General features: G+C 46.8%; 1 protein-coding gene across 1 annotated transcript; it reads left to right on the top strand.

Moving 5' to 3' along the window:
- Positions 1-64,072: 64,072 nt before the first annotated feature.
- LOC111158607 (Scm like with four mbt domains 2) lies at positions 64,073-268,889 on the top strand. The gene is made up of 22 exons (XM_022520745.1): positions 64,073-64,249; positions 64,901-65,033; positions 65,383-65,534; positions 73,182-73,276; positions 74,958-75,198; positions 150,680-150,768; positions 152,436-152,682; positions 161,394-161,491; positions 184,838-184,939; positions 189,097-189,244; positions 203,227-203,309; positions 209,544-209,670; positions 223,911-224,024; positions 225,533-225,575; positions 227,370-227,440; positions 229,777-229,916; positions 241,086-241,195; positions 252,187-252,362; positions 254,768-254,934; positions 255,228-255,491; positions 256,231-256,359; positions 264,679-268,889. Exons 3-22 carry the CDS (start codon positions 65,435-65,437, stop codon positions 264,817-264,819), a joined length of 2,685 nt encoding a protein of 894 aa, XP_022376453.1. The 5' UTR covers positions 64,073-64,249; positions 64,901-65,033; positions 65,383-65,434; the 3' UTR covers positions 264,820-268,889.
- Positions 268,890-288,358: the final 19,469 nt, after the last annotated feature.

Raw genomic sequence — 288,358 nt, 5'->3', positions numbered from 1 at the left:
ATGGATCAGGCATCCAAACGCAGGATGACTTCTCCAGGTAAGATGTAATTCGGTGACCACAGACTTTTTCCGGAGCCATGGTCAGACATCACTCAGATTCTTGATGTTGGCAGAAGGGTGTACAGGGAGATGACCTCTGCATCCCACCCCAGGGGAATTCAGTGGCCATAAGCTCCTTTGAGATGTAAAGGACTCCACCAGAGCCTGGGGAATGTAGGGGGTGGGGGCACTGGTAGATCTACTCATCCCAGCCACTCGTCTCCACTCCAGAGCTGGGCAGGGGTGTTCAGGGGGAAGGGCCCAGCGGAGGCTGTTTCAGCAAATCTGTGCTCAAGCATGAAGGACGTAGGAGACTAGCCTGGGCTGCAGGTGTCCTTGAAGAAAGTCAGGAGCTGAGGGACCAAGCATTTCAACCTGCAGGATTTAAACCGTTGGTGGGGCTGGGACAGGGGCAGCAGCTCCTAATCGGTATTCTCAAATAGCGAAATAACACATAGAACAAGTTCATGGCTGGGTGGGGGAGGGGAGAAGGAGTATGTTTTGTTTCCTGAAGCTGGGAATACCAGCCCAAGCCATGCTGCAGGGTTTTGAGCTTCTGTATTTATTTCAGCGGCTCACACCTCCTCTGCAGCCTTGGGTGGAAAAAGCTGTGCTCGAGGAAGGGTGGACAGAGCACAGGGCATTGAACTAGGAAAGTCCAACAGGTTCTGGAAGGGGGAAGGGGCCCATCATTTACTGGGTCCTTTGGAAATAAAGAAGAGGAGCCCATCATGAGATCCTGGCCTACAACTCAGAAGGGGCTTCCTCCTTTGACCATAAGGAAAAGAGAGCCCAAGAGAGAACGGACGGAACTCTTCAGTCCTCTGTACAAAGAGCTTGCCACAGAGAAACACCTTCCAGATAAAGGTCAAGAGGTCACACCCAGCCCTTTGGAGCACCTCACAGGCTGCGAATCTCCCCTCACTTGCTGAAACTTGACACGCCTCAGCTGAATGAAGTCTGCTGCGGGTCAAGGTTAAGTGCGGAAAAGAAATAATGTTTAACTCCTATGAAGGGGGAGGTTTCTGGGAAGCCTCGAGGATGTTGTTTGAGAAAGCGGGGATAGGAAGTGTGCCCAGAGATGGAGGTTCTGGGTTCCGTGAATCCCCTGCACCCACTCTCCTGCAGAGAACTCACTCACGGGGAGGATGAGGGCATTTTGGTGTCTGAGAAAGAGTCAGGAATCACGCGTCTTCCAGAAACCTTGGCATTTTTAGTTGTTGTTAGATCCTAGAGATCTACAGGTACTAAAAGCACTTAAGATCCAAGAATTAAGAAGGTCACCTGGTACAAGTCGGTGCTCTGGAACATGGGGTCCTAAAGCTCAGAGGCTGAGCTCTAGGGAGCTCTAGGGAGACCTGTGTCCCCCATGTTCTTACCTCCACCCCATCTCTGGCACTCAGATCCATACTTTCGCTTATTTTTAAGGAAAAACATCTGTGAAAAACAAAACAAAACACTAAAACCCACAATGGCTGTGATCTTGCTTTCACTATTTCACTGTTGAGTGGCGGTCCTGATTCTCTCCTCTCGGTTCTAAATTGCTCTTTTCACTCAACTCCCTTTATCCCCTCCACCTTCCAGCCTCTCCAGCCTCTCCAGCCTCTCCAGACTCCTTTTCCGCACTCCACACTCTTTCTCTCTGGTTCCCTTCACTTCTTCAAAGGTTGGCAGTGGGCTTGGGAGGAGGCGTTCCCTAGTGGAAAAGAGACATGGAGGAGTGACGGACAGAAATGGGACCGAGCTGCCCCAGGCTCCCCAGCCTCGAGCCCACACCACACTCTCGACCTCAGCCACGCCACCTCTATTGGCTGCCTCTTTGCTACATGGTCAAAAAGTTTTCAAGTCAAGTCTGTATCTTCCAAAGGATTAAGCCCAGAGCAATCCACCCCTTCAGATAACCTACTGTATAAAATGTCTAATCTGTATCAGAATGTCTGAAATTTATGTAAGATTTTTTTGTTTTGTTTTGTTTTGTTTTGTTTTGTTCATATTTTGTTTTTTGGTTTTTTGCCAGGGTCACTTTATCAACACTTTGGACGATTATTTAGGAAGGTACCAAGCTCTATTGAGTGAAAAGGGAGTTTTAAAATGTAATTTCCTCATATAAATAACCCATTTCGTACCCTGATACATAACTTCAGAATTGTTTACTGTTTTACACTGAACAGTCAGGCACTAAATTCCCCATTTCTCACACTAAGTGTTCCCTCCCGTGAATTCTAATTTTAATCTTTTTAAAACAAATACGGCAAATGGTCATGTATTGAATGAGAGAGAGCAAAACCATCCTAATGAGCGTATTACTTCCCAGGACGGGCGTGAGGAATACGTGTTACAGTTTCTCCTAAGTTCGTGGTAAAATCTGGGCCAGGTTGTACAGGAGTTGGGGGGATGTCCTGTCTCCCTTCTGGGCTTCTTTCTGTATACACAGTATTCTCTACCTGGAAACTCTTGGAAATGTCCAACACTTATCCTCATCCCCACCATCCATTTGTCCTTCCCAGTGTGATGGTTACTTCACGAACAATTTCTGTGAAAACCCCTCAAGTGCCAAGGCTACTAGCGTACCCTGTACTTACCTCTCCTGGCCACTGCTCACCACATGGTTCTTGGGGGCTGTGCTCCTATCAGCCCCACACTTGGAACTCCTTCCCTTAGTTGCAGGATGCAGAGCTTACCATGGTGCCTGGTGCCTCGTAGATGCTGAATAAATGTTTCTTGAAGGATTCATCCGGGTCTCTGGCTTGCCCAGACCCATGCTCTTGCCTTGAGGCCAGGATCTGCAAAACTTAGTGTACTTTTCAGATAGTTTTTTCTTCCTGCTGGGTGATTTTTAGGCAAAGAGGTTGATTCTTTTTTTTGCACATGTTTTTAAGGTCCTAGCTTTGCCTTCTAAAAATAAAGATCTCAGTGACTCTTCGAGAAGCTTAGAGCACCAGCCAGCAAGGCTGAGACCTGAGGCAGGGTTTCGGGCCAGTTCTGTGTAGCTTTGTGTTCCCGACCCACCTGTCACACATGGCCACCAACAGTCACCTTCATCCAGAGCTCCCTTATTAAGAAGTTCAGATGGAACTTTTCTCCATTACTTTTTATAGAGGAGCACACCATAAATGATTTAAAGATTTTATTCTACTTTTTTTTTATTATCCCAGAGATGGTTGTTTTCTGATGTTTCATCTCTGTCCGCTACTTACGCCAAATTGTGATAGAGACGTGAGCAGTATTTTTGATGCAACACAGTATTAAAGATTGACTTTTCCTCTGTGTTCCCTATCTTTAAACGTCTATGTCAAATAGATTACTGTGTTTAGGCTCCTCGAAATGTTTTAGAACATGACAATTCTTCAGCCGCTGTCTAACACAGTCATTTCACTTGGCAGTTGAAGATACCTGTTCCTGGTGAACGCGAGAAGCGTCTGTGCCGGGCTGAGTCTCCGTCCTGGGCTCTTCTCTCCGCTCAGCCCCTTCCACCTCCTCCCGCATCTATGCTCCTGGGGTGTACTTGCTTGAGCTAGGACTGTGTTCTAATGCTTGTCAGCGAGTCATCCACACAGAACACTCTGCCTGACTCCAGTTCACTCCACGTATTCCATCACTAAGCACATCTCATTTTCTGTCCTGGTTAGAAAGGAGAGTAATTACTATTTCCTTTTGTCTCTTCAGGGTTGTGGTAGTGGGCTACATTGATCCTGAAACAGTGAAAACCCAGCCGTGAAGATACACAGTCAGTGGCTTATTTTCTTTGGGTCCATTCAATCCACTCTGAATGATGCCCATGGGATCCCCTCTATTGTTCCTCTGGATGACCACCATTGAATTTATGCCAGGAAGCTAATTTTCAGGGAGAATAATGGTGGACACCCCCTAAAATGGGATGGCACAGTGTGGCCTGGGAAAGTGGGAATGGGAATGGGAATTGGAATGGGAAAGGGGTCTGGGCCAGCTTCTGGGTCTCCATCTCCCTCAGCTGGAGGGGTGGCAAGAGTTGGAAGTTGTGGTGGTAGAGAGTACTGTACCTGGGGAACCAGTTTGCCAACACAACTAACATACCTTCTGGAGTTACTGAACCAAGTGACAGCAGAAACCACCAATAACCAAAATGGTGACAATCACACTTAACTGGTCACGAAGCTATGCCCTTAAGTCTACTTCAACAGCTCTCAAAACTCGAACAGGCCTCCACAGGCCGGATCGTGAATATAAATCATGAATATCTTGTCTGGACCTGAGGGAAAGGACAAAGAGCCTGCCCTGTTTTCAGTGCCTCCGAGGATTTCAGGGTATTAAATTTCTATGACACTCTGAGCCATAAGCTTTTCGACTATGGGTCCATGCCATCTGTTGAATGGCAGGCATGTGGCCCCATGATGGAAGGTAACACGTTGGCAAGAGAGATCAAATCTAGGTGACAGCATCCTAAAAGGCTCTCAACTGTTTTCTTGACGAACATCATAGTTGAATGATTTACGAGGACATATGGTGGGAAAGGGAAAGTTCTCGCCACAGGAATGAGCTGTGTCTTGCCCGTGGGAAACCTCACTTCTGTTCTGGGGCATTCAGTTGTTGTGGAGAAGCAGGATGCTGATACAAGGAATAAAGGAATAAAGTAGCAGCAATGGGTAAGCGATGATCCCAGCAAGCTGATGTTCATGAAGGGCTTGTTATTAAACACTGACCTTGGCTTCCTCCCAGCACACTGGCTCTAATCCCATCAATAAAGGAGGCTTTATTCATGTTTTAACTTAGTAGGTATTTATCGAAAGCTTATGATTATTTTTTATTTATTCATTTGAAAGAGATTGTGAGAGAGAGAATGAGAGCTGAGAAGGTCAGAGGGAGAAGCGGACTCCCCATGGAGCTGGGAGCCTGATCAGGACTCAATCCTGGGACTCTGAGATCATGATCTGAGCTGAAGGCAGTCGCCCAACAAACTGAGCCACCCAGGCGCCCCATTGAAGGCTTTTTGTGTCAAGCAGCACTCCAGACTCCAGAGGGAGCAAAACAAAACCACGAAAATCTCTGATCTCGTGGAGGGCGCTAAGTTAATTTGAAATCACCCCGATCTTTGAATGTTTTTATTTTTGTAGATCAAGCACCTGGGTAGGCTAAATACAGCACAATAGCATATCAGTTTGTGCCCACCAAGTACCAAGAAGCCGTATACCCGAATTGTAAAAGCAACCATGGGAAGCATTTTACTTTCCTCTTTCGACTTTCCTGTGTTTTCCACACTCTATATGTTTTCCAAAATTTACATTTTGCCTTTTTAATCTTTACAAATGACTTGTTTTTGCTCATTACATTGAAAGTACCATTTAACATTTGCAAAGAATTTCAGGATTGGATTGCCTGTTCCCTCAAATATTAGATAAGTAATTACCTTGTTACTTATAATTAATAAGTATATTATACTTGCTATATAAGTATAATACACAATATATTATATTCTAATTAACTACATCCCTCCCTGAAACCGCAAACAGGATAGGAAGTCACAGTCTGAGGAATTTGTGACCATACCCTTTCCTCATTGAACTATATTCCTCTTACCCAGGAAATTCGTGCTAGTTGCCAGATATTAGTCTGGCCTTCCCCAAAATGGGGCTCTGGGGTATGATTTGAGAATAAGTAGTTAACTCAGGAAGGGACCCAGGAGCACAGTGCGGGACTGGAGGAGCAAGATGGGAAAGAAGGAAAACCAGTAAAGTCCAAAGTAGCGGGAGGACCTACAGGCACCTGGGGCTCAGGTCTGCATCAGACCTCGGAAAGCATACGGAGAGATAACTCAGTTATCCCCCAAAAGGCAAGAAAGCGGAGCTCTCTATCCACCAACCTCCATCCCTTATTGGCTGAGGGCTTCTCCTAAAGGCATCAACTCCTGAGTACTTCCCACCTGTTCCATACGCACGACAAGCAAACTCCCTACCTGTTCCATACGCACGACAAGCAACACCCTGGGGCCAGCTGACAGGGAAGTTCTTTCCCAGCAAGGTCTATGTACTCAGAGCAGTTTGGGCATGAAGAACCATAATCTCTTGGAAACTCAGCTCAAAGGACTGGACATTAAAGCAGGACAGTCCGCCATCCACTGAGAGCCCTTTGGATTTTAGGGAAAAAAGTAGTAGTGATGATTTTCTATCAGGTGCTTAAAAATGATGATGTTAGTTTCCGTAACTTTCTCCTTCTTCTTTAAATTTTTTCCTGCATGTCTTTATTTAAGGGGTGGGCATCACAGAGCAGGATCTATGATAGGTGCTGGGTCAGGGTCCAGCCAGGGACCCAAGGACAGCTTCTGCGGATTGACCTGGGTTAATTTCTGAGGAGAGGTGGGTAAAACAGTGGCCCACCTGCCTCCCGTCCCCAGGTAGTCTGTGTTCTGAATTGCAACAGTAAGAGTGAAAACCAGGTGTATCTTTCCTGCATCACCAGTGACTGAAACACCTCTCGCTAGGACTTCCTCTAGCGGGGTGGGGATAACGGGAGATGGGATCCAGTGAGGAGTAAGAGGAGAACATGCATTTCGTAGGTGCTCAGCGCTGTCCTAAGTGTATGAGGCCGGCCCTGCTATTCTTGCCATTTTTCTGACTTGGAAGCAGATAAGAACCGATAATTACCCTTCCACTGGAGCAGCGACTTAACCTACCTGTGTGGGCGGCATGATCGCCTTGCCGTGTCCTTCTGGGAGAAGAAAGAGCTACATAAAAGCTTCCTTCCCTGACCCCGCAAAGGACTGAAGAGTTTAAAGTCTTCAAATTTGATCAAATGTACAGAGAGGATGCCACAGAGGTCACACTGTTTGATACGCGGGAGGGTGAGTCACTCATTCCTCTATCCAACAAATGTAATAATGACCCATCCCGGACAGGCATCTGGGATGCAAAGATGCATTGCCTGAAAAAGCACTTAGGCCAGTGGACAAAGAAAATGGGTAAACAAATACCGTGAGATGGGATAGAGCTATAAGTAAACTACGTGGATGATGGGAAGGGGGGAGCTGGGAGGGATGTTAATACTAATAACTAGGTCTTACTGAGCCCTTCTTCTGGGCTGGGAGCTGGTCTAAGAGCTGGATGTATGGCAAGCCTTTGAACACTTATGAAGTCCCTATGATGCTGGTACCATTATTTTCCCAACCTGAGACAAGAAAAGTGAGATACCCAGAGGTGAAATGGCACATGTAAGCCTTTTGGGAGAGACAGCCCTCTGTGGACTCTGAGCTTTCCTGGAGGAATGTTCTGGGTGCGCCAAGAGCTTGAGGTCTTCACTGCTCTTTCCGTGGGCTGATTCCTGGGGCGGTGTTTGCAGAACTCAGCCTTGAGATAGGAGGCAGTATCTTTCCCTGGATAAAGAGAAGGGTTTTTATTCCACTTATTATGAAAGGGAGGATTCTCCCATGCTCAGGGATCCTCTCCTGTGACGCAACTCACTGTCCCTGCAACCGTCATAATGGGCCCTTTGCATGGCTCCGATGATACTTGGTGGATTTGGGGAGCAAATACAAGCTGACATGAAGCTCAATGTACTGTTTATCTCTGACCCGGGAGTCAGGTCTTCTGCTGGCATCTATGAAACACTAATACGTAAGGTTCATGGCCAGTACGTAGGATGAAATCTCAGTCCCACGTTGTCCTTGACAAGGCCACACAGCCAGTAAGTGGTGGCGAACTTTGCATTTGAACCTGGATAGTTTGACTCTGAAGTGCACGGTATTAAACCCCACAAACACTGTATCAAGGATAGGTAACTAACTTTTCCTAGTAGAGTTAAGGCAGATATTTTTTTAAGAGAGTGTGGTACTTCGATTGATAAGGCAGAAAGAGCATTCCAGGTAGCGGGAGAAAATTGTACAGTCTGGAAGCATCCAGTATGTTCCAGATACTGCAAGAATGGTGTTTTCAGACTGCAGTGCCCAGTGATATTTTGTTGGGGAGTGGGGCGAGAGATGAGTTTGGAAAGACAGGCAGAGGCCAGGACATGAAAGTTCAGTTCATGAAAGTTCATTTATGGACTGAAAGGTGTTTTTTCTTCTCTGCTCCCGTTCCATCGAATCCCTATTTTGAAATCCTAACCCCCCAGTGTGATAACATGGGGAGATGAGGCCTCTGGGAAGGGAGCCTGCATGAATGGAGTAGTGCTGTCATACAGGAGACCCCAGCAGTCTCTCTTGTCCCTTATCAGCAAGATGGTGGCCATCTACGGACAAGGAAGTGGTCCTTATGAGACACCAGGTATGGTAATGCCTGAATGTCAGACTTCCAACCTCTAGAATTGTGAGAAATAAATTTCTATTGTTATTGTCTAGTCCACGGGGTTCTGTTCTAGCGGCCGAAATGGACAAAGGCGTGTGTAGATGTCATGGTGAGGATTCTAAGCAGGAGAATGACATGACCAGATCTGTGTTGGACTGGCTTACACGATGAATTGGAGAGGCAGAGAGAAAGTGAGAAGCAGTTGTAATCATGTACCTGAGAGCCTGAACTTTGAAGCAAGAGCCAATGTTTTAATTTAATGCCTAATAATAGTAGTAATTGACTTGGAATGACTCCAGCCTGAATAGTTGTATTTGTAGTTCCTGAGCCTTGATCTTTATACGCTACACGTGAACTGGAAAAAGTGATCTCGGTGCTGCCAACTCCAGATGGGAGACTAATGAGGAGACCCTGGGTCCTCACACTGGAAGACTGAGGTCAGCATATATGATCCTAAGGCACAGAGTCATTTCCTCTCTTCCTGGCGGAACAGAAGGATGGAAAGAAACTCACAGGGAGTTCTGACCCAAAGCAGTGACTCTCACATCTTTCTGACCAAAGTCCACTTAGGCAGAATAATGTATCCTAGAAGCACACGTAGCTCCTCTTTTCGTAAGAAAAATTCCAGTAACAACAATGGTCAACCGGAGAAGCCAACTGAGGCTTCTGACCATGGTGGTGAGGACTGTGGATTTGTCTGCTTTGGCCATGGGGTGTGGGTGGTCAATTCTTGGCTCCCAAAGTTCACATGACTTTAAATTTAGTTATGGGAAAAATTGCAGTCCAAAACATTATTGAAAAAGATAGGCGTTGCTCCACATCGTAGGCTTAGCCAAAGAGTCTGCAACAAACTCAGTTAATAATATCGAAACTAAAGAAACTGTCATTTGTGGTGAAAAACCAACAATACCAGCAATGGAAAATTCTAACTTGGGTAGAATTTCCCGAGTCATCTAACATTTGTTCATCCTTCCTCTTTTCTAACGGAGCTCAGAATTTGTTGAGGAATATACTGGCCCGTTCTTGGCTGCAGATGGAAGATTCTAGCTTGTCTGCTAATGTTCAGTTCTCCTTGCTGGCGATTGGGTTAGACACTGGCAGGTCACAAGGCTCTTCTGGACATTGTTGGGTCAGATGTAATGCCCAGATACACTTTACCTGCCTTGCAACCTTGAGAGGTGTTCACATGAGGGATAAACTTGACATAGGGGTTAGGGGACAGAAAAACCGAGACAGACCCAGAGAAGTGGAGCTCCCATAACTTTGGACTTGCTGTTACGTGGGATAGCGAATACTGTCATTTGCTGCACCAACTTTCCTGATACGATGACACGCCAAGAGTGATCGTGCACTGAGGACAGAATGCCCTTTGGGAAATTGTGACATTAACAAGCCCTGAAAGAGCAGTTAGGCTCTTCAGAATTCTGAGCTAGAATCTTTGATAAACTTTGGAAAACTATGGGTGGTGGTTTGTCAGAATTGAATTTTATTAATCCTGCTAATGTCTTTACTAAGTTGTTACTAAGGAGCCCTTCCAAGTGTATGTAAAATAAAAATTTAAGAGTCAATGGAAGGACATCCATCCATTTTTGAAACTGCTCTTGGCAGAGGGTGGAATCCAACCAATGTTAAAAAAAACAACAACAACAAAAACCACTTCCCTAAAAGGACTGGTGACATTTCATCCTAACAGAGGGACGGGTAGGTGATGTTTCCTCCAATAAATATTCCCAGTAAGAGCTAAGCTGCTATTTGTAGAATATAAGCTATAGTTAAAACACACTTCAAGGGGACAACTAGCAGGGCGCAGTTTATTATGATTATGGTAATTTTGAAAAGATTCTCAGGCACTCATTTGGCTTAGAATGCAGAAACCTGTGAAAAGTTCTTCACCCGTGAAAAGTTCTTCACTCTTCCTCTCCTGATAGCCATATGTATACTTGGCCCCCAACATTTTCTATATTCTTCATTAATAATTTGGATGGTCTCATCAAAGCCAATGATCCGTTCTCTCTCTCTTTAAAAAATATTTTATTTTTAGGTAATCTCTACACTCAATCAACATGGGGCTCGCACTTACAACCCCAAGAAGAAGAGTCACACGCTCCACTGATGGAACCAGCCAGGCACCCATGTTCTTTGTTTTTATTTTTTTGTAAACCAATGGGTAATATTGCATTCTCTCTGAAGAGAGTTTGTGCAGATTTCTATAATTTTAATTGAAAGATGTTTAGTCTTCACATAGGGTAAGGAGACTGTTGCCTGGAAGGACTCTGGGACCGTGGAAGCAGTCTTGGGCTTTTTTCATCTATCATGCTGGTTACTGTGGTTTAATATAAAATACTTGTGAGATGGACTAAGAACTTAGATGAGAAGTCACCTTGTCTCAAGGGATTATGTTAATTTTTCTCTTTCAGGTTGCCAGTAACAGAGACTTTCTCCTACTTTAAATGATGACTTGTCTTTTTTTAATCCTAAGGCACAAAGGAAAAAAAGAAACAGAAGAATCAGGAAAACACCTCAGTGCCTGGACATCCACTACCCCCAGAGAAAACAGAACAACAGTCTCTTATCTCTTAGGACCCAGGAGCAGCATACATGACCACAAGAATTCTGGGGACCAGACATCTTTGTGTCTGGTCAGAATTATATCACTACTTAGGAGTGACCACACTTGTGACTTTGTTTCTTTTCCATCTGGTTCACCCATTTGCTGCCTCTGATAGTTCTGCTGTGTATAGAATTCTAGGTTGACAGTGCTTTTTATCTTAGCATTTAATGTTACTCCTGGTTGTCTTCTGGCTTGCGTTGTTTCCAGTAACTCAGTCATCATTCTTACTGTTTACACTTAGTTTGTGAAAATATCTTTTCCATCTCTTACTCAGCCAGATAGTGTCCATCAACCTGTGTCAGTTTCATGAATCTTTCTTTTGAAGATTCAACATGCTGTTAATGTCATCTAATGAATATTTTACTTCCCACGTTGCAGTTTACACCCCTAGAATTTCCATGTCCATTTGGTCCTTCATGAGAGTTCCCTTTTCTCTCCTGAAACACCACTATCTCTTACCTATTGTATTTGCCTTTTTCTTTAAATGTTGAAATTGTTTATAGTAATTATTCTTAAATTCTTTTTTAAAAGCTTTTGTTTTTAAGTAATCTCTATACCCAAACTGGGTCTTGAATTCATAGCCCTGAGATCAAGAGTTGCATGCTCTACCAACTGAGCTAGCAGGGAGCCCTTGTTTTAAAATTCTTGATGCTAATTCCAATAACTGGGGTTAATTGTAGGTCTGTCTCTATAAGCTGTTTCTTTTTCTTGATTATTGGGTGTGTCTTGCTTTCGTATGCATGCCTTGTGATTTTGTGTGTGTGTGTCTAAGATAGACACAGACAATGAAGACTGAAGTACAATAATGTTTTCACTTTATTTCTCAGAGAATGTAGGCTCTCTCCTCCTGTCTGCTGAAGATAAGGTCTCACTATTCAGCTTCCTTCCAGAGTCAAATCGACCTGGGTCTCGGCTTAAGTTTTAATTAGATAGATATGTGGTGTGCTTAGACTGACCCTTAGACTCTCACACTTTGAGAGAAATTATTGATATTTGAGATGATGGGTTTCCATTTTTAATATTTTTCATTTACTTTGGATTTGACTCAGAAGATCCCTAGAATCTAAAGACTGTGGGAGCACGGGGGTCTTTGTCTTCTTGCTCTGGGTGTTAGCCCTTTCTTCCAGGAGACTTTTTGGTCAAAGTTTGAGGGCAGGGGTAGAAATAGGAGAGTGGTTGAAGCAATTTATTTTTCTAGTGGGACCACTTCCTCATTGCATCCACTTCTGCAGCTGCCAGTACCCCCAAAGCTGAGGTGATTTCTTTTCCTTGCAAGGTCTCCCCAATATCCGGCCATACCCGACCAGAAACTCTTCCCCAGCAGTAGGGCTGTCCCGACTCCCTTTGCCAGCATGGGGCTCATTTCTCTGAAATTCAGTTCATTAAGACTTCCTTTGTGCCTGATCTTTGTTAGTCTCCTGGGAAAGTAGGATTTTTATATGTCTGGCTTCTTGGTGTTACCATGTGAATAAAGGTCTTTCATGTCCTTCTACATTCTAACTTAAAGTAGAAGTTGGAATCAAACTTTTGAATTTAAGAAAATAAAACCATAAAATCACGAGGAGAGTATTTGGGATAATTTATTCTACAATCTGCTGTAAAGAAAGTTCTTACAAAGCAAGAGCCAAACCTTAGAACCTCAGAAGTCATGAGGAAAATGATTTCATCTCTCCCCTCCTCTGTCATGTATATGATATATACATACACGTATTTATTTATACACACATGGATATGGATATAGAGATTTCCATTTATATGTAGAGATTTATATCTCTTCAACTTCAGTATAGTAAAATAAACCAAAGATGAGACACTAAGAAATATTTGCAACATATAAAAGATTGCTTCAAAAAACTTATTAAGAGACTTTTTAAAATAAATACATTTTAAGAAGAAAATGGAAAAGATGCATAGTTAACATAAAAATCATCCTAAATGGAGTATCAACGTGAAAAGATGCTTGCATCCACTGAAAATTAAGAGCCACAAGTTGGACTGGGCTCCTAATTTTGCCCCAAATTTTAACAAAGCTAGATGCTAGCAAGGGCCCCGGGAAACCAGCCTCACACACACCATGGACGGGGCTGGAAATGAGCACAGCGTCCTCGGAAGTGTTTGTTTTGTGTTATCCTAAAGCATTGCTAATATCTAACAAAATTAGAAAGTGAATGCTCCCTTCTACTTGGCAATTTCAGTTCTAGGAATTTAGTCTACAAATATGTTGAAGATGCACATAAGGATGTTTGTGAAAGTATAACCATTGCTGTGTTGTTGGTAAGAGCAAAAACAAAATAATTCTGCTGTCTGTAATAGGAGGCTTGTTAAAAATTTATAGTGTATCATCTCCATGGAGAGCTCCACAGCTAGAAGGAAATTAGTAAAGGGGTACATGCTGATTTAGAAAGATTGTCACGACATCCTGTCAATTATAAAAATCAAGATATCAAATACTATGATCTAGATGTCCTCCTTTGTATGAAGAAAAAAAAAAGAATTCCATGGATGTGTGTCTACAGGTGATGTCTGGAAGGCACACAGGTTGTTGAGAAGTGAAACTGGGAATCTGGGTTGGAAGGAGGTTTGTTTTTCATTTTAAACCAAATTATTATTTGAAGTTTAAAAAATAAAATTATAAAATTTTTTAATTTTTTAAAGATTTGATTTATTTATTTGAAAGAGAGAGAGAGAGAATGAAGGGGGAGAGGCAGAGGGAGAAGCAGGCTCCCTTCTGGTCTGGGAGTCAGGGATCTGGGTTCTGTTGTCTTTGATTGACTCCGAACCAAAGTGTAACCTTAAGTGAGTTACTTTTCCTATCTGGGCTTCGTTAGTGAAATGCTGGCTTGTGCTTAGAGCTATTTATCACTCTAAAATCAAAAACAAACAAACCCCAAAACAAAAAATATAAGTAGCACATTCCACATTTGTACTTCCTAAAATTTCTATGTTTGTGTAACCTAATGCTAATTCATATCCCTGGAGAGGTCCAAGCCAGGCTTGAGACTTCAGTCCTCAACAAAATGACGCTAGGTTTTGATTATCTGTGGAAATCCTGGCTCTCTAAACATGGCTCCTTTGATTTCCGGGGTTGCATGAGCTCAGACACATGCACTAAACACAGTTTCTGGTGTTCTATATTATCTGTGGATAGATGGATGTGTATGCCTATTTCGTGCTGAGTTTTTTCTCATTCATCTCGGTGAAAAATATTTGCCTGATGAGTTTACTCGGCCATCCTTTCGAAGTCTCAAACTTTGGCAAGAAGCTAAAGTGAAGGCCAAGGTCCTTTTCTTAAGCCTTCAAACAAGGTTTCCCGAGGCCCCTGGGCAAGGACATTCCATGCCTGGGTTTGGGATGAGCCAGCAACTAACCTCAGAACTCTGCTAATTTGCTGCAAAGCCCTATCGATTGCCTGATGCTCTGGTCTCTGCGCTGGGGGCCCCGTTAAGATGAACAGTGTCTCCTTCCAGGGGTTCATTTAGCTCTGAAACTAGAAAGCTGGAGACTCTCTGTCAGTAAGTGAAACAGGCCTGTGCTGGAACAGAGCCGCTGGGAGCTCAATTAGGTGGAGACAGATGAGGGAGAAGGGAAGGGGGCAGCTCTGCGTTTAAGCCCAGGCAGGGTCTCCTTAGAAACTGGCTGGTGCAGAGCCACCTCGGTTAAAGCATGGCCAAGCCTGTGTCCCCAACCCCCGTCCCACAGAAGCCACTGAGGACAAAGCCTGTGTAGGCCAAGGCGTGGCTCTCTGCCAGAGAAAATGAACTTGTAGCAACGCTGTAGCGTTGCATCTATTTTAGGACCAAAATGCTGCTGCTGGCTTCCTAGAGAGTGGTTCTCTTTTCTTGGGTTCTTTCTTTATTTGCAATAAAGACAGTTGAAAAACAGCCCGTCTTTACGTCACGAATGTTTTTACTAAGCCCTCCTTCTTTTGCATTAGATCTGTGGTTTCCAAAAATGGGGTGTTGGAGACAATCCAATGGTGTGTGTGTCGGTGGGGTGGGCGGAGAGACCTGGCCGACTCAGTCGGTAGAGCGTGTGACTCTTGATCTCGGGGTTGCAAGTTCGAGTCCCATGCTGGGTGTAGAGATAACTTAAAAAAAAAAAAAATACAATCTTTAAAAAAAAAAAAAGGTGTGTGGGATGAAAATTGAGGACTTCTAATAATTAAGTTTATTTTTCTCTCATCTTTTAAATTCTTCTCCCCACGCCCCCTACTTTCTGGTGTTTTATACCATACCTAACACATTAGTAGTACTAATATATTGTTAGTATTTTTTTAGTAGTAGCAATATATTACTGTATAACCATTTCTATGAAGTATGCCTCATAATAATTACTCACTTAATAAAGAGTGTGGACGCGATTATTTCTTATTTCTTTCTGTACAGGGATGTTGGTGATGCAATCCACAATTTTGGAGACCACACCTTTGGAATCTAGAGCTTAAATCTAGGCTGGTGTGGTAACTGAGCAGCTCCATAACCTGCAACAAGGGGTTAATAAAATGTTCTTATTGAGGAACGGAGCAGGAAAGAGGGCTTCGATGCCACTTAGAGGCATACACATCTCAAGTCAGGTCGGGAATGAAAACAATTGTACGTTTTCCCTCACACAATGGCATACTCACGTGTGAACTGTGAACACAAATGATCCTTTTTCTGGGACAGAGAGGTCGTCAAATTATGGGCCCTACTTCTCTATCTCTTCTTCTGCCCACCTGCGGAAGATCTGCAAGCCCGTGGCTTGAGTCTGGGAGTCGGGAAGCTTGTGGAGAGTGTGGCCCCTGGTGGAGGGCCCCTGGTGGAGGGCCCCTGGGCCTTCCATCTGCCCTACCTGGGAGCCCTCTGACTTGTTTGTCGCACAGGCTGTTTTCATACTGGATTCTCCCTTGTCAAGGCAGGGAAAATAAATGATGGGTTACAAAGCCAGAGCCACAGAGAGCAAGCGGACAGCCTCACAGCCCAGCTAGGCGTCTACGTGGCATGATTTAAACTTTCCTGGTGGGAGAGCACAGCGAGGACCCACATCTTTCTTCTGCTGCTGTCGTGCCACCAAACCTTCTCCAGCCCCATAGCACCGTTTTGATGTGTCGAATTTCCCGCAAGAAGTTTTGAAATCTCAGGCTGGGCTCCCCGTGTTCCCTGCTCATTGCCCACCACCTGTCTTTGTCATCACCTCCTACGTCCAGCCACAGCCCAGGCTGCAAACTAACCGAGTACCTTTAGGAAAGCTTCCCCGGGAAGTGCATCCCGTGGAAAATCAAAACGCATGTCTGCAAACCCAAACGTATTTCTTTTATAAAACCAGAAGAATTGGAGCTGCTGTCACTCCCTGGGCATGGAGACTGGTGAGCAGCGGGGCGTGGGTGACAGTCACAAAATTCACATCCTGATTGAGCCAGCTGGAGCCTGGGGAGGTCCCCAGCCATGTGGCACTGACTACGCTCAGACCATGATGAGATTGGAAAGGGGTGTCACTTGGGCTCTCCTTCCAACACCTAATGAGCTAGCTAGGCCCAATTAAGGGCTTGGGTTTTATGCTGCTGTTTCTTACATTCCTACCAGAATCGTTCTCGGGGTATCCCCTTGCAGGTGTACTGTTTGGGTGTTGTGGACTCTCTGCTCCCAGAAGTAGTTATGTTTCATTTCCACTTATGGCATATTAATACTTAATTAATTAATTAATATTTAACTAATTAATATATAACACACTGACATGCTCAGATGCCCGAAACAGTGAGGAGTTTTTTTTGTTTGTTTTGTTTTGATTTTTGTTTTGAAGTGGGAATCCATCTTTTAAACTGTTAATTTTATGAATTTTAAGTACCTGCTACCTACATCTTCAGTTTCAAAAATAACGTAAACCTTGATCAGCAGATCTGATGACAGTCCTGTCTCCCAGTTGTTGTTAAGTATTCCAAGAAGAGCAAGAGATCCAAGGACATTGCACACATGATCCGAAGGCTAAACAACAAGGGAATGGGCAAAGGAACCCTCTGTTCCCATGCCATCATGTCCATCTTCCTGTGACAAAGACCAATGTCAAGTGCAGTCTCTATGGCCTGAAAGCTATCCAAATCACACCAGTGAAACCCTGGTGGATCACTTCCCAACAAGGGGGCACAGAGGGAGGGATCCTACAGTTCCTCCCCTTTCCTGCTGCTCAAACTTCTGATTTCATCTCTGTCCCATTTTACCAATTCTTTCCAGGGAATTGGCTTTTGAGGATAAAGTAAAGGTCTGTTAAAACAAAACAAAACAAAACAAATCAAATCAAAACAAAAAAACCCAGTGTGTGTGTGTATGTGTGTGTGGCGTGTGTGCACGCATGTAGTCATCTCCATTCCCAGCTGTTCCGTAGCTATACAACTTGCATGCCTGAAGGTGATTCTTTATTGTCCTAATTTTTGTTTCTGGGTATGTGACCACAACGTACTACCCCAATGCTGAGATGCAGGGCAGTTCAGTGGAAAAACTGTGGCCTCCAGAGTCCATCCAACTCAGCTTTAAATTCTAGGCTCTGTCACTTATTAGTGGACAAGTCATTAGGCTTCTCTGGGCCTTAATTTGTTGATCCCTGAAATGATTAAATTCACCAATTTGCTGGGAGACTCTAAGGATTGTGGTTAGGGTGGTAGATGCGTAAGTTCTCAAAAAATGAGCCATCCCAAGGTTCAGACTCTTGCACGGTGATGGGTAAGAAAATAGTAAATTAGATTCCTATATTTTAGGGGGAAATGCAGACAAGAAGGAAGAGCTGATAAAATGTTGGGTGAATGATTTCAGGCTCTAGAGGAGGCTACAGTTGGCATATCTGAATAACAGATCTGCACATTAGTGGTGTCCTTGATGCTTAACAAGTGGCAAATATTTCACGAACATAATTCTCCCTAATGTTCCCATGTTTGGCCAGAGGTCTAGAGACCGACAAATTCATGAAGTCCTGGGCTCCTCAGCTGCTGTTACACTTCTTGCCAATGTTTTAAGCCACAAAAAGAAAAACAAAACGCACCCACTTTGCCAAGGCTTATGAAAACTGTACAGTAGTTGCGGAAAGTTTCCAAGCAAGGAATTTCTCCATAACCTAAATTATTTGTGAGGTGTGTTTTTTTTTTCCTTAAAATAGAAAATATGTTCCTTGCTCGAACCAATTCCCATGTTAAATGTCGGCCCTCATCACTCATTTTTATTACCAGTCCAAACACAGACTTTGAATGGAGGCCATTTACAACGCACAATAAAAAGGATTCATTACTCATTTTCCTCTTATTATCTTTCAATTGCTCTAGCCTGAGATAGTGCTGAAAGTGGACGTTAAGTCCCTGGTAGCTGCGACATTACAGGAACGCAATTATTGGTAATACTTACGTCCTCAAACACCCAGACGAGGAATATGCTCTCTTTCTCTGGTGCCTTAGTTCAGGCTGTTTTTCATCACATGTATCCCGAGTCCACCTCACTGAAGATGACATTTGTCCTAGGACGTTCTCCATCTTTTATTCAACATGATGTCTCCCTCTTGGTCTGGACTGCTCACTGGCCCCATTCAATTAGCTTCACATATTTTTCCTTACACACACACACACACACACACACACACACACACACACACACACACACAGAAAAACACCCATCACATTCGTCTCATAATTAAGTATAATCTTTCCAGAAACAAGCTGACAACGACCACTAAAAATTTAGTCTGAGATTGAATTTCAAGGCTTTGTGGGAGTAATAACTGTTTTTGGATGACAGTCAAAGGTTATGTCATAACCCAAATAGAGTTTAGAGTTCCCAACCATGTCCTGGCAGTGAGCCCGTGGATTAGGACCTTCTCTCCAGCCACCTCCACCTCCCTCAGGACTGATTCTACTGGACTCATCACAGTGTGACTTTGACACGTAGAGGTCACTAAGATTAGAGCTCACAGGCTCTAGAGAAGTACATCCTGAAAAACACGCTGTCTACTGTAATCCAAGATAATGTTGCTTTGCTCATAGAAAGTACAGATCGCTCTTTCAGTAATAATAATCAATTGGTAACCTTCTTAGTGAAGTTCATTATCATTTACAAATTGCTCGGTTTCTCTGTGTCTACCCCAGATACATTCAACTAAACACATCACGGGCACCCACAAACCGGAATTTGCTTTCTCCGTCTACTACTTACCATCTGGGGGGACCCTCAGTAGACCCTGTTGGCTTTCTACAGTTCCATCTCCTTGCCAGTCAAATGAGGACAATGATATTTAGTTCTTAAGTTTGTTGAGAGGAACAAAAAGAAAAATGCCCATAAAACACTTATTGCTGGGGCCTGCAGTATATCACATGTCCGTAAATACTAGCTATTACGTCCGCCCTCACCACTTAGTGGGTAACTATTATGGGACGGGTGTTTTTAGGTTCTATCTTAATTAATCCTCACAAAATTCTGTAGAGTTGTCATTATTATCCCCATGTTACAAACGGGAAAGCCTGCAAGATGAAGTAAGTTGCTAGTATGTTTCAGACCTGGGGGTGGGGGTGGCCCATCGCCAGTGCCTTGGAGGCATGTGTTGTATTTGGAAGGAATTGGAGTCCGGGCCGTAAACATCTGGTTACTTCTCACCCCTACCGTCTTGTCACCAGAGGCGTTCCCAATCACCTTCCCAGCCACGGAGGAGAGCGATCCCGTGGGCATTCCATTGCCTAGAGCAACAAAAGACGCTCATCCAAATGAAAACTCTTTATCTGTGATTCAATTAAAGAAACTTGGTGCTACCTTCTAAGAGAAATCCTCTCTGGTCTTGGGTGATTTATAGTATTAGGGGAAGGCAGGGAATGGATTAATGGCAGAAGGCCTGTAGTATGCCATTGCTGTAAATGTTTGCACGAAAGTTAAGAATAGGGCAAAATACACTGTTTGGGTCAACTTCAGTCATACAACTCAATTCTGTTTATTCATGATATGAGCTGAGCTTCTGACATGAACATTTAAATCATGTCAACTACCATCTCCTTAAAAGGTAGTTTTCCTGAGCCAAAAAAGTTAGCTGAACTTTGATTTCTATCCCTGAATGGATCATTATGGAAGAGATCACTTAAAAAAAATTCAAAATGTGCACAAATAAACTTCAAGTCATTCCAAATAGCAGGGACATCTGGCAGTGTGGGAATTTAGAGCATCCCTTTTCAGCCATATTACTGACTTAATGCCTCGCCATTTGAAAGTACTGCAGCGGGGTCAAATAGGGTTTTAACAGCTTTATGAGCAGCTGATCCTCTCTATTTCATAGGAAGCGGACAGGGAATGGAAAGGGGGAGAAAAAATTGAAGGAAGAATTGGGAGACCACTACAACCTCCAGGCAAGAAGCCTTCACATTACCTCAGTTAATTCTTCCAACAGCCTGGGCTGCCTACATCTCCTTAGACCACTGCACTAGTCCCAGCAATATCATGCCCCAATTCTGTCCTTGTTTCTCTACTTGGACTCATGTTTTGCAGCATGCCTTGTGCATGTGGATTGGACCTCTGCAGTCATCTTCCCAGCTACACGACTGACATTCTCAGATTCTTCCACCATGCCCTTCTCTCATCCTAAATTTTACTTCTGATTTCTTCTGCATCCTCCTCTCCAATACTCCAGCCAGGCCCCCCTCTACCAACCAGGAGCTGCCCTGCAGGTCCTATGGCTACCTGCACTTTATCAGCCTTGAAATCATGACCTAGAGAATACCCCCACAGCCCAGGAAGGTGGGAAATACTCTCCCTATTTTATAGATGAAGAAACTGACATTCAGGGGAGTTAAAAATGAAGTTCAAGGCATCACGGTCAGTTTTGGAACCAGAATTGGAACCTTGAATTCACGTGTTTGACAAATTACCTGACACACAAAGACCAGCTTTTCTTGTCTCAAAATTCATGCTTTTAAATCTATACCCCAGAGAGGACAGGTGACAAGATATTCTTGTTGAATCTCCGGGGATCATTCCGGCCCAGGACCTCCCCTCCACTTCACCGACCCTTCACATAGGCTGGGGGGCCGTGGCAGGTGCTGAGGAAGGGGCTCATAGGGATGGGATCCCACTCATGGTGGGAGCTACTGTGAGTCGGAGTTTGAGGGAGAAAACACTTCAATTGGCCAATATGTAATGGACCGTGTATACTGACAATGAGGACAAGGGGGAAGTGTTTGACTTTCATTTAACCTTAAATTAAAAAGCTACATGGTGAGTATCTAAAAAAGAGAGAACATTGGTATCAATCTCTATATGCGCTGGTGTTGTTTGTCCAAATATTTCCATTTTCAAGTTAGTTCGCTTAAGCCCTTGAATTTAGATGATTCTCTTGGTGCTTTTATTCAAGTAGCTCTTCCTCCTAAAAATGGGATGAATCAGGTAGTATTAGTGTTGCCAATAAATATTAGGTAATCATCTGAATGGAGCATTACGGGAACAGTACGATGGAGGAGGAGGACTTCTCGGCGCTATCCTTCCCACCCAGGATACATTCATCCTAATATCTTCTCTGTTCAGAAATATCCTGAGCTTTTTTTTTTTTTTTTTTAAGATTTTATCTATTTCTTTGTCAGAGAGAGAGAGAGGGAACAAGCAGGGGGAGCAACGGAGCACAGAGCCCGATGCAGGGCTCAATACCAGGACCCTGAGATCATGACATTAACCAAAGGCAGACACTTAATCCACTGAGCCCCCCAGGTGTCCTGGAAATACCCCGCACTTTGCCACCAAGGAGACTGTTTTTTTTAGCTGTGTGCCTGTGAGTCTGCCTTTCTTCCACTGTAAAAACGCAGATAAGAACTACCTCACACGGTTTTGTGGGAGAATCCAAGAAAAGAAAGTTTGCAAAAACTCCTAGCTTTCGCCAATCGAAAAGGAGGATGTAGCAGATTGGTACCAGCTAATCTGTTTGCTTCCTTCTTTCCTTTTTGCAAAACCCAAGGTAGCAGGAGAAACAAATGTTTCCTAACCCCAAAATGGAAATACATGCTCAAAAAATGACCGAGCCATCACAAATCATGCAGATATAAGTGGAACACCATGTAGTGGGTAGCACCGGCTCTCATCTAATAACACATTTTATGCCTAACTCAGCAAGCGTGCCTTGGAAACTGGATCAATTTCTCTTTCTGACACTCTTACCGAAGGAGTCCATGGAAAACAGGTTAATAGATGTTCCTGAGTGTAACCAGAATGTTGGAAACAAAACTGTGGACTGTTAGGAGGCAAAATAAAAATGAAAACCAGCTAGATTTCCTGCCTGCTAGATTCAGGGTTTTAGACTTCATTAACTAAAGCATTTTCTTAATCGCATACTTCATTTGAGGACTGTTAAAATAACTTACACAACATTTCCATCCCTGTTTTCATACATCACGGGAAAACTTGTAACACTCCAGTCCCTGTGTCTGTTTTCTTGCAATCCGTTGGTTCCTTCAGGAAACACAAATTATCTACAGCCTGTCTTCCTATGTTTCCCTTACAGAGGATGGCCACCTCTGGTCCTTTAGTTCGCTCTTTGTTTCTGCTAATGTCATAAGCGGTCCCTACAGAGTTCTGGCTACACATAATATTAAGTAGTCAGCAACATAATCAATTATTTTACTAGCAGGAAAGGCTTGTTTACTTTATCTCTCTTTTAAAAACAGTCATTTCTAGAAAGACATTCCGTCCTTTCCTTATTTTGACAGAGTCAGGAAGCCCCATTGTTAATCAGAAGCATGTTAAATCAAACAGACATACACACATAAAAGCAACGGCCAAGATGTGTCAGCTGGATGAACTTTTACAGCGTCAAGCTGTAAAAACATTTTATAGGAGGAAACCCCAGACCGCCGCACTGGAAGGGGGCGTACCGAGAGGAATCCAGAGACAGAACTGTGCGTTAAATACCCGATTTCATTGGGATTCACGATTTTATAGGACAGGAGTACTCGGAGGTTCCACACGAATGATGGGAAAGAATATTAAGAATTAATGAGTGTATAAAAAGGATAAAGAGACGACGATTCAAGAATCACTCCGTGTATTGTTTGATTTATTTTGACAGGTGCAGTTTAGTCTTTAATGATTTCAAATAACACTTCGTAGTGGGATACTAAAGTCCTGCTGTGTGTGTGTATGTGGGTGGTAATAAAATGTTGGTAATATAATCCTGAGTTGCTAAATCTTCATTAAGAGTAAGTGGTTCTTCGGGGTTGTCTGTCAGAGAAGTGAAATTATGCAGGTCTCTGTACTTTACGATCTGATTTTGGGATCATCACTATTTATTTCAAGTTCAGAATACTATTTCTTCCTGAAGAGAACACGGAGAATTTATCTAGCGGACAATAATTCCGGCTCTGGGGCCAAGCTGTTACCTGACTTCAATGTGTTGCTTTGTTTCCTGCCTCGACTGCCCAAAGATGCAAGACGGGGAGAGTCATTTCCAGGTGAGAGAATTAATTAACATCCGTAAAGAACTTTAAGATCTCTTTACGAAAGAACGTTGTACCCTGCGAGATAAAAGAGCAAAGACCGTAGATTTCAAACACCCTGGCAGTTATTGAAGAACAAAAAAAAAAAAAAAAAAAAAATACCGGAGGGATATAATTATCTTCAGAAAGACACATATCACTCGACAGGCTATAATACCGTGATGAAAGATATATTAAAAAGGAGTGTGATGAAGCCTTCAGGGAACAGGCACTGTGTCATCGGCAAGACTACTGAGACTCATATTGTAAAAACTCTAAATCAAATATGATCCGGAAGACTGAATGAAATGAGATTGGTTAAATCGAAACCTAACTGTAGGGCTTCTTTCTAGTAATCACCTCCAACCCTTCGTGACACGTGTTTTCTTGATGCCTCTGATGCTCGTGCCACATACTCTAATTGAGGTTGCCTTATTGATTCGATGAGCTTTTCCATCCTTCCTTGCAGACCTGAAGAGCCAGATAATTGAGGAATATAAGTTCAATTTCTCTGTCCGTCTTTCCCTCCGGGCCTCCCTCTTCACCTCCCCACCTTTGGGTTAGAAGGCGAGGGAGGAACATTCCGGATATGGTCCAAGTAACCCAAGTTTAAAGAGAATTCTGTCCCTTCACTTCACTTGGTGCCTGCTAACTCTCATTCAAAACATGGCTTGGTGTGTTTAACAGTATTTATTAACACTTTTATTTTTAACAGCCCCGTTTGGGCAGAAAGCATCATCCTTTCACAATGTATTGGGAAATACCATGTTTCTTTTTGTCAAAGACAAATGACTGATGCCCCAAGACTCTCTCTGAAGAGGACCTTGAGAGTTTGGTTCCAGGATAATAATTCCTCCCCAGCATCACAACCCTCCATGCATACATGTGCACCATGCCAACGAGGGAGACTGCTGCGTCCAGTGGGAGCTTAGGTCCTAGGAATGCCTCAAGTCTTGCATTTTGCCCCCAGTGGTGCTGATCATTTTTTAGCCAGAGGCAATTAGGAATTCTCAAATAATAAGTCATCTGAATGAGGGGGGGAAGCCAAAATGTTTCTTTGGAATAAATCCCAGATGAGGATTATCATTTCTAGAAACTTGAAACTCACGGCCAATTTAAGACATAAACCCACACTGAATCAAGGTGAGCACATGGGTGCATGTGCTCATTATGGTGCTAGGTACACAGTAAGAGCTTAAAATATCCCGGTTGACTCTTTTGCACAGAAGGAAAACAGTGTCGAGAAAGAGACTGGCACCTATCACAGGTGATGTGGACAAATCCAACAGAATGACTATATGCAACATGGATATGAATTTGGGACATAAGAGTTGGATATTGCTGTGTCCCCTAGATTCATATTAGAATCCTAACCCTTAGTGTGATGGTGTCGGGAAGTTGGGAGGTGATGGGTCATGAGTGTGGAGCAGCGGGAACGGGATTAGCTTGCTGTCTCTGGGCCGTGTGAGGACACAATGAGAAGATTCTCAACAGACGCTATTGGATCTGAGGGCACTTTGACCTTGGCCAGCAGCCTCCAGAAATGTGAGCCACCTAGTCTCTGGTATTTTGTTACAGCAGCTTGAACTGACTGAGGCAGATGTCAACTATGGTTGTTCAATTCAGCTTTGATAAAAACGAGTAAGTGGCACTTTTAAAGACCGACTGTTATGCACTATTACTCTCTCTAAGCACTTGGGGAGCTAACTCAATTTTCAAGCTGCATCTAAATACTAATTAATCATTAACCCCTCCCAATAAATTAAAATAGAGCCCAACCATGTTTAAGTAATCCATAATTGCTTTATCTTTCCCACAGATGAAAATACAAATGCTTCTTTCCTCCAAAAGGAAAAGAGAAAAAAAATTCCTCTAATAAATACCTTGCTGATTTGATACTGTTTGGAGAATCAATGGAGAAATTGAAATGATGGATAATCACAGTGTACAGCTTAGATGCTGCATTTAACATTTATGTTTTTAGAGGAGGATTACATTTTAAATATCGCAGTAATTAGCATATCATAGAGAAGATATTCTTTTTCTTTTTTTTTTTTTTGGCTGTTGCAACCTGTGGACTGGGAAGAAAAACAGATGTTAGGAAAACTATCGCAGTAAGGAAATACATTTTGTGCAACACACAGTATGAATTTGTAGGGCTAAGGGTGGCTGGGGCTACTCTGATTATAGAGGTCAAAGGCTTACACAGAAGCTGGGTTACTTCCCATTTCAGCAGCACCCGTCACTTCCATGCATAACCACAAAAGTTATTTATACACACAGATTTCATTTTATAACTCAATGTGCAGAACAGTTTTGTGTTAATTACCTGTACTTTGCAATTTGGATTTTAGCCCTGTCTCCATCAAGACTGAACAAGGATTCCCATTTCCCAGCCACACAGCTTGCAATCGTCTGTGTGCCTTGGGGCACTTGAGACCTTGCCTTCTCTCAGTGCCCTGAAAATGGTCCAGCTCAGGTTTCCCTTTTTGCTATTTCCTTGGAGTCTGTCTCAGAAACTGGACGTGGTCAGTTTAATAACAGCCATGAGCTGGGAAATGATTACATTCAATTCACCCAAATTTAAGAGCACAGACCCTGGCATTGGTACAATGACTCACTCTCCATCTGCGTTACCTTCAATATCTCCTAACATTCTTTGAGTACAACCCCCCCGCCCTGCCGTTCAGTGACAAATAGGCACTGTATTTGCTTCCATTTCCCCAGACCGTGGTCCATCTCCTCAAATGAAGCAACTCTCAGTTTCCAGCTGAGGGAGAGGGTCTAGATGCTAGAACAAGGGGCCCAAATTCAGAGTCCTTAGCTTTGTCACTGACAGTGAGATATTTATCTCAGATGTAACAACAAACGGCAACACTTTCTTACTGAAGTTCTGGGTTATTTCTATTGATCTACTACAAAGTACTTTAAGAGGCTTGGTTGGAAAAATACTGGCTGACTAACAGAAGCAACCCACCCCTTCCAAGCACATCCGAAGATCTTGGGTGAGTTAGTGTGCCTTGTTTTCCTTATCTGTAACATAAGGGAAATTTTTCCTAGGATTGTTAAGAAGATTAAGTGAGTCAGTGCCTGTCAAGTATTTAGAACTATACTGGGCACATAGTGAGTACAATGTAAGTATTTGGCAACATTGCCACTCAAGGCCAATGATTAACAAGATGTTTAATCTTGTTTCAGACCATATGCATTTATTTATCTAGTAAGAAGATAATATATTTCCTGCTTGCTGTAGGGAAACTGTTATTTAGTGGTCATGATAATCCCTAGTGGGATTTTTTAAGGACTTATTTATTTATTTAGGGAAGGGGAGCATGGTGGGGAGGAGTGGAGGGAGAGGGAGAGAGAGAGAATCCTCAAGCGGACTCCACGCTCAGTGCGAACCTGACCTGTGGCTGATCTCACAGCCCTGAGATCATGATCTGAGCAGAAATCCAGAGTCTGACGCTTAACCAGCTGAACCACCCAGGCACCCAATAATCCCTTGTGTTAATAAAACCTTATGATTTATAAAATCTTGGTAATTTATAAATATTATGATTCCAAGGTTATTTCAATTATTTTATTGTATGTACACAACTGTGCAGGACAAAAATTGCATGACACCCCTTCTGTCCTCCCAAACTGTTATAGGGGAGAAAGACAAAAGTCAGTGTAATATACAACGAAGCCCTATTCCTCACTCAGAGTTGGATAAGTGTTCAGTATTTCCTATCCACTGCTCAGCTGCAGAATGAAGAAAACCCAAGTACTTCTTTTTTTTTTTTAGGGATTTTATTTATTTATTTGACAGAGAGAGAGACAGTGAGAGAGGGCACACAAGAAGAGAGAGTGGGAGAGGGGGAAGCAGGTTCCCACCAAGCAGGAAGCCCGATGCAGGGTCGATCCCAGGACCCTGGGACTATGACCCTAGCCGAAGGCAGATGCTTAATGACTGAGCTGCCCAGGGACCCCAACCCAAGTCCTTCTATCACTGCTTCAGTTCCTCCATTTCTTTTAACTCCCAAAGACTTCATTTTAATCTTAATAAAATTATTTTTCCAAAATGGAACTAGTACTATTGTTTTTTCTAATCATGAAAGTAATACATGGAATAGCAGAGCCCATCTCGGGAAGGTGGGGGGAGACAGCGGTAATCGCCTTCGGGAAGGGCACATGGGAGGGAGGGAACTTTACTTTTATTGTTGACTCTTCTGCAGCCGTTAAATTTTGAACCGTGTGCGAGCATTATCTTTTAAAAGTAAGTTTTTTTTCTGAATGACTAAGTGCATACTGTAACATATATCACATGATACATAGACAGTTACACAGTGGAAAATGAAAATATGCATAGTGCCGCCATGAACTTGACATTTTGGTATCTGTATTTCCATATTCCTTCTTTAGGCATCTGTACATGTATTTTTTTGTTTTTACAAAAATGAGATCATAGTGTATATGACATTTTTGAAATGTTTTCCACGCCAATAAATATATATCTACAACATAATGGTATTATGTTTTAGTGTTATTATGTTTTATTATACTTTATACAGTCTAACTGATCACCTATAAGTTAGTATTTTCAACACTTTTGTGATGATTATCTTTGTATACACGTATTTGTGTACTTGTTTTCTTAGCACATACTTTTAGGGGTGCGTGGGTGGGTCAGTCATGTAAACATCTGACTCTTGGTTTTGGCTCAGGTCAAGACCTCACGTTTCATGGGATTCAGCCCCACATTCGGCTCTGCGCTCACAGGGTCTGCTTGAGATTCTCTCCCTCTGTCCCTCCCCCTACTCATGTTCTCTCTCTCTCTCTCTCTCTCAAATAAATAAATAAATTAAAAAAAAAAAAAGAATATCTTTCTAGCAGTTCAATTTTTGGACCCAAGATCCACATGTAACGTGGAGATTTAAAAGAAACAAAGTATGGATAAAGCAATGAACCATGTCCCTTGGCTCTCCCTCCCCAGGAGAGCAGTGCCTGGTGGCTTACAGGCAAGAGCAAAGCAAAGGGATGGAAGCATTCTTGCTTCTCCATGCTGGAATCAGTGGTGGGTTCTCACCTCGAGCATCCTCTTTCGTGATGAAATGATGGAACGGACAAGCTTGGGTCTCAGCAACCAGTTACGACTGACGTTCTTGGCAGAATTTTATTTTTGCCTCTGTTTTCCAAAAGGAAATCCCTTGCTTTCACCTTTGAAATAGCATTAGATTGATTTCTGCTAATGGACATAGAAGGAGTTCCTGTTGATTCGGGGGCTAATACTATCCTTCATGGGGAAGGAGAATAGAATTTGAAGGCGATCAGAGTAGTTCTTCCAGTTGCTAAGCCTAGATGATGTCTTGCCCCAGAGTAGAGGAGAGAAATGGGAAAAAATGGAAAACAGATTAAGACTTTGAAATGGGTATTTTAGCTCTCCGTTCCTCTCTCTCTTTTAACCCCAGGACATTTGGACTGGAGGAGGCTAATTCACTCATTCAACTACAGATGGAGAAAGGCTGCTCAGAAGTGGAAGGGGAAGTTTCATCTAAATTGTGGGTCCGAGTTGTTTGCATTATACCACAGGAGCCTAATTATGGTAATAGAGGGTTGTTAAAGAGGAGATAGTAGTTTGTGAGTCTTTCATCTAGGATCTCGCCTTACTGAATGGTGCAACAATTGGAAGTCATGGATTCCCTGCTGTTGAGCCGTGAGTTTCTAGACGAGCAGAGTTAACTGGGCAGGAGCTGACATATGATAGTCATCCTTGTTTCTGGCATCCTTCTGGATTTGGAGTCCTGATGGGTTATTTTAATTTTAATTTAATTTAATTTTAATTTTATTTCATTTCAAGATTTTATTCTTATCTTTTTAAAAAAATTTTTAAAAAGATTTTATTTACTTATTTGACAGAGATCACAAGTAGACAGAGAGGCAGGCAGAGAGAGAGAGAGGGAAGCAGGCTCCCTGCCGAGCAGAGAGCCCGATACGGAGCTCGATCCCAGGACCCTGAGATCATGACCTGAGCCAAAGGCAGCAGCTTAACCCACTGAGCCACCCAGGTGCCCTTATTCCTTTCTTTGACAGAAAGATTGACAGCACAAGCAGGGGGAGAGGCAGAAGGAGAAGGAGAGACAGGCTCCCTGCTGAGCAGGGAGCCCAATGAGGGACTCGATCCCAGGACCCCGGGATCATGACCTGAGCTGAAGGCAGATACTGCATCGGCTGAGCCACCCAGATCCCCCCCAAAGGGTTATTTCTAAAGGATCCACTCTCTACAGGTACTGGTGTGGAATGTGGCCTTGTCCTCTGACTATCAAGGCAACCAATGAGATAAGCCTTGAATAATGCCTGCAACGTACTTGAAAATCAAGAAAGAGAGGCTTATGAGCAAGAAATATTTTAGACCTCTTTCTTTTTCAATTGAAAGTGTGGGAGCTTCGCAGAGAAAAGGAAGATAATTTGCAGCTCCGACTTGCCATCCTAGTTTGGAACCATGGCAAGGATCAGAAAAAACGGGGGTGTCTTTTCATAAGGCCAAGGGCCCAAGGGCAAGGGATCTCTCAGTGTCTCCTGGGCTCTTTGCAGGAACCTTCCTAATGTACAGCGAGCACCTTGTCACTCTCACTCCGGTGGTCAGAAAACAAGTCCCTTTTGAATATGTTCCTGCTTGATCTAGCAGTGCCGATTATGAGAAATCTAGAATTGATGCAGAACATATTCATTTCAGCCTTTCCCAGAGACAGACGTTGTGTTTACGGCATTTCTCTCATCTTTTATTCAACAAATATTTATAGAGCACCGACTGTGTACCAGGCTCCGTTCTAGGCGAGGACGTTATACAGCTATGGATAAGAGAAACTCCTGACTATCGTTGTACTCCGATAATGGGAGGGATGGATAATAAGGTTTCTGAAAAATAATCTGATATGGATGATGGTAAATACCGTGAAGCAAAATGAAGCAGAAAGCGTCTAGGAGATGGGGTGTTTGTACATGGAGAGTGGCCTGAGAAGTGGAAACCTGAAGGAAATAGCGGAACAAATTGGCCAATGCTTGAGCGAGTGTGTATTCCAGGCACAGGGGACAGCCAATGCTAAGAAAGGAGCGTGTTCAGCCTGTCCAAGGAACAGCTGACCCAACTCCAAGCAGAGCAAGGGAAGGAAGCAGAGCCCAAAACCGACAGGAAGCTGGGAGGGCTTCAGCAAAAATGGGCTGTGTGAGGACTTCAGAGTCTCACTTGAGTCAGAATGGAAACCACAGAGAGTCTGAAGCAGGGAGAGCGGGACTGACTGTCTCTTTCGGAGCTCACACATGTGCTTCTGTACGGAGTCCTGACAGCAGAGTATAAGAGGAGAAGTGGGGAGACCGGTGAAGAGGTTATGGTAGTGAGCTCTCCTGGAGGCAGGTGGGCCTGGTGGCTTGGCCCAGGGAGGGAGGAGGTGGTCCCGGACAGAACCTGTTCTGAAGGTGGGGCCAGAGCACTTGACCCCAGTTTCAATGTTAATCTGATCTCAAACTGACCTTTGTAGAAACATCGAGAATGATGCTTGACCAGAGATCAGGGCACCATGGCCCAGCTACACTGGACGTGAACACTTAGCCTTCACACCACCCCCATGTCTGACCTCCATACACTCACACTTTTGCAAAAAAAGAAAAAAAAAAAAAAGGAGGCTAAGGGGCTCAGGTGTAACAAGGCTGGTGCTATCCTTTTTCTCCCCGATGGTGATCCCAAAGTGGTGGTCTGAGGATGTACTTTTTAAAAAAGAGATGAATACATGAATTGAGCACTTCTCTTGGGATAGACAGTAACGTTCATCTCTCCTACTCCCCAGTAGTGCAGATGATGGTTTTACCTTTAAAATCCCTGGTCCGAGGCCATTCCGTTGAATGCCAGGAGAAAGGGAAAGAATCCATAAACACACAAATATGTCATGAGATGTTTACCCCTCGCCAGGGCGCTAGCAAAAATTCTCCGAAGAGCCCAGGACTGAGGCTCAAGGTGGAAGAACGATAACACAAATGACGGCTCATAACTGGCATCCCTTTTGGGAGATGGCCAAGTGCTAGTGCGCACTGGTGATGAGAGGATTTTGAGGTCCTTAGTCCTACTTCTAGGGGTCCCTCATTGGAGAGTCATATATTGGATACCTTTTTATGCACTTTTTATATTTTATGTGTTTTTTAAAGATTTTATTTATTTATTTGACAGAGAGAGATCACAAGTAGGCAGAGGGGCAGGTGGGGGGTGAGAAGCAGGTTCCCCACTGAGCAGAGATCCCAATCCGGGGCTCAATCCCAGGACCCTGAGATCATGGTCTGAGCCGAAGGCAGAGGCTTAACCCACTGAGCCACCCAGATGCCCATATTTTTATGTATTTTTAAATATATTTTTATAATTTTTATTTATTCATTTTTAAAAAATTCAATATTTTTAAAACAGGTTTATCCACACTGCCGGCCTCAGCATCCCCAACATGGTTCTATCATAAAAATTCAGTTTATGAAAACAGGTTTCTTCTTAAAAGCATCAGCAGCCTGTTGCTGGGGCTTCTCCCCAGAGGGCTCTCTCCTCCTGCTCCAGAATGACAAACGACAAAATAAATACACAAGGAGTGCAAACAATGGGTGTGTGAAACACACCAGTGGCTCAGAAGCTGTGCAACAGACACCCAAATCCTTATGGTCACCTTTGCTTCCAAGAAGCTAAAAAAGTGACAAAATTGTGATGCTTTTCATGCAATCTTCCCAAAAGTGTATGCATAATAAATCATACTCATTTTACAGAAGGGAAAAGGGACGTACAATCACTTCCGAGGTTACACTCGGGTCAATGTCAAAGCTGAGACTGAACCCCACCAACATTCATGAGCTCCTTCCACGTACTCATTACCCTGGCAAGTTTAGATTCAGGGTCTGATCTTTAGATACTGATTTTTTTGGTAATTAAAATTTGTCAAAAGCTTTCCTTTAATTGACAACTAGAATGAAGGGGAAAAAATCTGGTTGTTGGTTTTTTTTTTTTTTTTTAACTAGAAAATATCATCTCATTCAGTGTGATTTGTGCTACTTAGGGTCAAGAGAAAAGAAGATGGGGATATTTCTATCTCAAAGAACTTCCTGGTTTTATAGATTCTCGTTCTTTCTTATTTTCTCTTTTATGAGCAGAAAGGGACATGAACAAAAGACTCCCAAGAAATGCCAGCCATACATTAAGTTTCTGTAGCTCTCTTCTTTTTAAGAGCCCAAAGCAGCGTGAAACACAAACAGAAATGTGAAGGCAGGGAGAGCCTAGCTCGATGCCGGGAATAAAACAGACAATGATTTACAGTGACTTGGATTCTAGAGCTGCCTTGTCAGGGGTAAGGTGTCTATGATTTTCTTTGACTCATAGTTTGGACTTGGAATCTTGATTTATTATTAAACAAAAAGGGAGAAAGAACTGAAGGAAATGTGGGTTTTTTTTTCTTTTTTGGTGTCCAAATCAAAACTCTGCACCAGGCATTGAGTAGACGACTTCTCCCTCAATTCTCTCACTCCTATGAGGTAAGACGTTGTGATGTCCATTTCATAGATGGCAAATCTGAGGCTCAGAGAAATTCACAGACTTATTAAGAATCTGCTAAGGGTGGCCGTTGAGATTTGAATCCAGGTCTCTTCATTTCTTGTAACATTTCTGGTGGGACTACAGTATTATTCTGTAACTACCCATCTCCTGTGAATTTAAAACAATTTGTCTAGGAACTTGCTGTTGAAGCCTTTGTCTGCTTTTTTATATATATTTTAAAGATTTTATTTATTTATTTGAGAGAGAGAGAAAGAGAGTGCAAACAGAGGGAGCAGCAGGCAGAGGGAGAAGCAGGCTCACCAAGCAGGGAGCCCGATGCAGGGCTCGATCCCAGAACCCTGGGATCATGACCTGAACCAGAGGCAGACACTTAACAATTCAGCCGCCCAGGGACCTCCCTTGTCTGCTTTTTAAATTGGGCATTCAAATTTGTTAGAATTTGAAGGATTGACAAAGGTTCACAAAAATTACATAGCATTGGTACACATAAAAGCTTTGTTCCCAATGAGTAGAATAGAACTTCAAGCCCTTTGATATCATATGAATCCATTGTTAGCCACATTCTTGCTTTGGAATATTTTATTCTCATTTTCAGGACAGTGAAACTGCTGAGTGATGGAGAAAGGATGCTAATAGGGAGAAGACACTGGGGAAGAAAACTAAAATAGGGATCACACGGGATACAAGATCATGGAATAGAGAAAACTAATTTGGGGTGTGATCTGATTCGATCATTCAACACATAATTATTAAATGTGCATTTAAAAATATTTCAACACTGTATTAAAAGTTTATGAACAGTACATATTCCGAGTCGGTGGCCATTGGTAGGAGAGATGTAGGCAATATTCCTTAAGCTTCTGTTATGTCCTAGTCTGTCTCTCTAAAAGAGAAATGTAATCCTCACAGTAAGTTGCAGTGGGGAGAAGGTGTCCTTAGCCCCATTTTCACATAGAGGAAACTGAGTTAGAGAGGGATGGAAGAAGAAAGAAGTAGAGGGAGGAAGACGGATAGTGCAGAACTGGGATTTAAGAAGTCCTTCCAGTTTCTGAATCCACAATCTTTCCATTCCAGCATGCAGCCTAATGGAGCAGACATGGATTCAGCAGAAACGGAATATCTGAAGGCCTTTGGTGAGTTTGGCAAACAGAGAACCGTTTGCTTTTCATGGTGCCCAAGGTAGCCCCATCTTCAGCACAAACTGTTTTGGCTCTCAAATAGCATGAAAGTCAGAATACACATTCGCTGTCTAAGGCACCATAACTCATTAGCGGGCCATCTTAAGCAATTCTGTAAGTTCTCTATGTCATAGTTTCCTCATCTGTAAAATGGGTATGATGATGGTAACTGTGTTGTAGGGCTTTATGAGGATTAATTAAAACAAATGCAAGCCAACCACTTAGCACAGAGCCTAGCATAGAATGTATAGGCAGTAAATGGTAGTTCTTTATTGTTGCTGCTGTTGTCCTGTTCCAAATGTCCTCAGCATTTTTTATCTTCAAGGTCACTTACAAGGTCATAGTCACAATTCCTGTTTCAGTGCTTTTTTTTTTTTAAGATTTTATTTATTTATTTGACAGACAGAGATCACAAGTAGGAGAGATGCAGGCAGAGAGAGAGAGAGAGGAGGAAGCAGGCTCCCTGCCGGAGCAGAGAGCCCGATGCAGGACTCGACCCCAGGACTCCGGAATCATGACCTGAGCTGAAGGCAGAGGCTTTAACCCACTGAGCCACCCAGGCGCCCCCCCTGGTCCCCCCCCCTTTTTTTAAGATTTTTTTATATATTCATTTGACAGATAGAGATCACAAGTAGGTAGAGAGACAGGCAGAGAGAGGGGAGGAAGCAGGCTCCCCGCTGAGCAGAGAGCCTGATGCGGGGCTCGATCCCAGGACCCTGGGACCATGACCCGAGCCGAAGGCAGAGGCTTTAACCCACTGAGCCACCCAGGCGCCCCACCTGGTCCCCCTTTTTAACTCCATTGTAAAATCACACAAATTTTTTCAGTCTCCCACTCCATACATGATATGTAGACTCTAGGATCTCTATTCTTATAAATAATGGGAGTATAGTTTCAGGGTGAAAACCCAGACCCTGGAGCCAGGTAGGCTGAGATCAAATTCTGCCTTCAGCACCGACTACTGCTCACCCATGACCTGGTTGCGTCCTTGCTCTCACGCTCTCAGTTTCTGAATCTATAAAGTGGGCGTAATCCCACTGCCCACCATGGTTTTGCTGTGGGGTTAAATGAGTTACTAGATGTGTATATAACTCTTGGAAGAGTGTTAGGCACAGAGCACGTACTCAGCAAAGGTTAGCTGTTGTTCTGAATCCTCTAGCCAGAAGAAGTTTGCCTGCAGCAAATGTGCTACACTGTTTCCTCACATTCATTTGTAACTGATTGTGTTCTCCAGACTGTTTTCGTTTATGTCATCCCAGAGGGATTGATTTTGATGCCGCACCAGAGGGATTGATTTTGATGCCGCATAACGGCAAACCAAGCAAGGAAAGAAAGGTAGGCAGAGCCCAGAAACACTGAGGTCTTTCAGTTGAGTACACTACTCCATTTCCATTGGTTTAAAGGCTTTGAGGGAAACACAGTTCCCTTGTTGTGAGGAAGAGGCTTAGAAACCACTGTGTGCCCGAGGAGTTTCTGTGAAAGTGGGGTCATTTTCATGAGGATGAGGATGAATGAATTCATTTCGAGACATGGTTTTTACTGTATGTCCATTAAGGAGGCAGGTGCAAAGCCACAGATCCTAGAACATATGGAAAACTCCTGCTTATAGAGGCCACCTGCACAGTGAGAAAAAAGAAGAGGGGACCCTCTGGCTTCTCCTCTTGCCAGCAAGCTCAGCCCAACACAGGGAATGGAGAAACGGGTTTTATTCAGTGTGAGTATGGACTTGCGAAGAGTTGGAGCAGTCCAGAGCTGGGACTGGCTGTCTCTGGAGGGAGCAGAGTGAGGTGTCCCAGAGCAGAATGGATAATAACTAGGGACAGTATGAGCAGGTGTTGGGCACGAGAGAGGTTAGATCAGATGATCTTTATGGCTCCATGCAACCGGAGAATCTAATGAAACTCCGGAAAACCGGGTTTGAGCTCTTGGGGAACGCATGGACTCGGAAGCATTGGAACGGCTCGTTTTATTGTGGGTTGTCATCTGGAGGAATCAGCACTCTTGGCTTCACTTAGATGCTACAGGTTAACTGACAGTTTATGCTTTTGTTGTTGAATATCATCGAACTGTGACAGTGCCTGGGGGGCTCAGTGCCAGACTCAGTGCGGTTCAGTGCCAGACTCTTGGTTTCCACTCAGGTCACGATCTCAGGGTCATGAGACTGAACCCAGCCCAGCTCACTGCTGTGTGTGGAAACTTTTTGAAATTCTTTTTCTCCCTCTACCCCTCCCTCTCTTAAAAACAAAACAAAACAAAAAACCCAACCAACCAACAAAATCCCCAAAAACTGTTACAGAAGGAAACTTTATTCTTTCTTCGAAATGGGGCCAAGACAATCTCAGGTTCTTTGTACTTACTGTTCCCTCTTCCTGGACATGCTACACTCGCCTTAAGCAAGCCATGCTCAAATTATTAGTATTGGAGAGGGCTTCCTGACCACCCCACCATGCAAATGTCCTCCCTACTTGACCTTGTTGCCACTTTTTATAGCTTCCCCTGATTTTTTCTTTTCCATTGTACTATCCTCTATGAGCCGTGTTCCATATTTATTTATTACAGAGCTCTCTGTGATGAAAATGAAGTATCGTGGGGCAAGAAGTGTCTATTCAGCTCACTGTATTTCGGAGGCTGGAATGCAGCAAGTACTCAGTAAATATGTGTTGAATAAATAAATTTGAGCAGAGGTTCGTTTTTATTTATCATTAGTCCTTTTTATTCTATATCTAATTTTAAAAATTTACTTCTTCAAGGAATTGATTTGGGAAACCTTGAGAAATCTTTGCATCCCTCCCCGATAAAATAGGAAATTAAAATGAAAACCTCCAAGAATTCATCAACTGATTCGAGAAGAAAAAAGTACAGTGCTCTATTAAAAAAATCTAGTTATAAGGACTCATTTTAAAAAATGGAAAAGATTTTGTTTTTCAAAGACACACCTAAGTACTTTATATGCTTTTCAAAGAATACATGGTTTGATGTGAATATATTTCTGTTTATTTAAAACTAGAGCTTCCAGATCATTACATGTAATCAAACACAGTAAGAACCCAATTTTTCTCTTACCCATGTCTGTTATTCCCAACACTCTTTCCCTTAAAAAAAACAAGAAATAAATATATATACATATACTAAATACAAAATAAATATATATAGATAAATATATATTATATATAATAAATATAAAATAAATTTAAAAATATATATGTATAAAATCTGAAAGCAAGTCATTATTTGTTTCCAGTAGATGGCACTGCAAATCAAGTCTTTATAGGTCTACGCACTTACTTCTTTGATCATGATCATAATTATTTATTCTGTAGTGAGATGATCTGAAGTGAATTATACAGTGAAAACAAATAGGTCGGGGATTTTGAAGCTACAGTAAAGTTGGATTGACGGTGTCTGAATACTGGCACGTCTTCTCTGTATGTGACAGTGGGATATTTATTGATTACGGCCGTGCATATAAAAACTGTCTGCTTGCTTACACAGGAACCCACAGTTTGATGTGGGATTTCGGCTGCCTATTTTAATTTGTTTAGTCTATACCGTGTGATAAGTCCAGTGGGACTCTTTATACTTTTACACAGTGTTGAATTCAGTCTCATTCAAGTCAGTTAATATCCAGAAGCAAAACTGTTCCAGGGTCATAAACCACATCCCTGACCTGGGCTGTTTTTGGGGTGTGTATGTGTATGTGTGTGTGTGCGCATGTGTGCGTGTCTGTGTGTGTTTTGGACAACAAACATCCCTGCTTCGAGAGAATGTAAATGATTCCAGGCAACTCCAGCACCACGAAAAAAGTGATGTTCAGATGTGTTCTAGTGACAGTGGACCATATCTAGCTTTGGATGTGAAGGAATATATGTTTAAAACATACTTGAAAACCATTTCAAGGCTAGAACACATTAAATGCTATCAGGTATGTAAAAACTCCAAGAACAGTGTCTGGCACAAAGTAGGTACTAAATAAATTCCTTCTTTCCTTTCTCCTGCGGTAGAGGAATAAAAGGCCAGTAGCTGAGTCAGGCCCTGTTCCGCAGCCCTCTCCTTACCTCTCCTTCCTCGCTCCCGGAAATGGCTGGAAACAAGCCTGAAGGATGGAGAACGTTCTACCTAATAAAAAATCAGATTCCCCAGGGAAGCATAAGATACCGGGCCTCCACCTTTACAAGGAGCCTCAGAGGTTGGGTGCGACTTTTGTCCGGGAGTTCATCGTTCTCTGCGGAGAAAGAAGCCATCAATCAGAATGGGGTTGTTCACAAGGAAACCGTCTCTGCTCTTTAAATAAATGTCACAGGGGAGTTCAGATATCATGCAATTTTTAATACCCTCTGTATATCGTATTTTGCTTTTTCCATCTTTTGCCAGGGAAGCCTGAAACTCCCTCAAATTATATAAGAAGCAATAGTGGGTTTCTGAAGTTTCTAGAAAGTGCTCTGATAGCTGATATGTTTGTGGGCCCCTATCCATCACTGTGAGCATTTAGTGAACTTCATCTATTTAAACAGTGATCTCCATCACCCAGCTTTTTCCAGAAGGATTCTCATGGCTACACTGACCCTAGCCCTGACACTACCATGGGCAGCCAACAAAACAAAACAAAACAAAACAAAAACCAAAAACCAAAAACCAAAAAAAAAACAACAACAACAACAAAAAACCAATAACCCAAAAAAAACCCATGGAGCAAAGAGAAAACACAACGGTCATCTCAGTGAGGCAGAAAGATGACCCAACGATACTTTTACTTCAGGGTCGTCAGGCAGAGAAGGCCCTTTCTCCCTTTCTCCATGTGTTTTCTTCCTTTTGTTTTCCTCTTTGTGACCCGAGAATTTACACGTTGGCCACTTCAAATGGACGGAGATGGTGTTTGAATATTATGGAACGTAATTTGTGGCTTTGGCCTGGGGTCGAATGGCAAGCACTCTTGAGAGTCGAAAGGACCTTGCAGAACATCTAGTCCAATCCCGTACTTTACGCAGGAGAGAAGAATGGCTCAGAGAGTTCACTTGACTGAGATAGATCACACAGGAAACTAGTGCTGGAGCAGTGATGTGGTCATCTGAGTCCTGATACTGGAAATCAGTGCTTCAACTGGGGATCAGGGAAAAGGGGGAAAACATAGGGAGGGAGTGTCTTTAGTTACAGTGACTGTAGAAAGGTGATGAAAAAATACCATCTTACTAGCCTAGGACAGAGACTTTTCCCCTCTCCTGTTTTTGTGTTAAGATAGTATGTTTATTATTTCTTTAGAGATTTGCTATTAATGAGAGCATAACGGTCGACTTCTTTGGGGCATTTGCTTTTCTTTATTCTTTTCTAGAAGATTTATTCAATTATTTGAGAGAGAGAGGGAGAGTGAGAGAGCATGAACAGGAGGGGCAGAGGGAGAGAGAGAATCCAAAGCAGACTCCACGATGACCCCAAAGCAGGGCTCGATCCCATGTCCCTGAGATCCCAACCTGAGCGGAAACCAAGCCAATCATTTAACCAGTTGAGCCATCCAGGGGCTCCTAGGGCATTTCCTTTTCTCAGTGGGAAATGATAACTTAATCACGAAATAATTATGAGCAAACAGACCAATATTTTTCTTGGTGTGAAGACTGAAACAAGATTTAAGTAATCACAGATAGCGTACATAGATAAAGTTAAAAAACATGCATATAATTTTTAGCTCTTCAGCAATAATTTTTGTGGAGTAATACTTTAGGAATCCACAGTATATGAGAGAGAAACTCCTCAACTCTTATTTTTTATTCCTAATTTGTGCTGTATCATCAAGCAATGGAAATAACATCTATATATTTTCCAATTAACAAATATAATTTTAATATTTTGTATAATTTAAGCCTCATCCATATGAAAGAATTCCAAAGTCCTTAGGAAGCGTAACTGGGATGTGTGTCGATTTTAGAAGTCACGTAATTCATGGTTTAGCCATTGCTTAGGATGAAATAACAGTGATTGCCAACCCGTGTGATCAGAAGTTTCTTTTTGCCAAGATTTTCAGAAAATGTTAATAATATATAGAGAAATCTTGTGTGGTTAGTCATGAGATTTACATGGTTAAATTTCTCTGAGTTGGAGAGTATCATGACTTGGAAACATTCATGATTTTTACCAAGTTTTATCCTTGGTTAACTCTGCTGGATTTTTTCACCTTTCATCTTTAACTGATTTAGGGTGGATTCTACATCTGGATACCCATATCCCCAAAGTGTCTGGCTTTGAAATAAAAAATGGAAGTTGGAAGGTTTTGGAGGGGGATGAAGGGGCCACTTTAACTGCTCATGGGGTCTTACAGCCAATTTTCATTGGCCTCATTGGCGTCCTTGGATACAGGAGAATGGAGGCAGGAAGCAAAATGGAAAGCCATAGCCCTTTCCAGAAGTCACGTGGAAAAAGCAATGCGAAAGTAGGACTTGGAGAAATTCCACTGTAGACCGCGCTGAGAGTCTTTGCGTTAACAACGTGATAGCCACTGTGCATTGTGGCTTTCATGACTGTTTCTTTCATCAGGATAGGTAACCCTAATGGACCCCCTGCACTCTGTAGTCACAAGGGCAAAGTTACAAAACATAGAGAGTCCAGTACTCTAGAGGAAAGGTCATCGAGTTAGTTGAGTTAGTTCTTTTGCATTTGCTTTTTTTTTTTTTTAAATGAAATAACGTTCCGAGCATGGTAATGACTTCAACCTGGTAAACAAGCCTGAAGTCGCAGTGGTCTGGCGGTAGCTCACGTCGCCACAGCTCGTAGAGAGGGAACATGCTTCTCCCCGTACACAGGGGCGTTCCGGAAGTCCTGCGTAGGGAGCGGTCCTCTGTGGCCTCCCCCGGATTTGGCAGGCCGCAGGTACCCGAGGCTCACGATAGGGGTGTAGCCGCCCGCCCCCGGGGGGGCCCCAGTAGCCGAGGTACCGCAGCGCTGCGGGTAGGAGCCAGGCTGGTTGGAGGAGGGGATCGGCATCCGGGGCCCTCCTGCTGTCGCGCTCTCGGCGTTGGGCAGTGCCTGGTGACCCCGTCCAGGAGAAAGGCGCAGGGGTTGCGTCTCCAGCCGTGCAAATCCTCTTGGCGTGGGATGGTCCCGGGTTTCCTTCACTCCTTCCTTCCCGTCCAGACTGTGTGGAAGGAGCCAGGTGACCTGGGTGAAGGACACCTGCGAGTAGAGCCCGGAGATTGTCCGGAGTCCACATTCTGGATTCCTCCGAGCCTCGGTGCGTCCCTCTGACTCAATGTGGAGCTGTTTTACGGCACAGAGGGAGGCAGTTTGGGGATGCGGGTGAAAGGGTTAATGTACAGGGACCGGATGCGGTTGGTTGGAGGACTCTCTGCCTTCAGTGACCTGCCTTGAAGGAGCTAGGGGTTCCAGCTTGGTGTTCCCAAGAGGAGGGGACCGGAAAGCTGGAGGGGATGCAAACTCGGGATGGAGTTTGAACTGTGTGAGTCGTCTAACCTCCTTGGGTCTCAGGTGGCACCTCAAAGAGGTGTGACAGGACGGAAGAGTTCACCTCTGAGAGCGCTCTCCGAGGGGTAAGGAAATCCCATTTCCCCATACTGGACGTGCGCGGGGCCTCACTGGGGCCAACGCCCGCCGGGCATCTCCGAGCTCCAGGGACCTGGAGCTCCTCTTCAGTGGAGGGACACCCCCTACCTCGTGGCTTGGCGAGAGCCATTTCTCGGCATGTCCCTCCTGCGGATCTTCTAGACAAGCTCGGTCCCCGCTGTCGGGGAGAGGACCCATCAGCTCAGGACCCCGCGGATCCCGCGGGCGGTCGGACTTTGATCCCTGGACTCTCCCAGGTCTCCGCACTGTCCCTGGCACTTCGAGCGCCCGCCTCTCCTTGGGGACGTCCCTTGCCGGAGTTCCCCGGGCCTTGGAGGATGCACTTAGGTGGCAGGCCCGGGGAAGGTGGGTGCAGTTGCGAGAGCGCAGGAGGCTCGGGACCGGGCTATCCTTCCGACCCCCTGAACCAGAGTGGGGGTACGGCAAGAGGGGTTCGTAGGAAAGAGATGGACACAAAATTGAGAGACGGGGGGGGGGGGTATTTTACACCCTGTGGCTATAGTACAACCCCCCTGACCAAAAGTGTCCGTATCCCTAGTTTCCTGGGAAATGAATTGCTGCCCCCGACCAGCATCTCCCCGCTCCTCATTACAGCGAGGCCCACCTTCATAAGTTCTCGGTCTTTCTTACTAGGGCGTAGCCAGCTTTTCCGACCTGCGGACGTTTCGTGCATGCTCTACCAAGCCATTGCGCCTTAGGCCCTGGAAGGTCCTCTCGGCCTCCCCCCACCCCCACTCCCCGGGCAAGGTGCCAGCGTGCCCAAACACGCCGGCGGGTAACCCTGCCCTGCACCCAGCTGCGTAGCCTCCCTTTCGCTCCAACAGTCGCTGAGGGCCACGCCCCCCCCCCCCCCACCCCGGGAGGGAGTTTTTTCCCGCCCTACAATAGCCGGCCCGGGCCAGGTGCCCTCTTCCGGCGCCCAGGTCCGGGCACCGCCCCAGGAAACGCCGTGGCGACCCTCGTTACCTGCGTCCTGCCAGGGCGAGGCAGATCGCAGCTGCAAGCTCGCCTGAGCAGCCCCAACTTAATTTCCTCCCCCTAGAGGCACCTTTCCCAGAAAAACCTCTCCCCTCGGTCCTCTCCCGCCTTCCCTAGGGGACCAGGAAAGTCCGAATCTCCATAGAAAAGGTTTCATTTAATTGCCGGGGGAGGGGGGCGGGGGGGCAGCGGGCGGGGCCGAGGCGGCGGCGAGGATTGAATTTCTCTCCGCTGCAAACCAGCCACCGGCAGATAAAGCGCAAGTTCGGGCACTTCGTCCACCGGGGACTGCAGACCCAGAACACAAAGTGTCCGGGGAGATGCAGAGTTTGCCCAGATTCCCCTGCAGATGGGTGTGCGGAGACGCCCGTGCCGTGAACTTTCTGCAGATTGTGTACGGAGGGAGCCGAAGGGGAGGAGGGCGGGGAGCCGGGCGGGGGAGGGGGCCGTGTGAGCGTGAGATGTGCCCGTGTGTGTGTGTGTGTGTGTGTGCGTGTGCCCGAGTGAGTGTGCCCATGTGTATGTGCGTGTGTGTGTGTTTGGGGAGTGGGGGTGTGCCCAGGCTCTGGGAAGTCGCGGCCGGGCAGCGGAGGGCGTCGCGAGCGTCCCGCAGGCTAATGGGCTGGAGCCGTTCCGCGAGCGCTGGAGAAGGTCGTTGCCGGAGTTCGCTGCACACACGAAATAATAATCTTAAAAAAGAGTGCCGGGCATGCGCACAGCGAGGATGCCATATTGGAATGAGGCTGTAGTGGGAGTCGGAGGACCCGAGCGGGCGCGCGAGGGAGGCGGCGGGCGGGGAGCGAGCGAGGCAGCGCGAGCCGAGGCGAGGCAGCGCGAGCGGGCGAGCGAGGCCGGCGCCCCCCCACCCCCACCCCGGCGGCTCCCGGGGCCTGGGTCCCCTCCGAGGGGAGCACGAAGTTCACCAGGTAGGACGCCGCGCCGGCGGCTGTCCCCGCGCCCAGCCCGCCGGGCGAGCAGACCTCCGGCCCGCAGGTTGAGTGCCCCCGCCGGGCAGCTGCTTTTCCCCCAGCTTCGGGGAAGAGGGAAGCTCGGGCCCGCCCGGGCGTGGGAGGCTGCAGGAGGGGGTACGGCGGGAGAGCTCGGCGGGAGGGCAGAGCGGCAGCCCCGGAGCACAGCCCCAAACTCCGCTCCGCGCTCCCGGGTTGTCATTCTTGCTGCCCCCGTCCCCTTCCAGCCGCTTCGCCCCTCGGCTTTGAAGAGCCCGGCCTCGCGGGAGGCCGTGCGTAGTTGCCAAGTGTCCTCCTCCCCGGGTGCGGGCTGTCCCCTCCCGCCGCCCACCTTCCTCATTTCGGCGACGCCGCCGCCCTGGCCACCCCGCGCTCCTCGGTCGCTTTCCTCGTCGGGGTCTCTTTCTTCTTCTTCTTCTTTTTTTTTTTTTTTTTTTTGGTGTCTGTGTTGGGGGCGGGGAGGGGAAAACGGTAGGGTGAGGACTGGAGACCGGCCATCAAGCGTGTTGAAAACCGTTTACGCATTCGGAGTCGCCCCCTTGGAAATAGGTGCCTGTGCAGCCGAGATGAAATTGTCAGGAGGAGTTTTCGGAGCGTGCTTCGGCACGGATGGTCTTTTTGTTCTTTTTTTTTTTTTTCTTCTCTTTAAAGTAATATCCTGTCACTTGGGGCTTTCCTGTTGTCTACTCTCATGTGACCTCCTTTCAAAATTGCTCATCCGATCTAGCTTTGGAGTTTTATTTTTAACGTGTGTGTGTTGGTAAAAATCCGCCAAAAAAAAAAAAAAAAAAAAAAAAAGGAAAGAAAGAAAACAACTGTAGGAACCGCTTAGATGTATTTATTGATTTTGTCCCGGGGCGGCGGGAGGAGCTGAAGCGGGGCCCGGGGAGCCCGGGGTGGGGGGGTGGGAAGCGGAGGGTTCGCGGGGGCCGGACGCACGTCCAGAGCCCGAGCCCGACTTGCGTTTTCTTGGAAGCGCCGCAACTGCGGGGAAGGAGTGTTTGGAAACCGTGTCCGTTTCAATATGGCGGGCTAAGGTGGCTTTTAAAAACTGAAAATAAAGGTTTTGAGGTGGGAAAAAACCCAACCGGAGTTGCGGTGCCTTAGTTTCGACTCTCTTTGGCTACTCCGGGAGCTGTTTTAGCGAATTAAGTGGGAAAAAGGAGACGGAATGAGCTGCCCTAGTTTTTTCCGTGTTTGGAGTCTGCGCGTCCAGTCCATTGCCAAGGAGAAAAGGGGTGCCGCTGGCCCAGACTGGGGCAGCCGAACACAACGGCTGCGTGTGCTTCTGGATCGGTGTGCATCCCGGCGTGTGCAGTTCGGGGGTGTCAGAGACATACGCCCCGAATGTGTGTGCGCGTCTTGGAGCCAGACTAACCCGATTTGACGTGACAAACTGCTGACACGTGGTGCAGAATACACGAGGGCAGAGGCAATGATTTATTTCGGCGTTCTCGAGAGGAGCCCTCCCTGTATGCTGGCTTCTGTGCGGGGAAGTCCCGAGTAAAGGACTAAGTGTCGGGGTGTTGGGTGCGGTCGGGCTGCAGGCGCCCGTGGGGTTTGGGTGTGCTGGGGGCACGCCGCGCTTGGCGGTGGGGGCCTCGCGGCAGAGGCGTGGGGACCATGAGAGCAGCGCGGCCGAGAGGTGTGGGCGCGCGGGCCTCGGCGGCAAAGTGGGTAGGGTGGAAGCGAGGAGTTGCTTTTGGAGTTGAACTCTAGGGAGGGTGGGGGATGGGAGAAGTGTTCTCGGAAGAAAGTGGCCCTTGCTTAGGTCCAGCTGGAGAAGGCTGGATCTGAGTGCGGCGTCCTCCGGCCGTGGCAGGCGAGGGGCGGCGCCGTGGCATGGGGGTTTCAGGGGTGTCCGGGAAAGGCCAGCTTCTGGGGCCCGGAGGGTCTGCGACTGGAGTTTGGGGGCAAAGTCGGAGCCTGGAGGGGGAAGTCGGAGGGGAAGCAAGCAAACCCGAGCTTCCTAAGCTAGGAACGGGGATCTCCAACAGGGGTCGCCAGTGGCCAGGACGCAGCTGCCGAGCGGAGGTCGCGCGGGAGGGACCCAGGGGACAGGGGGCCGTGCGGCGGCTGTGCGCCCCCGCCCCCGGCCCTGGAGAGGGCAGGTCCTGGGGACCTTATCGGGGCCGGCGAACCTGATGGCGCCTCGGCCCCGTGCGCGAGAGGTGTTTAAATCTCAGGGTTAAACATAGTGTGTTGGCTAGGTTTGTAGTTAGCGCAGTAACGGGGTCTCCAGGCATTTACAGGGGCCTAGAGGGGAGATCCGTAGGGTCAGCTCGTCCTCTCCCCTTAAGGGGACGCCGCGCTGCCGGAGAGGCCTGTCTCTCGCAGTGTCCCGCGGGTGGGGGCGCAGGGGAAGCGATCCTAGGTTTGGAGACCCCGCGTCAGATTTTCCTTCCCACCTGGGCAGCGGGGCTGAGAGATCGCGACACTGTGGCCGAGACGGGCTTGGCCCCCCGGGAGGAGCGCGCAGGGCGTCCCCGGCCCTGGCAGCGTGCGCTGGCAGCGGGTCCTCCAGGGACAGCTCTCCCGTGGGCTTCGCTGGAGTGGAAACCAGCCTAAAATGGCTCTGTGCTTGTAAACTGCAGTTTCAGCCGGGAACCCCTCCCCTCGTCCTCCTGACGTCGCCGCTGACAAGCGCACAATTCACTCCAACGCCCCGAAACCCGCGATTTTGCATCGAGCTGTGCCGTGGAAGCGAATGTACAACCGATTACAAAGAATATTCCTCAGGATTCTCGCAGGGTCCAAGTTTCCCTTTCCTGTAGGAAGGAACGGGAGGTGTGTGGGGGGGGGGCGTCGGGGGCGGAACCGAGACGCTGCAGAAGCCCGGCCGACCACCGCCCCGGAACCCGGGCTGCGGTTCGGGGCCGGGGCCCTTTCCGCGTAAAAAGCCGAGGGAGGTGCCCCGGGGACGCGGAAGGTGGCGGTGCGCAGCGATGGCCACGGCCAGGGGCAATCGGCCTTGACGGCATCGATGGTGTCCGGAGTGCAGAGCCGGCGCCGGGAAGCCTGGGAGACCGTCCCCAAACTTCTGGAGACCCGCCTGCAGTTTCGCTTTCGGAATTTTCGGGATCTTTGGGTTTCTAGAGTTGGGTGGGATTCCGGGAAGAGAGGGCGCCAGGCGCTGGTCCTACGGATGCTCGTTCCCCTTTCAGTGCAGTAGTCAGCACTCATCACCCCAGCGTCCCCTCCTCTGAGTTCCCGGACCCCGCGGGCGCGTTGGAGGGTTTGGGGCTTCCAGCCTCGCGCGCAGCCCCGGCTCCGGAGAGCATCCGCCCCGCACCGCGTTTTGTCGGCTCTAGCGGCGCGGTCCGAGCCCACGGGTGGGCAACCGCTTTCGAACAGGGCAGACCCTGCCTGAATCCGCATCCATCGGCGCTGCCTTCCACTTTCCTTCACCCCTCCGCCCTCCCACCGACGCCAAGGGACCTGGGAGACCGATTCGAGTGTCTACACCAAGCCAGCGGATCCAGGTTTCACCAGGTCGGAGAAAACGCGAAAACCGGCTTAAATTGGTCACCTCATGCTGGGGAGGCCGCTAGGGGTGGGGAGAGAGGTTGAGCGGGTACAAAGGGGAAGGGGAGAGGCCTTGGTGGCCAGAAGGAATTGGCCAGGCGCTTCTTTGCGATAGGAGATTGCTACTTTCCCCCTAGTAAGCGTTAAATTGGCACACACGCTGCTTCCTCCCTTCCACAAATAATTGTCTCAGATCCTTATCTCAGCTGGGAGCTGGGACCATGCCGCCTGCCTGAAAGGGGGGAGGGGCACACCCACGCACGCCAGAAACCCTCCACTCCCCCACCAAAGTTTTGACTGTGCGAAGGACCCATTCTCCTGCGCGGTGGCTATTGATTCAGCAGACCCCAGTCTAGAGAAGCATGCACCCAGCGACCCCGTTTTGATGTGTGTTTTTCTAGAAGTGTAGGCTGAGAGCTGCCAGGCCAAGAAGTGAGTATTTCCCATCAGGCTTCCAGCACCTTGAACCTCCAACAGGCCACCCTGCTGGGACCTGAATTTCGCTAACGATGGGAGTCATTGATCTGAGAGAGCTTTTCCTCTTAGTGTTTTCTTGCAGAAACCATGGATAGGTTTTTTGTTTTCTTTCTGTTTCTGGTGTTTGTTTTTTTTTTTTTTTTTAAATTTTGCTAGGTATCAATACAGAGGTTCAGGATTCTTGCTTAAAAACAAACAAATAAAGCAGAATAGGTTCCTGAAGAAGGAGGAGAGCCTGAATGATCTCAGAATTAGCCTCTCTGTTCCCTTTTTGTTATAAGACCCTCCCTTTGCTGTCGGGGGAGTAGGGGATGTTTATCAAATCCCATTTCTGCCTGCTCTGGCCGAGATGACATTGTTCACTTTTCTCCAAGAACTGGTGTCCACGAAGGACTCACCCCATCTGTGTTGGAAGCATTGCTCTGAGCAGTAAGCGAATGAGGGTTCCATTTCCTTGGTACAGGGTGCTTTTGGGGTGGCAGAACCCTTGAAATGGAAGTCACGTTCTGGAGGGCCTATACTGAGAGCAAAAAGGTTTTGTCAGGGTATCAGAGTAAAAGAGTTCTTCTCCTCTCCCTTCTCTTTGTTGTCCTCCTCCTTTTAAATAATTTGTACAGAATGGTGTACTGTGGGGATTTGAATGACCTCCAGTTCTAGGGTTCTAGGTTTGGAGCTTTTCTGATAGTTATTTCACTAGTGGGACTTTGGGAGTTCACCTAACAGTATAGTGATCGGAAAGAAGAGCTTGTAAAAGGTTCTTGTACCAAAATGAAATCAGGATATGTAGTTCAAGGCACATTTTATGTTTTTTTTCTAATTGTTTTTACATCTGCATTGCCTCAGTACAAACATATTGTTCCTGTTTTACAAATATGGAGAAAAAATTAGGGAAATTTTGCTTGTCATAACAGACCAACCTGGGCATTCAGTTTCTAACCACCGGATTTTGTGGCAGAGGAGAGGACAGAATCAGGAGGTCTGGGTTCTCCTTTGGAGATATTTCTATCTAGCTGTGTGGCCTTGGACCACTTAGAGCATTTTTCTGAGCTTCAGCTTCCTTACGTGCGTCGGACTGGAGTCTCACTCCGATCTCCATGCTTCTGTTTGGGGGAAAAGACCAGTGATTCAACACATCTTTGTAGGCATGGTCAAACGATTCATCTTTCAGACCCCTGTCTGTAAAGTACAGTGAAAGCACGAGGAGCCTTGTGACTGTGGCTCAAGAAGACATTTGGTGGGTTCTAGTTCCCTCTGCGGGGGTCAAGGGCTGACACTATTGAGGGAAAGAGGCTGCACGGAGGCCAGGTTTCACTCATGCCCTGGAAAAGGGGAGGTGTAGAGATGGACACATATGCAAATGTAGCCGTCATATATAATCCGTTAACTTTTTTTTTTAAGATTTATTTATTTATTTTAGAGAGAGAAAGAGAGTATGAGTAGGAGGGGCAGACGGAGAGGGAGAGAGAATTGCAAGCAGACGCCACGCTAAGTGGGATTTGATCCCAGGACCCTGACATCATGACCTGAGCCAAAACCAAGAGTTGAGTGCTCAAGCACCTGAGCCACCCGGGTGCCCCAGGCTTCATATATAATCTTGATAGTATCGTGGGCTGGGCGAGGGCATTGTGGTTTTGAATAGAAGTCATGAAGAAGTACCTGATTCAAGGATGCTTTAGGAATTCCTAAGACTAAAAGGGACTGTTCCACATAACCTTCCGTACCCCACCATTGCAGACAGGGTGAGTGCTGGGACCTCATTCCACTAGTATTTACAGTGTGGGTAGATGACTGCGGCCTCCTGGTAGCCTAGGGAGTAAAAGAACTAGGTCTGATGTTGCATTTACCATTCCTGCCCTTTATTTATTTATTTAATTTTAGTTTTTAAAAAATTATTTATTTGTCAGGGAGAGAGTGCGAGCGAGCTCAACCAGGGGAGCAGCAGGCAGAGGGAGAAACAGGCTTCGCACTGAGTAAGGAGCCCAGTGCGGGACTCGAACCCAGGACCTGGGGATCGTGACCTGAGCTGAAGGCAAAGGCTTGCTTAACCAACTGAGCCCGCCCCAGGTGTCCCCATTCCTGCTCTTTAAGTTGGGCTATTAGACAGTACGTACCGTTGACCCTTCAACAATGTAGGGGTGAGGGGCAACAGCTTTCCCCAACCCCCCAGCGGAAAATCTTCGTGTCACTTGACTTCCGAAAGCGTAACTACTAATAGCCTGCCGTTGACCAGACGCCTTACCAATACTGTGAACCGTTGATTCATACATATTTTATACTTCTATTATACACTGTATCCTTAGAATAAAGTAAGCTAGAGAAAAGAAAATAGTTATTAAGATCCTAAGGAGGAGAAAATATATTTACAGCAGTGTAGTTTATTAGAAAAAAAATCCATGTGTCAGTGGACCTAGAGATCAAACCTGTGTGTAAGCCAGCGACACTTCCTCTCTCTGTGAGACTAGACAGGTCCCGGACAACTCCAGAGACGTGATCTTGTTGGCTAAAACAAGAGTTGGCCGTGTTGAAGTCTGTGTAAACGAGACGGGACTGTATATTGTAAGTAAGGGAAGGTATTTGGGTTAGAGCTTGCAGTAGAACAAGGGATCTTACAGGATCCATAGAAAGTCGCTGAACAAGGTTCCGAAGGATCCGTTTGGCAGGATCTTGTCAGCAGTGCTCCGATGGAAAGATGCCAGGATCACTCCCCAATCTGGTCAGCCCCTAGTGAATTTTAAAATCATGGAACACTGCATCAAAAACTAATGGTGTACTGTATGATGACTAACATAACATAATAAACAAATGATTGTTTCACCATAAACTGATCGTTAGGTCCCTTGTGTTTTGATAGAATGACATTCGCTAATCAGAAAGTTTTATTTCTTTTGTCTCTAAGATTTCTATCCTTGTGAGAATACAGATGTCGTTGACAGTGATTAAGCAAAGAATCCATTGTCCTTTTCTGTTTCATTCTTTTTGATTTTCTTTTAAGGAAAATGACACATTGGGTAGATACAGTGCTTGTGAGCACATATGGTGATATCTGTAGAGTAGGGCTAATAGGAGACCGTTCTGGTGCTGGTGGGACAGGGGAAGATGGGGCAGATTTCTATCCTGTGATTCCCCCCTCGCCGAAGTTTTATTGGATGAGGGGAAAAAACTTTTATTATTATTATTTTTTTAATATTTTTAAGTAATCTCTACACCCAACCTGGGGCTCAGACTTACGACCCTGAGATCAAGGGTCCCATGCTTTACTGACTGAGTCAACCAGGCACCCCCAACGAAAGCCTTATAAAAAGTTACTAAGGTGTACCATGTCTGCTTTCTCCTAAATTTAGCAAGTTTGTTTTTCCATTTCAGTTAAAACTGAGGTATAAATCGCATCACTTTAAGGCATAAAACGAGAATCTTTAAATCCAAGTGTAAATTTCCTCCCAGTCTCTTTTTAAACATAATTGAAATAAGTGCTCATATAAAAAACTGGACATTTGGATCTTGTAGGTCCAGGGGTTAACGATGAAAGCATTGTGGAATGAATAAGATTATGAACTAGCGATTTACTGAAGATGGTGTTAAAAATAAAAATAATTACTTATTTGAGCATGAACTGTTCTCCATCCCCAGTGCTTACTGCTTTGCATTTATGTATCCTCTATGTTCTGGGAATATTACCCCATTTTACAGAAGAGACTGAGGCCTTAGAGAGCCTGAGTAACTTGGCAGCAAATCAGGGCAAGAGAGAGAGTGAGGATGTGAATCCTAGTCTTGCCTTGTCTTGAAACTGTAATTATTGTATATTGATTATTTACTCTGCGTGAGACACTGTGCCAAACATTTTAAATGTGTTAGCTTGCTTAATCTTTACAGGTGAGTGCTGTTATCTATATTTTATTGATAAGGAGATCAAGTTTTTGGAGCAGTTCCGTATAAACGGTTGGTTATTTATTTATTTATTTACTTTGAACTTGATTTGCAGTTTGCAGGAAGACTGGAGCATTTTCTCTTTGCATTTATTTTGGGTGGTCATGGGGGAGCAGAGCCCTTAGAGGAGGCTAAATCTCTGTATTTAAATGCGAAAGTGAAAATATTCAGTGCCCTGGGTTGGGGTAGAATGTTGCTCTCAGTCCTGTGAATTGATCATTACAGTTTTGAAAAGTTGCGTTTCTGAAATTTCAGCTTAATTAAAAGGTAGTTGATTTTTATACACATCAGTTTCCTTTTTCCTCTCCTCCCTGAAAGACATTCTCACACTAGTGTATAGGTGAGAATAAATGGAAAAATTCTCAAGTCGTGGACAAGTGCAGAGTCGAACTCCACAGGACCTTGGGACAGCTGGGGAAGAGAGGTAGAATTTTCCCTTCTAAGTAGTTTTTCTTTTCTTTTTTTTCTTTAAAAGACTTTCTTTTATTTATTTGAGAGAGAGAGAGCCTGCGAGTGTGCGCACAGGGAGGGGAAGTGGCAGGCAGAGGGAAAAGCAGGCTCGCTGCTGAGCAAGGAGACCAGACCTGGGGCTCCATGTGGGGTTCCATGTGGGGCTCCATGTGGGACTTGATCCCAGGATCCTGGGATCATGACCTGAGCTGATGGCAGACCCAGACCAGCCACCCTGGCGCCCCATGCTATAGGGGTTCAATGCAAAAAAGCGGAGCTCCCTGAGACTGTTCTAGACAGGCTTCCATTGGTACTCTTACAAGAGACGCATCGCTTCTCCAGCCCTGTGGAGAGCTCACAGAAACGTCCCCAAAAATGAGTGGTTATCTCCACTAGAGTTGGGTGGGATTCCGGGAAGAGAGGGCGCAGAAAAAAGTCAAGGGGGATGGGCGGCAAAGCACAAGGCCAACATTTCCTTTGGATCACTGCGGTGTTTGCATTCGTTCCTGCAGGGAAGAAGCCGGTTTGCCTTATGAAGGGTGGAGAAGTGGGAGTGAGGAGGAGGAGGGCTTGGCAGTCTTAGCCTGCACAGTTTGAACAGGAGGACAGAAGTCACTGGTATGGCGGGAAGTGCAGACTGCGAACATGTACTTTTGCGGGAGGCCTGCTTGTCTTAACATTCATATCCTTGTTGATGTTAACTCCCTAAGTTATAATTCATCTGCTTTGATCACAGTCATGTTCTGTATTGCAGCTGAAAGTTTCTGAGATCCTCCAAGGCCTCACGCCTTGGGGTCTGTAACCCCTGCCACGTGTGCGTCCCTGATGTTAGGTAAGGAGAGGTGACATCCCCTGGTCTGGAAACACGGCCAACTCTGGAATCAAACCCAGCCGTCCTGGTTCTCCGTTCCCCTTGGAGGAGGCAGGACGGCTCCCTGTGGAGTAGCAGAGAACAAGGAGCCTCGTTTTGGTCCTTGTCTTTCATTGTCTTTAAAACTTTAACTTAAATATGCTTTATCCTTCCCTGCTAGCTGTACAATGCAGGGTACCTTTCCCCTTTCCGTCCCTCTACGGCTGCCAACCTCAGTGCCTTAACACAGTTCATTAGATTAAGTCTGGGAGTAGCCAGCTGGGCCCTGAGGTCCTCACCCGCCTCTTTTTACGCAAGCTATTGGGATCCAGCTCAGACCATGGGTGATGTTTTGTTTTTTGGGTCTTTATTCCATTCCAGGGGAAGCTTTAGTACTCTCTCCTCCCATATACACTTTGTTTTAATGAGGAAGGTCCGTGAAAACCCAGATTCCCTGAACCGTGTGCCTGGGAGGCGAGACTTTTGGAACAGGCCTTGTGTTTGGCAGATGAAACAGTGATGCTTGCTGCAGTGAGAAGGCCGAGAGTACCTTCAGGTTCATGATCATTACATTCCAGTGCAAAGCCCAGAACTCCGTTCATTACATTCCCCGTGCTCTGTAACCAAGCTAAATTAGGGTGTTTTTATTGACTTTGCATAACGATATGCACTTGGACGCCCCTGGAGCCAACTTCCTTCATGCATTTAAATGATATGATTTATAAAATTTGATTTATGCCCAATTTTATGGTTATAGGTATGGCTTCAAGTAAACACCTGAAATGCTCTTCAGTTGGTTTATGAATCCCCGGCGACGCTGCACGGCTCTCCACGCTGGCTTCCATGAGACGTTTTGAGGTGTGTGGCATCTCTCAGGCGTCTTTGCTGTGTATCTGGGCTGCCGGAAGTAACGGATATGTAAAATCCCCACAGAAAACTAGGCGCTGATGATTAGACATTGTCTACGCATGTCTAGCTTGCAGAAGGATCCGTTGTCAGAATTCTCTGCCTTTTGAGTTCTCACGGTCGTGTGTACGACGCATGGGCTCGTGACTCCACGCACGGGTGTGTAACGTGGGATACGCGTCTCCTGCAGAGATGAAGGATGCCTTTGCTTTCGTCAGAGGCTTGGACGGATGCTCTAATTCATTCCAGACTTTGTAGGTGACAGGGAAACCCCAGGGTTAGTTCAAGATGTCAGGACCGTGTGGGAAGATGTCTGTGTGAATAGAACTCATGCTTTTTTATCGTAAGGCCCTTCCAGGCTCTTTGGTGTAAAGTATGTGGTGTCAGTCATAGGGTCATCTGAGGATGATGTTCAACCTCAGTGGCTTGGAGGCAAATTTCTGGTGCAAGAAACCCTTATCACCACCTCGATGCAAAGACCTATCGCCTACCAGACTCCATTGGGGATCTCAAGGCCCCATCCTTGTTTAGAGCAAATAAGTACTTAACAGTCCGTAAATAATCCGTAGGTAAAGAGTAAGTCAGTAAGTGGCCTTCTGACATGTTGCACCGCTTATCTGCCCTTTGCCTGGGTTTTCTCCTGTTGCACAGTGCCCCGTCGGAAGCACTGACGTCGTTCACTTTCTGCTCGAGTAACACATGCCGTTTGGCCGCGAGGCTAAGAGGTGACAGTTAAAACCAGGAATTAGAGGTCACGGTATGTTACTGTGGGAACCACAGGCTGCCACAAGCCAGCCAGCCCCGGTGTTGACTCCTGAAGTACCTTTCATCCCCCACATATCTTGTTTCCCAGGATTGGGGTACAAATCTGATTGTAAAGAATTAGCATTTCTTCTGCCGGGGCAGCCATGTGTGTCAGGTTTCCCTCTGTTTAGAGTGAAAACCGACGAAGCCCGGTGGACAAATGGCCAGTAAATTGCTGTCCTAATCAAGGTGACTCAGACTCCGAGCATATGGTGGGTGGCAGCGTTTCACGAACCTTCTGCCCCACAGAATCCACTCATCTCACTTGATGATGGAATCAGGCAGGACCTGTCTCTTTTTCGAAAGGCTGAGTGTTGGCTGTTAGGCGTCAGGAGGAGCTGGACGCAGTCAGGTGTCATTTGCGGCGAGATCCGGTGACAGGGTGGGTAGGAATGGAAGGGGGCTGTCCTGGACAGTAGCACTTGGCACCCGACGTGGCTTTCCTTCCCCAAAGCCCTTTCCAGGTACGGTTCCTGGAGCTGCTCTCCCCGTCCCAGACGCATCCCATTTGCCCACTGCTTCTTCCAAAGACGGAAGCGGTGGTTTCTCCGAGATCGGATTTGGGACAAAAATTGGGTTGTGTGTCCTTCAGAAAACCCCCCCGATCTTTCCCCCTTTATTTGAAATATTTTGAAAGGTCTTCGCTCAGGTTGGGTGTCCTGTGCTCATTTCGAGATGCCCGGAGTAGGAAATGAGGCCGTTTTCTGCGCGATTTAGACACGCTAGACATCCACGGGCAGCCCGAGCGTGTCTGGAACTTCATAAGCTTTGAGTTCGGACCTTCGCATTTTATGGTCTCTCCGGAGGATAGTCGCCTTTCTGAGTCACGGAGAGACACGGATGACCACAGACCTTCCCACTTCGGAGTAGCGCGCGTGAGATTATGAGTATGTTAATTAGCTACGTTGCAAGTTTCTTGAAAGACGTTGAGGCAGATCCCTTTGAACAGTCCAGGTAACTCTGAGACAGTTCTTTTGTCGCTAGCGTAATGCAGTTCACTAAAGTGAGCCCTTGTGAGGCCTCGTGACTTCCAGTAGAAAGCTTCGTGGTTTCACCTGCGCTTGGGTATTGTCTCTGCGCAGTGAAAGAGCGACATTTGTCATGTCTAATAAAACAGGATCAAGGTGAAAAAGTGGTATATTAGTGAGTAGTGGGGCAGGTAAGGAAAGAAGAGAATTTATTAACTCTCAGAAGTGGCAATCTGGAGCTGGACCCTCTGTTGCTTTGGATTTAAGAGAGAGATCCTTCTTGGAGCCCTCACGTGCCTCATCTCAGGGAGGAAAGGGATTGTGTGTGTTTTGCGATGTCCCCTTCTAAGCCACTGACAGTAGGCAGAGACCTCCGCCTTCCCTGATGGAATAGGGTGGAACCCTTTCCAGTGTATGTTGACTAGCCTGAGAGTAAAGACACTCATGGTGGGGTTTCCTCTTGGAATGACCCGAGAGACGCCAGCCAGCCCCTCGGCCCCCCTCCTCTTAAACAAGAGAAACCAGAGTGCTGCCAGTCTTCTGAGGAAGGTGCCTAACATGACAAGTAGAGACCAGAACCAACCAAGGGAACAAAATGACTTACAAATCTCTCAAAGAAGGTTATGAATCACCGCAGGGAGGGTTTAGTTTAGACTTTGCATCCCCTTAACAAGAACGGGATAGGGTGGGAAAGGGAGTCTTCATGAGAGTTTAGACAGAGCTTTATGCAATTAAACCATGAAATCCCATAGAAGAGCTAGAGGGAGAAGCTGAAGGTAGATCCCAAGTGGAAGATTTAAAAAAAAAAAAATAAAGTGACAAAACATAAAAGGAAACATTAAGCAGATTGAAGTGGTCTGGCATTTGATGGAATATTTGGGTGAAAGAACAGAGAACACAGATGAGGAAATCAGCAGTAATTCAAGAAAATATCCTAGTCTAAGAACATGAATTTTACACTTGAAAGAAGTCTGAGTGCCCTGAAGCCACAAGCAGATCGTTAGAGGCCCCAGGAGCTGCGCCGCTGACTGACGTCCCCCGTGGAAGCTGTGAGATCGTGGACAGAAGCCCTCAAAACTCTGCGAGAGGGTGTTTTTGTTTTTTTCCCATGTGTAGTTTTTGTTTTTGTTTTTAGGTTTTATTTTATTTATTTGAGATAGCACGTGAGAGAGAGAGAGAGAGAGCGCGCACAAGCAGGGAGAGCAGCAGATGGAGAGGGAGAAGCAGAGTCCGCACCGCACAGAGAACCTGATGCGGAACTCGGCCCCAGGACCCTGAGCTGAAGACAGCTGCTTAACCAACTGAGCCACCGAGGTGTCCCTCAACTTTGGAATTTTTTACCCACCTAAACTCCTGGTACAAACGTGATGGTAGATAATGACATTTTCAACCGTGCAAGGCCTCCTCTTTTCTACCTAAGTCCTTTCTTAGGGGACATACCTCCTCAAAAGAGAAAAGCGAGACATGGGGGACCCAGAAGAGAGGAAGTGTGACAAAGGAAAGAGAAGCCAGGTCTCAGATGGCGTCTGCCTGCCGGGCATAGAAGGCAGCCTGATGGGAGCAGAGCAGAGGCCCCGGTGGAAATTTCTTGAGATGAAATGAACAAAATGCCTATTTATGTCAATTTATCAAGAAGAGAAGTAGATAGTGGAAAAATTGCATTTGGATGGGTGATAAGTATGTTAAAACTAAGGATGTGGAAAGAACAAGATCATGACTGACTCCAGAGCACGGTTGTATGAGGAAGGGGCACCAGTCCTCATGTGCCATGGGGTCAGCTGGGACGTCTTCACAGACCTGCTGGGGTCACACCTGTTAGGAGGCGAAGGGCAGGAGGGAGGGAGCGAGGGGGAGCGGGCTGAGTGTGAGCACATGACTCGACAGAAACAGGCAAGTTCATAAGTGAGTTATCAGAGGTGTGGAGACGAACACCATGGCAGTCAGCCAAGGGGTTTGAAGAAGGAGGGAGTTCCCAGGCGTCACCCGGTCACCTCGGTCCCAGGAGTGAGGGACCGAGGGAAGAGTCCGTGGAGATTGTACAAGCCAGTTTCCTTTTGCTTTTCAAGAAAAGAGACCTGGAAAAAGTAATTCGGCCAGATACATAGATCCATTAAGAGCGTGGCTCCCCCATGAAGAGTCAACGTGATGCCTTCTTGATAAACTGTAACTCTTACCAAACTTTTATGGGGAACAGGCTGGACTGACTTCGGCAGATGGGGTCGCAAAGCTCGACTTTATGAGATGGAACGGAGGTGACTGGCATTCTGTAAGGAACGCTGCTTACCATGCAAGACTCTAACGCAGAGCTACTTCTGGGAGAACCAGCCTTCCCCTTGCTACGTGTAAATGACTTTGCAGAAATCATAATATTTTTGGGGGGTACACCTTTGTTAAATCTCTCTTGATGAAGAACTGCGTTATCTTTCTCAGCAGCCCAGACAAGAAAGTCTTTTCATCAAGCAGGGGATCTCCCGAGGGCAGTGCTCGGCCCAGCGTCGTCCGCGGCGCCTGGAAACTTGCTAGAATACAGAGGAACAAGGCAGTTCTCTGGATCTGTGGGTCAGAGACTCGGGGGTGGGGCCCAGCAGCCCTAGTTTTGACAGGCCCTCCAGCTGATTCTGTGTCTTCAGTTTTGAGAACCATTGAGGCAGCGGACACCATTCTATGTAGTGAGGACCCCCTCGAGTACGGGTGACCCTCCCCCCACGAGGCTCACCCGATCATAGTGTAGGAGGCTCTGTTTTCACTTCCCTGGGGACCTCGGCCTCCTTGGGCTTGAAGCACCTTGGTCACCGCTGGTGGGAACTGTGACTTTTTTTTTTTTTTTTTTTTAAACCAAAGACCGCGTTTTACATCAATCTTTGGACAAAAGCTTAGCATGCATCCTGAGGTCAACCGTGATGACTAGAGCATCATAATCACAGACTTATAAAAAGGGAGCACGGTCCTTGTAGGGTGTGTTTGGTGGGATTTGGGCCCTAAGTGGGGGTGGTGTAGACGAGATGATGCTTACTTCCCTGTGATGTGGTGGTAGGAGTGGACAGCGCACACCAGCCTCCCTTTCCGTTGCCTCGCTTCGCTTCTCTGGGAGGCTCACATCCGTGGGATCACAGGTGGCGTGGATCGTGAGGCTTAGATGTGTTCCTGCATTTGGGCCCTCATCTCACCTCTGGGGCTCCTTGTGAAGGAAGCCTCAGAGGTCTGCTAGCATTTATGGCTGAGTGTGGTGGACACGGCACTGCTGATGATGGGGAAAAAGAAAACACCCTTTAATGGTCAGTAGGAGGGGAATGGCAAATAAATTACCGTATTCGTATTATAATAAAAATTGTGCAAGTCATGTTTTCGAGGAATTTTAATGACGTGGGAGAAGTGCTGCTATCTGTGTGATGGCAAATGAAACGTGAATTAAAATTCTAAATTCTAGGTGAGCTGAAACCCCGCAGAGAAGCTGTCAGGGGGACCTACTCTCCAAATAAGACTAATTATTCCCGGGTGTTAGAATGATAAGTGATTTTCATGTGCTCCTTTATAATTTTATTTTCTAGACTTCTGCAGCATGTGTATACCTTTTATGGGAAGGAGGCCAGTAAATATGGTTGAAAAAGTGCAAGTGTGATGTGACATTTGCTAAAATAAACACATTTTGCAGTCTCCTCTGTAAACAAGAGTGTTGTCACTTGTCCTTATAGAATAACATAAGGTTTAACTCTGCCACTCATTGATGTGGCTTTCTTTTTGATATTTATAATGTTACCCTTGAGTTCTATTTAAAATGATTGATTTGGTGCATTTAAATTGATGTCTTACTTTATAGTCCCTGATTCCCTTTTTACGGTGTCTGGCCAGGGGCAAGGGCAGAGAGCTGAATCCCTAAGAAGTCATAAAAACTTCAGCAAACTTTTCCCCCTTCAATAAGTATTCTATAAGCCATTGATACATGACTCATTTCTTAATAATTACATTCATGGACATTTCTTTTTCCTTCCCAGAAAAACTTTAAGCCTGATTACATTTTTTGAGCTGGACTGATTTTCCTGAATTTATAGATGAATGAAAACAGAAAGCGATTTTAGTGTGACATGCATGCTTTCGGATATTAGATCTTTTCTTCTTTGAAATTATAGCGATGCAAAAATGCAGCACATTCTGTAAAAACCTGCTTCATCGGAACGTTTGCTGTGCAATGTTTGTGGGATATCACGGGGAAGCTGTTAAGTCTCTTTTTGAAGTTTCCTAGGTTTTAAAATTCCTGGGTTCTCTTTTAATGAGCTTGCTATTGTTAAATTAAAACTTTCAAGAGAGCCAAGAATTGATGGTTATTTACGACAGGCTCCAAATTCAGATAGAGTAAACCCTGGCCTACCTGTGTAGTGGGCTAGCTTTTCTCCCGAATACAGCAGCCACTCTGACTTTTTCATGAAAATTAATGAAAATTAAAATTGAAATCATCTTTTCTTTTCTCTTTAAATTGAAATCATCTTTCATGTTAGCTGCATTTCAAAGGCCCTGTAGCCACATGTGGCTGGTGGTTACTGTATTAGACCCTGCAGGTCTAGAAAGTTCGACTAGACCTTCCTGGCAATTTAAAGATAATTCAAAATAGGTAAAAACCCCTAATAATTTCTGGTTAGCCCTAGAATACTATCTAGTAAGTGTTCTTCCCCACCCATTTTCTTACTAACAAGACTTTGCTTGGCTTATGCTAAAATTATTTAACTGTCTCTGATTTTTTTACCAAATGGTAGGAGGAGGTGGAAAAGAATTAACAGGGGAGGGTGCTTATTCTGTTAAATTTCTTTCAGATAAACAGGTAATCTGAATGCAGAAAAAACCGTTAACACTGAAAAAAAAGCTCTGGTAGATTTGTAGAACTTTAGATTCGAAAAGGGCCCTGGATTGCATCTAATCAAGCTTTCATGAGAAGTTTGAAGGAACAGAGAGGTCAAGTCATTTGCCTGGGTCACACAGCTAGATCATAGCCTTGCTACTCTCCCAGTTGCTCTAATTGTGTTGTTCAGCAGCTTTAGAGAGAAGAGGAGCCAATTAGAGTGGGATTAACTTTACACAGGATCCCAAGTGTATTGTAAAAAACAGGAAGTTACCCTTTAAAAACCCAGCTTTGTGAGCTTTCTTTTCATGTCTTTAAAAAAATAAAGGTACTTTCATTAATAGAAAGCTTTACCTTTGGTCTTGAACCTAATATATATTTTAAGAACCAAAATGAAATATGCCTCTTTTTAAAAATAGCCTTTTTTGGGGTCGGGGGTTGGCGGCAGGAAAGGATTTTCTTTTCAAAATCCTGTTTTCATTTTGTAGGACTTCGGGGTTGGTTTTAACCAGCGAGCTCTGCTGCCCCCACAAAGTCCCCTGGAAGTACATTTCTGTGGAGTGGTCTGTCGTTCTCCTGTTTGACGTGGTTTCTCCGGCCATGTTTATTTCCACAGGCACAGCCTGGGAATGTGCTGTGGAGACCGAGCTGTGGAAAGGGATTTAGTCTAGGAAGCTGCCTCCAAGCTGTGAAGAGATTGCGTCTTGTTAATGTCGGAGGGACCCCTGGGTCGTTTGTACCATGTCCCCTGGATTGGCCTTGTGAAGGATGCTGTGCACTTGTTTCCTTCTTCTCTCCCCAGACCTTCATCCACAGGGTCCTGTTTCAGTCCTGTCCCTGTCTGTCCGTCTGTCTGGCGAACGGCTGCCTGGAACAGGTCGAATCATGGCACTCCCGCAGTGAAATTCTGCGGTGTCTGCTCTTGCCCGCAGAGTGGAACGCAGGGTTGGGGTCCTCACTTGGGCAAACCAGCCTCCTGGCCTTGGGGTTCAGCCTCGGGCCTGTTCCGCTAGCACTTCCTCCGGTCCTGCCTGCCCCCGCCCATCCCTGTGGTGATCACGGCTTCTGCGCCTTGTTTGCCTCTGCCTCTCTGTGTCTCTAGTGTCCCTGTCCCTGACCAGCTTATAAGGGGTCATTGCGTGCTCCCTGTACCCTGTGGGGATGCCCTCTGTACTAGACTGTCTGATACGCCGTTGGCTCCAAGGGTCCCCCCTCCTATGTCGTTCAGCTGCTTGTCCTTTGGCCATCCCAGGCCTCAGTGATCTCCCCGACAGACCCCAGCGGACATCTGTGAGGGAGGCAGTGTTTCCCAGAGGGTGCCGCACCTTCCTCTGGGTGCCCCCGTTACTGGTGGGCGTGGTGTCCCCCGGCTGGGTGATCAGGGGATCCGCAAATTCACACCCATGCTTCTGGCGTCACGGGCAGGTGTGTGCTGTCTGCTGCGTGCTCCGCGTACCTGTTCTTGCCCGGGTGCTTGTTGGCTCCTGGGTCTCTGGTGCGATGGCCACGCTTGCTTATCAACAAGTGAGTTCTCTGCCGATGGCAGCGGCCATGGCTCCTGGATGCCGGTGGCGCTGGAGACACACGGTGCTTACCGCCACGTGCTGTGACATCTGGGCCTAAGGCACCAGGGCTTGTGGGGAGCCCCGGTTGCCCGTCCCTTTCCTGCCCGGTTGGCTGCATGCCGCCCCACAGGGAGGGGACCTCCGGAACCGCGGCTGCCCACAAATCCCAGTGTCTGCGTGGTAGCAGGAGTGCTCTTAGGAGAATGCAGTTCTACCTGTCATCGTGTGCGCAGTGTTAGCAAACGGCTGTCGCTGCGGTGAAATTAGCCAGCCCCAGCGTGCAAAGTGCTGGGGTTGCCAATGCCCTCTGTTTTAAAGCATCTTGGAACCCGTGTATCTGTTCCACGCATTCCTTTACTTATTTCTTAAAACAAAACAAAACAAAACAAAAAAAACTATTTAAAGAAAAACACACCAGTTTTCGTTTAGGTTGAGGTCGTTCCTGTGTGCACCTAGTTTCCTTACACCGTCGGTCTTAGACGCTGCTGGAGGGCGGGGTAGGACTGTCCTGCCTTGCTTTCTTGGCCCCACGCAGGGCTCCGTTGAGCCTGGGGTATTTCCCGATCCTTGATGAGACTTTTATTTTTTTCATTTTTTTTTTTAAAGATTTTATTTATTTAACAGACAGAGAGAGACCACAAGTAGGCAGAGAGGCAGAGAGAGAGGGGGAAGCAGGCACCCTGCTGAGCAGAGAGCCCGATGCGGGGCTTGATCCCAGGACCCTGAGATCATGACCTGAGCCAAAGGCAGAGGCTCAACCCACTGAGCCACCCAGGCGCCCCCCTTGATGGGACTTTTAAACCCCGGAAGCTGTTTCAGCCTTTTAACCAGTGCCCTCTTTCCTGGGACAGCCTCAACTTCTCCTGTATCCCCGGTCCTGAATTCTGGTCCTCAGATCACAGAGCCTCACTTTGGCTTCAGAAAGCAGGATAAGCAAAATAGACTCAAAATGGATGAAGGATCTCAATGTGAGAAAGGAATCCATCAAAATCCTTGAGGAGAACACAGACAGCAACCTCTTCGACCTCAGCCGCAGCAACATCTTCCTAGGAACATCGCCAAAGGCAAGGGAAGGAAGGGCAAAAATGAACTATTGGGATTTTATCAAGATCAAAAGCTTTTGCACAGCAAAGGAAACAGTTAACAAAACCAAAAGACAACTGACAGAATGGGAGAAGATATTTGCAAATGACATATCAGATAAAGGGCTAGTGTCCAAAATCTATAAAGAACTTAGCAAACTCAACACCCAAAGAACAAATAATCCAATCAAGAAATGGGCAGAGGACATGAACAGACATTTCTGCAAAGAAGACATCCAGATGGCCAACAGACACATGAAAAAGTGCTCCATATCACTCGGCATCAGGGTAATACAAATCAAAACCACAATGAGATACCACCTCACACCAGTCAGAATGGCTAAAATTAACAAGTCAGGAAATGACAGATGCTGGCGAGGATGTGGAGAAAGGGGAACCCTCCTACACTGTTGGTGGGAACGCAAGCTGGTGCAACCACTCTGGAAAACAGCACGGAGGTTCCTCAAAATGTTGAAAATAGAACTACCCTATGACCCAGCAATTGCACTGCTGGGTATTTACCCTAAAGATACAAACGTAGTGATCCGAAGGGGCACATGCACCCGAATGTTTATAGCAGCAGTGTCTACAATAGCCAAACTATGGAAAGAACCTAGATGTCCATCAACAGATGAATGGATAAAGAAGATGTGGTATATATACACAATGGAATACTATGCAGCCATCAAAAGAAATGAAATCTTGCCATTTGCAACGACGTGGATGGAACTAGAGGGTATCATGCTTAGCGAAATAAGTCAATCGGAGAAAGACAACTATCATATGATCTCCCTGATATGAGGGAGAGGAGATGCAACATGGGGGGTTAAGGGGGTAGGAGAAGAGTAAATGAAACAAGATGGGATTGGGAGGGAGACAAACCATAAGTGACTCTTAATCTCACAAAACAAACTGAGGGTTGATGGGGGGAGGGGGGTTGGAAGAGGGGGGGTGGGGTTATGGACATTGGGGAGGGTATGTGCTATGGTGAGTGCTGTGAAGTGTGTAAACCTGGCGATTCACAGACCTGTACCCCTGGGGATAAAAATATATTATATGTTTATAAAAAATAAAATTAAAAAAAAAAAGCAGGATAAGCACCTGTGCTCAGAAGCTGTGCAATGAGTCAAAGATGGTCTCCCAGTTGGTTACATTTACCTGATAATCTGTCATTTCATTTTCTTATTCGTGTACTTCTCTTCGTACCCGCAAGAGGCTTAGGTTGCCGCTGGAAGAGCCAGTCTCGACATTTCCATAGTTCCTATTCGGAAGTAGGTATTTTCTTTCTTTGTATTTTGATGGACAGATGGCTTTGTATCCCTCCCCCGCCCCCACAGCGTCTGGTGTAGTATTTTATGAACAGGTGGGGAGTAAGTTGGTGCTGGGTTAAGTTCCCGCACCGGGTACCGGGGACCTCACCCGTCTTCTCCTGCAAGAGTTTTCTGCCTTTTTCCTGCCATGGTGCAGGTGACTCATACCCTTTTATGAACCTTTAATTTTGACCTGACCTCAAAATAATTTTCCAGGAAAGTCAACTGAATAGCACCCAAAGGGCCGTGTGCGTGCATATGTGTGTGTGCGTGCATGTGTGTGGCAGCTTAAAAGGGAGCGGTATTTTCTTTATGTGGGTGACAAATAAATAAAGGTATTTATTTACAAATAAATTATTTATTTATTATTATTTATTTATAATAAATAATAATAAATAAATAATAAATAATATATAAATAAATAATAAATAATATATAAATAAAGGCATTTATTTACATTATTAAATAAACAAATAAAGGTATTTATTTACAAATAAATAAAGGTATTTTCTTTATGTGGGTGACAAAATATTCTATTTATAGGTGTAGAGTTACTGTGCCTTCCTTTATCCTTGCTCTTTTGCTGATTCAAACTTTCCTCTACGTGTGCAGCACAAGCAGACGTTGAACGAGGGAGAGATTTAAAAGGCCGCATGGCTGAGTCGAACCACCTGCGATGACCGTGGCCGACCCTGAGAGCGGCGTGCCGGTTGTTTCGTGAGCCGGGACGTAAACGAACTGAATTGTAGGTTCCGCGAGAAGCGCCTGTAATTTTACCTGTTTTCCCACCTCGTCCTAGCAGAATGCCAGCGAAGACTAGCTGGGCTGTGCTCGGAAAAGTCTGGATTGGTCAGGAAGCACCTTGGCAAACGCCGAGCCCTCGCCTGGGTCTGGTCGCACATTGCTTGGGACACGCGCGCCGTCTCCCCGGGTGTGGGTGTTTCTGTTACCAGCGTTACGCGGCATCCTGCGTGTTAGGATGACCCAGTAGCACATCTGAGAGGACGCTGTTACTTGGCGGGGAGGGACTTGAAAAACAAAGGAATATAATCAAGGTTCTCTGATTTTTTTTTTCCTTTGTTGGTTGCTCCTAGGTAATTCTTGCTGCGGGATGCGTTAAGAGAGGAGGACCCTTGCTCACTAGGCATGGAGGGCAGCTTGTCCGCGTCCAGCATGCAGGAACCCGCCTTCTCATCCCCGGAGAAGCAGCAAAGCTCAGCGAGTGGTAATGGAGGTCTCGATTCAGGTGGGACGTTGTTTTCTGGATTTCTCTCTCTGACGTGGTGATTCGGTGACCCGGATCTTCCTGAAAATGTTCAGGCATCAGTGGGGTGGACATTTCCAGATCTCTCATGCTGCCTGTTCCTAGCATCTGCTGTCATAGTTAGAAGCCTACAGTAGCTTGAAAGTTATGCAAAATTTGGCCCCAAATGAGTATTTCCTATACTAGATGGCGAGGGGTGGGTCACAGTGAGGGGACAGATCGCTTCAGCATCTCAGTGGCTAACACAGTGAAATGTTTATATGTCATTTTTTAAAAAAAGATTTTATTTATTTATTTGACAGACAGAGATCACAAGTAGGCAGAGCAGCAGGCAGAGAGAGAGGGTGAAGCAGGCTCCCTGCTGAGCAGAGAGCCCGATGCGGGGCTCGATCCCAGGACCCTGGGATCATGACCTGAGCTGAAGGCAGAGGCTTTAACCCACTGAGCCACCCAGGCGCCCCTTTATATGTCATTTTTGCCAGTTAGGACACACCGTCTTTCTCTTATGGGTCCTTGATCAACAGTGACGTCATCTGGCTCCCAAGACACAGCTGTCCCTTTTGCTCAGAAACTCTTGACCAGAATGACTCTTGTGTTTGCGCCAGTGCAAGGGAGGTGGGAACGTCAGACTTTTCTCCCAAGTGCTTTGAGGGACAGCGGGATCCGCCCAGGCACCTATGCCACCGTCTCCCCTCCTCTCTGAAACCTTGAGCATGTCTTTCAGAGAAGTGCCTAATGGGAAAGAAATTTAGGTCACGTGAGTCTGTGGTCAAGTTTTTCCTCTGTTCAAGGAATCTAACACCTAACCAGCCTTAGAGTGAATGTTAGTATTTGATCAGTGAGTTAATTCATGCATCTTTTTCTAAATATTTACACAAGAGTCCGTTTTAAAAAAAAAACACTTTTTTTTCCCCCTTTTTTTTTTTTTTTTAAAGATTGCTCTATTTGCATCACAACAAATTCAATCAGGACAGGTTAGCTGTCTGGATCTTGAATATTTGCTCTGGTGAATTCGTGTAAAAAACTGTTGATCCTTAACTAAGTGGTAGATTTGACACTTATCTGGAGAAATCACGATGTTTGCCTTTTTACTCGGATGAGTGTTGTCAAGGGCAGCATTACTGAAAGCTCGATATCACTGGATTTATTGCGTTAACTCAAATTTCTATCTTTATCTGCAAAAAAATCTGGAAACCCCTGAAGTTATTGCCTAAATATGGAGAAGGATGTTCGTGTCTGCTTCCCAATCAGCCCCGTTTCCCCACCCGCCCCGTTGGGATTTTTCTGTACATAAGCTGGCATGAGGAAACTTCTAGAAGCAGAGCTGAGACACTGTCCCCCAGTGGAAGTATGGAAATTCCCTTCTGAGGAAACTCAGTCCCATAGGCGGAAGGTTCACCCTACCCTTCGTTAAGTACAAATACGCTTTTTAAAAAAAAGTCTGTCTTACGTTTGCTGCGTGAGATTACATTTCCACTTCTGGTTCCCCGGGCTCTCCCCGTGCCTTCGCAGAACGGTCCTGTGTCTGTGACTGCCTCGTTTTCAATGGTGTGTTTTCGAGCCTGTTGAAAAACCTAACGTGTGTGGACTTCTCAGTTTCTTGCAACGGCAGTATATGTGTCTAGCTTATGTAGGTTTTGGAGCCCATTGGTAATAATACGGTGTCGGGAAAATTATCTGGGCAGCGTTTCCTCGTGGGGGATCCCATGAATAGGGAAGTAGGAGATTTGTTCTGTCACCGGCTGGGCTGGGCTTGTGCCGAAGGCCCGTCGTGTGCACACACTTCATGGTGGCTTCCTTGCTCACGCACGACGGCGGCCTGAATCACACGAGACGGGAGGCTCTTTTCTAGAAATGCTAGTTCTGAAGGACTCCAGAGTGTCTTAACATGCATAGACATGGGCCCAGGAGCCTTTTCCCCCCGTACGTGGCTGATCTTTCCTTTCTCCTTGGAATTTCCACAAGCGGCTCTTTGGAGGCTTTTAGATGAGACACGAAGAGTGGCTCCTCAAGGAGAAATAAATTTAGGGCAGGATCTAAACCTCTGTAGAGGGCAGAGGCCGACTGCCAGAGTCCCAGGGTCGTCTCAAACACTGTCTGTTAAACCGGACTCAAGTAGGAATCCTCAGGAAGCTTATTTTCCCTTTCAAGCTGGTGATACAGAAAACAGGTCTGTTCTGGCGTCAGTGGTGGGGTGTGTGGTGGTGGGACCCCCTGTGACATGTTTGGGGCCGCGAGCATTTTGTGCAGGACCCACTCACCAGAAGAGCAGGAGAAGGCAGGCATAGCTGGTTCTCTGTGGACCAGGGACAGGTACGTACGTGACCCTGAGTTCGAACTGTATGGCAGGCACTCTGCAAGTACTTTGTGTCTGTTGACTTGGTTTACCCTTCCATGACCCCATGAAATAGCTACTTATATCATCCGCATGGTAAAGAGGGGGGCACCGGACAACATGGCGAAGTCCCTTGGCTCTTGGGTTGGGGCCAGGGTTTCGTTTCCAGCATCTGGAGGCCCGGGAGCAGGTGCTCTGCACACTGGGTCACACCTGCCCTTCCGTGCGGGGCGAAGTCACCAAGGTGCGCCAAGCACACCCCCTCCGTGTGCAGACACGCACTTTCTGAGATGTGGGCACGACCCAGATGTTTTCTTGTCCTTCCCTCCACTTGTCCGCTGTCCCCTCCCCACATGTGATGGGACACGGGCCGTCTCCCCCAGCAGGTGACTACGCATAGGTGCCTGGAGCTCTTCTCGGCCCAGGTGACGGGCCGGCTGCTGGTACCTGTGTCCCCACGCCCTACCCTGAGCCGCTGCCCTTCCTCGCACGGACGAGCCGTCCCTCTGACTTTCGCAAAAGCTTTACCGGACAGCAGTGAGGTCCAAATCTGATTAATGGCTTTTTCTCCCATTTTGCCTCTTCTCCTAATGAAATCTCAAATCCTAGTTTGACTGGCATCTGAGTCCTGTAAAGGAAACAGGCGTCCCGGGAAACGACTCCTCCTCCCAGGGGCACGGAGGATGTGGCCGGGATGAGCGCAGACCCGAGAGCCCGAGGCCTCCCCAGCAGACAGGGCAGACGACGTTGTCACCTGGCGGGCGGAGGAGGCTGTGGACCGGAGCTGGTGCTGGAACTCTGGGCTCCTCCAGTCGCCGTGATAAAAGCAAGCCAAATAGCATGCCGACACGGTGATAAATGGACTCCTTGACATTATTTTTCCAGGCCGGCTGGATGTAATTTCCCGATGAAGTTGGAGATAAAGTGGGGTTGCACATTCAGACCGGGTGGGCCTCTGAGTGAAGAGAGTTATGCTGGGAACGTGGGCTTGAGCAGTTTTTTCTTTTTCTTTTTCTTTTTTTCTTTCTTTCTTGTGTGTGTGTGTGTGTGTGTGTGTGTGTGTTAGCAATACATTAATTGCAGTTCCATAGATTTTTTTTTTTCTTTTTAATTCTGGAAAGAAAGGAGTCAACATTCTCATTAGAAAAATTCAGATTTCTGATTCTTGGTGCTAGGAACTGGTTCTGTATGACTCCATTTGTGTTCCCTGTTAAAAACAAAACAAACAAAAGACCCCAAAGAGTTCTCTTTAGAAAAGTTACTGCCCTCCTCTGTCCCTGCCCGCCCCCCAACTGGGTGACTGGGTGATTTTTATGTGTGTGTGTGTGTGTTTTTTCTGGAAAATCTCTTTGGCTGTCTGCATCGTCTGAGTGCAGGTGACTGTCCCCCCTTCCCTGGGGGATGTCCTGCAGCCATGAACTCGGCCCTCCCTGTGACCTTGGGCAGCCCTTTCCCAGCGTCCTTCATGTTGTGAGTCTGCTTAATGCAGTAATGGAAGTACTTTTTAAACCCTGCGGTGGTATGAACGCCCTATCAGCAGGGAAAATCACGAAGACATAAAGCCTTCTTTCTCTTCCCGAGGAATATCTAGGTGTCATGTGAAATTTCATCGGCTCCAAACCTGCAGGCTCTCCGTTCTTTTATTGGCTAGTGGTCACGGACGTTAGCGCTCAGCCTCGCAAAGTTAGCCCGATTCAGACTCTAAAACCAGAACCCGAGATTCGATTCCTTAAAAAAAAAAAAAAAAAAGGTGTGTGAGCCACGTGTTTACCCTGTTTTCCACTCGCATGGGTAAGGTGTGTCAGCATCCACACCTCAACTTTGAGTGCGCTTTTTCTATCTATCAGGGAATAGGCTGGTCCCATAAGTAGCCTTCTGTTCTCCACGACTGAATGGCCACTAATGAGTGCGCCTGTTTTCTTTGAGAACGTGCAGTTTTCTTGGTCGCGTTTCATGGCCTGTTTTCATGACATCACAGGGAAAAACGCTTCTGACTGGTGCCTTGGCAGAGGACGGAGCTTGTCAGAATTTCCCTGATAAAAAGTTTATGGGTTGACGAGGTTTATGAATCAGCTGTAAATATTTGCTCTGGGTTTATGAGACCTCCTCTCGTAAACAGGGTGCGTGTTTATCTGTTGCTTATTGAAAGGTCTGCAGAGAACGGGCTGTTCGGGGATCGTGTGCCTAGGGGACATGCTGTGAGTCACAGGTCGGGGAAGGCCTTCTGGTAGGGGACCCTGCGTGTTGTGTATGATTTTATCATTGGAAACTACCCGTGCTGGGCACACAGGCTTTAACTTTTAAAATCCTGTTCCAGCTTTGACTTCTAAGTATTTTCCCGGGACTCTAGAGCGTGGAATGGCTCTCTCCAAGGCAGCGTTCTTCTGAGCTCGCTGGGGAGTCCCTGGGGGGCCTTTCCGTCCCCTGGTGGCTTGAGCGAACGCCAGAGTGAGCCTGGAAGCCGTCTGCAGCCTGCTCGTCGCAGGAAGAGAAGCTCAGTTTGTAATGAATGAGTTAAACTTCGGTGAGGACGGGGTTTTGGTGAGAATGCCGGTGGCCCCGATTGGAATTGTCTGCAGCGTGGAGAACTGGAGCGAGCGGTCTCAAGGCTGAAGCAGAGAGATTGAAGCCACAGGCTCACCCACACGGATGATTCCATGCGATGGGGTCCCTGGTCCTTCCAGGCGTGGTGCTGAAGCTTAGTGACACTTTCCAGCCCCAGGCGCTGGCTGCCACAGGCCCTTCCTCCGGGGCGTGTCCTCAGGCAGATGCTTCGATGCCAGGGAAGCCATCACTCCCTACGAGATCCCTTCCATTTCCCAGGAGCTGTTCATTCACCCGCAGCTCTCCCAGGACCACCTGCCTCCGAAGGCCCAGGCCTGTGTTTCATACCCTTGTCGTCCCCCCAGTCTAGTCCTGCTGCTGAAGGCTCTGGGGGTTCTGCGTATGCCGTTTTTTCTGAGCTTGGCTACTGCTTCCCGCCTTCCCCCACCTCCTGCCTCATCCTGCTGCCGGGCTGGGGTCTGGAGTGCTCTTAGGCTCACCCGCACGGAAGACAGAGAAGCTGGCCCCGAGTCTGCCCTGGGTTCTCCAGGAGGAGGAATGGGTAGTGGTGCTGGAGGGCCTATGCCCCACGTATGATGCAGGCAGAAGGGAGATATAGAGAGGTGTCTCGGGACAGTTTCAGCTTGAAACCGGACAGCCCGAGTGGGATTCCTACCTCTGTGGCTAGACAGTTGCGTGGTCCTGGTGAACGCCCCCCGCTTCTCTGGGCTCCTGTCATCTCTTCTGTGCCATGGGGGTGGTGGTCACCATCTGTCAGGGTTTTTGGAAGGATGAAAGGGGGTGATGCACGCAAAGTGGTTAGCAGCGAGCTGACACCCTAGTCCTGTGCAGGTCTTAAGACACTGCTGTGACTGCGTGGTGGCTCTGTGGGGCCGGAAATGCGTGACCCTGGCTGGGGTGGGCAGGCCTGCAGGTGGCATGGGCTGAGCGGGGGCCGGACAGGTAGGCTGTGGAGAAGTCACAGACTTCCTCTGCACCAGGCGCCCTGAGCAAATGAGATGTGTGCGGATGCTTCTGGCTAGTCCATCAGAAAGCAAAGCTGGTAATCGATGCTTGCGGCCTTTTGGGGAAAGAGTTGTGAGTCGAGCCATTGGGCGACACCCGGAGGGGTTTCCAGAAAGCGACTGTGTTCCCTGCAGGTTTGCGTCATGGTGTCTCTTGTTAGGTGGCCGCTGCGGGACCTGCTGACTTTTTTCAGGGAGCCTGTTTCCAATGGAAGGACCTTAGTCCCTGGATAAAGTGGAATGTTGGGACAAAAACAAGGGGGAAGGGTTTCTCTTCGGGTCGCTTTTATTTTTTCCTGCACATTGAATTATAAACCAGCTCATAGGGGGCGACGTCGAGGAGGCTAGTTCTGAGCAACTTTGATTTAGAAGACAAAATGTAAGGTAACTACTTTTAACCTAGCATGGTTTGACTTTCCAAAAACGATCTGTCCATTTCCGAGACGATACAGAGTAGCACCAGAAAATTATTTTCCGTACTTACAATTGAAGAAAGCATGGCTTTCTTTCCAAGAGCCTCCTGCTGCTGATTCCCCTGGCCCATCTGCCAGGGTACACCACTTCTCCATTAATAACGTGACCGAGAGCATTATTTATTCTTGGCCCGTGAAACAGGCTCTTGCTTATAGGAGATACACAGCTTGAGCATTAGCAGCCATTGCGTTCTCACAAGGAAAGGGAAGCTAAACTTCGACGCTCTCACTTAGCCACATGTGTGGACAGCCCTACGCTCTATGTTCTTTATGCTGTGATAGCCTTGAGATAGGTTAAAGTCATGTTTACAGCTTGTGCGTTCTTCCCGTTGGAATCCATGGCATGATATTGTTATCCATACATTAAAATGAGGTAATGGGTTCTTTTTGACTATACAGATTGTATCTTACACACAGTCTTAAGTGTTTTGGGAATTACTTGATTGTCAGCTGCTTGGTTTCTGTCCCTAAGTTGCTAGGTGACCTCACATACTGGAGCAAGGCTTCTGGACCTCAGATAGTTTTTTCCTTGGAAGCGCATGAGAGCCAGTGCTTCCTGAGGTCCCTGAGGACACGAACAGTCTGTGCTGTTGCTGTCTGATCTCTAATCTCTCACCACTCTGAGGTGTCCGTGCTGTCTACACGTCCAGGTTTCCTTGACCTGGTCCTCCAACCTCCCCGGAGAAAGGAGGGCCACCGTGACGCTGGCTGATTCCCAACAAGCACTCTAACCGGCAGCAGACATGCCCTGAAACAAATCGCTTTTCATTTGCCCGAGAGCGCTTAATTTTACACTTGATTTTGCCAGCGTAGTTCAGGCAGGATTTCCTCAGCGTTCCTTTTCCTTAGTCAACATTCCACAGTTCCCACGCCGAAACGGACAGGACCAGCAGCATCCTTTTTTTTTTTTTAAGATTTTATTTATTTGAGAGAGAAAGAGAGCGAGAACACGAGCAGGGGGAGCATCAGAGGGAGGAGGAGAGGCAGGCTCTGGGCTGAGCAGGGAGCCTGACACAGGACTCAATGGATCCGCTGACCCTGAGATCATGACCTGAGCCAAAGGCAGATGCTACACACACTGACCGACCGAGCCCCCCAGGGCCCTCAGCAGCGCCCTCAACAGGACCCTCCTGCGCCGTTGAGTTCCCTTGTCTCTTGCATGAAGGATCCCCTGTGCTTCATGGGAGGCCGGTGCCTTTCCGTTCTTCGCTCTGGTGTTGACATTCTTCCATTTTTCTTTGTCTTTTGACAGAAGAAGGTTCGAGCCTGGAGGAAATCGGCTTTAACTGGGGGGAGTACCTGGAGGAAACAGGCGCCAGCGCAGCCCCTCACACGTCCTTCAAGCATGTACGTCTCCCCGCTTGTCTTTCTGGTCTGCATTCGGAAGGTGGGAAGGGGCATCCGCAGGAAGATGCCGAACCTTTGGGAAGAAAAGGGAAATCGAGGCAGGATTTTTTAGAAATCAAAAGGAGAGGGCAGCCAGCTGTCAGAAGGATGGGCCTCGTCCTTGCACTTGATCTCTTCCGGTAACAGGGCTGGGCCCTGGGTGGGACTCAGTGTGCAGGAACCGTGGGCACCTTACCCTTATTCTGCACCCTGAGGCACTGCAGCAGACAGACGTGGCCCTGCAAAGGGCACACAGCCTGAGACAGGTAGGACTGATGGGAGTAAAGAGCCAGCAAACAGGGCAAATTCATAGGCTGAGTAATGTCATCTAGGAAGGATAATTATTTTTATTTTGAACAGATACTTTCATTTCAAAAGGACACCTCTAAGTCTTAGAGCCTTTTGTAGGCAGATGATTGAAATTAGAGGAAATAACTAAATATTCAGAATACATTTGGATCAAACCAGAAAATCATCTTCATCAGTAATATTTCTTTGAGCAATGCACAAAGCGTGCCCAGCCAAGGGCAAGGTCCAGGAAATAAAAGATGGAGGTTTTATCAGACTTTTGCTTATGTATGAGATTTTGGTAATTTATCATTAGCAAGGGAAAGACTCAATTTCCAGAACCCGAGTTCTGAGGCATTACTATTGCTTTACTGGAAATGAAAATTTAATTCTGAGAAACATTTTTTTTTTCTTTTCCACTGGGCTATCCAAGGCAAAGATTTAGCCTGAGTCTGATAAGCAAACTGGGGCACTTTTCCAGCTGGTTCTTGCTTTTGGCCCTTTTGCCTCTCAAGATGCTGGGATGACTTGGCTAGATCCCTTGAGGGAGTTAAGGAAAGAGATACCGATCGACAGTTTTTTCCTTCTTTTCTGGACCAGGAAGTCATCAACATTTCTCCATGTGGAGCCACCCCATTCCCTTTGATCCAGTCACTTCTCCCACTTTCCTTCCAACCACAATGCAGTTTCCTTCCCGACGCACAGTTTCCCCAGGCCTGTGCACCTGGTTTAAAGGAAAAGTCGCGTGGACCCATCGACGAGCTACGTATAAATCAGGCAGCTGCTCCTTGGGGATGTCTGATGCGTGAGCTTTCCAATGTCATGGCTCACCGGCTTGCAAAGCCTCCTTTTTGGGGGATGGCTGGTACATATTAATACAGTGTCACCCCTAAATAAAAAAAGAAAAAGAAATGCATTCTTAAAGGCTGTGCTATTCTCTCGGTGGCCCCTAGCCACGCGGAGTTTCTGAGCAACTTGGAAGTGTGTCGTCCACCTGGAGATGTGGGGTGAACGTAGAAAGCTCACGGGATTTTGTGGGCTGCCTTGGAAAAGAACAACAGAAAACAACTCCGTATTTTTTCATGTTGATTACATCTTCAAATGGCAACATTTGGGATACATAATATTTGAGTTAAATAAGATACATTACTAAAGTTAATTTCATCTGTTTTAATCTCTGATATTTATGGAGGCTACTGGTAAACGTCTGGTGGGTGGCTCCTCTTGTATTTCTCTTCCAGCTGCCCTAGGGCAAGGGGAATAGTGTTTTTTAAGTGCTGGGTTTTCAGTACTTCTCATGTGATACAATGTGTCTGATGCGGGGATGGTTTCCCTGTGTTTCTCCTTCCTGAAGGTTGAAATCAGTCTTCAGAGCAACTTCCAGCCGGGGATGAAGTTGGAGGTGGCCAACAAGAACAACCCTGACACGTACTGGGTGGCCACGGTCATCACCACGTGTGGGCAGCTGCTGCTCCTGCGTTACTGCGGGTACGGCGAGGACCGCCGGGCCGACTTCTGGTGTGACGTGGTGATCGCGGATCTGCACCCCGTGGGCTGGTGCACACAGAACAACAAGGCCTTGATGCCCCCGGACGGTAAGCTCCCTGCGTCCAGACGGCCGGGTAGCCCATGCCCCGAGCCCCCAGGCCTTTGGAGTCGCACATGATCATCGTTCCAGATGCTCGCGGAGACTCCAAAACCGATTTATTGGAAGGTCTGGTGCTTTGTGGTTCTTCGGGAGTTTCAGTGTGAGGAGGACTCCTGAGTGGGAGGGGGGCCCGGATGCATTTTTAGTTGTCCGCTGAGACCTCTGTGGCCTTTTGGGGACTAAGACTTTGGAGTCTAGTCCTCAAATGGGTGGGGGGGTAGGAGAGGAGGAGGCGCGTCACGGAAACCTCGCGTGCCCCCGCAGATGGATGGTGTTGCTTTTCTTCTGAGTTAGACACTGGGCATTTTTAAGACTTCATTTACTTATTTCAGAGAGAGGGACAGAGAGTGTGAGCTGGAGGGAGAGGGAGAGAAGCTGAAGCAGACTCTGCACCAAGCACAGAGTCTGACGTGAGGCTCGATCTCACAGAGTCGGACGTGGGGCTCGATCTAACGACTGTGAGATCAAGACCTGAGCCGAAACCAAGAGTCGGCTGCTTAACTAACTGAGCCACCCACACACCCCGAGACTGGGCTTTGAATAGTCACCTAGAGCCCGTGGAACGGGCTTCTCTAGTAAGTTTTCATTTGTCTTCTTGTGGGGAGACTGTCAGGGTGGGAGGCGTGTAGAAAACCAGGCAGATATGGAGAAAGGACGTTCTTCCCAAGGGAATCGTTAGAGCTTGTAGAGAGAAGGTACATTTAGTTGCCGGAAAACAGTGGTTCCCTCCAGTGACCGTACCCCTCAGGGGACATTCAGCCGTGTCTGGAAGCATTTTGTACACCCACAACAGTGGGGTGCTGCTGGCTTGTGGTGGAAGGGCCAGGGGGCCACACAGGACAGTCCCCCAAACAGGCAATCACGGGGCTCGAACTGCCGGTGGCACGGACTTGGAGAAACTGAGGAGCTCGTCTGATCCCGTAAGTGAGAAAAGCCGCCTTTCCAAATATTTGAATCGTAACACCCTGTTTTCAGTGTTTGATCCCGTGGTGACGGCCGCGGTGATGCTTGAAGACCCTGAGTGCCGAGGCTCAAGCCCGTGTCGTGTCTTCATAGTACCTGTCGGTCTAGTTTAACTTGGACTTGATATCTTTCTTTCTGCCTGACACGTAACGTTGAAGAGCTGAGTTTTGAGTTCCTTTTCTGTCCCCCATATTGGCAGTTGCTTTCGCCCAGGACTTTGCGATTTGATCTACTTTCTGTAGTTCTGATATATTGTTCTTCTGATTGGTGGGAATGGTCTGTGTCTTTCTACTCCCCCGTGCCGTGCCTAATAGAGGGACTGCTAAGAGGTGGTCATGGACACATGACCCACAACCCGTGGAGCTTGAGTTGCATTTCCGTGACGTTTGTAGGGACCAGATATGTTGTCTGGGCCTCGGCTGACATCAAGGCCCCTGAGTGCTCCAGAAGAAAGAGAGATGGGCCCTTTGGTCCAGCTTTGGGTCATTGCACCTGTGCTCCCCCATGCGCAGGACGTCCTCCCACCCCTTTGCCTCCTCCAGCCACGAGCTCACAGGCGGTCAAGGTCAGACCCTGTTTTTGCTCACAAAGCCCCTGGTGCCCTCAGAATTGATCACATTTGCCACCCTGTCCCTCCCCCCTTACTGATCCTTGAAAGCAAATTAGATGATGATAACACGTACCGTGAAAGTCGCCCTTGAAAGTGTGCCCTTCAGTGGTTTTTGGCTGCACAACCGTTGCCATTGTCCTGATGCCAGAGCATTGTGCTCACTGTGTAAGGGAAGACCGCCACTCTGCTCTCCTATCCCCTAGGCTCTGGCAACCACCGGCCCGCTTTGTTTCCACAGCCTCGATCATGAAAACACACGGAATCACAGAATGTGAGGCCGCTTGAGTTTGGATTCTTGAACTTTGCATCATGTCCTGGAGGCTCACCCCTGTTGTTCACTGTGTGGCTCAGGACATCATGCCTTTTCCTGGCTGCGTACTGTTCCGCCAGCCGTCTGCTCTCCGCTGCGCTTCAGCATTTGGCCGTGGGCGGGTGCAGCCGCAGTCTCTGTTCTGTGGTTTTACCCCGAGCCGTGGGCCCCGCGGTGGGCGATCGTGCACTCGGGTGGCCCGGTGCTGACACCTGTGCTTGGCGAGGTCTGAGTAGGTGCTCATCGAGGGAGCGAATACTCTGGAAGGAGGTTATGGTCTCTGCTTATTGTGTAGATGCCCTTGAGGAGAGGAATCCCTGAAGTGCCTTTCTTCCTGGCCTTTGCGTGTCCCTGGCGCTGCGAGTGTGAGCCTTGTGTCTGCTCTCTCTGTGGAGGGAGGGGTGGTGGGTGGTGACCGGTCCCCGCTGTATCTCTGCGCCCCGTCCCAGGTCTGCACGCACACACAGTGGGCCGAGCCCGGTAGAGCTCTCTGCAACGCGTCCCAGCCGGGGCCTGCACTGTAGGTCTGTCATAAGCCACATTTTATTTATTTATTTATTTGACAGAGGGAGAGAGATCACAAGTAGGCAGAGAGGCAGGCAGAGAGAGAGGAGGAAGCCGGCTCCTGCTGAGCAGAGAGCCCGATGCGGGGCTCGATTCCAGGACCCTGGGATCATGACCTGAGCCGAAGGCAGAGGCTTTAACCCACTGAGTCACCCAGGCGCCCCATAAGCCACATTTTTATGTTTCTCTTACTTTTTTTCCCCTCTTCACAGAGTTTTAAGTGGATGGAAACTTGTGAACTGTAAGCACAGTGTCAGCCCATCTCTAGAACCTTTTTGTCTTGCATAACTGAGGCTTTGGACCCACGGAGCCGCAGCCCCGCATTTTCCTTCCCCTGGAAGCCTCCACTGCACAGCCTGCTTCTCTGTGTTTGCGCGTCTGATTCCTCACGTACCTGGGGTCGTGCAGTGTGTGTCCTTCTGTGACCTGCTTACTTTCCCTCAGCATTGAGTCCTCAGGGTCTGTCCGTGGGCGGCGTGTCCTGGGATTTCCCTTCTTTTCCCTTCCAGTTTTATTGAGATGGAGGGAAGCGACAGCCGTGCGTGAGTTTGCTGGACAGCTGTCCTCTCGTAGAGAGACAGAGACGAACTGAAAGAAAAGAGTGTGTTTTCCTCGTGATGAGACCTGTCGGGATTTACTGTCTGAAAACCAGCTGTACCGCATGGCAGCGTCAGCTTTCTGTGCCTGCCGTCCCTGTGCGGTCATAGCTAGACGCTTGTCCCTCTCGACCTCCGTCCTCCAGTTCCCTTACCCCCCACGGCCTCTAGGAACCGCACATCTCATCTCCTGTAGTATGAGGGTTACTGGTTCTTTGTTTTTGTTTGTTTGTTTGTTTTTTCTTTTGAGTCCACCCAGAAGTAAGGTGCTACAGTGTTTGTCTCTGTCTGACTTACTTCACTTAATGTAATGCCTCAGGGGCTGTCCGTGTTGCGGCAGACGGTAAGATTTCCTCGTTTTCTTGTGGCTGAAGGATATTCCGTCATATGTACCTACAGTGAACATTTTGGTTGTTCCCGGGTCTTGGCTGCTGTAACTTAGGCCGCTGTGAACCCAGGGAGTCTTGGTTTCCCCTGGGGAGATACCCAGTCACAGAATTGCTGGATCATGAGGTAGTTCTAGTTTTACGTTTCCGAGGAACGTCTGTGCTATTTTCCAGAGAGGCTGTACCGACGGGCACGCCCACCAGCAGAGCGTGAGCGCTCCCCCTTGTCCACATCCTCGCCAGCATGTTGTCCCTTGTCTGTCTGAGGACAGCCATTCCGCAGGGGTGAGGTGAGACCTGCGGGGGGTTTTGATTTGCAATTTCCCTGATGATCAGTGATGTGGACAGGTACCCGTGTGTGCTCTTCGGAAAAATGTCTATTGGGAGCTGCTTCTCAGTTTTCCTTTCTCTTTTTATTGAAGTATCATTGACACACGTTACGTTAGTCTCAGGTACACAACCCAGTGATTCAGCGTCTCTGCGCCTTGTGCTGTCCCCACAGGAGTAGAGCTCCCACCCGAGCTCTTACACGGCGTTACAGTATCTTCAGCCGTATTCCGCGTGGGGTATCATCCATCCCTGTGATTTATTCATTCCATAACTGGGAACCTGAGTCTCTCACTCGCCTTCACCAAATACATGAAGGGAAATGGGTGAAGCTTCTGCCCATTTTTTTAAAATAAAGACGTTATTTATTTGAGAGAAAGAGAGAGAGTGCGAGCACGAGTGGAGAGGAGGGACAGAGGCAGAGGGAGAAGCAGACTCCCTGCTGAGCAGGGAGCCCAGGACTCCCAGATCATGACCTGAGCTGAAGGCAGACTCTTAACTGACTGAGCCACCCCACCCAGGCACCCCTTCTGCCCGTTTTTAAATTGGATTTTTTTAAGCTGCTGAATTGTATGAGTTAATATTTTGGATAAACTCCAATCAGATCCATGGTTGCAAATATTTTTTCCCATTCTATAGGTTGTCTTTTCATTTTATCAATGGTTTCCTTTGCTCTGCAGAAGGCTTTTTAGCTTGTTGTAGTCCCGCTTATTTATTTATTTTTTATTTTATCGTTTGTGCTTTAAGTCTCATATCCCAAAAAATCACCCCCAAGACTGATGGCTAGGACCTTTTTTTCCTGTGTTTTCTTCTAGGCGTTTTATGGTTTTTGCTCTTACATTGAGGTCTTTAGTTCATTTCGTGTTAATTTTTGTGAGTTGTGCAGATAGGCGTTCCTTCTTTTTTAAGACTGAGTAATACTCCGTTTGCTTTGAATGAAAACAGCCATGGAGGTGAGAAGATATAATGTAACATATGGTTATTTAATTTCCCTGCTCTGTTCTCTCATGAAGTAAACCGGTCTGGATGGATGGTTTGTGCTGATGGAATATTGGGAGTATATCCTTGCTACTCGGAGAACGAGAGATCTTCCCACTTGCCCAGCTCCAAACACGACTGATGGCCACACAGCCATGCCCATACCCACCTCGGGCGGGTTCTCGGGCTGCTTCCCTGCCTTCTTGCTGTCCGTGCTTATCTCATTCATGACTCACTCTCCAGGTTTGACGCGTTAGCAGCTAAATGCCCTTGGAAATGGTGCACAATGGTTTCCCTTATAATACATTCTCTAGTGAATCGTTTTAGAGGCAAGTTCCAGAGTGCTGAATTTTAACACTCTCGGAGCTAATGGGTTCCTTGGGTAGAAATCCATGTTGTTGCTCGAGAGAGAGGGCATAGTTTATTAATCAATTCTTCTTTCTCGCTCGGATGAAAAATGTGGCAGCAGTCACAGTTCCAGAAGCAACATCAAATTTGTATCCTACTGACTTTGCGCTATTAGGCAAGACAGAGACACACTTAAAATGACAAATTCCCCATGAAAAACAGGAACGCCCTGTAAAGGGGGGAAGCATTAATGTGATGGAAAGGTTTGAAACCCGCTCCAACAATAACAAGTTATGCTAATTTGAGAATTTCTTTATTGCCCGTTTTAAAGAACTTGAAAAAAATTTAGTAGGTAATCAATATGACTTGAAAATCTTTAGTGCAGAGAACAAAGTCAGGAAAGAGCAGGTTCACGGGGGCAAAAGGTTTTATTGATCGCTGTAGTACAGGATAATTATTGCTTTGTAGCCGGAGGCAACGGTGGTTCCGCAGGGAATCGGGGAATCTATTTTTGAACAAGGATTCTTGTTTGTGTGGTTTTCTGTCTTAGAGAGCTAATATCCTTGAAAATTCTGCATCTGTACCCGGTCAGTCGTTGTCGTGATTAAACTTGAAAGGCATCACAGGATATTAACACAGGGTGAAGTCCACGACACATAATGCTTTTGTTTGGGATTCTCTACGGTGGTGGACTTTCTTACCGATCTCAGGGAGCAGGTGGTCGTTGTAAAGGGAGAAACATCGCGGCTGGAGCCAGGATATGGTTCTTATCTGGCCCCTGCCATTAACCTTGCTGGCGAGGTGGGTTTCCTCTCCATTTCCTCATCTTTGAAATGAGCCTGTCTAACGTCCAAAGAGCTTTCCAGTCCGACATGCCTGGGTTTAGGGTCCTTGCAAAGGGAAGGAGGAGCAAGGGGTGCTAGTTTCCTCACGTATATATGAAGCATGGAGTCGGTTTCGGAACTACGATCTGTGGCAGCCCAGCCCAGGAGTCTACGAAGCACAGAAGTTTCCGTGTTACTGTTGGGGTGATCAGGTTTCAGTGCATCGGGGGACACACGAGGCTGGGAAATTATTGGGAGTGCCTGGGGTCCGTCGTCACCTGCAGCTGATAGAATTTCCCTCGATAAAGAATCTCGAGAGTCTTTGACTCTGGTTGCCTGTTGGAGCCCAGAGAACTGGGAGTCGTCCTTCCCAGAGCCAGAGTCCACGGAAGCGTGGCCGCCGCAGTCACTGCGAGCATGACAGCTTCAAAGTACAGGGCGGCGGGGCCAGGGGCTGAGGGTGTGGGGTGACCTTGCCCACCAGTGGGAGGAAGCAGAGGGCCCCCCCTTCTGCGGGGACTGGGATCGTAGCATCCAAGACCTCGGAGGACATTTTGGGATCGTCCCAGGTAGTCTTAAACATCTTTTGGAGCCACAGCACCAGGACAGTCATTTTATGACCCGAGATGATAGCTTTACCAACCATGTAGCATCCTTCGTGGTCCCGTATTTTCTTGCCTTGCTGTTTGTGATGAATTTAATGTTTGATTTAATGCGAGCCGTCATTCTTCCGCTTAGTGTTATGCAGAAGGAAACAGGCCGATGGCAGCTCCCCCTATTTCATTAAGGGGTGATTCCGATCAGCCGGCAAGCACTCTGTTAGAGAGGATGTGTTCAGAGAGACCTGGGCGGACTGGCCGATGGGCCGTCCAAAGAGCCGTGTTTCTGCTCCTGAGCTCATTGGCGCTAATCTTTCATATTAAAAGTATTAAGAGACGTACTACATTAAAGCATCGGTAAGTGCAGTAGGAGATTAGAGTTCTTATTAGGGGAGCTAGAGGTAAAACGCTTTGGCTTAGTAAATCAATAAGGCTTGATTTATTCATAAGCACATGCAAAGCCCGCAAAGGGCAACTGCCAAATAATTATTGTTTATGGTGATAATGTACGGAAGTCATTTAATCCAGTGACTGTTTCTCTGTTATTTACTGAGAACGAGCATTGCTGCCTCTCAGTGTCTGGGACCGGAGAGTCTGGAGCTCACGCTGGTGCCTGCTGTGTCCCCGATAGGGGATATACTCCTGTAGGACTGCAGGAAAGTCTGTGCGATGATGCCCGACCAGATAAAACCCCTCACCCTATCAATGGAGAAATATTTATGCGCGCTCTGACTGTCGCGGTAAAAAGTGTTGGAATTACGGTGCCTTAGGAATCACGCCACTAATTTTTATTTTCCCCATTATTAAAATTTCTGTAATTTGAATTGCAAACTCCGCAGTCTTGCCAGAATGACTCTGTTTACCATCCAAAGTTGAATCAAAATTACCGGGAGTTGGTTAATATATAACTTATTTGAATAAAGGGATGTTTATTCATGAAGTGTTAGAAGCAAGTGTGAACAGGGCCTTATGTTACGCGGGTGGGTGCTTCCAGGTTCTGGAGCCTGGTCTCGGGACTGTTCTGGGGGATTTTGTTTTTACCGTAGTTGATTGTAAATTAAGAGCTGGAGGCAGGTGACACATAGGACTGGGAATTCATGGGACAGACAGACCTTCCGGTTGTTTAACTGTGGACTCTAAGAGGTTGAAGTTGATCGTGTTGTATTTATTACTTAGTTTATTATGTAAGTGACATTTTAGCAATAGGGTTGGAACTGACGCAGTCCCACTGTTTGCATCGCTGTCCCAAGTGTCGTGGAGCTCCTGTCCATCCAGGTGGTCATCTGCTTGCCCTCCAGGTCATCTTCTGTCCCCTGTGTGTTGGTTCTTGTTTGCTTGGGTTCTGGCGGTATTGGAATGTCAGGCGTGGACCTGGAGAGCCCCGTGTGTCCTGTGCCTCTCCGAGCGCGTGACCTCATGTCGAAGCTCCAGCTCACGACACGCTGGTCTGCGCGATCGCCAAGTTTTCCTTCCGTTCAGAAACGTTCTGAATGTAAGAATCCAGAGAGCACTGAATGAGGTTTATAAGAGGGCTCTGAACTAAATGGGCTCGCTGAGTAGACGCCTACGAAACTGTGTGTGTGTTTTTGTTTGTTTGTTTTGCTTTGTTTTTAGCCTATGAAAGGAAAAACGAAACAAAGACCAAAAAAAAAAAAAAATAAAAAAAGATAAGGCAGATGAAATGGTCCTCATTTAAATCAGAAACCTTGTACAGGCAGTGGTGAACAACTATTTGTTTATCAGAAAAACTTGGGTCTCTTCTCCTCTAATCTCTGCTTGGTGTTTGTACTTGTTTTCTGAAGCTCACTGTATCCTGCATGTCTCCTTAGTCAGTGCCTTGCCCAGTGAATGAGTCCATCGTGAATTTTGTCCTGTTGGCATCACGGCTCCTCAGTTAGAAACGGTTTCACCCACACGGTATTTTTGCCGTGCCCCTGCTGTGTCCCAGCTAACTGAATTTAACCCTAAGAAGAACTTTGGCAACTGGCTGGTAGCATTCTTATTTTACTTTTGAAAAATGTGGCTTGGCAAGGGTGAATCTGTCCCCAGGCCCGACAGCTTGAAGTAGCTTTGAAGGTAAGCGCGATTCCCTCCCCCACCTTCTGAAATCAATGCTTTGAAAGTAGCAGGGGGTCGGTAAATATTTGTTTATTGATTCAGTGGTGTCAATAAGACTTTCGAATCTTTAGACTTGAAATATTGGAAACGTATGACCAAGGAAAGTTGCAGAATTGGCTTCTTGGGGTTTTTAAGAAGAGGATAGAACGCTCCTTGTCCAGAATGTTTTCCATCTCGTCATTTTTGGAGGCAAATAAATGGAAGAGATTCGGTCTGGAGCTTCCTTGCCAAGTGGTAATCATGAGATTATGTAAAGTTATGTAAATTCTATCAGATGCTATTTGGGTGTTTCTGCACTCCGTGAAAACTGTAAGCGCAAAGCGGCACGGTAAGATTTTCCCTTTTGGTGTTTGTCATAAATGCGTTTCCTTTCTCCTGCTGCTTAATCCGGCCGCATCTCCTGGGGGTCAGGCCCTGTCTGATTCCGTGCCAGAGGCGGGTTAGTTCTGTGGGTCTCTGTGGCCTCCCGTGGGTCACTCTTGGTCCTTCATCTCCCCACCAGGGTCTGTCCTCTCTGTCCCCCTTCCCCCATTGAGGGTCCCGGCCCCGGATTGCTCCTGATGGGCCCCGATAGTGCTGGCCTCCCACGCCACTCCAGTCTCTGCCCCGGCGGACCCTTGAATCCCCTTGGGACCCTGGTGCAGCTCCTCTAAGAAGCTTCCAGGCACCTTGGAGCAGATGGGGCTCCTGGAGGGCAGCAGGCCCTCCTCGGACCTCTGTCTCTTCACGGCCTGACCTGCCTGTGTTTTCCCGCCCAGAACCAGGAGCCCCAACACCGTCTGTCCCCCTCCATCATGCCTCTGACTGTCCTCTAGCCCATTGCACTGGTGAGCTGCTCCCACCCCTTCTCCTGCCCTGGGCTCCTGAGCAAGACTGTGCCTTCCTATGGCTGCTTGTTAAGTACCCCCTCCCCACCTCCCCCATTAAGGCTCAAGTTTCCAAGGTCATGCCTCTGTTCCAGGACCATGCCTTCTGCATTTATCCGAGAGGTTGACAGGAAACCCTCCTCCCCGCCCCACACACACAGCTGTGTGGGGCTCTCTGAGGGTGCCTGCCCCCCCCCCCCCCGGCCTGCTGACCCGCCACGTGGCTCATGCAGCTAGCCTTCTGGATGCTGGGTTCTGTGATTCGTTGAAGACGTAGGTGATGTGACTTGACCATGGCTTTAGCTTCTTTGAGGGCTTGCGTCTTCGTTTTATAGCCTGTCTTCCGCTCTGAGAAGGGCCACACGTGAATGTGACGTGAGCACAGCAGTGGTCTTTGATGTTCGCATCGTTCTTACATCAGGATGAGAGGGGCGTCTGGCCTGGGATCTGCCTTCTAGAAACTCAGCGAGTCTCCGGACCTTCTTAGCCCCCCGGGGGTCTTGTACTCAGTGTGGGCACAGAGAACTCCTCATTCTGAGCATTCTCTCTGGGACAAACGCTGGTTGGGCACAAGGGAAGTGAATCTGCGTATCTCTTATGCCCATGGAGACAAGGCCTGTGTCTGATGGCTATGGATTTCGTGGGTCATGGCATTGCCCTGAAGAAGTGATGCTTGTGTTAATAACGCTACATGTTACTGAGGATCGACCTTGCGGGGAGCACAGACGGAGACTTTCTACTTATGAAGTTTCCCTCTTGAGTAGTTCTGAGTGTCCTCCTTTTTTGTTGTTGTTGTTGCTTTTTTGGTGTCCCATGGTATGGTTCCAGAGGCAGTCAGTAATCAGTGCAGAATTCGTAACACGCTTGTATGTCGGCTGAGGGATAGTAAACAATACTAAAATTTAAGTTTGCTTATGAAATTAAAATATTTTACAGTATAAATTCATGCTCATCTCACACCTGTGTGTTTAGCTCTAGACACACACAGTGATTTTTTACATCAACAGCTGGAAGGACGTTGGATGCTAGAACGGTGGATAGTTTTTATAAACACATTTAATGAAGGTTATGTTTATAAAAAGTAGATAAGATACTAAATTTTATTTAAATATTTTAGATAAAAATTTTGATACTAATTATAATTTGTAATTTTCCTATTAATTTCAATAGGTGATTTGGAATATTTACAGGGAAAATAGCTTTTTTTGAAAACCTATAATAATATAACTTGAGGGATGCCTGGGTGGCTCAGTTGGTTAAGCGTCTGCCTTTGGCTCATGTCATGATCCCAGGTGGTGGGATCAAGTGCCGTATCACGCTCTCTGCTCAGTGGGGAGTCTGCTTTCCCCTTTCCCTCAGTCCCTGCTCCCTTGCTTGTGCACTCTCTCTCTCAATAAATAAATAAAATAAAAAAACTTGCAATTTTGATTTCTGTATTTTGATTTACCTTGTTTTGATTGAAAATATTAAAATTGTATAGACTGGATATAATTATATTTTATTTTTTATTCCCTTAAAGGATTTCTGTGAATAGAATACAAATTATGTGGAAAATCTTGATTTTTTTTTTTAACTAGATAGTTAATGTTTTTTTCTGAGAAAAGGACAAGGACAATAACTTTTATGGAGTAAATAAAAATGATTTATGAACTATGGAAATCTCTAATTTATTACTCATCCAAACATTGCTAGCCCATCAATAGCCAGACACACCATCATAATTAAATTTATTAATCTTCGGCATTTTGCCTACTTGCACTCGTATATAAACCATAGCTTTTTACATACTTCCTGATTCTGTTCTGATGAAGATATATTTGTTAGTGGAGGAGGATGGGACAACCTTTATCTCGCAGCGTGTTTGATTAATAACTTGAGAACATTCCCACAGATGTGGCAGGTGGGTCCACGTTTGTGCCCTTGCTGGGTTCTTTCCAGACCGGGGTAGGGGGGTGGCCCTGAATCAAGGCTTCCACACCAGGTCTCTCATGGCCCCCATGACCTGGACCTCTCGGCCCGGCTTACATCTCAGGACTCAGTTTCCAGAACCGCATGTTCTATTTGTCTCCGGAAACCCATTTGCCTGAGAAGACACCAACAGGTGTCTTTCTCCTGCTGCCCCGCCAGCCTGCCTTCTGCTTTAGAGAAGAACGTCATCTTTTGCCTTGTCTTTGGGACACTGAACTCAAAATATCCGTGTTTTAAGCGAAGCCTCCTTTACTCGAGATATCACATTACAGTTTTATGCTTTTAAGCTTAATCGTCAAACTTTGTGATGTTACTTAAGTTTTGATTGGGACCAAAAGGAATTTTAATACTCGGAGCCTAAAGACTTTTTTTTTTTTTTTAGCTTATGGTTGGAGGAATTTTAAAAAGTTTTAAATTCCATATTACATTTTTGTTGTTGTTGTTGCATGGAAGTATGGTAGGACGAGCAGAGAAACAGTTGGGAATGAAAAGCTAGTACGGGCGGTGGGAGTTGGAGGGATGTGGGATGGGTCTGGCCTCTGGAGGAAGGGAGCACCACACAGATGGTTAAGGTAGTGCTCATTCCGGTGCATTTCAAAGTGCGAGGTGGAGGGGCCTGATCATCCTCCCGGGTGCAGTTACGTGAGCGATGTGGCAGTTTTTTTCCAAATGTCATATGTGCGCCCATGGGAAATGACATCCTTTGCAACCATTTAAATGAATGAAAGATTTTAGAATGCCCAGTCGAAAATACATGACTGGTGAGTGTAGATTTTCAGAATCATCTGGAGGGGGGATGTGAGCAGTAAAGCGTAACACTCATGTCGGATAAAAGAGCTTTGAAGAGCGGAGTTTTCCCTCCTGCTCTCCTGGGCAGATATGTGGGCTTTATAATCTGGAAGGTGTGTGTATTCTGAACGTCCGTGCATGCCCACCTCAGACTCGTAATTTAGGTGTTGAGAAGTGTTTCAGGGCTTTGAAAGGATGTCTCATAGCTGGGCTTTTACAGAACTGACATTCCAGTCATGGACTCCTGGCAAGTCTTGCTCCAGGGTTCTTTGCTGATGGGAACAACTAGAGCTGGTGGATAGAGGACCTTGGGTTGAAGGGGGGGAGCCCTCTTGTGGCTGCTGGCACCTGTTCATTTCTATTGCTGTAGGAATGGAAACAGTTTTATGTCAATCTACCAAGGATTATTTATTGAGGTTCTACTATGCACCGAGTGGCTTTTTTGGTGGGATATATGATATGGTTAGTATTCAGCATTTTACATCAATCTCATTTGTAATATAGTCAACTTTTGGCCAATGGAATATACTCAGATGATGATGATGGGCTTACTTTTGGAAACTAATTTTTTTTTTTTATTTGACAGATCACAAGTAGGCAGAGAGGCAGGCAGAGAGAGACAGGAGGAGGAGGCAGGCTCCCCGCTGAGCAGAGAGCCCGATGCGGGACTCGATCCCAGGACCCTGAGATCATGACCTGAACCGAAGGCAGAGGCTTTAACCACTGAGCTACCCAGGCGCCCGGAAACTAATTTTTTTATAAAGATTTTATTTACTTATTTGACAGACAGAGATCACCAGTAGGCAGAGAGTCAGGCAGAGAGAGAGAGAGAGAAAGAGAGTGGGGTGGGGGGGAAGCAGGCTCCCTGCTGAGCAGAGAGCCCGATGCGGGACTCGATCCCAGGACCCCGAGATCATGACCTGAGCCGAAGGCAGCGGCTTAACCCACTGAGCCACCCAGGCACCCTGGAAACGACTTAAAAAAAAAATTAAGAGATAGCGCGAATGAGCACGCACAAGCAAGTGTGAGTGGGAGGAGGGGCAGAGGGAGAGAATCTTCAAGCAGACGCCTTGCTTGAATTTGGAGCTGGGATTCGGGGCTTGATCTCACGACCCATGAGATCATGACCTGAGCTGAAACAAAGAGTCAGACATTCAACCGACTGAGCCCCCCAGGCACCCACGGAAATGGATGTTTTTACCTGACAGCTGCTAGTGTACATATTTCTTCATTGGTATTTTCTGCTCTGGCCGTTGATTCTTCAAGGTCTCACTCTTGTCTTGCTAAGATGCTTTGGAAGGTAATTCTGATCTCTGGAAACTTGGGTAGGATCTTTCTTCTTGTCTGAGTGGGAACTTCTCTGACACAGCACTTTTTTTTTCCCCCACATTTTCAACATTTATCTTTCTTACGCTAAGCATTTGTAAAGGTTTGGTGGCCTGTAGTGGAAATTTACAAGAGCTGCAGGTTGACCTGATGGGTAACAGAAGTCTGACCCCTGACATTACGGCGGTCTGCCAGAGGCTGAAGGCAGAGGTCTCTCTGCACTGTGACCTGCTGGTATTTAAAAGAAATCAGTGAGTGTGTTTGGAGCTGGCTCCTATACGGGGAAGAGTGGTCTTCTGGCCTCTCGGAGGGGGGCTACTATTGGCCCGAGTCACATGGTCTGGGTGGTGGCTCAGCTCTGCCTCTTGCTGTTCCCTGGTCGTAATCTTGGAATATAGTCACTTAACCTATTTGCACTCCACTCCGCACTTGCAGAATGGCTGATTAACACCTGGCTTTTTCTCACTCGCTGCTGGTGTCAGCCCCGAGGTCGAGGGCAGAGAACAGAAGCTCTCTGGAAGCCGACGGTGAGGTGGGAAGGATGCTCAGTCTCACTTTATTCCTTCTTTTCCTTGGCTTAAATGCAAGAGGCTCTGACGGTCCCCCTTCCTAGGCAGGACAGAGGGGGGGTGTCCCGTGAGGAAGCTCTTGCATCTTGTAGGTGCAGAGAGGGCTCACGGGTCTGGGAGCCCCCACCCAGCTGCTCAGGGCCGCAGATGCCGATGAGGAATTGCTTTTTTCCCACCATTTCAGGGAATTTTGGTCATACCTCTGTTCAAAGTTATTTTTGCCTGGGTTGTAATTATTTGTGGATACGTAGTCTCATCCATTTGACAGCAGAAGCGAGGCCTTCTGAACATTTTGTAATGAGAAGAAGTGTGTCTTTTGGATCCTAATTAAACGTATGAACCTTGGACAAGCTCCCTCATTTCTAAACTTTGTGCCATTCAGTATTCCCATGCAGGGTAATGATAGCTGCCTTCTAGGGTCGTTTTGTATATTAAATGGGATTTGTATGAGCTCAGAGCTATGCTAAGACTATAGGAGGGAATCTAGAAATAATGTCTTTTTTCTTCCTTCATCTTCTGGCTAAGGATGGCATTTTTTTCACTTTTAAGTTTTATTTATGGATTGATGATTTTAAAGACTACTTTTTAGAGCAGTTGTAGGTTCATGGTAGAATTGAAGGTACAGAGATTTCTCGTATACCTTCTGCCCCCACATATGCACAACTTCACCCACTATCAACCCCCCACCAAGGGATCCCTTTGTTTCAGTCGGCAAACCTACGCAGACCCCCCAGCATGACCACGTGCATAGTTGACATTCGGGGGTGCACAGCTCGTGGGTTTGGACAGGTGTACAGTGACATTACAGTGTCACACAGAGTAGTTTCACTGCCCTAAAAATTCCCTGCGCTTCCTCTGTCCATCCCTCCTCCCCTTCGCTCCCCACCCCACCCCAGCCCAGCCCAGCCCAGCCCAGCACTGATCTGTTTGCTCTCTCCATGGTTTTCCTGTTCCACACCATCCTAACACCCTTTAAAACATTTTTTTGAATATTTTATTTATTTATCTGAGAGAGAGAGACACAGTGAGCGAGGGAATATAAGCAGGGGGAGTGAGAGAAGGAGAAGCAGGTTCCCCACTGAGCAGGGAGCCCGGTGCGGGGCTCGATCTCAGGACGCTGGGATCATGACCTGAGCTGAAGGCAGAGGCTTAACGACTGAGCCACCCAGGCGCCCCATCCCTTTTATTTTTTTTAAAAGCCTCACACGCAGGTAAAGCTCCGTGTTTGTTCAGAGCAAAGGTTCTGCCCTAATGAAACAAAATAACGGCAGCCACCAGCACAAACTGATCAGGAGCGGTGGGCGCATATTATTTACTAAAGAGCCTTTTAAACCTTACTGCGCTTGTTGCATGGAAGCCTGGCGCGTCCTGGAAGCAGTGGCTCGAAGCAGGGAGGAGAGCCGTTGGTCATACACACCTGTGTTGCAGATAAGTGATGCCCGACAGCCTGATCGCAAGGGAGGAGGGAGAAGATCTGGGGAGAGCGGGCATCTCACCCACTAGATAGCAAGGGCTAGCTAATGCCATTTACCGTGGAGCAAGTGGCCCGTCCGGAGGTTCTGGAGATGGGGGGTTGTCATACAGCGAAGTGTGAGCTCTCATTCGGGAAAGCCGAGTAACTGATTTATAGGACTCTCAGTGCTCAGGTAGGTCTTACATTTATTTTGTATCTAGTAAGCAGGTGGCAACAGAGGGATGTGGTGTGGGGGAAATAAAGAGCAAAGAGGTGCTTCTCTCTGATGGACAGGTGCTTTCTGAGTCGAATGTGTCATTATGGTAAGGAGCTTAGACTTCTTCTACGAGCGCCGTGCCCCCCGTGTAAAATAGCCCTTAGTCTGTCTCCCCAAAACACGGGGCAGCCTTAAGACGGCACAGCCTCGGGGCATCGACCCGGTGCACACTCGATCCCTTCTAATGAGTTTTGTGATTTGAGATGTTGGGAGGTGAGCTGTGTTGTTGGTGGCTGATAGAGTCGCCTGGGAAGGAGCGAGGGCCTGGGCCCGTGCTCAGACGGAGTGTGGGCTGGGGACGTGTGCCGGGGGCAGCTGTCACGATTGAGAATCAGGCTGACCTGCTGTGTGGCTGGGTGAGTTCTGAGGTGGTGTGGGCTTGTGACAGTTCAGCTCTTTCTTGAAACCCGGTGGACAGAGACTCCACGTGGGAAGTCCTGGTCACGGGTCCAGGCCTGGGGCCTGGGACTGGCCAGAGCAAAGCAAGACTCTGGGCAGTAGCATGGACCCCGTGGAAGACAGATCTAGAACCTACAGCAAGATTGGACGCTGGACTGGGAAACGTAGCAGGAAAGGTCAGGGCTGGCCTGACCCACTGACAGGGTAGACCCACTCAGGAAGGAGGAGGGAGCCATAAGTGATGCTTCTGGGGCCCCAAATGGGTGACTTGAGCAAAGGGAGCTTGGATGGGGCTCTGTGTGTGTCCTAGCAGTCAGGGCTGGGCTCGCGGGTCCCGGGCTGAGTGGTACGTTTCCTTTCGGGATGTACCCATGAGAGGGCTTCTGAGCCTTCTTCCTCTTTGAGAAGTGCTTCCCCAGAGAGGCATCCTAGAGGCTGGATGACTTCTGCTTAGACAGCAGCTGGTCTTTGAAACACCATGTCTTAGATTGGTGATGAGCAGGGGGGCCGTCCGGTGATGCCGTCTAAGGGTCTGGGGAAAGCAGAGGTGCATACAAAGGGCAGACCTGAAGCCCGCGAGCACCCAGATGGTGTCCCGTGGCCCCAGCCTGTCCTTGGTTCTGCCTGCTGTGCATCCTGGGTGGCAGTCCTGGAACCACACCAGAGCCGGGAGGTGGGGATTGGACCCTGGGGACGGTGCCGAGGACTTCATCAGACGTCCAGAAGCTGGGTAGCTGCTGCGTTTATGGACGGAGTGGCATTTTGTGTTGGTTTTTTCACCTTGACCTCTCTGAGGTTAGGGAAGAGTCTCTCTGCTGTTCCAGTTTCAAGGAGGGGTTTATGGTGGGGAAGGAGGGTCCTACATATTCTAGATTCTCGAGATGTCAGAGCCCGGGGAAAGCTGGGGATCGGAGAGGTGGGGAGGGGCTCAGGAGCCCCTGGCCTGAGGATCTTGAGCGTCTGGTGCTTTGAAAGAAAACAGACTTTATTTTTTAAGAGCAGTTTTTAGGTTTACAGCAAAATTGTGGGGAAAGTACAGGGTTCGATCCACTCCCTGTCCCGGCACACGGACAGCCTCCCCCATCATGAGCATCTCCCCACTCATTGTGAACATGGATGAACCTGCGTCGTCATGGAAAGTCCACAGCTGGCACCGAGGTTCATTGTCGGGGGTGGGGACAGCTCCCTCGTGGCAAGGATACCGTAATATAGAGCATCCCATGACGCAGTTTTACTGCTCAGAAAACCCTCTCTGCTGCACGTACTCATCCCTCCCCAGACCCCTCTCCAAGCCCTGGTCACCACTGTTCTGCCTACTGTCTTCACGGTCTTCCCTTTTCCAGAATGTCCGATAGCTGGAACCGCACGGTAGGTGGCCTTTCCCACCTGATTCCTTGTCCAGTGATCTGCACTTAAGGTTCCTCCATGTCTTCGCGTGGCTGTCCGGGGCTTGCTTTGCTCCTTCTCGTCACCGTCTCCTCTGTGGGTCTTCACCGTGGCGATTGTCACATCATCCCACTTGCAGACCCCGAGGTCTGGACGCTGGTGAAATGCCCAGGTGGAGCGTCCCGCCCCGTGTTTGAGAACATGACGTACCCAAGAGCTCGCATTCAGAGCAGGCCAGAAATGGTCCGTGGGTTGTGGAGGTGGTCTTTTCTGTGAAAAGAATTTGTGTCAAGCATTTCTTAAAAATGAAGTAGTCAAAGGTGAGCACGGATCTCGTTACGTACAACAGCTCTGGGGATGGAAGGAGCACCCCAAACACGTGGCCCAACTCTTCCTCTTTTAAAACGTTCTGCGGGTACGGAGCAAGAATTCACAGACGTTCCGCTCCTAGGAATTTTCTGTTTCTGAAGAGATTTAAGCAGAGGGAAGTGCTGCAGAACTGAAGAGAAGTATGATTTTAAGGGTTTTTGTAATTATTATTTTTCTGGTTGTCTCCGACCAGCCGACAGAGCTGTTTGAGAGTTGTTGATTAAACAATGCAGATTTTTTAAAAAAACCCGTTTGACATCGTTACACAATGGTGACTAATAGCCCCCAAACGCCCATCGTGGACCATAGAAAGGAGTTACTGCCATTAAAATCATCTTTAATTATTTTTTCACGCTAGACAGTTACGTGAAGTCATCAGTATCCGACCAGCTTATTTCCTAGAAAATTCTATGATGAATATCTTCTGAGACTGTCATAAAGCAAAATAATTTGCCAACCCACACTGACTTTCCACCACCCTCCAACAGAATCAAAACAAAACTCTTCGAAAATCTCCAAAGAAAATAAAATTTAAAGCCTATTTTCTGGTTTAAATGTTTTATGGCCCTTCAGAGATTAAGGGATGATTTATTGCCTTGTTTAATGTTGTTGGGAGTGATACTGAATCCCAGATTTGTTTTTTGAAATGAATAAAGCACCATTTTTTTCATTCTTCATCTGTACATCTAATGTGTAATTTGTTAGTCCATCAAAATTAATGTTAGATCCCTAATGTACATGGAGTTTTAGATTTATAAGTCCCATTAAGGGTCCTTTCAGTAAAGTGTATGTATTTATGGGGCCTGCCAGGTTGGATTTCTGCAAAAGCATTTCTGTCAGAAGGACATTCACATAAATAGCCAACTGGCAAATAAGTGTCAATTAAACGTTCTATTAGCGTAGTTGGTAGCAACTCTTTAAGAAATATTTAAGTGCAGTATATTAGATTAAATTTAATTTTTTTTGAAACGCTTGCCTACTTAGCTTCTCAGTGTAACTCATCTTTCTGCTGTCAAAAGCATGTTTCCTTTCACATTTAGAGGAATGTAGGTTGACTTTGCCTGTGTATGAATATGGCTTGCTAAAAGTACAGTTGGCCCTTGATCTCGACGGGTTTGTACCGCACAGGTCCGCTTATACGTACATATTCTTGTTTTTTTTCGATATGTATAGTTCAGTATCGTAAATACATTTTCTTACGCTTTTCTAAATGATTTTAAGAATACATTATAGATTACATTTAACGTGTGTACATATACGAGGGATTTGTTAATCAGCAGTTTATGTTTCAGTCACGGTAGGCTGTTAGTAGTTAAGCTTGGGGGAGTCAGAAGTTGTATTTGGGTTTTGACTGCACAGAGGGTCGGCTCCCGTCACCCCCCATTACCTGCCTTGACACCGTACGTTGTTCAAGGGTCAACTGTATTATGAAGATTTTTAAGTGGTTTTTAGAAGCACAGGGATTGGGTTATTATTGATTTTTTCTTCTCATTTTCATGGTCCCCTTTATTTTTTTTCTTTCCCATTTTTAGTCTCTGGGGATTTTGACCTTATAGCACATCTGAGGTCCTTGATTGCATGGTTTATGTATCAGGATACAACTTACACGTCTGTTACAAAAAGACCTCCCATATATTGTGGCTCACGGTCATTTAGAAGCTTGTCCCTCCTTCCGGCAACAGGCCAGGGGTGAGTGGTTCAGGATGGGGGACCTCAGCACCACTGGGTGATGGAAACTCGAGTCTCCTTCGTGTTCCCAGCAAGAAAGACAGAAGGAGAGAGTCCTGGGCCTGCTGCTCACCTTCCGTGGGCCAGAATTCAGCACATGGCCATCCCCTGTTGCAAAGGAGGGTGGCAGATGTGGTCCGCAGCTGTGGAGCCCAGCTTCGTAGCTGAAACTCCCCAGGTGTGGAAGCTGCTTTTGCCAAGAGAAGTAAGGGGAAAAATGGTCCTCAAGGACAGTGCACAGTGTCTTCTACAATGCATTTAGCTAACAAACACTTTTTTTAGGGTAACTATTTCATCTTTCCAAATGTCTCAAGGAAAATGTAAAAGTGCTGGAAATATAAAACCAAACCAAACTGTTTTGTTTTTTTTTTTTCCATTTGGGAGTGAAAATGCATTTTCTGTAGGTGATAAAGTATCTTAAATTTCTAGCTTGTAGCATTTGCTCTTGATTTAATATACGTGCTTCTCCCCTGTATTAGTAACTTCGAAAGAGACTGATGGCCCATGATATGATTGCCTTTCTCATAGTTGGGGTACACCAGCAATACTCTTCACTGTGCTTTTAAGGTGTACCCCAATCTGGGGCAGAAAAAAATCACTTACTACTTCTGCATTTCTGTGTGCTTAAATGTGTCATTTTGGGCCTAGATTCCATTTTTTCATTTTCAAATCCTGTTTTCTTAAGCTTGAGTTTATCAGTTAATACGTGTACAATATCTTTAAGAGACATTGCTTCTTGGCCTTTTGGCTCATATCGAGTGTAGTATCTGTTCTTATCAGTTTAGTACTTTCAAGAGACCAGCAGTTCTAAAAGGCTTGTTTTAAAAATTCGTGGTGTCTTATTACTCCCAAATTCAGTGTTTTTTACTATTTAAGATGAACATGTGGAATAAAAGGAGCCCCTCCTCCCCCCGACCCTGGCCCCCAGACATAGTAGTGTATCATTTTAGAACATGCTGTGGACAGGAAGATCCTGCACGTGTCTCGGAAGACAAAAGAGCAAACAATAGTTTGATTGAGTTACTTTGCACAAAGAGAAAAAAGCGAAGGTCACAGGATGTATATTCTGTGATGTTGTACAGTCAAATGTGAGGCTCAAAATTCAGCCAGCAGCTCTGGCCATTTGGGACCTTAGCGTTGAATGGGGAGTTTGAGATGTGAAGACGACAGAGTTCAGCTGTTTGATGCCTTTATTCTTGCCCTGGAACACGGTAAGGGCGTAGTGCTTAGCCGGGTAGTGGGGACTCGTTCCGATTTCAGTAGTGTCAGTGGTTTTAAGCAGACCGTTTCTCGGGGCTCAAAGTAGGATTGTAAACTGTGGTTGAAGCTTCCACCCCATCAGATTACATTCCAGTCGTTTTGTGGGATTCCTTGTGAGAAACCGAGGAGGGCTGAGGGCCATTTACGCAAAGACTGAGCACCACGTTTGGCTGGTGTGTCTGATGGGCGAGTGGAGAGGGCAAGCTTGGACCTCTGTGTCTTCGGGATCGATGGCAGCATCCTCGTTGATATCCATCACTTGGCGGCTGTAGACTTGGTCACAGAATAAAGGGTGTCAAAAAGATTTTTGAAGATACTACTTCACGTTAAGCTTTGATTTTCTTATTTCTGTCTATGTGGAGTGGTCTTGAAGGGACTCCGACTTTTAGAAAGGTCTGGGGAACCTGCAAGCTCTAGAATCTGGAAATCATTTTTTTATAAGTTGGTCCAGTCTTCATGGATGGGGAAGTGGGATTTTCTACTTTCTGCCTCTTGCTGGGACGATTTTGTTTCTGGGGACCTCCTGGCTCTGCCTCCCTGTCCACCCCTACCCAGTCTTCCATCTCTTTCCCTGTGGAAAAATTCCTCTTTTGCTGCTGATTTTGCTGCCTGAGATCCCCTCCACCCTTCTTCTATCATCCGTGTATCAGAGCTCATAAAAAATTTAAGTATGAATTACAGATGAAACAGCCGAAGAAGAACTTTCTTTGTGCCCTCTTTTCTTTCAAGATGTCACACCCACATGTTGGTCTCATGTTCCTGACCCATGAAGGCAAAAGTGCCTAAGACTTGAGCCTTAGGCAGGGACAGATCCATGTAGGTGTGCACAGCACAGGGGTCCCACCAAGAGCCCTTGACTAATGTAGTCACATGAAAACCTGCCGTGGCTTCTTATTGGAAGCGTATGAATAATTGTCAGTTGGTGGATGGTATTTGGGTCAGTGGATGAGAATACTATTAAAAGTGAACATTTTCTCCTTTCATCTTACTGAATTTTCAGGAGACTATGACAACCCTGCCAAGAGCTTAGAGGAGTTGTGGACGTGGAGTCCCATTTTCTGCCCCTTCACCTAAAACCTCCCATGGCCTTACTAGTATGTTCCTAAATCAGAGTTATAAGCTCATTCTGCCTGAATCAGTGTTGGTTTTCTTACATAGGAAGGTTCCTGGCACTGTGTTCTTTTTTTTTTTTAAACCCCCGACATGTCTCTCTTCCTTTTCCCCAACGAACGCTATTATAATTCTCCCGAAGACATTGTATTATGGGTAATATTGCTTTTACTTTTAATTTGTGTTAGAGTAGTTTATGTCTTAGGTCTTTTAAGTAATGGTTTCCTGGTAGTTTTGGATAAAACAAATGACATAGGACAGTGATGATTACTTTTTCTTAAAATTGGAGTTAGGTATATACACTTATATATTTTTTTTTGATTGGAAGTCTTACTATCGATAACTTAATCTTGTAGTCTCTCACTCCCTTCAGAATATTCTAGAAGGGTATTCTGAGTTCCCCATTCCACTGTGTACGCAAGTGGATTTTTTCAGGATGCACATTTAAGGGTGCAGCCATATCGTGTTGGTAGTAGGCTAAGAAATGTGATCTGAACACATGATTTTCGTAGTTTTTTGGTCATAAATTGATCTGTATGGGAATCCCCTTTAGATTAGTACCAATTGGATGTTAGTTTTTGAGGTTCTCCCACTGGGAGGGCTTGGTACCTCCACACTGAACATGTGGTAGATCCGTTTTAATGAGACAGTGAGCTGCTGACCAGGTAGGTTTAAGAAAACAAAAGTAATTAATGGCCAAAGTCGTCAACTTCTCAACACTATGTTGGCACATTCTGCTAAAATCTGGAGCTCTAGTCATTACTTGCTGTGGTTTGCAACTTTTCTTTTTCCTAATGAGTGTCAAAATACTCTTCCTGTTCTGCTTTAAAAACTCTTTTATTGTGGGAAATTTCCTTATATCCAAAAGTAGATGATCTACATGGTGACCCCTCCTCCCCCCATTGCCTGACCATTGCCTGACATCGATCATGGTCAATTCAAAGCCAACCTTGTAAAATCAATACTCCCACCCATTTCGCCAGCCTGTATTATTTCTGAAGCAATGACTAGCCTTCGTCATGTCATTTGTAAGTATTTCAGTAAGTGTCTCTAATGGATAATTCTGCACAGGCTTGTACAGAGTAATTGAGAAGCTGTGGGGATTGCAAGACTTTTTATTTACAAAATGGTTTTTACAAAGTAGAATCATATATTTGTTTAAAAATATTTAAACGTATCTGTTTAAAAATATTCTTCTATTGGAAGTGAAATGAAGTCTAGTTCCTCAAAATTTTTGGATTAATAAAAATTAAAATCAGATCATCACCTCCCTGCTGACCCCCAAAACCCAAAACAAAAGGAATGCTATTTTTATTATATTTTATGATGAGCTAAGAGCTGTGAACTTCCATTTTTCTTCCATTGGGAGACCCAGGATGAACGTCAGATTTAAATATCGTGGTTTTGAGTTAAACTTCTGTGATAAAAGTGGCTTTGTGTTACCAAACAGCTGTAGAGTTTCCGTGTTTTGCATTTTCAGATGTCCTGGTGAGTTAGCACTAATCCTATCCTTTTTTTTTTTTTTAAAGATTTTTATTTATTTATTTGACAGAGATCACAAGTAGGCAGAGAGGCAGGCAGAGAGAGAGGAAGGGAAGCAGGCCCCCTGTTGAGCAGAGAGCCCGATGCGGGGCTCGATCCTGGGACCCTGGGACCATGACCTGAGCTGAAGGCAGAGGCTTTAACCCACTGAGCCACCCAGGCGCCCCAGCACTAATCCTATCCTATGTGATAGGAGCCTTTTGGCTCTCTTGCTGGAGTGAGCAGAGGTAGCAGTAAGCCCTGAAGAAGGTCAGGCATTGTCTTGGGTTCAATGTCCAACATCTAGAGTGAATTGATTATGTGTTAATAAGGTGGTTACTATTATTTTATTTTATTTTATTTTTTCAGGTAAGTTTTATACCCAACATGGGGCTCAAACTCATGACCCCAACATCAAGAGTCATATGCTCTTCTGCCTGAGCCAGCCAGGTGCCCCCTGACGTAATTATTTTTAATTGTTTTCCTTTAGAGACAGTTTTAGGAGTGGGAAGCATGGAGTTGCCATGTATCCAGAAGTTCGCTTTGCTGGAAAGATGAGTCTAGTCTATCTAGAGCCTCTGAAACTGGCCTTTGGCTGTGCTGAGTGCTCCTGGTTCCTTGAATGAATTTCATTTGTCTACTAGGCCAATTGTTAAAGAATCCTTGTACTCTGTCCCAGTTACCTTGTGAAAAGTATTATTATTTTTAATCAACCAACTTCTTCTTCTTCTTTTTTTTTTTTTTTGTTAGAGAAAGTACGAGTAGGGGTGGGGGGGTGAAGATTCAGGCAGGGGCAGAGGGAGAGAGAAGCTCAAGCAGACTCCCCACTGAGCTCAGAGCCCAATGCAGGGCTTCGTTTCATGACTCTGACATCATGACCTGAGCTGAAATCAAGAGTCGGAAGCTTAACTATTAAAAATGTTATTTATTTTCATTTCAGAGAGGGGGAGGGCAAGCTTAGCAGGGGGTAGGGAGGAGATGTCCGCATCTTAAGAACATGTAATTCCGGGGAAGTTCGTCCGCACTTTGGTCCTGGGTTTGCTGCATTCCAAAGTGATTCTCTAGGGGTAAGTGCCCTCTCCGTCTGCTGAACTCACTTTCCCACTTTGTAGATTTCCTCACTGGTTAACCCTCAGCAGGACAAGCCAGGTTTTCAAAATTTTATTTTATTTTTTCCAGTGTTTATTGCTGGCCTTTCTTTTTAGCCATTGTTGCCATTGGACCGTGGGAGACAATGGAAGGAGTTGGCTTGGTTTAGGGCTGTTCGTGTGGAGGACTCAGTCTAGCATGGATACAGAAACACCAAAGTGTCCAAAACATCAGCGGAAAACTCTAGAGACAAGGGACAGCTCAGCAGAGTTTGCTGTGGTCTTAAACCTGTGAGATGCCGCGGTATGGGGTTCCAGGCTGGTGAGAGTTTGTATTCTAGAAAGGATTGCAAGATAGAACTTGAAATGAACTGAGAACCCGAGTAATTGGGATTCTCAGTGTGAAAGTCACCACCCCTTGTCCTCAGGATAGATACGGGGACCCCGTCATGCTGGAGGGGGTGCTGGGGCTCTGAGGGCCCAGGAACCCAGGCCTTAAAACAGATGACCTGGCAAAGATAGCTTTTCTTCTGAAAGCGGACAGTCTATGTTTTCTATCCTTGGGCCTCATCACAGGTGCCCACACCATGGGACGCTTGAGTCATTTGGAATATTTGCAAGCTTTCTGATAAACTGTTAATGAAACAGAGAGAAAAGCTGCCTGTCTAAATCAGTGCACGTATTACTTCATTGTACATGTTGTCATGGTGCATATTATCAGCGGAAAAGAACCAGGACTCTTCTCTTTTTCACTGGATTAATGAGCAGGATAGAGAAAGTACTCCCGACGTCGGCACTGCAAACAGTTTACACTACCAATGCGTGGTCTGTCTTTGTTCCTGGAGTTTTCCTCATCTGATATTCTCTGTCTCGTGTCCTTCCCACCCCGTCCATCCCAAGGCTTCGTCTTCTGTCCCCTGTTGTAACGGTGCAATTTCAGGTCTCGGAAACCCTCCTGTCACCTAATTCAGGTGTCTCTTCCTGGGGACTTGTCGTGAATGATTGCATTTCTCATTCGGTGGCTCCTTTTTCTCTCGACTACCTCCTTTCATGTGATCATCACTCTCCTGGTAGTTCTTTCCATCTGATTTCCAGCTACCCCTTACTTTCCTGCCTAATGGCGACACCATTTTAATTTGCTGATACAACACAAGATAAACCACAACCTTCTGCCAAAGAGGCTTTGGAGCATGTGTCTGCAGCTCTGCCCTTCTGGCCTCCAAGCACTGATGAGGCTTTCCCCGGCCAGGCGGGTCCTGCTTGTGTTCAGCTCTGCGCTTCTCCCATTTGCAAAACTCTTGTCGTGAGCCAGGAACTGCCATTGTATTCAGATAGAATTCTCGCTAATTCTAGTGTAAAGAAATTAGTGAGGAGAAAAGTAAAACATAATTATGCGGGAAAATAGGCTAATTTAATGACTCCATGAGCATATTTTACACTTTTATTATTTCAAGGCAATATTTCATTTGCAAATGATTTAGGATTTTTAGAACTGTTGGAACTGAGTGAATTAAGACGGGTCGAATTAAGTACTTTAATTTTCCTATGTGTTTTCCTGATATTTCACACCAGCAGGCGCAGTGCTCATTAAGGAAATGTTTGTTTTCCCTTCGAGGTGTTTTCTTTGTAGTGATCGAGGGGCTCTCAGAAAAGGGCTAGTTATGCATCACGCCATAAGGCACGATGGCCACAAATGCTTTGAGTACAGATGTAGTCACTGAAACAATCCCGTTAGAAGGTTGTAGCACAGAATCACTAGCCCGTCACTTTCAGGTTTAATCCCTTGTTAGTGTCTAGTACTAAGAATGTAGTATCTTTTTCCTATTACGCTAAAAGCGTTATTTCTGATTTGGACCCAAATTGAGCTCATTTGTAGGGTACCACACGTCCTACACACCAGAGCGGATGGATTCCCTTTCTAAGCAAATGTGGAATGTGCTGTGCAGTTTATATATATCTCTGTATTCCTGAACATGCTTTCAAGGCTGTTCCTTTTTTGAGAAAAGAGATGTTTATATGAAGTTTGCTTGTGCAAGATCTTTGTAGCAACCAGGAGGGCAAGCTTTCTCCAGAAGCATGTGGCGGGTGGGGTCAGCGGGCAATGCTGCTTACAGGTTTCACCACTGAGCTATGGGTTTGTTTCTTGTAATTTATTAATTTATATGAGATGGGGTGGGGAGCACGAGCAGGAGGGGTTAAGGGAGAGGGAGAGAATCTCAAGCAGACCTCATGCCCAGCATGGAGTCTCACGCGGGTCTCCATCTGAGGACCCTGAGATCACGACCTGAGCTGAAACCAAGAGTCAGATGCTTCCTTGACCAAGCCACCCAGGCACTCCAAGCTATGTTTTATTTCATGCTTCCTAAGGTAGTGTAATATGGTTGGATTGCAAGGCATTGGGTCGTGTTTTTATTTTTCTGATTTTTTTAATTGTAAAATATACATCCTATAAAATTTACATTGGATCATTTCTGAGTGTATAATTTTGGCATCAAGTTTGTTCCCACTGCTGTGCAACCATCGTCACCATCTAGAACTTTCTCATCTTCCCAGGCTGGAACATTAAACCCTCACTCCCTCTTAACTCCTGCCCCGGCCCCACACCTGGCATAGCTTATGGTAACCCTTCTACACTATTCTGAGTTTTTATCTGTCTGCCTTTCTTCCTTTGTTTCTTTCTTTCTTGAGCACAAGCAGGGGGTATGGCAGGCAGAGGAAGAAGCAGGTTCCCCGCTGAGCAGGGAGCCCAATGTGGGACTCGATCCCAGGACCCTGGGATCATGACCTGAGCAGAAGGCAGACGCTTAACTGTCTGGCGCCCCTGTCTGCTTATCTCTGCTGGTAAATTCCTTGAAACCAGGTTCTAGATTGTGCTTCCCCAGTTCCTGGAGCTTCAGAGAGGGGGATGTAGTCCAGGGCTGAGTGAGGCTGTCAGTAAATGAGACCGAATTCCGCAGGTCAGCCCAGAAGCACTGGCCTCCGGACAGAACTTGTTAGGGGAAGCTGAGCGGTATCGCTGTATTTACGAAGAGCTGTGGAAAATCCTCTTATCCTCCCGGCGACAGAACAATGCTCTCACCTCAGGTCGCTGTCGGTCTAGGTCTCGGTTCTCGCTGTGGTCCGCACATGATTGGGAACACGTGGTGTGGGTCCTGGGCCTGGGATTTTAATGGCACTTCTCTGTTAGCTTCTGATTCCACTTTGGTACGGTCAAGAGAGGGAAGTAATTCCAAACAGAAGTTTTGTTTTTAGGTCTGAGTTGGAGCTAACGAAAAAGCCCAGCTACTGTGAAATGTGCGGCAGCACGAAGTGTGAGCCCCGGGGCGGGTCCCAGGGCCCGGCTTCTGGCTGTGCTCTGGTTCTGTCTTTGTAAAAGGAGGGAGCGAGCCCCAGAGATCTCAGAAGGAGTCTCCATCCTGTTATCCGGGCAGGTGGCCGGGACAGTGAGCCACTGGGCAGCCGCGGGGTGCACTTGACTTTTTTCTCCTTCTATGTCAGTATTTGATGATTCGATCCCGTTGTCAGCAACTGAAGGTTTTGTTGCTGGAAGTAAACTGTGTGTCCCTGGGCTCCAAGGGCAGCGTGGTGATAGGATGCACGGAGAGTTCCTCCTGCCCCTTGCTGGGACCGCTCAGCGGTGCGGTCTTCCCAGACACGAGGCATTTCCCAGGTAAGCTGCGACGTGCAGAGAGTCCTTCAGGTCCGTGCTTTCCCTGCTTACCGTTCCACAGCTGCTTCCGCGTTTCTCTCCTTCATGTGTTTCCTTAACACCAGTGCTCTATGTTGTCAGTCTTAAAGACAGATGAGGTTAAAACAAAAGGGAAAGAAGAAATAAGACAGGAGGGGAAGCAGGAAGGAAGGTCCGGGGAGGGAGAGGACGTATCTTTCTTTCCTGTTGCACCAAAGGGGACAGTTGGTGCTGCAGAGAAGTTTCTGGAAGCAGCCTGGGCTGAATGTGAGATCATAAGCATCCAGTTGGCCAATGTCCTCCTTAGCAGAGATGTTCAGAATGTTCTATAACAAGCCTCTGAAGACACTTTGACCCTTGAGAACTCCGGACAGCTGCACATTGGAAACCCTCCAGAGTTCTCTTCCCCACAGGGGTAATACCCACGGGTGCTGTGTCGGTACCCACAGGTGCCCACAGACACTGAGTCAGTGTCCACTTGTGCCCGGGGTACTGAGTTGCTAGGCGCCGCTGTTTGGCAGGCATGACAGTAAGCCCTACAAGCTTTATTGGATGCAATGTTTAGTCTTGAAAGATATTTGAATTGTTCTCTCCATATTTTTTTTGTTGGTGCCTTTTTTCTATTTTTCCCTATTGCAAGTGGATAGCAAGTCACAAAGCTAAATTGTGGCCAGAGGAAGTTATTTCTCTTAGGCTCATGGCATTACTGAGGCGTCTCAGGGACAGAAGCAGGACGTGCAGTCGTGAGCGGTGATACCAGATTCCTCGGTTCTCCGTCTGTGTGTTTCTGCATTCGTTTGACGCACTTCACAGAAATACCCACGTTTTAATGAAACACTTTTCTTTTTCCCCCCGAGGGGAGTTAAAGCAAATGGCCCACTAGACTTGTTTCCAGCTGGCTTCTCATTAAAGCATTTTATAAGTAGAGGGGACTGAAAGTTGTTAAAATTTGTCAAGCCTCTTTTTCTTTTATGAGGATAAATAAATATATGTTAGTTTAATATAAACAGTGAACTTACTGAAGGATTCCTTACCTTGTTCATACCTTTCTTCCCCGATTAAAGCACACTGTTAGGAATAAGCACCAATGGTAGCCCTGTTACTTAGATTAACGTGAATTAGTGCTGTTCATGTTCCTTTTATCTTGTCATGCCACAGGGTAAACTGTAGGGTTCTTCGGAGAACAGAACACGTTGGATGGATGTAGACAGAGAGAGAACTATAAAAGCAGGTTTACTGTAGGAATTGGCTCACAGGGTTATGGAGGCTGAGTGGTCCCGTGACCTCCGTGTGGAGGCTGGGGACCAGGAAGGCCAATGGGGTGAGTCAGCCCCAGTCCAAGAGCCTGGGAACCAGGGGCTGATGGTCTAAGTCCTGAGTCTGCGTCTGAAGGTCCAAGAAGCAGAAACAGCGATGTCTGAGGGCAGAAGGAGACGGATGGTCCCAGCTTACACAGAGAGCGGATTCGCCCTTCCTCTGCATTTTGCTCTGCTCAGGACCTAAGTGGATGGGATGATGCCCACCCACCCACACTGGTAAAGAGATCTTCTTTAGTCAGTTCACTGGTCAAATGCTCATCTCTTCTGGAGACACCCTCACACGAACGCAGGAATCATGCTTTGCAGCTGTCTGGGCGTCCCTCTGCCCAGTGACGTTAACACCATTGTTGTCTCACCAAGAATATCTGGAGCATCCTTCTCGGTCCCTGGAATGTAGACTCAATGCCTTCTTGGCTACCCTTTCTTACCTTAGTCGAGAACATTCATTGGAAAAACTCGAAAGAAACAGAACGAAGTATAAAGCTGTGGTTCCCGGAGGAGCTGTAACTATTCTCTGTTGTTTTGGCTCAAGGATGCATGTGGGTCGGACATAGCATGGAAGCCGTGCCTCCTGGGGTCTTTGTCACTTCACCTGTGAAGTGGGAGCATGAGGCCAGATCAGAGTGCTCAGTGTTGGCTGCAGGATGGGGGCTAGGAATAGACGGACGATGTTAAAGAGAGATACCTCCCAAGCGGCTGGGCTAGAGGAGGAGGGGTATAAGAGACAAACACTATTCTGGAAAAGCTCTCCATGCGGGAGCGCACTTTGGTCGCTCATTCCTCCTGGGAAAATGACATTCGGTGTTTATAAGGCGAAGACTGTTGGATTCAGGAGCGTAGTGGGATACGGACACTTAAAGGTTGTTATTTGAGATTCTTGTAATGGTCCATTTTGACCTGGTTTTCTTGTCCAAATACACAGCGAGAATTCTTTCCCTTTTGAAAAAAATTCACAGGCTCCCGGTGAGAGGGTGTGTCAGGCCTCGTTATGTGTGCTGCGGAGTGATGGAAGGGGGAGAAGAGATCTTAGCAGGTGGGAGATTTACTAAACATGGTTCACAAGGAGATTCTTATTTCCGTACAGTAAAGTGATGGGTGAGGAAGGTCTGATAGGCTGGAGTGCTCCTGTCAGGGTGCAATGTAGGAAAGAAGTCACAGCAGGAGGTCAGTGGGCATAGCTTTTAAAGAAAACAGAAACAAAAACACCCTCCCCTTGTGCCGTGTCAGGGCGTGGAGAGCAGGGGCGGATGCCTGGCTCTCTCCCAGGCCTGCTGCCCCTGAGTTGGATGGAACCGCGCTGGAAAACGATGTCAGACTTCGGACCCTCACCCTGCATTTTCAACAGAATGAATCAGAGGGAGGAAAAAGGCACCAGGAGTCTCTTTTCCTCTGCTTCCTGCCACAACAAAGAGGCGTTTTGATCTGAGATGGGTTTTATAGAAGCAACAAAAATTAAATAAGCACACATGACTGGGGAAAGAGCGGGCTGTAGGTGAGACGAGAGACGGACAGGGACAGAGCGGGGGTGGGGGGAGGAGGAGGAAGGGAGAGGGAGCGATATGCTTTGGCTAGGGTGGCCTAGCTTGATGGTGTTTTCTTGATTAGGTAATTATGGTGATTATCAATTACTAAGTGCAGCTTCTAGCTGACACACCTCCTGGGGGGGGGGGCGCTCACCACAGCTGCCTGAGGAAGGGTTCAAAGGCTGTGTGATGTCTGTCCATGAGGCCATGGGGTGCTGACGTACTCAGCTGACATGCATCCTCTGAATGAGACAATAGGCATTAATTACGTTTGATCATAACAAGTCAGGGGATGTGATTCAAGTGAATTCTGGGGCGAGCCGGAGAGGGAGTAGGCCTACACAGCGACCTGATGGGAGTCTCACAACAGCGGCATTGGAAATAGCTGGTCTAGTTACTTTGGAAAACGGTGGGAATTGTAAAGTTAACCGCAAGTACTGATTTATCTTTCAGGGTGTTCGGTAGTGGAATCTTGAGAAGTAGGCTGCAACACAGTTGTCAGAGAGAGAATAGAGAGAGCTCCCCACATTAAAAAGCCCTCACCAGCCATTCTTGAGGCAGAGAATGAAGAGATTTCTAGATGCGTACTGAGGGTGGTCCCTGGGGCCAGACTGACCATAGGGAAACTTCCTCCCTTTCCAGAAACCCTGAGGCACATCTTCAGAGACTTTTCAGACCCCCACGGGTTTGCCAGCTACGGTGGTTTTAAATAGTACTCCATGTCTCTTTGACATGTCTCTCATTGAGGGTGGAGTCTGGTCTCTTCTTCCGAGGCCAAGTCACAAAAGGCCATATGACGGCCACCATATTGGCTGGAACAGGAGCCCTTGGGAGCCTGAGCCACCACGGACTGATGCCCTTCACGCTGTGAGGATGCCAGCCAGGGGTTACCCCCCCAGCCTTGGAGTCTCCCAGCCAAGGCCCTGGTATTTATGGAGCAGAAGCAAGCCAGCCCTCGGTGCCTGTCGGAATTCCCGCCACAGGATCTGTGAGACCAGCGACCAGTGTTTGAGGCTACTCCGTGCTGGGCTCATTTGTTATGTGGCAGTACCACAGTGCTGCTCCCCTCGGCGCTTCTCAAGCTTGCGCTCGATGGGGCTCATCCTGCATGTACTCCCGTTCTCACTCTGCCTGCTCTGTGGTCGCTGGCGGCTCCTCGGACTAGACCCGCCAGCACGCAGCACGGTTCATGAGAAGCTCTCTGTAACCCGGATACCTGGCATCTGAGCAGAGGCTCTTCTTTCTGTTTATGGACTTGGGTGGAAACGCGTCTGTTCACGGTCTTCTCAACCTCAGCTGTTAATGTTTGCTGGTCTGTGGAAGGCTGCTGTGATGGTACCGGTGTTGGAGGTCATGTCATGGATTTATAACCTTGCTGTGTCCATGTGGAAGCGGGAAGAGTTTTGACCCTGCTGAGAAAAAGAGCCACATCTTTGTGTCCTAGCCAGTGAATGCTAGATGCTTGGTAGCCTCTCATGCGTTCCCAGGAAGGCTGAGTTTGGGAGAGGAAGGAGAGATGGGGCAAGCTGTCAGGGTTTCCAAGGCTCATGGCTGTTGAGTCTTCCATGGTAGATGTGTGTGATGGTGGAGATACTTCAGAAATCATCCAAAAGGGCATGATCTGCCATTACAAACTTGGAAGGACATTGCTTGATTGGTTATAAGTCAACAAGGAGAGGTAAGTCCTGGGTTCCAGCCATCAGAGAAGGTAGCCTTGGTCTCCTGTTCAACAGAAATGGACAAGAGGTTCGAGGGCTACACATTTGAACTCTTTACAGTTTCCTTGTAGGAAATAATTTATAAACAAATACTTATAAACAAATAATTTTTTTATAAACAAATTATTTTTGTCTATAAACAAATAATTTTTGTTTATTATAAACAAATAATTTTTGTTTATAATAAACAAATAATTTTTTAAAGATACAAATCTTTTTGTACAAAGAGGGGAAACATTTGTCTTGCAGGTGTGAAAGAAAGATGACCTCTGGAAGTGAGTTCTATCTGGGACTCTTAGGATTTCAGTGTTTACTTTGCCAAAGAGGAAAGTGTTTTGTTCAGAATAGGATAGCCATGTGCAGAACCTTGAAAGTGGTTGTAAACCATACACAAAAATTACATAAAAATAACTCAATACCTATTATAGGTCTAAATGTAAGAGGTAAAACTATGAAACTTGTAGAACAAACCATGGGGCAAAATCTTCATGACCTGGGGTTAGACAAAGAGTGTGTAGAGGTAAGACCAGAAAACAGGTTGGCAAATTTGATTTCATGAAAGTTAAAAACTTCTGTTGTATGGGGGCACTTGGGTGGCTCAGTTGGTTGAGTGTCTGGCTCTTGATTTTAGCTCTGGTCACGATCTCAGGGTTGTGAGATCGAGCCCTGAGTCGGGCTCCTTGCTGGGTGTTTAGCCTGCTTCAGATTCTCTCTCTCTCTCTCTCTCTCTCTCCCCCTCTGCCCCTTCCCCCTCCTCTAAAAAAACAAAAACAAAAACAAATTTCTCCTGTGTGAAGGACTCTGTTGAAAGAATATGAAGACAAGCTGCACCCTGGAGAAAAACATTTCAAATCACATGCCTGGCAAAGGATTTGTGTTCGGAATCAAAAGGACTCTCAAAATTCAACTTGGAGAAAAAAAATAACCCAATTAGAAAATGGGCAAAAGGCTTAAAAAGACATTACACCAAAGAGACACAGAGATGGCAGACAAGCCCATGCAGGTGTACAGTGTCATTGGCCATTAGAGAAATGCAAATTAAAACTGCACCAAGGTACTACAATACTCCTGTTGGAATTCTAAAATGAAAAAAAAAATCACTGATAGTACCAAGTGTTGGCAAGGATATGGAGCAACTGGAACTCTCGTACATTGTTGGCGAGAAAGTCAAATGGGAAATCCATTCTGGAAACAGTTTGATAGGTTTTTAAAAAAAAATAAATTTAAACATAGGTTTACCATAATGACCCAGCAATCATGCTCCTAGGTATCTACCCTGCGGAAATGAAAACTTAGGTTCACGTAACATCTGTGTATAAACGTTTATGGCACTCTGTTTGTAGTTGTCCCAACTGGAAACAATCTGGATGTTTTTCAGAAAGTGAGTGAGTAAACACATAGGCATGTCCATGTCATGGAATATTGTCCAGCAGTTAATGGAATGGACTATTGATTGATCCATGTAGCCACTTGAAACAATCTCAAAGACATTAGGCTTGGTGGAAGATACTAGTCTCAAATGGAACTGTCTGATTCCATTTATAGGACATTCTTTAAAAGGCAAAAAACTATAGTGATGGAGAACATTCGTGTATGCCAGGGGCTTGGGACAGAGGGAAGGTATGCTTGTAAAGGGATAAAGGAGAGAACTTTTATTTTGGGGGTTGGGGAGAATGATGGAACTGTCCTGTATCCTGATTGTGGTGGTGGTATTGTGAATTTTTTCATGTGTTAAGACTCCTAGAACTGTACGCCCAACAAAGGTCAGTTTGCACATGTGATAGAAAAAAAAATAAAGTTAAAGAAACAATTCTTATAACTTTTGTTGATGCAAGTGAGGCATGAGAGAACATCTCCTTGTCAAGAAAATCTGGTTTCTCTCTGGCAGCTGGCTGCCCAAATGAGAGAGGTAAAGAAGAGCATTGACTGGCAAAACTCCCTCGTGTGAAGATGGCAGCAAGAAGGACTTCTCTTCCTGGTAGTTGTCGGGGGCCTGGTGACACCCCCAGGCTTGTCTTCTTTTTAATGTTGACCTCCTGAGGTATTACCCAAAGAGATGCATGGAGGGATTGGAATGCCCCCATCTCTCACCTCCACACGCATAAATAATAGAATTTGATTGGGTTTTAAAAGGAAATTTGGAAGAGAAAGAGAAATTGCTTTGGGATCAGGAAGAATGATTATGAAGAACCAGGGATTTGAAATTTTTGTTTCTCAGTGTACTGGGTAGAGATTTAACTGCATAATTCAAAATTGAGGCTAATTGGCATGTACTGCTTAGAAAATTAAAGAGTAAACTTGATACTCTTGTGTGAGCTGAAGAAAGATTTATTTCGAGACAACATGAAGGGTTATCGTTGGTATTTGTACTACTACTAATGCTCACATGGGATGTCAGAAGTGTTCTGTAGCTGCCTATGATGATTTCAGAGCAGAATTCAGAGCTGAAGTTATGGAACAAGAGTGAACTGTGATCCTCAGGAATGCTCTCTTGTAGCTTGGGAACATTGGGGAATTAGCAAGGCAGTTACCGATGGGAAGGAGCCAATGACCCCAAGTGTCCTGCAGCATATGGGGCCGTCTGTATAACGGAGAATTATTCCTATGACCTTGGAATGTCCTGCTGGACAGTGGAGGGGAAACACCTATACATAATTCACAGAGCCTGGAACCCGATTCCAACTCCCAAGCTGTTTTTGTCTGCTTTGTATAGTTCTGCAATAGTCTGAATTTCTCAGGCATGTGAAATTCAGTAAATTCAGTAAATGGAAGGAAGGTTATAGTTGTTTTGTGGGACCTTAACAAGAGTTGTTCTATTGTAGGAGACAGTCTTCACTGGCTCCCATGTTCTTGGTGATAGTTGAGCAACGGGCAGCACGCAAGATTCCGTGCGTGTCTGCGCTTTGCATTCAGGACAGTTCCACGTATGTGAACACAGATGAGGGTACTTGTCCTTCTTTCAAGGTATCCCCTAGAAAAGAGGGCCGGCAGTACTTGGCTTGATATGTTCTTTTAAATCCCAGTTGATTTGTTCTAAGTAGATAAAAGCTTTGACTACCACATTCTGCCTTCTGGGAGGGCTGTACCCGAGTGTTTACCTACTGAAACACACTTTATTTTGGTATAAATTGCTTTCCATTTATTATTCTTTTATGTCAAAATTTGGGTATTTTTAAAATTAAAAAAAATATATGTGAAGTGGGTTTCATACCAGGATAATAAAAGGAATGTTGTGAAATGTTCATATGAAGAGAGGTTACACACGCATGGTTCAGCACCGAGACCTTGACTAATGGAAGTATTTTATACTTCTCCAGGTGCAACTTCATTATTTCATTTATGCTCTATTTTTACCATATATTACCAGGTGAATGTTTGTTTTTCTCCAAATTCATATGTTGAAGCCCTAACCCTGAGTAGGGGTGTATTTGGAGATGAGGCCTCTAAGGACGAAATTGAGGTTAAATGAGGTCAGAAGAGTGGGGCCCTGATCCCATAGGATTTGTGTCCTTATTCGAAGACATACCAGAGAGCTTGATGGCTCTCTCTTCTCACTAAAAGAAGAGGTGGTGTGAGCACACAGCAGGGAGGAAGCTGCCTAATGCCAAGAAGAGGACTCAGAATGAGACCTACCTTGTGGGCACCTTGCTCTTGGATGTCCAGCCTCCAGAAGTCGGAGAAGTACGTGTCTGTGCGTTCAGCTGCTCTCACTGGCGTTTTGTTATGGCAGCCCAAGCAGAATACCGTACTGTAGGTTTCTTCCAGCTGATACAAATCACCACCTCCAGGGGGGAGTTAGTGAAAAGTGAGTATGGCCATTACCTGCCTTCGGGTACACTTAGCATTGAATATGGGAAGGAAGCCAGCACCGTGAGAATCCAGACCAGAGGTCTGAGCTCAACCTGTTGGTTCCAGGAGTTCCCGAATGGGCCCCCTCTGTTCCACTCCTGCTTCCTCTCCAGTGTCACCTCTTACTGTCCTGATTCTGTTAGTTGTCAACACAGCCTCGTGACCTGAACCGCAGCGGTCGGCAGACCTCCATTCTCTAAGCTACTGAAGATGCTATAGAGAGAACTTTGCCCCCACAAACACAAAATAACCTGATGGACTTCTTTGTGTGTGTGATTGTATTAATGATTCCTACTTGCACGTTCCGTCGGTTTAGGAAAGGACAGAAAAAAATGAAAATGTTCATGAAATATCATTACGTAAAGATACCCACTATTAACATTTTGGAGTTCTTTTTCCACAAAGCTTCCTGCAAATGCACAGGTCACCTCCCCTCTACATGCCCGTATTTACAACAACAGGCTTACAATTTTATGTTTGTGGGGGCCTGCCTATCTGCTGTTCCATAAATTGCTTTTTAATGGTTTTTCTTGGATGTCTTCAGCAGTAAATATGGATGGATATGTAGCATCTTAAACAGCCCAGTAGATTTCCATTGTATGCCTGTTCTCTGATGGAGATAACAAGTTCCTACCTGATGGGCTTTTTTTGGGGGGGGTATATATATCTATCTCCAAATATAATGTATATATTTTTGCTAAAAAGAAATAGCATTCCACGCAAAGTTCTTGGTACAAATCTTTCTGTTTTAGGGGACTCTCCATCAATCTGTGCTTTCCTTTTAAAAACCTTTTTTTGGGACATACCGAACATACAGAAAAAGCACAGAGATTAAAATAAAAAAGACCCGCACCGTCCTGAGATAGCCCTGTCAAATTCTCACGTTCGACATACTTCAGATTGAAAAAATAAACTGGTGCAACCCCGGGTCTCTCTGTTCCCTTTCTCTCCAGGGCTGACCACTCTCGTGAAGTGGGGTTTCATTTTCCCATCCATGCTTTACGTGCATGTTAGTTTCTCCGTTAATAACACAACATTTTTACACATGTTCAGACTCGACACAGATGGCATCAGTACAAATAATACTTCCATTTGCCTTTTATGCCTCTACCACAACTTCTCAGTTTTCCTCACAGTAGACGTTACGTTTTCCCCAAATTCTCACAACGATGAACCACAGACCTGCAAAGAACTGCCTTGGCCAAGTGCCCTGGTTTCCATGTGAGAATTTCTCCAGTGATAACGCAAGTCTTGTCGTGGTGGGTCTCTGGTCACAGCAGCCCGTGAACATGGCGTTTTCCCACAGCCAAAGCTTTGCTGTTGTGGTAGGTGTGAAATGCTGTCTTCTTGTGGCTTTTATCTGTATCTCCTTGGACTAGTATGGTTTTGTCTTCATATGTTTACTGGCTGTGAGGGTTTCTTTCACCCATTTTCCACTGACCCCTCTCCACCATTTTCAGTCTGTTCATCAGACATTTCCTTTGTTGTTCTTGCTTCTCTGTGTCTTCCATAAGCATTCTTTTTTTCATTCCAAATCGTTCTTGTGTACTTCTAGAATTTGTAATGTATTAAAGGCCCCTCCTCTGGAATTGATGCCAGGGTAGGCTGGGAAGTGATGTTCTGTTACTTCTCTCTGTGATGATAACCAGTGTTGTCATACACAGGACTATCCCCTGACTTTCTTCCGTTCCCGCATGGTGGGCGCTGCCTTCTCTGTCATAGTTTCTCTCTCTGTGTGTGTGGAGGTGGCTTTTTAGGCGGCCTGTTCTGTTCCCTTGGTCTCTTTTCCTTTCCCAACAGCTGTCCACATGTCTTAAGCACTACTGCTTTCTGGACAAAGTCCTTCATACCGCGCCCCTGACTTTTTCTTTGTCACAGTTGTCTCAGGAAACACGTTCTCAGTTTGTGTCACAGGCAGTCTGAGGGTCCACTCAGCTGTGGGAATGCCGAGGGTGACCTAGGGCGGTAGAGTGCAGGGCTGGTTGTTTGTACTTGGAAGCTTCCATCTGTAGCACTGTGTGACTTTCTTCCACGTGGACCATGAGGTGTAAAGGTTTGGGGAGTACTAGTCCTGGCCATCCATACTTCCTTGACATTCCATGTCAATTTAGAGGTCGTATTTGTCAAGTTCTTTGGAAACTCCTATTGGAATGTTGACTGGAGTTGCACAGAATATATTAGTAGTTGAAGAATTGGAATCCTTTTGCTGTGGAGTTTTGTTTGCATTTTCTGAAAAAAAAAAAGTGCATTGCACATGGAAGCATTTCTACTTTAATTGTCAAGGACATAGTCTCAAGCGTCTCAAAGCATCCAGATGAGTAGTAAAGCCCTACCCTCAAGCAGTTAGCCTCTTTGGAAGTGGACAAAACAAGGCAACAAAACATTGAGGGTAGGATATTGTGATTATCCTAAGAAACGTACAGACTCTGTGTTGAACAGAGAGCTTGTGGAGAAGAGATCCTATCCCCATGACACCCCTTATGACTACACATTTTGTCTTGGACACCATTCACCCTCAGTTGCTACGACAATGCTGATAAAAGCTTTAGGTGGGACTTTGGGTTTTTAAAGGAGAGATACACATTTTCTTTTTTAAATGAGAGCGTCCTTTCTCTTTCCTTTTGGAGAGATCATTAATTTGTTTTATATATGAGTAATCCTGTAATAAAACTTGTCATATTATTAATTAAAAAGAACACATGCTGGGTCCTGAGGGAAATCAGTTTTACGGAGAAGAGCATGTAGTGAAATTTCGAGTAGGAATGTCTTTTGGGCAATTTATTCATTCTCTTGACTGTTGTAACCGGTAGAGGAAGTGGGCGCTTGGCTAGGTCTGCTGTGCCAGCGAGGGGGGCTGGCGGACTTGAATTACAGGGCAGTTTGCATTTACCAAATCAGTCATTTTCATCTCCCAACGAAGAGTGGCATTTGGACTTACCATGATGTAGTAAAGACTGTGGATTTGGGGGCCAGAAAGACCCCTTTTGAAATCCCTGCTTCAGCCCCTCACCATAGATGGAGGGGACTCCAGGACAGACTATCCTCATCTGGAAAATGGGGATGATGTTAATGACCCTTCAGAATCTGGTGGTGACCATGAAAAGACGTCCCCGCGTGGTGATGGACCTGCCTACCAGCGAGCGTGGCTCTTCTTTCCTCTGGGATGGTGTGTCCTGTTTCTGGTAGCGAGGTGGTTCCCTGAGTGGTTATCCTGGAAAAAAAAAAGCATCTCTGGAAAGAAGGTTTCAGAGTGTAAGCTCTTTTCTTCGATCACTGAAGATTAATTCTCTCTTGATGAATGGTCTGAACGGGCGGGGATGAGTGGCTGCAGCCCTCGGGCTCATCAGTGGGTTCCATTTAAACCACGGGGGCAAGATCCTGGAGAATACTTACGAAAAGTGTTTCAAGTCCTTTGAGGAAGAACTGTAAAAAAAGTGAGCCATTAATTAATTGTGAAGAGTCAGCAGCTGCACACTTAGGCATCTAGTGTGATGGGAAAGGAAAACAAATTCAGTGAGTTTTAAATTGCCTGGCATGTATGACAGCATATTAGAGTAATGAGGGCAATTCATCTTGCCAGCTTGGAGTTGTCAAGCTTTGGCTCCCCCCATTCTCTCTTTCTCTCTCATCACCTAGTTTTAATTCCTATACTTTATATATTACAGCCTCATATGTGGAATTTAAGAAACAAAACAGAGGATCATAGGGGAAGGGAGGGAAAAATAAAATAAGACGATGTCAGAGAGGGAGACAAACCATAAGACATTCTTAATCCTAGGAAACAAACAGAGAGTTGCTAGAGGGGAGGTGGGGGATGGGGTAACTGGGGGATGGGCATTAAGGAGGGCACGTGATGTGATGAGCACTTAGTCTTTATGCAACGGATGAATCACTGAACTCTACATCTGAAACTAGTAATACAGTATATGTTAGTTAACTGAATTAAAATAAAATAAAATTTAAAAAACCCAACAACAAAAAACAAAACTGTAGGACATACCTTAACCAGATACTTGAAACTCTCGGGGTGTTAGCAGCATTGTAACAGGGATTAGTTTTTTATTTTGGACCTGGCTCACCTGAACGAGTGAAAATAATGCATTTGCAGACACAGGGGAATTAACTGCTGCTAGATTTTGATGAAAGGTCATTTGTAGAGTTTCTAGCTCTGCATTCTCTTCTCAGGTCTACCATGAACTTGGTGATTTGGGTTTAGTAACTTCTTTACAAACAGACTTACATTTTCCATTCACATCTTAATTACTTTGCCTAAAAATCCTGTGGCACAGAGTTCCAAGGATGGTTCAATATATGCAAATCAGTAAATGTGATATGCCACATTCATGGAACAAGAGATTAAAAAATCACGATCTCAGTAGATGTAGGAAAAGCACTTGACAAAATATAATACCCTTTCATGAAACACAACACTCAGCAAGTTGGGTGTAGAAGTGACATACCTCCACCTAATAAAGGCCATATATGACAAACGCAGAGCCAATATCATATTCAGTGGTGAAAGGATGAAACCTTTTCCCCTAAGATCAGGAGTACAACTGGAAGTCCTAGCCAGAGCAATGAGGCAAGAAAAAAGAAATAAAAAGCATCCACACAGGAAAGGAAGAAGTAAAATTGTTGTTGTTGGCAGATAATGTGATTGTATATATAGAAAACCCTAAAGACGCCAATCACAAAAATCTCCTGCAAATAATCTGTGAATTTGGTTAAGTGGCAGAATACAAAAATCAACATACCCAAACGGGTTGTGTTTCTATACACCACAAACAAAACATCTGAAAAAAAAAAAAATCCCATTCATAGTAGCATCCGAAATAAGATACTTAGGAATAAATCTAACCCAGGGAGTGAAAGCTACAAGAGCTTGATGAAAGAAATTGAAGAAGACGCAAACAAATGGAAAGCTATCCCATGTTTATGGGCCAATATTAAAATGGCCGTATTACCCAAAGACATCTGTAGATTTCCTGAAGTACAGGGTTTAAAAGTGTCTTCCTGTGCACACGATCAGTGGATCCATGCATAGGCACTCTTCTTCCCACCTCCTATGATTTTGTCTTCTACCATGTGTCGTCATGACTCTGTTTTTTTTTTTTTTTTTTTTTTTTTGACAGACCGAGATCACAGGTAGGCAGAGAGGCAGGCAGAGAGAGAGGAAGGGAAGCAGGCTCCCCGCTGAGCAGAGAGCCCAATGCGGGGCTCAATCCTAGGACCTCGGGACCACGACCCAAGCTGAAGGCAGAGGCTTTAACCCACTGAGCCACCCAGGTGCCCCCATCATGACTCTGTTTTGGCTGGTTTGGCTTCCTCACCATCCCTTAAATGTGCCCAATTCATTTACATCCCAGGGCTTCCACAAAGGCTGTGCCTTCTTCCTGGAACACCGTTCCCCCCAGATAATTGCTGAGTCTCACTGCCCTTAAGTCGCTGCTAAAATGTCAGCCTTTCAGCGAGCCCTTCCTCACAATGGACAAGTATCATCCAGCCCACCTTGGCAGATTGATTTCCTTTTTTAGCACATATCATTGTCTGACATACAACATACTGGCCAGCTGACCGTGCCCCGCCCTCAGCCCAGAGTGTAGGAGCGTGAGAGCAAGAACATCCGTGGTTTTGCTCACTGCATTTCCCCTCAGCATCTAAGCTGTGTGTTTACCTGGAGAAAGACTGACTAGATGTTCTTGGACTGGTATGTCGCATTATGGCTTGAGATCTATTTAACAGAGTCCTTGTGTTCAACTTCTCCTAATGAAAAGTAAACATTGTGTAGCTGATTCAAGTCATAAAGTTCATGCCTACTTACAGTCTAACAACTTGGCCATTGGCTGTCTTGAGGATTGAGGCATTTCTAAGTGGGGGAAAAATGACAATACTTTTCAAAACGTGTAAGGCACAGATACACTTACAGATACCTGAGTAGATATGTAGTATACTTGTTTTATTTATTTATTTATTTAATTCATTTTTTTAAAAAGATTTTTTATTATTTATTTGAAAGACAGAGATCACAAGTAGGCAGAAAGGCAGGCAGAGAGAAAGGGAAGCAGGTTCCCTGCTGAGCAGAGAGCCCGATGCGGGGCTCGATCCCAGGACCCTGGAATCAAGACCTGAGCCGAAGGCAGAGGCTTTAACCCACTGAGCCACCCAGGCGCCCCTGTAGTATACTTGTTTTAAAATTCCGTGATGATAATAATGCATTGTGGTGTCCTTCTACTTGGCTATTGTTCCTCAGGAATTGATACCAAAATCAAGTGTCCTTTTATCCAGAGATCCATTTTTGTCTTCTACACCAGGGTCCTTCATGCATCTTCTTTTTAATTTAATAGAACTTGAAACTTAGTATTTGATGTAATTTTGATTTGTAAATTAAGTATTTTTCTTCAGCAGGTTGTTGTGTCCTCCTCCATTGACCACATCTGTTTGGCCGTGTTATTACATATCACGGATACGAATGTTTTTATTTTGGTTTCCAGGGGCGGGGTCATGAGACTGTCCCCCTGAGTGCTTGTTTGTTTCAACTCTGTCTGGAGGCTCTGCTCTGAGCCTGCTCTGGCTCCATCAGCCAAGGCTGTGCTGTTGCAGTGTGGACGTCCTGGAATTTCTTGTGTTTCCAGATGACTGGGGAGTGATTGCCGCTTTCTCTGCTTTCTACAGCGCGAGGCTGCTCTGTGAGGAAAAGACTTCCAGCAACTGCTGCTCCTCTGTATTCTGTTTCTCATCTTCGATTTTTTTCATTTATTTATTTGATAAGAGAGCACAAGAAGGGGGAGCAGCAGGTAGAGGGAGAAGCCGGTTCCCTGATGAGCAGGGAGCCCAATGTGGGACTTGATCCCAGGACCCTGAGATCATAACCTGAGCCAGAGGCAGATGCCCAACCGACTAGCCACCCAGGCACCCCGGATTTTGAAATGATTAACTTTTCTGGACAAGAAAATCTGTATTCATGAGAATTGACAGGACTTTGGTCAGTGGCTCTGTATTAAGGATAAAGGTTTAAATACTGTGTATTCTTAGCATGAGGAAGGATAGGATCTACAGCTGTCGTTTCAAGGAAGGGATGGGATGGGAAGGTTTTAGAATCACATATGAGACATATTCCCTTCCAGACAGTCCTTCAAAGGCACCCCAAACAACCTCCCCGCCCCCCGCCCAATACACATAACCAGGTTAAAATAATTAGATTGGATATGTAATAATATGATTATGGAAGAAATTAGCTGAGGGTGTCCTAACTGCCTGGGCATCTGTAGGACCTCAAAGGCTAGAATTTGGGCCAATGACTAGAAGTTACTGGGAGTCACATTTGGGGGCGATGTTAAGTAAGAACTTTTTAGTGGTTAAGAGGAATGAGAGCAGTGCATTTCCAGTTACGCTGATTGTTGAAGTAGAGGTTGGGTTATCAGAAGTAAATGTCAAAATGGTTGGCTAATCTAGTAGATTAATGACTTTGAGGGGTTTTTTTTGACCTGACTCAGCGCCCAGCCACTCTCAGAGATAACACAGATGTTTCACAAAGCAGGACTTAACCCTTGGGGGGGGGGTCACTGCATTTTCTTACGAGCCCAGGAGGGGATGTTTCCATTCACGTGTGAAGGTCGGACAAGCCTTTTCCCAGCTCCCACCACCAGATGGAAGGGGTGCCATCTCACTCAGCCTTTCTGTTCCATCAGATCTGTAGTTGATGGGATGAGGCGTACCCACTGTTGAGGAGGGTAGTCTGCTTCCTTCAGAGACCACTGATTTGAATGTTAATCTCACGTAGAAACAGCCTCCCGGACACACCCAGAATAATGCTGGACCAAATGTCTGGGTACCCTGGGACCTGGTCAGACTGACACATGAAACTAACCATCACAGTATATTATGACGTTTTACTTACCCGTGCTGGTAAATTGGGTCTGGTTATTTCTGCATTGTTTAGGTAAAAAGAGCATTGTTTAGGTAAAATGCCCCTGCTTTTTCAAAGAGCTCATGTCACAGAAAGGCTGGGACAATGAACTCACGTTTTACGCCAAGTGTGCTTGAGATAGATATAAATCCCTGAGATCATGTAATCGTTAAGAGATCCCAGCGGCAGTGTTTGTTCATTTTTAAGAAGGATTTCTTGTTTTGTTTGCATAGCTGGCTGGGGGGTAATAAATGTTACGGGTTTGCTGCTACGTAGCAGCAATGCAGTGGGGCAGGCTTGTTGCTGTTAATGTTGGATGGACTTTTCTTCAACCGTGCATAGGCTAGCAGATTAGGTTATTTTGCAACCAAGCAAATGGAAACTTCTAGAAACTGCTCCGTGGTAGTATAATTGGGTAGCCCTGTGTTATCTGCCTCCCATTTAACAACGTATCCCTAATTTTTTTTCTGTTGAAAGTAAATACTCGTTTGGAATAGAGAATAAAACCAAATGGACAGTGAGTCTGCATTAGGCTTTTACTAATGTTCTGACATCCATATGTTTCAATCATGTAGTAATTTTAATAGAGCTCAATGGAATTTCTCATTTTAAAAAAATAACAAAAGTAATAAAAATTAAGACGGTAGATCAGTATGTAAAGTAAAAAGTGAACTTTCTCTGCTTTGAAGTCGCTTCTCATAAAGAGCTGCTGAAAGGTGTACATTTTTTAAATACTGTTCTGTTTTGATTTAGATATTCTTATGATGGTATTTTAAGTTAGAAACTTAAGTGATGAAACTGGCTTCACCATACACACCATTCTGAGACTTTTTTCACTGAATTGTGGCGTATTGATTCATACCTTACACTGTGAGCTCATTTCTCTTTGTTGCTCTCGGGCAGTGTGGGTGGGGTGTGTAATTTATTTAGTGGGTGTCTCATATCTGCGCTAGGTTTTTCTCTGTCATCCACCATGCTGCAGGGAGAACAGCTGTATTGTACCCACCGCACTGTAAAGTTCATTTTCATAATGACGTCTAAGACCTCCCCTCACAGGGACGAGGTGTGGATGGGTTGATGGGCTTCAGGGTATGTCTGGGAACAGAAATCAGTGTTTTGCTTTGGTTGGTTCTCCAAAGGTGGACTGAACGCTTTCAGTCCCCTTTCAGCCGTGTGAGGTGGCCAACACAGGACCGTCCCCCAAATGTTGGTGGGTCTATGCCATTTTCACTCCTATCGTGTTGAGGCTCTCTTCTTCTGAAATTGGATTCTTTAGCACGTTTACCTGGCAAGTAATTCAAATCCCAGTTTCTGGGCTTTATAATTAGCCATGGAGAGAAAATAAGCCCAGTCTGACTTTCTAGTCTGTGAGGTTCAGTAAATATCATTCTGATATGTTGACAGCCCCATATGGAGACGGCTGCCAGCTATAAACTCAGCAGACCATTAAGCTGCAAACAGAAGTATCAAAGCAGTTCCAGCAAACTCATTTGCTAATTATTGATGGGTATTTATGTAAGGACATACCACCGAAGCATGAGGCTGTTTTTGGCCTGTTGTCCGGTGTGTGGAATCTAGGGCAAAGTTTCCAGGTTCCCACATTCTTCTTTGCTTTATTTCATCTGTTTTACTTCTCGCTCAAACACTCCCGTCCATCCCGATCTTTGCTGCTCTGTTGTCCTTTGTATCTTGCGACAGGGCAGACCGTGGTCTCCTGACTTCCTCAAGGGCTTGTGTTCAGCTCCAAGAGCTGGCTGGCTGCTTTAACCACAAATTTGTGGTTAATACTTCAGTGGCCTGAGGGAAAGAGCGTAGTTTGCTTCACGGTGTATGCCTTACGGACAGTCCAGCTTTTGTAAGTGATTTAATAAACACATTCCGGGCTGGCGAAATGAAAAGAGTTTTGCTAATGACTTCTACAGTGAAAAGAAGTAATCTGAATGGGAAAGCCGCTGAAGTCTTTCTTCGACTGTCCGCTGGCTCTAGCATGCACATAAATCCTTTTTTAGGGGCATTAAAAAGTGCTGTGACAAGTGTAGTTACTGTGGATAAATTTAGCTCCTGTATTTCATCTACATAATCTGATTGTAATTTATATATCTTCAGCCTAGATAAAGCAGAGCCATTTCTTATTACCAAATTTTTCTTGTTGTCAACATGATGTGAGCGGGATATTGGCTTTAACTGAAGGGTGGTGATTAATCATAACAGCTTGAGGAGAGATCGTTTATTGCTCCGTGTGGCTGACTGACTGCCGGTAGAGCCGCAAGTCAATCAGGTTAAACCCAGGTGGGTCAGTCACTCTTGGATGACGGCGGACGACGTGACGGATTTATTAGCCAAATTCTCTGTTAAAAAATCACTTCACATTCTTAGCAGGTGGGTTTGTGAATGGAAAAATTATGAGTCACCATTGATGGAAGATTCTGTTCGTTTGCCAAGTAGAGCGCAGCCGGCTGAAATGTCGCAGTAAAAGACAAACTGCCATGAGATAGCACTGGAAATGTTTTGCTCGGGATTCATCCTTTTCAGTGCAGAGAGGGCACTTACTTAATTCTTAGTAATTTTTAGGGCTTCCAGGTGTGCGGTAGGCTAAGAAGGAGAGGTTTATCCTGTGTCTGACTACCTAGGGAGTGTCATGCGGTTTTATTTTTTTTTTAATTTAGGGTGAAACATTGTTTTCTTTTTTTCCCCCCAGGGAGCACTTTGTAACCCAGGCTGACATCCTTCTGGTGCCAAGCCTGCCTGTGACCTATGGTTTTCCTCTCCAGGGTTCGTAGGTCGTCAGGAAATGCATAGCCACTTAATAGCAACCTTAATAAAAGAAAATTCTGAGGAAGGTGCAGTTATGAAAAGAAGACTCAGACAGACCCTGCCTGGAGTAAATGCCAGTGATCCCTGGATGATCTGTTCTTTTCATCGTTTGCACCACTGTGTTGGTCATGAGAACTGACCAGGAGTGGGCTACCTTATTAAAATATTTAGCGGATAAAATATTATGCTAGTAAATTATCCTTTGTAACTTCTACCCATTTGTAGCTTGGGGGGATTGGACAGTGATAATGTTCTCCTTTGAGGTTGGAAAGGTAAGGCACACGGTGGAATGGGCCCGGGTCGTACCAGCCGTGGGAGGAAGCATCTCGGGGCCTTGGGTTCTGAAGTCCTGGCATTTATGCCAGATTTTGTACTTGTCCCCACTTGGGTGTTTCTCTCGGGTCTGGAATAGCATGATGTGTACGTGTTTGGGAGGCGTTTGCACGCGTCAGATGAACTTGTGGTATGTGTCTAGACAGCAATGACGTTGTTAAAAAAATTGATTTGAAACTGTTTACCAGTTGTTTTGTCTGAACCGGTGGCTCTTAACTGGGGAAGATTGCCCCCCTGGGGGATGTTTGACAGTGCCTGGAGAAAACGTTTATTGTCATAGTGGGGGTGGGACAGATTCTTGTTGTCGCAACCCAGCACCTCTTGGGTAGTACTAGCGTTAGTGCGTAGGGTCCAAGGATACTGCTAAATACCCGACATTGTACAGAACAACGGCCCCCCAGCTCTGCCCCCCAACAAAGAATGATCTGTTCCCAAATGTCAGTAGTGCTGAAGTCAAGAAGCCGTGGTGCAAATTGCTGAGCTCTTTCCTCTTACTAATGGCAAATTTCGGCCTCCGGGTCTTTACCAAGTTTCCTAGCTGAACTGTCTTTGGTTCGTCATTGGTACAGACCTGTCACCTTTGTTGAAATGTTGATTATGGATGGAAGAAGCTTCGGGAAGTTTAAGAAATTATTATTACAATATTAGAATAACATGAGGATCTACATTCTTTCATAAAAATCTATTGGGGAAATCAAGGTGAGTCTGTAGGGTGCATAGTGAGCTGCTGTGACGGGTAAATGTGGTCTCGGAGGCCCGACACTGCTCAGCTTAACTGTACTGCATTCCTCACGGTCCATTGTGGATTGGCAGCCAGCCTTTGCCATATGCCCCATTCATGGACCTGGGCATTTTCCATCATGTGGCTCTGCTGTTCTCATAAGGTCACACGCTCTACTGCATTCTGTGGGTAGATGGAAATGAAAGAGCCTAGAGAAGGCATAGCCTCACTTTTTATTGGCTGGAATGAGTTATGTGGCCCCACCACAGACGCAGGAGACCTACTAAGCAAAGAGAGAACAGACAGTGAGCGCTGGCTCTTGACCACAGGGAACAGTGTGGGCTGTGCACCGCATGCAGGGGTCTGAGTCTGGCTAGGTCACTGGACCCCTAGGGAAACGAATTCTATTGCAGCTCAATGTTTATTGAATATTATACAGCTGATAAAATCATGTCTCTATAGGACAGGGCCAGGTATGTCATACATTACTAGGCTTTGGCTGGTCAATGACTGTTTATGAAGTCTCTTAATTTTTGAATGGATAGCGTACATTTGCTTCTTCCAAATATTTGTAGAAAGTTTTTTTTCCTTCATTAGAGTGTCATTGAGTGTTGAGCTGATGACTTTATTTCTTCCCAAAGTAAGATACATGATTACCAAATTTTCTACTATTATTTATGATTTTGGATACAAATATCAGCCTCAACGAAGAAGGAAATGTAGTGGTAAGGGTAAGAGTCTTTAGGCACTCAGCATCTTTAGAGGTTATAGGACTATTCTGGTTTTCTATTTCTTCTTGAGTCAGTTTTACTCACTCTTGGGCTTTTGGGAATTTGTTTCATCTGTATTTTAAGACTATTGGCAAAAGGTACTCATATTCTCCTATTACCTTATTTAAGTTCTTTATCATTTGTAAATGTAATTTTTTTTATTTCTGATAATCTTCCTTTTTTTAAAAAAGTGGTCTTTTCAGGGGATTTTCAATTTTATTAGCTTTTTAAAAACAATTTCTGGCTTTGTGAATGCCCTCTGTATTTTTGTTCTCTTTTTGAGATGGTTTATTTTTTGTTTTTCTGATTTCTCAAATTGAGTCTTATTAGCTCATTATTTTTCAGCCTTTCTTTAACATAGTCATTTCAGGTTGTGAATTGCTCACATTTTAATATGAGAGTTGTTTTCATCATCCCAACATTCTACATGTTTTCTAATTTCAGGTGTGATTATTGTGTATGGTCAGTGTTCACTTAGATTTACTCATATATTACCACTTTATTTTCTTGTAATTCAGTTTGCGTTTTAGATCTTCCTTCTGGGATCCCTTCTCTTTAGAAAGAAGTATATTCTTCAGAATTTCTTACATTTGGGAGGGGAGAACCGTTGTTGAAAAACTCCGTTCTCCCGTGTCTCAGAATGTCTTTATTTCTCTCCTACTATTGAGAGGTATTTCTGCTGTGTCTGTAATGCTGGATGGACAGGTGTTTTGTAGTATCACACTGACAATATGATTCTCTACTCTTTGGCTTTTTAATTGTTGCTGAGACATCAGTTGTCAGCCCGTCATTCTTTTAACGCTCAACAGTCTTTCCCCCTCTAGCTCCTTATAAAATTCTCCTTATTTTTGGTGTTCTGCAGGTCCACTGGAATGTTTCTAAAAGAGATTTCTTTTTATTGACTCCATTTGGGGTTTATTGGGCTTACTGAAGTTGTAGATTACTGTGTGTTGTCAGTTCTGAAAAATTCTCAGTTATTCTGTCTTTAGTTCGTGCCTCTTCCCTATTCCCTCTTTTCCTTCGCTTTTTTTAGCATTCCAGACAGACTTCTTGTAGACCGTGTGCTCCATGTTTCTTAATTTTTCTCCCGTATTTTCATACTTTTGTCTGTGCTGAAAATTTTCTGGGTCATTTTTTTGGGGGGTCCTTTGTTGTTGCTTGTGTTCCTTATAGAATTTGAATTTCCTCTTTTATTTTCTTTAATATATTAAGTAGAGTTGACTCTTGAACCACGTGGGAGTAGGAGCACCAACACCCCTCACCCCCATGCGGTTGAAAATACACAGATAACTTTTGATTCCCCCCACATCTGAACTACTGATAGCCTAGTGTGGACCAGGAGCCTCCCTGACAACATAAAGTCGATGAACACAAATTTTGTGTGTTTTGCATATTATAAACTGTAAAAAAAAAAATCTGCCTATGAGCAGATGTGTGCTCTCAAACCTGTTTTATTCAAGAGTCGGCTATATACCAGTATCAGAAATCTTTAAGTTCTAAAATCTTTAAGTTCTGATTTTTTCTTACTAATGGACCTTGTATATTGTGTCTCTTTTCTGACCAAATAGAAGCAGTAATGGTGCTCTCCTTAAAATATTGTTGTCAGGGGCGCCTGGGTGGCTCAGTGGGTTAAGCCTCTGCCTTAGGCTCAGGTCATGATCTCAGGGTCCTGGGATTGAGTCCCACATCAGCCTCTCTGCTCGGCAGGGAGCCTGCTTTCCCTTCTCTCTCTGCCTGCCTCTCTGTCTACTTGTGATTGCTCTCTCTCTCTCTCTCTCTCTCTCTCTCTCTCTGTAAAATAAATAAATAAAAAAAATCTTAAAAAAATATTGTCGTCAGGACTAACCAAGTGATTATACATCATACACTTTGGTGAGTGGTTCATAATAAGCTCTTAATAAATGTTACTCATTGTAACAATACTACTAAAAATAGCAATATGATTATTGGCTAGTGATTATTGATAGTGTACTCCTGTTTTTGTTTCTGTTTTTCTTTTTTTAAACTTTGTGAGATCTTTTTAAATGCTGGGTTAAAGATGGAGTCTCTCAAGACGGATTTGTAGTTTGCTTCTGTTAGACACCTGTGGCCAATGACACACTTTAATCGAATGTTCAGCTCGAGGTGGTTTTGGACGATTGCGTTGCGTGGGCTGGTTTGTAGTTATGAATTCTCAGGGACTGTTTCTTCATCTTCCCCCCACCCCCCTCACACACACCCGCCATCCAAGTTACTGCCAAGGTTTCACCAAAGATGGCTTCCCTCAGGCCCTTGGGGGTGAGGTGGCTATTTCCAATTCCCCCTTCCACTCAAGATGTAGCCCATGGAGGTGAGTGCTTGGGTCTCAGCTTCACGGGGAGAGTCTGCTTTACATGCTGCCTGATGTGTGGGCTTTGGTGTTTGTCCACTGTCTGGTACCACTGTGGAGCTGTTCCAAGGGTTTGGGCAAATGCCCTGTGACGAATTGATGGTTTCCCTGCTAAGCTTTACCCTTCTAGATCCTTCCTTCCAGATAATATTTGGGTTCTGTGTAGTCTTTACCCTTTGCTAGCTCATTAATCCCTTTAACTCATGTTTGACAAAAAGCATTTTTAGTTATTTCCACACAACAGTCAGATTATCTTCTCCAGACCATTGTAGATAGATGTTTGTGACTATTTTTTTTTTTTTTTGAGTGTGTAAATCAGCCTTTAAATGAGAGCGGCCGGCTCTTTTGAGGTTTGTTGAATTTCTCCAACTGGACAAAACTGGGTGACAGTCATGCTCCAGGCTTTTCTACAGATGCCATGGGCCTTTCTGAGCCTCTGCCTGGAAGGATAATAGATAATTTAAAGCATTATTTTTATATTCTATGAAGACAGATTTAGACCTGTAATGAAGTTGTAAGCGAGGTTTTCATGAGTATTTTTAGTCTACGTTGTGAGAGTTTGAGGAAGGGTTGCCCTAGAGTAGGCTCTGCTCACTACTTGTGAAGAGTGGGGGGGCTTTAGGAAGAGGACACGGGGTGGGCCATTTTCATTAGTGTTCCCTCCCCCACCGTACTTGGTAAAAGTGACCTGCTCTTCTAGCTGTCACCAGCGTAACAGCACTCTCAGCCATAATCTGGCCGTTGAGAGCATTGCACAGAATGTCCCAAAGTGGTCACATTGTTCTCTTTATTCCTCCTTTGTCCTTTGTCACTGTTCTCTCTTCCTGTTCCTCCTTCTTTTTTTCCCCCCTCCCTGCTTCACTTTTGGGAACTTTCCTTAATTATTTTTCTGTCACTATTAGTAACCTGTTTGGGTGGAGGGTTATTGTTCATTATGGTGTTACTTATTTTCAAACATTTCTTAACGTAACGAAGCACACGTTTTTTCTTGGCCACCCCATGAAGACCTGCTTCTTGAGCAGGTGTGCTCTGTGAAAGGGCAGCAGTGTGTAGGCTCGGTGGGCCATCTGGTCGGCGTTGAGGTCCAGCTGTGCTCTGTTGCTCCTGAGAGCCATGGACTGTCTGGCCATCAGCACGGGCATGGCTGTGTCCCATAGTACACCTAACTGATGGACGCACACATTTGAATTTCATATAATTTTCACATGTCATGAACTATTGATTTTCCCAACCATTTAAAGGATAGAAATTATTCTTGGTTTGTGGGCAGTGAAGATACTGGTGGGGGAAGGATGTGGGCCGGGAGCCCTACTTCACTCGCCCTGCTTCGCAACATCCTCTGTGTGCCTCTCATGTCATGGGCTTACGTGCTTTTACTGGCTTCTTGTTGACCCCCATTGATAATAATGTGCATCTTTATAACATTAAGATATAAGTATGTTTTAATAAAAGTTCTAGCGCCCTTCATGAAAATGCCAATTTTTATTAATTACAAATTTTAATTTACATAGGCTAAGTCAGTTGGGAAATGCATCACTTTTAAGTTGATCTGGGATACTTGCAGTCTCGTAAATAAATGAAAAGTATCAAATGTAAATAATAGTGAAGGCCACTTTCATTTAGACTCTACTGAGAATCGTGTGTTTTGATAACTGCACGGCCCTTGGCAATTGTTCCCTTTTGCTTCTCCATCCCTATCCTTTCTAAAATTTGTTTTTGACATGAATGAGTGGAATTGCAATGTTTATTATTATTTTTATTTATTATTACTATATTATAATGATATAATAATATTATTATTATTTATTACATTAGCAGTGTTCTATGATTCATTGTTTGTATATAACACGCTGCTGCTCCATGCAATCTGTGCCCTCCTTAATACTGACCACGAGCTCACCCATCCTCCCACCTCCTCCCCTCTAAAACCCTCACTTTGTTTCTCAGAGTCTACGGTCTCTCATGGTTTGTCTCCCCCTCCAATTTCCCCTAATTCCCTTTTCCGTTCCTTCCCCTAATGTCCTCCATGTTATTCCTTATGCTCCACAAGTAAGTGAAACCATATGATAATTGACTCTCTCTGCTTGACTTATTTCACCTAGCATAATCTTCTTTAGTCCCATCCATGTTGATATAAAAGTTGGGGTTTCGTCCTTTTTGATGGCTGAGTAATATTCCATTGTATATATGAACCACATCTTCTTTATCCATTTATCTCTTGAAGGACATCTCAGCTTCTTCCACAGTTTGGCTATTGTGACCATTGCTGCTCTGAACATTGGGGTGCATATGGCTCTTCTTTTCACTACAACTGTATCTTTGGGGTAAATACACAGTTGTGCAATTGCTGGGTCATAGGGAAGCTCTGTTTTTAACTCAGTGTTGTTAATGGCAGCTGACGCTTACCTGATATTTAGGAATAGTTCAAGAACTGCTCAGTGTTTTTTGTAGAGGCAGGCTCTTACATGGCCCTGGCAAGCCATTCCTCGCCATCTCATTGCTATTACTCAGAATGTGTTAGTGATTTATTAATAGACCCTTGATGCAAAACCAGTTGGCAATTTGGGGTCTCCCTGTAACTCTCACAAGGACACCAACTCCTTCAATTAGTGATGTGCTCATGCTTCTGCTCAAGGACCATCCGGGGTGGAAGAACCGTGATACGGCCTCCACGCATCTGTGGCAGAAGATCCTACGGATGACAATCTGTCTGTGATTCTCCAGCACTTTCTCTCAGTCCAGGCAGGACCTTTAACTAACACTCAGAAAAGAGAGCCAGGAGGCGGGAAGAATGTCATGATTTCGACTCTCTGCATTCCTGTGTAATCTTACTCATCCTACTGGGGTCACACAAGATAGGTTCCTGTCCAGCTCTTCTCCGTGCCTGTGTTTATGTAACTGCTTGTAAAATCACCCAAAGATGATGGCAGTAAAAAGATTCCTTTTCTCTTTTGATTCCTGAAGAAATATTCTGAAAAAGAAGAAGAATTGGTCACTAGCAATGGTTACTAAAAGAGGCATATTTCCACATTAATGCCCTTTGGGGCTGGTTTTAAATCCCAGCAGTTTGGGGCGCCTGGGTGGCTCAGTTATTAAGCATCTGCTTAAGGTCTTGGACCTTAAGGGTCATGATCCCAGGGTCCTGGGATTGAGTCCTGCTTGAGACTCAAAGTGGGGAGTCTGCTTCTCCCTCTCCATCTGCTTCTTCCCCCTGCCTTCTGCTCATTCTCTTCTCTCTCTCACTTTCAAATAAATAAATACATAAGTCTTAAAAAAAATCCTAGCAGTTTGTTTTGTTGGGATTATTGAAATCCTGGGTAAAGTGACAAAAATACCTAGAGCTTTTGATTTTTTGATAAGTCAGTTCCAGGCTGTGGTGAGAGTAGATACCTAAATACTAGTTGAATACTAAATACTAGATACCTAAATACTAGATACTAGTTGCATTATAGACTCCCCTCTTTTAAAATCCCAAATTATCCGAACTTCTCCCGGTAGAAAGAATAATGGTTGCAAAAATGAGCAGGAAATTTATTCCTCTCCACTCATCTGGTATGAATTGTTTGTCCCATGTAAATTGATGAATTGCTGCTTCCAAGGTTGATGTGATAGTTTCTGTTTTGTTAAACAGCTATAAATCTCATCTAATACAGTCTTCGTGATAACAGGAAGAAAACCGTAAGTTAATATCTATTAGATTTCATTGCTTAAAAATAAAAAATAATTTACTAGTAAAACTTCATTTTCACAAACATAATTTGATCTTGTGTAATTGATAGGAGAAAATTCAGGGAATTTGTCCAGGCTCTGTTTACAGCTGATGTTTTCAGGAACTGCCACATGCAATAATCCAGATGAGTTCTGTTTATATAATAAGGCAGGCAGAATTTATAGTGAGCACTCAGAATGGATTACCAACAGCGACAGAAGCAGCAACATATATATACACACACACACACACACACACACACACACACACACATACATATATATGTACATATATATGTAAAAATAAATAAATACATATGTATTTATTTATTTTTACATATTCTGGTCCTTTTGCAAAATTGAAATATTTTGTGATCTATTACCCTAGTATTTTTGTTTGGCTGGTTTGTTTGAAGAATCACAGAGGACAAAACCTTAGGGACTTATTTGAAATCTCCTGTTCAGTTACAGAGAGAAGGGGAAAAGATCAGATATACACTAAAATATTCCTCCTTTCCGTGCTGCTCCTGCCTGCAGACCAATGAATCTATTGTTTTAGGTGCTCAGCGTTTCCTTCACTGGAGAGGGGAAGCCATGCCATAATTTTGGTTCTTTCTGGAGGGCTTTCTTTTAGTTACAAGTTGATAAATGGTTTTGATTCATGATTCCAGAAATTATGGCATGTTCCTTACAATTAATCACTTTCATTAGACTTTTTTTGTTGTAACAACAAACACCAAGCCAGCTGTTGCGTAGGTATCTCTGTTTTTCGAATAGTCACTGAAACTCCTGTTGGTCATGCTCAGGAACTTGACCTGGGTGACACCCAGGGTCAAGGTTCCGTGTCACGGCCAACGTTGGTAAGGTGAGCTCCTTCTCAGCTACTTCGCCTGTGGTTAACTAACCAGTGGTAATCAGTTCCCACCACATTCCTGTGGAAGGAAGTTCTATGACTCGGGTCATTTTAAATTTTGAAGACGAATTCAAACTGTAGAAACTGATTTTATTACTGAAATAGTTCAACTGCATAAGTAGAAGAGGGAAGGTGTCTGGAGTCCTTAATTTTGGGTGACCATATATTTTCTGACTTGGAGCTGTCTCCTGGGGACCAAAGCGCTATATCCTCTCCCCTCCCCACTTTCTTTCTCCTAGTCCTTGTGGCCTGTGGAGTTCTAGTCCATGTAACTATACTGGGCTCATTCTTAAAACCCTCTACTCTCAGACTGACTCTTTTTTTTTTTTTAAAGTATTTTATTTATTTGACAGAGAGACAGAGATAGAGAGGACAGAGAGAGAAAGCAGGACCAGGAGGGGAGGGGTAGAGAGAGAAGGAGAAGCAGACTCCCCACTCTGCACGGAGCCTGATGTGGGCCTCGATCCTGGGACCCTGGGATCATGACCTGAGCTGGAGGCAGATGCTTAACCGACTGAGCCACCCAGGAGGCCCCCTTCGCCTGATTTTTAAAACAATTTTAAATAAGTAAATTGTTTCTCTTTGATAATGTAGAGCCTCGTCATAATATTCTCTTCTCATTGGGTAGCTTCAGAAAGAAGCAGGGGTCAGGACTGAAGAGGGAGGGCATGACGGAGATGCTAGTTAACTTTGAGGGAGCCTAAGAGGAGCCTGGACGAAGTCCCTGAATTTTTTCCTCTCAATTATGTGAGATCAAATTATGTTTGTAAAAATGAAGTTTCACTAGTAATAATAATTCTTAAACTATGAAATATAGCAGATATTTATTCAGCCCTCCTGAATAAAACGACATCTGAGCAGAGACCTGAATGAAGTGAAAGACCAAGCCGTCGATATATCTGGGGGGAAGAGTGTTCTGGGCAGTGGGAACAGTACATGCAAATGTCCTGGGGCAGGAGCATCCTGGATATATTAGAAGAGAGCCATGGAAGCCAGCAGAGTGGGACAGGAGTGCGTGTTGGGGAGAACAGTAGGGGGCAGATCAGAGTGGTCAGTGGCCCATAGTGCTGCATGGGCTGTGGTGAAGGTTTCAGCTTTTCTTCCTCAGAGGATTTTGAATAGCAGAATAACTCGGGCACAAGCTGTGTTCTGAATGGATCATTCGGACTGCTCTGTGGCTGCAGTGATCCAGGCAGGCAATAGCAGTGGCTTGTATCAGGGTGCTGGTTGTGGATTTTGTAGCAGAGCGACTGGATTCTGGAGGTATTCTGATGGTGGACCTGCCAGGGTTTGCCAACGGATGGGATATGACATGTGCTTGTGTGTGTGGTAGGGGACGGAGGATGTGGTGGGAAGATAGGAGAGAGAGCATGTTTGAGCCAGCGCTGGGTCCAGAGCCTTCAGCCTGAGCACCTGGAGAGGCATACTTGTCCCAGAGTCCAGGAATCCCGTGGGAGCAAACCGAGTGTGGTTGGCTGTGTTCTGTTGAGGTGTTGGCAGAAATGTCAAGGTGGACGGTGGACATATGTCTGGGGTAAGGGCGGTCCTGGTCGGTGCGGGAACTGCATGCCGTCAGCATATAGTTGGTGTCTGAGGCCACAAGCTTGGATGACATCAGTGAGTGAGGGGTGGAGAGGATGTCCTGGTGGACTGGGTTCTGGGACATTCCAGAGGTTGGCTGACGAGAAGCAGTAGCAAAGGAGACTGAGGAGTGATGACCAGTAAGGTAGGCCGAGAGAGCTTGATGGCTCCAAGGCCAAGTGTCTTGGTCAGCTTGGTGGATGTAGCAGTGTACCCCAGGCCGGGCGGCTTATCAGGAACAGAAATGTGCCCTGCGCAGATATGGAGGCTGGAATTCTGAGGTCAGGGTGCCGGCCTGCTTGGGCTCTGGTGACAGCTCTCCCCTGCGCTGTGGACAGCCAGCTTCTCCTTGTGTCCCTGCTTGATCGAAAGGGTGTGGGAGCTCTCTGGGGGTCTCTTTGATAAGGGCACTAATCCCATTTGTAAGGGCTCTCCATTCAAGACCTAATCCCTTCCCCAAGGCCCCACCCTCAAATACCGTCACATTGGGGGTTAGGATTTCAACGTAAGAATTTTGGAGAGACAGAAAAATTGAATCTGTAACACTAAGAGGAGAATGTTTTTAGGAGGGGGGAGGTGATCAGACCCATGGAATGCTGTTCATTATGTCAAGTAAGCAGAAGACCGAGAATTGACCATAGATTTGGCAATCTGGAAATCACCGGTGATCTTACCCTCCTAACTACTTCATCTTTCCCAGTCTGTCTTTGTGCCCTGTAAGTTTGTCCCCACCTACCTGGTTCATGGTTCTTGCTGAGCTCACTTCCAAATAGTCGTACTCTGCCAACCTATTACAGCCATTGCCCTTGGGTTTGACAGGTGAGAAATCGATCTGTGAATTGTGTCATATAGAGTTGTCAGAGCAAAAAAGTTCCTAAGAGAAGAAATGTGTGAAAGAGTGAGATTATGGTGGGATTACTTTCCAGTCTGCAGACCTGTAACGTAGACATCATTCCACCCCAGAATTTTGAATTGCTAGTGACTATTGTAATTTAGACATGCAGAATGTGTTTTGATTTTCAATTTTTTAAATTTCTTATTTTTAAAGATTTTATGTTTTTGAGAGAGAGTGAGAGAGAGCACGAGCAGGAGGAGTAGCAGAGGGAGAGAGAGAAGCAGACTCCCCACTGAGCAGGGAGCTGACTCAGGACTTGATCCCAGAACACTGGGATCATGACCTGAGCCTAAGGCAGACACTTTGCCAACTGAGACACCCAGGTGCCCTGTGTTTTGATTAGGGGAAAAAACAAAACAAAACAAACTTCTGTCGCTAATAATTTTTCACTAGCATATTTAAAAAATGTACAGTCAATAAAAGTGTCCTCATATAATATAGTGATGGGAAGGATTTCAATCTACCATAACTGGATAATAAATCCTATCGTTAAGAGCGCATATGCTGGAGTCTGTGTTTTGTCAAGAAGTTCTGCTTTGGGGTAATTCGGTGTCTTGAGAGGTCTTGGTGGTAGGACAGAGTTTGAGTTTCGTTAGTATTCACAAATATGACAGGTTTTAAGAATTGAACCACATCTGGAGCCATGATGGGTAGGTCACAGGATTCATCCATCAGTGGCAGAATACCCGCAGGCTCTTGGTCCTTACGCTTGGACCTAACTGATTATGTATGAAACGTGCCTCTTCTCTTGAAGAACATGTTCTGATCTTCCTCACCTACACTTCAGCTAGAGGTATTTCACTGCTTGTCCTAAATACGTCAGATCTCGTGTTGGATGCTTACCGACAGAACTATTCCGTTCCTTTTCTCATGCTCTGGTTCATATTCAGTGCTAACACACTTCCAGTGAGGTGTGATTAAAGCTGTCTTTAATTATTGTAATCAGCATGTTAATCAGATCTGCACATGAAGAAAGTAGTCTTCGATGGTTACATGTTTTCCCAAAGTATTACTCTTTTTCAATATTTCATTCTAAGGGAACTAATGTTTCACGAGATGTGGTTGTTTGGGTAAATGGGAACTTCTGTTTTAAATCACTCATTTGAAATCGACTTACCCGGCACTATAAATCTTTGAAAGTAGACCCACAAGAAAGAGTTTTGAGAAATGTGACCCAGAACCCAAGGTTTTATTGAGTAGTTGTGTTTACGTGCTAGACTCCTAAAATAGTTTGTTTTGCATTGGTTTTATTTTTCTCAGTGATACAACACGTGTGTTTGGAAGAGTTATTCTAAAATTGACATAAAATACGTAGCTTGTAAATTCAGTGAAGGCTGTCTGTTGCAAATGCTCTGTACTGATTGTAGGTCTGCCTAGTTGCTTTGAGTGTTACTTGTTGAACAGGGACAAGAACAAGTAGTTCATTGGATTTTCTGGAGGCACCAGTGGAGGTGCTGTGCACGAACGTGTTTGGTACGTAGCAAAGACTTGGAGATGTTTTATTATCAGAATCGCCAAGCCTCGTGTCTGTTGGGCTGAGGAAAGAGGGTAGATCAGTTGCTTCTCTTTTGGAAGGTAGAGCAGGTCATCCTCAATGCTCTTCTCGTCCAGTGACATACATCATAGCCACATTTTAATACAGTTATATTATTTCTGCATCATTCTTAATCTTCTTGGGGTCCTAGAGTCCTTTGAGAGTCTGATGGAGTCAGTGAAACTTCTTGGGAGGGGCCCTCTTGGGAGGAGCCCATGCGTGCTCACAATTTCGTTTTGGATTTTATGGGCGACAAGTTAAGGATCTTTGCTGTAAGGGATATAATAACCGCTCAAACCGAAACTGGAGGGCACGTTTCATACATAATGAGCCTGTCTGGGATTAGGAAACTGACCTGCAGTTGGTCAGTTTTTTGAGGTGTGGCTTAGAGAATCTTCTAGCCGTCCAAGTATGGTGGCCGAAGAGTTGGAAAGACCAAACGTGAGTTAGATTCAAGTCAGATGCAAAGGGCGGGTTCTTAATCTCCGGCTTGTCTTTTGCCGGTGGGGGGTTGTGGGTGCTTCAGGAAGGTGATGGAAACACAGTGTTCAGGCTTTGGAGCAAGACTGAGGAGAAGCCAGGAGCACGGAGGATGTTTATGGTTTAGTTCCTGTAAAAACTTGCGGAAGAGGATAGCGGCTAGGTTGATGGTGAGAGGCTGGGTCTCTCCAGGTGGCTCGGAGCTCTGATTGTTTTCTGAAGCAGAACTCTGACAGCCACGTGGTGAAAACGGACTTCACTTCATTGTGAGTAAGGGCCTTTGGACACAGGGCGCGTGAGCAGCAGCCTCAACACCAGCCCCAGACTTCACCCGCCAGCCTCACTGAGCCTGGATTGAACCACTGGACTAGAATGACAGCGCCTGAGAGAGAAAGTACCGGTCTGTGCAGCTCGGAGGGTAGACATGGTGGGGTGTGTGTGGGCTGGAGTGTGTTTTGTGGCAGAAATGGTTGGCAAACACTGCCTCTGTCTGTATCCTCTTAACAAGGTCATACCCTTTAGTCCCTTGACTGTGCTTGTAACAATGGTCAAGCTTGTGAAAACTCTAAAATCATACCTGATTTAAAATTCAGTTCAATTTTTTGTTCGTATTTGAGGCAATTGTATGATCCTTGATCATTGTCTGGTTTTAGTTTCGAAATTTAAAAATGTAACTTCTAAATGACAATTTCCTGATTAGTTTTTTTAGTTAAAAAATGTTTTTAAAGATTTTATTTATTTGACAGAGGGAGAGAGATCACAAGTAGGCAGAGAGGCAGGCGGGGGGGGGGGGGGAAGCAGGCTCCCCGCTGAGCAGAGAGCCGGATGCCCGGCTCGATCCCAGGACCCTGGGATCATGACCTGGTTAGTTTTTAAGATTGGTTTGTTTCCCTGCAAAAAGCCCGTCAGAGTGGGCGTGGTCCTATTAGCAACATGCCTGAAGGTGCATTTGACCCTCCTCCTTCCCCTCCTTCAAACCGCCCCCCCACATCCTTCATTTAGCACTTACCCCTGCAAAGCCCTGTGCCAAGAGCTTCATGAGGGTTCTCTCACTTCTCGGTCCTAAGGCTCTGCCAGGTGAGTACTGTGAGGAGGCTGCTTTTTACAGGTAAGAAAACCTGACCAGAGAGGCTGGGTCATTTTCTGATATTACACAGCAAAACAGGGTGCACCTGGGATTCCACTCAGCGCCACTTAGAGCCTCTCATTTCCAGTGTGGCATGGCTTTCTCAGCGGGGTTCAGATCATTTCGGGCTTCTGGAAGCTACAGCCCGCAAGAAAGTCTAAGGATTGATTCATTATCATTTCCCCCTTTTCTGTGAGTGTTTTTGTTCTTTCCTTTTGGTCTACCGACCCTTTAGGATGGTAATATGATAATGTATTGGTTAGGGTTTTCCAGAGAAAGAGACCGATAGGACATGTGTAGAGCTATGAGAAGAGATGTATTTTAAGGGATTGGCTCACATGGTTGTGGAGATGTGGGGAGTCCAGAACCTGATGGAGGAGGAGACTCGGGAAAACATTGCAGTTTGAGTCCAAAGATGTTTCCACAGAAGAACTGGAAGGAGCCTGGGTCACAGATGGAGTCCCAAGACAGTCTGTTAGAGAATCTCCGCTCTTTTCTTTCAGATTGAAACTTTTTAGAGCAGTTTAAGGTCCACAGCAAAATTAAGGCAAAGGTACAGTTTTCCCTACCCCCTGCCTCCATACACGCCCAGCCTCTCCCCCATTATCAGCATCCCCTGCCAGAGTGGGACCGTTGTTACAGTGGGTGAGCCTACACTGACACATTCTCACCACCCAGAGTCCGCATTTTGTGGTAGAGTTCCCTCTTGGTATTGTACATTCCATCGTTATTGTCATCATACAGAGTCGTTTCACTGCCCTGAAATTGCTCTGTGCGCCACCTGTGCACCCCTTCCCAGCAATCCTGGCGGACATGGACCTTTTACTTCCTCCATTGTTGTGCTTGTCCAGATGGCCATAGAGTTGGTATCACACAGTAGGGAGCCTTATCACAGTGGCTGCTTTTGCTTGTAATGTGCATTTAAAGTTCTTGCATGTCTCTCTGTTGCTTGATAGCTCATGTCCTTTTAGTGCTGCATAATATTCCATTGTCTGGATGGACCAGTCTGTTCTCCGTTGACCTGGCAGACCATATCTTGGTCGCCTCCAGGTTTTGGCCATCATGAACAAAGTTGCTGGAAACATTTGTGTGCAGGTTTTTGTGTGGACGTGTTTTCAGTTCCTTTGGACGTGTTTCAGTTTCAAGGAATGTAATTGCTGGATCATACGGTACGAATACATTTAGTTTTGTAAGAAGCCACCAAGATGTCTTCAGAAGTGGCTGCACCGTTTTGCATTTTGACCAGCAGTGAATGAGAGTTCCTGTTGTTCCACATCATCCTAAGCATTTGCTGTTGTCAGTGGTCTGGATTTTTGGCATTCTAATGGTATATCTTGGTATCCCATTCTTGTTTTAATTTGCATTTCTGTGAAGACATATGATGTGGAGCATTTTGTCATATGCCATTTGCCATCTGTGTATCTTTCCTGACGAGGGATCTGCTAAGGTGGTTGGCCCATTTTACGATCAGGTGTGTTATCTGATTGTTGAGTTCTAAGAGTACGTTGTATATTTTGCATAGCAGTCCTTTATCAGATGTGTCTTGTATTAATATTTTCTCCTAATCTCTGGCTTGTCTTCTCATTCTCTTGACAATGTATTTTGCAGAGCCAAAGATTTCCATTTTAACAAGGGTCAGCTCATTTGTTTTCTTCATGCATTGTGTCTTTGCTCTTGTTTCTAAAAATGCGTCACTATACCCAAGATGATCTAGGTTTTCTCTTATGCTATCTGCTAGGGGTTTTAAAGTTTTACATTTTACATTTAGATTTATGATCTGTTTTGAATTAATTTTTGTGAAGGGTAATTTTTGTAATTATTCATAATTGCAAAGTCTGTGTTTAAGTTCATTTTTTTTTTTTTTTTTGCATGTGGATGTCCCATTGTTTCTGTACTGTTTATTGAAGAAACTAGAAACTATCTTTGCTCTTATACATTGTCTTTGCTCCTTTGTCGAAGATCAGTTGACTGAAAATATGTGTGTCTGTTTTGGGCTCTCTCTTTTGTTCCACTGATCTATGTGTTCTTTCTTTCATCAATACCTCACTGTCTTGGTTGCTGCGGCTTTATGGTAAATCTTGAAGTCAGGTAGTGTCAGTCCTCCCACTTTGTTCTCCTTCAGTATTGTCTTGACTGTTCTGGAATTTTTTCCTCTTTTTTTTTTTTATTTGACAGAGACAGAGAGATCACAAGTAGGCAGAGAGGCAGGCAGAGGGAGAGGGGGAAGCAGGCTCCCCGCTGAGCAGAGAGCCCGATGCGGGCCTCGATCCCAGGACCCTGAGATCATGACCTGAGCCGAAGGCCGAGGCTTAACCCACTGAGCCACCCAGGTGCCCCATGGACTTTTTTCCTTTTTATAAAAACTTTGGAATCATTTTGCTAATATCTGCAGAATAAGTTGCTAGGATTGTGAATTGCACGGAATCAACAGAGCAAGATGGGAAGAGCTGACGTCTTGACAATATTGGGTCTCCCTATCCATGAATGCGGAATATTTCTTTATTCACTTCTTCTTTGATTTCATCATGATTCTTAAGTGCTCTGGGGAGGTCAGTCTTTTGTTCTATTCAAGCGTTCCCCTGATTCAGTGAAGCCCAGCCACACTGGGGAGAGCAGTGTGCTTTACTCAAAGCCCACTGGTTGCAGTGCAAATTTCATCCAAAAATATCCTCACAGAAAAATCTGGAGGCATGTTTGATCAAATGTCTGGGCACTTGTGTCCTAGGTATGTTCACACACAGCATATGCCATTATAGACAGCAACTGTGAAAACCATTAAAAGATAGGCTGACTCATGTAATTAGATATATACAGAGGGCACGTTAATGTAAGTTTTATGCAAGCTTTTTTTTTTTTTTTTGGCAAGCTTTTTTTTCTTTCTTTTCAAAACTTGCACCTAAGGGAAAATTTTGAATGGAAGCTATTCTGCCACAGCAAAGAAAGTAACTTCACAGGAAGAAAGAAGTATGTGTGAGAGAGAGACCTGTGAGAATAAAATCTTTAACAAGAAAGTGTCCTATTCCATTGAACTTGGAGCCTTGGACCTTTGTGATATGTCAGTTCAGACTTGACAGTTTCTCTGCAGAGTGAGCTAATGAAAGACCTGTAGGAAGTTTTTCTTAGTGGAGAGAAAAAAAAAAGTCTCTGACTCTTTGGAAGGGTTTTTTTTTTAAAAGCAGGAACAGGTTTAAAGCAATAACAGAAATGCCTGCAAGGTGAGATATTGGCAGCTAGAGAAGAATGGGAGAGAAGGTGCTAGAATAGGAGAAATTCCATTATTTTATTGGATAAAAATCTCCAGCCAGAGAACAGTGATCAGGTTTTAACTTTCTCCTAACAGTTTTAGGGGCTGTTATTCATCCTCTAGGCTCATAAAGATTGGATGCACAGTACTAGGAGTGACACATTGAGAGTATCATAAGTAGTTTTTATCTTTATGGCTTTTGTTTTGTAAATCTTGGTTGTTTATAGCACTAAGAGGTTTTTAGGAACCTCAGAGAACTTCACAGAAGCAGTTGGCCTCTCAAAGACGTGTAGTACCTTGTGTCTCCTTCATTTCTGGGTGATGCCCTCATCTGAAATGAACGGTATCCGTGTTGCCTAATGGGACAGTTGTGTATTGTTCTTCAGAAGGAGAACTCCAGAGAAATACAGTCTGTCCCAACTCTTAAGATGTTTTTGATGCCCACTCAGTCAGTGAACTGGTGGGATATCTTGCTTTCTGGGTTAGATGCGCTGCAGCCATAATCTGAAATGTCTCTTCGTATCACGTGGGAGCAGTTATAAGCCAGGCAAAGGAAAGATGTGGAAGCTCATTTGTGAATGCTTGTGGTGTGCTGTTGAGTTATATCGTATTTTATTGAAAGGTCTATATATATATATATATATATATATCCATGGTAACAGTGATTCTTCGTCTGAATCCCACAAGTTGTGTTTCAACAGAAGATTCGTAAAACAGACATAAGGTGCAGAGCCATTAGATCTGTCCTTTCCCCTGTGACAGAAATGTACCAAACGCCTGCTGTGTGTGTTTATCATGGGTCCTGGGCATCTTGTAGTCATGCAAGGGGTGTGGCTGGAGTGGAGAGTAAGGCGTGGACTGTCGTGAGGTGGATGAGTACAGACGTGTAATTAATTATACATTGTGTTCAGGCTATGAATGGAATGACTCTGGGACTCCAGGAGGGAATATTGCTGATCCTGGAAGTTAGGAAGGATCCCCGAAAAAGGGATGGTTGAGGTGCTGGGTTTACTGGTGAAGTGTTTCTACACCAAGGGAGGGGGATATCCAGGCCAATAATGAAGCTGCTGGAGGGGAAGAGTTTAGAGAAAGCCAGTGTGGAGAGCAAAGGGAGGAAGAGTAGAGAGGGACCCTGCAGGAAATTGGGATAGGTTGGGGGAGTTTGAAGTTTACTCTGAGATTCATTGGCTGTGTGAAATGATCTCATGTCTTTTTTTTTTTTTAAGATTTTATTTATTTATTTGACAGACAGAGATCACAAGTAGGCAGAGAAGCAGGCAGAGAGAGAGGTGGAAGCAGGCTCCCCGTTGAGCAGAGAGCCTGATGCGGGGCTCGATCCCAGGACCCTGGGATCATGACCTGAGCCGAAATCAGAGGCTTTAACCCACTGAGCCACCCAGGTGCCCCATCATGTCTTGTTTTAAAAAGCTTGTGTTGAATACAATATTCAGGGTCGGGAGCTATGAGATATCTAACAAAGAATTAATATCTAACATAAATAAAGAGCTCCTACAAATCAATGTATTTTTCAAAAGATCAAAGCTTGATTTTTATAGATAACAGGTGTGAGAGGACTCCCAGATACCCATGGACGTTTGTGAAGCAGGCAGGACTCTCTGATCCTATGGCTCAGAAAAGAGGTCTGGTCTGTAGGGATGAATTTGACAACTGTTGGCATTACAGTGATTAAAGTCATAGGCGTGGATGAGACTGTCCACAAGAGGACCACAGAGTGAGAGGAAAAGCAAGCCAGCCTAGGACCAGTTTCTAAGTAACCCCTAATCATTGGAAGTTAAAGGGGATGGACGGAGAAGGCGTGGCTGGAGAAGGAAGAAAGAAAATCCCAGTCCTGGAAGCCCAGAGAGGACTTTGTTTCAGGGAGGAAGTCATCAGTAGTGCAGTTCAGTGGGTGGCTTGCTTCTCGTGGGGAAGGAAGTTGAATGGATGGGATAGTGAGTGAGTTTAGTCTTCTTTGCTTACGTTTGTTTTTGGAGGGGAGCAGAGAAATAGGGTATTGATTGGTCAGAAAAGAGAATTCCAGGGCAGGGGGGTTTATACAAAGTTGGGTGGTTCTAGGACTTACAGGGAATGATTTGGCTCAGTCTTTTTCTTTATGATGTGGTGATAAGCCTGGTCATTCTAGTGCAGAGGGGGACTGGGGACAGTGGTCAGAGGGAGGCAGGCATGGAGAAGATGATGGACTCAGAGTTCGCTGGGTACAGGGTGGGAAGGGGGTGGTTTTAAGTAAGGAGAACAAGCATGGTGGTGGGGGGGTCTCCTTCCAACAGAGTCCCTGAATCTGTGTGTCACCAAGGGAGGCATTCCCTGCTGCTCCTGCCCCAGACGGACGGACCTCGTGCCATTTCCAGGAACTGGCAAGAAAGCATTCTGTGATCCTCCCAGATCCCCTCAACAAGGCATCACAGCAAATAGATATGTACTGATGTACTTGCCTTATTTAAACAGGCAGATAAAACACTGTCAGAGCTTATTAGAATACATTCCTTTTCCAGGGAGCCGTGACTTGCATGAATTGTAGGAATAACTTAACTACTAGCAAAGGGAAGTTGGGAAGCTGTTGATGCCGGATTGGCGTGTCAGTGTGCAGAAGTCGGGTTTGAATCCTGAGTTTTAGGGAGATCTCAAGTGTGCTCGTTTTCTTGTCTGTATGTGCTTGGGTGCGTAACACAAAGGACAGACGTTGGATTTGGATGTGAGAGACGTGCAGACAATGGGAACTCCAGTGTGCTCTGTGGTGTCAATTAAAAAATACGTAGCTGCGTGTGTCAGACACACATTCGTATTGATGGAAGCCTCGTGTCTCATCTATTCACTATTGATCTTGTTCTCCTGAAAACCTTCAGCAAGTCACTGTCTTTGTGCATGATGGATCCTGTTGCGTTAAGACTATTCTTGCAAAGTGTAACAAGAGAGGTTGACATTTTACCACTATGTAGCAGGTGATCAGTTTTATAACAATGCATGGAAGCAGGAACAGAAACTAAAAATGAATTGGTTTACACGAGGAATTATTCTCCAGAAGATAGATTTCCTTTTTGGGTACCAGTTCGTCAGTGTTTGAAGATGTGGTCATTAGCATTAATTAGCATTAATATTCAACATAGGGAGAAGCAGTTAAGGGATTAGAAGGCTAAAAAGTATCATCCCACTCTGGAAGACATTTTTCATCTCATTATAATTTCTGAAATTAATAAAATATTAACCATGTGGTTTTTATGCCCATGGCCGTCGTTTCGTATCCGTGATCTGAGGTACAGGTTTGTTAAAAGTTAAATTTGGATTGTCGGAAATTTGTTCGTGTATAATTAAAGCAACGTTTTGCAATATTTCATGTATGATCTTCTAAAGGGAGACGGAGTGTGTTTATATAAACGTTGGAATGCATTAAAGAGGGAGCGACAGAGAGATTCATCCAAGGATACTGAGCCACCAGCGTGAAAACTGCCAGGAAGCCTTTTGTCGTTTAAGGCTTATAACCAGCCAATGAGGCCGTCTCCACGCAAAGTCACGTATGACCCCATAAGAAGCTAATCTCAACACGGAGGAACTCTCCTGCGCTCATTCCCAATATTGAGGAAAATTCTGAGCAATGTGTAGAATGTTAAGTAGCCGAGGGCTTTCTTGTTAAGAGTCTGTGTACACACTGACCAAGGTTTTAAGGATTATAATGGCCTTAAGAGTCTGTGTTTCAGCGATGTGGACTGTTCTGACGTCCATACCACTCATTGTCTCTGTTTCAGCTGAAAGTGGTTACTCTCTGTTGGTTCCCTCCAACAGTGCTCAGGTTGTGTTTTTGCGAAATCCCGATCTTCAGAGCAAAATAGTAATACTACTTTTTGTAATTGTTCAAGTATATTTACATAACTGAAAGAATCCTGGGAGGCTGAATTTAGACTTTCCCTCCAATCTATGGATAGTGAGTACTAAGGAGTGTGTGTGTGTATCTTTGTGTAGAGATAATTTTTGCAGCATTTTTCACAAGTTACCATCTTCATCTCATTAATTACTGGAGATAGGAATGCTTGGATCTGAACCCGTCGCACAGTAGGAGCTTATCAATCCTGTCGACCTGCTGAATAATTTTGTGACCTGTCCTTCTGTTTGTGGGAACAATTTAATTTGAAACTGTATGAAAAATTAATGTAGATACTTTCCTTTAAAAAACCGCAAGGGAAGGAACTTTATAGTCTTTTCTTCTTCATAGTGAGTGTAAACGCTTCCATTTATAATTCAGGATTCACTGTTGCACTTCTTTTCTTTAGCGAAGTCAGTGTTAAAGAATAGTTTCCTGATACCTCAAAGGCTGCTGCCTGACACCGTACGGTAAAGCCCAGTTCTGTTGTGAGCCAGGAGTTTCTGTGGATGGAGCATTTTTATTTATCTCTTCTTCCTCCAGAGGCTACTTTAAAATGATAGTGAAGGAAGAAAAAAATACATGAACCCACAGAGAGAATTGAAGAGAGACCCGTGCAGAAAAGATATTTCAAAAATGTTCCTGCAGCTTGAAAGCTCATGAAGGGTTGGTAACTGCCAAAGATGGGTGGGGGCTGTTGCAACCTCACACTTGGTTGGGGGGGCTTGGAGTCCCTGCAGTGCTGGGTGAGCGGGAGTCCCGGGTGAGGCTAGGAATGGCAGGGCTTAATGGGGTCAGAACACTTCCTAGGCTCTATGTCCCCTACCATATTGGGACAACCAAGGACTAGAGACCCTGTGTATCCTCTGGGTTCATCTCTGAAGAAATGGACAGAACTGTTTGGGGAGAACGGAGAGACTAGTTCGGGGGTTTCGTTCTCAGATGGGAGTTACCAAACACCCGTTCTGCGTCACAAGCCTCTGCTCTGGGACAAAGTTTCCCCTTCAGCTTTTCTGAGGGCTCTAGTTGATGTGTGATGCATGACCACGGGCCACCAGACACCCCAGGAGAACACCTAATAGGAGAGAAAAGGAAGGAGATAACCACAAAACAACCCTCCAAGTCAGAGGGTGCTGGGCATGCAGCAGGAGAAAATGCTCTGCTTTACTGTGTCAAGAGGTTTTGAAAATGGCAGATAAAGCTCTAGAAGAAGGGAACAACCAAAGAGCAAGACAGAACCAAAAATACAAGCGACACAATAAATTCAAAGAAGCTGTGGTTGGCAGTGAGTGGAGAAAATTGCCATGAACAAAAATTAGCCTCTGTGTGTTTAGACTCTTAAGATGCAGGAATGCTTGGCTTTTCTTCCAGCTAGAGGAGATCTGAGTGGCTCAGCAGAAAGTGGCTCACTGCCCATTGGAATTACTCTGCCCATCTTCCCGGTGAGTGGAAAGGTATGACGCAGCCTGTCTTCCCCGTGGACCTGTCTGTTCAACCTGCTGACACGGACAGAGAGGGGAGGAGTATGTCCCTCTGACTTCAGTCCAGATCTCCGTGTTCAGGGTCTCCTTGAAGGGGCAGCTCTGAACCACAGACCAGTGTCCCCAGCAGTTGGCCTCCATGTGGGACTTGAACTCATGACCCAGAGATCAAGAGTCACATGTTCTATGGACTGAGCCAGCCAGGCACCCCTGTTTGGAATCCTTTTTATAGGTAGCTCTGTAATCCCCATAATGCTGTTGTGGGACTTGAGGGCCATCTCTGAATGTCTTTGCAAAGAAGCATAGGGGGTGTGTGTGTGTGTGTGTGTGTGTGTGTGTGTGTGTGTGTGTGTGTGTGTGTGTTTTCTCTTTCTGAAACTCATGTTCATGATCGCATCCTGCAGTGAGAGAGGCGTACCTCCCCACATGGGCTGTTAAAATGATGAGTGTTACCTGGATTTCTTAAAAAGCAAAGTTGACTAAAGTATATGTATTTTCTATGAAGTTTATAAAATGTTAAAACTGAATAGAACTTTGGAAACGTGCTCATGAGAAGGTTGTACAAGGATCCTGATTTTACTCTTATGAATAGAGAATCTTATGAACTCTCAGGAGTGTCTCCGTATAAGCTAACAGCATGTGGAAATGATTACAATGTTATGGACAAACTTTTATCCATCTATTTTGTTTTCATTTTAATCATTCGATGTCTTTGGGTGTCTGCTATGTTGTCGGTCTTCCGAAATTTGATGCCTGGATCATCCGATGGAAAAGATAATGACCAGAGGGCAAGGAATTTTTTTCCTATTTGAGAAAGATGGTTCTTATAGCCATGCTAGTTGATTGAGTCTTTGAAGAGAGGCATTCTGTAGTAAATGAAAATTTATAGTCTTAGAACTTCTAATTAGAAACTTATGTGGACACCCAGGAACGTACAGGTCAGCTTCTGTTGCAATGACTTCTAAGGGATTTCTAGGCAATTTTTATTGTACTAAAATTTAACTGAATTCAGTATTACTCAAAATAAGTCCATTGACTGCGAATTGTAGACTTGTTTTTCATAGTTTTTTAAAAATACAGATGGTGGTATTTTCTCTAATAGATTTTTACATTTGAATATTGAGTTTGAGAACTAAATGTTGACCAGAACAGTTTTTCTTTTAAAAAGTCGCAGTGTTTGGGTGGCTCTGTCTGTTAACAGCTGGGCAGCCCGTTCAGTTAAGCACCTGCCTTTGGCTCAGGTCATGTCTGAGAGTCCCAGGATCAAGTCCTGCACGGGGCTCCCTGCTCAGCTGGGAGCCTGCCTCTCCCTCTGCCTGCCGCTCCCCTGCTTGTGCTCTCTCTTTCTCTGCCAAAAAAATAAACAAAATATTTTTTAAAAAAAGTAACAGTATTTCTGAGAACTGTTTCCTTTCTACTTCTTAATCAAAAGTTGTTCATGTATCTTTATAGCTAAGATCCATTTTTTTTAGTGAGAGTAATTTGTCTAGATACTGTGTGGCCCATGAAAGATTGCTTCAGAGCCTTGTGTAGAGACATTAATGGATAGTTATAGGGGCTCTGGGCTGGAGGGCTCACAAGGTATAATTTCAGAAGCATCCCTACTGTTCTCTTACTATGGCCCAACCCACTTCAATTTCAACATTACACTTTCATAAGGTGATGGCATATTTAAAAATGTTTAATTTCAATGTTCACTTGGATTATGTGGATGTTAGAACCACCCCTTAATTATGGACATTGGGGAGGGTATGTGCTATGGTGAGTGCTGTGAAATGTGTAAACCTGACGATTCACAGACCTATACCCCTGGGGATAAAAATATATTATATGTTTATAAAAAATAAAATTAAAAAAAAACCCACCCCTTAAGTAAGCAATTAAACTTTCTTCTTGTAGTGGATATGGACATAAAGTCTGTCGAGTATGGGACCATATTTCACCCAGCTATGCTGATTGTCATTTTTTGGTAAAAAAATAAGGAATGCATATTTGCTGGGCTCATTTGTATATTGTCCTCATCTTGAAACCTTTGGTTAGACAGTAATTTTCATATTATCTCTATCATGCCTACAAATTACTGATTTATCTGTATGCAGAAGCTTTGAGTGTCATGGATTCCCATGGAAAGACTCCTGGTAGGATTGACGTCTGCATACTTGAATTTGAAGTTGGGGGTGACCCTTGCTTTTTCTATGAACTTGGGAAAAGTTAGTTAGAAACATCACCCTCAGAGCACTGTCATGATGATCCCAAGACCCAGAGGAAGTTAAAGTTATGCTTGGAAAGTATAAGGGAAATGCAAATTTTCATTCCATTGTCTTGTATGCCAATTCCTTTTGGTCTTCTCGGTAACCGCGGGCATGCAGGAGGGCTGTCTCTCTGCATTCAGGCTGCTGTAACAGAAATACCATACTCTTTGGGGCTTGTAAACCACAGAAATTTATTTCTCACAGTTCTAGAGGCTAGAGGTTCAAGGTAAGGCACCAGCAGATTCTACTTCCTGGTTCAGAGTTGCTTCCTTCTGTTGGACTTTCACGTGGTGGGAGGGTCGAGGATCTTGGGGTCTCATGTATGAGGGCACTGATCCCATCAGGAGGGCTCCACACTCATGACCTCCTCTAAACCTAATTACCTCCCAAGGGTCCCACCTCCTAATGTAGTCGCATTGGAGGATTCAGTAGGAATATGGGGAGGGACACAAATCATTTAGTACACAGCAGGGGGCTAATTTAGAAATGGGTACAGCATTGAATAATGATGGCTACACTTTCTAATGACAGAAAAGGACACCGTAACAGTTCCTGCTCCAAATGGATGCATTACCTTATGAATGTGTATGTAGAAAATAAGGAAGATGGTATTTTATTTGAGCAAAAAGTCTAGTGGTAGATGTTGATGAATAGGTGAGTTGCTGCTTTTTAAGCAAAGCTGTGGTTGGGGCATTGTACGGGGGAAAGCTGGACTTTGCAGCCTTGTCTGGATTCCCTTTATGTTGCCTGAATTCTTCCATTTTGGTTCTGCTCTTGTCTTAGGATCCTTAGCGTGTGAGGGAGGGATATTGACTGGGATGCTGGTTAGTGATGGCAATCGCTGTTGTCCCCGCTTCTGTTGGCGATCAGGCCAGCGCACGTGTGCAGCTTCAGCCTGGCATTTGTGGGAATGAACAGTAAATACTTGGTGAGAGTGTGTCATACTTTAATATACACTTACAACAAGACGAGCTGCTATTTATTAATTGCCTGGTGTGTGCCGGTATGGTTAGGTTTTACTGATGTGTGTATCTTCTCTAAAACTGCTAGCAGCCCATAGGTTAAAATGTTGTTAGCACCCTTACACTGATGAGGAAAGAGCGTAAGATAAGTGGGGTAAATTACTCAAAGTTGTAGCCAGTGAGGGCAGAGCCTGCTAGGAGCCCAGTTCCCCTGCCACGACTTCGCTGTTCCCTCCTGCACTGTTACGGCCTTGCTGCCTTCCGTGATAACTCTGTTCCTTGAGGTGTGAGCAAGAAATTGTTGCATTGTGCCTCCACAGAACACAGGCAACGTGCAAACCACTAGCATCTGGAACCTTCCACAGAGGCTAAGTACTGGATGTATTCTAGGCAATGCTCCCTGGCCTGCTGGCTCTCCACGTGATCCACAGAGTGGGTAGGCGGGAATCTGGGCCATGCTTCTCCTATGTTGCTGATTCATGAAACCCATGAGGCCCCGGGAAGGCTCTGGGCCTCTCCTGGGTGTGGATGTCACCGGGTGAAGCCTTTGGAGATCTGTACTTTGGGAGATGTGCCAGGAATGTCCCGTTCCTCTAGTCTCGGGTTCTAAGCACTCAGAGATGGTTGGCTTCCAACGTCTGAAATGTCGTTCTTCAAGATGTCTCAGCTACATTCCTTCCTTGCTCTCAACATGGTCCCCACAGTTTGCGGCCCCCTCGCTTTTGTCCTTGGAGAGCTGTAGCGACTCCTTACCTCGGTTTCTCTGCCGTTGGCCTCTTTTGTTTCCCTTCAAGCCTGTGTGCTATTTTCAGATACGTTTTAGGCAGAGATTTCCTGTTGACTTAATGTGCCTGCTTTCTGGGCTGTTGATCGATGTTTTTCCCCGTGCCCTGTGCTCAGACTGGGCCAGAGTTGGTCAACGACTGTGCGGCCTTCGTCCACATCCTCCCTTCCCGGGCCGCTCCGTCGGAAAGCCCCTTGTTCCTTGTCTCCACCTGCAGAATCCTTCTGTGTCATTCAGAGCCCACTGCTGTTTTGCCACCTGGGGAAGGTCCTCTGACTTCTGTCCCTCCCTGGTCTCTTCCTTCTTGGAATCCCCCTCTCTATCCCTGAATTCCGTGCTTCACGATATCTGCTTTTCTCTCACAGAAATGCCCGATTACATTCTCCTCAAACGTCAGGGCCCCCCTTCTTTAATCCCCTGGATGCCCAGCAAGTGTGAGCATGCCACGGGCACGAGGTCACCCGCTGTGGGCAGATTTCTTGTCGCCGTGTTAGCTCTCCAGTGTGAAGCTTAAAATGAAGAAAAGTATCAAAACAACACATGTGTACAGAAAAGTGCTTTGAGGGGCTCCTGGGTGGCTCAGTGGGTTTAAGCCTCTGCCTTTGGCTCGGGTCATGATCCTAGGGTCCTGGGATAGAGCCCCACATTGGGCTCTCTGCTTGGCAGGGAGCCTGCTTCCCCCCCTCTGTCTTGCCTGTCTCTCTGCCTGCGTGTGATCTCTGTCTGTCAAATAAATAAAAACTAAAATCTTAAAAAATGAAAAAAAAGAAAAGTGCTTTGATTTTAAACTGAACCTGATACTCGCCTGCTGTGCTGAGGTGTGTTTTTTCTTCTTCTTCTTTTGTCTTGCCAGCAATCAAAGAGAAGTACACAGACTGGACGGAATTCCTCATTCGTGACTTGACTGGTTCCCGGACGGCGCCGGCCAACCTCCTGGAAGGTGTATGTATTGTTGTTACTCAGCTAGTCTGTGTCTGAAGCCTCACGGTTGCATGAGCACCTTTGCCTATATCCTTCAGAGGGTACACGTGTACGTGTGGATATTCTGTCCAGATAGCCTAACTTCCTGTTTTTTCCCCCGAATTGTTTAAGGTAATGATTCTCATGGCACCAAAGCTTTTGCACCTGTGGTACAATCAATAAGCGGAAAACTGGCTTCTGTGTGAACAGATTTTTAAATAATGCTATCGTTAGGATATCTTTCCACTATCCTCTACGTGGGAGCCTCTGTCCTGTATTCGTGAATGTAAATAAAATCCTGGAGAAGACCTCTTCCGTAGACGTGACCACGAAGCATGAGCATGCCCTGTTAGAGTCTTGGAGCGTGCTGACAAATGGTCCCATTGACTCTTCCATTCTGGTTGAGTAAACGCATGCCAACAACGCACGCGTGTTGAGTAATAATGAATCAGCCTCCCTTCTGAAAACCACAGGAGGATTGGCTAATCCTATTTCAGTGTGGTTAAGGTATGCTTAAGGTGCCGAAGAAAAAAACAATTGATCTGCCGTTGTGATGGTTCGTTTGACAATAACTGTATGATAAAGCACTTTGATCTTTACTATATATGGTAGAACAGAGGGAGCGCCATACTGTCATACATAATTATTGAGTCACCACATCTGTTTAGGGAATGCCCCTCGAAAAAAGGGGGAAACTAAATAACAAGAATATGATGTGGATCTTGACGATATCATTATTCTCTTAACATTAATGATGAATTTCCCTCCTCTCATAAATGACATTGACTTTTGGAGCACTGATATCTAAGACATCGTTACCTGGTTTTATTCTGTGAAGATTTTGCCTGGTGTATTTGCTTATCTTAACGGCTCCTAATTTGTTTGGTTAGCAAATCAAAATGATGATTCTTCACCCTTTCAGAAGGACGAATTATCTTACTTTGTTCATTCTTTTTTTTTTTTAACATATTTGCCTACAAGACTGACTGAACAAACACCCTTTTCATATGCCAACGTATGCTGAGAATTTTGCTTATACGTGGGCACTAATTATATAAATATATGTATATATAGACATTCTCTAAACCAACAATGGGACCAAGTGTAGAAATAACTACATAATTGTCTAATGTAGCTGATCATTCACGTGTGTTAGACACGTCCTTGATACATGTTCATGCTTTGCTCACTTAAAAGTATGTGAGTGTCTTAATCATTCACATGGTAGCCGTGATAAGATGAATGTCTGTTGAGTCATGGGGTACATTGATAGCCCCATGGTCTGGGAAAAGAGACATTGAGCTACCACATATTTTCTAGTGGGAGGACAATTTGGTGTAAGTCTTCTTAAAAGCATGCTTATTTCTAACAAATGCTGTTTTATCTGGGAAGGGTGATTTGTTTGGTGAGATCCGAGCGCAAACTGTTATGTTCTGTTTACTTGTGATTCTTGTTGTTGGACAGAGGGCCGGGGGAATGAACGTGTGTGTGGAAGGAGCGGGAAGGGGTTGGGGGTGGAGGGAAACACCAGACTGTTTGCCAGTAGCTTGGATGATGGTGTGAAAAAATATTATCTTCTGCTGTCATCTGTTTCCATGAGAACCTTAAAATAAAGTTTAAAATAAGGAGTTTTGCTTCTGTTTAAACAGCCTCTGCGAGGGAAAGGCCCTATAGACCTCATTACAGTTGATTCCTTAATAGAACTTCAGGATTCTCAGAGCCCTTTTCAGTACTGGATAGTTAGTGTGATTGAAAATGTTGGAGGAAGATTACGCCTTCGCTATGTGGGATTGGAGGACACTGAATCCTATGACCAGTGGTTGTTTTACTTGGATTACAGACTTCGACCAGTTGGTTGGTGTCAAGAGAATAAATACAGAATGGACCCACCTTCAGGTAAGGGCCAAAGCTTTTGCTGCTGCGAAGTATTTGGTAAAGGATGTGATGTTTTTCTGGATGTGTCTCTGGAGAGTTTGTTAGCTCCATGGTATCTTTTACACGTGCATATGTGAACATTAAGCATTTTGACTGCAGAAAACTCTTCTATGGAAAACAGGATTCAAGACCTCAGTAGTGTTCTGGAAGGAGAAAGTGGTGGAGGCTGTGGTGAAGCTGATCTTATTCCTCTGGAATCACTGATTCACTAATGAAAGACACATGGGACTGTGACTTGGTCATTTTCTCCCTTTTTCTTTAGGAATTTTGATAGTCTTGGAAGTAGGTTCTAAAATCTCTGTCTGCCCATACATCCTCCAGTCATCCACCCACTCACTCACCCATTCATTTGTCCATCCGTCTCCATTCATCCATATACTTCCCTCTATCTACCCATCCACCACCCATCTGCTTACCCACCTATCCATCTACTCACCCATCCCTCCAACCTCCCAGCCTCCCACCCATTTGCCCCCTATCCATCCTTTATCCACCCACTCATCCATCCAGCCACCCATCCTTCATCCATCCATCCATCCACCCACCCACCCATCCATCCATCCATCCATCCATCCTTCATCCATCCATCCACCCACCCATCCATCCATCCATCATCCACCCACCCATCCATCCGTCCATCTATCCATCCATCCATCCACCCATCATCTGTCTAACTAGCTATTCAGCCAGCCAGCCAGTCATCCATCCGACTGTCCAACCAAATGCTTATCATTATATAATCTGTCCTGACCTGGAAATAGCAAACAGAAGATCATCATACTTTTTTTCTGGCACATCATGGATTTTAATTAGCTCCAAATGCCCTGTCAAATGACTTTCCACAGACTTCATTGGATAGAAGAATGCATCATGCTTCCTGACATACCCCACCGGGCCAAAATCTTGTTTATAAACTAACCTTCTTGAATGTTTACTATGTGCCAAGTGATTTTACATCTGCTGTGTTGTTTGTTTTGATTACAAAAAGAAGCTACGTGTGTGGTGTGAATATTTCCTTTTCCAGCGGAGAAAATTTGAGACTGACATTAAGCTACTTGTCCAGGGTCATCTAGCTTGGAGAGAGGGGAATATACCGTAGTTCAAATTCCTAGGCCCTTTGCTCATTTCTTCCCATTCCTCCTGCTGCCCATACTGGCCTTACCAACCTTTTGATAGGTATCCTCAGGGGGAAAAAAAAAGTTGGGTCCTTATGGAATTAAAGATGCCAAGGTAGAAATATTAATTTCTCCCAGAGATTGCTGGGATTTCACCAGGTATATCGGAAGTGAAGAGCCAAATGCTTTGTTAAAGTTGCCAGAGATTTTTTTCCTCCCCTATTAGTTGCCAGTGCTTGTCTCGAGTACATGAAACCAAAGACTTAACATTTTTCCTTTCTGTCACTCAGCGGCTTTAATTGAAAAAGAAAAAAATCTTGGTTCTGTATGTCATGTATTTTGCATTTGTTGAATTTGACAGACATATAGACACGTAACATGGTATTTTATCAGTAGTATTGTTGTCAACATTTTGAGAAGCAGCCAGGAAATCCATTTATATACCCTGAGTAATTTTGGACTATGATGACAAACAAAGGGCCTGTCAGTGTTGAGAAAAGATCTAAGCTCAAATTTGCCTTGGGATTCATAACCTAGCAGGAGAAATTTACTTTGTGTGGGAAGTCGGGTGTATAAATCTTAGCTTAGTATCTAATTGCTTTATAAATTTTAGGAGATCCCTATGTTTGCCGGTGTGAACATTTATAGCAAAGCGATGGATTATTAGTGGCTTCTTAGGTTCTCTTCAGTGTTCCTTTGCTGTGAAGTCATGGGACTCATCCTCAAAAGCAAGAATGGAAAGTGTCACCATAGAAACTTGGGAAATATTTGCATAGGAGAGTGCTTTCTCTTTTGTAGATAATTTAATGTCTTTATAAGATAAGAATAAATTGTGTTTACTTGTCTTAGTAGTTTTCTGGGCATGAATTGTCCATTTCATGGGGGAATTCATGGGTGTCCTTAAAGAACTTGGAAGGTATTCATCATTAAGAAGTCATTTTCCCAACATTGAAATTGTTGGCAAGAGGAGTTTTGCACGGGAAGAGGAACGTAAAAGGCAAAAGTGTATTCCCTATGTGGCCTTCAGTTCTTCAGATGAAGCAGTTGCAAGACGAAAACTGGATTCTCTTGCCTCATTTTGCAGAACAGCATATGGGGCTGTGATTATGACCTGTGTGTTTTGTTATTTTTTTTTTTAAGTTTTTATTTAAATCCTGGTTAGTTGACATGCAGGGTTAGATAAGCCCACAGTGGAGTCAGCACTTCCGTACCATGGTGGGTGCTCCTCACGACAGCTGCCGTCCTCCATCCCCATCCCCTGTGCTCCCCCACCCCCCACCCACCTCTCCACTGGTGACCAACAGTGTGTTCTCTAGAATGAAGACTTCGTTTCTTGGTCTGTTTCTCTCTCTTGTTTTCCTTTTGCTTATTTGTTCTGTTTTTAAAATTCCACACAAGTGAAATCACGGTATTTGCCTTTCTCTGACTGGCTTACTTCGCTCAGCATTATACTCTCTAGCTCCATTCATGTCATTGCAAATGGCGAGATTCATCCTTTGTGATGGCTGCGTAATATTCCATTACATATACCCACCCCACCCTCTTCTTTATCCATTCATCTGTCAGTGGACACTCAGGCTGTTTCCATAATTGGGCTGTTATTGACAGTAATATATAATAATTATTATATATAATTATAATACTTGTTACTTTGGGTTTGTGTAAACTAATTTCAAGACCTAGAGTCATTTAAAACTTATATGGTAGTGCTCCTTCCTCAACTGAAATATAGGTGGGAATAAAATCTCATGCTTGCATAAAGATATTAGATGTTGTTCTTACTCCCAGGTGTTAAGTGGTGGGACAGGAAGATTTGGAGGTGTGGGGGCGGAGGGGACAGATGTTTCTGGTGCACTGTGAGAGGAAGCCCTGCGACCCCCTAGCCTGCCTGCCCGCTGGGCTGGGCGACCTCATAGACTGCCACCATTACAGAAACAAACCACGGCTCTGCCTGCAGTTTACTTAATCTTCCTACTTTTTAAAGGGCACAATCTTTCCCAACCATTCAGTACCAAGAGAGGTAGAAATGGGAAATAGGAAGTAGCTCTTTTTTAGAACCTCAGAAAAAAGGGGCTGCTTTGATGCCATCCACCAGAGAGGCTTAAGGTCACTGCGCCTTTTAATTTCTGGCCCAGATTGGAGAACATAGGTCAGGGCTTTTCATCCAGGGCTCCCAGGGCGGTGGCAGGGAGTGCAGGCGGGTGCTGGTGGTGTAGGTCGACTCCAGCTTCCGTGACGAATGCTGAGCGAGCAGGCAGTGGTGAGATGTCAGGTGATCAGGGAAGGGGGCCAGTAGCTGAGGTCCTTAGTGGTCCAGGCTTTACCAAGACATGTACAGGACAGTGAGTCAGCTCTCCAAACGTCACCCAGTGCTCATCACGACAGCTGCACTCCTCCATCCCCGTCACCTGTGTCCCCCTGCCCCACCCACCTCCCCGCTGGGGACCCGCAGTGTGTTCTCTAGAGTGAAGACTCTTGTTTTTGTTCTTTGCTTTTGTTTGTTTGTTTGTTTGTTTTTTGCTTGAGGGAACTTTAATGAAGGCAAGAAAGACAGCACGGTGCAAGCATCAGGCAGAATGTTCTATCTCAGCCATCTTGCCTTGTACCTGCAGGATGAAGTCGTCAGCTCAGACTTCTCACTGGCATGATTTCAGGCATCGTTCCAGCCCTTTTGTCTTACACTAGTGAGTCGGAAGCCTTGAGGTCAAGTGATGTGTGGTTCGAGGTCACCCCACCAAAGCAGAACTGCAACTAGAACGCTGGCGTCTGGTCTGAGCTCTCAGCCCAAGTCTTCTCCTCCGACGCCACCCTGACATTGCGAGTTGCACAGAGAATGGGGGAAGAGGAAGGGCGATGTTTTCATAAATTAAATCAGCTTTAAAAAAGTCAGGCAGATGTGGAGGAGCCCCTTTCCTTCCGCGTCAAACGGAAGGCAAACTACACTCATGGCGGGATTTTCTGGCACACTGGCTTCCCTTGTGACCCACTGGCATGCCCCGCGTACCCCATCTTCGGGGTGCTGTTCTTCTAGATGTAGTGTGGCCCATCCCCAGGCGATGTTCCCACCAGGGAGGTTTTAGTGGCTCCTTGAACACTGAACATCTGGGTCTGTGTCTCTATGGTTTCCCCGGTGCCTGGCACAGAGTAGGTGCTCAGCAAATAGTTGTCAAATGGATCGACTGACTAAAAGGTTGGGTATGTCTGCAGGGAGGGCAGGAACCAGCCAAGTCCACCTTCCAGGAGCCAAATGATGGATGGGGCTTTGGAAGCCAACCTGGAGGGGAGGGCGTGGAGTGAAGACACGCCCCCAGCATGGCCAGGGCTGGGCTGTCCGCTTTGCCCCTGATGTGGGGAGGGGGAGCTTTTGAAGACAGCGTCCGATCAAGCAGAGATGCCCTGCTGGTGAGCACCCAGCAGAGCTCCGGGACTTACTCCGTGCACAGGAATGTGGCCTGTGCACGTCCTGATCATTTTTGTTCCTCTAGAAGAGTTCACCTGTGCCTCCAGCTAGAGGAAGCCGGCAGAGTAGGGAAAACAGGGACTTGGAGCCGAGGTCCAAGTTTGCTTCTCCTTGCACGTCTGTTCCTTGCTACAGAGCCCTGGGCAGTCCCTTGCCTTTCCTCCTCTGTGAAATGGGTCTAACTCTGCATTTGCTGTGCTGCTGAGAGCTCCAAGTTTCCGCAAGTGATGGGCGTTTCCTGGGTATTCAGTCTGTAAGCAGAGTTTCATGGTTATATTTGGTTTCCTAAGAAATGTAAGTAGATCGTTGAGGTCAGGAGTTTTTTAGAGACCCCGCCTGCTTTCATATTTCTGGGTGCTTGGAAAGCAAGGTAGAGTCTTACATGTTTTTGCAGAAACTAAGGACACAAAACTTTTTGAGTTTTTCTCATCTCTAGATGCTTCTTCATATGTATGTGTGTATGTATGTATGTGTGTGTGTGTATATATATTTTTTTTTATTTTTTGCCTTTGCAATCTTTATGTCAACATTTCCTTTTTCTTTTTCTTTGCCTGTTTCTATTTCTTTTTCTTTTAGATAGTACCTGGAGTCAGGAAGTTTGTGAACTATGTCTTAGTCAAGAAACAGTCCAGAAATGAATTCTATATCAGTTAGCACAGGTGGCTGTAAAGAAATACCCATGATGGGGGGTTCAGACGACACAGGTGATTTTGTCACAGTTTTGGAGGATGGGAGACTCAGATAAGGGTGTCACTAGGGTTGAGTTCTGGGGAGAGCCCGCTTCCTGCTTGGTGGATGGTGTCTTTCATGTGCACATGAGGAGAGAGAGACCGAGAGGTCTGGGGTCTCTTTATAAGGACACTAATCCTAGGATGGGAACCCCACCCTTGTGATCCCATCTAACACTGATTACCACCCCCCCAAAGTCCCCATCTCTAGATAGTATCCCTTTGGACTTTAGAGCTTCAGCATATTACTTGTGGGGAGACATAAACATTTCTGTTCATAGCCTTCCCACCATCTGTTAACAACCATAGACCAGCCTTTGCTCACCGGGGAGAGAAGGAGGGAGTGGTCGGTGTAGGGTGCGTGAAGAAAGGGGATCGCCCCTCCAGGCTTCATTTAGCCTGAGGCTGCGAGCTGGTGGTCTCAGGCCCCTCTCCTGCTCTCTGCAGCTCTCGCCTTTGCAAGAGCCCTCCAAATGCTCGCTCAGAGGGGGATCGCCCCACGCTCACCGAGGCTTCTAGTTAAAGACGGATCGGGGCCGATTTTAATTGCTTATTACTTGCCCGCAAACAGAAATCAACATGATACACTCTATTAAATTACCTACAACACAATCATTTTAAGAAAATGGTTTATGTTCTTTTAATGGCACTGTTTATTGTCCATAAACTTGCCGGTGTAACCAGGCGCCTCTCTGGCTAATGAAACGCACACATGGAATGTTGTTCTCTGCTCATTGGAAACGTTAGGTGTTCAGCTTTTGCAGGTGCCCGAGTGTCCTGAAAAACCTGCATTTGATTTTCACCTTCTAGGAGAGGGGGGCCTTGCCGTGGGGTTGCATTCATTACCAGGGCTTTATGGCCCCAGAAAGAAGACAGAGGATCTTAAGATTGTAGGACAGAGATCCAAATCCTGTGGAACCTGGGCTTCTTGGTCTGCTCAGGTGCTCCAGGGAATCGATAGCACAGACCTTGCGGCTTCTGACCTGCGGCATTTCTCCCTCATGCAGCTGTGGAGCCTGGAGATCTGAGATGCAGGCTCCCACAGATCCGATGTCTGCTGAGGGCCCGGCTGCCTTCCTGGGCCGCACACGGCCGCCTTCTTGCAGTGTCTTCACATGGTGGGGGGCGAGGGGACTCTCTGTCCTCTCCTTTGTAAGGGCAGTAATGCTATCATGGGGACTCCCCGCTCATGACCTCCCAAAGTCCCCCGCTCCTAAGCATCACTTTGGGGGTTAGGATTTCAACTTAATGACTTTGGGGGGACAGCAGTGTTCATCTGTAGCCCCGAGCTTCTGGTTTGCTGGGAGGGAGATGGCACCTGGAGGATGGGGGCTCACCTTTTGGGGATGATACAGAGGACCCCCAGGCCTGCCCTGCCAGGTGCTTGTAGACACAGGTGTCAGGAAGGGCAGCGAGTGTCCCTACGGGGCTCTGTATGTCACTGAGTCACCTGGCTCGGTTCTGGGAGTTGGGCTCCAGCTCTGGCCAGCTGGTCTTGCTTTCGCTCTGGTCTTGCGTAGTTTTCGTGAACCACCCTTCTCTTGGCCTCCTCTTTGTCTCAGGGGCTCCCCTGTCCCCAGACAGCGGGAATTCAGCACCAGCTCTGTGCACCTTCTCCTGCCTTGACCCATCTTTCCTGTCTTGTCCTTGGCAATCGTCGTCCTTTCTGGTGGCTTGCTTCCCCTTTTGCTACCACGCCAAGGCTGAACTCCCCGTTGAACAGCTTCCAGATTCCTGGGAAGGTGAATTTGTTCTCACCTACCTGGGAACTCTAGGCTCTTGGGCATTGTTTCTTTCCTGAGCCCAGGCTCTTGTGACCTGCTGCCCTCGGGGTGACAGGGCTTTGCCTCCTCAAGCCCTCCACTGAGATTCTGGTCCAGGGCCACTGAGCCGAAACCCCCCCCCCCATACTCCTGGGACAATTTGTGAACAGGTCCCTTTCCCTCCTTTGTGGGACCCCGTGATCAGCGATTTCTCCCTCGGCACCCCTGCCCCCTGTGCATGTCGGAGGGACCATTCATCCATTTTCTGTACAGCTGTTAACCGGGGCCTCACTGGGTTCCCCCAAATATGTCAGAAACTACTAAGAGAAGTCACATGCCATTCTTGTTCTGATACAGAAATGCCAAATTGGAAAAGAAAAAAACTCCCCCGAGGTAGAAGAGTGCAAAAAAAAGTCTGAAAAGCATCATAGACGACATCCGCAGTAGAGCCTCCCTTGTCATGAATAACCCTTTACGGGACTTTGCATAGCTGGCCACGGGCGGCAGGGGGCCGCACCTTGATTACCTGACTCCTTCCAGCAGCATCTCTCTGTATCATAATTACGGGGGTCTGGAAAGACCCCTAAACTGCTTGAAACATAGGAGCTTCAGGCTCAAGGTGAGTTTGGAAGCCTTGGGCATCAGAATCTACGGCTGCGTGCTGAAAAGCAGACATGCAAGAAATTAAAAATATAGCCCCAGAGGTTTAATGTTGCCTTTTAACTGTGGTTAAATTCATATTCATGTCCCCACTGTCTGTCTGAAAGAGCCTGGGTTGATAAAGGGAAGGTATAAACATATCTCCTTCAAGTGAGTGCTTCTGCAAATCCTATTTTGATAAGGTCTTAAATCCGCTGAGATCAGATCATAAAATCCCCTGCAGTCACAGCAGGCAATGGAAACAAGGCCCCACAATTTTTTTTTCTTTCCGTTTTGCATTCAGCCAGAGTAACCTCCCTCCGTCAATCCCTCTGCCCGCCCCCCTCTCCCTGCACCCCACCGCCTGGGTCGGGTGGGGGTCGGGCGGGAAATATGGACAACATGTGGCGTGTTAGCAACATTTCAAGTGTAAATATTAAACTTGGTTGGTAAATTTTAATTTACCTTTTAATAATTTTCTGGCTTACACGGGCTATTTTTAGCCCACGAGCGCTCAGAGAGTTAGTGAGAAACAGGCCGTGATCACTGAAAATGCCAGACGAGAGTCGTTTCTAGCTTAGAAGTTTATCTGCTGATAAGTTCTTCATCAGGGGATATTGCTTCCCAGGTGATGCTTGGAGTTTGGGGCCGCGGACGACTGAAGATGGGGCTGATGTGGTTTATAAATTACAATAAATTACTGATGGAAGCCCCCAGAATGCACGCACATGTTCCCGGAAGGGCCCCATGAACTTTCTTCTTCATTTCTGATCGCAGAGTCTCAACTTGCTCTTTCCCATCAGAAAACCCCGTCCGCAGGCGGCCTTTCATGGGGCGGGGTGCGAATCCTCGCGGTCGCCGACGGTGCTGAGCGACTCTGAGAACTCGGAAGATAAAACTCAAGGGAGAACCATCCCCGCAGAACATTTTGGTCCTTAAACGCTTATGTGGTTTGCTGTTGATACAGAAATCTATCCTTTGAAGATGGCATCTGAGTGGAAATGTGCTCTGGAAAAATCTCTCGCTGATGCCGCCCAGTTTCCTCTTCCGATGGAAGTATTTAAGGTAAGATGTCGGCTCGTGGCGACTCGTGCTCTTCTCCACACTCCCCGATCTCCCGTGGAAAGGGTCTTGCAGCCCGTCGTTTCCCGCTGTTGGGACAGCTACCTGCCCACTCGCACTGCACATGTTTAAAATGTTCTCTCTGTGCTTTTGCTCTGTTTTGTCATGTCCACGAGTTCCTCATATCACAGGATCCTGACGAATGCGTGGCTTCACCATTTTTCTGCACGTTGTATTATTATAGAATAAGAACACCTCCTTTGCACTCCCTCACCCCTTACGAAGGGAACAGGACACGTAGCAAGTCTATTTCGGGTACTGGTTTGGTAAAAATAATAGAAAATGATGCTCCTCTTGATGGTTCGGTTTCCTGGATGGCCCGAGAAGCTGGGGTGAGTATGTGATGGGCTGTAGGCCTGGGGAGGCGCCAACAGAAAGGGGGGAACACAGCTGAAACAGATCACCGGGTTCTTAATACTTGAAAATGATGCCTGACACTTGTGTGTAGATGGAAGCCGTGGGCAGGGATGATCTTTGTGGGCCAGAGGGAGTCCCGAAATGTCCTCTGCCTCCCTGGACCCCGAGTCCTTGGGCCGTTCAATCGGAGTTGCTGTCAGCTGGCGGAAATTGGCTTTCCAGGCCCGAGGGGGCCTGTTTCCACCCCATTTGTCCCCACGGGGACTGAAATGCCAATGGTGTGATGTGCCACGGGGAGCAAGAGTTTAGGGTCTGGGTGCAGACATGGGCTTCCTGAATTTCAGTTACCCCGAAGGCCTCCCTCAGAATTGAAGCCCGTCACGGCAAATTGTGAACTTTCTTGAGTTGCACTGTCCTTGTTTGCAAAATTGGACTTAAAAAGATGATTTTTGCAACTAGGGATAAAATCATGTTCTGAAGTTACCAAGTAGGTGACTTTTACAGCAGTTTGACCCTCCTGAATTTGAGTAACAGCCTAGATGGGACGGGTGGCTAGGGGTAGTGATCGCAGGCAACGACACGAGGTCTGGGGAATTTTTTTTTTTTTTTTGGCTGGCCAATCGATACTTCTTTCCTCCTCTCTCCCTTCCTCCCTCCCTCCCTCCCTTCCTTCTTTTTTTTTTTTAAAGATTATATTTATTTATTTGACAGACAGAGAGATCACAAGTAGGCAGAGAGGCAGGCAGAGAGAGAGGAGGAAGCAGACTCCCTGCTGAGCAGAGAGCTCAATGTGGGGCTTGATCCCAGAACCCTGAGATCCTGACCTGAGCCGAAGGCAGCGGCTTAATCCACTGAGCCACCCAGGCGCCCCTCCTTCCTTCTTTCCTACCTTTCTTGCTTTCCTGATAACATCCTCCCCTGGAAATGATAAAAATAATCAAACCAGCTTTTAGTTTTCCATAACCTACTCAGTTCCACCGTGTCTGTGCGTCCCTCCCCCCGCCGGGGACCCCGACAGTTGGGGTCCACTCTCTCTGTGGTGGCCTTCGTAGTATTTTAAGTGTGTACACCAGATCACGTCCCTCACTCTCGAAAAAATAGATTTTCTTTGGAAGGATATTCTGTGAGGAGCTTGACGAGTGACAGATGAAAGCATAAATTCGTACCTCTCGTCTAGACCTGGGAGTTGCCCCCAGAAGCGTGTCCCTCCCTGACATGCTCTCTTGCCCCTGTGAGGGGACCCCGCACCCTCACTTTTGTGGGGATCAACTCCCTGCTTCTCTTTGTACTGTTACGGCCGGTGTCTGTCCTCCAAGGTGTTGTGTATTTGCTTTTCACGATGTAAGAAGCAGGTATAAGCCTCGTTATTTCAGAAGAGGCCATTTCCTGAGGCGCCTGGCTGGCTCCGTCAGTGGAACATCTGACTCTTGGTCTCTGGGTTGTGGGTTCGAGCCCCACACTGGGTGTAGAGATGACTTAGGAAAAAAAAATCTTAGAAAAAAAAGATGAAGAGGCCTTTTCCCGCTCTTTGGAGGGGAAAATAGCTGTGTGATGTTTGGGTAATAAACGGGCTTTGCTTTTCCTCAGTTGACTAGAGTCAGCCAAGTCATGAGCTGGTCTTAAGAGAATTAGGGTTTATCAGAGCTGACCTGTCTGCCGGAGCTGCAGCCTGAACTCCCAAGTACTGGACATCCTGAGAAATACAGGTAGGAACCAGTTGGTTCCTGCTATTTTCTGCTTTCATAGCTTCCTCTGTTCCAGGAGTAGGCACCATCTTCTGTGAAGTGTACTCCTCGGCTCCAGGCAGCTGGGCCTAGAGCAGGGACTGGGACCTTGTTTGGTATTTGATCAGAATGAGACAAATACTGGCCACAGTCTCTGTCGGCCTTGCGTTGGTGTTCTCCCCTCAGGTCGTGAAGATGGTACAAGGCAGAAGCCATCTTCAAGATGGCAGCCTCCAAGATCCTTCTCATGTTGAGCGAGTGAGACTGTCTTTGTTCTCTCTTCATGCTTCACTGATGGTTTGGGTAGAGAATTCTAGGCTCGCTGTCACTTTTCTCAAGAATTTGGAGGTATCACTCCACATTTTCCCCTCCCTTCTCCAGACTCTCGCATCTTCCTCCATTGTTCTGCGGGTTGGCAGTGGATGGCTGTGGTTGGACATCAGTTTTCTTCCACAGTACTGACCACTCCGGTGTCTGTAGCTCATGCCTTTAATTTGGGGGTGTTTCTTTTTTTAAATGATGGCTTCCACCATCACTTTCTTGATCAGTGAGTATGTGGACGTGCTATTCCTAGACTGGTTTTTTACTTTTTTTTTTTTTTTTCAAACTCTCTTTCGGTTCTGCTTTTCATTTCCTTGTCTGTTGGCACCACTATGAGACGTTTTCTGAACTTACTTGTGCGGTTGCGTTTTCGGTGTGTTTTTGCTGAATTCTGTTCGCAGCGTCCTCTTCTTACCATAGGGACGCATGAGTTTGTCTTGTTGGAATTACTGATTTTTGAAAGTCTTCTCTTTTTTCCCTGAAAACTTGTTCCCTCCATGTTGCTTTGGTTCCTGTTGTTCTTATTGGAGGCTGAAAATCCTTGCCCGTGGCTGTTGAGTACTAGGCGGGGTTAGAAAGCTAAGGGCAGAGCTGGTCAGTGTAGACAACCTTGGAGAGCCACTGCTTTGTTAAGGTGGTGTTTCTTCTTTAGCTGATTTAGCCAGACTGTCCATGCCTTCTTGCCTAACTGAAGCTTCAGGAGGGCAAGGACTGCGTCTTTTGTGATCAGTGTTAAATCCATTCAACCAGACTCCATGGCAGCAGCCAGAAATCCTGTCAAATGTGTGATTTGTTTAGGTGTATTTAACTCATTGATGTAAAATATTTTGAGTTAATATAGTTGTGGGTTACTGGATATACAGACTTACTGTTCAGAACCGGGAATACTACGATAGAAAACGTAGAGAGGCTACCAATCCCGATACAGTTTCTTTTTTTTTAATTTATTTGACAGAGATCACAAGTAAGCAGAGAGGCAGGCAGAGAGAGAGGGAGAAGCAGGCTCCCCGCCGAGCAGAGAGCCTGATGTGGGGCTTGATCCCAGAACCCCGAGATCATGACCCAAGCCAAAGGCAGAGGCTTAACCCACTGAGCCACCCAGGTGCCCCCCGATACAGTTTTAATTAATAATTTACTAGTTCGTTAAACATTATTGAACAGCTACTCTCTGTAAAAGGCTGTTGACGAGATCTCGTCATTCATCTGCATTTTTCAAAATGTTACCTTCTTCCCTCACTTTTGGGTTTTCCTGTTAGAATTCTGACTGTTCTTTGGGCAGGCTGCTGAGAGTTCTCCCGGCACTCAGTGTTTCGTTCATAATCAGTAGTTGCTCTAAGAGTCGATACTGACTATTTCCTGGTTTTCGCAGGACGGATGGAATGGGCGTGTCATAAATAAAAATGGGTCGAGTTGGAAAGTACGTGTTCTTAAAGCTCGTGAGGGACTTTGATGAATGTTCTCTCTTATTTCAATTCAGTGGGAAAGAAGTGGGCAGTTTCACTCTCTTAACCATAACCACGCGTCGGAGCGTCAGAAGGCATGGACGTTTACACGCTGAATTTTGGAATCGTGAGAACAACCACCAGCCTGAGGCTGTTGTAATAAATAACCACAAACTGTGTGGCTCAGTAAATGGGAATTTACTGGGTCATAGTTTTGGAGGCTAGAAGTGGAAATGGGGCCGTCGGTAGGGCCATGCTCCCTCCCAAGCCTCCAGGGCAGAGGCCTTCCCGGGAGTGTGTCCTGGTTCTGGTGGTGGCCCAATGTCCTTAGGATCTCTTGGGTATGGCAGCTTACTTCCAGTCTCTGCCTCCGTGTGGCCTTCTCTCTGCTCTTTGCCTGCCCCAGTTTCCCTCTGGTTATGGGGACAGCCATCACAGGCTGTGGCCTGTGCTTGTGCTAGTAGACCTCAGTTTAACTCCACTGCACCTGCAAAGGCCTTGTTTCTCAATAAGGTCACATTCCCAGGTTCTGGGTGGATGCGAATGTTTAGGGGACGTTATGCAACTCAGTACAACCGCATTCCATGAATGTCCAGTAATTTAAGAAATACTATAATAGTACCTTCTACTGAGTTATCCTACTTACACAGGAGTAATTAAGCTCAGAGAAATTGCATGGGGGCACGGGATGAAGTTCAGACGGTCTTAATAGTTGCTTCATGTTAATAAAAAAACAAGTTTTTTTTTTGTCTCAAATTTTTGGAAGTTTTTGAACAGCATTCTGCAGGGTACAAAAATAGAACTAAGGTGTTTTTTTTCTCTCCCCCTCTGTTATCACTGTTTGATCATCACTGTTTCTCTGCAGGCAAACTTATTTCTATTATTTTCATTATGGTAAAAGGTATATATGCTTGGATTTAGCCACGAATCCTTCTAGATGTGTGTTGTTATGGAAATTTCCACAGTGTTCAATGTTGCAAGACAGATATGCACATTTAATGGCTGGAGGTGAGCAGTATTTCAAAGCAGTTCTTTTTTTTTTTTATTTTTACACAGTAGACAAAGTGGGTATTTTGACAGAATGAATCTCACTAAGCTGTGGTGTTTGTCACTCTGGGGATGTGTTTAAACATGTGCTTTGGTATCTGTGTATCTGTGTCTAGAAACACAGTCCACTAGCGTTAACATGCAGGATTCCTCATCGTGCAGGAATATGGACAGTAATGATGTAAAAACAAGCTCGTTGTTAGTATTCCTGCTGTGCTTTACCCTTGATTTGAGAGAACACTTGGAATGGCTTTTGGGTACCATGCTTTAGTGGGAATTCTGATTTCCCTAATTTGGAAAATGCATATGATTTTCAGAAGTGTCCATTCATTTGAAAGAAGACAACCTAGTGAAATGGGTACCAAACAAAGTGAAAGTGAAGAGAAAAATGCATTATATTGAAAAACAAATAATGAAAAGAAATTTTTTGTTTGCAAGCCAGCCTCGTTATTAAGGGACCTGATAGATTTGCTAAGACAATCCATATATTACCACTTGTTTATGCCTGAAGAAAGGTAAGATTACAGAGGTGACCGTGGTGTATATCAGCATGGCGTCTCGTGGCTTCCTTTTTCACTCATTAGGCAATCTTTGCAACCCATCGTTTGATTGTTGACAAGTCCCACTGTCCAAGTGATGAGACTAGGAGAAAGCGGCCAGCAGTTTCTGTTCTGTTTCAGTTTTCAGTTGCACTGACTATCTGATGCACGAATTTGGGGGAATTCAGTTAAATCTTAAAAATGGGGCCTAGAGGGGTGCCTGGGTGGCTCAGTTGGTTAAGCGTCTGCCTTTGGCTCAGCTCATGATTCCAGAGTCCTGGGATCAAGCCCCACATCAGGCTCCCTGCTTAGGGGGAGAGCCTGCTTCTCTCTTTCCCTCTGCCTGCCGCTCTGCTTACTTGTGCTCTCTCTCTCTCTGTGTCAAATAAATAAATAAAATCCTTTTTTTTTTTTAAAGATTTTATTTGTTTACTTGACAGACAGAAATCACAAGTAGGCAGAGAGACAGGCGGTGGGGGGGAGCAAGCTCCCCACCGAGCAGAGAGCCCGATGTGGGGCTCGATCCCAGGACCCTGAGATCATGACCTGAGCTGAAGGCAGAGGCTTTAACCCACTGAGCCACCCAGGCGATCTAATAAATAAAATCTTCAAAAAAAATGGAGTCTAGGGAGATGGGAAAAGATGTGTAGCTCCAATTAATGTAACATTCAGACATTCAGAAACCTTCTCTAATCATGGTTCCTTTTCATTCTCTGCAATTCTCATAAGCCATAGTCTACATTTCTAACGCTATTTATCTGCCAGTGCTAAGTTGTGGACATTTCAGTGATGACTCCTACATACATCAAAAGGATCTACAAGTAAGAAGCCAGAGTCCCCAGTTTGCCAGTTAATTGAAATAAAGCATTTTTCCCTAAGGGAAACCTGATGTGTAGCCCAGGGAAAGAAAGCCCGTTCCCCATCAGACTTCATTCGTGACCACACCTTATAATTGCAAGGAAAGAATGTTACTGGAAATGTCACTAAAGCCCATTATCCATTTTTATCCCTTAAAGAAGTGAACTTGCTCAAATATCTTTTTTTCCCATTCCATTGTGAAAAAAAAGTTTAAAATCTCCAGTGTGTTGAAAATTCCAAGTAAGCTGTCTAGAGACTGGCGGTAGAATGGCAGTAAATGTAAGCCACACAGACTTGAGCCCGGAACCATGGCATCGTCCCCGAAGCCTGGCTCTTCTCCGTGCCTGTGTCCGGTCCCCAGCTCAACCCCAGGGTTAGTGAGCCCCAGGACTCCCAGAACTAAGAAGAGGTCACGCTCATAGTTAGTCCATGACAGCAAAATGCTGTGAAGCAAAATCAGCGGAAGGAAGAGCAGCCTGGCATGCACTCTGGAAACTGATGCGGAAGCCTCCAAGGGTCCTCTCCGGAGTGTCCAGGGGCAACTCTGTGACAACATGTGCTCACGGTTGTCTGCCAAGGGAGCTCACCAGAGGCCTGGCCCGGGGTTTGATTGGGGGCTGGCCATGTAGGCACCCCCTGCCTAGCATGGGCCCAAGTCCTAGTCTCTCAGAAGGAAATTTAAATCCTACTGTTTGTGCAAACAACCTTGGCACAGCGGCCACTCTTGTAGGTGGGGGGAGCTTTGTATCAGTGTAAAGTGCTGTTTACAAGCCTCTTCCCAGGGGGCAGCCCAGGACTGCAGGCCGGCCGTCTGCAAGGACTGCAGTCTCTGGCCTGGTGTGCTGTTACTTCTCTTCCGCACACCTCTGTTCCGTCTGTCGACAAAGCCTGGTGGCTCCAGGCTCACAGACTGCCCCGAGTTCAGTCACTCTCCTCTTGGTCCATCAGCCCAGCCCCCAGGACAAGCTGCCGTCCCTCTGTCCTGGACTGCTGTGTGAGTTTCAGAACTCTATCCCAGGCTGCTGGTCATTGCTTCTCGTGGTCAGTGAGATTCTTTTGAGACAAAATTCAGATCCTGTGACTCTTTCTCTTATAACTCTCCAGGGGCATCTGCTCTGGCTTGGGGTGTGCTGTCCCAGGTCCCACACGGTCCTGCTTCCTGTGGGCTCTCCTGGCTCATCTGCTTGCTGCCTAAGGCCCTCCCGTGTGGCACCCCTGCTTCTGGCAGATGCTGCCCCTCCAACGCAGAGCTGCCCCTGCTCTGGCCTTTGCTGTCATGCTCTGTCACCTGGAACGTGACCAAAGGCCTGCCCAGCCTCTTCCCTCACTGGGTTCAGGCCTCTGCTTACCGTAAGCAGCAGCGTTCCCCACCACCACCTGTCCTCCTCCATCACCATGCTTCTCGTAACACCTATCCCCACACGTATTCTGTACTCATTTGCCTTTTCAGCTTTGGATCTGTTTCCCCTAGCTGGAGTGTAAGCTCCGTCCTCCGGGCCATGAATGGTGCCTGGTACAGTGTAAGTGCTCAGTTAAAATTCTTGAATGGTTTTCGTGAAGAAGTCAGTACGGAGATTGACTCAGAAGAGTGGAGACTCCGAAGTCGCAAGTGTTAGTCCTTGGGGCGGACCCTGTGGGAGTGTCTCGGAACAATGCAGTGATGCGGTGAGCTGTGGTGGGTGGGCTGAGGAGCTGATGTTTCTGTGACCAGCTCAGATGACTCATGTCTGTCTTTGGCTGAGCGGAAACTGCTGAGAGCACCGAGGAGAATATTCGGGATGCGTTGGAGTCGAGGAGATATCTCCACGTCCGTGGGATCCCGTTGCTCGTGAGGTTGCCGTGTCCATGTGTGTGTCTTGCTGACAGGGATTGGATTCACCAGGTTGTGTGTGGGCTTGTTTTCTTTTCAGAGTGTCTGGCTCTCCCTACCTCACCTTACAAAATCTCTTTGTAAGGTGCTGCGTGTCCTGTATCGTTTGCTCATGAAAGAGATCAGTGTAGATAACCGGGAGCTTGAGGAATGTCCTCCACTGTCTCGTTGGCCAGGAGCTGGCCTGGAGTGACTGTGTTCTGCCTTCTGGGTCTCTGTTGTTCCACCGTAGGGCTTGTCTTTCCCAGTGTCCCATCCACGTTCCTTAGATACACACCAAAACTGCATAGATGAAATGTGTTTGGGTGGTGACAGCCAATAATTCTGGATTATTTTCGTTTTTATCAGAAGCTGAGGAGAGATGTGTTTTTCTTTTTCTTTTTTTTTTTTTAAAGATTTTTATTTATTTGAGAGAGAGGAGAAGGTCAGAGGGAGAAGCAGACTCTCCATGGAGCTGGGAGCTCGATGTGGGACTCGATCCTAGAACTCCAGGATCATGACCTGAGCCAAAGGCAGTCGCCTAACCAACTGAGCCACCCAGGCACCCAGGATGTTTTTTTCCATGGGAGAGGGACGCCCAAAACTCCAGCCACAATCCGTCCCCTTATTGCCAGTTCCCGATCGGTATCTGTGGCTGCTGTGGAGGCCCGGGAAGCTGAGGTCGTGGTAGCTGCTGCTTTTCCTTCATCAGGACTCACAGCAGATTAGAAGAGAGTCCTTGGTCCAGTGCTTGGAAAAAACACCAGGTCTCCTGGTGTCTGTTGTCTTTGACAGAAGCCTGGGTTAAAAGGATCCCAGCCTCTGTGTACACAACTGATTTTCCTTAAAGGACGCCCTCGCAGGTGTTCATAAAGGGCTCTCGAAATGGCCACGTGACAAGCTGGGTGGCTTTGGTCCCATCTCAAGTGGTGCCTATCACAATTTCTTTGTTGCGGCTCGCTCTCTCTGGTGGTTAGCGCTGAGCCAAGAAAGGTGCCACCCGCAGCCACGGTTAGTAGTCGTGTTTCCAACATGAGCAAACGGACCAAGAGAGGGAGACATTCCAGGCACGTACCGTCCTCCCCGCGAAGAGCATCCAGGCACACTCCTGCTGCCTTGAAGACCCCCCGGCCTGTGATTTCTTCAGCTTCCTTCAGCTTTGAGATATGTACCTGTCGGTGTGAATGTCGATTTAACCCGTCGGACGGAAGCTCTTCTGTGTTTGAGGTTCGGAGACCTAGGTGAGAGGCCGGAGAGAGAAGATTAAGTGTGGCAAAGGGAGAAGAGCTCTTCTTTCTTCTTCCATCTGCTGCTGCTGAAGGGGTGGGAAGGCCTGGGAGCTGTTCCCTGACAGTGGATGGCGATGTGGTTTCTATGGTGACTGATTTCTTTTCCTCTCGTTCTGCGGCTAAATCCAGCAACAACAACAAAAATCCCTCACAGCTAAGTTTGGCCTTCGGGGGGACACTTAGATTCTCACAGAAATTTGCTGTGGGCCCCCTGTGTGGGGCCAACCCTTCATTTCTTTGGCATGATGTTCCCTGTCCCACATGGCACGGTGTCTGATACCAGACAATTTAGCAACTAAAGGGTCTCATCAAGTTAAACTCAAATGCTCTTTTTCAAGAAGGACTGTTTTTGACAGGGTGGGGGTTCATTTTGGCATCAGAGGGACGGCTCACCCCCCTGGGATCCCACCCGTCCTGGGCTCACCACACACCTGGGTGGGAAGGCTCTGCCTGGCACGTGCGATGCCCCTCCGTAGCCATTCCTGTGGCATTCAAGATTTTGGAGAGGTGTTTGAAGACGAGCCTCTGCGGGGTGCTGGATGGCGGGGAAGGTCAGGCCTTCCTGATGTGTAGAGACACGAGGGAGGGTCCGTTGGTGGCGGTTCCTCATGTGCTCCGGGTTCATGGCCCGTGGTGGGTGAATTGTGGAATGGCAAGAGGACGATGGGGGCCATCTCGTTTATTATGAGCGCTGGAGACAGTCTTGGGAGAGACACACTGAAGAGGGCAACTTTGGTCAGATGATGAAGGTAACTGCAAACAGCACAGAGCCTGTGTCTTCGGAGTTGGGGCGAACCACGGCACGCTCGCGGGGGCGCAGACGCTGCTGCCTGTGGTCGGCCTGGTAGCGCTCGCTGTTAGCTCTGCACACCAAGAATTTAAGAATAGAGTCAGCTTTCCCTTACCTGCTGCCTGAGTTCTCATTCCCAAATGGCTTCTGTTGGCCACTGATTAGTCTCGCTGCTGCCAGTCACTGTGGTTTCGGGGAAGGCAGGATGACACGAGCGTGGACTCAGCGTGATTGGGGTTGGGGTGTGGGGCAGGGGCCCAGCGGAGCTCTCTGAGATAGAAACATTTCGAAGTGATTGTCACGTCGTATTTTTATTTTGTTCAGATTTTCCATGTCCCTCTCTGTTAATCAGAACAATGCAGAAGTGATTCTACTTGTTTCTTCTATAAGGTACTTGGTAATGGGGCACAATAAAATTGTACAGAGGCTGTTTTTCTCCACTAAAAACACACAGAGATCCTTTGTAAGTTAGGTTGGACTTTTTTTTTTTTTTTAATATTTTGAATTCGTTTACTGAGAGAGAAAGGGAGCACGCAAGTGCAGGAGGGGCAGAATGAGAGAGAGAATCTCCAGCAGGCTCCATGTTCAGGGCAGAACCCGACACAGGGCTCGATCTCACGACCCTGAGATCATGACCTGAACCAGAATCAAGAGTCGGACGCTCCACCAAATGAGTCGGCCCCTCCGCCGGGGCCCTGGTTAGATTGGATTTTTAATCTGCACATGCCTTTTTTAAACAGGCACCTGCAAATTGCAGTATCTCCAAAAGGGAGACCAGTGTATGGAGGTGTCTAAATGCTTTCCTTCGGGGGTTTATGAGCTGATGGAAAAGGAGCATCCAGCACACTTCTGGTTCAGTGCCGGGAACCCCCAGCTGTCCCTGAGCCCTGTCCTGCCTTGAGAAAGGCGGTGGGAGGGGGTTTGTGGGTGGGATGACACGTGCTTGGACGGCCATCCATCCTGAGTCACCCTCTCTTGATGGCATGAAATCAAGGGGAAGATGAAAATCCGCCTCTAGTATTGTCTCCAGCCCCACGTAGAACCAGGATAAACAAATCACATAAACTTTTACATGAATATGTAAGGCTGCATTTAACATTGAGGAAGAGGAAAGGACTCTGTCTGTCAAATAAAAAAAAAAAATCTTTAAAAAAAAAAAGAGGAAAGGATAAGTTTAGAATAGTAGAGACTCGGCTTAAAGCTTGTTCATATCTACCAAGATGCCCCGTGTGGGGTTGCCAGTGAGATTCTTAGGTCCCAGCGGGACTGATTCTTGCCCCTGGCGTCTTGATTTTCCTAAAGTTCCATACGTGCGTGCATACTTAACTCCAGTCTGCAAAGGAGTTCCGAAACCTTCGCCCTCTTGATTGCGATTTTGTACACATGGGTCCGTTCGCTGGACCTCAGTTGTTCCTGAGCTGCCGATGATTCTGAGAGGCTGCGGGTGTGCCTATGGGGGGCCAGGAGGGGAGCCAGGCCAGGCCAGGAAGTGTCACAAACCCTTGTTCTTGTGTGGTGAGTCGCACCGCTTTGGAGTATCTCTGGAATAGACATCCTTTCAGACCCATCAGGTGTGGTACAGAGGCACAGGATGAAAAGCGCTGGTAAAGCTGGGGAGACTTCGCATGAATGGGGGTGTCGTGCTCCCATGGGAGCTCGTTCCCGATGAGAGTTCTGATTACTGAGCCCCACAGGGTGGGAGAAATGGCCCCAGGCCCTCTCCACGTGCTGGGACATTATCTGCACAGCAGCGTGACGCGGTGGGTGTCCTTGGCTTTTGGGACCCTTGGGGAGTCTTCAGACTCAGAGAGGTCGATCCCCTGTCCTGCCCTGTGCCGGGAGCCCATGGTGGACCCAGCATGCACACAGAGACCTATCAGCATCCCAGGGCTGAGTTCTTTTTCTTTAGAAGTGAACACGGGTGTTTAGAGGCTGAGCCCAGTGAGTATTATTGCAATGAAGGATGAGAAAATAAATCCCAAGAGTGTGTGGGATTTGCCTATCAAAGTATCAGGTCAGCTGGAGTCTGCTGAGTGACCCTCCTTGTTAAGTCACCTCTGACAGAGGCTCGGCTGGCTTATTTTTTTTATTTTTAAAAGATTTTATTTATTTGAGAGAGTGAGAAAGTGAGAGAGAGAGGGAAAGAGCACAAGCAGGTGGAGGGGAAGAGAGAGAGGGAGCAGTAGTCTCCCCACTGAGCAGGAAGCCTGATGTGGGGTCTCAATCCCAGGACCTTGAGATCATGACCTGAGCTGAAGGCTGGTGCTTAACTGACTGAGCCTCCTAGGCGCCCCGTGTTGGTTTTAGGGCAGGATGATCTTTTATTGTCACAGTTACAAGTGCCCTCATTTCTTTCAAATGCCTGCACTCCGCACCTGGTGTGGGCCGGTAGGAGGGGCCCCGTTTCCCTTGAGTGCAACTGGCTTGGGAAGAGGCCTGTGACCAGTCCGGGTCAGCAGTATTTGAGGAAGCCAGCTGCATGGTTTGTAGCATAGGTGACCTGGCTTTTCAGAGGAGGTGTGGGGGAGGGGTGGCTCTCTCTTCTTCCTCTGCACGTTATCCCACCTGGCTGAGGACCCTGGGACCCCACAGCCGTCTTCAGGCCCCGAGGAGAGCTGACTGAGGGAGGAGGTTCCCAGAGCATGGAGAAGGACGGAATGAATCCGGGCCGTGTATGGCATGGATGCTTGCCCCCTTGACCAGCAGCCTCGAGTGGAACAACGTGTTGTGGGACATAACAGATTTCCTTACGGCGTATGCCAGTTCGAGTAGGGTTTTCTGGCCTGGCCATGTTAAGGTGGCCTCAGGGATCAGTACCCGCTAGGTGACTCGTCTGTTTGTGGGTTTGAAGTGAGAGTTTACTACTCAAAAATAACAGACCCCTTGCTGCTGTGGGGGGAGGCAGGCAGGTTAACGAGTCCCCGAGTCATTTGTCATCACTGTATTATACACAGAGTATCTGTGTGGGTATGGTGTGTGTTTTCTCTTCCATTGCGGCATCTTCTCATGTCATACGCTGGATGTTCAGCGTGGTGGCCTGGGGTAGGGTAAGTAGCGACACTGGGTCTGCTGTGTAGACTGGCCCAGATGCCCTGTCCGGATTTCCAGGGATGGTCTGCAGGGCTCCTCAAACCCAAGAGATGCAGAGAGCTGCCGGGTTGGCTAAATGTTGGAGACAGAGGCACAGGGGACCAAGGAGGCTCATGGGCAGTGAAGAGGGAAGAGCCCACACATGTAGGGGTCCTCTCTGGAGGGGAGGATTTGCCCATCAGGGGCGTGTGGAGCATCTGGAGGTGGTTCGGTGGCCACACCTGGGAGCCTGCGGTGGGTGCAGGTGCCTCCGTGGCTGGAGGCCAGAGAGGCAGAGGACCGTCCCGTAGTGCTGAGGACAGCACCCTCAGCAAACAATGATCGGCCCCCAAAGGCCAGCAGTGCCAGGTGGAGAAGACTTAGCCAGTGAATGAATACTTTCCTCCCCTGGAACAGGTGTACCGTAGCGGTCAGGACAGCAGGGTTGTGAGGAAGGTGCTGGAGACTTTGAACCATTACTAGGTCCGTGCCAGGCGGCCTGGCCGTTGGCGTGTCCAGTGGCGGGATCTTCCCCACCTGCATCAGAACACCGTTCAGAGGAGCGAACGCTCGTCTGTGTCTAGAAGGCTCGGGGCACAAAATCAGCCTGCTTTGTGGAAGGGTTGTGCTCATTACCCGCTTTTCTTTCTGTCTCCAAAGGGTGGTGTCCTCCCGAGTGGGGACCGATCCGGGCCGTGGTCCTAATTTGCAGGACAAGCTTTGGGTAGCATCGGGGTTGGCAGCAGAAGGGGCACCCAACAGTGTGTCAGCCGCGTTCCATCCCTGGGGTGTGAAGCTTGGACTCCCCAACCAGAGCGGCCAGCATGCTCTTCCTAGGCCCAGGGCGCCTGGACTGCCCTGTCCCAGCCCCTCCCCTGAGCGTTGTCATAGAAACGGGAAGAGATGCCCCGGCTTTATCAGGGAGAGGATGAACTAAGTGCGGGAATGTAATCACTGTTTACCCACACACACAAAATCAGCCGTGGTTTTTCCCATAATGCTTCTGTGAGTAAACCTGAATTTCTTGCCACTTACAAATGCTTTTATGTGCTAAATGGTAATCAATGAAAGGCATTCTCTGTGCTCTGCTTCATTTTTATTTTTATTTTTTTTAAACCTGGTGTACCAGTTTTGGGACTTACTGTGAAATAAGTCTTCCTCTAGTTACCTGTTATAAATCTTGTGGTTCAGGTTGAAGTATATATGGTACTACATTTTCTCATTACGATTTTTTAACTTGATTTACTGCGTGACTTGTAGATAAAACCACTATTTACAGCTGTAAGTAAAGAATGGAAATGCTGATTAGTGTTCAGCGTACAGATTTTTTATTACATTTTCGTTATAAATATTTCATTGGCTAAATTTAATTCAGGGCAGTGGAATTAAAACGTAATAATGCTATTGATTTAATAAATGCTGGCATCCTCATGTCAGTTTTTAGATGAAACTAAGATAATGAGAGTAATTTTCTAGTGAACGTATGAGCACTAGATCTCGTGTAGAACAAAAAGAGGAACAATATGATAAATTACACCAGATTTTTTTTTTAGCACATCTCATGCTGATAGGAGTAAAGGCGTTAAAGCATATAGTTCATTATATATCAATTTGAATGTAATACTAATTAAAACCTTCCTGACTTCTCTCAAGCCTATTCTTAGAAATTATGTAAATTAATTGAGGCCTTTGAAACGATGCATGTGCAACGTTTGAGTACCCTGTGGACCAAAAAGTGCCTTGCTGGAACTGAGTAGAAGTATACCATGCAGTATCTCTGTTGAGACAGTAAGAGATGGGGGAACTCGGGGTGCCTGGGGGGCTCAGTCAAGCGTCTGACTCTTGATCTCAGCTCAGGTCTCGATCTCGGGGTGGTAAGTGTGAGCCTCCACTGGGCTCCAAGCTGAGCGTGGAGCCTACTTAAAAAAAAAAAAAAAAAAAAAAGGTTTTGGTGCTTAAAAAAATGCCGGGGGCGGGGGGCACCTGGGTGGCTCAGCGGGTTGAGCCTCTGCCTTCGGCTCAGGTCGTGGTCTCAGGGTCCTGGGATCGAGCCCCACATTGGGCTCTCTGCTCAGCGGGGAGCCTGCTTCCCCCTCTCTCTCTGCCTGCCTCTCTGCCTACTTGTGACCTCTCTCTCTCTGTCAAATAAATAAATAAAATCTTAAAAAAAAAAATGCCGGGGGGTTGCAATTTGGCAAATTGCCTATCTGGTTATTTGCCCATTTTATTTCAGATCAACATAAGCAAAAAGGAGAAGGCAAAGAATTAAAGGCCGAGGCTCGTATGGCCACCCCTGGAAAATGTTCTGTAGCGTTTGATGGTGGAGCTTGGGTTAGGAGTCTGGTTTCCACACGGGGGAGGGGGGAGCACTGCTTTTCTTTTCTTTCTTTTTTTTTTTAATTTATTTATTTGACAGAGATCACAGAGAGAGAGGAGGAAGCAGGCTCCCTGATGAGCAGGGAGCCCAATGCGGGGCTCGATCCCAGGACCCTGGGATCATGACTTGAGCCGAAGGCAGAGGCTTAACCCACTGAGCCACCCAGGTGCCCCAGCACTGCTTTTCTCACACTGAAATCCTCACCAAGTGCATTTTAATTGTATTGTGTTAATTAGCTTGAACCCATTCTCCCCGGGGCCCCATTCTTATACCGTCCTATCATGCGAGGTGTGTTTCTCCAGTGAGGCAGGGTGGGAAGGAGCATCAGCTATTTTAGGAGTTGGTGATGGCCACACAGCACATAACCTCCTGGGCATAACCTGCTGCTCCTCCAGTCCCTAAAGTAAATGCAGAGAGATGAGTCAGGCTCAAGGAGGAATGTGGCCCACGAGGGGCACCGAAAACGGTGGAGAGTTCCATCTTTCCCGTCTCCGCTTTCTCCTGTGTCCTGCTGGGTCTATGCTTCATCTCCTCCTGTAGATTAATACTCAGAGCTGCTTGTCTGTTTTATAAAGGGCTTCGCTGCTCACCCTGAAGCTTTCTCACTCTGCCAGAGATGTTTGGTGTGCTGCTTCCTCCTGGATGACTAACAGGGAGACTGCCCTGTGCACTAGTGTTTCTTCAATAGCTGAGTTTGATTCTTCCAGAAGCCGCTGGGACCTTTTCCAGGCACGGCAGTCCCTTCCAAGGCAGGGACCGCAGCAGGGGCTGATGTTGGCAGTGGTGGATGACTGGTGTGGACCCCTGCACCGGGCCGGGGGGGATGCCCCGAGGTCGTCCGATCTCCTTGACCTCTGCCTCTCGGGTGAAGTAGAATGAGACGGGGGCTGGGAAGCCAAACAGCCAGAGACACCATGGTTTGTCCACACTTCCTTTTCCAGCCTGACACTTTGTATTTATCCCTCCTTGGTCATTTTCTAAGTAAATGTCAAGCTTCTCAGCATCAGGACTACATCCCCGGCTTGCTCTTCATTCCGTGTACATTAATGCGTGACCCGTGGTATTTAAAATACTCCTGATGGGTTGAGATGCGTGTGCCCTTTGCAGCCGGGAACATGGACTGGCTGAACCACGTTTATCAGATTAACCTGTCTGGGTTAACGTTGGTAATGTGAGAAGATGGGTATTGATGAAGGATAGCCTGCTTACAAGGCCCGGTAGTCATTTCGCTGCACATGGTTTTTAAATCTTTGTTGGCTTCAAAAACACGCGAAAGCAGTCTCAATCACTTGTTGGTTTCTGATGAAGACCGTATATGGACTTGCTGGGGGTAATTTTTAGTGTCGCAATTCTCTGACACTTTTTTTTTTTAACACGCCATTGGAAAAGTATTAGGAATTAACAGCAAAAATTTGGAGGTTAAGTAAATAATCAGTATTAATAGCTGTTGCCTTTTAACCTGGTAATATCTGTCTCTGAAATAAAATTTTAGGAGCCCATAAGCTGTGAAAGTTTTATTTGTTTACTGATTAATGATGGGTAAATAAAAGATCCTTTATGGCCTTTGCTTCCCAGTCTGGTCTGTAAGCCGAAGCTAAGCATGGATGTGGTCAGACCACTTGGGTTTGAATCTGGCTTCTCTGGTGAGCTCTGTGTCCTTGCTTGGATAACTTAACCTCTCTGTGTCTTAGTTTCCTTGCTGTAGGATGGACACTCCCCCATGGTCTGCTGTGAGGGGAAGAAGGTAATACAAGAAAGTGCTCACAGGTATTTGCAGTATGCTATGCTCGACATCACACACCAAAGCAAGTTATTCTCAGTGCAGAGTGCCTGAGTGGTCACGGGCGAGGGCAGGAGCTCCTGGGTTCTGGAGAGAACAAAGCTGATGGAGAACAGAAGTAGATGTACACATAATCTCTTTCACATTGTCATTCCACCAAAAATAAGGTTCCCTGAAGAGCGATTATTAAGGTAGGCTGGTAAGACAGTCCTCCAGTAAAATGAATGGCGTTTTACTTCTGATCAATATAAAACCACTTCAGGGCAAAAATAAAATGTGTAGCGACAGGTGTAGATGGGAAGAACATTGCCTGTCTTTGTTAAATGAAAGGTTTTCTATAAGCAGTTTAACTGGACTCCCGGACATTTAAATAAACAGTATTTCTTGAGTGTGACAGGCGTGTTTGTGAATGCACTGAGGATTTAGTAATCCCTCCTGATTTCAGGAATAACATCATTCTTGATCCAGTAATTGTGAGGTGTGAATGATGCCCTAGAGCTTTGCAAAGGCAGGAATGCATCGTTCAAACCAGAGTGGATTTTCTATTATCTCTCAGTAGATAATCAGTTTTGCGAATCATCTTCAAGGGCCAGGAACTCTGTTTTTTAACATCGAGAATGATTAGCTGTGTTTGCGTAAATGAATGCGTTTACTCTGACTGCATTAGCGGCCCAAAGTAAATGGTCTTGGGGGGGGTGATTAAATTTGTTTTTCAATGAGAGTGTCTATACATTTCCTCGTATATGAATATGAATGTACTTATATGCACAGAGAGAGCTCAGAAGGTTTATGCGTTGTCTTATTTGGAAATTTACTGGCATCGAATTCTTTAATTATCATAAAAAACTCTATTTTTTAAGAATGTCAATGACTCCCTTTGCGTTTTTTGATCAGACTTAAATGCCTAAACCCGGTATTTTAAGACCCAGCCTCCAGAGCTAAATTTACGAAGCCACTTTCCCATAAACTTTTCTTTACCCTTCCAAGTCTTGTGCTTTCCTGTTTCAAATCAAGATTCACTCCTGTAAATCCTCGGGTCGCCATCGTCATGGCAGTAGTGATTTTTATAGGCTGCGGTAAACCTGTTCCTTCTGGAATTTCTTCTAAGGCTGGATCTTTGATAGCTCTTCTTTGTTTTTCTCCTTCCCCCTCTGATTGTTTGTGTGTGTGTGTGTGTGTGTGTGTGGTACGTTGGTGGTGTTTAATGCATGCTTATCGACTGAACCATAGAATATGGAATTGGAATGAATATCGAGAAGTCATCTCGTTTTGGACGTTTCTTTAGCTCACTCCAGTAAATGCATGTTGGGGTCTTTATAGGATGAACGGGGAACGCGAACGAGAGAGTTCAGCCCTGGCTGGGAAGTATTGCCTCAAACATGGGGGCTGTCTATCCTGTTTGTTTCGAGGTCTCCAGGGGCCAGCTGGAAGTTTCCCTGGCCGGCCCTCTGAGCGGATACCCTTCTGGACAGAAACACTGGAGCAGTGGATGGACCGTCATAATTGAACTCACAATCATCTTGTGTCTTTGCTCCTGGACTTTAAAAAATTTCGTTGTGTTGACTTACCTTTGACACGGGTGGTCATTGAAGGATTGTTCTTTTTTTCTTTTTTTCTTTTTTTTTTTAATGTACTGATTAAACAGTGACTTTAAGAAAGGGGAAGGTGGGAACGGGGGTGCAGGCCCGTGTCGCACAGTTGCTGGGCTTGTCTTCGGAATGGAGAGTTTGCGTTTAAGGGGCTCTTCTGCGTGGATGTGGATTATTCGAGACCGGAATAGAAATGCCTGTGTTTGGACGCAGCTACCTCGCATTGTGTCTGGCTTCCTTTTTCAGTATATTAAACGATAGGGTTGAAAAATTGTCACGTGGTTTGGAACAAAAACAGACGCATTTCTGCAAGGCGGAGGTCCGTGTGCTTGCAAGTAACAGAAAGCTGGTAGAAGTAGTTTAAGATGTAGGAAATCTGAGCCGTGATTAACAATGAGAAGACTCCTTTGTGAACCTTTGCTCACTGAACATTAGTCTTAAATTGCTTAAAAATACTTTTTAAAAAAAAAGATTTATTGGGGCGCCTGGGTGGCTCAGTGGGTTAAAGCCTCTGCCTTCGGCTCGGGTCATGGTCCCAGGGTCCTGGGATCGAGTTCCTCATTGGGCTCTCTGCTCGGCGGGAAGCCTGCTTCTCCCTCTCTCTCTGCCTGTCTCTCTGCCTACTTGTGATCTCTGTCTGTCAAGTAAATGAATAAAATCTTAAAAAAAAAAAGATTTTATTTATGTGTTTGAGAGAGAGAGAAAGAGCATGCAGGACCAGGTAGGAGGGCAGAGGGAGAGGGAGAAGCAAACTCCCACTGAGCAGGCAGCCCGACACGGGACTCGATCCCAGGACCCTGGGACCATGACCTGAGCTGAAGGCAGCTGCTGAACCGACTGAGCCACCCAGGCACCACCTTCAGTTGCTTAAAAATATTTTACGGTCACTGAGATAAAATACCGTCAACACCATTTAAATTTTTTTAAAAATATTAATGTCATTAGTACTTTATTTTCATCTCATATATGGCTTTGTATGATTTTGATGTGAATGGTATGTTTTATGGATGAGCAGAGAGATAGAGACACTCGGTGGTTGACAGACAAGCACATGGGCCACTCTAGGAAGGAGGGAGGAAACTGTGTGATTTCTGCATGAAATGATGCCCACTTTACCTAGAGATGGAGTCTGATGCCGAATACACTGAAATCCTTTATGGTAAACACTTGTAACACCAGCTGCAGCTCTGGAAGGAGGTTATCTGAGGAGCAAATTGTTGCTCTAAGCCTTGAGGCTCTATTTCTAAGGGAAGCAGCCAGTGCCTGGTCCCACCCGACAACTGTGAATGAAATAAGGCAGCTGTGAAGGGATGTCTAGTAGCGGAGGGCTCCTGTTGCCGCGGAGGTTTCAACACAACACTGGGATCTGTGTTGGAGAGATCTGGGAGGGCTCGGAGCATTGATCCAGGAGGGGTGTGAAGATGGCCAAGGACTTCAGGTCAGTGGTCAAGGTCGAACTGAGATCCTGGGCTGTAGAGAGGGTCTGGCCGCCCTCGTCAGCCCTACTCAGAAGGCTGGCTCTGCTCAGAGCAAAGGCAGGAAAGGAAGTATCTCAGGCAGAGAGCGGGCACAGAGCTGAAATCATGAGGGGCTGAAGACGGTGGGTAGACCAGAAGCCCAGAATGTGGTCAGGAACCCCAGACAGCAGAAACAGAAAGGAGAAGCAAAGCCAGGTAAGGGATCGAAGTTGCAAGGAGAGTGCCGTGGGCACAGGCGGCCAGAAGCTACACCTTTCCTGGGATTGGCGAGCCGCGTCTCAGAAGTGTTTAGTCTTGCAGGTGTGAGTCATGAGAGGGAGCGTGGCGGCGAGGAGGGACATCTGATCGCACAGAGAAGCAGAACTTCTGTGAAAACCTTGCCTTCGTCCGGGCCGTTCATCGTACAGTGGACCCTGGAACCGCATGGATGTGAACTCCATCTACACGCAGATTTTTTTCGCTCGATACGGTTGAGTGCTGGAAATGTGTTCTCGCTGTGAATTTCTTACTAACGTCGTCTCTCTAGGGTACTTTATTGTAAGAATATGGTATATCATTCAGACAACTTATAAAATATGTGGTAATCGACTGTTTATGGGATCAGTAAGGCTTTTCTGGTCAGTGGTAGACTCGTAACTTTGGGGGAAGCCCAAAGTTACGTGCAGATTCTCGACTGTGTGGGAGGATGGCGTCCCTAACCGCCGCGTCGCTCAAGGCTGGGCTGGAGTTACACGTGGGTCCTTAGTACCTGAGGACATTTCTATCGTGTCAGGCAGGAGAACAATGACTGCTTCAACTTGTTGACTGTATTCAGGCAAAGTTTATATTATGGTTTGGGAGTAACTCCTTCTTTCTGAAGGGGAATTAAAAACGGAAAAGTGTTTATCTGTGTAACCGATTCATATGCCTCAGTTCCCGCTGCTGGTGAGATACTGGGGGTGCTGGTGTCTGACAGGAACTGTAACGTTCCATCTTTCATGGAGGTGTCAGCTCATGCTTTTTGGTTCAAGTTTACCGCTTTTGTCTCATCCCCTGTGGTTTCTGGCCCTGCCTTGGCACTGTGCTTGATGTGTGTTAATATGCATTAATTCTCTGTACTGTTTCTTTGATTTTTTTTTTTTCTTTCCTAAGCCAGCTTCCCAGCCACCGGTAAAAATCAACACTGTCGTGGCACGTGGGTGGCTTGGTCGGTGAAGCGTCTGCCTTTGGTTCGGGTCATGGTCTTGGGGTCCTGGGATCGAGCCTGGTATCGGGCTCCCTGCTCAGTGGGGCGTCTGCTTCTCCCTCTGCCCGCCGCCCCCCCGCTTGTGCTCGCTGGCTCTTTCTCAAATAAATAAAATCTTAAAAAACCCATTGTATTAAGTATAAGACAATAAAATAATCTCTTGCCTTTAAGAATATTTCCTTGTGCTTTGCCTCCTATGCTTATGATTTTTGTCAAGTGTTAGCTGTTACGTTCTTAAGGAATCCGTAAAGGTTGAGAACGGGCTAGCTCTCTCCGTGAGTTTCTTGTCATACGTCGTTGCACACCGAACACATCCCTTCTTGGCTGTCACCCACCTCACCCCTCCCTTGCACGTGGCGGCACCCTTCGCTTCAGTCAGACCCAGGATTTATTGTGCACCCACTGGGTTACTGATCCCTTTGCGGACGACTGTGGCGACGTGAGACAGGGTCCTTGAGGTTCTGGGGGTGTCTGAAGCCAGTGACACAGTGGAGGGATGGGGAGTTTCGTAAGCAGGTCTTATGTGCCCCGACCGGCTCTGGCTAGGGGAGCCGTCCCAGCCCCACGGGACTCTGTGCGACGATCCTCAGAGTCGCGCGTGCAGAATGACATCATTGAATTATTTAAAAACCCACTTAGATTTGCAGGTGAAAGAAAGTAATAGATCCCTCCGCACTTGCATACTTCCCAGCCAACCGATGTGTGTAGAAACAGCAGGATTTATTAGCAGCTGTTAACGCCCTCAGGGACGGGCTGCAAATATACGTTGATTTTATTCACCAGCATTTATCCAGGCTGTGAGTTCCGCGATGACCTCCGTCTCTGCAAAATGAATCCTGGTATCCAGAGTCCAGCCGGCCTCACCTGCGGCCGGATAGGGAAAGTGGATACTGAAATTTGTCCTCTTGTGAAGGCAGGAAGACTCTGTCGGGCACACAGCGGGCTGCTGAGTCGGTTATGAAACTGCCGGATGCCTATTAAACCGGGGCTTTGTGCATCTTTATTGAGCGGGAGTCGGGTTCTGACGGTGTGCACGGCTGGGTTGGACCGTTCTGTGCACGCATTCCCAAGGCTGGCCACTTACTGCCCGTAACTGATCAGCTGTACGTACTTGGGCACAAGAGACCGGGACGAGCTGTGTCAGCCACAGGGTTTCCCCGAAGCCCTGTGATGTAGCTCCAGGAGCAAGAGGCCATGTTTCCTGAGGGCGCACCTGCTGTGTGTTTCAGATGACTGCTTGCCTCATTACTCTGCTGTGGTTCACACAGAGCAGCACCTAAGAAGACCAAAGCGGGGCCACGTGGGTTTTTTTGTGTAGCGTGAACTGAAGCACGGCCGCAAAGCCTTGTTTTCTTCTCCCGGAGGAGCAGTGGAGCCTGCGGAAAATAACTAAATCCGCAGTATCTTGCAATAACGAGAAGTTTGTAATGGGGAGGGTTAATGATTTCAATCCGACCTCAGTTCCCCAATAAAATGTCTAAGGAGAGCGTCCAGACAGCGCCGAGTTAATTTGCAATACCGTCAGCTTTCAGCGTCTCTGTCCTTTTCCCCGCAGGATCATGCTGATCTGCGAAGCCATTTCTTCACAGTCGGGATGAAGCTGGAAACACTGAATCTGAACGAGCCCTTTCATATCTGTCCTGCATCAGTGACCAAGGTGAGCTCCCTCCCTTGCTCCTCACCTCTGCCTCCGGCCGATCTGCTCACAGTGGGCCAGATGGAATGTGCCGGCACAGGGGCGGACTGCGGCACGGTGCAGGGAACGGCACATCGGGGCTGAATGGCACGGCACACCGGCCGGAGCGCGTTCTCCCCGGGCCACGCCGTCCGAATCACCCCCTTTGTCCCCAGTCGTGCAGAGCCAGGTGCCTCCTGTTGCAGCAGAGATAGGGGTTAATATGGATTGGACTGTTGCTGTCCGTGTCCTTGAGTGACCGGGAAGGAGGGGCAGGTGCACGGCGGAGTTTACAGCAGTGAACTCCACCACGAGTGTGTGCCACCTTCTGTGGTTGGCCAGGGACACGTCCATGCGTGCATCTGTTCCCATTCTCTTTAGCACAAACGGCCGGGCAGTCACACGTGGTCACCACTGCCGTAGTAACTTGGTCCTCTTCAGCTGACCGTCCTCGGTGTGTTCGACCTGCTTCTGGGAAATGCCCACCCGTGTCCCGTCTGCAGTGTGTGTCCCCACATCCGGCTTCCTTTCTGCCACTGACTTTCCTTCACTAAAGGGAGAATCCGCCTCTGCGTTTTGCAGATTTGAAATGAAATCACCTTTCACGTTAAGTCATTTTTATGACGGTCTGATGGTCTTTTTGATTTTCATCTCCCCTGGCCATGCAGGTAATCTCACGGAAGTCACCTGTGGAAGTCACACCTACAGTATGTGTTCCACCTTAAGTGTCCTCTAACAGGTGGCGGGGAAACTGAGAAACCCAGCGTTCTTACCAGTGTGTGTTTTAGTTAATGGCCTTTTGCAAGAGAACTTAATTAACGGTCCAGAAGTCAATTCCATTTTAATTTCTTTTACCAAGGAAGACTGGATTTGTTAATACAGTGATGAGTGTCTGGGAGTCATTTTGTATGCTCTTTTTTAAATTCATGATCAGTAAAATTGAGAAACACAGTGGTGATAATGTATTTCAGAGTATGGAAAATGGTTAGAATCATGAAATGCCTTTTTCCTTTTTTCCAAATATTTTTTCTTTAGAACATAAATTACTTTTATGTAACTCTTACAGTAACCTATTTAAAGAATAACTGCGTGCCCGAGAAAATTACTGACTTAGATTTTGCAGGACGGTTTTGGGGTTGCAATTTATGTCCTCACAGTCATACACCGTGCATTCAAAGCCTTTTTATTTAAATTGACCTTTGGGGTTCTTGAGTGCATATTCTGGTAGGTGCACATTTTCCCAGAACTGTTGAGTTGTATTTGCTGAAGCCTGGCTAGGTTTTCCCTTTGTCCCAGTAGTGGCCGATACACTGAAGTCAGCTGCCAGTTTACCTGGATGGATATTACCCGGTCCTCATTCTAAGAGACCATGGTGTCCACTTTGCCTGGTGTTTCTATAGTAAAGGAAACAGAGGAACAGATGTGCTCAGTGCTGTCAGCAGTGAACTCACACTTTCATGCCTGTAAATAGTTGTAAGTGATCGTGTTAGAATGTGGCACACTCCTTACGGTTGGGCGCGGCCCAGATATCCTCATCTTGTTGGATAGATTTCCACTAACAGTAGTTTGGTTTCCCGATAAATAATTTTCTCTCTAAATAGGTCTTATTGAGGATGGGGCCAGGGAGGCTATTTTCTCTTGATTTTTTTTCAAGATTTTATTTATTTATTTGACAGACAGAGACCACAAGCAGGCAGAGAGGCAGGCAGAGAGAGGGGGAAGCAGGCTCCCCGCTGAGCAGAGAGCCCGATGTGGGGCTCGATCCCAGGACTCTGGGATCATGACCTGAGCTGAAAGCAGAGGCTTTAACCCACTGCCCCACCCAGGTGCCCCTCTTGATTTTTTTTTAAAGGTACATTTTCTTTTTCATTTTAGCTTTTCTTAGCCTTTTTACCAAAGATCACACACTCCGTCTTTCTGTCCCACATGCATCCCTTTTTCTTCTCCTCTTGGCCCTGTGTTGTGGACACATGGATTGAAATATGCACTCTGGCCCCTTAGCACATGTGGGCACGTCCCCACGTTCAGGGCTCCCTACAGAGAGTAAAATATCAGGATATTCCTAATGTAGTCACTATAATTAAGCCTGTTCCTCCTAACATTGGAAAAGGTTTTGGAATATTATGTCTGGGCATATAACGCTGCGCTGTTACTACTCATCATAATGAAAACTTCATTTTCATTTTCCTCAAGGCTTTTCTTCATGGCACACCCGTTGAAGAAATAAACAAATAATATTGAAGCCAATAGACAAGGAGGTGGCTGACTGTAGCAGATCCGGGATGACATGTCCCACCATACAGTGAGATTATAGATTAAGTTTCCGGTGATCCAAAACAGGGTGATACTGACAGATGGTGGTGATGATGACATATGTGTGTGTGTGAAATCTGTCCTGTTGTTTAGATCAACAGTCTTGGTTCTGCCCCTTTTCTGGCTAGCTCTGAGCAGCGCAGTCCTGGGCTGGTTGGTTAACTGTAGGGTCTTTTTCTGAGACCTGCAGGTTCTGGACCAGATCGATGTTTCTGGACCATGTGGGCCATGACCCTGATGGATTTGAAGAAACTAATAGAGCTTTTTTTCTGAAGTATGCACACATGAATATGCATTTTACTAGGTTTTGGAGATTCCTTAGTGTGGTCCTTACGGGGTCGAGTGGTGCTAAGAGATTCAGCCAGCAGAATCCCACACTTTAATTATCCGTCTATGTGTGTGTGTGTGTGTGTGTGTCCGTGCATGCACATGCAAGACCCAATCCCACTCCACTGGGTTTTGTAGGCACTACTCTGGACACTGGGAATGACAAAAGTCCCTGCTTTTACAGAGCTTATATTTTAATGGGAGGGGGGCAGAGACAAATAAAATCAGTAAATCTGTATAGAAGTTTACATGTTCGGTGCTAAGGAGAGAGACGCAGCAGGGGAGGGACTAGCGGAGGGTGGAAGGCCAGCGTGTGGGATGTGATTTTAAATCAGGCCGCAGGGAAGATCTCTCTGGGAAGGTGAGGTTTGGTCCTTTGCTCTGTCAAGTCTACTTTCAAAGGCAGACCTCGGGCAGCACCACGGTAGCCATTTACCAAAATTAACATCGAGAAGAACAGAAAGGAGTGCGCTCTGCCGCTTTGCTTTTAATCAGAGTGCTTCCGGATGATATTTTGTCAATGAAGGAGCCAGGAATCCTAGCTTTTTAGTAAGTGTTAGGATTTTGTAAGAAAGACTGGGTTATGCCTGTCAAGCTCGTAAAGTGATGTCTTTCTTCCTGGCCTGGTTCACATACTAGATTCTTCAACCCCATCGTGCTTGAAAGTGCCGGGCCCATCTCGTTTTGCGTTCTGCTCTTCCCATCGGTATGCCTTGTTCCTGCTTCTTCACTGAAGACAGGAGACTGCCCTCAGAGGATCTGTAGGGGGAGACCGATTTGGGATCAGTCCCCAGGCAGGAATGAGGATCTCCGGGACAGAGAGAACTTGCAGGGTGAAGCTCTGGGGGCCTGTACTCGAATAGGAGTGGTCAGGAAAATGTTCCAGCAGCATTGACTTTCAGGGGCCACCTTGCAAAAAGACACTGCTGTTTTGGAAGAGCTTTGGCACAGTGGGTGTTGAGGCTGGGAGGGTGTGCCTGGGGGGGTGGACGGGGTGATCTTGGGCTGGAGCCTGTGGTGGTTACAGGGCTGGGAGGCAGGATGAAGCCAGAAGTCCCCAAGCCCGACAGTGGAGCTTCTTGAGTGATCTGGTGTGAGCGCGTGGGTCCCAGGTGTGGACAAGAAGAAACCACTGACCTTTCAGGGCCCGTCTTGGTGTTGCCGTAAGCCTGGCCTTGTCTCCCTGTGTAAGTTTGGTTTTCTCGCAGCCCTGGACGTCAGTTGACTTCCCTAAAGACACCCGTGTTGTTTCCTTCTCTGTTTTATGTGAATATTACTCATTCGCTTCTCTTGCCGTTAAAATGGCTGTGGTGATCACCGATCAACTGGTTCGTACCTGGACCAATTTCATAATACACACTGAGGGGCCGGTTCGTGCTGAAATCATTTTGATGAAATGTATTTATTGCCTTTGGAAGTGGTGCCAGCATCTCATACTAGCTTTTCAGGAAAATCCCACGAAATTAACCCTTGGCTCTGTGGTCTGTGTTTTCTTGCAGGTTTTTAACAATCATTTTTTTCAAGTGACTATTGACGACCTAAGGGCAGAACCTAGTAATCTCTCGATGCTGTGCCATGCGGATTCTTTGGGGATTTTACCAGTACAATGGTGCCTTAAAAATGGAGTCAATCTCACGCCTCCCAAAGGTTCGTATTCTGTGAAAATATGCATAGTTCAGGTGGTTCGGGGGACGGGGGCATCGTACTGTCACCGAAGCGTGGCTTTGTTAATCTCCAGAAGTTGAGGTTGCAAACTATTTTGACATTGTGGGAAGAATGTGTCTCGCAGGTGGCTTGACGCAGGAGTCTATCCCAGCTCCCTCCCTGGTGAGGTGCGTGACTTTGGGCTTCTCGAGAAATCCACTTCTGTCCACCCCGGTTCTCTGTTGGTTATCATGTGCGGAGCTGCTCGTGTGCATGACAGAGGACACAGCATCGCTAGGTCATCAGGGTTGGCTCAGCGCTTAAATGTGTCTAGAAGTGGGTTTAAAAATGCAACAAGGGACACCTGGGTGGCTCTGTTGGTTGAGCATCCGACTCTTGATCTCAGCTCAGGTTCTGATCTTGGAGTCGTGAGTTCGAGCCCCGCGTTGGACTCCACGCTATGCAAAAATAAAAACCAAACCAAACCAAACAAAAAAAATGCAACCATATGTTGAAGAAGCATTTCTTAACATTTTAATTTCCAGTAATTTAAATTTTCCCCAGAACTCGGTCACTCTTCTGATAGCCAACAATTTGATGCCATAATACATAAAAATAATTCAGTTGGGAGCTGGGTTGCATGCACATAATTTCAAACTGGGACCACGTACCACATTCCTTTTGGTAAGGACTGCGCCTGGGGTTCGCATGCAGTGTGCTGTCCCTAACCGAGGTGATGGAAGAGAGCAGCCAGATGGAAGGAGAGTGGGCGGAAAGGAACACAGAGGGAGTGTTAGAATAATCGAAGGGAAAAGGGGAAGCGATTCCCTGGAAGAGTAAACTTACGGCGGGATTCCAGTAGCGACCCACAAATAATATGGGGGTTCCGCACTGACCTTCTCAGCTGGCCAGGGACTGGATTATGGGTAGCGTTCACCATGTTGGGGGGCTAATATCCTGGGGGAGGTTAGGTTCCAGATGCCTCGTCCTAGATGCAGCCTCTCCTGCTGCTCCCACCTCGCTTGTCTGCCCTGTGCTCCGCCGGGCTTCTCTCCCACTCCATCCTCCACGCTCACCCCCACTGGGGGATGCCTGTTGAGTGTTTCCACCTCCACCGTTGACCCTTCTCGTTAGGGGACTGCGGTGGCAGAGCGTGGGCTTGTCACAGTGTGGTGAACTTTTAGAGACCATGGTTTACCCTGTTGAACATGCCTAACTCATTTTGTCCCCAAAATGAGCATGGCCTCGGGACGGGGCTCCGTCGCAGAGAGCTTCCGGGACCCACCTGAGGCCACATCACAGCACTGATAAGTAGCAGCGAGGGGGTTGGCCTCCCAAGTCTGTGTGGCCCTGTGGTGAAGACCCAGTTCCTGAGGCCTTGCGGGTGCCTCCGTGTTGGTCCCTCCGCGTTGGTCCTCATGGGCGACTGGCCAGATGGCCTTTCAGTTTTCAAGACTGTCACATGGGACACCAACGGGACCCTGCGAGTGCTCTGCAGAGTCAAACAATGACACGAGTCTAGGTATCTTTATAATCCTCTCTGATGGTCCTACAGCATTTTCACTGTGATGATCTCCTGGGAACAGATCAGGGAAGTCTTTTTCTGCTGCAGAATCTAGCGACAGGTCACTTGCTGCGTTTGAACGTCCCACCGACCATCTCTAACCTCGTGCTGGCTAATGGAACCAGAGCGTTTGTACGGAGGGTCCCTGTCATTGAAGAAAGACTTCCAGATACCCAAAATGCTGTGTGGTTGGACTTTCTAAATTCCCAAGTAGTAACAAGATCTATTTAAGAATTTAAAGAAAAAATGAGTTGGGTGAACAAAAGGGGAAAATATTCGTAGATGCATTTCGGCTGCTCGATTATTCCATTAGGCGGGGGTTAAATGTCTCCCAGATTTTTGGTTTACCAAAATGTTCACCAAATGTCTATAGATATTTTAAATATATTTATTATGAAATTTAAGTGTTAGAAATACGTTTTGGAAAAGAGAATGTTGGTGTAATTTGGATACTTATTTAGAAAATGGGTGCGCCTATTGGATAATTGCATTCCCTGATATTTGGAGAAATATAGTTGGAGAATTACAGTTCTAGGGTATAATCTTTTCAAGTGCCTGTGGTTACAGCAGAGTCTTGGCTTTAATTACTGAGCTCCTATCATTTTGTGGGAATATATTTGTTGGATATTTATATATATGTTATGCACGTAAGTAAAATATATTTGTTTTTGTAATTAAAGCAAATTAAAATGGAGAGGTGCTGCTGGAGGTTTCTGTGGTGGTGATTTTATGGTTTCCTCCTGAGGTAGTTTGTCACATGGGTTACGTGTCCACGGCAGGGTGGGGATCCTTCTCTAGAATTTTTTCAAACCATTCTTTGCTTTATTAACATACAGGCATAGATGCTCTTCTTATAAAAGTTATTTTTAACTTAAATTCTGAGCTTTATACATAGGGTATGTAGGATTTATTATACATGTTGAGAAGTGAGTTTCACTGTTTTCTTGTGTGCATGTTTTCCACGAACATAATAACATTAACATCGTTTGGATTTCTGTTAGAAATGGAAACACTGCTTACGGTTACAATGTACTGCCTGGTCCTGAAAAGATAGCCTACTCGCTCCCCAGTGGGAAGCAGCTGATCAAAGAAGAGATACCTGATGGTCTGGGAAGATTTGCAGAGAACATAGACCCATACCTACATTGTTTTGACTTTATTTCTTAATTAAAAAAAATAATCTGTCTCCCGACTTTAAGGACAGAAAGCGTGTAAGCTAGAACCTGTAGGCAGGTTTCAATAGGTCTCTGGGAGAGCAGATGCTTTCCTGGTAAGGAAAGGACAGAACCTTGGAAGTTTTATTCCATTCACTTAAAACCAGCACAGGACAATTCAATATTATAGGCACTATAAAAGGTAATCAAGCGAGTAGATAAATCAGCTAAGCCAAAGTGTATATAGGTTATCAGCCGTGACTTGCTGTTTTTAAACTACTTGATTTAACCTTGTTGGCGTGTCACGTGAAGGATGAGGCGTAGAAGGAGAAGAGCCAACATCCCGTCCAGGGGGATTTCGAAGAAAATATTAAGCCTTTCCTTTGGTTGCAAGTCTGTTGTAAAATGGGTGTGCAAGGGCTGGAAGTAATCTGCTTATTCCAGCACATGTCTCCGCTGTTTGGCCTCTAGTAATCGGTGCTTACATTGTTAACATGACTTCAGAGGTACAGGTGTGTTTTTCATTCTTATCGAGACGCAGAGTAGCGACCCCTCATTGGTACGGTCTTTTCCTAAAGAAAAGGCTCAGACTCTGACTGATGAACTTTCCCCACTTGGTGATCTGCTATCTTTCAGACCTACCAGAGGGGACAGAAAGTAACAAATACCGACACTCCTGAAGCAGGTGCTGGCGTTTAGCTGCATTTGATTTGGATTTTTATTTTATTTTATTTATTTATTATTTATATTTTAAAGATTTTATTCATTCATTTGACAGACAGAGATCATAAGCAGTCAGAGAGGCAGGCAGAGAGAGAGGAGGAAGCAGGCTCCCCGCTGAGCAGAGAGCCCGATGCGGGGCTCGATCCCAGGACCCTGAGATCGTGACCTGAGCCGAAGGCAGAGGCTTTAACCCACTGAGCCACCCAGGCGCCCCTGATTTGGATTTTTAAAAAATGAAATGAGGCGTTATAGAGTAAAGAAGACTGGGTCACCTCTGACTGTCTGTTGCTCCCACTCAGTGTCTGTTCTGTTGGTGAATCCCTTTGGTATTTTGGGGATCTGACTGTGTGTCGTCACGATCACCCTGGTCCAGGCCACGATCTCTCCAGGGCTACCCTCGAGCGTGATGGTTGGCTGGTGCTGTTACTATGTACCCGTTAAGATGCCCATGTTTTAAGATGTCCCTCTGGTCTAGAGCCTGCCGCCTCACTCAGTGGCAAGCGCAGGTCACGGTCCCAGCCTCCAGCTCCCCCTAGTTCCCTGTCTGCCTCATTTCCTAAGATGCCCTCCACCGCAGGCCTTGTCCTTCCCGGGACGTGACACTCGGTCCCCTTACGCATCTGTCTCCCTCCTCCTCCTTCAGTCTCGATGGAGGTGCCGCCTTCCCGGGGCGGTCTTCCTTCTCTTTCTTGTTGAGTATCAATTACAGATTTCCCCCACCAACATTTGTCACCTCCTTCCCTGCGTGGCCTCGCTGCACAGAACTTCTTAGCATGTCAGATGCAAGTCATGTAGATTTTACTTCTTTGTCCTGTTCTGTGTGTGTCTCTCCGCTGCAGCGAAAGATCCAGAGAGCCGAGATGTTTCTCCGTTTCTGTGCTCATCCCCAGCGGCTAGAAGAGCGTGGCGCTTGGTCAGTGTGTGTTGAGCGTTGAATGAATTGAAGTCCTGCCTATGTTCTGTGCTTGACCCTTCCCACCCTTCCTCTCTGCCATGACTTTGGTGCCCTCCCATCCCTCCCCCACCCCCCGCCCATGACCATACCCACCTTCTTAAACCTGTTGCGTTTCCACTGCATGACTTGGAGGTTCTCACTGTTTGCTCAACAGCAGATCTTTTCAACACGTGCACACAGTAGGATGCCACGCCTCTTTCTATGTGACTCTCACCCTGTAGCGTCCTATAGATATTTCTCTACGTTGGCGTGTATCGATGATTCATTCATTTTGCCTGTTGTGTGAGCAGACCGTGATCCTCACTGAGGGCCTATGCAGGTCGTTCCTGGTTTCTGTGTTGGAATGACATTCAGATGTGCCTCTGCGTACATGTGCCAGAGTGGGAGAAGTCTCTCTGGGGATGCATCCAGCTGTGGGATGGCTGCTGGGGCTCACGTTTCGCATCCTCCTCGCTGTCATGAGTGCATTGGGCTTGAACATGGCCCTTCCGACAGCTGTGAAATGGGTCTCCTTGTTTCGCTTTGGCCTCCCTAATCGCTGGCCGGGTGGAGAAGTTCCTCGTTCGCTTGTTGGCAATTTGTACTTCGTTTCCATTGTTGATTATACTTTTTGCCCTTCCTCTGTTGATTATAGAAGTATTTATATTTGAATATGAATGCTTTCTTTGTCATACACTTCACCACGTATCAGAGTCCATCCTGTGGCGTGTTGCTTCGCTTATAATGGTATTTTATGTTATATTGAAATAAGAAATTGTAATGTCGTCAAATACTACCGGCCTTTTCCATTATGATTTGTTTATATGTCTTTGGAAATTTTTCTTTACTGATGTTCCTCTGTGTTTTCGTTACAAATCTTGAGGTTTCATTTTCTGTATTTAGCTCTTTCTAATGTGCTTGGAGTGAAGTTTTACATGGCATGAGGAAAGAAAACAATTTTATTCTTTCTCTGAAGTTGAATTGGATTTTCAGATTCACCCATTGTCTCAGCATCATGAATTGAATAGTCCGTGATTTCCTCTCTGATCTGTAAAGCCACGGCTGGCGTACAGGGAGTCCTCTAAAGGGTGAGGACCTTTTATCTGTTCTTATTCTGCTTCGCTGGTCTGGTTGTCCATCTCTGCATAAATACTTTTTCCTTTATGTCTCGATATCCATCAGGCGAATCCCTCCACTTTTCCTTCCTTTTCAAAATTATCTTCGTTGCTTTTGGCAGGTTATTTTTGCAGTTTGGATTTTATAAGAATCAGTTTGGAAGACGCTATAAAAAATCCCATTGGATTTTAATTGACAGTGTGTTGGACTTAATTAATTGAAACAAATTGACATTTCATTATATTATCTTTTTTATAACTTCCAGTCTTCTGCTAGAATTTTTCCGAGGTACATTGTCCTTTTGCTTGCTGTTGTGAATACTTTTTTTTTTTTTAATTCATTTGTTTTTTGTGATGACTGTGGCCAGTATAATGGAGCACCACTGGTTTCTGCATGCTAATTTCCTATCCAGCCGCCTTTGTAAGGCGGGTCCCCCCAGAGCCGTGTGTGTAGGATATGGACAATCTGACTCTCGAAGGTTTTGTAAAACTAGCTTGTAAAACCATCTGGCTGGTGCTGTTCTAGTTTGTGTTCTGTTGACTATGAATTTATTTCCTTGAGTGGTTAAGTTTAGTCATGGTTACCACTTCTATTTGAGACAATTTTGGTAATGTGTATGTATTTACAGAATTATCTGCATTTTTTGGAAGATTTTATGTATATATTTGACAGAGGGAGAGCAAGGGGAGTAGCAAGCAGAGGGAGAAGCAGGGTTGCCGCTGAGTGGGGAGCCCGATGTGGGATTCGATCCCAGGACCCTGAGATCATGACCCGAGCCGAAGGCAGTGGCTTAACCCACTGAGCCACCCAGGTGCCCCCAGAATTTTCTGTTTTAGCTGTGCTTTCAAATGTATTGTCAGTATTCTGTTAGGTAAACTAAACTGTTCAACCATTACATATTACATAAAATATATATTACGTTTCTGTTTGTTCCATAATTTTCTAGAAGGTTCATCAAAATATCATTGTGAGATTGAGGCTTTGTCAGCTTGTATGTGTGTGTGCATGTGTGTGCATTACGTTTCTGTTTGTTCCATAATTTTCTAGAAGGTTCATCAAAATATTGTGAGATTGAGGCTTTGTCAGCTTGTGTGTGTGTGTGCATGTGTGTGTTTCATGTGTGAAGCATGGTAGGACATTAAAGTCTGGGATTTGGGGGCTCGCGGCTGTTGACCCTCTTTATCCCTAGTCGGTTATTTTGTTTTAAATCCCTTTTTGACGCTCACGTTCATTTGTTCCGTTATGTGGGTTGTGATTTTCCATTGTGAACTAGTTTTCAGTGGTGGTGGTGATTTCTGTGGGAGTTCCAGAATCCTTAGAGCAAAGTACTTCCTTCCATCTAGCTTTGTGTTAGGGCCCACCCAGTGTTGTAGGATTTTTACAAGTCCTGGAAGTATTTATTTATTACTATCTTTATCTCCCCCACCAGAAAGTAAGGATTTTAAAAACCAGTTTTATTCACTTCTGTATCCCCAGCACCTAAAACAGTGCCTGGTACATGGAGGTGTCCCTGGATATTCAAGGAATGAATGAATGTCACATTAATTTCTCAGCCTGTGCTGTACAAAATTGTAAAATGGTACAGCATGCCCACATGGGCCTCTGGCTTGGTGGAGCATGGCACTCCTTTCTTCTCCACTTACTCGGAGCCCTGGGCTGGGAGCAGCTGTGTCTGCCCCTTCTCTCCTAAGTCTGTCTGGTCCCATTGTCCTGTTGTCGCAGACCAGGCATCAGACGGGGACCAGGCTGATCGTCTCAGCCCCTGCGGCTCCACTCTCTCCAGCCCATGGCTGTTTTCTACCCCGTGTGAGCTCCGAGCGTTCACCGGACGGGTCAGCTCTGCCTTTGTGGCCCTTGTGACTTTTTTGGAATCTCGACATTTTCTTCTCTTTTGAGCTATGTAATTATTTTTATTATTACTATATGCCGTCCCCATCAGAGAGCGTCCATCCGTCCCCATCTGAGAGCGTCCATCCTGTTATTGGATTTGGAAGTCTGTTCTCATTTCTGGCTTTCTGATTGATTCTTGAACAAAAATTCACTTTTGATTGAAAAGAATTGGGGGCGTAAAACCGTTTGGGTCATTTTTTTATACCTGAAAATTTTCCAGTGGTTGGAAACGGCCTCCCTCCTTTCACTTAAGCCTCAGTCTCGTTGTTCAGGATGCTTGCCGTGGCTTTGCCATTGGCTGATACTTTCATGATATTGGACTCCCTCCTGGGGACACGTCCATACCTCCTAACATTATGGTTATGATTCAGATTAACACTTTGTGACAAAGAAGTGTATCAGGTGTCGTAGTGTCACCTATCAACGTTAAATGCGTTTCAGCATTGGTTTTTATTCTAAAAGATGCGGAAGTTGACACAGCTCGGGTTTATACTAACTTGACTTATTTATTTCCACCCTTTTTCTTATTTTCCATGGTTCTTTTGCCTCTGCGTTATTCTATGAATGTAAACACAGAAGAATTCAGTTGGAAATGAATGTGTGTGTTTTAAAGATCTGCACCGGGGGACTTGACTGAATGTCAGCTGGGGAAGAGAGGGAGCCGGCAGACTTCAGGGGGGTGGGCGGGGGGCGGCGTGTAGCTCTTTAGCAAACAGCATGGGTGAGAGGAAGGGCTTTAGTCAGTTGCGCGTGTCTTTGCCTTCTTGCCTATGAGCCTGTGTGCAGACTCACGGTGAGTGGCATTGAGGGAACATTGGGAAGCCTGGCTCAGGAGTCAACAGACTGGTTCCTGGGGCTGCGCCTGCGCCCTGACATCTGTGGTCCTGCTTCCTCAGCCGTGTGGTGTGGACATGCCTCCTGCATCTATACCTCATGCTGTCAACATGCTCTGAGGTAGACCTCTTGCTGTGGGGCTGTGTGTTCTTCAGCGGTGCGGTGGTGTTTCTTCCCAGGTTTCTATCCCAGTTCTCCACGTCGGCCTCCATCCCGGAGTCACTGTTCCCACGCCGTGTGCATGTCCTTCTCAGTGGCTCCTGGAGCCAGGGGACAGCTGGACCTATTTCATCTTCTTACCCTCAACGAACCAGAGTCCGGCAACCTGGAGACTCAGGGAAAAGTGATTGAATTAAATACATTTCCTTGTTTGAGAAAGTGTTACTACTTTTTAGGACTTCTATGGGGTTTTTTTTGTTGTTGTTGTTAAAGATTTTCCTTTAAAGATTTTATTTATTTATTTGACAGAGAGAGAGAGAGAGAGAGCACACAAGCAGGGGTGCAGCAGGCAGAGGGAAAGGCTGATCTCCCCTGCTGAGCACAGAGCCCGATGCAGGACTCGACCCCCGTTCCCTGGGATCATGACCTGAGTCAAAGGCAGATGCTTAACTGACTGAGCCACCCAGACATCGCTTAGAGACTGCTTTTTTTTTTTAATTTATAGATTTAATAATGTATTCATTCTTTAAATTTTTGAGAAAAAGGAGAGAACTTCCTGTCCTGAAGAAACCTCTTTTGGTGTATATGCTTTCAGATTTCTGTTTCTCAGAATATGTAACTTTGTGTATCGACTTAATTATTTATACACACCAATTTGCCACTTACTTGGCAAAATGTCTCCTACATTACCTGACTGGAAAGTTCCATGATTTGCAGGTAAAGAAATGATTTAAACACATCCCCATTGTTTGTGTGTATTGGGCTCATCTGCTTTGATGCATAAAATGTTTGTACAGCAATCTTATTATTTTTGTAGGATGCTTCATAGGGGAATTACTGCTTTTTTCTCACCCCAGCTCACTCTGCCCAGCCCTGCAGTACACCCCCTCTTGCTCTTTCTAGAACATTCCAGACATGCTCCTGGAATTTCACAGTTGTTGGCCCCTCCCCCTGGCCTGCCCTTCCCCCAGATGGCTACAAGGCTTCCTTCCTAAGTTCCTCGGACTTTCAGCTTTTCCTCAAGACTTACATCCCTCCCTTTGCCCCTTCTCTGCTTCTCTCTGTAACGCTCTGATTGTCTGACTTTTTATATTTGTACATGATGTGTCTCCTCTCATTGAAATGTACGCTTGCCTGGGGAAGGGTTTTTGTTGTCTTTTTTTTTGCTTCTGCATGCCTGGTACTAGAACTGTGCCTTAATAGGTACACTGAATCAGTGCTTTTAAATGATTGACTGTGTGCATGAGCAAATGGCTTGAGTGGAGAGGAGACACCTTCTTAAAGGTTTTGACACATCGCCCAGTTGACATCTGTGGTGGTTTTTTGAGTGATATGCCAACTGGAAATGCATAAAAGCACCTGTTTCCCAACAGTTTTTACAGTGGTGGATTCTTATTATTGTCCTCCATTTTGCCAGTTGGATAGATGGCAAAGGTGATTTTTTTTTGCTGATGTTATTTTTGAAGATTTCATAATTTTTTCCTATTCACTTAGTATAGAAGAGCAGCTCTTACTCTGTCTCTTTTATTACAGAAGGATGTCCTTTTTTAAACCCTTACCCTAACCTCCACCCTACTATGATTATCTCATGGTTGTCATGGTTCACTTCTGGTGCAAAGGGCATGAGACTACCATGATTATGTAGGGGGTGGTTGTGGTGATTCACTTACTGGTGCAAAGGTCAAGAAGACCGCCATGATTATATGGTGTTGTCATGATTCACTTCATGGTGCTGAGGAGAGTACTGATTTCCTGTAGGAACTGGATAAAATCAGGATTCTGTTAGCAAATGAGAAGCTGGGAGGTGCTCATGGTGTAGCTCAGGTCACGTGTGAATTCTTCGTTGGTTGACTAGTGCCTTATCTTTTATAATGGAGCAAAGGTGCTACACTTGTAAGTAATTTTTATTGAAATACTTTATGATCACTATCAAGACTTGGAAAATACAAAGAGACAGAAGAAAAAAATATCCATGAATCCCACCATCCAGATAACTGTGTTGTTAATTACCATTACTAAGCTTTCCCTACATTTCCTTGGGTCTTTTTCTTTGCATACTTTTCTCTTAATTTGGTAGTTCTGTATATGCTTATGCCAGGCAGTCTTTCCATCTAAACCTGTAGCAATAATGTTTTCATATTTTTTTTTTATAAACTGTGTGCAGTTTCATGCCTGTATGATTTTCCATGGATCTTGGATGAGTTTCATTTCTGTTCTGATCTGGGGGTGTAAAGTGGTCCCCATCCCCGGATTGAGCAGTAATAATGCCATTGTATGTATCTTAACGTAGGACACTTTTTCAATTTTCAGGATTGTTTTGAAACTGTTGTGAAATTGTCATGTCAAAGTTCGTGAACATTTTTACTGCCAAATTGTTTTCTAAAAGAATTACCCACTTGCACGCCCAATAGTAATGTTTGCAAGTGAGGCTGTCCTGTGCCAATTAATTTGTATCATAAGGAAATGGGTCATCGACCTGTTCTCTTTTGGACCCGTAACAGTTGGAACTTCGTTCAGAATAAACACTAATAAAAGCTTAAATAACTCCAGTGGCCATGGTTCAGCGGTCCCCTGTGGCGGCTTGTTGCGGATTTTAATAGCCCAAGGGGTTTTGATTTCCTTTTCTTTCCCCCTCTGTTATTTTCCTCCCTCCTGGGTTTACAACATGTTTTCCTAGCTATAGTTAAGCCTCAGTACTTCTTGTTCTGTCTTTGTTGATTAATGAGTATAATTGACCCCTGTTGTCTCTATTATATAAGCCACAGCAATTTGTTTTTATGTAGCAGTTATATTCTGAGCTGTCACAAAACTGCCTTACAAAGAGCGAGCTCATTATCAGCCTGAAGGAAAAGAATTTTAAGTGATGAAGTGACTAAAGGTTCCCAAGAGGAGGGAGGAGGAGGAGGAGAGGTCTAGGCTGTTCAGATAGTCAAGGAAATGAAGAGCTTTGGGGGTAGAATCATTCATCGTTGTGTGGGTACCCAACAAGTCTTGGTTCTATCTTGAAATCATTAGATTAAAAATGGCTCCCCGTAGAGAGAGTCTGGAAGACTAGATAGAGAGGGATTGAACATAGGTCTAAGAAACCAGAGAGCACGACATTTGATGGAGTGGGTTGAAGCCCATGGGAAGTTCATGGTTACAAATGTGATTATAGAAAGCCCAGCTCATGCCTCTGTGGGGGGAGTAGAGGTGACTTCCACATTGGGAAGTTTTATCTGACTATAAAGAATACCCAGGTTTCCATAGTATATCAGAAAATGGGTTGTTATTCACTTATATATATATTTTTTCCTATATGGCCTCCTCCCCCATGATCTTGATGAAATTTTTGTCAGCTCACAAAAGTTACTAAGCAGCAGAGGCCCAGGGAAGAGACATCAGAATGGAATGAGATCTTGCCCTTAGCGAAGTCAGCTTGCCACAACCCCAAATGAATGGGGTCCTTTTGTTGCAGGATTTATCTTGTCTTCCCCTATTCTGTGGAGAGCTTTTAGGAGGTACCTTGTTTCATAACCTCTCTTTATCTACCCTGCCACATTTTTCTCATAGGAAAAGAGGAAGGAATTAACCACAGAAGGATGGGAAAAAATCCTAAGTAGCCACGGTAGAATAATGGATAATGGTGGCTCTCAGTTATGAAATGCAACAGCTAGAGGTGCCTTAAAGATCTTGCCTTTGCTTTGTGAATAAGGGAAGTCGGGCACAGAAGGTTCCAGTGGTTCTCACCTTGTCTCACACAGCTCTGGGGAGAGCTGACTCTCAAATCCTAGATGTCCTCCTTGGATTCTCAGCATTTTGAGCTGTCTTTGGGCAAATTCTTCTGTTCTTACACATTAATGTAAAGATTTGCTGTCCAACAGCTCCAGAGAAGCCATTCGCTAAGTGGAGTTTTTATTAATCGTAAAGAAACTTGCATGATCTTGTTGAAAACATGTTTTGTTGATAAGTGTTCAGAAAAAAGGTGATTTGGTCCCTTCCAGAAACTTCTGACGAGAAGGTCCCTTCTGGAAACCCCTGCCGGAAATCTCCATCTGGCTCTGAAGAGAGGGGTTGGCGGCAAAGACAGGTGGAAAAACTTCCAGAATCTCTTCAAAACTCTCTTCGAAGAATACAGCATCTCAAAACTTGAAGAATTTTAACTCCTGGTTGGAAAGAAATGAGGAGTTGTCAGCCTTGATCGAATGATAGGGATGTCTTGGGAAGAAGGGGCGGAGGGGGGGTTACTTCTGCCATTCATGGTCAGCAGCAGATTGGAGGCCAGGGGTCAGGCTCTGGGCCAGAGGGCAGCTCCCTTCTTGGTTAACCCCATCTCCATCTTCTAAAGAAACTGGTCAAATTGAGCTTCCCTAATGAAAAGAAAATACTACCTTGTACTTGGGAGTACAAATGGAGGTAGGAGGCAACCGGGATCTTGACTTTCTTCAGTGAAGAATTCCTGGAATCACTTTGCAACTGTGGGATTTAGGAACTACAAGTCCCCATGTTAAGTGAATTTGCAGGTGTAGGATTTATGATGATATGGGGAAGAAAAAATGGGGACTTGGCTCAAAAACATACTTAAGAACTCCCTTGTGGATTTATTTTCCATACGCCTAAACCCATCAAGAGAGAGTGCTCAAGTGAAGGTTATGGTGACATTTTACACGGTTTCCGTTGATCCCAATGGCTTCCACTGCTGTCCTTTGTTCACAGGAAATGCAAATGACACTCACAGGAAAAGGTGCTTTTCTCTCCAGGTTAAACTGTACACCCAATGCTATGCTTATTTTAAGATTTGGAACTGTTTACTCTTCCCATGACTTTCCCAAGACCTCCCATGTCCTATCACGGTGGTCATGACATGACTCTTACTTGTGCCCTTCCTGCCACATAAAATGAGTAAAGAACGGGAAAAATCCACCTTGGTAAGATCTGTATTTCGTTAAGTGTAGTATGTGGGAAGAGCTGTGTCTCGAACCCCCTCCCTCCAGGTCTCCAATGTGCCCCTCCAAATCCTCACCCAGACAGGCCTGATTTTGCTGATTCTCTCCTTCCTTCCTCCTCTGTGGTGCACCCCTAAGGCAGGGCTGTTGCTGCCTTCCGTGCCTTTCCAGGCTTTTTGGGGAGAACCTCAGCTCCTTGTTCGCTATGTGTCCACCTACTGGTACTCTTTAAAAAACCATCCCCCAAGGTGGTGTTTTCCAGTAAAGTCTCATGGTTTCCACGACGATACCATGAAGCAAGTTCACGTGAACTCAGGATTTACGTGGAGGGAGGAGTTCCTATAGATTTCTACAAACGTGCTGTGTGGGTGTGTGGTGTGTAGTATCCTGGCTCATCTGCTCTCCCCCAAAGCAGTTCGGCCCCTGCCCCCGCGTCCCACCTTGGCCTGGTTTCCGGGCCCCTATTACACTAACGACGGCACACCTTACGTGCATGTTGGACTTCACATTTTCCCACGTTCCCCTCAGAAATCTGACCTGCTATCCGGAAGCAAGGAGGACATCACCCTCTGGGGCCCTGTCTTGGACCTCTTATTGTTTTAATGAGAGGCCAACGCTAAAGCTGTTCGTTTGCTCTGAGCTTTAGCTTGACGAAGGCTGTTCTGTCTGTGTTTTGCCCCGTGCAGGTTACTCCGGCCAGGACTTCGACTGGGCTGATTATCACAAGCAGCACGGGACAGAAGAAGCCCCTCCCTTCTGCTTCAGAAATGTAAGCAGCTTGGTTCTTACTACTCCTTCTCTCCCAGAGGGTGTCCGCCATCAATTTTGTCGGCTGCTTTCTATTCCCTGGGCGAAACTAGAGGGCTGCCCTGGACGGCAGGAGCATAAGGCTTTTGTAGTCCTGAAAAGTCCTCTTTCGGGTTGTGTATCAGGGTGACTCCGGGCCGTAGTCACAGGAGACGGTCCAGGGTGTTCCTGATCGGCACGTGCTTATGACAGTGTCTGAGCCTCCTGGGAGCCCTTGGCTTCATCATCCGAAATCTAGTGAGCCCATAAGGAAAGGGAGGAAGGAGAAGCTCATTCTGCTTCTCAGCACGGCACCTGATACTGGCATGATACATCATCCACCTTCTGCTGGTTAGAACCAGTCCCTCAGCCACACCTGCCATGAATGAGGCTGGGAGACGTGCCATGGCCAGGGAATTGTTCCAGCCACGAGTCTGTACTGTAGACAGGGGAAGACACGTTTGGGTGGCCCCCTGTGCCACCATTGCATGGGTATTTGCTGTGTGGGGCATACTGTGGATAAGCCCATTGATAGGAGATGCTCTGCCCTTGAGCTATATTCCCAGTATGTGATCGTCAACTTCTTTCCTTGGATCACTTCTGTAAGATGCTAGCCCGGCAGTTCTCTGCTTTGCTTACTTTCCGCCGCTTCCTGGGTCAAGTAGAGCTGTTGGCTTGATGGCCCATGAAACAGCCCTGTGTGAGTGTGTGTGTGTGTGTGTGTGTGTGTGTGCGCACATGCATACTTTAGTTATAGGAGTTGGTCGTATAAAGTAGCTTATAAATTATTGAAACCTTACCAGCCCTAGGAACTACGAAAAGGGATCTGGATTATTATTTCTGTTTTGAGAATGAGGCATAAATATATAGCCTTGTGTGTTAAACATGCATTCAGTTATGGAAGTTAATTCTTTATGCTAAAAAAAGAAAAAAAAAAGACTCAATCCTCCAGTTGGGGATAGTGGATAGTACAGAGAGCGAGAGCCCCTAAATCAAAGACCTTTTCTGGGCATGTGCTCCTAGAGCTGTTGATTCCTTGCCACTCCCTTACTGCCCCTCCCCCCATAATTTGGACTGCGGGGCTCATAGCATACGAGATCTGAGAGGCAGAGGGGTTGGCTTCCTGGGGGAGCTCAGTAGCGAGCATGAACCAGAGGTGGATTTCGAGGAATGAAGTAGGTTGATCGGCGGGCCGGCTTGTACTCATGTACATGGAAACACATCAGTGGAAGAGTTGGAAACCAGGGCTCCTGAAATGACCAAAGGGCCTTCCTCCTGGCCGATGCTGCGTTTGCACAAAGGTTCTTCTGCAGCGTGGAAAGCTCCTCGTGGTGAGTTGAGGTGGTAGGACGGGGATGCTGTGTGGGCATGCCACCGTGAGGATAGCCGCGGGTCAGCTCCCAGGGCTGATCAAGTCCCAGAGCGTCTCACTAGACTCTTTACCAGAGTGCCATCTCTTGTCACAGAGTCCTGGCCTTGTCACCTTTCACTTAGGATGGTGGGCATACTTACCACATCCCCCAAATCCCCTGGAGTTGTGCTTTCTGCCTAACAAAAGAAATACCCCTTCCCTGCCTCTCCAGCCTTGGGAAGGAGGGAAATCCTGCCATGTCCCCTAGTTTTGTATGTAGGGAGTGCTTTCTTCTGTGACAACATGGTTCCACTGCGGCTGCTTTCCACCCATCCTCTGCTCCCATTCCACCGGGCAGCTGGCCATGTGCAGTGTCGCCGTGGAGCAAGTAGTCACATCCCCAGGTGGCCTCTGAGCTTTCAGGATTTAGCTTCCACGATGAAATTGCTCCTAATGAATATGCTGGCGTATTCATTAGGAATGCACTTGTTACAAACATGCCCTCTTTGTTTCTGGCCCTCCGTTTATTTAATCGACAGGGTCGTTATCAGCCTGTTGGCATGTGCATTGCATTACCGATGCTTTGCTGAATTTTGTTAGCTCGCTACAAGTGCTCTTTAATGGAATGCTTATTATGAATTCATTTTTTAATCACACATCTTGTGTGTATGAGAGAAGAGGTGGTGTGGAAGTGGATTTCCCTGGGGACGTTTAACAATCTCCAGGCAGGGCTGAAATGGATTGACACAGCCAAATGCTTAGTAAAATAAACTCACAGGTAACAGTTTTGCTATTGATCTTTATAAATTACCCTCAGGCAGTGAGTTGAAACGAAAATAGGTTATGCGGTTGTCGCTTTCCCTTATTAAGGAGGATAAAATGCATTTTAACTTACTTAGAGGCTTTTCAGGCAGCCTATTGAGTCGTATTATAAAAAGAAGTTCAATACGTTGATGTGGACGGGGCAGGATGACTTGCAGAAAAATAACCCACCTAAAATCTCTGTGTTTCCTATTTCCAAAGAAACATAAAGGAAAAATGCAAATTGCTTTTTCAACATTTGCTGGGTAATTTTGTTCCGGTTACATAAAGATAAAATTGCATTTACAACTTAACCTGCATACGAAGAGTTGTGACTGTGAATAACCTCAGTTTCTCCCCATGGGTCATGCAAGGATGTAGGCTCTGTTATTCACAGGAACCTGTTAATTTCAGTTTATATATTTCAAAATAGATGTTTTCAGTATTGTAATGTCTGATTGAAACGTATAGTAGTGGATGGTTTTGGAAAATTTTATATTTATTTAAAAATAATGCTAGGAGGCATTTTTGCTTTGAGTATTGGCTGAGTATTTATTGGCTAAATTGACCCTCTGGCAGTTAACTATAGATTCTGGACAGGATACCGAGACAACTACCTTGGGGGTGTGGCGAATGAACAAGAGTGAGCAGATCTGGAGGGGAGCAGGTCGCTGGGAAGGAATACGATGGGTTGTGTGATTTACTTTTTTTTCAGACTTTTTTGACAGTTGATGTATGAGGTAACAAAACCAGCAATATAAAAATGACAGTCTTTCTGGCCTGATGAACCAGATAACAGAATTTGGGCAGCCGCAACTGTTGGAAAGTGAAAGGAGTCACAGATAAGGAAGAGCCAGGAGAGAGAACCACAGTTTCTGTGTATAAATTCTGCTTAAGTCTTTTTGGATTGCGTATTTTCCAGGCAAACTCCAGGCAGCCTAGTTAAGGACAAAAGACTGAGTGGGAGTTTGAGCTCCTTCTCAAGAGACAGAGTGTGTAGTTTGAGTCCAAACAAGTTAATTGCTTGCTAAAAGAGAAAAACCAACGCTTTTGGGAAGAACATAACACAATCCAGAGTCTCTGCCATTTAACATTTAAAATATCCAGACTTCAGAGTTGCTCAACATATGAAGAAATAGGAAAATTCTCAGTAGAAAAGATAACCAATGGAGACTAAACCCAGCATGACCCAGATGTCAGATTTAGCAGACATGTTATTTTAAAGCTCCCATTAAGACTAAGCTTGGTGTAAAGCAGTGATTCCCAAAGTGCGGTCTTTGGGTCAGCAGCTCCAGCAAATTCCTGAAATACAAATTCTGTGAACTTACCTCAAATCAAATGAATCACAAACTTTGGAGGAAGGCCCAGCAGTCTTGTTTTTTTGTGTGTTGTTTTTGTTGTTGTTGTTGTTATTGTTTAAGATTTTATTTATTTATTTGACAGAGAGAGAGAGAGAGAGAGAGAGAGAGAGCGAGTGCACAAGCAGGGAGAGCAGGAGAGGGAGGATGCAGGACTCAATCTCAGGACCCTGGGATTATGACCTCAGCTGAAGGCTGACATTGAATCCATGGAGCCACCCAGGGGGCCCCAGCAGTCTGTTTTTAAAAGGTTCTCCGGGTGATTCAGATGTATCCTAAAGTTTGAGAAAAAAATGTGAATGAGAAGGTAGGAAGTTCCAGAAGAGAAGTAGAAAGTATAAAAAAGAGAAATTCTAGGACTGAAACATATAATACCTAACATAAGCAAATTCATCGGAAGGGCTTCCTGGCAGAATGGAGGTGACAGGGAAGAGAGCTGATGACTTTGAGGATAGAAGTGATCCTATCTGAAGAACCGAGAGAGAAAGAAGATTGGGTGTGGGGAATGAGAACAGAATCTCAGGGACCTGAGGGTCGATATCATATGTAGTTGGAGACCTAGAAGAAATGGCCACAGAGACTATGGAAGAGAAAATGTGGGAAGAAACAATGGCCAAAAGTTACCAAAGCAGCTGAAAATACTAAATGCACGGGTTCAGGAATCTCTGTGGGCCCCAAGTAGCATAAATAGGAAGACACCCAGCATAGTCAAACTGCTGATACCCAGACATAAAGAGAAAAATCTTCAAAGCACCCAGAGAAAAAGTGGTAGATCCCAAATAGAGGAACAGCAGTTTGCATGACAGTGAACTTCACATCAGGGACAAGGGACAGCAGAAGATAGTGAACCAGTGTTTGTAGAGTACTGAAAGAAATCAACCACCACAGGTAATGCTTCCTGAATGAAGAGAGAAACAGATTCTTCACCAAGGAAGATCGACAAATGACAAAGAAACGTGTGAAAAAAATGCTCCACATTTAATTTAATGCAAATTCAAGTCATGATTAGCAAGCACCGGACATGTGTTAGAATGGTTAAAATTGGACAACTTGCCAATACCAAGTGCTGGGGATGACGTTTAGCCACTGGAATGCCCCACACTGCTGGTAGGAATGCAATATGATCTATGGAAACTAATTTGGTGGTTTCCTAGAAGGTTAAACATACATTTACCATATGGTCCAGCAATTCCTTATCTAGAGAAATGAAAGCTGCACTCTGGGCTGCATTGTAGTCCCCCAAATTCATACAGTGGAAGTCCTAACCCATAGTACCTCCCAGTGTGACTGTATTTGGAGTTAGAGTTTTCGAAGAGATAATTAAGGTAACATAAGGCATAAGGGGGAGCCTTAATCCAGCAGGACTCGTGTCCATATCAGAAGTGGTAATTAGGACACAGACCACATGCATGGAGGAGAGACTGGAGACAACAGAGCAAGAAGGTGGCTGTCTATAAGCCAAGGAGAGTATCCTCAGAAGAAGCCAACCCCGTCATCTCAGACTTCCAGCCTTTGGAACAGCGAGATAAATTTTTATTGTTAAAGCCACCCAGTGTATGGTATTTTGTTATGGTCTTCCGAGCAGACTCATAAACTCTGTTCACACAGAAACTTGCACTTGAATGTTTATGGTGGCTTTATTCACAATCACCAGAAATTGGAAACTGCTCAAATGTCCTTCAACTGGTAAATGGATGGACTGTGGCACGCCCTAGAAACTACTCAGCAGTAAAACAGAACGAACTACCCGTTCGTGGAGTAGCATTGATGAATCCCAGATGCATTTTGCTTCAGTGGAAGAAGCAAGACTACACAGTGTATGGATCCATTTAAAGTGATCGCACGGAAAAGGCAACACTCTCGGAAGAGGACACGGGTGCATGCTCCTGAAACTGGGAGCCAGGGAGGGACTGATCACCAAAGGGCCAGTGCAAAGGCGTTTTGGAGGTGAAGGGACTGCTGTGCCTGTTGATAGAGGTTATCGCTGCGGGACGCTATACACATTTATCTAACAGCCCGAACCCTCACGCAACAGGGCACCAAAAAGAGTGAATGTTCCTAGGTGTAAATTTTTTAAAAAGTGAATTTAGAAAATAAATAAAAGGAAGCCAAAGCCACAAATTAAAATAAATACGGTTCCAGATAAAACTGGGATGTCACCACCAGCTGACCTACACTAAAAACAGCGCCCAAGAATGTTCTTCGGGCTAAAGGAAATGATGCCAGATGGAGACTCAGGCCGCCTCCTTGCACCCACGAATGTGCCCAGGCCTGCTTCGAGCGAGGTATACAGGGAAGGAGGAGAAATGTGCGCCTCAGTGATGGCGTAGAAGTAAGGGTGCATACGGGGCTTGGCAGAGAACGGATTCATCATCTCCTTCAACAGATATCTGTAGGCACCTGCGGTGTGCCCGCAGAGCTCTCATTCTGGGAGGCAGATGAGGTCATGGTTCTTTTCCGACCAACTGTGGCAACCCTGTTTGATGGATAAGCTCTGCGTGCCTGTGTGCGCCTGCGCGAGCCTGTGCGCATGCGTGGGTGTGTGTGCAGCTGCGCGTGTCTGTGTGCGCCTGCGCGTGCCTGTCTGCACGTGTCTGTGCGCCTGCGCGTGCCTCTGTGCGCGCATCCCTGCTTGGCCCGTGGGCCCTTCTGCTGCTGCTCCTGCTCGCTGTGCCCTGGCTCAGTGTCCCATCTCTCTCTCTTTCAGACCACATTTAGTCGGGGGTTCACGAAGAACATGAAGCTCGAAGCCGTCAACCCCAGGAACCCAGGAGAGCTCTGCGTGGCCTCTGTTGTCAGCGTGAAGGGGAGGCTGATGTGGCTTCACCTGGAAGGTACGCTGGCTTCGCCCCCGCCCTGGGGAACCTAGGGTCCGCCTGGAAGTGGCGAGGTACACACGGTGCTTCTCAGAAGGAACCCCTTCTGCTTTCCTTTTGCTTAACCAGATCCTAAATGATTCAGGAATCCTAAGCAAGTGAAACTAATCAAATATAAACTTGTTCAGAGGCTCTCATCTTAACTAATAATTTCATGAAATGAGATGCTGGTGTGATAATCATGTTTGGAACACAGTGGTCTTTTTACATCTATGATTATAAAAGCTAATGTCACAATTAAATTAACACGAGTCACTAAAAGTGGTATTTGAGGTCTTGGTTATTATGGGGATATATTTATATATTTGCATTTTAATATGAATAATACCCTTTTACTTTGGTTCCTTCCACAGATGTTTAATTTTACCTTGAAATAGTCACTGGAGATGACTTTCTCCCCAAATATAATAATACACAAGATTTGTTTGTTTAATGATGTTTGAACTGTTTCTCATAGCTACTTTTTTTTATAACTGCAGATAATTCAGAGAACATTATGCTTTATAAGCGGAACCATGATCAGATTTTAGGTTGAGATAGAACACTGGTTTTTTATAGGTTATATTTTAAATGAGAAGGAATTAAGTCTGATCTGTAAGGTTTTCCCATTTTTCCGTGCTCTAAATTTTTGGGGTTTGTTGTTTGTTTTTCTTATTTTCCTGGCATTCATAAGTTATTTTAAATATATATGAAAAAAAAAAACAAGACTAGTTATGAACAATAAAGTTAGTTCTCTTGGCCCGTATCTCAGCCATCATGCTATGCTCCTACCACCACTGGTATGAAAATTTGCAAGGTCGCAGAACTGGTACTAATCTCGTCATTTTGTCTCTTTAGTAAGCAAGTCTAAGAAGCACCAGAATTCTGAGGCTGATGATCTCGATCTCAGAAATATTGTAGTCCAAGTGAGCGGGAAGGATAGAGAGCAGTGATTGTACGTGAACATTATCTGTGTCGTTAATTCCTAGAAAAGTAGTTTAAAACATACTGTGGTTTAGGGTTTCAAAATCAATGTGCAATAAAAGGAAATTCTCCAAAAGTTGATTGCTTGGGGGATTTTCAAGTAAAATGGCTTGTAGGTGGAATTAGCCAAAAAGTAGACAGAGGTATGATGGTGATATTTCTGTAGCTACAGGAATAACACATGACCTTATTTTCACTACTATATGTAAAGTTGAGTCAACTGCTGTAGGAAAAATAAGATTCCTCCTGTGATTTCCAGTCCCTACATTAAACCTGCTTGCCTAATACTGTGCTAAACCACATTGCGAGATTGGGGTCGTGCTTGCATTATTAATTGGAAAACAAAAACGGTAGAGTTCACAGCCCATGTTTCACGTTATGATGTAGCATATTACTGTTAAAGTTCTTTGGCAGTCATTATTTATTTAGCAGTTTTTACTTACATAGCGCTTTACAGCTGTTAATTACCTAACACAGGCAACAGTGAGAGAGTCCTGATTTTTATAGATGGAGAAACAACGGTAGCTAAGCTGTGAAGATATGCATGGGGTCAGTTTCCTTGTCCTTGACATCTTTGTTGGTTAATTCATCAGACCTCACAGCTTTCCAGTTCTTAAAAAGAATGAGAAGCAGCAACATTTAGCCTATATTGAACATTTTTGACAGCCTTTTCTCCTTATTACTGTTTTTCTTTGGATAGAAATTTCTGTTTTTATAGCGAAGAAACGTGAGGCAGCTCCCATCGGCTCTTATTCTCCAGAGCGCTTTCTTATCCTGTAGCAGTGAAATCACCATTAGGGAGCAGATCAGAAAATAGATTGTCAATTTTTTTTCCAGACTGACATACTGAAAAAAGAAAATCTTTTTTTAGTAAACAGTTTGTTGCATATTATTTCCTGGAGTCCTTGGTCAGAATCATGTGTTTGATCAAAAAAGTAAAATGCCATTTTGTCTATTTTTCTTGCTTGAATTTGTTCTGTTTAGGACCTTCCCGAATATTACTTTTAAAGTCACAGTGAGCTTGGTGACTCTTACTTCTCATTGTTTCACAGTTTTATGTATATAGTATTTTCTGTCTTCAGTCCTGGGAATAAATGCTAGAGATTCACCATGGTAGCTATGTGGCTGTTAAATTATTTTTATGATGATGGGGATTCTGATTATAGACCATTTATTTACTTGACACTGTAAATGTAGAAAGTATTTTGTAACAATTTATTAGTTATTTTTATGCATTAAATTGATTTGAAGTAGTTTCAACACATGGCTAATTGACCACTTTTAGGTAATTAAAATGATCATTTTTAATCTACTAGTTCTTCTCTTGAAGTCAGTTCTTTAAGTGTCTATAAAAGAGCTGATGTCAAGGAGCGGGCCATGAATGAAATACAGGAGATGGAGGTGGTACTATCTTAGAAGCATATTTAAAAAGAATTGCAAGCTCTCACTACTGATGGGTGGCAAGTACAATTTATGATGATGGGGTTTTTGTGTTTGAGAGAGGACGTTGTAGTGCTTTCTCTTCTGTGTTAATACTCTGCTTCAGGTGATTTGATGTATAACTATAAGCGTTGGCCATGTAGCATGAGTTGCTCTCAGTGGTGATGCTCCCAGCCTTGCAGCCCTGCGCTCTTGTGTCTGCATCCCCACACGCCGCACCACTTCATGTGCCTTCCAGATCTTTGTCTCCAGGGATAGGATGTGGGTCTCCCACCCATCCTCAGGGCACCCCCACTCCCTTCCACCCGTCCTCAGGGCACCCCGGTCCCTTCCACCCATCCTGAGGACACACCCCACTCCCTTCCACCGGTCCTCAGGGCGCCCCCTCTCCCTTCCACCCGTCCTCAGGGCGCCTCCCTCCCCCTTCCACCCATCCTCAGGGCGCCCCGCTCTCCCTTCCACTCATCTTCATGCACCCCTGCACCCTTCCACCTGTCCTCAGGGTCCCCCGCCTTCTACCCGTCTTCACGACATTCCCACTCCCTACTCCCTTCCTAAGAGGGCTTACATCTTTGCCTTCCTTTGCTTCTATTACTTTTTATTTTTTTTATTCTTTTTTTTTTTTTATTACTTTTATTCTTCTGGCTGAGGCAGAAATTCCTCCTATGCCATAAAAGGGATGGTGACCAGCAGGCTTCATTTCTGCAGAATTATTTAACTCTTTTAGGCGATGCTGCTTCAGAAATTTTTGAAGAGAGCTCTGGAAGGGGATACCAAAACCTGGTTTGCCATTGGGAGCGCTCTTACTTGTGAAAAGGGGCAGGGGACTCACAGTAGGCCTTCTTGTGCTTTGCATGTGGGGAGGGAATGATGCCCTGTAGGAGTTCTTACCCACTGCTTTCGGTTCTGTTTATTATTAAAACACAAACATGCAGGGGACCAGCACAGTCAGCGAGGGAGGGAGTGGTCTGCTTCTTGGGGACACTTGGGATCAGCCGCCTTTCCTCTGTTCCAGACCAGCCCGCCGTTGCCTCTCAAAGCCTCCCTGTCTATCTGCCACGCGCCTGCTTAAGGCCTCGAGGCTGGATCGTCTGGCTTCTTGCCTTCCTTGTCCTCTCGCTTTGTAGAGCTCCGATGAGTGAGTGAGTGAGCATGTGGGCAAATTGAGTGCATGAGGTAATGTGCTAAGTAAGGCTAAGGAGGTTTCTTGCCCGAGCCCCTTGGTGGCAAAGTTGATTCCATGAGACATAGGGATGAGGGCCCAAGCCAGGTGGCCATGAAGACATATTTAATGGAGGGATTAGGCCGTTCCTGTAACAGATTCCTGGAAATTCAGTCTGTTTTGGATAGAACTGAGAATGTGCTGAAATTCCTAGAGTGGTCCCAGTTCCACAATGTCTGTTTACATTAGTGATGAGACAGGCCCATTAGAGAATCTGCTGTAGGTGACTGACACTCAGGAAAAAGCACTTGCACATGTATGTAGTTTTTGTGCAACTTCAGACCATCCACAGAGCCTCTCAAAACCGTTCTTGGACGGGCCTCCTTGGAATTCATGCACCCCAGATCGGAACCCCTGTAGGAGACATTCTCAGGATATATCAGTAGACATTAGTTTTGTGTTGTCCACTGTGTGGCTTCTAGCCACGGGTGGCTCCTTTGTTTTAAGTTAAACGGAATCATAATTTCGGTTCCCGCGTTGGGCTGTCTGTGGTCATGCACTGTCACGTGAGGCTGGAGGCTGCTGTTTGGGACAGCTCCTGGACGTCCACCTCCTTACAGAAGGTTCTTTTGGGCAGCACTAGTTCCAGATGCTCCGCTTGAGGAAGAAGTGAGCCCCTTAGGCCTGTCGAGGCTCAGAACTCAGATTTTCTTGGGGTGTGGGAGCAGTAACATGCAGGGTCCTCTGATCAGTAGCTCAATGCCAGGCTGTACATTTCATTTATCATCCAGGGGAGTGAGGTTTTAGGACACAGAGAACTTAGGAACAAGATGGAGAGTCTCTCTGCTCCGGGGTCAGCCAAGAAGCACGGTGTTTCCAGCAGGACGGGATTGTGCCGGGAAGCAAGGTCCCTCTATGATCACTGAGCAGGCTCTTCTTCTCAAGGACGTGGTGGCATCCCCCAAGGGCAGGAAGCTTTAGTTGCTGGTCTGCTGTGGGCTTCAGCCACAAAGCATGTCGAGGGTACAGTGGCACTGCTGCTGTAGCTCTAGCCACCCTTAAAGCTTAAGAACAGAAAGGGAAGTATTGAGTCTAACTGTTACAGACTTCACGGCCTCGCTTGCTGGCGGTGAGAACCACAGGAAGATCAGCCCTGCCTCCTGCTGTCCTCCCACAAGTAGAAAACTGTCAAGGGAGCTTGCTTTGTCCCTAGGATCTAGTGCACAGGAGAGGCTGGGAGCTCCATGTCTCAGATCTCCATCCGCTGTTGGCCATAACCAGCTTTTCCCTTTGCCTGCCGGGTCACGAGAGAAAACCTGGTTCTGCGGCAAATAGAATATACAAGGTCTTCAATCACCTGCTGCTGTGATGGAGGTGTATTCCTTTCATGGAGGTAGCTGCTAAACCGTTTATCACTTCGAAACAAAGTAACAATGCCATACACACCTTGTTAACTCCGCTCCCATTCGGGCCAGCATCCGAGTGTCCACGTGAGCATCTGAGTGTCCGTGCATCCGCGGGGAGACTGTGCATTTGCGTGGATGACTGGCACCCCCCAGGACCGATGTCCTGCCCTTTCTATGACTAGTAATTACTTTCCTGCCTCCAGTCCTCCTCACACCCCTGTCTTCTGTTCCTCTTGCTAAGGAGTTTGATACTTATTCTCCATCTCTGGCTTTGGTTGGTTGTTTTTGTTTTTTTCCTTATGATGCTTTTTCTACCTGAGTTTCCCCACCGTCACTGATAATTCTCCATCTGTAGGTTGTCCCCGTCCCTTTTTCTCTTTGCAGCATTCAAACCATATTGACCCCTCCTTCAAAGCCTCCCCTCCATCTCTTTTCCAGAATACTGTGCCAGGCACAGACTCTTTCTTCGATGAGCATTCCTGGCTTTACTTTGTTCAGCTTCCCTCACGTAAAGGTCAGAGCACTTTGAAGTGCTTTTCTTCCCCAGTGCCTGTGCAATCTTGTCTCTCTGTGGCTTTGGGAGCCGTTCTGTGCTGACAACTCCAGCACTCACGGCAGACCCCCCCACCAGTCCTAGTTTTAGTTGCCGGCACAGTGTCCCCCAGCCAGATGTCAGTTGTTACCCCGCCATTTGCTCTGCTTGAGTTTCCCCTCAGACCCACGTGAGAAACCCAGAGACCATTCAAGCCAGCGCATGGCTGCCCGTGGCCCGCCACTGTGACCGGGGCATCCCCTTGGCAACCAGTGCCCCTGCCTGACTCGGTCTTCACGTCCCCCGGCCTCCCTCTGGCCCAGGTCTTCATCCCCCCGCCCCCGCAGTTCCCCGGCAGCTGCCCTGCCACCCTCACGGGGCCCGAGGAGTTCAAGTTGTAATACAGCAGCCATGGCTTCCTCCTCCTTCTCAGTCCGTCTGTCTGTCTCCTGGAGTCAGGTCTCCTGCTCCAGCACGCGGATTCGGCAGCCCCCTCTCCCGTCAGTGTTACCTCCTTGCGTGCCATCGGAACAGAGCACTTAACGACGTCTGCAGACATCCTGGCACTGTCACTGGCGCTGGGAGCCACTGTGCAGGACTGTGCTCCAGTCTTTGTCTATCACACAGCACAGTATTTGGATGAGAGTTCGTGTGCATTTTGCTCGCTAAATGCTTGCTGACTAGATAAGAGGCATAAATAAAATCTTGTGTTTCTGAACAAGAAAGTGATTTAAGAGATAGCAGTCCCTTAAGAACTGCTAGCAGGTTCTTTGAAATAATTAATAAGATCGATGAACCCCTAGCCAGACTTAATCAAAAAGGAATGAGAAAGGACCCAGATTAATAAAATCTTGAATGAAAGAGGAGAGATCCTGACCAACACCAAGGAGATGAAATTTTAAGAACATAGTTATGAACAACCATATGCCAATAATTTAAGCAATCTGGAAGAAATGGATGCATTCCTGGACACATAGAAACTACCCAAACTGAAGCACGAAGAAATAGAAAACCTGGATAGACCCAAACCAGTAGACCCTTAACCAACAGATCCATAACCAGCTTCAAACCAAGTGAAGCAGTATTCAAAAATCTCCCAACAAAACAGAGTCCAGGGCTGAATGGCTTTCCAGAGGAATTCTGCCAAATATTTAAAGAAAAAATAATAGCTATTCTTCTGAAACTGTTTCAAAAAATAGAAATGGAAGGAAAACTTCAAACTTGTTCTATGAGGCCAGCATTACCTTGATTCCAAAACCAGACAAAGATGCCACCAAAAAGGAGAATTACAGACCAATATCCCCGACGAACAAGGATGCAAAAATTCTCACCAAGATACTGGCCAATAGGATCCAATGGTACATTAAAAAGATTATTCACCACGACCAAGTGGGATTTTTTCCTGGCCCTCAGGGGTGGTTCAACATTCACAAGTCAGTCAACATGATACATCATTAATAAGACAAAGGACAAGAACCATGTGGTCCTCTCAATTGATGCAGAAAAAGCATTGGACAAATACAACATCCTTTCTTACGACTCTTCACAGTGTAGGGATAGAGGGAACACACCGCAAGATCATAAAAGCCATATACGGAAAGCTCGCAGTGAATAGCATTCTCGTGGGGGAAAAACAAAGCTTTACCCCTAAGGTGTGCAGCACGATGGATGCCCACTCTCACCACTTTGCTCAGCATAGTACTAGAAGTCCCAGCCTCAGCAATCAGACAACAAAAAGAAAAGGCACTTGAAAAGCAAAAAGAAGTCAAACTCTCACTCTTTGCAGGTGACATGGTACTTTATGTGGAAAACCCAGAGACTCCACCCCAAAATGGCTGGAACTTCTAGAGCAATTCAGCAACGTGACAGGATACAAAATCAATGCATAGAAATGAGTTGCATTTCTATATACTAATGAAGTGACTGAAGAAAGAGAAATTAAGAAATCATTCCCATTTATAATAGCACCAAAAACCATAAGATACCCGGGAATAAACCTAACCAAAGAGGTAAAGGATCTGTACTCAGAAAACTATAAAGTACTCCTGAAAGAAATTGAGAAAGGCACAAAGAAATGGAAAAACATTCAATGCTTATGGATTGGAAGAACAAATACTGTCAAAATTTCTATTCTACCCGGAGTAATCTACATACTCAGTGCAATACCTATCAAAATACCATCGGCATTGGTGTGCCTGGGTGGCTCAGTGGGTTAAAGCCTCTGCCTTTGGCTCGGGTCATGATCCCAGGGTCCTGGGATTGAGCCCCACTTTGGGTTCTCTGCTCGGCGGGAAGCCTGCCTCCCCATCTCTCTCTGCCTCCCTCTCTGCTTACTTGTGATCTCTGTCTGTCAAATAAATAAAATCTTAAAAAAAAAAATACCTTCGACATTTTTCACAGAGCTGGAAGAAATAATCCCAAAATTCGTATGGAACCAGAAAAGACCCCAAATTGCCAAAGGAATGTTGAAAACCGAAGCTGGGGACATCACAATGCTGGACTTCAAGCTCTGTTACAAAGCTGTCATCATCAAGACAGTATGGTACTGGCACAAAAACAGACACATAGATCAATGGAACAGAATAGAGAGCCCAGAAATGGACCCTCAGCTCTGTGGTCAACTGATCTTCCACAAAACAGGAAAGAATGTCCAATGGAAAAAGGACAGTCTCTTCAGCAAATGGTGTTGGAAAATTGGACAGCCACATGCAGAATAAAACTGGACCATTTTCTTATACCATATACAAAGATAAACTCAAAATAGATGAAAGACTCAAATGTGAGACAGGAATCCATAAAAATCCTAGAGGAGAACACAGGCAGCAACCTCTTCGACCTTGGGCGCAGCAACTTCTTGCTAGACACATCTACAAAGGCAAGGGAAACAAAGGCAAAAATGAACTATTGGGACTTCATCAAGATAAAAAGTTTGCACAGCAAAGGAAATAGTCGACAAAACTAGAAGAGAGCCTACAGAATGGGAGAAGATACTTGCAAATGTCTAATCAGATAAAGGGCTAGTATCCAAAATCTATAAAGAACTTATCAAACGCAACACCCAATGAACAAAAAAATCCAGAGGGAAAAAGGGGAGAAGGTATGAACAGACACTTCTCCAAAGAATATGTACTAATGGCCAACAGACACATGAAAAAATGCTCAACTCGGCATCTGGGAAATACAAATCCAAACCATAGTGAGATACCTCCTCACACCAGTCAACAGCAAAAATTAACAAGGCAGGGAACAACAAATGTTGGTGAGGATGCAGAGAAAGGGGAGCCCTCCTACACTCTTGGTGGGAATGCAAGCTGGTGCAGCCATTCTGGAAAACAGCATGGAGGTTCTTCAAGAAGTTAAAAATAGAGCTACCCTATGACCCAGCAATAGCCCCCAGATACAGATGTAGTGATCCAAAGGGGCACCTACATCCCAATGTTCATAGCTAAACTGAGGAAAGAGCCTCGATGCCCTTTAACAGATGAATGGCTAAAGCAGATGTGGTCCATATACACAATGGAATATTACTCAGCCATCAGAAAGGATCGACACTTACCATTTACAACGATGTAGATGGAACTGGAGAGGATTATGCTAAGTGAAATAAGTCCATCAGAGAAAGTTATCATATGGTTTCACTCGTATGTGGAACATAAGAAACATTACGGAAGAGGATGGGAGAGAAAACTGAACAGGAAGAAATCAGAGAAGACAAACCATGAGAGACTCTTAACTCTAGGGAACAAACTGAGGGTTGCTGGAGGGAAGATGGGTAGGGGATGGGGTAACTGGGGGATGGGCATTGAGGGCACGTGATGTGGTGAGCACCGGGTATTACAACTGAATGAACCTCTGAAACCAATAATGATATGTTGGTTAATTAAATGTAAAACAAACAAAAAGATCTGCTCTCTTGCCAACTGAATTTTGAGCCAGTGAGATATTTTATATATGTAAGTTAACATTCAGAATCTCTCTGGCCAGCTTTTTCCTATGCTTGGGTCAGTTCCAGTAAATCTACGGGAATCCCGTGAAATTGCACCTTCCTCAGACCTGGTGCCTCGGGGTCCCAGGCAGGGACCAGAGTCTGCATTTGGGTGTCACCCTCCGCAGATGGTACTTCTGCGTGCGCTGGGGTTCATAAAGGACTCTGAGATCTAATGGGTGAGGTGTGGCATGGTTTAAAGGGACTTGTGTTGACGTAACCCCTTATGGGTAGGAGACCAGGTGCGGAAAACTGCCCCTTAAGCCCTTCTGTACTTCGTGGAAAAGTCAGGTGGTTAATAAGCATTTCGCAGAGACTTGCAAAAGTCAAACAAGGGAAAATGCAAATGCGTAAGTAATTCTATTTCAAGCCAGTGTGGGTGGTTTTAAAATCTTTAGAAGGAGGTATTGCCTGCATGAGACAATTTTGGGAGAAGCTGCCTCAGCAGATCGGGCTGAGAGCAATGTTTCCTGCACGTTAAAGAGGGCGGTTGGAGAGTGGGAGCTATCTGTGGGCACAGGCTTTTAATCCTCCCAAATCTGTTTTGTTCCCAAAGCTGATGCTCGATTAGATGGGTTCTTGGTGACCAGCAGCAGAAATGGGCCAGCTCTCCTAGGCAAGATGCGAATTGCGGGGGAAGGCTTTTGATGGGGGTCTGGGGGAGCACCTCTCCAAAGGCTTTGCTGCAGGAACCCACGCAGAGTTTGTCCTTGGGATGGTTGTGGCGCCTGACCGACTGCCTTCCTGTTGTCTTCTGCCCACACTGAGGGCAGGTCTGGCTTCTTCCCCTTCTGTGGGAGGCGGTGGTGACTGCCTTATCTGGGGAACTCTGCAGGAGGGATGTGAGGCCCGAACAGGAATGGGACGATGCCAAATAGACCCAGCCAATCCAAACCCCAAACCGAAACAAGAACGAGAGAAAGGAGGAGGTCATCTGAGACGCCTCTGGAGTTAGACTTATTTAGGGTCAAGTCGTGGATCCACCCCTCGCTGCTCTTCAATCATCTTCTGTGCCTCAGCTTACTCATCTGTAAAATGGGGCTGTGTCTGGTCCCTATCCCTTAGTGTCGTTGTAAAGATTAAACATTCGGGGCAGTGTCGGGCCCGATGTCAGTGCTTGCAAGTTTGTAGTCCTACAGGCGTCTCTCTCTCCACTCACACATCTGATCCCACTTCTGTAGTTTCCCTCCAGACCGCCTGTTCCCTATCACAATTTGATCTCGCTGCCCACCGTTTGCCTGCTTCCTCCTTAGAAATATGGCTCCACGGCTGACAAAGGGACGTGACAGTCTGGCTTGGTAGGTGGGTCTTTGCAGGTGGAAGGAGACGGGCGGATGGCCCCTGGGGTTTCTGGCACTCAGATCACCGGAGCACTTTCCCTCTCCAACACCTTATCTTTCCATCCCGTGCTTGAGCCCGTCCCCATTTGCTGTGGCCTTTGACTCTGAATGAGGGTACTGAGCAAGGCTACCTTGCTTCCTTAAATACCTCTTGCTTTTCTTCCTTTCCCACCTTTTAACAGAAGTGTGGGGCTGGTTCTGATTCTCTTCCTAAGCCTCTTCCGGAGGCCAGGTACAACTTTGTGGAAGGGAACAGTATCCAGTGAGGGGATGACACAGTCTCTGGACGTGGCACATGGCAGAACTATTTTAAGGTTCCAAAGTGACTCTTAACAAATTTACATGCTTTGTGAATATGGAACATTTCTGTCCTCTTAGCGAAATGATTCATCATAGTGTGGTTTTATTTCCTGTTACGGTCACTTGCCCGTCATTAATCTGGCCTCTGTGGCAGTAGGGTCTGTGCGTGAGACTCTTTTTGTTCTTGGAGCATTTGTGTTGTGTGATTATTGTAGTGATAGTAAGTTTGTGATTATAAATTAGTTGATTCATTTGCAAGGGCCAAAAATACATGAAAGTGTCAGAGTCTCTCTCCCACTCCTGCTCCCGTCCCTCGGTGCCCTAGTTCCTTTCCCAGCAGACGCCCACTGTATTAGAATTTTACACTTTGTTCCAGATTTGTCTTATGCACATATAAATATATGTTATTTCCCCCTTTTTTTAAACAGATGGTAGTATACTACATATCCACAGTGTTCTGTACTCTGCCTTTATTTGATTCAACATATACGTATACATCTTTGTATATAAGTACATAAAGAGGTTTCTCATCCTTTTTTTACAATGGCAGAAGATCCCGTCATACGGTGTACCAGAATTTATTGAAGTACTTCCCCATAGATAGAGATTGAGGCTTCTTGGTGGTTTTTGAGATGAAGGTTCTGGATAAGGATAAGCAAGTAGAATTCTTATTGACGGATGCAGCTAAAATGAACTCCAGGGTTGAGCATGACCTTGTGTTTTTCACAGAGGGTGTCCTCTAAAGTGGTAAGACTATTGCATTGTCCACTAAGCTTTGTATAGGTAGTTTTGGAAACCCTGGAATAATCAAGGAGAATCGCATACATTTGTAATGGATTATTTTGTAAGCTAGTGGGTCGCTGGTCTTGGAAAATAGTGGGTTATTTTTTATAAAGATTATTCCGAGTCCAGCCAGATGTATCTAGTTGTAGATATGTCCTAGTTCCTAGGACATAAGGAATCGATGCCCATCATTCAGAATAGGATTGGAAAAGTTTCACAGTCAGGAAAATGTTTCTGGGAGATAAATAACCCAGTTTTCCATCTGTTCCTATCCAATGGATGCCTTCATGGGTTAGATTTGAAGGTGCAGGGAAGGCAGGATTTTAACTTTCTTGAAGATGTAGTCGCTGTCACGTTGCAGCTCGTAAATATTTGTTTTGAATGTAGAACATGAATCAAGAATTTTAAAGCATGGTAGAGACAGCCATATAAATATAATACTGTATACATTGCTTTGGAAGTGTATATATTAAAGCATTAATAATAGCAAGTGATGTTTGAGCCAGCAGAATATTGGAAGATCAAGGTCATGATTTAGGAAGGAACAGGCCATCAAGTTCACCTTTTGCTTCTTTTCGAAGTACTACTTTGACCTTGAAAATCTTATTTGTACCTAAACGTAAGTCTGGAGATACATATATATGTTGTAGATGAATTCAGCCCATTGGCAAAATTGTTGAGTAGCTGAGAAACAGGTGCTGTTCTTGTGAGTCTGGAGAGGAAAAGACAGCTTGCAGACCCTCTAGAGAGCCGGGCGCCCTCCAGGACAGGAGCGGTCACTTCCACAGTGGAAGCCACCCAGGGAGTTTACTTCTTGTCTGTTTTGGACGTGGTCTTGTTTATTAGGCGGTCTCTTTGGCGAGTACATTAAGTACCCGTGGAGTTGTAATGGGAGACAGAAGTGATTTCCATTCACTCAGCTGGTGAGAGCTGATCCCCACAAACCTGCTTGCATTCCTTTAGCTTACGCACCCTTCAAATTATGGGAGCATTAAGGAGAAAGAAGGCTAGGATTGATAATCATGGCACTTGCTCTCTTGGGGAAGGGTCCAGAGCCGAGAGTGACTGGTGCTGATCACACGCGTGCGTCGGCGTGTTCGGGCGCCGCGAGCGCAGCAGCGTTGGGCTAGTGCTGGATCGGAACCAGGTCTGTGGAGCAGCGTGCTGCTTTCTCACGGACTCTCCTGTACCACGGGGGGGGGGGGGGGGGGGGCGGGCCCGAGGCAGCGGACGTCAGCGTTACGGCGGTTGGGACCATTCTGCGTCTGCTGGAATTGAGCTTCGTGACATTCAGTTTGGGGGGAGGTAGGATTGAAAACTCCTCAGATGCGGAGTGGTGACGTGGGGGGGGGGGTGCTGACTGCGTTGTTTTCTCTTGTTGCTCCATGAAGCAGTCAAGGCAACGCGAGAGGAGGTGGTCAGACTCTTAATAGAGGTCACGTCTTTCCATTCGTAGTTCATGAGTGTCTTCCCTCAGTGCTGTGGGTTTTCTGTTTTCCCCCGAAGAACTATTGATTCGGTATCGAATTTTCTCCTTTTCACTAGTTTGCTGGGTTCCAACTGTGTCCTCTGTGGCCAGAGCTCCTTGAGAGCTTCGCTTACCTCCCAGGCAGATTTCCTCTCTCAGAGTCTCTGAGCTGTGCTGACAGTTTATCACAAGGCGCGAGTAGGTCCATGAAACGGGGTGACTTTTAGGCAGACCCCTCTAGAAAAGACCCTCCCGCATAAATGGCTTTTGTGGAACATGACCGAAGCCTGCAGGCCACCCATGGAGTTCAAAATGAGTAACCCCAGTCAAACCCGCGAGTGAGCCAGCTCAGAGAAACTGTGTCTGTGTGTCCTGCTCAACACCCACGTCGCCCTGCCCAGCGGCTTCTTTCCATGGTAGTCTTAACTTTCGTGAATTGAAGGTCAACCTTTGCTGGGTGTCAGATGAAGTGTGTCTTGGTGGCCCCAGCTCTGGCCCGTTTCCTTCGTTTTTAAAGATACTTTTAGGAAAGAGGTGGACTTGTTCCCTCTGCCAGCTTTTCTCCTCCCCCCCCCCCTCCCCCCCCCCCCCCCCCCCCCCGCAAAGGAAGTAGCTTGGATCTTCTGGATCTTCACTTTCTTTGCACCCCTTGTAGTCCAGCTGTTTGGTACTTCATGTGCTGGTATCTGTCATCAGACTGGACTCGGCTGAACTGTCCAGGGAGCGAGATCCTTGTCTCCGTGATGCTTCTGATGGGCTCCTTTCTTCTGGGTCTCCGTGGTAATGTCTGTACCTCTTGTCTTGACTTTCCCGATGCAGGTCTGCAGACTCCTTCCCCTGAGTTCATTGTTGATGTGGAGTCCATGGACATCTTCCCTGTGGGCTGGTGCGAAGCGAACTCGTACCCTCTGACCACACCACACAAAACCGTCTGTGAGTATCGTCCAGGTGGGAGCCAGCGTGGACGGTGTCCGGGGCTTGGGAGGTGAATAGACTGTGTTGTAAAGAGACTGTAGCCAGGTTGTAAAAAACAATGTTTTTATCTCATGGATGCTTCCAGTACCTTCGCGAGATGGAGATTTGGCAGTATCTCACAGGTAGACAAGCTAAGTCAGGATGGTATGGCAGGTGAAGGTCCGTGGAGTGGCAGAGGCAAAATAGAAAATAAATGCAGTGAGACCTATAAAGATTGTATAAAATGATATATAGATTTAAAATAAACTAAGTCTTCAGTTTAAAGTTCATTATTTTGATTAGAGAAAATTTAAGCTAAATACCCTGGGGGGTTTTTTGTTTATTTTTTTTTTTTTGTTTCTGTTTTTGAGGTGGGGAGAGAGAATGTGCAAGTGGGGTGGGAGGGGCAAGGGACAGAGGGAGAGACTCTCAAGCAGGCTCCGCTCAGCACAGAGCCTGACTGGGGGCTCAGTCTCAAGACCCTGAGATCACAACCTGAACTGAAACCAGGAGTCAGACACTCAACCCACTGAGCAACCCAGGAGCCTCCAGATACTGTTTCTCTATCATGTCTGAGAAACAACTGATTTTTCTTGTGAGGTTTACCCTAAAAGAATCATAATTGGTCCTAATAATTACTGACATAACGTATAAAAACTTAACTACTCTTAGCACTAACTAACCAGTGAGATTTCAACTTTGCTTTGAAAAATACATAATATGACATCCTTCTGATCACAAAAAGACCAAATTAAAATAGTATTTAGTAGTTAACCCAGCAGCTAACTCTGTCTCTCTGTCTCTTAAATTTATACAATAGTGTGTGTTTTAACATAGGTTACTGTAGGTTGTTATCCTGAGATCGTACCATTTAAAACTCTTCAAAACTAATCAATTTTGCCATTTCTTATTCCACCCTAATGTTTACCAAAAGTGTTAGTTAAAATTACGTAGCCACTCTGGAAGCAGTATGGAGCTTCCTCAAAAAGTTAAAAATAAATAAAAAAGTAAATCTACCCTACAGCCCTGTGATTGCACTAGGTATTTATCCGGAGGATGCAAACATAGTGATCCATTTAATCTTATTGAATGCGGGGAATTCTATTTAGACTTCATTTCTGATGAGTCAGAGTCTCTTTTAGATTTATTTATGTTAGAGAGAGATTGAGAAGGGAGGGAAGAACGTGGAGGGGAGGGACAGAGGAAGAGCAAAGGACACAGGGCTCGATCTCACGACCTTGAGATCATGACCTGAGCAGAAACCAAGAGTCAGGTGCCCGACCAACTGCACCCCCGCGCACCCCAAGTCAAAGTCTTATTTTAATGCTAGAGGAAATTAAAGTTGGGAGAATGCAGTAACTTTTCAGTGCTTAAATTGTTACTTTGATACTGACCCCATTCGACAGGAAGATGTTTTTAGAAAATGCCTTTGCCCAACTTGTGAATGAAGCTGACTGTCCTTTTGCCCCTTCTTGCCTGTTTTACAGCACAAAAGAAGAGAAAGATTGCAGTCGTACAACCAGAAAAACAGTACGTTTCTGTTTCTGTTTTTTCCCAAAACTTAGGGGTGCTAAGCTCCATAGAGCCATCTTTACAGAGGATCGGAAGCACGGCTGTTTGTATCAGGGGTTAGTTCACAGTTGGCGCAGTCACAGAGGAGATCGTAGATATACCTGTCTTTCTGATGCACCTGTTACATGCGAGACACAGGCTCTGCTCCGCCAGGGATCTCTTCTCTGTAGTTTCTCCCTCCCGGTCCTCGTCGGCACACCTGGAGGGCATCCTGGCCCCACACATGGAGAGTGACGGCACCTCGCTCTCCCCACCCACACTCCGCATGCTGGCGTCACGGGTCACGGCCGGCCCGGTAGGCAGACTGTCGTTTGAGGCCAGCTCTGCAGGCCCAGCAAGGTGTCCTCGAAGCTGCTTTATTACTCCGCATCTCAGCATCCTCTTGTGTGAAGCACCTGTTTCTTGGGGGTTTCTTGAAGATTAAATTAAATTTCTTATGACAAAAATGTCATGGTTAACTCAGTGTACATTACCCCCGGTTTCAGTTGTAATTTTAGGGAGAAAAGGTATCAAGCAGTGTGCGTACATGGACTATGTTTTTGAAAGTTTGCCATTTTTAGTAGCATTTTTATATATTGAAGAGCAGCTAATGTCCACTACAATACACATCCTTTGAAGCGTGGTTCTGTTTTCTTAATAAAAATACACCAGTAGAAGTGAATTCAACAACAGCATTTTTCTCGGGTTCCCAGGTTTAATTGTAAAATGAATTGAATAATGAGTGCGTTGCTGTTTGAATGTGAATAACAATTTCTGTGGGCATTTTCAGTGCATTCGTGTCTAAGTGCCGTGTAGCAGGTTAATAATCTGACTCCGGTGTGGTCTGGATAACACTGAAACTGAGAGCAAACAATAGACAGTCCCATCACTGAACCCAAATCCGAGTCCGTGACTCCTCAGTCTGTGGTCCGTGGACCCGTGGCCCCCGCCCTGCACTTGTACCAGTCGCCCAGACAGCTCGATAAGACACACTCCCTGCTGGGCCCGTCTCTGAATCCCCCGACTCAGGATGTCTTCAGTGGGGCCCGCGCGTCTGTGCATCTAACACTTTTCCGGGTGGCACTGGTCCGCGAGTGTGTGGACCCCACTTTGCAGCACAGAGAGGACCCCACTGAGATCTCGTGATGGTTCGCTCTGCATTTGTGTCTTTTTTCAGTGATGTGGTTTCCACACCGCCATCCTGGGTGCCCTGTGAAAACCAGCGCACCTCTTCCCCCTGGGGCTACATTCTCGGTGTTTATTCAGCAGCTTTTTACTGAACTAGAACACAAACTCTGCTCTAGGCTAGGCTGACTGCTCTTTCTAGGACCCGTCCGCTCGTAGGCTTTCTTTGGGGGTCTTTTTAGTGTGGCCATGACCCACACAAGCACAGGCACCAAAAACCGAAGGCCAAGTCGTTCTCAGACATTAGTCCGTAGAAAGTACTAGCTGCTTCTGTCGAAGGGAAGTCTGAGTTCCATTCAAATTTATGCAAGTTGATGTTTCTTGGTGTCTAAAATATAATGAAGGGCATTATGATGATTCTACAGCAAGAGACAAAGGCAGGGGCCTCCTAGAAGAACATCACTGATCAGGGATGACCACATGAGGGGCAGACGTGCCATTGGCTTTACTGCGTGCTTGGATTTCCGTGATAGTCGCTATAAGTTGGGAAAAGACTTAATTAGTTTAATTAATTTAATTAGTTATTTCATTCGTTGCATTTCTTCTCAAGTGTGCAAGCCGTGATAGTTGTATTTTCTTGATCAACAGATTGCCATCCACAGTGCCTGTTGAGAAAATACCTCATGACCTTTGTTTATTCCCTCACCTGGACACCGCAGGTAAGCGAACCCACCCACGGCTGGCCATCCTGTCCTGATCTGGGAGTGGAGACGTGCATGTGGTTTTAGGTCAATAGAAGAATATCTCTACTTTAAGTTCATTCTCCTTGTCGCTCTTGCCGCTTATTAACATATACCTACTTTAAAAAAAAAAAATTCTAAACCAGATTCTCTGTGCCTCTTCTGTCTCTTGGTCAGTGGCTCTAGACCGTTCTCTCAGTCTTCAGGAGAAGAGTCCATGTGTTCCTTGGAAATTTGAGCCCAGTTAGGGATGTATGTCGTAGATGGTCATGTGCAAGGAGAAAGAATTGCAAATATTATTATTAGGCACCCATATTTTTTTTCACTTTTTTTTTGTCATCCCACTTGCATTTTTCCATTACTGGTTAATATTTAAGTCCCTGTGGGCTTTTGAATTGTTCCTTAAAACCCTCTGTGTTTGAAAGCTGAGAGTGAATAATTTATGTTTTTTAATGTGTGAAGTTCTATATCTTACAATGACTTTTGAAAACAAATGTGGATACCCCGTGGACAACAACTCTGATTATAGACGTGTTTGTACATTAAATAATATATTTGATTAAGAATTCTGTTTTCTGGGGAGCCTAGGTGGCTCAGTGGGTTAAAGCCTCTGCCTTTGGCTCTGGTCATGATCCCAGGGTCCTGGGATCGAGCCCCGCATCAGGCTCTCTGCTCAGCAGGGAGCCTGCTTCCTCCTCTCTCTCTGCCTGCCTCTCTGCCTACTTGTGATCTCTGTCTGTCAAATAAATAAATAAAATCTTAAAAAAAAAAAAAAAAAAAGGAATTCTGTTTTCTAACCAAAGTGAAAACTGCTCTGAATTCTTCTGGGTTTCTAAGCTCTATAGCATGGAAGAATCCTGGCGATCAAACTTATATAAGGAGAGCATTTTTATGAGTAGACTTACTAAAATATTTTTTTTCCCTGAAGTTCTGGATAGGGTAATCCTACCAAAAAATTTCCATGTATATGCAGCTGTGGACATAATTCTTTTGCTTAATTTTGTTGTATAGAATTCAAACTTCAGAATGGTTTTAAAAGAACCGTGTCAGCTCTTCTTTCAGAGCCTGTAATTGTTGTATTACTCCCTTTGTCTTCCCCTCACAAAAATAACACTCCTCCTTCCTTCCCTCTTGGTGTTTAGTTGAAGTCCTATGAGGACAGCCCTTTTGGGCCTGTTAAATTACCGTCCCAAACTAAGGAGGGTCTTTGTACAGAGTTACCACTATTAGCGGAACTCAGCTGGAACGATGTAGGGAGGGCGGGTCTAGGCTGACAGCGAGACCCTGTTACAGACACCAGGAAGGTTTCGGGTAATACCTTGCCATTCAGTCCTTCCACGTTTCCCCATGGCTATCTGAGACCCTGCTACGTGGAAAGCATAATGAGGGAAATGCAGATTCAGTCCACTGGGAGGTACACGGCACATCCATGAGATTGGCAAAACCAAGACGCCCTGCCACGTCTGGTGTTGGCTTGGACGTGGGATGGCAGCTGCTTCTGTGCAGTGTTGATGGGAGCGTATTGTCCATGTGGAGATTGACTTGAGCGTGTGTTGGGGGGACACTGAAGATGTGCAGCCCCCACGGCCAAGCAGGTCCGCTCCTTGTTATGGACTTGGAAAGCTCTCTTGCCCGGAAGAAGCAGCTGTTTACAGCTGTGTTTAGTAGAGCGCTTTGTCATCCCGAGCAAGTAGAAACGACTGAGCGTCCGTCCGCAAGAGAGTGGACTGCTGGCTGGCGCTGGATTCGTGTCATGGGGTCACACACAGAAAGGACAGAAGGATGAACGTTCTTCATATACGTGGACCATTGGAGGGATTGTAGAAACTTCAGGTGGAACAAACAAAAGGTTGCAGAAAACTGTTTATGGGACGTTTTTAAAAATACCCGAAATGCCACGCATTGGCCTACCAGTGTTTGTGGTCAAGTTTATAGACCTGCGTGGAAATGACAAACACCAGATTCAGGCTAGGGGAAGAGAAGGTGGGGGGTTCCTGGAGTAGAAAACCCAGGGGAGCTGAGCTCTGTTGCTGAGCGTGTTTCCTGTTTGGCGTCTTGTTTTCCTCAGCCGCACAGTGATGCGTTGTCTGTCATTGTCTTGATTTCACATCTTTGTGTGTCTTGAATCCTGCATCATAAACAGAAAAGCTCATTGATACGGTAGCAGAAAAATAACCCCAATTTTTATGCTCTTGTGTCTGTAAGACATCCGGCTGCTAAGACGCAGTGGGCCTCTGGGTCGTTTTGCCAACTGAGTGGGTCGGAGCAGGTCTCTGTGGGCGCCTTCATCGCGAGCTATGCTGCTGTCCCCACAGGCCCTGTCAACGGGAAGTACTGCTGTCCGCAGCTCTTCATCAACCACAGGTGTTTCTCGGGCCCTTACCTGAACAAAGGCCGAATCGCCGAGCTACCTCAGTCGGTGGGACCGGGCAAGTGCGTGCTGGTGCTGAAGGAGGTAAGCCAGGCGCGCGGGGCTCTGCGGCCATGCGTTTCCACAGGCGTCCCGGACACAGACACGATTTCTGAAGGACATAACAGAAATTTGAATCACTTGAGGTGACATTTTACACGCGCTTCCTTCCTTTCTCTCTTTCCTGGGGCGGGAGCTGGTCAGGCAAAGACCAGCCAGGCCCGCAGGCCTGTGGAGGGGCATCTAGACCTTCCTTGCCCAAGTTCTGTGAAATCTTGCAGTGGGTTTAAGGGCTGTCTGTGTGGAGTGGGGGCCCGGGCCTGCAGACTGAAGGTTTCTCTCGAGAGATAAGTAAGCCTGGATGGGTGAGAGAAAGTTCTGTTAGGGATGGCTGCCCCTTGGCCATGTCGGGGGCGGCATGGCCTTTCCCCTCCGTGGGTCATATGCATACGGCGTCTGCCTGCAGGAGGCACCGGCTCACTGCATGGTGGGCTCCAGGCACTTGCCTAAAGCTGGTGTTGTGGGCAAAGCCATGCATCGTTTCAATGGTTCTTTCCCATTTCTCTCCCTGTCTTTCGGGGTCCACCCACAGAGAGAGGTGAGTCCTCGTTACACTGACGGAGGTTTTCTTCTCTGGTCCGTTTTTATAGACTTGCCACAGAGCCCGTGGGGACATGGCTTAGAATTCTGGAACTATTCTGAACTGTTCTTGGGACGTGATCTTTGCTCTTTTCACACGTATCAGTGTTTTCTCTTAAGAAAGAGGACCCCACATAGATGTTCTTCTTCGCATTGAATGTGTTTTAATTCCCGGGGCCCAACAATCCGTTCATGTACCAAACACATGTACCAAACACCAAAGGCCACTTCTTGGAGGCAGGCCCTGTGCCAAGTGCCGTGTCCGAGCACAAGCCATCCCTGCCCCCGGCCTGTTGGGGCTTCACGGCCCTGCTGGGGAGATGGTGTATTCTAGGCTGGCGGTCCGGTGTGGGGGGACAGTCAGGGTGCAGAGCAGAGCGCTTTGGGAGCACAAGGAGTGACAAACAGATGGGAAGGGCCCCTTGCTCTGGCTTGGGCAAAGGGAGGAGTGCCTCCTGTGGGAGCACGGCCGCGGCTGCACAGTTGGGTGTCGGGACAGGGTGCGGTTCCCTCGGCTGGAGGCGACTCAAGGGTACAGAAGAATGTCACAGTTTCAAAAGAACGGAAGAGAGGTCTGGCCTGCCTGACAGGTGAGGCAGGACTGGGTAGCCCTGTAGCTCTAGGGTGGCCTTCTCTGGCCCTCTGAGTGACACCGTGCAAATGCCTTCCCTCCACACGGGGACCTCCGCGTGGTTTCCGACGTCTTTCTCCTTAAAGAGAGTGAGATGGTTGTAGCAGAGGCTGAGCGTGTTAGCTTTTCTAGGCCATCTGCAGAATTAGTAGTTAAAGACTTACACGTTCAGAAAGCAAAAATCTCTTTTAGAGAGAAAATTGAAGTTGTGGTTGAGAAGAAACTCTGAAAAGAAGCTCTGATGGGGCCATTGCTGTGGGTTTTACTTGGGAGCATGGAACCCACAGGGCGTTCAGCGGGGGTCCCATCATTCATGCGCTTCCGGTCGAGGGAGAGACGAACAGGCAGGTCGAGGACTGAAGAGGGGTGAGCGTCTCCGTGCCGTGATGGGGCCGGCGCAGGTGTGTGGAGATCCCCGGGAGTCCCCCATGGTCGGTGCGGAAGGAGGCGCGGGCAGCCTGCCCACAGAAGGCCTGGGCTGTCAGTGGTGCCTGGGGACGGAGGCGGGTAGAGCGGGAAAGAAGGCGCGCGGCACCTTGAGTGTGAAGGACGGACACAGGAAGGGCACAGATCTGGGTGGGCCTTGTCCTAGGCCCCTGGCAGGTGTCCTCAGCAGCTGGAACCCACTTTCATTTAAAGCAGCTCGCCTCCGGCGCCTGGGCCCTGCCTCCCGAAAGTGAGCGGTGCACATCTGGCCCAGCTGAAGTGGCAGTTTGGTCTGTCTCACAGACAAGACATTTGTCGCTATGGAATGATAGTGCTCAAGGCAGGTGGAAGGACAAGGGATGCCTCTGAAAGGCCAAGGTGATACGGACAAGTGGAGGGACCGCTGGTCAGCTCTGGGCGAGGCGGCACGGACCTTGGATCCCCGCAGATGATGGACCAGATCGAGGAAGAGATGAAACCAGGACCGTGTCAGGATTCCCATCATGACATGGAATCACACCCCCGGACCGAGCGTTGCCCACCCCCACCCCACCCCCCCACCGCGGTCCACCGCAAGTGGGTTGTGGGTTTGGGGATGCCTGCCTGCATGTGAGCCTGTTTTTGTCAGGAGGGATCAGGAAGGAGCAGGAAGGCCTGGCAGAAAGGCCGTGAACTGGTGGGTGCCCGTGAAGACGCCTGCAAGGCTCTTGGTGCCGGCGAGCTCCAGGGATCAGCCCGCGGTCCCGGGTCACCTGCCCCGGCTCTGCTCACAGACGCGCTGGCCGGGGTCCAGCCTGTCCTCGGGGCCTGGCTCTTTGGCTCTCCTACACTAGTTTTCACAGTGGTTGTCCCCAACCAATTCCCCGATAGCTGCCAGCAGCGAAACGCAACAGCCAGGCCACAGCCGTTTTCTGATGACAAAACTCGTTTTTTTGCTGATGATCAGAAAATGCATGAGGCAGGAAAAGAAGAAGGAAAAAAAAATAAGCACTTCAGTTCTGTGAGTGCAAGAAAAATGGGAGTTCCAGCCAGCCAATATTTATGCTAATGTGCTCCCTTCAGCTCCAAAACCTCTGTGGTTTCAAATTGCATTTTACTTAAAGAGAACGAGGTAATTGGAGCAAAGACAGAGCACGTTTGCTTCTCAGGCTTTTGGTGGTTTTAGCAGTTAAAGGTTTTCAGGTCTTTAAGAAAGGCAGAGTGACAGCTGTCGTCCCCCCATCTGCTCTGCTCAGAGGTGGCTGACCTGTGTGCCTGTGGCCAGAGCCGGCCTTGGGCAAGTGAAATGCAGGTGGAGAAAAGGGTCGTCACTTCCCAGAGGGTGGACTAGCAGGGAGTGCTCTCCTCCAGTGAATGAGATTTCTCTGTCTGGTTGGCTTCTGTTGTCTTCGTAGCTCTGGGGCCTCAGCAGGTGTGGAGTGAGTGGTGTGGGGCCTGCAGGTGCGCTGTGGTCCGGGCATGGCTCTCCAGCTGTCCACGACCACTCTAGCGTGTTTCAGATATGAAGGCGCTGGCTGACTCTGCGCGCAGCCGAGGCTCCCTGAGCGTGTGCCACACCAGGGACCCTTCCCGTGCTGGAGCCTGGCAGGGAATCACGGTCCCTCCGCCTTTCGTTCATTCAGGCCCCGGGAATGCCTGGGTCATACCCTCGTGCCAGGTGGGCTCTGTTCTTGGAGTGGGGGTCACGGTGGGCAAGAGATACGGCCCGTCATTTGGTGAAGTGACAGCCGCTTGCAGACCAGGAAGGGTCTGGTCTGTCACCCTCTCAGCCTGTCTCACCCTAGCAAACCAGCACAGTGCACATACACAGCAGAGATGTGTGCCAGGTTAGAAGAACGCCCTAGTTCCGTGTTCCTTGGGGTCCGCGGGAGGCATAGGCATGTGGCCTATAAATCTGGAAGCAGGGTCACGTGTTAGGCAGTAAGGAAGAGGGTGGAAAGAGATGCCTTCTCTAGAGGCCCCCCTTTTTATATACCCCGTGGTGTCCTTCCTGGTCTCACTGTGACCGCCTCCTGTGCTCAGGCTCAGGACCTGGGATCGCAGACCCCTTCTCCCTGGCTGGCAGGGGCGGAGGACCCCCGCCCGATAGGCATCTGGCAGTTATCTCCGACTGTGTGAGCCCCTATGACGTGTAGCCAACGTCAGGCAGTCAGGGGCAGTGGGTCTCGAGCATCACAGCAGAGGGTTGAAATAGTGAACGTCGGGTCTGACGCAGGAGGCGAGTTTGCAGACCTGCCCTTCCTGCAGGTTCTGGACACTGTTCCCACGGCCCTATGCTTCACGGGCGCCAGCAGTGGGCTCTGGAGGCCTCCCTGTTTCCGGAGTCGGGCAGCGCGCCGGCCTCCCCTGCCCCGTCCGAGGTGCCTGCCTGCAAATGGTGCCCCGCAGGGGAGAGTGAGCGCCGCACCCTCCCGGCTTTCCGGTGGGTTCCGACAGCTGGAGTTTGGCTTCAGTTGAGGCTCGCGGTTCATGTTTCTGCCACATGGTTGACCCGTGAAGCTCTTTCCCTCAGTCTCTTGGTTTTGATTACTGTGTTTATTTCCCACGTTTGGGGAGTCCTGGGATGACTTGTTTGACTTTCCCTTCATTGTATATCATCGAGCGTTTGTTCTTGGCTCCTTGTCACAACTTGCACTTAAAAACTGGAATGACTTCATGTGGGAACCCAGAAAAGGAATCCAAAGCAGCCTTGGCTGTTCATGTAAATGGTGCCATACTGCATGTGACGACGGTCCCTTCTGTCCCTCAGAAGAGGCTTGTGTTCATTAGTATAAACGGAGAAGGTGGAGTGGGTCACAGGGTAATGTGGCCTCATATGAAGGACTCAGGCTCTGTGGTAATGTCAGAGGAAAAGTCTTGTCTAGGTGATGTCTCGTTACGTCTGTCAACAAAATCCAAGATGGCGCCCTGGCTCTGGGTGGCATCGTGTGGTGGCTCCGTTGCTGCTGTCTTAAGCTTATGCTGAACACCAGCCCGTAAAGAACAAAGCACCAAGCCTGTGTGCGGGCATAAACTGTCACACACACGTCACCTGTGAAGCCGGACTTCACAGCATGCTGGCCAGTGTCTGGGAAGGTTGGCAAAGCTTAAGTTTTTGTTATTTGCCTGTCAGGAAGGTAAGATCCCTTCATGGAACTTTCTCATCATGCTGTAGGATAGGACTTTGTAGCAAAGAAAGTCAGGAGCAAATATTACCTCCTGGGTCTCTATCCACACATATTTTGTGTATTTTATGGTATCAAAGATATCCTTGGGGTGAATTAGTCACTAATTTCTAGATGTCAGTTTGATCTTAACTATTTTTAAATAACTTTCAAATATATTTTTAAATATTTTTAACTCCTTTCGGAGCTCATATTGAAATTCATTGAAAAAATTAAAAAAAAAACTTACTGAATTCCCGCTATTGGTGGGTATAATTGTGACTACTATGAATACAGCAGCAAACAAAATACAGTCCCTCATGTCTCGTGGGAGTGGACAATAAACAAATAAGCTGATAAATATTGGAGACAGGGAGTGTTTCTTTTGGACTATGGACATGGACTGTGAAAAGAGCAGAATTCATGGAGGTGTCCTAAGTCGGCTATGAGCACTAAGAAGAGAGACGTTGCTGAGAAGGGGAAGCCGTCAGATGGATAAAATCTGTCTTATTTGAACAGAATGCCCACCGAGCATCCCAGTGGAGGTGGACACACAAGTCTGGAGCTGGGGAAAGGTTTAGGATGGAAATAGAAATTTAGGAACCATTAGTTTGTGAGTCTGCGCCCATGCTGAAAGCCAGGTGCACCGCAGAGTGAAGTAGACAGTCCAAGGACTTGAGCCCTGAGTCCCACTGTTATTTGTGGGAGGAGGCACAGGGGGACCCAGGGAAAGCGAGCTGGGATTCAGGAAGCCCCGGAGAGGCTGGTGTCTTGGAGGTAGAGGAGAGGGTGCTCACCAAGGAAGGTGTGAGGGCACTGCCTCGAGCCACCAGCAGGGCTGGATAAGAGCAGAACCAAGGATGGCTGTTCTTCGGTGATGCGGGCACGTTGTGGGCGTGGGAGCGCCCCTGGATGGGTGCTGGAGAGTGCTGGAGGAGAGGAGGACCCCCAAGTGCAGACAGTCTAGAAAGAGAAGGGAGAGTGACCAAGGTGGCTGCAGGAAGATGAGAGAGGAAGGGAGAGTTGTCACGGTTGAGGGTGGGACCATGGACTGGTTTCTGCAGGAAGGGAAGCTGTCCCGCAGAGGAGGGAAGTTGATGGTGTCGGAGAGGCGGGTGGCTGGTCTGCTCGGGCTGCTACAGCCGATGCCGCAGACGTGCTCAGAGAGCAGACATGTGTGCCTCACAGCTCTGGAGGCAGGAACCTGAGGTTGGGGTGCCCGCAGAGCAGGTCCTGCTTTGCATGGGGCTGGCTGCCTCTTCGCGGTGTCCTCACACGGTGGGAGAGAGAATAGGCGCTCGGGTCTCTTCTCACAAAGTTATACTCCAGCACAGGGGTGCCAACCTCATGACCTCATGGAGCCCTAATCTTCCCCCAAGGGCCCCATCCCTAATGCCTTCGCATGGAGGTTAGCATTTGAACATATGAATAGGGGCTGGGGTGCACAGTGTTCAGTCCAGAGCAGAAGGGAAAACTATAGGGTGAAGAATATTCTGGAAAGCATTTGGGGCTCTAGGATATGTCGCTGATGATAGAGGGCAGAATGGACGCATTGGGAGCATACTGAGGGGCTTGAGATTGGGTCATACTAGGGGGAAATGCAGAGTCATATGGGAACAGATTCTGGGTGTAAAGAATGTTCTAGAAGTGATGGGTTTCTGGTGACTGAGGTGAATGAAGATTTAGGGTCTGGTGGGATTCTCCTGTTGGCCTTCCAGGGGGAGGTAGAGAATTCCTGGGAATTATAGTCTCTTTTGGGAAATGATCTTTCAATCAAGTTGAAGTGATGAAGCCAGGAGTTCATTGGCATGGGATTGGGTTGGAGGAAAGGCTACCTACCAGGGCAGCCCAGGGGCTTCCTAGCCTTGCCGCTGGGACAGAGGGAGCACCTCCCCTCCAGAGTAGTGGGCTGCCAGGGGAGGTCAGCCTTCCGTTGAGGATCGAATGAAAGTCGAAATCAGTTTTGGCCAAAGCAGTAGAGTTCTCCACTTGGTAAAACGTCTAATTATTATTGTTAGTAGTAACATTTTTGCAACAACAAAAGGGGTGAGGAACATAAAGTTTATCATTAGATAATATTTAGTATTATATGCAGCATTTGCAAAGGAATGTGCATAGGGCCGTCAGTTTTTGAGGAGACGAAATGAAAACACGTAGTTTTCAGGAGTAAATCACTTGAAAAGGTTATTTCCTTTCTGAGGCTCAAAACCCTATGGATGGAGAAAGTGCTGATTAAGCACGAACAATTCTTTATCATTTTACAGGGGAATAAAAACAACCAACCTATTTATAAAACTAGCTCCATTCCATCTGATTTTGAACTTGAAAAGGAGAAATGTTTGAGGCCCACAAGGGCCTTTGATGGTCCCAGTTCCTGTAAAAAGCGAATTATTGTAACCATGGCTCTTGGAGGCGCTGCAGAGAAAGGTCTGTTGGAGCAAAGTGAGCGTGTGGGGGAGGCTGCTCTGTGTCCAGATCCTTTTTCTGACCTCTCGACCTCCCCAAGAGGGAATATTCTCCTTCATGTTTCTACAGGAGCCAGTCTCCCCCAAAGAGAGGCCTCCCCACAGTCACTAGAATTTAGCAAATTACATACTTTCAAAGTTGAGAATCTGTCTCTTTTCCATTAAATCAGCCGAACTCAAGCTGTGGGAGCCATATTTGCTTTCTAAAGTGTTTTCTGATTTTGACACTCAAAGAAATAATTTTCTTATTAAGTGGTTCCCTGCACTTTCAACATTGTTCTGACTTTGATCATATGATACAGTTGAGGTTGGAAATTATCTAAATTACTTTGGTGTTTTGGGAGTTTTCATGACCGTGGATATGAAAGGAAATCACGGAATCACGTAATTTCATGATGTGAACAAAAAAAATTCCCACTAATTTACATAATCTTCTGAGCGCCCGAAAGGGGAGGCGTTGGGGGAAGAAACCCACGTTGGTTGAGTGGCTCCTGTGTGCCCCACACGATGTGCAGAGTGAGTTCCTGTGGCTGGCATGGCCTACCTGTGTTCTCCCTCCACTGACCCCTCCCCACCCCCACACACCTGACCCACTCCCCACTTTCTGCATAAGCACTTGTTCCTGCAGAGCAGAGGGAGGGAAAGCAAGGAGAGAGGTGCTGCAGGCCCAGGCGATGGAACGCAGGGCTGGATTCCTCAGAGACCCAGTGAGATGGGAGTGCTAATTGGATTTGGTGGCAGGTCCTCGGTGACCTTCCCAGAGCACTCGTGTGTCGTGGTTGAAGAGGAATCGGATTTGGGTCAGTCGAGAATGGAATTGAAGCAGCGGAATTTAAAAGTACAGAGTACTTTTATGAGAAGTTGTGTTCTGAAAAGGAATCGGTGGCAAGAAAGTCAAGGAGCTTTGACACAGCGTTATTTTGCAAAGTTGTGAAGACTGACACATCCATGGGGGCTGGCGGGGATAGGAAGGTGGATAGTTTTTTTATGGCTTGGCAAGGACTGGGTTGATACTGAGATTTGGGCTACCTTTAAACATTTTTTGTGTGCCAAGATGTGTTCGCTTTTATTTTTCATGACATTCCTGTTGTAGAGAAGGAAAATCTCTACTTTTAGGTTTAGTGACTGGGACATGTGAATTAAACTGACCACAAAACACATCAGTAGGAGGAAAGGTTTATGTTGTGTGCACAGGGGCTCACAGAAAATAAGTGAAAACCCAGGGAGGCCATTATGCTTGAGATGTTTCCGTACCATTTAGCAAACGGCAGTGCAGTTAGAAGAGGGGAGAGACTGAGGAAAAAGGGGTTCAGGCTTCTAGGGTGCTAAACTGTGGGAAGGCAAGTATAAGGGAGACTAATGGAAGTTGAGGTTTCTTTTAGTAAAGTTGGTTTCTGCAGAGTCATCTCAGGGACATCTTGCTTTCTCCAGTGACAAGGGTTGCTCTCTTCTTCCTCCTCCGGGTATGAAGGGACACCTGGGCCATGCTTCTAGGCAGAAAAGGGCAGAATGGAGAGTTCCTCCTGTGCGTAGTTCTCAGTTGCCTTCAACTCAAAATAATCCTATGCCAAAATGGCATATTTTGGGTGGAATGTTCTGATCCCCTTATGAGCCAGATAAATGGCAGTGTCCCCATCATACAGGAGGAAAGCCAGTCGGGCACCCCAAGAACTCATCCTTCTACAGGATGGAACTGGGGTTCGAGCCCAGATCTGTTCAACAGCAGAGGTGAGACTTCTGCGTGAGGTGTGTTCTCCACCACCCATGTCATGGACTCCAAGAAGCCGAGGGAAGGTTGCGTGGAGCATGAGTTTCTTCCTGGAGTTACCCCAACACCTGTACACGCGTTTCTTGGGAATAGTGTTTATTAACTTCACACCCGCATCCTGCTAGCTAATTGGGGGCAGGGTCCACGCAACCCCTTGTGATCAAGGGCGTAATCCAGTGACCTGAGTCACCGTGTGGTACAGGGAGCAGTAATTCTGACTCTGGACGGTGGTAACAGCTGCCAGATGAGTTGTTTTCCCAGAGGTAGCTGTCCCATGCTAAGGCGTCACAAGCAGAAGAGTGATTGAGCTCACAGTCCCGAAGTCTGATAGCGGGCCTGCTGAATTTGGCAATGCGTGGCGTGGCATCGGAAATGCCATGGGAAAATTATTCAATATTGGACGCTTTTGACAACTTAATGGCTGCCTGTTCCCAGGCTGAATGGAACGCTGGAAGGCATTTTCTTCTCACCGTCTCCAAATACATTTCGTTCTGCAGCGAATAACATGTAGCTCTGGGCCCTTCCTCGTGAAACACAATGGAAAGAATTGGTTTAAATTTTATTGTCTGTTGATAAATACTTTGTGCATTATTTCAGCCAATTCTAATTGGATTTATTTTTAAACTCGATTTCTGCAAATGGTACTGACAGTAAACAATAAATCAGATGATTACTCTAACACAGAAAACATAAACACCGCAAAACTGCTTGTATGGCCTTGTTTTGGCCTCTTAGTGCCTCGGCTGAGTGGACGGCCCATGGGCTCCTGCCAGGGATTTATAGGAACCTGGCAACATAGCAGAGCGCTGACCGGGCTCAGAAAAGACACTTGCATGCTCATTGCACCGTTTGAAATACTGTAAAGATTGACTCTTCTGTTATAATAGGGAGCTTTGTTGTTTTTCAGAATTAAATCAGGGTGCAGAGCACGCCAGTGCCACAGACACTGCGACGGAAATATCCGGGCCACATACGTCGATCTCCATCCTCCCCTGATACCATGTGGTGTCCTCCCCAAAGGCAGCAGGGGCTTCGGCAGTAACTCCAGTCATGGCGTTTCTCACCCCCCTCCCCAGGGGTGTGTGTTTTGCTCAGAAACCTGCAACATGAGCTCAGGGCCTGGCAGGTTCCCCTCAAGGAAGGAAGACCCCGCAGGCGTGCCAGGCACAGTGACCCGTTCCTGCTGCCACTACGGGGGGCTCACACATGGCAGAGCCTCAGCAAGGGGTCTTTCGGGCAACTTCACAGTGTGGGGGGGGTTCCTTTGGAGGCTGCATTGTACCTCCCGTTCTTCACACGGTATGTCCAAGTGGCAGCTTCTCTGGAACATGCCAGAACTTGCAGACGTTTGTGGTTAATGATAACTGGCTTACAGAAATGGGGGGCTGCCCCGTGGGATCTGAATTCTATGGCCTTTCCGTTCAAGGGGCACATCGAGGTTAATAGGAACGTGGGACCTTCGCAGAGCCCGCATGGGTTCACAGAGCGGAATGTCCCGTCTTTCTGGGAGTGTTACAGGAGGCACCGACCACCGGTGGATTTCCTTGGGCTGGGAATTCGGAATAAAGGTGAGGTTTGAGGAAATAGGAGACAGGAGAGTATTGGTTACTCCACACGGTCCTTCGAAGCGCTTGCATCTCAGAGCGCTGTCCTCCTGTGAATCGTCCGTATACTGAGCTGGCGTCAGGTGATTTTCAGATACTTGGTTCGTCTCCGGACAGATATCTGAAGTCTGCTCAGAATTGTCGGTGCAGATCTGTTCTGTTGCCTCCGTCCCACTGATTCCTTTTGAAATTTATTTTCAAAAATGAAAAATTCTCAGTAGCCGATCTCATTGCGACGTAACGCCGTTGGCTCTTTAGAGGAAATAGATCCGCTTTTCTTCAGTCAGACACGACAGGGAGGGTCTGCTGTCCCCTCTGGCCAGTGGTCCACACTCCCGCCAGAGGGACTGGATTTTGCCACCCTCTGGACCCCATGGGTGGTGAGCTGAGTCGTTGTCCAGCTGCGGAAAATGCTCTGCCCCACTTAGCAGATGTGTGTGGCCAACGCGCGTTGTCCGCTGGGTGGTTGGGGCAGCATTCTCGTCTTAGCAGGGGTGGATAGGGCTGAAGTTCATTGCTGCTCTTTTCTCCCCCACAGGTTCTTAGCATGATCATCAATGCGGCTTACAAGCCTGGAAGGGTGTTGAGAGAATTACAGCTGGTGGAAGATCCACACTGGAATTTTCAGGAGGAGACGCTGAAGGCAAAGTAGGTGTTCTCAGTTCTGGGAGACAAGGTCTGGTAAGCGCCTGCTCCTTTGAAACTCGTCCTTCCTCTTCCTGACACAGCCCGCAGAAGTGGGAACAAATGGGAGGGGCCGTCATTCTTTAGTTCTGGGCGCTGTGTACAGATTTATTGGCATTTCTGTTTCACGGAGTTGCCTTAAGCCTTGGGATTCCGGAACTAAAGGAGAGATTTAACTGTTGTGATTAATGTTCAGAGTCAGAATGTCCTGTGTGTCAGGGTCAACAGATTATTTGATCAGAAGGGGAACAGTTATGAAAGAGAGGATATCCATTGTCATTATTTGTGATTCACGGACAACTCTTAACATTTGATACCGTGAGGAGCTCTGCCAGATACAGATAGAAGTTCTTTGCTCTGAGAGTTGGCAGTGTTAAAAGATAAAAAAAACCCGATCCTCTGCTTGGTTTCGGTGAATGGGCTGTGGGTTGAAATGTAGTTGTTCCCTCTTATTTGCAAATAGGCTAACTGGAAAGATGGTATTTTGGCCTTGCTCTAAGTTTCTCGAGCTCTGAAGTTGAGCCTGGTGGATCAACTGGGGCCTGAAGTTGGCCCCTGCTGGATCGATAAGCTTGAGCACGGTGTTTAGAAGGCGGAGAGAAGAAGGTCCATTTGTCAAGATAATTTTCTGTAATAATCGCTTCAACTTTGGGTCCTTGGTATTCGTTTAGCTTTTCCTCAGAATAGATCTGACTGGTCAACTTGTTGTGGAACAGCGTCCTCACGTATCTTCAGATGTGACATTTGGGAAATGAGATCTTTCTGAGCAGGGACGCACGTTCTGCGACGAGAGTGTGGCTGAGCTCCCTTTTAAAGAAAGCACCTGTCCTGCTCATGTGAAAGTTGAGGGATGTGAAGTGGTTTGTTTGACGGGTTTTATCCTCCCCTGTGGTTTACTGACCACGCTGGTCCTGAGTAAGGATGGCGGGATGCCCCTAGGCCACTCTCCCTTCACTGTCTTCTCCACTCAGCATTTCCTAGTTTCTTTTTTGATCACGTCTGTAATTTTAGACGCTATAAATGTCATTTGTGGTCTAACAATGCACTGCCAAGTCACAGGCATCAGAGGGAATGCGTGTTAGTTGGGAGAACGTTTATTTGTGTGAAGTGGCTTGTCAGTGAGAGGTGGCACGTATCTCCTCCTTCCCGAGAAGTATTTAAATGAGCCTCCCCTATAAATTACCTGAGAGGCTATGATTAATGGGAAAAATTAATGATCTCTTCCAGCCATACTAAATCTTTTCCTTCTGTAATTAGTGTGGTTTGTTAACATTTTACTTTTTTTTAATAGAAATAAATGTAAGCAACTGAATTTATTTAAAAAAAAAAAACAATACATGAGCATTACCTGTAGTGCAGAAAAAACTAAAGCAGGTTTTTCACCAGCTGAATGTTCCTTATCTTTCTACTTCAACTGAGGGGGAGATCAGCAGCACCTCGACATTTTCTAAGGTCAATGCCCCGGAAAGTGGTGGCCAAAAACCCAAGCATGTGTTGGTACAGAGAAACACTTGCTTTAAACAGTTTCTGTAAGATTCCGTACCTCCCAAACACACCTCACGGATAAGGAAATAGGACAAGGACAAAAATCTTAAACCCCATTAAAATCGCCCCTGTTGCTAAACAAGCCAGAAAGTTGCTCCATGTACCAGAATGATAGGGAGAGTTAATTTTGCGGTGTTGGCACTCATTTTCACGTTACCAAGTCGATTAGAGCGTTTATGAAATCCAGCCTCATACAGTCAAAACTGACACGGGCAGTCAGCCCTGCCTGGTCATGAAGGCGATGTGTTACCTATTAGATCGTAGACGATGGTGAGTTCCTTAAGCTGGATCTTACGTGGCAGCTTACAACGAGAATGTGTCTGTCTGCCCCGGGTTTCGAGAGTTCTGCATCACGGTGGCGTCTCAAAAGCAGCCGCTGATGATGACAGATTTACAGGTGGGAGGGAGTGTTCCTTCTGAGGGTACTGTGTGCTGAGTCACCTCTTTGCTTCTGATGTAAAATGACAACATTTTAGATCTTGACAACTTGGCTGTTTTCTTTGGTGCAAATGAGAGGAGAGAGCCCGGACTTCTTCCCATTTTGCTGAAAGGCTGAAACGCATCCTGTCCTGAATAAATTAACCTCCTAGAGATGGGGACTCGCATTTAAGGCATTTGGTTGTCTGGGTCCCTGTCCTCCAATGACAGTATCACAGGGAGTGCTTTCAGGGGGAAAGGACAGGAGATCACCAACCCTGGGGTTTGGGAGGGCAGTCGCTGAGCAGTTGGGGTTTCTGACTCGTTCTTCCTCGTCTGAAGAGAAAAGACCCATTTTCTTGAGAGGATGGAGGTGCCGTTGAAAAGGTTTGACCTGTGCGTAGGAGAAAAACTTAACATCGTCATCTTCTGTCCCTTGATGATTTTCCCCCTATTTATCTAACAGCCACACCGTTTATACTTAAAGAACTTAACTGCAGTATTGAGCACCGGGTAAGGAGTCTGTATCGAGAGTCTTCAGCTTATATTGAAAGGCAAAACCCAGGTAGCTCTGGTTCCGAAGAGAAAGTAGGTTCTTACGTAGTTCATTCAGCAGTCCTGGAAGAGAACATTTCTCTCCAGTGCATTTCCATATACTAAATTGACCTATATTAGTTTGAATTTCAGGAGGAAGAATTTAGGCTATATGTTAGGGGGATAAAAAAAAATAATTTCAACCATGCGCATCTAGAGACATTTAAATGTTTTCCGACATGTTCTAGAATCTTCTTGGGGGGGAGAAAGACTGTTAACTCTGCTTTGAGGGGCTTTTGTGATCTTCTTTATAAAATCTAGGTAAAGGCTTAATACATTTTCCCAGTCCTTTGTTACAGTTACTCAGAATATTTAAAGAGGAATTGTCCTGTAACTGGAGGGAATGAGACTTCTTTATCACTTAGGCAGACGCAGGGGAAATCACAACTTCGAGGTGAGTCACACTTGGCTCTATAGAAACGATAGTTTGGTTTCTTTTTCATAAGCAGTTACTGATTTTTTATGTGTTTCTATTTCCCTTTTTTTTTTGGTCTTTTACTCGTGCTTCTATTTTGTGAGTAGCAAGATGTAATATTTGGCAACAAAATGATTTGTGTGAAAAAGGAGTTGGAAACAGAGACTTTTCGTTGAAAAAAAATTATTAGTTCATTTGTTAATTTTAACCTCGCTCATATTTGTGTGATCGCTCTCCTGAAAACGTGCTGTAAACATTCCAGGAAGCAGGCGCTGAACCAGTTTGTGGAACACAAGCCCGAGTTCCTGTGCGCGCTTAAGTTCCTCAGGTTATGGGCCTGGTGTTTCCGCTTCCGACACAGACCGGTTTAGGGTGTTCTGAATTGGATGGGGTCTTTCCGAAATAAGCGCACACATACCCCCTTTCTTACTCAGAGTTCTCATTCCTTGAAGTGCAGGAATCTAGAAAAAAGGCAGAAGTTTCTGAACGGTTGTGTCTCATAAGACCAGAAGCCAGTGAACCAGAGCGTTGCCCATAGTTCTGAAGATCACAGAGATGTGGCAATGAAGGAAAGGCTCGCTTCTGTAGGAAGTCAGGACCATAGCTCACTGTGGCTAAGGAGCGGAGTGATGGTCTCCCAGCACGTGAAGCTTCTCTGTCTCCACAGAGTTGAGTTCTTACTTCAGAATTCTGCCTCAGGTCATAGATTCAGCCTGCGGGAGTAGAACCTGGTTTTACGCTCTCACAGCCCCATCGCTGCCTCACCAAGTTCTGTTAGAAGGTCTTGCTCTGGGGTCATTTTGCAAGTGAATGATAGAACTTAGGCCAAGTTGGAGTCCTCCCTCTTGGATCCTCCTGGAATTCAAGAGTGGATTGTTACATCAGTGTTGGGTTTTTCACTCTGTATTTCCTTTTGGCTCAAAATCCATTTTGGGTTTTTCTCAGGGGGAAGAGGTGAATATTTTCCAGCATCCTTGTTTCTCTGTCTTCATCTCTCTTTTTCCACCCTGCCTGATGTACTCACATGTGGAAATAAACCCCCACTTTGATTGGTAGGAAGATACTGGAAGACCATTCATACTTCCTTCTTGATGGCAAGAAGAAAAAAACCTTTTCTGTACCCTGTAATGTTCAGTTCCTGGGAGCCTGCAAATTAAACTGACAGAGGACTGATGAGCAAGAGAAAAGACTTTACTCACAGGTGCACCATGCACTCACACAGGAGTGCTTCCTGATGAGGAACTTGAAGGGGCAGTTAGGATCTGGAGCTTATGTGTATGTTACCCCTAGCTTAGTAGGGGAAAGAGAGTATGGAGCAAAGGCCCTTAGGGGAAGAACACATAGGTTTCTTTCTTTCTTTCTTTTTTCTTTTTTTAAGATTTTATTTATTTTTTTGACAGAGAGAGAGAGAGCGATCACAAGTAGGCAGAGAGGCAGGCAGAGAGAGAGGGGGAAACAGGCTCCCTGCTGAGCAGAGAGCCCGATGCGGGGCTTGATCCTAGGACCCTGAGATCATGACCTGAGCCTAAGGCAGAGACTTAACCCACTGAGCCACCCAGGCGCCCCCAAATAGGTTTCTTTATGAAAGACATAGGAGTTTTTAGGAGAACAAATAGAAGATAAGAAAGTTTGTGAAAAAGTTGGTTTATACGGGCACAAGCAGTCTTTGTTTTTCATGGCCGTGAAACTCCTCAGAGGGGATTTATGGTAGGTTTACTCTGGTCTCTCCCCTAGGGTTAGAAGCCACTCCAAAGAGGGAACTTAAGGTAGTCCTCGTTTCTCAGAAGTTTCTGCTTTTAGTCAGCTCATGGAGGCTCTGGGAAAGCTGCTTTTTGCGTCTTTGGATCTCAGCCGTCTTCACCTTAAAATCATCTCTGTGTCGGCTCTGGGGTTCTGAGCGGGTCCCCACAGTGTCAGCCGGGGAGAGGATCCCTCCTGCATCCCTCTGCTTTCTGGCGTCCTGTGCTGTTTCATAGTGGGTGTCTGAGACCTCTGTCACCCAGCCTGTCCTCAGGCGCCCTGCTAGTAAAGACAGGATCACGTTCCGCATGTCTCTGGAGGCTCAGTAATGCAGAGGTGGACCGGGAATGGGGGCGGTCTTCAGAATGATGGAGGTGGAGCTCCTCTGTTGGCTGCTCACCACACATCTCCCTGGGTCCCTCCCTTCTTTATCTTTGCTTCCTGTCATGCTGTGTCAGTTCTGACCCAGTTGCTGTTCAGTTCTGACCCAGTGATCTTTCACTTCTTTTTCCCTCCTTCCTTCCTTTCCTCTCCCCTCCCTCCCTTCCTTCCTTCCTTCCTTCCTTCTGAGACCAGGGAGTTTTCTGCTATGTACTATCTGGATCATGTCTTCCAGTGTTTTCCTCTCCTCACAGAACTTGTGCTCCATGCTTTAAGAACCTTACCTTGTGTTTACAACAGCCTTGCTGGTCCTTTTACTAAGTTCCCCGGCAGACGGTCCTTCCCTCCGGACTCACATTGACAGGATAAAGCAAGGAGCTTTATCCTGTGCTTTGAGCTGTTCCCCTCCTGTTCTGCCTACGGAAGTGTGTCCCTGGCGTACTGTTTGTCAGCCTTTCACTATGGGGAGAGCTGCAGAACGGATTCTACTGTCACCTGCCGTACAGGCTAGAGAGGGGACCGCGGTGGCGCCCCTCAGTTTGTGCCCTGGGTGCTGCCTGCCCGCCTCTCCACGTCTGGCGGAGCTCCTGACGCCTGACCTGCCCGTGATGCCCCGGGAGACTGTGAGGATCGGATGGTCCCGTTGTACGGAGTCTCAGAGAACACAGAAATGACCCTGTCATGTGCAGTCATGCTGCTAAACCCCAGCCGATGGGTACAATCCTAGAGCCGCCTTTTGCCTGTGTTTCTGGGTAGATTGGTAGTTCTGTGTGTTTAGTGCATCTTCACGAACAAGAGTTGTGCGACACTTGCCCTCATTGTCGGCCGGCTCCAGACAGGCCAGGTTACTGGTTCAGACAGGAGCTGTAAGGTCCAATGTGTCTTTCCCGCACTGCATGAAAATCCGAAAGCGAATGCCCGTGCTGACCCGCAGCACTCGAAAACAGATGGAAGTCGTGGTATACACTAAGCTGAAAGTAGTTTGAGTCAATATACACCTAACATTTTTATTATTTCTTCTCTATGTGTTTATCTGGAAACAATCTCAAACTTCTAGAAAAATGACGTTTAAATTATATAAACAATTTATTACGATTACATTCTTTTTCCTGCTGGATTTCAGAGTGAGTTGTTGGCATGATGACCCATCGCCCCCCAGTCCGTAACCATTTGCTACCAGCAAGGACGCTCTCCCACATAATCAGAATCAGAATGGTGGTGCACACAGGTGGTCCTCACACCGCACTCGTGTCTCCGCTGTCCTAGTGTTGTCCCTCGGGCAAAACCGGGGCACTGGGCTGCCCTGTCTCTTAGGGTCCCCTTGCTCCCCAACAGTTGCTCGGACTTTTTCCTGACCTTCATGACCTTGATATTTGTGGACGGTGGGGACACGTTGCAGAACGCTGCTTCTTCGGGAGTTTTTTTCATGTTTCTGCACGACGGGGTTCAGGGGGTGTATGGGGAGTATCACAGGAGTAAGGATGTTCTGCTCACAGCACCCTGCTGGCTGACGCCCATCTCTGTGCACCCCCTCCCTGGGGGTGTTTACTTTGATCACCTAATTAAGGGACGTCTGCTATGCTGCTGTGGGGCAGAGGCAGCTGGTGGGGGGATGCTCCGTACTATGTAAATATCCCTCTTTGTCAGGCTTTCAGCCTTTTCAGAGCCTTGTTTGTGTCTGTGTGAGTTCAGGGGCTCCTCTTTCGCTTAGTGGGGTGACGTCATCAGCTTACTCTGATGCTCGGGTTGGCCCAGATTTGGCCAGTGGGGACCATACCCAGCAGGCTTTTTTTTTTTTTTTTAAAGATTTTATTTATTTTTTTGAGAGAGGGAAGAGAGAGAACGAGCAGGGGGAGAGGGAGAGGGAGAAGCAGACTCCCCGATGAGAAGGGAGCCAGATGCAGGATTCTATCCTGGGACCCGATATCATGCCCAGAAGCTAACGGACAGAGCCACCCAGAGCCACCCAGGCGCCCCCACGCTCCGCCAGCGGGCTTTGTGTTTATCGCCTTGACCTTTCTCATCAGTGTTTGATACTTGGTTATTTTCTGACCCAGTGAACTGTTCCCGGATCATCTTGTTCTTTCTCTGCCTAGTCCTGGACTTAGCGACCTGTCTGAGGAGACTTGGTTGTTTTTTGTTTGTTTGTTTTTGTTGTTGTTGTTGTTGTTTGTTTGTTTTTGGTGGGAGGAGGTGAAAAACGATATTTAGCAGCCAAGTTTGGACACGTAAGTGCACCGCTGTTGAGGTGTTGTGTCTCTTGGGCTTTCTCGTTGGACAGAGCAGTGACATTTGTGTGTGTGTGTGTGTGTGTGTGTGTGTGTGTGTAGACGTACATATGTGAGTGTCTAGACATACACATGTACAAAAAGAAATTGACATTTATATTTACTTCTGTGTCTGTTGGGTCGGGAGGCCTCATGACCTCCTCCATGGTCTGAATTTTCCTACAAGGGCTGTGGGGACTGAGTGCTATGATTTCACTCTGGGCTGAGACTGATCCCGGTGACGTAGTAAGGACACGCAGCGAGGTCGTGAGGAAGAAAGAGGCAGGTGGGGTCTGGAAGGATCTCCGTGTCAGGCGTCCCTCTGCTTGCTCTGCTTCCCCAGCAGCGGAAGTGACTGTCACGGGACGATTCCATCCAGAGAAGCCCAGGCCGAGGCTCTTCTTGGGAGCTGGTCCCACGGGCAACACGCTGCCTGGTGTGGACCAGCCAAGCAAGCAGGTCCCGTTTTCAGCACAAAACACATGGTTTGCCCAGGCCGGGCGCAGTTTAGCGCCTGGATGACCTCCAAAATGCGGTTCCCAGACACCAGCCATAGCGACTAGCTTCTCTAGAGACTGCAGCGACAGGCCTGCGAGCCTGGCCTTTCTTGCTCGCTTGTGACCGAATTCGAGCTCCGATTCCCCCTCTTCGACCAGCCTAACACCGTGGGGGGGTCCCCTCTGGCCTTTTCCTCTCCTGTATTTGCACCCACCCCCCAACACAAGGGGACACCTGGTTGGCCTGTCTCTACTCTGTTGTGTTTGGTCAGGCCCCGCTCTGGAACCTGTTTCCTGTCCCTTTGTCCCTTCACCCCTATCCGGGCCATCGCACCTGACCCGTGCCGGGCTGTCCACAGGGGCAGACATCCTCTGTGTTCTGAGCAGGACGGAGATGCTGTCATCCTGCCTCCATCCTCACCTGCCACGCGTCTGGATCCTCTTAATTAAGGAGGGCCCTTGGAACAACACCCGTGGGAGAGGGGGAGATGGACCATAGCCCACGGGCTCCTCTGGCATTGGAATGGCCCTCCATGGTCGTCCCGAGGCGGGCCCAAGTGGCCAGGCCCTTTTGCTCCATCACAATGACTCACGGCATGGGGGCTGCCCACAGGAGGGGGGAGGGCGAGCTCTTGGAGCTGGACAGAGCCTCTAGGGCCTGCGTCTGCGCCAGCAGTGGGAATGGGAGGTCCTGGCAGCCCCACCAGTGTTTCCCGCATCCACCCACCCCGGGGCCAGGACACCGTGGGTCCCACCCAGCCTCTCCTGCCTGCACACCTTCCCTGCCCAGTCTCCCTGCCCTCCTCCTCCACCACCATGGCTATTTGATGGGTTTGTTCCAGAAGGGCAGGCAAGGAGAGGGGATTCTGTTACTTTTAAACCATACCAGGATCCTATTTTCATAAACTTGGATTGGCGTTTCCTAAATGAGAAAGGTTTACTAAAACGCTTGCTTCCACGGAGTCGTCCCAAACTAGAAGGGAAGAAAAAGCTGAGCCTTCTCTCTCTCCCATGGGGCATTTGCTCTTGCCCTCTTCACGTCCTTCTAATGTATTTCTGGAAGCTTTGGAATATGGAGGTCTCGGACACCTGTCTTCGGGCCCGACTTCCACAGGTTGAAATTGGATCCGATTTTCACATTTCTCTTGCCTTTTTTTTTTTTAACTTGATATCATTTAATTTTTTAAGGAACTTGAAGAATTTTGATACAGAGCTCTTTAGAAGGGAGGGAGCCCTAGAGCTACAAAACCGTAGTGGGAACAACTGTAAGGGAAGTTGTACCAGTAATGGATTTTTAGTCTGCATTCCCCAGAGCAGGAGGGATACTCCGTGTCCGCGGACCTGTGCTGGTTTTATCGTGAAGCATATCAAAAGCACGGAGCACGAGCCAGCCGGACGTGAACCACGGAGTCCTCCGCAGAGCGCGGGGTGTGTGCCTACATCTAGGGTCAGGAGAGGTCCTAGAAAAATCAACAGTTGTTCAAGAGCGATGCGATTTAAAGCACGATCTTATCTATAAAGAACTGCTTTTTAGTTCTCACTACACAGAAAGCGAAGCTAGGCATTTAAATGCAAGAAGAGTGCAGAGGGGCTGGGATCAGAGAGACCAGAGAATGAACACGAAGTCCAGTTTTTTCAAGTTAGAATTTAATTTCTTTGCTGTTGATACTGTAAAAAAAAACAAAACAAAACAAAAAAAAAAACGAGCTGTTAGGGAAAGGAGTATTTTTTTTCTGGTCTTAAGAGGCATACAGAGAAAGCCTACTTGAACGCAACTCAGGATCAGTTTATTCTATTTTTTTTTTATTTTTTATTTTTTATTTTTTATTTTTTAGTTTATCCTATTTATTTTTATCACCGCCTTACTCTTAGGGAACCAGATCTAGGTTTGAACGTAATACTTCACTTGCAAATTACCAAAGAGATGCTCTCCTTACGTTAACGCTGTTTGCACGAATTACCTGGTGTCCCTGTTGCTTTGCGGCAGGCTCTTGGAAACCTGCAACACAAGTGTGCAAAGCAGGTTTGGCAGAGAGCTCACGCCCATCACCCCACAGACGTGGACAAGCGGGATGGCAGTGTTGGCTTACTTGGCAGTTCACGCCTCTGGATTGTAGTTAGTTTTCCAAAAACTAACCCGAGTGTTACCTACCAAAGGTCCCACTATCTTCCTGGAATATACATTGTTGTTCAGGATTTCAACTTGAGGGCCCCTGCGTGGCTCATTTGGTTGAGTGTCTGCCTTTGGCTCAGGTCATGATCTCAGGGCCCTGGGGTGGAGCCCCACGTTGGGAGGGAGTCAGCTTCTCCCTGTCCCTCTGCCCTCCCACCTCTTGTTCTCTACCTCTCTCTCTCTCAAATAATAAAATAATACCTTTAAAAGAGATTTCAACTTGAAAATCAGGGTGTACCTCTGGGGCATAGTTGAACAGGCCCCGTGGTTTTAATGCATTCTTTGTGGCGGTGGACTCTGGGTTCCGTGACGTGTCAGTTAAATAAGCACTGGTCTAACAGAGACGTGTGTGAGTGTTTTGTACCAGTGATAACTTAAAAATGTGTTGACAGGTGGCTCGAACCTACATCAAGTACTCCCCTTTCCAGCCAAGCACTGTTTACGTGGTTATCCCTGTAAGTACTTGGCCCAGGGACTCCGTGCCCATTTTGAACCCAGTGTTCATTCTGCCTGCTTTCCCGAAGAGCTGGTCTCCATTGATGCTGGTGACTTCACTGCGGGTGGTTTTTCTTAGCAGGAGACAGTGTTTTGTTTTTGTCTTTTGGTTTTTTTCCCTCAAACGTGATGAGCAGCAGGTGACAACATCTGGATTTCCGAAGGGTTCTGGAGTGGGTGTTGAACCGCAGACACCACAGTGAGCCATGCCACGCGGAGCTCTGTGGCAGTGGTTCGTCGCGGTCGTGGTGCACGTGGTGCTTTCCTAAACACACTACTCCAAGCTCCAAAGGAACGATAAAAGCAAACGACAGGGGAATCACACACAGCCTACCTTAGGGTTGGAAAATAAAGGGGCTACTTTCAGAACATGCCGTGTGCCCAGCAGGTGTGAGTAACTGTGTGGTCTTGTCACTCTTCCTCATTTCTAGGTACAGAGGCAAAACGTACCGCGCCGTGGCCAAGATCGTGCGGACGTCTGACCAGGTAGCAGATTTCTGCCGGCGGGTTTGTGCCAAGCTGGAATGCTGCCCAAATCTGTTTAGTCCCGTGCTGGTTTCGGAGAACTGCCCGGAGAACTGCTCCATTCACACCAAAACCAAGTACAGTAAGTACAAAGCATGGAAAGGAGATTGGGCTGGGGGTTAGAGGTAGTTGGTGGATTTAAAAAAAAACAAAACAAACCTTTGAATAACTTTTCATGGGATTGCTATAAAAGAATTCTTTAAAATTTGCTGTGGCCGATACGTGTCCTAGCCCCATGGAGGGACAGGATGGCAAAGAAGCGATGGAAGGGTGGGCTGTGAATTTTGGGCACTGGCTGAGTTTGGAAACTTACCCGGCTGAGAGAGAGTGGGTGAAGCTGGTTCTTCGTTGCCGCTGGTAACCAGCATCGCTTTCATGGTCCTCAGGCTGAGGAACTACAGACCCTGCCTTTGCCCCTCCGGACGGGGGTGAGCTCCTTGTCACAGCCTGCACCCCCCACCCGCTCCCGTCTGTATCTCCTTCTCTGAGCTCCTGGATGAGGCTGCTGGAGGTACAAAAGCGGCCCGCACTGTTCCCGGGACTCAGGGTTGCCCCCCACTCCCTCCACCTTTGCTCTGACCACTTCCTGGCAGGATTTTCACACTGTCCACCACACGCGTGTGGTTCCTCTGCCGCCTTTAGTGGCCTCTCCCAGGTCCCATCCTTCCTCAGCTCTGGCCTTTGTCTGCAGGCTTGGTGGCCTGGGGATTTGCTCTCCCAGCCTGCATTCCAGCCACCGGCACATGAACGGGACACGGGAGTGCGGTCCACGTGCTGGGAACCCCAGCCAGCTGAGACAGATCAGTTTGTGTGTCAGAACCAGGAATCTGAACCACCATTTGGAATGTGAATCTCCTTGCAGTTTTCTCTGTATGGATGCGTGGATATCCTAAGAACTCCTTTCCGCCCCATTCCTGCCAAGAGTCAGCACCCTTGTCTGTGAGGTTGGGCCACTGGGCATTCTGCACCCGTGCTCACGCACGGAGAGCCAGCGGTGTGTTGGTAGGACGCGGGGACATCACCGCCCTCTGTGGAGAACTTGTTTCCCCTCACATTACGTTTGGCCAGAGGAGAGACCACCCCCCTCCCGGAGTACGCTGTTCAGTAACAGACGGGAAGAAGTGGGGTTACCCCAGCTCGAATTAAATATGAACGAAATGACTTGGAGATTTTTCTGGGTATTATGTGATGAAACATCAAAATCCTGAGACCCCTAGGTCAGCGTAAATACTGCTGCAGATTGAACGGATGCTCCGGGGGGACGACAGAACCACCATGGGGAAGGACTGGGAGCACTGAGGCCAGCAGTCCCCCCATTGTAAGCCCAGGACTCTGAAAGTGTGTTGCCCCTTTGTTGTATTCGGTCAGACTCCGATTTCCAGCATCCGGCTTCTAGAAAACCACTGGTAGGCGTGTGCTGTGTTTTCTCAGCCCTCAGATCAGTTTCTTGGCTGTTCCGGATGATTTGATATTTATTCTAGCTGTGCTGGAAGGACAAGGCGAGCTCAGGGTCCCCTGCTCCTCCACCATCTTGACTGCCCTGGGTTCTAGAAGACCAGACAGGTCTTGCCCACATGGGGCTCTTGGGTGTGAACAGGTGCTTATTCATTCGTGACTGGTCCGTGGGGACAACCGTGAAGCCTTGATTGTCTTGCTCCGTGGGTCATACTGGTCTCATTCTGCATGTGAGGCAACAGAACGCCGGGGCCGGGAGGCGTTCCCGGGGAGTGCAGGGGCGCGGGCACCCATGGCAGCCACGCTCCGCCACAGAGCGCGTGCTCCACTGAAGCCTCGGGGCTGTGTGTTTGGGTGTTTTCTTAGCTCCTTCCAACCGTAGATGAAGGTTGCCTTTCTGCATGTGGTTTTAGATGGAACAGTAGGGGTTATGTTGTGGGACAGCCGAGACTTTGGGCGATGGGTCTCGATTGGGATCATAACTGAGAATTGGGTCCTTAGTAGTGGTTTCAATTAGTTGAGTATACCTTTAATTTATAAAATGCAGCGGTCGTTACTGGAAATTGCTAACTGACTCTGATGGGTGCTGTGCATGTGACTAGAGACCTGTATCGAGGTGCTGGCAGGGCTGGTTCCTCCAAAGGCCTCTCTTTTTGGCTGCTGTCCTCACAACTTCCCCCTCTGTGCACTTCCCCTTCCTCCCTCTGTTCTGCTTCCCATAAGCACACTGGTCCTGTGGGATGAAGGCCCTACACTTTGAAGACCTTCATCACCTCCTTACAGGCCTTGTCTGCACATACAGTGCCGTGCGGGTAAGAGCTTTAACGTGTGGATTTTGAAGACACACAGGTCTGCCCCTAACACTTTCTAACCACGAGGAACGGGAGAAACGTTCGGAATGAAAGAATGGTCTTTCTCTCTTTTTCTCTTCTCCTCTTCTCTCCTGCCTGATCTTCCTCTGGTTTCTCTGTGTCCACGTCCTACGTGTGTGCGATCGTTAGAAGACATTTTTGATCCCCTCTCTCCTCGCAGCCTATTACTATGGAAAGAGAAAGAAGATTGTGAAGCCCCCGATAGGGGAAGCCAGCACCGAGAGCGGACACCCGAAGCCCGCCAGACGCAGGAAACGGCGAAAATCCATGTTTGTGCAGAAGAAGCGGAGGTCTTCTGCCGTGGACTTGGCCGCAGGCTCAGGGGAGGTACGTCCTGCTCAGGGCACCTTCCTGCACGTGCCCGGGAGGCACGGTGGCTCTTGGCCGGGGCTGTGGCCCACGTGCGATGCCAAGTGCTTGCAGACTCTGGGTACCGAGCCCGGCGCTTCAGCCACTGAAAGCAGACCCCGCCTGCTTGGCCATGTGGGCCAGGAGAGGGCCGCGACGGGGACGTGGTGGGGATGGCTGGATGGGCCTTGCCGCACCCCCCAGAGGGTTTGCATGGGGCCAGCTCGGCGGGAGGAGGCCTCCCCGGAGTCAGTGCTGTCCCTTCTCCCCAGGAGAGCGAGGAAGAGGATGGGGATGCCGTGGATGAGGACACTGGCAGCGAGGAGACCAGCTCCGAGCTCCGTGATGACCAGACAGATACCTCTTCAGCCGAGGTCCCCTCCACGCGGCCCCGGAGGGCTGTCACCCTGAGGAGCAGCTCGGAGCCCGAGCGCCGGCCACCCGTGGAAAGGCCTCGAAGGGCCCGGAGGGCGCAGGCTGCCTCCTGTACCGAGGGGGCAGAGCAGGGTGCGGCCACCGTCCAGGACCCGGCTGAGGTAATGGCCGCGGGCCCCAAGCTGGGCTCTGGGGGGCCGGGGCTGCACGCAGGGTGTCAAAGAAGGAAGGCCTTGCCTGGGGGCTCCGTGTTTAAACCAGCAGTCGCGGCAGCTCCAGCCTGGTTCCCGAGCCTGGGGAGAAGGGCTGGGGATCGCCCACCCTGGACGGAGTTCCGAGGGAGGTCATGGCACCTGTTTCTCCAGAAGGTTTTCCAGCTGCAGAGGATCCTTGTCAGGGGAACAGACAGACTAGGCCCTCAGGGTCCCGTGGCCACGAGGCTTCCCCTTCACAGGAGACCTCTGTGATGCTATGACTCAGTCAGCATATCCAGTCTCCCCCAAGCCTGCAGGCTGTCTGCGGTCAGCTTGGGGGTCACAGGCACCATCGTCACCAGCATAACTGCAGAAGGGCTGGCTGACTCCTGCACGTTCTCAGGCACCTTGTACCCTCCTCTCTCCAGTCGGAGATGCTCCTCCCGGTGCAGGCCCGAGACTTCCTGAACTTGGTTTCTAGCAGCTGCCCTCACGGCGCCTTTTCTTTTAACCTCTAAAGGCACACGAGTCATTGGAGGCAAAATCGTAACCCAGATGAGCTGCTGTGAACGTCCCTATGGTCTGTCCGGTGCCTGGGGAGAGGCCAGAGGGAGGAGGAAAGTCTGGCTCAGGTCCGCAGGGTGTACCCAGTGTCCTGCCGCCCCGGGGGTGTTCAGGTGACCCCCTGCCTCCCTTCTCCCGCCAGGACACAAAGCAGGAGGAGGAGGAGAGACTCATTCTGGAGAGCAACCCGCTGGAGTGGACGGTGACCGACGTGGTCAGGTTCATCAAGCTGACGGACTGCGCCCCACTGGCCAAGATCTTTCAGGAACAGGTGTGCTTGTCCTGCCACGGCGTTTGTTTTATGTTCTTTGTTCTTCCATTCTGGCTGTTTTTGGGGACCCGGCTCTGGCAGGGCACAGGTGCTTCCTCGTGACTGCAGGGGCTGGGGGACGGAAGCCTGGCTCACACATCATCCCCGCTGACACTTCCGTGGGGGGCTCTTTGCTGCTCAGCAGAGACGCGAGTCCTGGCTTGGGCTCCCCTGTCAGGGGCTAGGAGCCTGGGGCCATCTGGCCTTCGTCGCCGTCAGGGTCAGGGCGGTTCTCCGTCCTGCAGGAAAGCCATCTTTGAAAGGTTTCTGTCTCCCTGGGCCACCCTTTTCTCAGTCCTTCAGCTAGAAAGAGCATCCCTTGGGCTCCTTTTCACCCAGGCCCGGGGCAGCACTGGGGGCCATGCTCTGTAGCAGTGAGTCTTGGATGTAGAGGGACGCAGACACCCGGGTGCTCAGTACTGTGCCCTCTGGCACCCCCAGGTCCCTGCTGGTCTGCCGTCTCTGCTCCCCACTTTACGTTGTTGGATTCATACCATCCAGAGCTTCTCATTCTGTTCAGCAGGAGAAACAGGGAAGGGACGTGTCCTCATCTTCCAGAGGCAGAAGCCCTCCATCTGCCCTGTTTCTCTCGATGCCACTCTCTTCACTGCTTTTGCCTCATTCTTTCGCTCTTTCCTTTGTAACAACGTTAAAAACCTGTGGGACGTTAGGTTCCTGCTAGCGATGGGTCCACGCAAAACGATCAAGATAATCTATACTTTAGAGGAATTTTGATTCTGCTGATGAGACAAGGAGAATTATAAAGTGTAAGACGTGCTTTGAGCCATAAAAAAGGTATTTTTTTTATGTTGCCCCTTAAATTAATATGGAAACAAATGGCCCGTCTTGACCCAAGCCTCCCACGGAAGCTCCAGTGGAAGCCCGTGACCCACTCTCCCATGTTCGCGTGAAGGTTGTTACTTCTCACAGCGTCTCACGGAGTACGTGTGTCTCTCAGGCGTTCAGATGTAAGGACGGTGCCGTTCACGTAATCCATTAGAGGTGTGTCTGTGCGGCCTTTTTTTAGATTATACAAACCGGTATTCTGGGAAGAGGGGAACTCAGGCATTCAGTCAAGAAGGAAAAAGAAGCCTCTGATGCCTCTGCACCCAGCGAGTCCCCCAGATCTCCTTCCAGGCCACTGTATGGAAAGCAAATTGATGCAGTTCCCAGGGGAGGGTGGCTCTTAGCATTCAGAGGTCCCATGTGGTCAGCCCCAGAGCCGCCCGCAGACACGGACTGCATGCACGGGAAGGCGTGAGTGGCAGCCGTGGGGCTTTGCCGTGACCAGCACTTCCTCTGAGTGACACAGAAACGCATGTAGGAAAAAGCTATATCAGACATAACCTAGTAATGAGCCCGTCCCTTCATTTAAAACACTCAGACAGGGAGAGAATCGCTAAGAACCGTGAAGGCTTGTGTGTTTTGAGCCATCTCCTATCTCGGAAACAAAAATAAAGTGGTAGATTAAACTCCTGCTAAAAGCTTTGGCTGACGTGGCATTTTCCCAGGTGGCCATTTGTGAGTGAGTGGTGGCCCAGCGAAGACACTGAGTGCCGGTGACCCAGAGCTTAGCATGTGGGGCTGTTTGCTCGTGTGTTTGTTCCATGCACAGGGACGGAGTGTCTGCTCTGGGCCTTACGATGTGGAGGGTCGTGTTCCAGATTAGTCTCAAGCTGTGTTTTTGCCTTATTTCACGTTTGGACTCCAGTGCACACTTTGGCTGGAAATGGTTTTCAGCCGGGCTGTGGCCGACGGCACAGCACTCTCCCGCCCCAGCTGCGGGTTAGTGGGACGGCGAGAGGGGAACGGGCTTGCATGCCGCCACTTTCACCCGCTGGTGATACGAGGCGAGAACGTGGAGACAAGGCTGACTTGGGAGAAAGGCTAAAATGCTACGAGTGCCGAGTTGTCCTCACTTGCACTTCTAAGCCCAGCTTCTTAGGGTGTGCCAGAAAGTTCCGAGCCTTCCCAAGCCAAGGTGTCCGAGACGTGACGCATGCCCGCCACCTTCCCACTCCCAGAATCAGGCGGCGGGCAGAGCCCTGTCTCTCACCTTCTCCTCTCACACCAGTTAAAAACTCGGTCCTACTATGGACCTCCTTACTTCTCTTAGAGACGGGAGAATACGTAGACTCATCGATCACAGCTGTGTTCCGGTTCATTTCCAGCCTCACGGTAGGCCTTCCCTCGGCTGTGGTAAAAACCTACTGCCCACCGTGCTGTCCACAGCGCATGGGACCTGAGCCCTTTACTGTTCAGTTGGGCCCGTCATTACTAATTTTTGCAAATTTATTCAGTCGTCTTTGAGCCCAAGTGCCCTGTGGTCCTGCTTCGGGAGGCCTCCAGTGGGTCCGTCCAGCCACGGCGTGAGGTTTCCGATGACCTCAGGCAGACAGTGGCTTTGTTCCCCAGCGTGGGAGAAACCCCAGGGCATGGTCCGGCGACAGCAAAGTGCACTCATTCCTCATGAAGGTGTCAACTCAGGGCTGTCCCCACTTTATGGGAGGGCATGCCTTTAATTCTGAAATGTTATGGCAACAGCTTAAAATGTCTCTACTCCGTCATTTCATGCTGCTGCAAATGTGTACATTATACAGTAAAACTCCACACATCTCTAACTAAGAAAAACGCGAGACTCTTAAACAGGGGGTGGCCCTCGCTCGTTGCCGTACGGTGCCGTTGTTACTTCTGTGCACCTGCTCTCTCCCGAGCTGTAGGGCCGTGCAGTGGGTGGTGGCCGCACGCAGCCCACATGGGAAGGAGAGTCAGGACAGACGTGTCGGTCACCTGTGACATTGACCCCACCCAGCTGCCGCCCCTGCCCTTACCTCTGGGACAGCCTGATGCTCAGGTTGCTCGGCCCAGCCCCCGGCAGGGGACACTTTGGTGTTGAGAAATCAGGGGCGCAGGTTTATTCGTGATTGCACATTCTTCTCAAAACGAGAACAGTGCAAAGTTGTTTCACGTCATTGGGGAGGATGGGAAATGAGGGGGCCAGAGGCCCCCACAGCTTAGTTGCAGGCAGACCGCACAGAACCCTCAGGCCCCGTGGTTGATTGGTTCTTCCCAGGTCCCAAACAGGGTGCTTGGTGTCTGTGATCAGGGAGATGGCCATGCCTCAGCCCGCCTGTGGTCTCCGTCTCCCTGCACGCGGCAGTCTGTGCAGATCCAGCCGGGTGTTTCTCCCTAGCTCACCCCAGGGTTCTCCATGCGGTCCCCACATGAACATGCACCAGCCCTTAGTAGGACCGGTTCAAGGACGTGGACATGTCCATCCCTTCCAGCCTGCCCACCCTTGAAGTTCGCGCCACAGAGCATGGACTCTCCACCCCTCAGCCATGGCCTAAACACCCAGATGTCTTTTCCTTCAGGCGCTGCTCCCGCAGAGGGAGGGCGGGCCTGGGAAACACTCTCCCATTGGCTTTGCCCATTTGCGAAACGAGGGAGCGGATGTGTGTCAGGGGAGTGAGAAGGGGCTGTGATCGCATAAAGGTCTAGAGGCCGTTAAGAGATCCTGACCATCATTCTTGTCTGGTTCCATCTGCCCTGAGCTCTCTGTGCAGCTTTTCCTCCACTGCTCAGGGCCTGGGGGGCTGCCTGCCAGGGCTGGAAATGGCCCTATCATGCCCCAGTTTTAGATGCTTCCAGGCGCCTAGGGGCAGCAGGCTTATAAACAGACTGGGACAAGCAGCAGTCACTCTGGCCGTTCATTACAGGGCCTCAGGCTCAAGTGCGTTCATCCCCCGGGCGTGTGGGTGGTGGTCAAGGAGTGGTTTGTTGAAGTGGGTCAGATGGTCTGCATCAGGGAACTGGTGTGTCCTGGTGGCAGCTGTGAGGCTCTGTGGCACCCCCAGGAGGAACACTTGAGCTGCCCTGGAAAGAGTCTGGGGCGCTTCCGGCTCTGTAAAGCCTGCATTCACTCCCAGGGCCTGTCCCACGGCTTCCGCGCTCCGTTGGCAGAAGCCCTGCGAGGTTTAGGAACAGACCCAGCGAGGGGCCATCTTCCCCCTCACCACTAGACGGGAGTGTGAATTTGAGGATAGCGGAGCGGCATAGAGTCAGCCTTGCAGGCCCGTCCTTCTTCCCGTGTGAGGTCTGCGTGGAGGAGTGGGGGGATCTTCAGGAGCCAGGGACAGCTGGCCGAGGCACTTCCAGAAACCTCGGAGTGTGCACCCCAGCCCCCATCTCCCTGGATGGGAGCCCAATGGCCCTACTGGATGCATCTGCGGTGTAGACCGAAGCACCTATCCCCCACGGTGTTGGGGACATGGGGTCAGGAGGGTGGAGCCCCCGTGAGTGGATCGGTGCCCTTGTAAGAGAGACTGCGGAGAGCTCCCTGGCCCCTCCCCCATGTGAGGACTCTGGAGCCGGGGAGCAGGGCCTCACTGGTCACCTTAGGCTGCCGGCAGCTCGGTCTTGGACTTCCCAGCCTCCAGAGCCGTGAGACCCAAGTGCCTGTCGTTCCCCAGGCCCCCGGCCCACCGTATCTGTTACTGCGTCCTGGGGGACTCACGGCCCCAGAGTCCCCCGTCTTTCTGAGTTCTGTCCACATGTCACATTCTCAAACTTTGTCTTTACCTGTCTATTGACTTTTAAATTCACCCAGACCAGGTCTTCCCCTTCAGTCGCTCAACAAACATTTCACGAGCCCCTCTTCTGCATCCAGCAGGTATTTTCCTAGATGCCGAGATTAGAGCGGTGGAAACAGACTAGAAAAACTCTCTTGCCCTTATTGCCAGGCCTTCTCAAAAGTGAGTTAAACATGAGGCCGTCTCTGACTGCTCCCCCAGCCTGGTGTGTCCTGGGGCTCAGCTTCAAGCTCTGTCTGCTAAGGTGTGGATTTGGGCTGCCGTATACATGTGTCTCTTCCCCAGCTAGAGAACGCGGGAGCCAAGTCTCACTCATCTTGTATTTCCAGTAGCTACGTTGGGGTCCAACATACAAATAATTCAATACCTATTTTGCAAATAAATGAGAAACAACTTTAAAGACTTGGCACCTGCTCAGAAACTAAGATTTGATTTACCAAGGGAATCCCCTTCTCCTCCTTCCTGGGCTGTGAGGCATTAGAAAAATGGAGAAACCTAAAAACATTTCAGAAAGAATGACAGATACCGGTTTGCATCGGAGATGTAGATGCATTAATATATTTTTATTAAGAAATGGTTTGTGCGTCCCGAAGAGTGCCCGTGAGGCATGTACAGATGGGGCGCGCTGAGAAGATGAGCGCCTGTGAAAGCCACTGTCCAAGGAAGACTCTTCTTTACAGTTTGTCCTTTCGTTGTTGATCTGTGTCGTGCCTTTTGTATTCCTGTGTCCGTCTGCCATCCCGTGTCCAATCTACACAGAGTGTATGGTTCGTGGTTGGTCCAGCCGCTCCGTGGCCCGGTACTGGATCCCGTGGGGGAACACCCCACTTCTGAGCAATCTTATCTCTTAACAGGCTCAGCTTTGTGACCCCTAATAAATGTCCTCCCCTTCAGTTTCTCGTGGCTTCCCCTCCCGCCTCCTAACTCATTCCGGTACACTGTGGCCAATAGCAGCTTGTGGATGTTCACGTCCTGTGACGGGGCTTCTCTGCCTAATGACTGTTAGTGACTTCCTGGTCACGTACCCCAGAAGCTCGTGTCCCAGCTGCTGTCCGGGCCCACCTCAGCTTTCCCTTCAGTGTCTCTGTGCTCTCCTCGAATATGTGCTGTCATCGACTGCTTGTCTTCCACGGGCCCATCTTTCCCTTCATGATTCCTTGTGGTCCCTTAGGTCTGAGCACAGGAATCTCCTGATCTCTGAAGCACTCCTTGACTCCAGCAGGACTGGCTGTGTTCCCGTCCCTTTGAGCGGGAGCACTGTGTCCACACTTGATTCTCTCTGTACTATGGTGGTCTGTTCCTCAGAATGGCCTCCCTCGAGGCTCCTGCTCTCCTGGCAGGGAATCTCTTTCCGTCGGTGCAGTAGCCACGGAGCCCATCAGCGTGCCTGTCTCTCAGCAGGCCCTCAGACGCTTGCTTGTTGAGTAAAGAAATGAATGACCTCCTCCATTTAGGTGTGGTGCGTGCGTATGGCGGCCACCTGCACTGACATGGTCTGTAGAGAGTTGTGGAAGCATTCTAGGGGCGGCTCTCAAGTGTAATTGAATCTGTATGTCCAAGGATGGCTGTCACGTCTAACTGTATGGCGGTTTGGAGCTGCGGTTTTCCCTCCAGAATTAAATATCAGAGAACCACGATTCTAGGGGTGCCTGGGAGGTTCAGTTGGTTCGACTCTTGGTTTCAACTCAGGTCATGATCTCAGGATCTGGGGATTGAGCCCCACGTCAGGCTCCTTGCTCTGTGGGGGGGTCTCTGTCTCCCTTTCTCTCTGCCCCCACCCCCACTCGCAGTCTCTCTCAAATAAGTGAATCTTAAAAAAAAACAAACAAACTGTGGTTCTAGTTCCGATGTGGTCTCTTACTAAATGATCTTAGGTAGATCAACTAGCTTTTCTGACATTAATTTCCATCTAAAAAAAAAAAAAGCATCTTACATCTGAAAGTAAGCCTCTGTTCTGTTCTTCGTTGAACATGATGGCAAAGCCACCTGCGTGTGGTTTCATGACGTCATCCTGTTTCCTGCTCACACTGTGTTTTTCTGTGGCCCGTGGTGCTCACAGGACTCTGTGTCCCTAGGCCTGTGCCCCCTCTGTCACGGTGTGGCATGATGTAGATGGATTTGCCTCTGAAGTTGCAGTTGGCTCCCAGGTCCCAGGTCGGGGGTACCATTGTTTGGCCCACAACCTTGAGCAGAGCACTGTCTCTCAGCACTCCCAGCCTGCTCTTTCCTACAACCGGCCTGAGGGGTGGCACATGAAGAGCCATTGGAGTGACATGTAAAAGCATGACCGGAAAAGTAAAAACAGGGAGAGCATCAAAAATTCATTGATAGTTTTGTTAGTTTCCATCCCACTTTGGGCATCTGTTTAAGACCAGTCGGTTTACACTGGGTTTGAGGAGGTCCAGTTTGAGTCCTGGGTGAGATGTGCCCTGGACTGGCCACGGCCGCGCTCCCGTAATTCAGACAATTGTAAGTTGCACTTGCTTTGGTACTTAAAGGTTAATGCTGCATTTTTACTGCTGCTCTTCGTCCTAGGGATTATGAGCACGTCAGGTGCCTTTTGAAACTGAGGGTACACGACATTATATTCCTACCATTAGTCCTCCCAAAGGCTAACATTTATTCCCATTTTGGGTTGTGTTTTGTTTGGTTTGGTTTGAGTATTTTTAAGACTGTTAAATAAACCATTATTTGAAGAAAATAAGCTTCCTATGTGTAAGTCATCATGAGTGAGGTCGGAGGTGCTCGTGTGCGGTTGTAGGACCAGGCGCCTCCGTGGCTGACAGCAGCCCTGTGCTCACCACTCTGCCACGGGGCAGAAATTCTCGTTTGCGGGGTGTGGTTTGTGCTCTCCTTCTGCCGCTGTTACCTTCTCTTACTGCCTCTGCCACGTGAAGATGGCCTCGTGGATAGGAGGAAGGGATTGCACTTAAACTCAGTCACCCAATCAAACGGTATCTAAATAAATGAGCCCCATTTGTTAGAGGAATCAAGCTGGTGAAGAGGCAGAGGTGTCTACTGGGGTGATCTTAAAGCTTTGGGGTGGGCCTCTGTCCCTGCCTCCCACAGGAAATGCGGCTGGCCAGTGTCTAACGGCTCCGTCCTTGCCTGGGCCCGGTGCGCGGCTGCAGAGGGCTAACGAGGACAAGACGGGGACGCACACCTCATTCTGGGTGGTGCACGTGTGCATGGGGAGATGCATGCCTTCGTGTGTTGTCCTCAGTGGCACACTGCCCTGGGTAGTGCTACGTCTGTCTCTTTCGCATCTCCTCAGCCGTTGCGATGGTGAAATGTCAGACCTTGGCAAGGAACCCGGAGCTGCTGCTTTTAGCAGAGCTCTCCCCTGGTGCTCGCGCGGAGTTGCAGCAGGACGCGAGACGGAGCGGGCAGGCGTGGGGGCGAGGGGGCTCTCCGGCAAGGGGCCGGCGGCCTGGGGAAGAGGAGGCCCTGCGACAGTGGCCCTGCTCTGCCCCTTCGTCCCCACCGGCCTGGGTGTGTGAGTTTCGGGGTAGCTGGGATTTTCCGAGCACACAGGTTTTATTAACCAGAAAGAGGAGGGAGTCCTCAGGCCAGGCCGGTCTGTCTGCTAGCCCCGCACGCCCCTGGGCCCCGGGATGAACCTGCCGTGACAGCTGCCTTCCCCTGGTGTCCGGAGTGTGGGTTCTCACGTGGCTCTGTTTCCCGGCAGGACATCGACGGGCAGGCGCTGCTCTTGCTGACGCTGCCCACGGTGCAGGAGTGCATGGAGCTGAAGCTGGGGCCCGCCATCAAGCTGTGCCATCAGATCGAGCGGGTTAAAGTGGCCTTCTACGCCCAGTACGCCAACTGACACCGCCCTCTCGGGAGGGGACCGGCGCTGCAGTGGTGCAGCATCTTGGGAAAGTTCGGGGACCAGTGCTTTGTTTTTTGGGCGACGTAGCTGGTACACGCACTAAGTAGCGCCAAAAGGCAGCTTGGAGGACCTCCTGCCCCTCCAGCCTCTGCCGGCACCACGTTTTCAAGCACACCTGCCACCGCGGCGGGCGCCCCTGGAGTGTTGGGCACTGCGGGAAGAGGAAGAGCTGCTCCGCACGGCCACGTCTCGGCTTTCTCCCTCTGCAAGCCAGGCGGCTCCTGTGAAGGGCCCTCCTCAGCCACGGCCCACTTGGCTTTGAAAACGAAGGTACAGGTGATGTCTTTCCTGCACGTGCCCAGAGAGGACACCAGCCGGTGGCTTTGCTCTGCTCGCTGGTGACGATGCATGCATGGCCGTGGCCGCGCGGATGCCGGTTTGATCTCGGGGGCAGCTTCATTCTCAGACACACTGGTTTCGGGACATGGTTATAAAAGGATGGGCTAAACCCGCGTCACCTGTCCCAGCTGCCTCTCGGGAAATAGGAGGCTTGAAGGAGGCGGTATGTGGTTGGAATGAGACCGTTCTTGCCAAGTGACGGATGTCTAGAGCCTGTGGAGAGTTCCATCTGCAGTCTTTTCTAGAACCTCACTTATTTCTGACTTTCTCATTTCATTGTGACCAGATCAGGGAGTGGGTCCTTCAGTTTGCTGGGAAATGCTGAGCTGTGTATCGAAGGAAAAGCTTAATTTCAGAGAGGAGTGGGAAGAGGCTTCAGGAAATTCTTAATAAACCAGCTGTGTCCCCTTAGAAGGATCCTGCAGTGAGTGTCTCAGTGAGACTGGCTCGGATCCCAGCCCTGGGCCGTCCGGGAGGAGGCCCGTGTTCCTGACGGGAGCCCGGGCAGCATCCTGGGTCAGCGACCTGCCTGCCTTGCAGGGGACTTTCTCCTCTCCACCCTAGCTGATTGCCACCACCAAGTTTTAAACGTCTGGCAAGTGGGTCTGCCTGGGGACCTGTGCTGGAAGGACCGGCATCCTGCCCTCTGGAGTTGGCAGCGTGGTGAGGACAGAAGCATCCACGGGGACTCGCCAGTTAGCTTACAGTCATTTCTGTCTCCCGCTGCCTCCTCCTGGGTTCCCACTCCTGCTTCTCAGCCACATACTTCCGGCCTTCCACGCCCCGCCCTATGGAGTCCATGGGAAAGGGGATCCATTTCCAGATCGTCGGCATTTTCCCTGCGCTGACTCACTCACGAGCCTTCACTGTGACCTTTTCGAGCTGAGCCTATTCCTGTGGCATCTGAAACGGGAGTGAGGGGATGAGGGGGCTGCAAGGTAACGTGTTTCCAGAAGGAGTGTCCCCTCCTTGTGTCCTTTCAGGGAACGGCATGGGGGAGAGGTGCTGCGTGGGAGGTGGGAGGTCTTGCAGGCATCTCTGGAACCCCCACCCCCCGGAGAGCTGGTAAGCCTCCCCCGGCAGCCTGGGCAAGATGTAGCCACCGTTACTGGGGACACGTCCTGCTCCCCAAGGGGCTGTGTGCCCCACACCTCCTTGTCCTCAGTGTCTCTCTGAGCGGCAACCTGTCACTTCCCCCTCGTCCACTTGGTGGTGCATGGTCAGGAAGACGAGGCCGGGGCCAGAGGTGGAAGACCTGGCTTCAGGGTGACCATCATGGAGGTCACATATGTGTCCCCTCCTGGCCCCCCCTCCTGGCCAGGAAACCTTTCAGGGCCAAGAAGATGCTTCTGGTGTGAGTGTTCCCGACATCCTCCTGAACTTGGATTCTCTGGGGGGTTTCCACTGCTGGGTGCACTTCACCTCATAGCAAGTGGGCCACCGAATGGTAATGAGGTGTTTGTTCTTCTGTAGGATTCACCTGACACCAGCTTCTGGCCTATCAATAGGGCCAGTTTCCAAGGTACATTTTGCCGTCTTGCTGTTGTGTCTCTTAAGGCAGGAAACGATTTCCTCTCCCACCCCAGCACCACCATAGCCCCAAGGCAAACCCCTCTCAGTTGAAACACCAGCAAGGGGTGCCTCTCCCCCCACTTCTCTGTCTCCAGACGCTCCAGCCTCTGCTCTGTGTCTGTGAGAATACTTTGGGACCAAAGTCCTGTCCTCTGTGTGGCTGGGTCCCGCATACACCGAGCTGCCCATTACCTCCTGGAGCGGGCCGGGAAGCACATCCTCCTCTCCTGGCCCAGCAGACGCTTCGAGTTCTGTGCAGCGTGGATAACTCGAGAAGCAGAAATGCAGCCTTGGTGAGAGCCCTCGAGCAATCCCATCCAGAAACTACGGGAGCTGGTTCAGCCCCCACCTTCCTGACTGCGTCTGTGCTGTGTTGGGAAAATATCCTGCCCACATACACCCCCAAAAACCCAAAAAAACAAAACCTAAGAGAGTAGGGTAAGGCTGGCATTGCGAACGAACTTCTTTGCTTTTCCAAAAATAAGAAAAGAAAAGAAAAAAAACCAAAAAAGGGAAATGGAAACCTGTTCCCTTCAAGTTGCATTGACCAGAGAATTATCCCATCGCTTTTAAAGTTAGGCTCCTTGATGGAAGCGGGGCTCACTCCCCGTGTCTGGGCTCACCCCGGTTAGGTCGTGTAACCTGCTCCATCTGTATTGGAAGGGTATTTCCTGTGTTTGCTTCGACTGGCTCCTCAGTACACTAGAGTGACTCAGACCTGTGACCCTCCCCCCACCCCGACCCTTGCTGTAATCTCGGAAGGTCGGTTTGGGTCAGTCTTTGAAGCTTGGTCTCAGTGTCCTGACGTCTCAGAATACCGAGTGTCATATCAGGCAAGTTCTGAGATTTGCCTTTTATCTCAGACCAAACACCTCTCTCAGAGCCGTTCTCCCTTCGTCTTGCAAGCACTAGGACTTTCATAACTTCTTTCGTAGAACACCCATTTATGTTCACTTCTGTATATAGAACTGTAAAAACAGTAGCATTGAAATCATCTTTGTGGTTTGAGTGCCCTGGTTGCTTTTGGTTAAGTTGGTGAATCTAGGATCCAAGTACTCTGTTCTGTCTTAGAAAGCTGTGATCGCGTGTGCAATTATTTTTGAAGGGAAAGATAGTAAATTAAGGTGTCTGTAGCGTGTAAGGAAGCAGTCGCTGAAGAGATGTGCGCGCCGCCCGTGTGTGTTGGTGCAATGGCCAACAGCAAGGAGGAACGCTACCCGCAGCTCTGACAATGTAATGATGGAATGATTCTCCTACCGTTTCCTGTTCTTTTCTGTTCAAGAGCTTTCTGGACATTGCTTTCATCCCTTTAACTCAGTTGAATATTTCAGTTGGTTCCCCTGGCTTTTATCACTAGAGTTGGTTTATAAGTACCCCAAAATATGAATGTGATGGAAGAATTGTGGTAGTTTTGACCACGTGAATTTACCTAAAAATTGTAACTGCTGCTTCGGGTTTTGGTTTAAAGCAGCTCTAGCTCAGGTGATAAGAGCTAACCCCAGCAGTTTCCTTGGCGCTGGACTTTCCATCTTCCTTGTTGGCTTTAAATGCTGGGGATTCCGTACCAGAGAGCACGTTGGTCTTCTTAGGCAACCAAGCCAGAGCGGGGTCCGCGTGGGCCTGATGGATACCCCCAAATAAAAGGTAACGTCTGGGAGCAGCGTGGGCTGAAAATCAGCTGACCATGGGAAATTGGAGATAATTGTGCTTTTAAATGATAGAAGAAAGAAACGATCTCATTTGTTGTTCACAGTGGGAGCTAGCATGATATACAGAGGCATAAACTATCCCAAGTCGTGAATGTCAGAAGCCCCGTTACTGTTTTGCATTCCAGTTTGAGTAGTTCGTATTGAAATCTGATTCATATATTGTGTATGTTTCAGTGTGTAAAAGGAAAAATTCGTGTTTTTACTTTTGGAATTTGCAGGACAAAGGGCATGTTGTTGGTTTGCTGGAAGATTGTATTCTGTATATATGTTCTCATGTAAATAAATGAAAATCTAAATCAGAGTTATATTTTAATTTTTATTCTAAATGAAAAGAAACCCTTTTTACTTGAAAAAATTGTAAGCCACATTGTTAATAAAGTAAAAATAAGTTCTGTGGTGCTGTGTGTGTCTGTCTGTGTAAGGGCACTAAATGTTACTGCTGGGTTGTGTTGTGTGTTGTCGGTCTCTCCCTACTATGCACTCAAGCGTGCGCTTGTAGGGTTTTAAGGACCGTGGCTCTGAAAGTCCCATGCGATTTCTCACAGTTACCTGGTGGCTTTGGAACTTTTTATTCGAGGCACTTGTGTTAATTCTTTTTGTTAAGACATACCAGCATCTACAGACATGCCACGCTACAGACATACAGCATCGTGGCTGGGCTCTTCCGTGGCCGCCGGCTGCGTCAGGAGGATGACAGCTCTATGCGTGGCGCTCGACCACTTTTCCGTGGACGCTTGTCCTTTGAATGATCCCAGTGGGTGTCGGGCATCTCAGAAGAGCAAGGGGTGCCTTCACCCCCGGCCCTGCCATGCGTTCTCTGTCCCCAGTGGGATGCGCGCCTTCCCCCGCCCCCGTCTCTCCACGCTCGGCGTTACTGAGGAGCCGAGCCAAGGCCAAGGGGATGAGCACTGGGGGCAGGTGGTAGAGGAACGTGCCTTTCTTCCGGCCCCGCCCACCTGGTCATCCCTCTTCTTGCTCAGCATATTGCTCTCACCCCTGCACTCAAGCAGGCTTCTGTCGTGTTCTGTTTCAAATTATGAAAGCTTTTTCCGTCAGCAGCTCCTCACTGGCAAAATCAAAGCCTACAATGGCAGACAGAAGCGGGACGCATACTGTTCATTTTCTCAAAATACACTAAAAACAAAGAACTCATAGGTTGTAGGACTGAGCAAGTAGGATTGTGGTATTTCTCTTTGTGCTTGAAGATCCTTGGTGACAAAGAAACATAGACTGAGTGTATAATAAGGTAAAGTGGGAGCTGAACACTTTCCCTGACTTCTGAATTAGATGAGTTAAAGCAAAAAAAAACCCAAAAAGATAAAAAAACAAAAAACCTTCCATTTCTCTCCATCTTGCCACCAAGAGCCGAGTTTTAATGCTTCTGCTGTCTGTCGAGGCTCTTCTCGACTTCAGTTCACAGAAGCTCCTTGCCCTTTGTTCCAGCACTGGATGCCACTCCTCTTCTCCTTCAAGGCCGCGGGACAGCGCCACGCTTCCTGGAGGTTCCTGGAGGTTCAAAGGCTATGTAAAAAAATGCTGTTTACCCAGACATGACCTTGGGTGGCTCCCATAGGAAGACAGGACGATTCGTCCGTGAGGCGAAAACGCCACATCTGAGCAATCGCTAGGCCACCATGGTTTTCCAGGGAGTCACTTTGTCAGGAGGCTTTGTGACGTCAGCCCAGATGGGAGGAGCTCCTGTGCCGTGCTGAGTCCCTGTCTGGCGGACTCACGAAGAAGAAAGCTCTTCTCGCACTATTCTCGGTCCCATCGGTGCTGAATTTGTACGCCCACCATGCCTGCCCCATCCAGCCTCCTCACGGTTTGTGTTCCAATAGTCGCTGCCATCTTGTGCTTCAAGATTTGGGGGATGGCAGATGTGTGACAATTCGGTGTGCATTGTGGAGAGAGAGAGACCAGGCGGAGACGGAAGGTGCCCACTTGGAGGAGTATCGTGCTTTCCAGACACTCCTGGGTCGAAACACTTGTTCTACTACATGTCCCGGATGTGATACACAACCTGTTTTCTTTCCTGTCAAAGGTAGGTGGTGATACATGCATGCCCCCGTGATAGGATTAAAGATACTGCGTGGCACGAAACCAAGAGTCTAGCCCAGAGTGGGTGAACTTGAATTCTTGATTCGTGGCACATCAGCTCCCGTGCCCGTGACCAGATAGTCCGTAGCCAGAATATCTGGGCGACCACAACATTGTGTCCATCGTGCCCATGGCAGGGGGAGCCTCAGGTACCCAGGCCCAATCCAGTCACACCCTGGAGAGCCAGACCCCGCTTCTCCATCTCTGGATCCTTGGGACACACACGCCATGTGGGAGCAGGATCTGCTTCCTGGAATGATCGTTGACCAGAAGGGTAGTGGCAGCCCACGGGCAGGGGCGTGAGGGTCCTAGAGCTCCAGCTTGGGTCAGGGTAGGAGTAGGGAGAGCGCTCACAGGACAGTGGGAGTTCCAGGTGGCCTGCCCCGAGAGACCCCCTTTGTTTTCGTAAGCAGGGGCCGACCCTGTAGCACACCACCTTGTTTTTGCTGTCCTTCCTTCCCTGCTTTCTTTTCCACTTGCCCTCGTACCTGTTGCCTTGTAATTGTATCCCACAGTCAAATACTAGCCTATAAGCTTTGCCTCAAACTGTGTTACCTTTGGAACCCTGAATTAGCCAGTTTGTGCCAGAAGCTTTCTAGAAAACAGATGCACCACATGGGATTTGGGAATACGATTGCTACCCAACGGGGTGACCAAGCCCCATGGTGTGCTCAGCCTCCCTAGAGCTCCTGCCTGTGCTGATGAGGACAAAGGGCAGGTGGGCAAGGCTTCCACCTCGGGCAGGGGAACAGGGGTGAGGATATCAGTAGACACTCTACAGAGGGGCTGCACTTAAGGGAAATGATAGGCAGGCTTAGGAAGCAAATGACCAGCGTGGGTGCATGGAAGGAAGCTTTCAGAGGTACTGCCATCTTAACGCAGCCACAGGGAAGACCCGCCGAAAACTCAGGCCCAGGATCTGATGAGGAGGATGGCAGAGATGCCGAGGACAGGAGGTGTACGGCCTCGATGGGCTTCCTTCTGTGATGTCCGATGACGACTTTTCCTGATAGTGACAGAATGAGCCTCTGAGATGCGCAAGGGGGTCATGGAGTACATAAGCCCAGAACCTCGAACCCTCCATTGCCCTGAGCCCTCCCAGTTGGCCAACCTTCCCCTTGCCAGAGGACGGAGTGCAAAACTCTGGAATGCAAAATGCCAGCATTCTCAAGATGTCTTGCAATTTCCCTGCCCGTCATTGCCTCCGCGGTAACCAGATGGGTCTTAGGACGGCCCACGCTGGGAATTACCAACCCTGATCCCGGAAGGACAGTCCACACATGGCAGAAATTTCAGGATGTGGCCAGTGTGCCAGCAGGAGCCTGGGAGCTGGTGTGGGAGAAGGTGAGGACATTAGACCAGGGCTGGGTATGAGCCTGGGTGTGGGGCATTCGCCTGGGACTTGGGATTTAATATTCTTGTGAAGGACAACTTGAAGACAGTCTGATGATTCCCAGGAAGGGTTCCCAGAGGTTTTCCTACACTGAGCACAGGGGAAATTCCAGAACACCCTCTTCATTGCATGAGGAAAAAGTCAGAAGGCTGGAAACAGGTTGGGTAGAGTCTGTGAGACGGGGCTCAACAGATGCTTCTGCTTATTCAGAACAGGGTTTACAGGGACATCGGACCTGCACTTGTTCCATGCATGTGAGGGCTGGCTGTCACTGGAGAGGGCGGAAGAGTGGCCCAGCAGATGCACTGTTGGGTGGTGGGTCCAGGAACGCATCTCCCCAGATGTGCTTGGCATCCCCTGCCCCCCGGGCCGGCACTTCCTTCCTGGACAGCCCAGCTGCGGCACCTGGTGCTCCATCCCCACACCGCCGGCCACCTTGCCCACTCCTCTGGCCCTGGGGGACCGGAACCGCATGCTCTCCCAAACCACCATGCGGGCAGCCACATGCCCTTGGGCCTCCAGATCCTGGGGCGCCAGACCTGTCGAAGTTTCTACTCCTTCAGTCTTTGCACCCAGGTGAGGCTCTGGGCATTATTGATGTGGCTTCTCCCCATGGCAGAACCAGAATCTGAAACCTGGACCTGGAAGATGCAGTTCGTGTCCTGTGGGCAGACTTCGATCAGTGAAAGACAGCAGGTAAATTCCTCTGCCATCCAACCCCAGATTGCCTGTCCCCCCTATGGTGGTCCATACATCTGTCCACAGACCTCCCACACGTCTGAACGACCACATGTGCTTTCTCTAATGCACTATTCCTTGGCTTTCGTGCATTCCCCCTTCCACGCCTTCCTTCCCCCAGCTGAGATCCCACCAGTAAAGCTGTAGCTTCTAGGCTCATCTCCAGGGTCGTCTTTCCGGGGACCAAGCCTGAGACAGGAGGCAGCGGTCATTATCCTCGCAGACGCCCTGTACAAATAGTGATGGTCAAAAATCCTGGTGCGATCCAGCTATCGTCTGGAGCCCGAGAAACTTAGAGCCTCCTGTTACTGAGTCTTGCTTGCCGTGACATGAAGCCTTTCTGAATTACTTGAAGACGTGGGTTGGAAGTTCATGTTAAAAGTGTTCTTTCTCATTATTAGAGTAATGGATGTGCATTATAGAAAATGTAGCAAGTAAAGGGCCGTTATTCCATCTCCCGTTCTCGCATTATGTCCAATTACCAGTCTTGCATACTTCCGTGTTTGTTTATGATGTTGAAATCAAGTTTATACCATTTAAAAACTGTTCACCAATTTATTTTGTAATCATGTTCTTGGGTGGAGGTAAAATTTTTAGCTATCTATAATTTTTAATGTTTCAATAAATTTTTAAGGAATTCAATGTAACAAATGTTTGTGTCCCATCCACCCAGTTTGAAGAAGTATTACTGGTTTGCCGTATTTGCTTCAGATTTATGTGTTGAAACCCCTTTTATCTCCATCCCAAGTCTGTTTCCCTCCCTTCTATCCCAGAAGTAACCACAGTTTTGGCTTCGGCATTCTCTAGTGGTGCGTGGGATTTTTATACTAACACTTCATTTGTATATAAGCATGATAACGCACGCCTCTGTTTTGTGGGGTTTCGATATTTTCGTGACTGTTATGCTCCTTGTGTCATAATGCAAATTACTCTTTTTTGCTCAATATTACGCCTGTGAGATTTATGCACGTTAGTATTTTTCTAATTCATTTATTTTCACTGCTGCATAAATTCTACTGAATGCATGATTTCCTTCTCCATTCTTTGATTCTTGGGCCTTTGCATTCTGTTTTTCTGTGTCGAAGAATGCTGCCACGAACATTTTTGTACAGTTCTGATTGTGCACACGTGCAGCAGTGTCCCCAGACGCTGGCTCTGCAGGTGGAATTGCTGGCCGTGGGCCCGCGCCTCTTTCCATCTTGCTGGATATTGCAGTGGTGTCCCCAGAGGGGCATCCAGGTTGCACCCCTGCTGGGAGCGCGGGAGCTGTGTGTCACTGCTGCGTGCCCCTACCCACTCATGGCAGAGTTTTTCATTATTGCCGATCTGCTGAGTGGGGACGCGGTAACTCCAGATCGTTTCAGTGTGCGTTTCTGTAATTACTGGCAAAGTTTAGCATCTTCACATATGCTCGCTGGCCATTTGTGTTCTCTTTTGTGAATCACCCGCTCACAGCCTGTGCACCTGTACGCATTCTCTTCCTCCCTCCTTCCCCCACTTCTTTCTCTCTGATTGATGAGCCTTTTCTGAAATAACTTCTTGACCTTAATCCCCTGCATTGTAAACCCATTTCTCCTCTCGGTTTTGGCCCTGTCAACTGTACTCTGCCTTGGTAGTTACTCTTTTCAATGTACTTCAGCACACCACTCTTTTCCTTTACGGTTCTTGCTTTTGTCCCCTTGTTTAAGAAACGTTTTTCTACTCCCGACGACATTCAGAGGGTCTCTTTTATTTTCTTTTATAAGTTAATAAGTTTTGCTTTTCCAAGCCCTCCAGAATACTTTTTTTTTGGGGGGGGTCTTGGTATTCCCCATATTATCCAAAGGGTTGATCCCAGTTCGCAGTCCTGCGGTGTGAGTGTCATGTTCCCACCCTCACCGGGACTTGGCCGCGTTTGTCGCCGTTGCGGGTCTGAGGAGTGTGCGAACCGTCTGCTCAGGGAGGGAGGGAGACAGGTAGGCTGCTCTGCTCTCACTGCCAGAGAACTCCTCCTTTTTCCATGGACTCGCGGTTCTGCCTGCCTCACGTGCTCAGCGTACATGTAGGTGTGGTCTGTGTCTGGCCCCAGTGTTCTGTTTCATTGGTCTGTTTGTCCGTCCCTGTGTCATAACTGCACTAAGTACTGTGGCTTAATACCAAGCCTTGAGACTCAGAAAGGGAAACCTCCCCATCTTACTCTTCTTATTGGAAGCCGTCTCGGCCATTCTAAGTCTTGTTCTTGGTCATAAATCTCAGACTCGACTTGTTGAATTCTGTAGAATACTCTGTTGGGATATTGAGGAGAATTATATTAAACATATGGGAACATTCAGAGAGCATGGACGTCTTTTATCCTGCTGAATCTTTCTGTCCAGAAGGCAGTGCAATCGTTTATTTACTCATGTCTTTTTTAAGTCTCTCAGTAAGGTCAGGGTGTCATTCTCCATAAAAGCCATCTTGACTACAAGTCTCTTCATTACTAAAAACAACAACAACAACAAAATCTTCCAAGCAGCAGGTGATATGAGAGCATGATCTGAGGATGAAACTGAATTTTGCATTACATGGGCTATTTAGAAAGGAGATTTTCGCCCATATGAAAATTCTATGAACATGGGGCTCACGGGAGTTAACAACTCCCAAAGCGCTCAGCTAGTTGACATTTCTAAAGGTCTCTTCTGCATAGTTTAAGTCTTAGTCAAACCTCAGTTTTCTACAAATAGTTTGAAAAACCTGCTTTGCATATTATCCCATCTGACTTGTCATAACCCCTGTAGCTGAGAGGCGTGATGTCAGAGTTGGAAAGGTGAGAACAGTCTGTGTTGTTCTATGCCCCACACTGATAATGCTTACCTACTACAGTTGGAGCAAAGCGGTCCATTCCCTACCCCTCCCCCACATTGGCGTGAACGATTAATGGTTGACACTGTTGAAATACATTTTGCTATGTGCCCCTTATCCATCGACCCATCTGAAATAGGGCAGCCTTAATATGAAATTGAGCGGGTAAAGGTTGTCCCAATAATCCCTATGAATGAACTCCAATGGACACATTGGATGAGATGCTTAGGCACGTGTGAAGCTAATATTCTGATAAGAAACCAAAGAGGACATTAACTTGTAGAACAAAAGTGCTTCAGACCGATAAAGTAGGTACACAGTGCCAAGTGCATTAGGGAACAGAAGAGCCCTGTGCAGGCTGCTCATAAAAGGCCAGAAGCCACATAGGAAGCAGGCAGAGCATTTACAGAAATCCTTGTCGAGGAGGACAGAGCGGATGTGTGTTCAGCGAGTTCAGGCTAAAACTTAGAAGAGAAGTGATGTTTACATTGCTTTTCCAATCCCTGGACAAAGTCCCAGCCCCGGTTACTGACCTTAAAGTGTGACGGGAAGGGGCTGCCTGGGTGGCTCAGTGGGTTAAGCCTCTGCCTTCAGCTCAGATCTCAGGGTTCTGGGATCAAGTCCCACATCGGGCTCTCTCCTAGGCAGGGAGCCTGCCTCCTCCTCCTCTCTCTCTCTCTCTCTCTCTACTTGTGATCTCTCTCTCTGTCAAATAAATAAAATCTTTAAAAAAAAAAAAGTGTGATGGGAAGCTTAGATCCTCCAGGGCTCAGCCAGGAACCAGAAATGGGTGCAGGGAGCTGGTGGGCACTGCGGGAAGCTGGAGGGACACACCTGTCCACGAAGAGGCCTGTCTCTCTGTCCTGTGGCCTTTTCTTCTCATTTCCCACAGGCAGCTAGAAATCCAGATACTTATGTCACATCTCCAGATTGTCTGATGCTGGCAAGAAATTCTAACACTTTAAGGATGACAATGGCTAAAGAAAATAGCCCCAGCCGGATGGCCAGGCACCAGAGCAAGATCTCTGCCTTGCCCAAGCCTACAAAGCCCTTAACCCAGACACAACCCCCTGGGAGCTGCATTAGGTAATAAATGTGAGGCGTTGACCTAGGAGACTGGTGATCACTTTTTCCAAGGCCCTGAAATTTTGATCTCTTTGGACAGTAATGAAAACACATCAGAATTCATCCTTGCCCAACTGAAGTCTTACTCATAACTGTTGAAATTCAAAAGAGAGGCTTTCCCTACATCATTTTGGTGTGCAAGGATGTCTGTGTGCATGTTTATGCTTTGGGAGCAGGGGTCCTGGCTCAGTGGGGCCAGTCTAATCCAGGAGAAAGAAGAGGCTGGCTCTGCAGACTTGGTCTGCTCCACTTGGATGACCCGAGTCAGGGAAATTAACCCATATACTCTTCCATTGCTTCACCCTTAAGACGGGAACGGGGATGCTATGAGGAGTCACAGCTCTGGTGTGCTAGAGTGTTCCAGGAGCTACATTAATTCCCCTTTCGCCTGCAGCTCAGTGAAGACTCAGGCATTATTAGATGCCATTTTATAGATGAGAAGACTGAGGCTCAAAGATGACACCATTCACTTCCAGAGGACAGATCTGGATTCAGATCCTCCAAAGATCATTGGGAACTCACTTGGAACATACTCTAAGCTGCACCTCAAAATTATATTATGGGCCAGCTTCTTAAAATGGGGCAGTGTAGGCACATGGCTATAAGCTAGAGATGGGAATCACTTATTAATTGACCATCTACTATGTGTTGGGTGTCCTGCGAGCAATAGAAGAGCATAATACTTGGGTTTCCTGTTCAAGGGATACACGATCAATTAGAGGTAATCAGAGTACATACGAGCTTTAGAGATGCTTGCTTTGGGTCAGATCCACGGAGAATTCTGATAGAAACTCGAAGGCTCCAGCGTCTTCTGGGTGGTGTAATTGCATATGTTGTTTATTCTCTTATCTCCAGAATGTTTTCCTTAAGTTTTGAAATGTTAGCCTGGCAGCCTGGACGACAGCATCTGGTAATAAGCTGTAAAAACGTGGCATTGTTACGGCTCTAAGTTTTAAAATAGCAAATAACATAGTTCTGAGTGGTTTCTATTCCAAAGGAGGAAAAAATATGCATTTTTTAAGGCCAAAGGACAAGAAAAATCTTTATTACTACATTTTCTTATAAAGTATATAGAACAGCATTCACTCATTCAATCAGCATATGTATCGTACTGTGTGCCAAGCAGTTGGCAGCACCACGAGTAACAAGATGTCTACGAGAAACACACTCTTCTGAGACTGTCTAATGGGAGGTGAACATGGCAGGGGTGTGCTAGAGAGCAGTGGTGAAGGGTCTTGGGAGTCAGGCTGTCTAGATGTGAATCTCTATTTTGCAATTTGGATAATGTAATATCTGTGTGCCCTTGTTTATGCTATCTGCAAACTTGGGATAACAGCATCTAGATCATTGCGTTGTCATGAAGAGTAAATGGGATAACCCACCATTAGAAATAGGCCCTCAGAAACGCATTGTTTTGGACATCAGTATATACCGAATGTTCGTAGAAGCATTGCTTGTAATAGCCCTCAATAGCCCAGACGCCTGTCATTAGTAAAATGGATAAATCAGTTGACCACAGAACAATAAAAATGGATCGTTTATGGCTGTCTACAAAAGCATGAATGAATATTTAAAAACAGTATCTAGGGAAAGAAGCCACACTTAACCAGACGCTTGATGATTTTGCTTCTACAAATATTCGAAAACAGTCATAATTATGAAAATTCAACCAAATATTTTTATGGATACATAATTCAGGGGACAATGACAAGGTTGAGCAAGGGAATCACTACCATAAAATCAGTCCATGTTGATCAGGAAGGGGTGGGAGTTACCCCACCAGGGAGAATGGAGTAGCCAAAAGCTACTGGAGAGGTTTATAGGCATTTGGATGGGATGGGTGTCTGCATTCATTCCCCTGAGAGAATCAAGAGCCTTGCCAAGGTGTGGAGAAGAACAAGGACCTGGGGAACTTGCAGAGGGATGACTGTGGAGGCCAGACAGGTTATGGATTAGAAGTGACACCGACTTCTGGAAGGTAGAGCAAGGGTCTTACACTCCCAGGTGCTTTCCTCTGGCCCAGGACCCACTTCTTTGTCCTTTTGAGGTTGGTTTGTTTGCTCTTTCAGGGTGAGTTAGGACTCTGTGACATCACCTTACTTCCAAGGTGTGGCCTGTTCTGAGGTCTCCACTGAATGCTGAGTGTTTGCAAAGCTGCCTCTCCACTCTGGTTACTAGAAGCTTGAACAGATCCACACACAAGCAGAGACTGGAATCCGTCAAAGACTCCAGAAGATTCTCTACAAATTTCTGAAAGCTTCTCTGCTTGGATCCCTACTCTCAGTTATGCTGCTCCATAAATCCAAGCCTTCTAGGTCTCCCTGGCCTCTGGCCCTTGGACTCTCCACATAGGTCATTGTTTGAGTTTGAGTCTCTTCTTTGGGGGAGGGAACAACCATCCCAGTTTGCCTGGGAGAGGGGATGTCCACGGGAACAGGCTTTCAGGTGCTAAAACGAGGGCAGACTGGGATGCCTGGTTACTGGTAGTCAGTCTGGAAGGTGCGTCCAGTGGAAAGTGCATGTGATCGCAGGGACGGCTTTGTTTTCTGTGATTCCTACTTCGAAAATAATTGTTTCCTGTGTGTTATCTTCTAATTGCTGATGGTGGGAGGCTGAGTCAATATCCTGTTCCTCCCTCATAGCTGGAAGGGGAAGTTAATCTTTTTTTCCATATGAGTCTAATTTTTTTTTCTACAAATAAGGATATGGAACTAAATCCTGAACCATTCTGGGGATTAAGAGATCATATGTACAGATGTTTGAAACTAATAAAATGTTATCTAAATGCCTATGTTTTTATTTACTGGAATACTACATCCATTTTCATACTTAAAACACCATTGCTTATCCCTATAGATATAAAGCCAAAGTAAATCCAAGAAGAATTAAAAATTGGAATGTTAAAGGAATTAAAGTCACCAAAATGGGAGAATATCATCATGAATACCAAAAAAGAATAAAATTACAAGTGTGATTTTTGGCAGTCAGCAAAGTTTTAGAAAAGCATCTGTAGTTTTATGACAAAGATTGCTATATTAACAATAAAATAGTTCTTAAGAAATAAATTCAAAGAGTGGACTCTCCAAAGAGAAAGAAATTGGAGAACCCCCTGGCCAACACATCACGGAGAAAACTGACTTGAGGTGAAGACTTGGAGTAGTCTCACCTGTTGGTGTGATTCGTTTTCATTGCCATTCGCATTAATCAATGAACATGTTAGTGTTCTTTCTCACATATTTTCCCATGAGCTTTTATACATCGTTATCTCAATTATTTAAAAAATCTATTTTTTTCCTTTTTACCTAAGTTTTCATATACAGCTATACAGCAATTTTTTTTAGCAATCCCCTATGATAGATATTTTGGTTGTCTCTGATTTGGTTTCTAATTCATTTGTAATCGGTAATTTTCTACCAACAACAATTAGGTTGTTTCTAATGAACAGTGATTCAGTGAACACCCTAACATGTACTCATCACTCTTTTATTATTCTGGACATTCCAATCTTTACTTCTTCCTTAATTTATTCTGGCTTTAAGGTCTACAGATACAGTGAAGCTATTATAATCATGAAAATGTAGGAAATATTTTATCCTTTTGTATTTTATTCCCTTAGGATGTATTTCTGGGTAAAACTGTTACATCAGAAGACACGCATGTTAACAAGGCTAATGCTTTCCAGCAGGCTGTCCCAACTGATACTCTGATGGGCTGTACAGGAGTGACATCGTTTCATATACTCTCGCCAGCAATGCTTACAGACTCCCTTTAACTTCCGTCAGATAGGAAAAAAAGAAATTGCAGTCCTGATTCTCCAGTTCTCATTCTTTGAATATTAAAAGTACTTTAGCTTTTCATATGTTGACTGGCTGTTTGTATTTCTTCTTGGAATCCCCTGGATTCCAATTCCAAAAATGTGTAACGGGAAAACAGCTGGAACGGACCACATTAGCCTGAGGCGGGCATGCCCCCTCAGGGCTGGGATTGCTGCCCCAGCGGACTTTCAGCTCCCATTGTCCCCTTCCTACCCCTCTTCCTGCTTTGTTTCCTTTTCCTTCCCACTTCTTTTCCCTCTCCAGCACACTCCCAATTGTATTTGTGGAGCCTGTTCATTCACCTTCTGTCTCCCCCACTAAAATGCCAGCTCCGCGAGGACAGGTCATTCTAATTGCTTTTTTGGGATGCCTGGTGGGCGGGGGGGGGGGCGGGTAGTCACGAGCTACAGAAGCAAGAGCCAATGTTAGGACCAATAAGCAGACCCTTCGTGGAGAGAGGTTTCTGCTCCATTTTCAGAGTGATGCTATCATGTTGAGAGACACACAGTGAAGTTAATACAACACAGACTCTTTCTAGGCCAGACATATTACCGTGGTCACATCTGCCACGGCTCTTATAATTGGCATCTCTAAAGTAAACAGCTTAATTTATGTTCTAGTAATAGAGTTCCTCACAGGAAGGGCTGGTGGAAAGGAAGGTGAACAGGGTGTGAATCCACCTTTGTGGAGAAGGCACCATGTGCTCTGTATTTATTCTGTCGTCCAGTCTGGACGGCAACCCTAGAAAGCACACAGTCCAAGGAACGTCTTCCTCCTTCGTGTTCCCGCAGAACCCCAGGCTCTGCTATATCCACTGCATTTGAAATCCCGGCTCCTGGCTCTTCTTCCCCACTGCACTGGGAATTTCTTGAAGGCAGGCACTGAATCTCCTTCCTTGTGAAGATGGATCTCCAGAATCGGGCGTGGGCCCCAGCACTCAAGCAGTGCTTTAAAAAATTCATCTGGAATCAGCGACAGCAACTTCTTTCAAGATATATCTCCAAAGGCAAAGGAAACAAAAGCGAAGATGAACTTTTGGGACTTCATCAAGATCAAAAGCTTCTGCACAGCAAAGGAAACAGTCAAAAAAACAAAGAGGCAACCCACGGAATGGGAGAAGATATTTGCAAATGACAGCACAGACAAAAGGTTGATATCCAGGATCTATAAAGAACTCCTCAAACTCAACACACACAAAACAGACAATCATATCAAAAAATGGGCAGAAGGGGACGCCTGGGTGGCTCAGTTGGTGGAGCAGCTGCCTTCGGCTCAGGTCATGATCCCAGCGTCCTGGGATCAAGTCCCACATCGGGCTCCTTGCTCGTCAGGGAATCTGCTTCTCCCTCTGCCTCTGCCTGCCATTCTGTCTGCCTGTGCTCGGTCTCTCTCCCTCTCTCTCTCTCCGACAAATAAATAAATAAAATCTTTAAAAAAAATGGGCAGAAGATATGAACAGACACTTCTCCAATGAAGACATACAAAGGCTATCAGACACATGAAAAATGTTCATCATCACTAGCCATCAGGGAGATTCAAATGAAAACCACATTGAGATACCACCTTACACCAGTTAGAATGGCCAAAATTAGCAAGACAGGAAACAACATGTGTTGGAGAGGATGTGGAGAAAGAGGAACCCTCTTACACTGTTGGTGGGAATGCAAGTTGGTGCAGCCACTTTGGAGAACAGTGTGGAGATTCCTCAAGAAACTAAAAATAGAGCTTCCCTATGACCCTGCAATTGCACCACTGGGTATTTACCCCAAAGATACAGATGCAGTGAAAAGAAGGGCCATCTGTACCCCAATGTTTATAGCAGCAATGGCCACGGTCGCCGAACTGTGGAAAGAACCAAGATGCCCTGCCACGGACGAATGGATAAGGAAGATGTGGTCCATATACACTATGGAGTATTATGCCTCCATCAGAAAGGATGAATCCCCAACTTTTGTAGCAACACGGACGGGACTGGAAGAGATGATGCTGAATGAAATAAGTCAAGCAGAGAGAGTCAATTATCATATGGTTTCACTTATTTGTGGAGCATAACAAATAGCATGGAGGACAACGGGAGTTAGAGAGGAGAAGGGAGTTGGGGGAAATTGGAAGGGGAGGTGAACCATGAGAGACTATGGACTCCGAAAAACAATCTGAGGGTTTTGAAGGGGCTGGGGGTGGGAGGTTGGGGGAACCAGGTGGTGGGTATTAGAGAGGGCACGGATTGCATGGAGCACTGGGTGTGGTGCAAAAACAATGAATACTGTTACGCTGAAAAGAAATTAAAAAAAAAAATTCACCTGGAAATGAATTACTGTGTAGTGTCCAGTTTGGAAAAGGGAATTCAGATAACCTCGAGGGTGTTTACAATTTAGAGAAAGGAGCCAGTCACATACATGACAGAACTGGAAAACAACAGAAGATGTTTTGTCGCCCAGTGCTTGATCTTGCTGTGTAGAGCATCTGAGGAGCTAAGACTTCAGAGGATGGAAAGATCATCATGGGTTAAGATTAGTCATGAGAAGATTTCTTTATTCACGTGCTCAATATATTATAAATGATCACAATATATTGTACACTGTCTTGGGCATGGACCTTAAAGAGCATAATCCTTGACCTCAAGGCTCATATGTTCTAACAGAAAAAATCAGATATAGGAAGATCTGAGGCCAGAACAGAGTCTTCCAGTTTCTAGTCCAGTATCGTTTTAATAGAAACATAAGGCACCATTTTCACTTTACAAAGATCAATACTGATCTTTTTTTTTTTTTTTTAATAATTTTTGGGCATTGCTGTGTGGTGCATTTGGTTAAGTGTCTGACTCTTGATGTCAGCTCAGGTCGTGATCTCAGGGTCGTGGGATCAAGCCACATGTGGGGTTCCACGCTCAGTGGAGTCTGCTTCTCTCTCTCTCCCTCTGCCCTTCCCTTCACTCTCTCTCTCAAATAAAGAAATAAATCTTTAAAAAAAATCTTTAACTTGACTCGCATCAACACAAGCAAATTTGAATATGCTTAAATTTTCTAAGTGTGTTTGAATTCCCCACATCGTATAGAAGGCAGCTCAATCCCCTACCTCAGAACTAAGCTATTAGTACCCAGGGTTCAAGCAACATTATTGTCAGCATCGTCTTCATCATCAATGATGTCACCAAGACTTCTACCGAGCCTTTATGTGGGCCAGACTCTGTGCTGACCTCTCGGTGGCCAGCAGGTGTTGGACACCCATCGTCCAGCCCATAAGCTGGAATTTATGGGGCGGGCGTGACTTGGAAGCAAAGAGGACTTCCTGACTTCTTAACCTACAATATGGACCAGGCATAAATGGACAGTGTATTCTGGTCAGTGTTTAAGGAGCACAGGAAACTCTGCCTGAGCATGACCCCATATTCACCTGTGGTTCTGGGAGCCAGCAGATCTGCGCAACCACGTGACAAGTAGAAGCCTCCTGGATTGGGGGAGTGGCCTTTGTTGGAAAGGGGAGCCTTCAGAGATGAGCAACCAACCACGCCGGCTCTTCTTCCGCTGAGCTCCCTCGACCCCCAGAGCCAGCCCTCTCTGCCTAAGCACCCAAATAAGCCTCTAGGACGTCTGGATTTGCTGCCCCCTCCATGCATTCGAGATATTATTTCATTTGATCCTCCGACAGCCTTATCAGACCTTCTCTGTTGCTACGTCCATGTTGCAGATGAGCAAATGGAAACGTACAGAAATTAACTAGTTCACAGTCCTCAACTGTTACTTGAGTCTAGCGTTCATAGTCTTCCCCTTGACCTCTATGGTATATATTGCCTCTTAAACACTGGATTTTGGTAAATCATGCTCCTGGCCTATAGAGGCTATCTAATGGATTGTTTCTAAATGTGTGTATGCCTATAGTTTCTATCCTAGGCTGCAGATGGGGAACGCCTGGGCATCGTGTTGAACACACACACGTGGTTCAGTCACCCTCTAATGGGTGTGAAAACTAAAGTCAACTTCGGTTAACCGAAGCCCATCTGTGCCCTCTGGTTCGAGGAGCTGAGACTTTCAAGAAGAAGCCAGGAAGAACCCTTCAGGCCTCCAGCAAGCCAGCAGCTCAGCACACCACACACGCAATGTATTTCCAGCGCCCGACTCCCAGCAAGGCATTCGATAAACACTTGCGGACGGGGTGGGACTAAACAGATGCTCATGATGGACACAACATGGGGACTAACTGCAAAACCTATTCGAGGAACAACTTGATGAAGCAAAGCAAAATCAAACGGGCCGATGCGGCCACTGATTCCCGGTCTTAGAGCATCTTGGTTTCGGGGCTGAAAGGCAGTGAGGAGAGCACTGTAAAGCGTGGACAACATGCAGGCAAAGGCTGAATAGGGTTTCTTCGACTTAACACTTTTCGAAACTGTTAATGCATTTGGGCTATGAAATGCTGTGGAAATTGAGAGTCTTTGCAGGAGGGCTGGTGCTCTCCATCGCCACACAAACCCATGTGCGTGGGTAATGCAGTGACGACATCCAGCAAACCTATGATGACGGCATCTCCTGGATCTCTTCCTTCAGACTGAAAATCCCCTTGCAGACTATAGTCTGGGAAATTGTATTGTTGCAAGACGAAATCAAATAGTTAAGCTTTGGGGCGGTGGCGGGGAGAGCCATGGCACAGGGAGGGGTTTAATGAACGGTAACTCTCAGCATGTGCTCCCGAGAAGGGACTGTAGTCCTTTCGATTTGGAATGGAAATGCAGCCCTCTGGGCTTGTCCCGGTCCTGGGGAAGTCAGATTGTCATATTAAATGGCGCAGAAATTGACAGATTCCAAACAAATAGAGTCATCCTTGGAGAGTGCACAATAACCTGGCAATATGGAAATTACAAATTATAATATGTTCCCTTTGAGTAAAGGAAATATGCAAAAGAACAACTACCTAATACAACAGAGTTTGTGTAATCCCCGGGTAGCTACGGTTAGGGAGTTGTCTTACCACAGTTGCATACTCCTTGGTTAATCACAAATGCACAGATTAGGTTTAAGGTGAATTCTAAAATTTTTTAAAGTTCAGTTTTTACATTAAGCGCCATCAGGAAATATCCGAATCCTCTGGCAATCAATGGCGTAAATCTTTTTAAGTCTATGCTCTTTACTGAACACGGCTTTTTTTACGTAACACTAACTCTCCTTTATGTTGGGATTTTTCTCATCTGTTTTCAGCCTCTTAGTCATCTTGGTCCTAAAGAAATAGAAACATTCAGCTCTGCCGGAAGTATTTTTTACAATCTGGTTGTTATCTTCATCAGGTTATGTCTCCTTGTGCTTATCTGTGGAGAATGATGTGGAAATCCAGTGCTGGTAGCGATGATAATATTCACTCATTTTATTTGACAGCACTTCGGTGAGTGGTCTCTACTTAGAAGAGCCAGAGCTCGGGGTTAGGAGGGATGTAGTAAGCCCAGCACACGGGATCTGTCCTTCCGCGGCTTACACCTATCTAAAGAGCACCTGGGATCAGAATTTTTAACATTCGCCTGATTCTCGTTTTTAAAACAATGTTCACTGCAAGATCAGTGTCTTGAGTGAACTCCTGATTACTCAAAAGCTTACTCCTCCTCCCATCTCCGAAGACCTCGCCTTCTTAATTTCACTGCCCATCAGCTTCTCTCATACAGTGGAAAGGACACAAAGAAGGGAAAACTCACACCAAGAAGGACGTGAACGATCTGATCAAAGATCTGTAGGGAAATGTCTGAGTCTTGTGGGTGTCGATGACTTCCTTTCTAGGTTGTTCTTTCATGAGTAACGTGGAATCGCTCTGCTCTGGGCAGGCGTGCATGTCTCCACTGACCACGTACTTGGGGTGTGCACGTTCTCTTTGTTTCTTTTTGTCTTGCAACTGCCAATGCCATCTCATTACTGTTTCCTCTAAAGCTTGGTGTAAGTCTTAATCTCTCTCCACGTGAAGTTAGAACTTTTGCTTTTCAGCTACTCGTTTTCTAGTGAAAATGAGTCACATAGTGTCTGTAGAGACGGAATGTCAGCCTCGGGGATGTTCCCAAAGGGTGGAGATGGGCAAGGCACTGAGACCAGAATAGTGTCCCAGAGGCAATGCTTCAAGGACCAAAGTGAGCCAAGGGACACTGTCGTTGTGGGCAAACAAGTCTTCAATTCCCTGGGCGCAGATAAATGTCCCTTAGAGTAGCTATGATCCTCCAGCATTTCCTCCAAGAGTAGTTAAAAGCAACAGTTACAAAGTCACCAGAATCGGGGAGATCCAGATATTATGTCAACACCCGACTTTTAACCAGGGTGACCCCGTGCACCTTCTGACTGATGTGGAGCTGGCCACCAGCAAAGACCAATGATGAAGGAGGATGACGGAGTTTCGTAGGGATTTGACATGGTTAGGGCGGATTCCGTCAGGATATTCCGTAGGTGTCTTCTCTCCTCAATCTTTGCGGAACTTAAAATGCATGAAAACAGGAGATGGCCTTGATGTGGATGCAAGGTATACGGAGGTGAATGTTCAGGTAATTGGAAGGGGAGTCTCTGGTGAAGGTGTGGCAGACTGTTCAGAATTCATCTTACGTAAACGGATAGAAGGAGTAAACTGACATGTAGTAAAACACACACTTCTGAAATGTGCTGAAGAATGCAATTCAGAAATCGCTCATCAGGGACTCATTGTTTAATTCCAGCATGGTAAATGTCGACCTCAGGACACTCCCAAATTGTCCACCGCGTGAAAAATGAAACATACCGATTCTTGAAGACCGATATGTTCCAGAGATGAAGTCAGGGGATAAGCAGAAGAACTGACCCGGGCTAGCAGGGCTGAATATGGGCCACTTTGGGGCATATGAGAGGTTGCTGGTCCAGGAAGGTCACCCGGGAGAAGTAGACCCCGGTTTGGAGGTGGGAATGCGAGGGATGGGTGGCCCCTGGACGCTGGCTGGCCCATCACTCAGGTCTCTGCGGGAGGAGTGGAGGATGGTGTGTACACTCGCCGAGTAACACTACCATCTAGGTGCATGCATGACCTCCTCCCATGGGTGTAGGTAGAGCTGCAGCGGGATGCAATTGGACTGACAATGGGAACGGATTGATTGCAAACAAAATAGCTTCCGTGTAACATGAGGACAGTTTCCCACTCTCAGCTGTGCTCACATTCCCTGGCCTCCATGGAGGGGAATGTGATTGGAATCTCCTCGCAGAGCCCTTGAGACAAGCCTTGGACCCAGGACTAGACAGTTTCTGTGGTCCCTCTTGGCTATCAAAATGTCTCCGTTTGCAATTTTCTCCAGTTCAAACCACTCATGGCCAAGCATCCAGCAATTCCTATGGCGTCCCTTTTGTTCAGAGTACCCTTGTTTGTTGACTTGGTTTCCCTATTGACCTGTAAACTCCACATCCGTTCTCTCCTGTCTGCATGCCCAACTAGGCATCAGAGCTGCGTGTTACTGAGTTGGGGCACCTGCCTCCTTGCCCCGTCTGTGAGTTGATTTGGGAGCCTCTCAACGTTCACACTTTTTGGAGCATCGCAGAAGAGCTAGCTAGCAAGTCTCCAGTCTTCCATGACATCATTAGCAAACCCATACCCACAGTACCATCCCTGTGCTGCTCAGCGAGAACACGGCTCTGACATCTTCGCTCCTCGAGTTCAAAGTCTTTGATACAGTTTAAATAGAGGGACCCAGTCCCACTGATTTAATTACCCTGCCATTTTAGCTGAATGCTCTTTGACTTAATTTTATCTCAATGAGTATAAAGCGTCGAGAGACTCTCTCATAAACAGGGAGTTGCCTCTGACAGCTTCTGGGAAGGAGCCCTATGGGGAGATCGTGGAGATTTACAGCACTCTAACAGCACTGCAGAACAGTTTTGGCACCAGAA

Source organism: Enhydra lutris, unplaced genomic scaffold, assembly GCF_002288905.1.
Source record: "Enhydra lutris kenyoni isolate GAN:26980312 unplaced genomic scaffold, ASM228890v2 scaffoldscaffold61, whole genome shotgun sequence".
NCBI classification, from domain to species: Eukaryota; Metazoa; Chordata; class Mammalia; order Carnivora; family Mustelidae; genus Enhydra; species Enhydra lutris.
Note: the sequence above shows the minus strand (reverse complement) of the source record. Positions and strands in the feature narration are given on the sequence as shown.

Coding starts and splice junctions, on each gene's coding strand:
- LOC111158607 (XM_022520745.1), top strand. CDS start 65,435: ATGGAGGGCAGCTTGTCCGCGTCCAGCATGCAGGAACCCGCCTTCTCA. Junction 224,025..225,532: donor CACACCACACAAAACCGTCT/GTGAGTATCGTC, acceptor CCTGTTTTACAG/CACAAAAGAAGAGAAAGATT. Junction 255,492..256,230: donor CCGTCCAGGACCCGGCTGAG/GTAATGGCCGCG, acceptor TTCTCCCGCCAG/GACACAAAGCAGGAGGAGGA.